This window comes from Sceloporus occidentalis, unplaced genomic scaffold, assembly GCF_023333645.1.
Source record: "Sceloporus occidentalis isolate IW3139 unplaced genomic scaffold, rSceOcc1.0.p SCAF_7, whole genome shotgun sequence".
Lineage (NCBI taxonomy): Eukaryota > Metazoa > Chordata > Lepidosauria > Squamata > Phrynosomatidae > Sceloporus > Sceloporus occidentalis.
Window position 1 is genome coordinate 47,467,821 of NW_028316987.1, and position 204,956 is coordinate 47,672,776.

The 204,956-nt window shown below is 39.7% G+C and overlaps 3 protein-coding genes across 8 annotated transcripts; 1 reads left to right on the top strand and 2 right to left on the bottom strand.

Annotated features, from left to right (window-relative positions):
• Positions 1–3,494: 3,494 nt before the first annotated feature.
• On the bottom strand, positions 3,495–33,725 carry CMTM8 (CKLF like MARVEL transmembrane domain containing 8). Of its 4 annotated transcripts, none has more exons than XR_016281928.1 (5): positions 33,335–33,724; positions 8,666–8,839; positions 7,308–7,424; positions 5,956–6,208; positions 3,495–4,998 (listed from the first exon to the last, which is right to left on the bottom strand). XR_016281928.1 is itself a non-coding variant. In XM_089532886.1 (5 exons), exons 1-4 carry the CDS (start codon positions 33,551–33,553, stop codon positions 6,125–6,127), a joined length of 594 nt encoding a protein of 197 aa, XP_089389012.1. In that variant the 5' UTR covers positions 33,554–33,725; the 3' UTR covers positions 3,495–4,998; positions 6,089–6,124. The 4 variants fall into 4 exon arrangements, 3 of the variants coding, with proteins under 3 accessions (XP_089389012.1, XP_089389010.1, XP_089389011.1); XM_089532886.1 differs by having other exon boundaries at positions 6,089–6,208; positions 33,335–33,725; XM_089532885.1 differs by lacking the exon at positions 3,495–4,998 and having other exon boundaries at positions 5,993–6,007; positions 6,089–6,208; positions 33,335–33,725.
• A 17,304-nt stretch (positions 33,726–51,029) lies between these two features.
• GPD1L (glycerol-3-phosphate dehydrogenase 1 like) lies at positions 51,030–79,790 on the bottom strand. The gene is made up of 8 exons (XM_089532887.1): positions 79,640–79,790; positions 66,880–67,057; positions 65,441–65,581; positions 63,698–63,836; positions 61,581–61,693; positions 57,013–57,246; positions 55,319–55,425; positions 51,030–54,541 (listed from the first exon to the last, which is right to left on the bottom strand). The coding sequence occupies exons 1-8, from the start codon at positions 79,690–79,692 to the stop codon at positions 54,445–54,447; spliced, it is 1,062 nt and encodes a 353-aa protein (XP_089389013.1). The 5' UTR covers positions 79,693–79,790; the 3' UTR covers positions 51,030–54,444.
• A 22,221-nt stretch (positions 79,791–102,011) lies between these two features.
• On the top strand, positions 102,012–182,898 carry LOC149309707 (oxysterol-binding protein-related protein 10-like). 3 transcript variants are annotated; one of them, XR_016281929.1, is made up of 13 exons: positions 102,012–102,420; positions 119,658–119,833; positions 120,580–120,659; positions 128,487–128,675; positions 132,304–132,514; positions 137,934–138,070; positions 160,904–161,050; positions 167,101–167,566; positions 171,118–171,304; positions 172,089–172,271; positions 174,939–175,092; positions 176,905–178,276; positions 181,554–182,898. XR_016281929.1 is itself a non-coding variant. In XM_089532888.1 (12 exons), the coding sequence occupies exons 1-12, from the start codon at positions 102,053–102,055 to the stop codon at positions 176,947–176,949; spliced, it is 2,343 nt and encodes a 780-aa protein (XP_089389014.1). In that variant the 5' UTR covers positions 102,012–102,052; the 3' UTR covers positions 176,950–180,701. The 3 variants fall into 3 exon arrangements, 2 of the variants coding, with proteins under 2 accessions (XP_089389014.1, XP_089389015.1); XM_089532888.1 differs by lacking the exon at positions 181,554–182,898 and having other exon boundaries at positions 176,905–180,701; XM_089532889.1 differs by lacking the exons at positions 174,939–175,092; positions 176,905–178,276; positions 181,554–182,898 and having other exon boundaries at positions 167,101–167,556; positions 172,089–172,197.
• The last annotated feature ends 22,058 nt before the right edge of the window (positions 182,899–204,956 follow it).

Sequence of the window (204,956 nt, forward strand, 5' to 3'; positions counted from 1 at the left end):
TAGCAAGAATATTCTGTGGTTTGTGTAGGTATGTAATTTTCATAACAGCACGTGGATTTTTTTAAAAAAAACCTGGGATGCCTATATATAAACGTTTAGCGTATACTGACTATTATGCTAAGAGTTAAATTGCTAACATAGCCCCCACCCTATGGCTTTTTAACCTTTTAAATAATGTTTCAGTATGAGTTTCAGCTTGCAACACATTCAAGTTACAAACCTTAAAACAGCATTTCAGGGCATAAATGTGCAACAGTATCTGACTTTCTTTTACAAAAGCTTTTTAACAAAGTCAACATTTCCAAATATTCTGGTGTATTATTTATTAGGCACTTAAATTATAATCATTATTTGGGTGGATTAAAATGATGAACAAAATACTTTTTAAAACACAGCTTACTTTCTTTTCTTTTTTTACAGTGCCTCACTCAGGTTTGGGTTTAATAGTAAAAAAATCCATCCCATTATCCTTCCATTTAACAGCAGGAGATAAACTGAAAAGATTTTGTGTTTTTTAAAATAAAGTCCTGGAATACTGCTATTCACATCTTTCATCAAATATGAAGTTTTCAGTTGGTAGGCATCTAATGGGATGTAGTGAACAAAATTAAAATTGAGATTGTAACATTTCATAACCAGTTGGCAACGCAAAAAGAGGAAAACCCATTTTTTCTATTTATGCTAATTGTTGTTATGTGCCTTCAAGTTGTTTCGAATTATGGTGATCCGAAGGCAAACTTATCATGGAGTTTCTTTGGCGAGATTTGTTCAGAGGTTTACTGTTGCCTTCCCGAGGCTGAGAGTATGTGACTTGCCCAAGGTCACCCAATGGGTTTCATGGCCAAGCTGGGAACAGAACCCTGGTCTCTAGGGTCATAGTCAACACTCACCCTGCATCCACACTGGAGAACTAACCCAGTTTGGCACCACTTTAAGTGCCCTGGCTCAAGGCTATGGAATTCTGGGAGTCAGAGTTTGTTATGGGCCCAGAGCGGAGACAGGTTCCAGACAGACAAAATAACTTTTGTCTCCCAATAAACTTAGGGAATTTGCTTGCATGGCCAAGGAGTTAGATCAGGATGGGAATCCATTGCCCCTTCAGTTGTCTTCATATTGCAACTTGAGGCTGTGGACAAAATCACATGTGGAAGTAAAATCCAGTGTCATCCTGAATGCAATCATGCGTATTCATGTTATTGCGTGAAAAATTACCGCACGCTATCGCTGGCAGTCCAAACACACTCCTGCATCAATCCACAGTTAAGTAAATTCGGTGAACTAGCGAAGTCACAAACCCTGTTCCTGGGCAACTTCGCATTCAGTGTGCTGTTGTTTGGTGTGATGTGCATGTCTCCTTTGGTTCTGGTTTCCCTCCCCCCAAAATCTGGAAGGGGGGGTTGCCATGAAGCCTCGCTGCAATTCTGCTTCAATTTTGCTTCTGCTTGTCCTTCAGCATTGCTGAGGAGGGGCTGCTGCCTGCTAATTAAGAGGCATGGACCTGGAGCTTTTGGATAACCATTATATTCACGTTTTAACATGACAAGAGTGAATATATGCTGGTTTTAACGTGAATAGAGCATGTTCTTTCCACCATTCTTCCCGCCCCCCAACTTCTTTTGTAAACTGTGGGGTTCCTCTCTCTCACTCGCCTAAATATGCTATGCTCCAGTCATCTGGAGTCTCACTGAGCATGTGCAAGGGTGCCAGTTCACAATTATGAACCCACCCATGTGATGGCTTGTGATAAGTAATCACGCAATTGCATGAATTTTCAAATTGACCTCGCTATCTTCTCTTTCGAAATTGAGAGTCTCCTGTCCCATTTGATAAACTCCTGTGTTATCTAAAGCTGCTGAGATTTGGATTAAAGCAACTTCTAGAGAGCCTGTTTCCCATCTATGTCCTAGGAAGCAGTTTTGTACAAAAATCAGATCATGAGTTCATATCTCCCAGTCTTCTCTACACAGACATGCAGTGGATCTCCAGATTTCAGGTAAGGAGCTTTCTTAGGAAGATGCTTGGGATTGGTGTGGGACCTTTAGCTTGCAAATCTTAACACAGTAAGCTATGGCATTTCCCTTCACACAACTCAAATACCAGCTTTGGTGAAAATGATGTGGTATAAATAAAATAATTTATATTTTTTCATGAGTCTCTCAGTCACTGGAATGTCACTGATTAGGACTAGCCTGTTATGTCTTATAAAGCACCTCCCCTGCCTTCAAAATTGTGTGATCTAATAAAATTAACAGACATTAAATGATCAGAAACTGTGACTTGATTCAAATATGTAAAATCAGAATTTTCTTCAAACCACAAAGATAATGGGAGGGGGGGGGGTTGAGAAATGCACAGCATTAATTGACCCATTGGCATGTCTATTTTTTGTAATACATTGTTGCCTCAATAGAGAATGTTTAAGGTCCTTTTGGAGCTCAATTTATCAAATGTGCATTTTTTTTCCATTTCAGTTCACACATACTTTTATTTCATCTTTAGTCTGGTCCTTCTCCAAATTGTTCAGATATGGTATCATCACAGCAAATTTGTGAGGTAGGTTAGGCCAAAAGATAGTGACTGGTCCAGATCATTCCAGAACAGTGGTTGCTAAACTTCAGTCCTCCAGGTGTTTGGGACTTCAACCTGGATCTGCTTAGCACAATATTAATAAGCTAACCATGTATTCCATGTGGTCTTAAAAGTTCATTGGAGAGAGTGGTGGCTCCATACAAATACACATTATGGATATTTTTAATTCCTGTACAAAAGGGTCACATTTTCCTTTATTTCACAGAACCTCTGATGGGGTATTCATGAACCCAGCCTGAAAAGAAAACAGTGTATCACAATATCTAATATGCTCCTCTTTTGGATGTTCCATCATTTAGCAGTTAGAAAGTCAAATAACACAACATTTACAATTAAAATGTTTTCAGTGTCATGTACATGGAAACAGGTTTACAGAGAATTTTAATCCAGTATTGTACAAAATATCTAATCATGGCATTGTTTCAATGGGAAACTGGGTCATTCTAGAACAGTGGTTGCTAAATTTCGGTCCTCCAGGCGTTTGGGACTTCAACTCCCAAAAGCTCCAGCCAAGTTAGTAAAGTCAGGAATTCTGGGAGCTGAAGTTCAAAACATCTGGAGGACCAAAGTTTGGCAACCATTGATCTAGAAGTTGTCATGTTGATATTAATAAATGGATTTAAAGGTCTTAAGGAGAAATTAAAACCATTTTCTTCTAACATCCTATATTCTGTCATGTTGTACATATCAGTGTCATGATTAGATAACTAAGGCCTGTTACAGACTGCCAAAATAAAGCTGCTTCGGGTCTCTTTGGAGGTATGCTATTTAAATGATGCATGGGTCCTAAGAGTCTGGAGGTCACGCCAAAGCCACACTCCATTCCTAAGCACTGGAGTGCAGCTTTGGTGCAGCTTCCAGATTCTTAGGATGCATGCATCGTTTAAACAGCATACCTCCAAAGAGACCTGAAGCAGCTTTATTTTGGCAGTCTGTAACAGGCCTAAGTAACTTTCATGATAGCATTAAAAATATTACTGAAATAGATTAAATGTGTGTATATATAATATAAGATAAATGAAGTTCCTGAGGATTTTCTTCGGTTTCTTCGCATAGTTGGTTAACATCAGGACCAGCTCCCCCATTAAGCAGAATGAAGCAACAGATGTTCAGGAGTTGGGGGTAGTGACAAAGTGTTCAGAGCGATGTGCCCTATTTGCACCTACTCACATGAACTTGCTACTCCCAGAAATGGTTGAGAATATAGCCCATCTTCTTCAATGAAGTACTGTATAATCCAACTGCCTGTCTGTGTGAAGAAAGGTGCTATCTCATCCTTTGCTTCAGGCAGGAAAATCTTTAGCTAGGCCTGCTCAATGTGTGCCAGTTGCTTAGTCATTTCTTTAAACCAACTTAATTTCCACTGCTTCTAAAAGCTCAAAATGTAATGGATGCTAATTAGCCTACCTACATTAATATTTTAAAAGGGCTCACCTTGATTAAAAGCTTATAAAATTTCTATTTCTAATCATTTTCATTCACTGGCTTCTGAATGTTGACTTTTGACATTCTTAAGCAGGTCATTTGTGTTAAGTGTTTTCAGAACTGTGTTTGCTAGAATAACCAGATAATGAATGTTTTCTTTGAAGCTAATTTAGATGCACTAAAATGTTTCAAAGAAAATGCAGAACTCCAAAAATGTCAGGACTGTATGTAATGGCTTTAAGCAGGAAATTGTCCAAAATGTGTAACACTGATGCCTATGAAAAATACTGGGTTGGCTCCACACTTAATTAGTAAAAGGGTCCCTTTGATTTTCATCATGACTAAGTTATGACTCACTTGTTTTCAACAGCAATTAAGAATGTAAGAAACCTAGTAAATGAAACCCAAGCCCTGTCTAGTCCAGATTCATGTTTCCTACAGTGAATCCGAAAATGACATGACTGTAATATGAGCATGCTCCCATTGTTGTTTCTCAGCAACTGCTATTCTCAGAAATATGCTACATGTCCTTGTGGTCTCCTTCCAAGTTCCTGTGATTCTGATCCTGGAAGTAGCATGGAGTTATATGACTAGTAGCCACTTGAGAGCCTTTTTATATCCCTCTTTTAAAGCTATATACTTTACCCAGCACCACATTTTGCAGCACGTAATTATTCAGTATAACTATGCATTGTGTGAAGAAGCTCTTCTTTTTGTCTCTCTTGAATATCCTACAATTCAGCTTCACCGGATGACCCTGGTTTCGTATTATGGCAGAGGAATAAACTCCCTGTACACTTTTTCCATGCTACGTATAATTTTATATCTCTCTCTCATTTTCTTTCTTTAAAGTAAATACATCCAAGTATGGCAGCCTTTCCTTCTGATGAGTTGCTCCAGTTTCCTCATCATTTTCTTTGCCACTTTTGTTCCTTTTCCTTTGTTCCCCCTTACAATGTCCTTTGTGATGTGCAGCATCCGGACCTGTACAGGGTATTTCAAGTGATGTTGCTCTAGATTTGTAGAAAGGCATAATAATACTGGCAGGTTTAATTTATTTTTCTTTCCTAATGCAGGTCTAACCCAGTTTAAAGTATTCTCATCTATGTAAGATCAGTTAATCTTGAAACTGTGGCACTTTAATTCAGAAGTTTCACAGCTGCAGTTCTACACAGATTTGCTTGCGAGTTAAGTTGAACTAAACAAAGTGAGACTTTTGAATAAATATATACAGTACAATACTGGGATAGAAAAGTACATTTACAAAATAAAAAGCAGACATTTTCTTATAACATGTATAATACTCTATTGAAACACTCTATTAATTGATAAAAATATAAAATTCTATTCACTGTGTTGGATAAAGATTTACTTTTCCTGAGAGCAGACTGATGAAAAACTTCTGAAATCAGATGAATAAACTAAGTTCCATTAATATCCTCTGATTTCAGTAGGTATGTTTTGAGTAAATCTGGATCCAATATACAATACTTTATCAGACAGAGAATGACTGCTTACTGCTACAAAAGCAATAGCACATTTTCATAAATCTTATAATCACATATAAAAACTGCCCATTAGTAAGGCTGCACTATGCACTAACCTTCCCCAAACAACCTTCAGATGTGTTATGAACCATGCCATTCCTATCCAACAGGACCATCTAACTGGGAATGCTGGTAGTCTAATACATCTGGAGGCACCAAATTTAAAAATGCTGCTATAATATACCTTGTTGTGGAGTCAGTCCCTTTGAGCTCAATAAAGTTTATTTTGGAGTATTAGTGTATACCATTATATCAGAAGGCTTTCAGCATATACTTGGCACTTAGCCTTAACAAAAATACCAATCCTTGACTCAGATGACATGTTCAGATGTTCAGATGACATGACCAAATATGGTTTAGTCAGTGAGAATGTTTCGAAGGTTTCTGCATTTACCTCTTCTTCATTCAGCTCAAGTTTCCTCATCTACTTCTTGGTTTATGGTAATCTGTGATGTAAATGGCACAGAAAATTACATTTACCCCACACCAAGTGTAGGGAATTTAAATGTACAAGTAACGACATATACCTATACACTTGTATTTCTTTTATTTAAAGAGGATATTTATTGCAAGGTCCGTGATCTCCAAGACACGAAACTAAAATAGGCATTTCCACCATAGCATGAAGTGACAACGAAGGCAAAGAACTGTACAGAAAAAAAAAGAGGAAAAAAGTTACAAAATAGTTTGGCAGACCTTTAGTCATATTCAAAGATAATTTATGGCACATAACAATAAGGTTTTTAAATTCTTTTTAAAGGGTGTTAAACTTGTGAGCAATCCTTACTGGCTTTAGTGCACAGGTTAAAAAAAGAAAAGTAAGTCATATTCACAACAACACAATCCCGCTGATGTCAATAAAAATAAATATACAAATGGATTCTTAAGTGTTGATCCAAGTGATCCCGCATATCTCATGTTCAGTAGTTTTCCAGCTTGAGTGATTGATACCTGATTTTACCAAGCATTCATTTCATTGAGAAATTTTATTCAATAGGGTCTGGTCATTTCTAAAAGATGTTATATATACAGAACATCTGTATTTTTAATAGAGTTAGCCATTATTGTTCTTGTCCAATGATCACACTCACCTTCCACCGCCTGACAATCCAAATGTTGTTATTTCTAGGCAAGAATATGTGAATGGTAAACAACAATAAGCTGTTATATGATTAGCTGTGTGTACTTATGCAGACACATGGTTCAGTGTGAATCAGTGTAAGTCAATTCAAATATACTGAGATATAGCCTAATGGCATGTATTGTTTGGCAAACAGAAATTGACCCACAGTTTTCCCATTTGCATACAACAGGAAAATGCTATTTATTAAAACTTGATAATTTTGAATCCCAGTGCACAAGACAAGTGGGTAGTACCCAAGGCTGGATTTCACTCTAATAAACCATGGTTAATGAGACAGACTAATTAGACAGACCAGCTACATAATTACTGGACCAGTGAAGTCTCTGTAGGTTGGGGAAAACCATCTCCATCCTCTCTGGATAAAGCCAAAGATCCAAAAAGTGAAAGCTATATACATCTCACTCCTTGCTCTTGTTTGTGTGCTGTCTGTATGAACAGAGCTCTGACTGCATAAGAAACTTGATCTCATGGAGCACATACAAACACAGGTGCCTTTTCAGAGTCTTTTCCCTTTACACAAAGATACAGCAATAAAATTCTTACAACATCCTTCCCACCCTTGCAGTATAATGAGTATTTTTAATGAGTCTTTTTTTACTTACTGAAGAAGCAGCCCAGCTGTTGTAATTATGGCTGTCTAGTTCTTTGGTGACTGCACATGCATCTACAATGGCAGCAATGAAGTACAAAAGAAAGGCACTGCCATTAAAACATAGACCCTAGGGAGGCAAAGAAGAACGAGATGGTGAGCATCTTCATGTGCATTATTTCATTCATGCCTCTTGTTTAAACTGAAGCCATGAATAATGCAGGCTTTAAGGATAAGAACTGATGTATGTGGTTATTATCCTAAAGCTATTAGAGCTGCTAGACTTCTTTGCTGAAAACTCATGTCCCACATGCCAGACCACACCCATCCAAAACTATATTAGCTACCATATATTACCAATGCAACTGGTACAGAATGTTGGATTAAAGCCACTGATTAGCCCTGTGTTGTCAGAAATGAAGTGACTTATTTAAGACTGCCTCAATTTATAAGTTCATCATATTTATTCTGTGACATCCTTGTAAAAGGTGACACCCTGCAGATGTGTTGGACTAAACTCCAAATGGCTGCTGTGGCTGGGGATGATGGGAGGTGTAGCTCATGACACGGGGGGGGGGGGGGTAAAGGCTCAGAGAAGCATGTTAGCATGGATATCTCAACAGGTATTACAACATCGGTATACTTCCTCAAAAGCAGATCTGCCATTGAAATAAAGAGGTGAATTGTTCTAGCAATAGTCTCCAGGTACATCTTTCCCTGGGCTACTGAAAGGCACCTCAGCATTACAGGAAACCTATCTTTAAGACGTCAGGCTTGAGAATCAAGCTCTATGGGGTATAAAATACCACTGGACACTTGAGTGCACTTAATTCACATTCCCCTTTCTTTGTATGAGTTTGTATAACACCTCATTTGTATGCAAACCCTCTTTTATTGGCTAATACAAGTCCATCATTGTACTGACATGTCAGAAACAGACTACCACAGTTTCTCAAGTGAGATCAAGCATCCATTTCCCCTTTGAATCAAGAATTCAAGTAAAATATTACTGTTAGAACTGATTGCCCATAGAATAGGTTTCCTGGCTAGTCTTGATTTAACCCCCCCCCCAACCTGGGACGAATATACCTCAGCACAAGGATGATGTAAAAACCCACTGAAATAGTTTTCTCTCACACACATACAAACACACATACTCACACAGAGTTGCGGTGGCATATATTTCTGCTCTTTTTGACTTACGAACTTTGTTCAGAAACTGGTTCAGGAACACAAGACAATGCCACCCTAATGAAATGAGAGCTTGGTGTGCTAACAGAAGTTGTCTATATGTACAAAGTATTGCTGTTACCAGGTTATTTCCCCCACTTTAAAACTCCCTGGAATATGGACAAAAGCAGATATACTCACAACTGTGGTCCATGGTACTTGGGGAATCCTAGTGTACGTCATTGTCATATAGATGATTAAGAAGAAGAGTGTAAGAACCCAGTAGAACACAGCCACAAACATTACCCAACCAAAGACAGGATACAAGAAGTATTCTGTTCCAGCAATTAGTGTCCATACCAGCAATCCTAATATCTGCAAATATAGAAAGAAGAAATAAATTATTGTTAAGATGGAGGACAAACAAAAACCAAAAAGGAACAGCCATTGTTCCTACTGGACTCTACATTTTTAATATGAGTATTCAGGCTTGGTCCCCCCCCCCCCCCTTTTTGGAGTAAAAAAACACACACAAAACTACCAATCCCAGTATTCCATAAAATGGCACTACAGCACTTAAAGTGGTATCAAAATGCATTATTTCTACAGTGTAGATACACTCTATATTGAGATAAATATAGACTCTTTTGGCTCAGTTGTTCTACTAGCAAGAGGGAAGCTCCTTTTCCTTCCCTATATACAATCCTGGGGGAACATTTATATCTCAATAGTGATTATTATTTCTTTCTGAACCAGCATGATTCTCAATTCCATTTCTTCATATTAACAAGATTTTAAACAAAATCAAATTACATATGTCTTTATACTGCAGAAAGATGAGGAATAATCCAATCCCCTTATTGTAACATTATTATAGGCTATCTATTACTTCAGTATCTGGAAAATAATGTTTGTGGAAATGTGGAGGTCACATACTGTATCACATTAGGAATAATAAAGTAAGAGCTGTACAACAATGGAATATATTGCTGCCTTTGAATGCGGTGAAGTCTCTTTCTTTGGAGATCTTTAAACAGAGGTTTGATGGCCATCTGTCGGAGGTGCTTTGACTGTGTCTTTCTGCCTGGCAGAAGGGAATTGGACTGGATGACCCTTGGGCTCTCTTCCAACTCTAGAATTCCATAATTCTATGATTCTATTATCTCAGATTTTAAAATAAACATACATAGAAGCATAATAATTCACATTTTAGGAACTTCTTCAATCCTATATTCACTAAAACCCTATGAAGGTATTCATTTACAATTCAAGTAAGGCTAAATTGGAAAGTGGATGTTAATATGCCTGCTGGAATCACCCATAACATCCCTGCAACCTAAACTGCTTCATTGTTTTTGATATTTTCAGTGCAAATATCTGAACAGAAGTTGCAAGCACTTTCAGCTGAATAAGCAAATATTTGGGAACCCTACCTTATCAGGGTTGCTAACAGCAGGCAAATGCACTTTAAATCTCTTTCAAATCTGCAGAGATTTCTAAAATAGACAAATGTACAGGCATGGTGGGATCATGGTTCACATATATACCCATGCCTCATCCACAGTAGCCCTAAAAGTTTTCAAGGGCGGGATACATACCGCCATATAGTACGTCTTCTATACGTACTAGGGTTAGGAAGGGGCGGTGCTTCCGCACCCCCCTAACCCTAGTACGTATAGAATACGTACAAGATGGCGGCGCCCCTTTCACATGGGCGCCGCCATCTTTGCGTATCGGACGCTGAGCGTCCGTACGCGTCGCGCCGCTTGTGACGTAGCGAGCGCGCCCCTGGCACCTCGCTACGTCGCAAACGCGACGAAAAAAGAAACTCCATTTTGGAGCTTCTTTTTCGGTCCGCGCGGGAGTCGGGCCGTGTGAAGGCTCCGGCTCCCCCGCGGACCTACTGGCGGCGGCGGCAGAGCGCCGCAAAGTGGCGGTATGTACCCCGCCAAGATGTTGTTGGATTGCAACTCTGAAAATCCCCAGATGATATTGTCCAATATAAAGTGTGGTGGAAGAGCCATTCAAGAACATTTGGGGACCCAAAGTTGGATAAGTCTACATTAGAAGAAGGTCAGGCAAACAAAACATAGCAAATTCATACAAATTCAATTCAGTCTTCTGCCTGTTTTTCTATTTCATCCAAATCCAATTTAATATTCTATTTACTCCTTCAAGTTGTCTTCCCAGCATATTGAAAACAATGTAGTATTTCATATGAAAAGCACATTCAATAACTGCTATTTGCTTAAATGTCAAGATGAAAACTTATTTTCATATAGATTACCATTATGCAATCATATTACTGTACTGGTATAGAAAACATTAATCTCTTTTACCACTGGAGGGCACCATTGTTCCACAAGAATATTTCATCTCCAATATTGAAACAGTGATTAACCCACTCACCAAACTGATGAAGTGTGGTTGTGGTTTTAGAATTGCTCAAACCTACAGGTCTGAAGTACAAGTATAATGCTTAGAATAATCTATGTTGATCACATTACCAACAATTATAAACAACTGCTGGATTATAATATCTTCTAGAAAATAGCTACAGATGTTAAATCTTGGGGTGTCATGACAATCACATATCAATACTTTTAATGGGATTAACATTCTATGGGTAAAGAACTGAGAGAAGGGGCTAAGTTTTGCCCCCTTATACCCCACTGTAGGCTGCACTAGCTTGTCACAGTGAAGAGAAAGTGACATCACATCACTTGTGTTTGCCATTTTGTGGTGCAACAAAGTTGGACTGGTTATGATGAGGGGAAACTGCCACATCTGTGTGTGTTTTGGGTGCATTTTGGAGTGCTTCAGGGACAGACAAATCACATGAATATTACTTGGGAGGAAATTTAAAAGTGGGGTGCAGGAGAATCTGCAAGACTCCGAAAGATTTTCAGGGGTTGCAGTATTGAACAGTGCAGATACTGCTAGGGTAAGAATCTGTATGTACATTGTTCAATATGGCAGCCCCTGAAAGCCCTTGAAGCCCCTGGAATTCAGGTGCTCAATGTTGCCAGCAGGCTACACTACTCATGTCCTATGACATTTTCCATTATCGTTCTTCAGAGTTATTCCGACTAGCCATTAGAAGACTTTTATCTGAGCAGTATGTGCACTGTTCAATACTTGCCAAGCTTAAGATGCTAGCTATACTGCCTAGTGCCCATCAGTGGTAACAAACTGTTTCTTGTAAGCAAGATGTTCAATGAAAGCTGTCCTATTCCCTGCATGAGCTTTGAGCCACAGCTCATTTATTTTGGTCACAGCTTTGAGATATAACGGATTAAAGGGCTGTTTGACATTTTCAGCTGGTTCAGGAAAACTGAACGTGGTATTTTATCGAGCCTGACAAACTCCAAAATAATATTACACATTTCTTGATTAGAATTTAAAAGGTCAGGCTGTCTCTTGGCTGATAACTTTACATTCGGTCTGTATTAGTATACAGGGACATAATGCCGCAAAACAGATTTCTACAGTGTTTAAATGTCTCTTGCAAACTGATTCAAAAGTCATGCACCCAGCCAGCCAAGGAAAATATATGAGGTCCTAATACTACTGAGATCTAGGAAACACATGCTAGAACAATTGGTCCATTGTTAGCTTTTATTCTCATGAAGCTTGGTAGGCTGAAAAAGTGGACTAACTACTGCAGTGATGTAATCCTGTGTCATAATATCCTGATTGTCTCTTAGGTTACAAGAACTTTTCTTTTTTAGTGGTTTGTAGAATCTGTGTGGTTTCCTGTTGCGTAGTCTTGTCTGCTGACTGGCTAGCAAAGGAGAAATGAGCCTGCATGCCTAGGAATCATGAAGAGGCATCAATAAAGCCACAACAGTGATGCTTTAATAACTGTTTAGAAGAGATTATTTTGGCAGGATTGCTTATTCGCCTCCTGCAGCACTGCCACAGACATGACAAACCATAACTGTGTAAGCTTCTTTCAACACAACTGTCAAAAAATGTTCTCCTGCTTTTCATCACCTTAATCTGAGCATTTTCAAAATAATTCTCTAGACTTCAATAGACATTGAAAATATACAGGGTATGGCCCAGAGTTAAACTATTCCACATCCCACTGATTTCAACCTGAGAGTAAAAGCTTATGTTTCTCTCTGCTGTTCAAGTCAGCGGACCCCAAAGTACTTCACTTTGGGTGGATTGTGCTCATAGCTGTAACTGGATGGCTTTTCAGCAGACACTGAAAAGAGTCTGCCAAACAACTTCAGTATTTCCCTATGGCTCCATGTTTAGGGCTCTATGCTCCACCATATCATACCATGGAGTTTATCACATGGAGGCAAATTGCTTAAATCCCATGCAGAAATGGGATTTAAAAGTCTGAGAAAATCTGAAAAAGCAGGTTGTTTTTCAGATGTGCTTCTGTAAAGGAAAAATAACGCCACATTAATCCGAATGGAAAGTCGCCAAAACCCACTCCTTTTTACTTTTGGAAATCCCCAAAAGTAAAAAGGAGTGGGTTTTGGCGACTTTCTGTTCAGGTTATTTCCATGTTATTTCTCTTTCACCCAAACGTCATCTGAAAAACAACCCACATTTGTGGGTTTTTTCTACTTCTGTTCAGGTTAACCTAATCTAGTTTCTGCCTTCTTGTGATAAACTCCCATGTTCTTTGAGTCTTTGTTCTCCTTCATCAGAGCATAAGAACAAACAACCCACAGTTTCAAACTCATGTTCTGGAAACATATAACAAGTCTTAAACATCCAATACAATACAACAAACAGCAGGGAGGCCGCAAGTGGGCACATTATTTTCTCCTGGCAGGATCTGTATTTTTGGTTTTAAAACAAAAACAAAATACAAGTGTTGCCAAATCTCATAGCATGCATACACACTAGGGATTCTTTTATTAGAAAAAATATTTTAAATACTTTGGCCAGTTACAGACTGCCAAAATAAAGCTGCTTCGGGTCTCTTTGGAGGCATGCTGTTTAAATGATGCATGCATCCTAAGAATCCGGAGGCTGCACCAAAGCTGCACTCCAGTTCTTAGGAATGGAGTGTGGCTTTGGTGCGACCTCCAGACTCTTAGGACCTATCTATCATTTAAATAGCATACCTCCAACGAGATCCGAAGCAGCTTTATTTTGGCAGTCTGTAACAGGCCTTTATCTCATAACACACAGAAAATGAAATGATAACATGGAACATGTGGGCTGCCACGTGTCACTTACTTCCATTTCCCACCAATAAGATGCAGTAACAGCAGCCTGTTTCTGGGGTTTGATAGTTACTTGGGAGAGAAGTTTTGGAAAGGAGGGCAAGGGAACAGCCCCTCCATACCAAAACGTAATTCACGAGCAGCTATCAAGGCCAGAGATGGGAAACTGTTGCTGCTTCTTATTGGTGGGAAATGAAGGGGAGGGGGAGAAGGAATTCAAACCAAAAAGATATGGCTGCTCTGGACTCCTAAGGGAAGAAAAAGGAAGGTGCAATCTACCTATGAGCACAGCCTCATTTCTCTCCTTCTCCCACGCTCCAGCAAAGTCATGCTGCTGCTTCATGGTCTCACTCACCTTCTCTTTCCCTCCCTTCCCCACTGATAAGCATCAGCCCCTCCTTCGGCATGATAGAAGATGGAGGATGTGGAATTGCACAGGCTGAGTTAAGTTCTAATGGAGGATCTCAGCTGTGAGAAAATGTCACCATAACACAGGCCCTCACAGTTAAGGAATGAAACATAAAATAAAACATGTAATGTCAACCATTTATTTTATAAATGAAAGTGTAGTATGTATGTCCAAAAGAGTTCTCAAGCAGAATAAATAAGTGCACAAAATCTTCTGAAGGCAGGAGGAAAGGATTAGACAAGTGGAGGTCACTCAGTACAGAAATTAGATTTCACCTTTATAAATACAGCTAGACATAGCTTTGGTACCTGGAGGGGAAGTGTATATCTTTGCAATAATAATAAAAAATATTGCTATTTGTTTTTTTATTCGTGCCCAAGCTTTGCATCAGATATCCAGTTCTATGGAGCTTTTCTGACAGTAGGTCATACAGGTTACATCTCATTTTTGATATGGAGTGCAGAGGGTCATATCCTACAAACATATCTGAAACAGTAAGCAGACTGACTGTAGAAAGCCTCCCCATTCAGTATATATGAACTGACCTCTTTTTTTCTAGTGGAACAATACATGTCAATATTTAATCATGGTAGTTAATGTTAATAGTAAAGCCCTTTGGGACTTATTTTTAAAGGGCTGTTATGTGCTCCAAATTATGTTTCACATGGAGCAGAACGTATTCTTTCTGCAGACAATACAGCAGTGGTAAAGGATTGTTTTCTTAGGGCACTTTTCTAGATCCAAAGTAATGATTCTGAATAGTGAGCTGTTACCCACTCCTTACTGTAGGAGTACAATAATACAACCACCCAATGAGAAGAAAAGAGAAATGATTTTTTAAAATACAAAAAGCAATGCTTATTTGTATAATGCCATGTCTCATATTAAATACTGCGATTTTAAGAACTCATGATGTACTGTAAATGGGATGAGAAGGTTAGTACTTATTCCCTTTCCAATAAATCATGATTTCTTAAACAAGCACTTCTTCATACACCTATAGATGAGAGAAATTGCTAGTTAGAGGCTTTCCTAGTTTGTTAAGCTATGGCTTCTTGTGACAGGAAAATAGCAGAACTAGGAAACTGTGATTTGAAGAAGGAGCAACCCGTAGTTTGAAAATCTTATTTGTACAGTAATTTCCATCTTAAAGACCACCTTATGTAAATGCTTCAGATACAAATCAATAACACTACCATAGCCTGTTTTCTTCTTCTATATGATTTTTTAAAAATGATCTTTCCTGATGAAGAAGCTAGTGAACTTTGAAACCTAGTGTGATGTATGTTTAGCCTTTCCATTGGCCTAATTCAGGCACCACCACAATGCATTACAGATAACATAATTGTGTTCAAAGTATGCAAAAGTGCCAGACTGATGCTAAACTGGAGTAATTTAATACAGGAGAAGCTCATGATAACTTTACTGGTACCATGTACATACTGTAACTGGACTTAACTTATTTTCATACAATCATGACAATTACTATAAATAAATTAATTCCAATGTATTGGACTTCCTTTCAAGTAAACACAATGAAGACTGGACATTTCTAACCTTTCACATCCTGTTTTTAAAAAATGTAGTGGTCATATGTAAAAGAGTACAGTGCTCTTGTATCTTTAACAGTTATACAAAGGAGGAATTTCATCAGGTATAGCTTTTGAAAGAAAACAAGGAATATAAAATACTGAACTATTTAAAACATTAGTTCCATATAAGAAATGCCATTAAACATTCCTCTCCTCAGATTCTAAAATATGTCCATTATTATTTATAAATGGGAACTGTTAAACAATGCAGTCCTAGGAAATGTAATTAAGATAGGCACTTTTGAAAAGCAGTACATGTTATCTGCCATTATATTATTTACTTCTGTGCAATGCCTGCCCAATACTTCAGTGGCATTTTCTATCCCCCTGCACTTTTTGGGGGGTTAAGGAATGTCTAACAAGGACTGTGAATGACTCTTGGCAGAACTTTATTTACACAGGCCAGTTTGTTTAAAGCATTTCTAAAGGCTTCAAAAGAACAATGCTGTATAAAGCTGCTTCATTAACACTAGCAATCTTGGCTGTTTTTAGATCTCCACCTTCCTGTTACACTAGCTATATATAGCTGGCACCAGAATTATTCTGTGATATTTTGTACATGTGTCTGAATATAGGAAACGCTTTTCCTACCACTTGCTGGAAACAAAATTTGTAACCATTCCAGCTGGAACAGTTTCTCACAGGAAGATGCAAAGAAAATATTAGTCTCACAAAACAACAAATGCATTAATGTCCTCTCACCAAACAGACCACTTAAATATAAGTCTTAATTTTGCTACAACTTTTGCGTCCCACATTTCTTTTCAAAATCATGTTTTCAGTCAGAGACCTGAAACTATCACTCATTTATGTTTATGAAATCAAGGAAGTCTGCAAACTCTTCTCTGGATAGTTTGCAACTGAAGACATTCAACATAAAATTAAGTCTCTCTTATAGGTAATATACAGTACTTTTGAATAATGCAAAGACACTGTTCCAAAACACACTGCAGAAAAAATCCAGTTTGAGACAGCTTTTTTTAAAAAATATATTCATTAAAAACATATAACATACAAACATAAAATACACAAATATATACATAATACAAACTACAAGCAACATAACTTCCTCAGCTTTAACTGCCCTGACACAATATTAGGGGGTTCTGGGAACTATAGTTTTGTGAGCCTTCTCTGTTAGAGAGCCCTCTGTTAAAATTTCCCATATGTCCTGACAAGACCTAAGGTCAAAGCATGCATTTTTGTCTTAGCCTCCATTCCAGTTATGTCCATACAAGAGGACTTCATATTTCAAAACATAAAATAAAAGGGAGGCAGTTTTTATGTTTTGTCACCATAGCCCTTGACACAACCTGAAGTCTCTTAGCAACTGGCAAAGGCTAATCTAATTGTGTCTACACCTTTCTTCCTCTACTCCATTTGAAGATAAGTTACAAACTGCAGACTTGGGGGAGGTAGGCTTGCCATATCCCTGTGGGGGGCGGGACTTTCCCAGTTTTGGACCGTGCCGCATGGTCACGGTCCGGTTTTGCCTCTCTCCTGGGACAGGTCCCCCCCGGGTTAGAGCACCGCCGATCTTACTTGCTGCCGCCGTGGCTGTTTTTGTTTGTGCGGCTGTTGATGTGGGCCCTCTGGCCGCTACTGCCACTGCCGCGGCCTTTGGCACCCGCCCGGGCCCTGTGCCCCGTGCGCCCACACTCACAGTTCTGCTCTGGCGCGCGCAGAGCTCTGTCGGAGGCTGGAGCTCCTCCTATGGCTGGCAGGCTGGCCATGTGGGACGTTGAGGGACTGAGGCAGCGGGCAGAGGTGGGCAGCGAGAAGCAGCCGCAGCAGCAGCAGAAGCAGCTGACCACCCGCCTCTACTTCCTCCTCCTTCGCCGCCTCCTCCGCGTGCTCCCTTTTCATGGCCGCGGCTGCTCATGCAGCCGGCCGGCTACCCTCCTCCTCCTCCGTGCGCTTCTTTCCACGCATCGTGCGCCGACCTAAAAAGGGAGCTTGTCCCCTTAAGGAGGCAGAGCCTCGGAGGAGGAGGCGGAGGCGAGGAGGACTCTGAGCGAGGGGAAAGGGCTCTTTCCTGGCCCCATATGGCTCCAAGCAGCAAGAGAGTGCTTTCCAAACTCTAGTCATTTAGGTTCTAGGACTTCAACTCCCAGAAGCCTCAGCCAGTTTAGCCAACTGGCAGGGATTCTGGGAGCTGTAGTCCAAAACAGCTGGAAGGCCCAAGTTTGGGAATCACTGATAAGACGAAAAGCAGGAGGTGGAGAGTGGCCATTTCCAGTCGGCCTTCTTTATTTATTTCTTTTTTCAGGGCAGGGTTGTGTAAAAGAGTCAGTCTGGTTTCAGTGTATTTATTTTTATTTTATTTTTGGTTAATTTTATTACTAAAAATATATGTTTCCCTTGTTTTTTATTTTATTTTTGGTTAATTTTATTATTAATAATATATAAGTTTGCCTGTCTAGGAATAATGCCAAAATGTCCTCCATTTTGATCATGCCTAAGAAACATGCATTTATATTAACATTTTTTTAAAAAATTATCAAATTTTTTGCATGTCTTCCATTTAAAAAAATGTGCCCTACATTTGAAAATGTTGTCCTACATTTGTCCCGGTTTGGAGGTCCTGACTTATGGCAACCCTAGGGGGAGGGGGTTCAAAAGCATGCTAACACCCCCCTCCATTTTGTTTGACACTCACACTGAGAAAAAAATTATGGAGAACTCAAAAAGACAGCACACAATTGTGTGACATTTGAGTTGGTCCTACCAAAAACATTCCCCTCTTGCGGTGCTGGTCTCCTGCCCCTTCTTTCCAGTCAATGAACACAGCCACTTATCACTTTTATAACTGGTTGGGTAACTTCTGAATTTCTACCAACTGATAGTGCTCTATCTATGGAATAATTGGGGGGTGATGGACTACTTTATACAGTGGGCCCTTGCTATCTGCTGGGGTTTGGTTCCAGGACCCCCCATGAATACCAAAATCCGTGGATGCTCAAGTCCCATTCAACACAATGGCATAGTAAAGTGGTGTCCCTTATATAAAATGGCAAAATCAGTATTTGCTTATTGGAATTTATATATTTTTAAATATTTTCAATCCATGGATATTTTAATCCATGGATAAAATATCAGTGGATAAGGACCAACTGTACATGGTTTTGTTACTTTCATGTAGACATTAAAACATACTGTGTTCCATTTTTTCCACAGCAATTAACTTGGAAATTACTATCGCAATGGAGAAGAAGGAAAATAGAGGAAATCCTGTGCAATGTGAAGGGTGGCAGAGGATCTTAGTGTCTCTGTGCTGTCATAACTGTGGAAGCCTTGCATGACACACCCAGCTCACTCCATTCACAGCATCTCAAGTCCAGCACAGAGACTAGAGCAAGAGCTAATGAACAGAGTATCTTGTGTGCTCCATTATCCACATTGGCCATCTCTGTTTTTTTTCCTTAGCATTTGACTTGCCTGAGAAAAGGAGACTAACAGGGAAGAGAAAGGTTCCTGTTGTGGTCCCTTCTAGTTCTAAGGTTCTAGGGCACTAATTGTTTTACCTCAATGACTATTACTGCCAGGGCCACAATTCCTCAGATTTCCTGCCATGCTTGATAGCTATAGATGTTGGCTTGTAGTATTTTTTTAAATAATGGTTGATGGGACATGGTGTATTATTAATGATGCTGGTTGTTTACCATTCAGAGGACAGTTAACAAGCAGATGTGTGAGGAGTGGATATCGCTCTGAGAGTCCAGCTCAGTCTCATGAGAAATGGCTGGCACAGAAAAGACAGGAGGGGTACCTCTGGGAAGAGAAAATTTCAAAGATTGATTTATGGATGAACGAAATGCAAGCCTTCTAAAAAATAATAATTGCTAAGTGCTTTTATTATACTGTGTAACCGATATTACCTCAGTCCTGACAACATATGGCTGCTGTGAACATCTTTAGTTTCTGAATAAAGCTTTTCTGTTTTACTACTTGGATTTTCTGAACTGAAGTGATCTTGTAAATGGCAGTTAATTTGCACCCAAATACAATGTGCATGTACCATCATTTAAACTGTTTAAAAACATTGTATAATCTGAAGTCGAAGGCTTTCATGGCCGGCATTCAGAGTTTTTTGTGGGTTTTTTGGGCTATGTGGCCATGTTCTAGAAGAGTTTATTCCTGACATTTCGCCAGCATCTGTGGCTAGCATCTCCAGAGAATGAAGATGCCAGCCACAGATGCTGGCGAAATGTCAGGAATAAACACTTCTAGAACATGCTAAGGGGAAAACATAGCCTGAAAAAAACCACAAAAAACTATTGTATAATCATTTATCAGTGGCTGGAATTGCTGTCTGACACCACTATCTTGCTATAGTAATACAATGGGCTAGATGGAATAGTGTAACTATAAGGTAATTCCCTGTGTTCCAGGAGGAATGATTGTGATACTGACAAAAGCATCTGAGGACAAATGCCCCAAACCTGGTACTCTCCATTATTCCCACCCAGGCTGGCCACTGGTCTATGTTCTTCATGCCCAGTGCTCTAACTCTTCAATGGATTACTAGATCTTCTAAAATACAGTCGGCCCTTCTTATACACGGATTTCTTATACACGGATTTAAGCATACACGGTTTGAAAATGTTCCAAAAAAGTATAAATTTACCTTGATTTTCCATTTTTTATAAGGGACACCATTTTGCTATGTCATTATATGTAATGGGACTTGAGCATACACGGATTTTGTTATACACGGGGGATCTTGGAACCAAACCCCAGCGTATAACAAGGGTCCACTGTATTCTGTTTACAGACACAACAGGGACATCTTCCTTCTTTCAACTATCTTCATCCAGTTTTCCTATTTGTATAACAATTAAGCTCACAGCAAAATGTTACAGTTTCTCTGCAAATCCTGGAAAAAAGGTACTAAAAGAATTACATTGATTTTTTTAAAAATTAAGTTTCTACACCAAACAAGCCTAAAGTTGTGAAAATAAAAGCTGAGTTCTATCACCTCTAGACATCAAACACCCAAGCCAGACTGAAGACTCTATCGCATGGGGTTAAAACCCCCGCTTCCGACTTCTAAAAATGGCTGTCAAAGCGGCTTACAGGACTCAGATGGGCGACAATTCGGCAGCGATTTTTTTGCGATAACACCTCCCGAATTAGGAATGAATTCGGGAAAGTTAAGCCAGGGTTTTAGCCCCATGCGATAGGGTTCAAAGTTCAGCATTTTATATTCCACTAATTTTAGCAAGGGATATTCTTAAGGTCTTAACACTTCCTGGATAACACTTCTTGGCATATGTCTAATTTATTCTGTAATTTTGACTATTTTATCTACTAGATTTTGCTGTTTCTGTGCCTGCAAAGAAACAAGGAGCAATTTAGACTCTCTGAAGTTTCCCCTATTCACTAAAAATGTTTTTCAGCTCCTCCCAAATGGCCTCTCTAAGACTGTACCATGTATTGAAAAAAAATACTGTCAAAGCAAATTTCGAAGCTATCACACACACAAACCTGTAAGGAAATGTAAATGTCAATATGTGTAACTAATGTAAAGAATTTGGTCTCATTTATCACTTGCATGGTGAGTTTTTACTGCCCTCAACAAGGACATTTTCTAAGCAGTCCCATTAGCTTTCTTTTACAGATTATCTTGCTCTGCAAATATTTGCCCAGAAAACCTTATTCTGCTGGACCAAAAGGGGGGAAAAAAAGAAAGAAAAAAGAAAAAACCCTACTGTAGTTGGTTTAGCACAAAGCATTGCGTCGTTTTTTCATATTCTACTGTAACCATGTTCTACAAGGAAATACTCAACATGCCTGCTAAGGTATCATACAGGCTGCTTTATAGATGTCTTACATATTTTACAGTTTTAAAATAAAGAAGACAAGCTTCAAATATTCAAAAATTAATATAATATTTTATTCATGGTATCAAAGGCTGGTTTGTATGGGTTTTTTATTTTAAGCCTAGTAACATTTTAAAAATAGTGATATGAAAGGAATGTACATACAGTACTAGTGGCCTAAAAGTAGGGCTGTTGGATCAAATTATAAATACAGCTACAGTATATGAAAATAGATATATTTGCAAATGTTTGTTCATGCTTATTCAGGTTTTCAACCATGGGAAACCCCCAAAAGGTAAAAAAAGGATGTTTACCAGAAATGTCATATGCAATTATAAAGGATGTGCATGGTTACAACTCATTAAAATTGATCATTCTGGTCTTATAACACCAGCTTTTTAAAAAACTTCCAATAATCTCTATCTATCTATCTATCTATCTATCTATCTATCTATCTATCTAATAGTTTCTGGATAGTGTATGGGTTGTAAAAATGCTACATACAATTTGTGAATGATAATAATTAAAGCAAAAGAAAATACTAACATTGATTTTTTTTATTTTAAAAATACAGTATTCTTTGCCGATACAGTATCTGATTTCTTAATTATAACAATGTGCTCTGAAAATAAAATTGATTTTTAAAATATTCTTTTCCTGCAAAGCAAATTTTCATTGCAACAGTTATTCCAATAGAAATATGTGTTCCACTTTATCTTTTGCCATGGTGTAAAAGTCTGTAAAAATAATTGCAATTGAATTTCAGAGAGAAGGATTTGTACAATGCCTTGCTTCAAGCAAAGAAAGTTGCAGTCTCTTAAATTGGTGCACAAAATCAAACATAACATGAAATGAAAATGGAAAGAGACATTCTTCTTCTAATTAAAAACTGCTTTTTAAATATGATCTTTTGCCTAATATCTTGAGACCCAGTGTGGAGCTGTGATTTGAGTGTACGACTGTGACTCTGGAGACCAGAATTTGACTCCCTGCTTGCCGATGCAAACCCACTGGTAAGCTTGAACGAGTCACACATATTTAGTCCCAGAAATCCAAGAATTGTGTTGCCTTAGGATCATTGCCATAGTTGAAAATATTTTGAAGGCACACAACAACAGTTATCTCAGTATCATACTCTGTTAATTTGCAATGTATGCATGACAGTAAACTGCCATTCCATACACTGTTCCACAGAGGTAACTGCCTGATCAGAAGCTAACATTGCTTTAATCTGCAGTATTTATTCAGTAATACCACCTAATTAATCTGCACTTTCTGCTGGTGGTGTGACAAATTACTAAGGCATATTCTTGCAATTAATTGGTGTTTGACTGCAGGGTGGGGGAGTGGATAACAAATAGGTACTAGCAATCAAGAGAGCTGGGCCAAGACATTTTACTGCCTGAGGTAGAACAGCAACTAGTTTGCCTCTCCCTCCACCAAATCAAGGTGTACACTACTTTAAGCCAATCATTATTTTGGTGCCTGTTCACCACTCATTTCTTGACAGAAAAAAAAAATTACAATCATTATAAACTTGTGCCCTCTCACTGTCCCAATTTGGCAGAACCAATCCTGATTAATCCTCCACCATTCCACTATTGTGTGGCTGCGCACCACACAAAGAACCCACTTTCAGCATGTTCTTTTTGCAGCGGAGGGAGGCCGCATGGTTTGGTTGCTGTGGTCTCCCTCAGGAGCAAAAACAAGAAGCTCCAGCCCGCCCTTTCAGGGTGATCTGTTGAGCACCTGAGTGAGAGGTGCAAAAGTATTCTGCACTGATTTAACTCAGTAGTGGGGAGAAAGGGGAGGAATAAAAACTTTCCCTTCTTCTTAGTCTCAGACAAAAGCAAACTGCTGCAGCCTCTACTTGCTTCCTTTTCTTCACTGTTTGTTTGTTGTCCTGATGTTTATCACATGACATTTCCTGGTTTTCTCTCATTTAAATCCTATTTGCCCCCTAGTGTGATAAAGTCCTCTGTTGCCTGAGATAGCCACCTCACTACATGGGATTGTGGGGACAGCCCTGGCAAGCAGCCACATGAGAATGGGAGATGCTGTTTGTTCCTTCTAAAACCTTAAATGGCTTTGGATCAGGATAGTTGAAGAATCACCTTTTCTCAGATGAACCAGCTCTTTAGTTATATGGTCATCATATGGTCATCCTGTTCTGTCCATAAGGATGGTGATACAGTTGGAAGTAACACAAGATAGGCCCTCTCAGTAGCAACACTGTATACCTGTGGAACTCACTTTCAAGGGTGGGCCAACTTTTCTTTCCTTTGATGGTTGTTAGTGTTCAGCTAGGACTTCTTCCTTTTTTGCTAATCATTTAATAAGTTTTAACTGTATGCCACCTGTGCTGATAGCTGCATTTATACAGTCCGCTTCAAGCTTATGTGGATGGTGAGTGGTGAGGGACAAACTGGCGCATGCGCCACAGGTGCACACCACCATTCCTAATAAATGGGACTCCAACATAGGTGAAATTTGCCTTACGCGGTGTGTGTGTGTGTGTGTGTGTGTGTGTGTCCAGAACGGATCCCCCACAAGGGTGGACTGTATTCTTTGATTTTATAGTGGTTTATTTTAATAGTAACAGAACTGTGTTTCTGTTGTTATGTACTGCCTTGAAGCTTCTTATGGCTAGAAATGAACTATAGCCTACCTGAAACAATCATCTCATTGCTTAAGATTTGCACAATCTAGGCTGCAAACCTATCATAAACATGTCCACTTTAAGACCTGCATAGTTATTAGTGTAAACAGATAGGTGAATTCAAACTTTGGTCAAAATGACCAGCTAGTCCTACAGAGATATATCCAAAGTCTTTTTTCTCAGAGGCCTATCAAAGGAGAAGAATTGCAAGACTCCTGAATGTAGTACAGCAGCTACATGATTCTCTTGATTAAGGAAACAAGAGTTACCTTTAGAAATCTATTTTGAGACTATGCATTCTCCAATAATTAAACTAGTCATTTACAGTCATATGATACTGATTGTTCAATAGAGTGCTTTGGGGAAAAACAAACAAATGCAGGTGCTCCCTCACAGTTTGACACAAAATGTACTAAGAACAATTGTTCATTTGTTTCTGCTTTCTGTCTCTATGGTATCAGTCATGGGTATCCAAGAATGGATTCTCGTTCAGCATACCTGACATTTGCTAGAATTTTAGTTACGGTACCCTTTACGGAGACTTGAAGTGTGAACAATCCTTTTTACAGCTGCCATCCTATACATGCTTACTGGAGAGAGATGGGAATAAAATACAAGTCACACTGATTTAAAGCATCTGATTCATTTAGAATATGTACAGAATCACTCTTAATTCTGGTTCTCAGAACATTATGCACTTAGCTGCAAAACTTTACTTTCCATTCATAGACCACTGAAATCTATGGTGGACTAAGAATGTCAAAATTGATAATATGACGGGTCTCCTCTGGCAGGCCATTCCATAACTTGGAAGTGGCAGAAGAGTAGGCCCTCTGGCTAACTGCAGTCATTTTAGTTTTTGCTGGCTGCAGTAGATTTTTCCCAGAAGACTTAAGTGTGCAGGGCAGATTGTATGGAAGAAGGCATTTGTTATATTTACATAATGTCTTTTCACCAGTCTTACCTTAACCTCTACCACCTGCCGAGTCCTACCTTAACCCCTATCATCACATCATAGATGGAAGGGATTGGAAGGGCTAAAGAAAAGAAATAATCTAGGCAAAACTGGAGCTATGTTGAATTTTCCGAAGTGATTAAATTGTGGATTTTGCCTAAGCAGGAAGAACAGATAGGTTGATGTTAGGAAATGCAACAACAGAACTTTTTTTTTTAAGGCTATTAAGGCTATTAAGACAGACATCTAGACGAGGACATGCAGACACCCCGAGGGGCAATTGGTGATTTTAATTTATAGATGATTTCCCCCCTTTTTTGGCATGGGAGAATTTGGTATAGTCTTAGGCTGATGACTTTACTAGGCCCCATAATCACACTTTACCATGTGTAAAGAAAAATGGTGTTCTATAAATTAGCAATCCATTACTAAGCAGATTGAGTGCTCGCCTGTGTTTTGCTAGAATAAGCAATGCGTAGATATGTTTTTAAAAGTTCCAAACTTTCCAAATGGCAACTAGTTTTCAGAGCAATGTTTTTCAGAGTGGTTCAATACTCATGAGCTCCTCCCCATCACTACTGATGCCAGATCACTCTATGCTTTCCCCACAAGACAAAGGAAAAGTTCAATCGCACCTTATCAAGCAAGAGCAAAACAAATCTGAGAAACTAGGAGTGGTAAAGCACTGAGTTTAAATATTCTAAAGATGAATTTGGCAGAGATGTGGAGAGCTTTCTCTGTCTGTGGATATAACAACTCCAGGACTCCCTTCCAAAAGGAGGCCTCTTTGAATGCCTTTTTCTGGTATTAACCTACTGGGCTACTTAAATAGTATTTGTTTTTATTTTATTTTATGATGCACATTCTTACTGTAGGTTTATTTTGGGCTTTATTGTAATTAGGCAATCCAGGTGTTTGATATAGAAAGGTGGGCCAGATATTCAAATAATAAAATTAATGTGCTAAAATGTGCTAAAATATTCGATTATGCTGATTTCAAAATATTCTCACCATTTAGAAATATGATCCCTCATATATTGTAGAGATTTTAATAGGCTTTACTGTTTAATTCTATACATAATTAGTTATGTGTCTTCAAGTTGACTGAGACTTGCAATGACACTATCACAGAGTTTTCTCGGCAAGATTTACTCAGAGGAGGTTTGTCACTGCCTTCATTTGAGGCTGAAAGGATGTGGTTTGGCTAGGGTCACCCAGTGGACTTTCATGATTGAGTGGGGAATTGAATCCTGGTCTCTACTGGGAAAATACATATTAGTGGCGAGGACAAAATTGTATGACCAGAAATATTTGGCAATGTAGGACATGTAGTTGCCATATAACCACTCTTTTCTTCTGGGTTGCTCTGATCTCACCAAGTTGAGTGTGGCATTACTGGCATAACTATGGACTGTGAAACTGTGCTGCTGCTATGGGGTGAGTACAGGGTTTCACACTGGTGTAGACAACTCCCACAACAAAAACCAGAAGTGACACCTTGTAGAATGGTTTGTAGTAGAAATATTTTGAATGAGTGGCAAAGGGCTATATCAATTTCTAGTTCCAACTTAAGGTAGACGAATTGAATTTTGAATGCTAAATCAATAGAATAATAGAATTACAGAGCTGGAAGAAACCTTAAGGGCCATCCAGTCCAACCTGCTGCCATGCAGGAATACACAATTAAAGCACCCCTGAAAGATGGGCATCCAAACTCTGTTTAAAAATATCCAAAGGAAGAGACTCCATCATACTCGGAGGCAGCATATTCCAATGTTAAGTAGTTCTTCTTGTCAGGAAGTTCTTCCTATGTTGAGGTGGAATCTCTTTTCCAGTAGTATAATGCTGCTGATTCGGTGGACCTGGTCTAGGTAGAGCTAGTAATTGGATTTCTGCCAAAGATTTTAGCTTTGTGCTTATCTGATTTAACTAGTTTATGGATAATTACCACACAAAAAAATGTGCGTGGGGAGAATAGTAGTTTCTCCCACTGAAAATATTTCTATGTTATGTACTTAGCTGACAGAAATGTGTGTGTTTGTGCATTTAGCATCAACAAAAAGCATCCCATGGTCTCTAATAAATTGCAAGAACTTTGGCAGAACACTACAGTGAAGGTGTGACGGCTAATGAGTGTTACAGAAGAGACCGACTTCTTTATAATTCTACACAACAGGCTTTTGAGCCTAGGCCCCTGAATGTGTAAATAACCTGCTCAACAAAGGCCAGAGGAAGGGAGGGGGGCATTGGTAGAGTTACAAGCTGATCTATGTGGGCAGGTCTTTACAATTACATGGAGTTCCCATGTAATAACCTGTAGGAGCTCACTGCAAATATTCTAGATAAAAGGGTAAAATGATACTGGGGTTTTAAAGCAGTTCTTGTTCCAAACAGGTGGTAAACAAGGCATATTAAAGCAGAAGCTAAGGTTCTGCCTACAGTATTGCCATACAAAAGATGCTAGGTTTCAGTCTCTAGGATCAACGATCATTATATAGAATAAAACCACAGTTTCTAACAGCTTCACTCTAGACTTTGGTACAATGATAAACAAAGTTACCCACTGTAGCATTCCACATACATTTGAAGTGCAGCAGAAAAATGATCAGCAGTAAGAAAATTAGGTTACACCAATATTACATGAACCTGACACAAAGAGGATTAGGTCTCTGAGGACGGGCAATCATGCAAGTTGCACAGATATCAACTTTCTCATAGTTACTTTTTTGGATAGCAACTCCCAAAAATCCATCAGCCAAACAATCAAGAAACACACTGCATTACAATTCACAGAAGCCCATCAGTCATTCTGGCTGGGGAGTTCTGAGGATTTTAATCCCAAAAAGTTATACAGTGGGCCCACTGGGGTTTGGTTCCAGGACATTCCGTGGATACCAAAATCCATGGATACTGAAATCCCATGAAATAAATTGGCACAGGAAAATGTTGTCCCTTATATAACATGGCAAAATCAATTTTGGAATTTATATTTTGGAGGAATATTTTCAAGCTGTGAATGCTTGAATCTGTGGATAACAAATCCAAATTATACTTATGACACATTTGATAATGAAGAAACTTAAAAGATGGCATTTAATTTCAGACTACATCAAAGCTACTAGAAGCCCTATCCAGGTATGCTATCCTCATAATATAACTGGGCTGAAACAGAAGGCCCTAAAGGGGAGGCTTGATGCAGCCCTGGAGAAAGTCAGATGGGGGCTGCAGCAACTGCACGCCACAGCCCCCATCTGGCCAGCTTCTGCCAGTCCACTCCTATTTGGGGCAGAAAAAAGCCGCTCCTTTGCTAGTGGTATCCAAATGCCATGCTCCCAAGTTGCCCGGAAGCTGGACAGTGTGTAATTGTCAGCGTGGCTTCAGGGGTGTGGTGTGTGAAAATGCCATACTCCCAAGCCGGCCATAAACCAGCTTTACCGGGCTGTCTGTTTCGGCCCTTTATCATCTAGAGAAGATCCAGGGATGCATTCACATTACCATCTCAGTCCCATCCACCACTATCCAAGTGCTGTATCTATGGGCTATCTGAAAAAAAGGAGCTCACTCAATGTATGCAGGCTTCCCTTGTAATTCAGAATTTAGACCAGGCAGAACCCACTGCTGGAGAAGCTGAAATTTGTACATTAATATCTAAAGGTGAATAATAAGTGTGGTTCCATTCTCCCTTTCATATGACATATACTGCATGAGGGGATCACATCTCACAAAGCCACTTCGTAACAAGATGGGAACCCAAATGTTGTTGGACTCTAACTCCTGTCAGCTCCATCTAGCTTGGCCAATTATATGGTACAATGGGAGTTTTAATCCCACATGTGGAGAGCCAAACATTCCTCACCCTTGACTTTGGATGATAATACACTGGCTTTCCTTCTAATAGTAAGAGACATCTGCAACTGAACTTGCCAGCACGCAGCTAACATCAGTATGAATCCATCTCTCATACCTGGGCCACCCACAGTATTAATGCACATTGAACAAGATTATATCTGGAAAAAATATTTTAAAATGTTTTGCAATATATTATACTATTCAGCAATGAGCAAGTAGTTTTGATTAAATTATCAGCTAACTTACATTCAAGAGAAACTGTCCCTATCACATTCAGAACACCCAAGAGGCTCTCAACACTGAGGTTTCACAATATGAAATCTAGACTACTTAAATTGGTTAATAACAAGGCAACTCTTCTGTAAATTTAATCATAAAAGTCACTAATGATCCCACACCCTCAAAACAGTCATAGTAATTTTTATACTAGTTGGCCCTTTGTATCCATGGGGGTTCTGTTCTGCCCTGCACGGAGGACAAAAAATGCAGGACCTCAAGTACTGTTGTTTTAAAGGGTGGTGTGCTGTGTGCATGGCCACATTTGCACAGCAGTGTACACATGCCGACATTGGGGAGAATGGGGCAGGGCCATCCATGGATGCTCCAATCCACGGACGGCAAGCCTGCAGTTGGGGAGGACTGACTGCACAGGTTGAGTATCCATTATCTGGAAATCTGAAATACTCCCAACATCCAAAATTTTCCACATGGGTGGCTGAGACAGTGACAACTTTGCTTTCTGATGGTTCAATGTAACACCAACTTGGTTTTATGCACAAAATTATTTAAAATATTGTGTATAAAATTACCTTCAGGCTATTTGTCTAAGGTGTATATGAAACATAAATGAATTCTGTGTTTAAACTTGAGTCCCACCTCCAAGACACCTTACTTTATGTGTGTTGTGTGCCTTCAAGTCATTTCTGTTGTACTTCAACACTCAAACCACTATACCATGCTGGCTCACAATTATGCAAATATTCCAAAATCTGGGAAAAAAATCTAAATCCCAAACAACTCTGGTCCCAAGTATTTCAGGGAAGGCATACGCAACCTGTACCCTCTATCTGTTTGGGGGTAATTTATTATTCCAGTACAAGGTGTTTGTTATTACCTGATTACTTCTACCTGGTTTAGACTCAGGATTTTCAAAGGGACCATCCTACCTCTCCATTCAGGTCATCTCCAAAAGTTCTACTTCATTTTAGTTAGTAGGTACAGGTGAGGACTTGGAATTTCTTGCTTTGGGAAACTGGTAATTCTTCCTCCACACAATATACAGGGAACATGTCCTCCTATATATAATCACCAACGTTTGAAAAAGTTACTTTTGGGGACAACAGCTTTCAACTCGCATGTCCTTTGGTCATGTTGTATAGAAGATGTTGGCAGTTGTAGTCCAAAAGGTAACCTATTTAAATCTTGTATTGTTTGTGTTGATGCTAATGTGTGTGTGTGTTTTTTTAAAGTAAGGGGACAAATCATACAATTCTATTATAAGAAATAAATATTCAAGTATGATACACTTGATTTCTGAGTCCAGTCCCCCCTGAAGTTTGGATCCCCTCCCCATTTTTAAATTGTAATTAGTAATTTAAATAATTTAAAGCAGTCTTAGTCAATTGCTGCGAAGGATGCAACGGTAGGATATTGCGTCATTTAATAAATATAATAAAATAAGATAGGTGAGTAACACACATGCCTGCTGTGACACAAGTAGTTTACGCTCAACTTGCCAGATGATACTACACACCCCTGATAACAAATTATTCAGAACACTTCCGCACTCCTATCTCTCTTCCCAGCTGTTCTCTCCCAGCAAACATTCTTGGAGTGGATTCCTGGCTGATAGGCGCATTCCTGGGCAGCTTTCTTCCTCTTCACTACCAAAAGCTTAAGAGAATGAGATTGTGGCTACCGGAACAAAGGTGTTTACAGGGGATAAAGTCTGCCATGATTGTACAGGAGTCCCTTTACTTTAGTTACTCAGCATTCACCTGACACCAGGATTTCGAAGTAGCCTCTGGTGATCCATTATCCACAGCAATCATCAGTTCATCCAACACCACCATTCACTTGACTCCCTTTTTGTTTCAGCAGAACTACTGAAGTCAGGCCCAGGATAAAGCTTCTTTAAGGCTTGCATTAGGATTAGGAAATGAACCCACCCTACGGTTACCAGGACATGTTCTTCTTTGTCCAAATCCTCTGTCCCTCCCCAAAAGGTCTGCTGCTCCTACAAAAGGAAGGAGGTGATGCTTGTAAGGATGGCCATGGAGAAACAAATGCAGCAGAAACTGGGATGAGGAGAGGGAAAGGAGGAAACAGCCCTTCTCAAAAGGAAACCAAGCCTTTCACATCTTTGAAAAGAAAATGTGGGAACACCCCTATAAAAGCTTTCACATTTTCCTTATTTCCTTCCTTCTCCGGTGTACATATCACAGAAAGAAAGTAGTGTAGTGGTTTGAGCATTGGACCATGACTCTGTAGATCAGGGTTTGAGTCCTCACTGCGCCACTGAGTCACTTTGATGAGCCACACACTCTCAGCCTCAGAAAACCATTTTATAGGATTGCCTGAAGTCGGAAACAACTTCAAAGCACAAAACAACAAGAACTACATATTACTTACCAGCTACTACATGTTACCATGCAAAAACACCTTTGCAGTAGAGCAGGGATGGGTAACGATGGCCCCTCCAGCTGTTTTTGGACTGCATTTCTCATAATCCACTGACAAGGCTTGATAAAGCAGATGGGACTTGTAGACCGATGCATCTAAAACAATGCAACTGTCCACCTTGGCTATAAGGTGCAGCCCAGGGAAACAAACCAATACCTGGACACTGGCCCATGAACATTTATGCCACAATATAAAATTATTTGTCTTAAAAGTACCTCTAAGCACTTTCTAACTTTTGCTGGAACTGAGCAACACAATATGTGAAATATTCTAAGCCCTTATCGCATCTTCAAACAAGTGTTACACGTTGCATCTTGGTGTGCAAAAGGATCTTGTAGCATCATTGAGATTAACTGAGTGAAAGAAGTTGTAGCAAAAGCTTTCAGTTGGCTTCTTCTTCTTCTTTTTAATTATGCCTAAACAGGGGCTTGGTTTGTATCAAGGCTCAGGACCAGGATCCATTCATAAGGGACAGTCTTGATCCTTTTGGAGCACAAGGCAGCATCTGAGCATGTACAGAGCACAGTTCTTCTTTTCCTTCAGGTAATTACTGCAAGTGACACATATCAGGCATGCCAGGCTCAGAGAGAATAGCAGCCCTCAACTCTCCCTGGTCACTGCCCAATGTATGTATCATGTGACTTCAGGTCCTTTCCGACTTATGGTAACCCTGAGGCGTTTTCTTGGCAAGATTTGTTCAGAGGAGGTTTGCCACTGCCTTCCCTTGAGGCCGAGAGAGTGTGACTTGCCCAAGCTAGGACTTAAACCCCAGCCTCCAGAGTCCAACACTCAAACCATTGTGCCACACTATCCTCCTCAGTTTCTTAACCCCTTTGATACTGAGGTGTGGTCCTCCCTATGGCTGTTGTGAACTGCAGATCCCATCATCCCTCAACACTGGTAGGACAGAGGGGAGTTGCAGTATAAGAGTACCAGTAGAAAAACCCCTTTCCCTACTACACCATGGCTGCATCCACACTGCAGGAATAACCCCAGTTTGACTGCCCAATAATAATAATAATAATAATAATAATAATAATAATAATACAGGACTGAGTAAAAGCTTCAACCCCGAGAAGTATCTGACTGCATCCACACTGGAGAAATAACCCGGTTTGGCACTGCTTTAACTCTTTCTGGCTCAAGGCTATGGCATTTTGGGAACTGCTATGGCATTCTGGGAATTGAAGTTTGTGGTGGCCCCAGAATGGAGCAGGGCTGGAGAAATAGCCCGGTTTGGCACCGCTTTAAATGCGTCTTGGCTCAAGGCTATGGAATTCTGGGAGTTGGAGTTTGTTGTGGGGCCACAGCCCCACAACAAACTCCAACTCCCAGAATTCCGTAGCCTTGAGCCAAGACGCATTTAAAGCGGTGCCAAACCGGGTTATCTTTCCAGTGTGGATGCAGCCAGATACTTTTAGGGGTGTTTTAAGCTTTTACAGTACTCAGTCAGGTCTTGCGCTGTTGTTGTTATTATTATTATTATTATTATTCCCCCTTGAAATGTCCTCCTTTTTAAGTGCCTCGTCCTCCCTTGAGGTGGAGAAGAGGAGGAAGATGAAGGCAAGCTTTGCCCCCCTTGCTCTGTCTGGAGCCACAGCCAAGTGCTCCCTCCTCCCTCTCCTTGAGCCAGAAAAGAGTTAAAGCGGTTTGGAAGCGAGTGGCTCCTGCTGTGCGGACGCTGGGGATCAAAAAGAAGCTACTCACAATCTCTGCCAGCATGAGGAGCCCGGGGAGGGTCCTGAGGAAGTCCTTGTCGTAGGCGAGGGTGCTGGAGGTGGAGGAGAAGTTGGCCGTGAAGGAGGAGGAGGCGGTGGTGGTCACCGTGGGAGAGCGGGGGCGATCCTCGGGGCCCCGGGGAGCAGGAGGAGGATGGGGCTGGGGCTGCTGGGGGTGGTGGAGGCTCTGGGGGCCCGGATGCTCCATCCTCAGCCCCAGCTGCCCAGGCCACGGGGCCAAAGGGCTCCAGGACTAGTCCTCCACTGCAGCAGCTGCAGGAGCCCCTAAGGACGCCGCCTCCTCCTCCTCCTCCTCTTCCTCCTCGTTGCGCGCAAGGCTCCTCTTTGAGGAATGGCCGGCTCAAGGCGGGAAGCAGCGCTTTTGTCTGGCAGCAGCCCCGACGGCGCCTGGGGGCTGGCCCCGGCAGGGAAGAAGAAGAAGAAGGGGAAAGGGCCGCCCCCCCCCAGGCCCCACAGACAGGACAGAAGGGGCTGAGGCTCCAGGGGGAGTCACCAGCATCGCACTTGCATTCACCCTTTAAAACCCTGAAGAGATGGGGTGTGGAAGGCACCAGGTGGCACCCTAAACAGGGCTGATGCCACTGTGCCTTAAACACTACCTTTGGGCAGAAATGGGCTGTGGCATCCCCCTGTAGCCCTTGAAAATGCTAAAGAAATGGGGGGAACACTGTGAACTAAGGGGGTGCAGACCACACTGGGTGACACCCGAAGGGGAGGTGACACCACTCAGCCTCAAACATTTGCCATTGGAAAGAAATGGCCTGTGGCAATCACCCTATGGCCTTTTAAAATGCTGAAGAGACAAGGGTGAACAGTGTGAACTAAGGAGGTGTGGACCACACCAGGTGACACCCTAAGTAGAAGTGGCACTGCCGTACCTCAGACATCTGCCTTTTGGGTGGAAATGATGTATTATTATAACCAGTACAAAAACCATTATTGTAAAGTGTGGTATGGGAGGATATCGGTGGTGGTGGGGGTACCAGAGTTTGGAAATCAATGCACATTCAAGAAAAATGGAGGACATGACCAAATAAAAGCTAGAAACACTCTTAGAAATATGAGTCCATGCTTCTTGGACATGCATTGTATGCCTTCAAGTCATTTCCAACCCTAAGACAACCCTATTGTGGGGTTTCCTTGACAAGAGATGCTCTGAGGGGGTTTGCCGTGGCCATTCTCTGAGTCTGAGAGAGTGTGACTTGACCAGGGTCACCCAGTGGATTTCATGGCAAAGCTGGGTATTGAAGCCTGATCTCCAGAGTTATAGTCCAACACTCAAACCACTACACCTTCTTCGTCATGCTCAAAATGGAGGACATTTTGGAATTCCTCCTGGACAGAAGGTTGAAAACATATTAGAAAAAGAGGGCAGCTGTTCACCCTGGACTTTGCTCTGAAGTAGCAAAATTTGGGATTTTTTTGTGGATTTTTTGGGCTAGCCCGACAGCCTCCCCAAAAACTATGGATGTCGGCCATAAACGCCTTTGACTTCACTTTGGGAATTTGCTCCTCTTTCCCCTCAGTTTTATTTCCCACCCCCTGATTGGAAAACATTTGTCCTCAACTACTTACTACTGGTCTTTGCATTTTCCAAGTACTTTAAGGTTGCAGTCTTTTGTTGTGTGCCTTCAATTCATTTGCAACCTATGACCATCCTAAGGTGAACCAATCATGGGGTATTCTTGGCAGGTTTTCCTCAAAGTTTGCCCTTGCCATCTTCTGAGACTGAGAGAGTGTGACTTGCCCAGGGTCACCCAGTGGGTATCAATGGCCTAGCAGGGATTTGAACCCTGTTCTCCAGTGCTGAAACCACTACTACACCATGCTGGCTAACGGTCTGCATAGGGAATGTTGCAATCCTAGGTTGGGAATAACTAGGAGTAACTAGGAGTAAAAGTAGCTGGGATTACTTAAAATTAAATTATACAGGGAGGGGGCTGAGCACAAGCCTCTTATAGTCACCTCAGTATTTTAAGTGAACAACAACAAGAAAAATGACCAGAGTAAGAGTGCCTGAGGGGTCTTTCAGATGTACAATGTACATGCAGGGCGGGAGTTTGGTATGTGGAGTGTTGAGTGAGAAGAACAAGGTGCCTAAGGAGAACGGCTGTTACTGGAGATAGCCTTAAAATGGTATGCAGCTGCTTTTCAGTACAATGTTCCCCTTGTTTTGCTTGATTTACTGGCACTGTTTGTGTCTACTCAAAAGTAAGCCCAGCTAAGTTCAATAGAATTAATACCCAGAGAAGCGTGGACAGCCTTGTCGTCTTTATCTTAAGTTTTGGGTTGGGTATGTGCTACTTTGATGTTAAATGCCTTTTTAAAAGCTGGGTACAAATTGTAGTTTTTGTACTTGTGTGCCATCAGGTCATTTCTGAGTTATGGTGACCCTAAGGCAAACCTGCCATGAGGTTTTCTTGGCAAGGTTTGTTCAGTGTGGGTTTGCTACTGCATTCCTCTGAGGTTGAGAGAGTGTGACTTGCCCAGGGTAAACCACTGGTTTTCCATGGCATGTAAAAATTATGATTGTCCTTTTGTAACAGGTTTGGGGGCACACCAGGTATACAGCACAAATCAATGTGGGCTTTTGACACTTTCAGTATGAAAAATGCATATCCAAAACCATCCTTGATTCAGTGTGAATTCCAATATATCACTTGAGGCAGTGAATACCTTATTTAGTTTTCGAACTACATGAGTCTGTGCCCCCCTTTCTTTATTTTACTATCACTTGGACCTCAGTTTGCTTGAATGTGGGATAATGACTAATTATCTAACAAAATTCTGGTCTTGTTTGCCCTATCAGAGCTGTGTGATTGTGAACAACCTCTTTATGATATGGCAAGTCTATAAGAGGTGGTAGTTTTCATGTGGGGATCAATATCAAACTAATGGCTCCATATGTGAAACCCAAGGTGGCATTTGGTCTTCACGCACAAGGAGTCAGGAGTTTCAGATTACAAATGAACAGGAAGTTCCATTATATCTGACTGTCTTTGCTCATGAAAACTAGCCTACAAAAGAGATATAACATAGCCTTTTCCCTGCCTATACTAGTTTTCTATGCATATGGTATTCTATCCATATACTGCACTATAGTGTCATGCAGTGGTTTGAACTTTGGTCTAGGGCACTTGGAAACCAGGGATCGAACCCCGGCTCAGTTGTGAAACCCACCGGTAACCTTGGGCAAGTCCCACTCTATCAGCTTCAGAGAATGGCAATGGCGAACTCCCTCTGAAGAAACTGGCCAGGAAAACCCTATGATAGGTTCACCTTGCAGTCACCATAAGTTGAAACAACTTGAAGGCACACAACACAAAACTGTGTTTTTAACACGGGGGGTGTACATGCTCTTTCCTTACTGAAGTGGTACAGCCTCAGAAGAACTAGACTCAGAATTGCTTGTCAGTTTTTAACATAGTTGTTCATTGCGAAAGGAAGGGACCATGCTGATACCTCCTAGCCGCACTTCTTCCGTGTGCATGTGTGGACACATCAGGCCTTAAGGCTGCACAGAAGCCTAAAGACACAGACTGAACACTTGTAAGCTTGCATCATTTGATCTGTACACCAGCAAACTTGGAAGCCAGTGTGGTTCTAACAATTGTGTGTTGGACAGGAATCTTGGAGATCCAGGTTCTGGAATCTACCAAACTATGAAATGCACTGTGTACCCTTGAACATGACAGACTGTTACTCCATCTCAACTTATTTGCTTCCTGTCACTTTCTATCCCAAGCTATATGTTGGAACTGGCACTGAATCAAGGATGGCTTTGGATGTGCATTTTTCATACTGAAATATTTGACCTACCGCAAAGGACTGTTGTGAGGATAAAATTAGGGGAAACCATTTACATCATTTTAAATAAAACTGTCATAAAAATATAAGAACAATATAATTTTTATCTACATGTATTAGGGTCTGTGCACATAGGCCTCTGTAATGGTATGGCATCCAGTTTATGGAGATTTGCCATAACAAGTGACTAGGAGCTGGCAGGTATAATCGTTTTTCATATGTGTAACTCAATAGAGATCTGTGGAAAACTTCCTACTACTGTTTGTCATGCACGAGTCCCATTTGATTGTTTGCCATGCAAAGGAGATGAAATAGCTGCTAGGATGCACTTGTCAAGTTCTTCTTCTAACACACTGTAAATAGTGGAATATCATTCCGCTGTGGAGGTTTTCCCCTCAAGAGTTTTGTAGCAGAAACAAATTATTTCCCACAGAATGTGCTTTGTGGCCTGAGTGTCAGGCCACTTCTTGTTTAGACTACAAAAAATGAATTGCTTTCAGAACAAAAGAGCTGTCCCTTTGTTTTTTACCAGAAGGCACTTTCACACATATTTTTCATAGCCATCCCTTCCTTCAAATTAGCAAATCCACCAGAGTTAATATAGCTTCCTTAACATATCAGGCATGCAAAGGGGTCTTCCAGCATCTTTGAGATAAACTGTGGGAAAGGAGTTATAGCATGAGCTTTTATAGACTCACTGGAAGAAGTAGTCCAAGCCTACAAAAGCTCCTGCTGCAACTTCTTTCACACAGTTACTCTCAAAGGTGCTACAAGATCCATTTGCATGTTGATATTCCAGACTAACACGGCTGTATGCCTCTGAATATCAAAGGCAATTATTCCATCAGGAACTGTTTTCTACCTGATCCCCATGTTGCATTTTAGTTTGATGAAGAAAGAACTATATGCTTGAAATCCATTTTCAAATCCGTTTAAAGTGTACCCCTAAGGTAGCATTCTTTATTGAGTCCCTCCTGCCCAGGAGACAAATCCTTGCAAAATCTCATTCCAGGAAATACAACACATCAGTCCAGTTCACTAGCAGCGACATGTCTAAGGGAATAATTTTTACCACTTAGTTAAATTATCGTAGCCTTGTTATATCACAAAGAGGCAGGGAGTGTCCCACAGCCCTATTCCTTCCCCTGCATCTTTACTCTGAAGAGCAGCATGGAAAATTGCTGAGAGACCCACAAAGCAAGGCTATATTTTCTTTCATGTAGATAGCATCAGAGACGAAATAATTGAATGCTGTAGCTTGAACAATCACCCTTTTATTGCTGTGAAGTCAGAATGAAAGAAGGGGCCCATTACCTTATTTTTGTAAGAACCTATCAAGTAAAAGTGCAACTAGTTCACTACAGTATTTTAGTCAATGCTTAACTGTTTGTGTCTGCAACAGTATCTCATCATAGATACTAATAGGAAAGTGGGTTTAGTATGGACAGATCAATAATCCAAAATGCTACCATATCATACCAGTATAGTGTGGCCAGAATCTAGAGAAAACACTGTTCATTTAATTGTAGTCTATTTCAGCAAAAACACCACTTTGCACCAGATGTCTGGGGTGTCATCCAGAATTCATAGTGCATATATGTTGAGAGAGAAAGGGAGACATTGAATCAGTGAGCACATGTGGTTTGTGAGATTGGGAACAGTGAGATCAGAAGGAATATACTGTACAGTGGATCCTTGGTATTGCTGAGGTTTGGTTCCAGGACCCTCCACCCCTCCCGGATACCAAAATCCATGGATGCCCATGTCCCATTAAATACAATGGCACAGTAAAATCATGTCCCATATATCAAATGGCAAAATCAAGATCTGCATCTTGGAATTTATATAATGTTTTGAATATTTTCAAGACATAAATGGTTGAAGCCATGGATATGAAGGCCCAACTGTACATTATATGACAGAATGGGACTGATTTATATGTCTAATTGCTAAAGCAGGATTAGATCCCATGTGTCTGTAACATGTCCAACAGAAACATATCCATACTGGCCTTTGCTGATGGTGCTGATGGTCCATGTGATTGCCATCCCATCTACTTGAAAGGAAAGCTTGCAGTGCTGGGTTAAAACATTAATTGGATCACAATAAATGTTTGAAGTTTTAAAATTAATTAGCTACATACAGCCACTAGTGTTAGACATCAGTTCATTTTTTAAATTATTACTGAATGTTAAATTATCCCAGAAAACTTCTTTCTTTTTTGCTCCAGAAAAAAGGTGCCCTTTCTGCTGTCTTCATGGCTTTTTGGTGCTCCTGCAGCGTGTGACATCTAAATGCCGCGCTGCCAGGGTGCCGAAAAGCTGCTGCTGTGTACATGGCTGGGCAGCTTCATAGCAGCTTCCTGCTTGGGGGTATGCGTTGTGCATATACCATGTCCTTAAGCCGCCAGGAAGCTGGCTTTTTTTGACGGTCTGTTCCGGTCCAAAGTTGCCTTGCTCCAGCCTAGAATTTTCCCCCACATGGACTACAAAGCCTATAATATGATTTCTGCCCCGGAATGGTGGGAATCCCACACATCTGGAAATTTTCAGGTTAGGAAAATGCTGTCCCAAAGTGTGAGAGCCCACCTTACAACTTCTTGGTCACTCATCTGCATCTATTTTTCCAGCCCCACCAACATGGACACTTTACTCACATTTCATATGCCTTGTTTATGAAAGGTTAATTAATTATTTATTTCAGTTAGAGGGCACTGATCTAGCACAAGTAGTACAACAATATGTGGATATCTACAAAGATCAGTGAGTGAATCAAGATTAGAGACTTCTCAGTCTGAATTTTTTGAGAATCACTAAGCACATGTAGATTTTTTTTTCTGTACAACTAAATCAGTTCCCCATCTCCAGCGATGAAGTGTGGTCTACAAAGATCAGTGGTGGAACACATCAGGTTTTGCATGCAGGTGCCTGGGATATCAAATACAATCTGTGGCATCTGCAGTTTTAATTATCAGGTATCTAACAGGTTCACTTTTCTGCACCTGTCTTACCTTAACTGGACAGTGAAAAAGGGCTAGCTAAAAAAAGGAGGCTGGGGTTGGGGTGGGGATTAAAAAGCAGAATTTGAGGAGGGAAGGGAGACAGAGAGAGGGAGAGCCAAGAGGGAAAGAAATACGAGATGAGTTTGATGAAAACTTTTCACTTAGGTCCAAAACACACTGCAGAAATAATCCAGTTTGAGACCACTTTAACTGCCTTGAGAATCCTGGGGCTCATAGTTTCTTGTGGCATCAGAGCTCCCTAATAGAGAAGACTAAATGTCTCACAAAACTACAGTTCCCAGAATTTCCTAGCAGTGGTGTCACTAGGGTTGGTGTCACCTGGTGCAGTAACTCATGGTGTCACCCCTCTCCCAATTGACCTGTTCCTATACCACACCAAGTAATGTTTGTTGGACCAAGGTTACTCATTAATCGTAATTCCTGTATGTCACTGAATGTAATGGCAATAGTTATGACACAAACAATTCCCACAATTTAAAATTATATCTTTAACTTACAATGTCATATGCTCAGCCTAAATGTATATACATCTACATAGTGTCATGTAGTTAAATTGAAAATTTGGTAAAATTTGATGTTTTTAAAGAAAAAATATAAAGGAATAAAAGAATTTAAAATTAAATTAACACTGCTTACACCATCTCTTCAGCATTTTAAAGGGATGCAGGCAAATGTGCAGCAAATGCAGATTTTGAGGAGCAGTGGTATCCCATACAGCCCTTAGTGTGTAACTTTGTGTGGTCCATACTCCCCGCATCCCCTAGTGATGCCACTGCTCCCTAGCATTGAGCCAGGGGAGTTAAAGTAGTCTGAAACTGGATTATTTCTGCTGTGTGTTTTGGACCTTAGTTCCTATCATTGTTCTTAATACAAAGTATAGCTGTTGTTTGGGAAATTGGCAACTCTTCTTACATTACTTTCTCTTCTTTCAGGTCTCTGAACGTCTGCCAGGAACTGGACTCATTCTTATACCAAACTCACAGCTGCTTCCCTCACCCAACCTTGATCCACACACATGCCTTACGCTTCCAGTATTTGTTTATTTACTTAAAACAGTTACAAGCAACCATCTTTTCAATAAAACTTTATTCAGGTAGCTTAAAGCAAAAACAAAGTGAAGAAGTGATGTCCAAAATGTATTAAAAGCATCAAAAGCCACTGTCAAAACGTTTAAATGCCATTGAAAATCTATAGGTGGCAGTGGGAGACCAGCACCTAATGCTGAAAATATGTCCATGGCTACATCCACACTGCAGCAATAATCCAGTGTGATACCATTTTAACTGTCATAGCTCAATGGTATGGGATTCTGGTATGGGGTTGTTATTTTGCTGTGGTGCCACAACAAATGACAATTCCCAGAATTCCATAGCATTAAGCCATGGCAATTAAAGTGGTATCTGGATTATTTCTGCAGTGTGGATGCAGCCTTAGTTTTCCAAGAGCCTAGCACTTTATGAGTAATGCTCAAAAGAATGTCAGTGGAACTCATTGTGCTTTACCCCAAGTAATAATATATAAGAATTTTAAATTGTAATGTAGTACACTTTATAAATTAGTCTACAATTTTTTCAATAGAGGATGAGATGTTACTGAAGAAAGTCACAATGCTCCCTCACCTCCAGAAAGACTCCAAACACTTCCCTCCCATAAAGGCCTGTGGAGGCAAGGAGCACCTTTCAGCCATAAAAGACCTGACTTTCTGATAGGACTCAGATTGTTTGATGTCTTTGATCTTATGCTAAATCATTCCCTACAAAGCCATTCCATTCCAAATATTATTTTTTCTTGTTTCCCATTTTTCTGTTTTTTTCTTCATACCTGACTTTAGCTATTCCTCTGCTCCACAAACAGATTTTTTTGCTCCAACAAGTTCTCTCTCTTCCCTCCTTCCTGTCTTCCCAAAGAAATCACATACATTATCCTGCCTAACAACAGAGCTATGTGATGCAATCCCTCCAGTTCTAATGTTTCTTCTTCTTCTGAGGCACCCGAGCTAACTTTTTTATTGAACATGTCAGAGGGAGGGATACCCATCCTAATAAATGCTAACAACTTAACCCATTAAAGCATATTTCTTAATTTCAGCATTAATGGGATTATCCAGAAAGTTAAGTTAAATCACTAAAAAAAATCTAGCAAATTAATAACTTAATGAATTAACCCATTAGTAAATTTCAGGCTCTGCTTGAAACACATGATTATGGTGATGTGGAAGACACAGCAAGAGCTCCAGGATTGCCAGTGCTCTTTCTGTTGCTGCATCTTTTGACTCCATTTTCAATTGAAATGGGAAAGCCAAAAGAAAGTTTCACTACTAGTGTGTTAGACAACTAACACTGATTAGACAAACAAGCATAATTTTAAAAATGCCATTGCAGTCAATTAGAAGAGAGGTAATAGATCTTGCTTAGGAATAGAACAGAAGAAAGAAACAGTGTCACTCCTAACAGTTTTTTCCTATGTACAAAGTAGACAGAAAATGCTTCAAAGTCAAAGGGTGCAGACAGAAGTATAAACACACAAGTATTTATTAACTAATGAGGGCCAAAACTCGAATATGTCAGACTTTTCCTGTAGCCAATTATGTCCCAATCTGGCTCAGTCCTGACCTGTCAGATTTCATATTGGCTCCATGCTGACAAGGCCTGTTCTCTTCCGTCTTAGCTTTGTTTGTGCAAACTTCTGGCTTTTGCCATGGCAAGAGGCATTTTGTCTTAAGTAAAATTTCACAGTCCCTAGTGCAGAGCTTATCTTGACCTGTGCGTCACAGAAGAAGGGGGAAAGAGGCACTAAATGTGAACCTTACACATGGTACCATAGTACAATGTATTGAAGAGTCCTGGTTTTGTGCAGTGTTTTTCATCCCAATTTAAAAGTATGCATGTTTAAATTATATTGATTAATGGTAGGCCTTTACTTCACTGAAACCTCTTCCCTCCAATTATGTGTACAGTATTCCTATAACAAAGTAAGTTACACTTACTTTACACTGAATTTTAACAGAAGCCAAAAACAGGCTGTTATAATACATGACAAAAATGTGTATTGGCTAATATGAGCCAGGCTTTGATAATTTACTAACAACAAACAAGTGACATGGTCTTTTGATAAAAACCAGCCCCAGTTGGTGGAACAAATGTTATGCAAAGTAACAGACGTTAAAGCTCAAGGAATAGGAAAAATTAGAATTATGTCCATCCAAACCTCTGTGTGGTAAACATGTTGAAATAATTAATGAAAGGAGAATCTTATATCTGAAACAGGATCCTGAAAAAAACCTTTGAAGTAATCAGAATGGTAGTATCTAATTCCCTTCCTTGGTAATAGGAAGAGCAGGAAAAAAATGTTTGACAAAAATGTTAAAACTAATAAATGCTGTGACTGATGAATCGCACCACTGCAAAAATAATCCAGTTTGAGACCGCTTTAACTTCCCTGGGCTCAGTGCTAAGGAATCCTGGGAACTGTAGCTTGTGCTGGCACAGAGTTCTCTGACAGAGAAGGCTAAATGTCTCAGAAAACTGTAGCTCCTAGAATTCGCTAACACTGAGCCAGGGCAGTTAAAGTGGTCTCAAACTGGATTATTTCTGCAGTGTGTTTTGGACCTCTGATAGCTTCTTTATAGTCTGGATTACAAATGGATTACCCCATAGTGTAAATATCTGCTGGCAGAGTTATGTAATGTAACACTTGTATTGAATAGTGTAATGGATAGATCAATGGCCAATGCACACGGCTAACGTTTAAATGCACAATGTGCAATGGCAATATATAGAAGCAATGTGCATTCACAACCTACTGTGGGCACGTCAGTGTGCTACTACATGAAAGAGTCATGCACAGCTCTGATTATGCTGCCATCAGCTGGATATGATCATTACACCTTCTCCAGTAAAAAAAATACTACATATATGCAGCACAACATATGCCAGTGTGCATCACTAGCAGGATGTCAGCTATTGGGTGAGTGTAAATAAAAATATGGATAAAATAGAAAAACAAGGCATGCTTGCAAATAGATATCATTGTCATTTGGACACCCATAGAATTCCATGAATAAGGCAAAGCACTTACACTATGTAAGAGCCCTATGTGAAAATATCTGCAGTCATAATATTAGTACCAAATAACCCATGCAAAACACAGAGCTTTTCTTTAGTAAAGACACACAGAGTGAATTTCTAATATTTACCATACAGTGACCGAATGTTCGTCAAACAGCTTCAGGGAAAAATCTTTCAGCTGCTGAAGGTGAATTTGTTTATAGGTAAATATTCCAAACTCAGAGGTATAATGAACATCAAACTGGTTGCTATTTGTAGTTATCTTCAGAAGCCTGAATTCAGCGTAGGACATCTCAGTGACAAACAATAGTTGAGAAAGGTATGCTGTGCTATTCTGCTGAAAGGGAAAGCAAGGGTCTTGAAGTGAAGTGCCTTAAAGATGAGCATGTATTGCAAGGCATTGTGACCTTGGTCTCTTCCACACTGCACATTTATAGCACTATGGTTCCACTTTAACTGCCTTAGATGCATTATTTTGGTTATTTGTACTGCAGTCAAGCAAAGCTGCATCCTATGGAGTTCCCCAGGGATTTGTAGTTTGGTAAGGCAAGAGAATTATCTGGCTGAGATTTTTTTTAAAAACCATCCCTAAACTGCAAATCCCAGGATGCCTTAGGATAGTGGAATCATAGTGCTTTAATTGTATAGTGTGACAGCCACCATTGCGTCTGCTTCAAAGCTTGGAAAATTAATAAAGAGGAGGAGGGAGTAAACAGCATAATATCTGTGTCTTAAAATACTACTACTGTTGTTTCCAAATGGAAAAAGGATCTTGTTGTGACATCTCCCCCAATTAACAAGTGGACATCAGCAATGAGAAATAATAGCTTTTGTTGTTTATTTGCAGAAAGATCTAATATTAGTCGTATCACAGAGCAATATTTTTTACCCTGATAGCAAAACAGTCTCTTAAAGGTTCTTCTTTGTGCCAGCCTCTCTACTAGTTATTGCAGCATTTAAGCATGTTGGTTGAATGCTGCAATAACTATAGTATGGCAGGAGGGATAGCAAAGTCTACTTTGGTCAGTATATTTGCGCTCAGCTATGTCTGAATTGAACCCAATATTTTACAGATCAAATTCTCATTTACTACGCAGCTCTTAGACACATTCATTTATTTGAAGTAGCTTAGATATCCATATCACTGCTGAATATTTGAAGAGTATAAGTAGTCACTGACAGTAGGTAGACCTGGGGCAGAGGGTGGCGGGGAGAAAGAAGAATCAATTTTTATGCCTGAAGCAAATAGTAATCCACTTGTAATATTATCAGTAAAGAAGAATGGCTTGAACTGTGTAATGTAAGCTTTCCAAAGGGAGCCAACATTGCATAAAAGCTCTTAGCAACAGTGCTAATATGAAGAGTTAAGTGCAGTACTGACCAAGTAAATCACCATGTCAAGAGCACATGTGACCACCTGAGGGCATGTTTGAGGTCTGAGCTATGGCAACTGGAGAGCAGCCTTTTACAGTTCATTACAGTTCACACCAGTTTCCCCACTTCTCCTCTGTCTAGAGGTCAATATAGGAAATAAAGGCCTGATATATAAAGACCGAGGAGCAGTGTGTAAAAAGGTTTTTAAAAAAATGGCACAAGGACTTCTAGAGGAACTGTGCCATGCAAAAACTGACTGTCTTCCTTTGTAATTAATTTCTATCAAGACTGAATGAATGGATCCCCACATGGTGGATTCAGGAATTAGATCTTCTCAACTATGGAATAGCATGCTGTGTTGTTAACAGCTTGGATGTGTTGTTCCCAATCGGAAAGACAACATAAAGGTATTATGTCTTGACACTAAGATAGGCTACTGTAGTAGGTTTGGGTGTTAGCACACCCTGCATACTGCACACTGTATTTTGGAGTAAACTTACTTAAAAGGTGAATTGCTTCCCCTAATGTATCAACACTTCTCAGTTATAGGTTCCTACAGTCACAGCTCCATACTATGGAATCCTGGAATTTATAGTTTATTGAGGTACTTGGCAATCTCAGCTAGAGAGATCTAGTACCTCCCTTGAATCACAGCAGAGAAAGGTAAGTGTGTTCACAAATGATAAGATTCCATAGGATAAAATTATGGCCATAAAAATGGGATCATATTGGTATAATGGTGTAGTATTTCCGAGATTTAATAATAATAATAATAATAATAATAATAATAATAAAATTATTTGTATCCCGCCCCACGGAGAACAATCGGAGCAAATTAATCATTTTTGTAACTTGAAAAAAAGGCAGATTGGATGGGCTGAGGGGCATAAATAGAGCCTTTGGGCTTGCATGCATCTTCAGAGGCATTTGGCCATTCATTTTAAGAAAATAAATTAAGAAGAATAAGGAGTGCCCAGTATCCCAGAATCTGAAGATGACTCAGTCTCAAACAGTCCACAGTATTTTCCTATTCAGATGATACAAGAACATTTTTGTTGGTTGGTTGGTTGTTTTTTTTAAAAAAAACAGTCGTGTATCTGTACTGAGTTATTAATTCCTTAGTGTCAACATGGCTTTAAACACAAACATTACTAAAATGGCCAATTCCTCAAAGTAGCGTTTTTGAAATAATGAATAAATGTTGACTGTTTTTAAAAAAATCTTATCATCATTACCATTAAAACAGTTAAAATAATGAAAGTGCTCTTTGACTAAAAAGCAAAGTAAGACCAGAGTTAGGTCTCTGCAAGTTGACTTACATATTCAAGAATTAGAATTAGCCAATTCTATAATGTCCATGTCCAGTAGAGGGCTGCTGTTACTTTACTGTATTGCAGAGCCAACAAAGTGGCCAATGTGCGTTGTGCACCAATGTATATCACACAATGTGCTGATGTCCTGCTATTTACAAACAGGGCATATTAACCCCTCTGCTATTTAGGTAAGTATACATAAAATTACATTGAGTAAAAGGTGATAAAGGATTCCAGAGGGGTGGGGGAAGTAAAAAGTGACATTGTTCATTTTAATGCATTAGTCTCAATTTTTGGTGTGTGGGTATCTGAGGATAACAGTATCTAGAGGACTACAGGTTTCCTATGGCAGCAACAGATGGCAATTAGAGAGCTTTTTCAAAAAATATTCTGCTTTTGGCCTGCAATATTGCAATGTTTTTCTCACATATTTTCCTGCTGTCAATATGGACATTTTTGGAAATAATTCGTGCACAGTTGGGAGGGAGAGGAACCACCAACAATAACTTGTCTCCATTGGTTCATATGTGTTTGCTGAAATGATTTCTAGCTACTTCTAGATTGCTTTGAACACCTTGGATTTCAAGGAATCGCTTGGGGGGGGGGGGAACCAATCATGGTCAAAGGTGCTATGCACACACTCTTACACAGTGCCCACAGGATAGAGCACCTTTTTGAATAAAAATGCTGTGATAAGTAACCATGGAGAATTTAAATAGACATAATAATTAACAAGGAATGAGTGGCAACTGGAACTTAATCCTCCAAAAATGAAAACTGCTCAACTGCAAGCTTTTTATGCCATTATGCAGCTATAGAATGCATACAATAAATACTGCCATATATATAATTGGTGCCTAATGACATATCTGCAATGTGTTCTTTTTAAAGAATGGCAGCCACCTGAAAGTCTTTTTCAGCTTTCTCTATATAAAAAACATCCAGTGGGTAAGTACTTTGGACATTAATTCAAAATCTAAAACCATAGAATAATAATACTAAAAACAATATAACATAAAAAAACTATCAGAGCCTAGATATATAGCATAGCATAATGTCTAAGGGGCTTGACAGACTGGTCCGAAGAGGCGATGGGATGCTGCCCCTTTCCTAGCTGGATCAGGGCCACAGCAACCTCATGCCATGGTCCCGATCTGGCCTTTAGAGGGTGCAAAAAGGACCCTCCAATCCAGGATTGTTCTGGGAAAAATTGGGAAATGGCAACACAGTTCAGAGAGTTCTTTTTTGTGGCTCTTTTTTGTGCCCTCAAAAGGGTGCCATAGCTGCAGCAGCACAGATATATGGTGCTCCTTCAGCGCTGCGTCATATGACACCATGCGCTGTGTAGAGTGGTGCATGGTGTCATGGCACCCTCGGGGTGGAGTCAGGATATGTGTCAACTGGATACAACACCCCCAACTCTGCCTCCAGGCTAGTCTATACAGGGCCTAAGTTTACTTAATCATCACAGAATAGGGCTTGGAAGGAAAAAAGAACATTTATGTAAGCCCATGTATTGATAGTTTTGGTCAAGATAGCGAGGACTTTCAGATATGTGCAGTTCAGAATAAGTGGGAGTTTTCTACACCCACAACCTGTGTGTGTGTGTGTGTGTGTGTAAAGCATGAACCTGGTGGCGCAGTGGTTAAATGCCTGTACTGCAGCCATTCACTCAAAACCACAAGGTTGCGAGTTCAAGACCAGCAAAAGGGCCCAAGCTTGACTCAGGCTTGCATCCTTCCGAGGTCGCTAAAATGAGTACCCAGACTGTTGGGGGCAAATTAGCTTACTTGCTAATTAGCTTACTTGCTGTTCACCGCTATGATCTTTGGAATAGCGGTATATAAATAAAACAAATTATTATTAATTACTATTTTTACAGTTAAACTTTGCAAAATCGCATGGCCTAAGTATTAGGAAATTATAGCTTTAATACTTTTTAAAACAGCTGTTGTAATTAATGTTTAATTATAGCTGATGTAATTAATGTTTAATTACAGCTGATGTAAAAGATTTCCACATAGCCTTCATGGTGTAGTGGTTTGAGCTCTGTGCCAGAGTTTGAATCCTTGCTCAGCTATGGAAACCCATTAGGCAACCTTGGCCAAGTCATACTCTCTCAACTGCAGAGGAAAGTAAAGGCAAGCCCCCTCTGAACTAGGCTTGCCATTTCCCAGTTTTTTCCTGTAACAATTCCAGATTGAAGGGTCCAAAAATGTCTCAAACAGGTCTTACCATCAGGAAGTTCTTCCTGATGTTTAGGTGAAACATCACCTAATCAAGCTTGCTTCTTCAATCTGATATCCTTTCAAATACAGTGAGACCTCGCCATGAACATTTGAGCATCCACAGAAGGTAAGCCCTATTGTCTTAAATGGTGGTGGATGCACATGGCTGCAGGCATGTCACGCTGCCATTAGGGACAACAGGATTCAAGGTCCCGCATTTTTCCACATCTGTGTGTGTGTGTGGGGGGGGGCGGGCTGGAATGGGTCCCCTGCTGATACAAAGATCCAACTGTATTTACACATGACTGTCATGTCACCTCTTTACCGTCTCTTCTCCAGGCTAAGCATGCTCCACTCCTTAAGCCATGTCTCATAGGGTGTAATTTTCATTTTGGTCACCCTTCTGTGGACATGTTCCAGCTTGTCAACATCTTTCTTGAATTGTGGTGCCAAGAACTGGACACAGTATTCCAGGTGAGGTCTAATAATGTACAAGGAAAGTATTAGCTACTATTCAATCGTGTCTTTTTCAAATATCTACACATACACTCTGTGGTTGATGATAAAAAGGACAGGCAGTTTTTATTTTAAATAATTCAAAGTATATCCCTTGGCTATTTCTTAAACATAAATCACTTTTCTAAGCATGATGACCCAGAAATTCTACAGAACAGTGCTTCTCAGGCTATCTGTTGCGAGAATCTCAAATTATCTGATGTGGCAGCAATTTTTCCCCACACAGCATGCCAAAGATTGATACCATATTTGCACCATTGGCTGGGACCACTCCCTTCTTCTCCTGGAAACTCAGCACAAACAGGCAGCCAAAGTCTCATGGAGCAGCACCTGTCCACAGATCACTTTGAGTAGCACAGTTCTAAAGAAGGCAGAGAAGAGGCATAGGCTTTTTCTTTTTTAAATCAGAAGTGAACTTCTGTTTTTGGGGAAAAGTCAGAAGAGCCATTTTAAGAGGTGAAGATGACACCAGGAGGGCAAAACTGGCCTATGAAATGTGGCCGCCTCAGTCTAAGCTGGGAACTGTGCATCCCTTCATGTCTTGCTAAATTACAGCTCTCAGCAGTCCTAGTCAGCATGGCCAATGGTGCGGAATGCTGGGAATGGGAGTTCAACTACATCTGGAAGGCCACACAATTCCTGTTGCTGGTCTAATCCATTATTCTATTCCCACAGTGGTCAACTAGCTCCCTCCCACTGATGTTCCCCAACAGGTAATCTTCAAACCAGGGACTATGTGGCCTTTGTATCAATCTAGGCTTTTCTTCCCCCATCCTGCTTTAGTTAATATTCTGCCTGCAAAATAGTTCTGAAGAAGACAATACATTTGTTGACTACAGTGAGCCCTTATCTTATCCAGGGGATCCATTCCGACCCCCCCCCCCCCCGGCATAAGGCAAAAAGCATGTATGCTCAAGCCCCACTGAATATAATGGGGCTCGTGCTTGCGGTGCGGCATGGCACACGCACCATTCATTCTTTTGCCACACGACTTCAGAGTAAACTGAAAGTTGCCCTATGGTGTGGGCGCACTGTATTTTGTGATATTTTGCTTCGATGAAAAATATACCTTTTTTTGAAAAAAAAAAAATCCCTAACCCTGCTTTCTGTGCAAATTCAGTTGTATTACACTAATTAAAGAAGTCCCTAAACTAATGTAGCCCTCTCCAACCTTCTCTTCTCCTACTTCTCCTAGTAAGGTATAAAAGAAATAACAAAACATTTTTTTCATTATAGAATTGGTTAGCTTGACAAACAGAAGTGGTAGAATAATAGATGCCTATATAGGAATGACCACTATATATATTTTTAAAAAACAACAACATACACACACACACACAGTGAACCTTACATTTTATTGAAAAAATAAAAATGAGTAGATCTTGGAGGAATCATTCAGTAATTTTTCAATCAGATTTCAAAAAATCAAATGACTTTACAAGAAAAAAACAAGTCTTCATTTCATGAAGTGGAGTGAATACATATAATCACATTCAGTTTACAGAGCCCTTCATGCATTACATACACAAAAACAAATGGTTACATATACTACATGTTAAAAAAGGCAGACCCATTAAACTAGATTATTCATAGATTGAAAGATCATTTCACATAAGATGAGAAGGCTTTACATACCATAAATGTCGGCTTTCCCCCCCCATTATACCCCACAAATGGCTCTCTCACATGCACATCCTTATATTTTTAAACAAATCTCACACTACTGTTTTACATTGAAGCCACTCCCAAGTATTGGTCATCCTCACTTCCTGACTGAGATAATAAGGCAAAATGTACCCTGTGAAATTAACAACTGCTTATTTTTCATTGGGGTTGAGTACTAAACTTTGACAACTTTTCCAAATCTGATTTCCATATATGAAACAACTTTCCATTTGTAGGAGAGCCCCTACATATATTGCTGGCCTGCAATTTCCATCATCTCTGAACATTAGGGATGCCATATACAAAGAATTTTGTGGTCTCTATCTACAAGCAATTTCCATCATCTTTTCTACGTGGTATTGTGCGTGCTGTCAAGGACATGATACATAAAACAACTCCCATTCAAGCTTTAAGCATGATCAAGGTGTATAGTTAATGCACCTGAGATAGCATAGATTTCTACAAATGACTGAACATGTTTAACTTAATTGATTACACAAGAAGCCTACTCAGGTTACTTTTGCTGCATTTAAAACAGGACAACAGTATACTACAAACAGATTGTGAGTTGCACAAGTGACAGGGAAGCTACATTCTGAACTATCAAACGAGAGAATATCTCCTTTCTGCCAGGAATGTATGAAAAGTTAATTACGATTTTAGCAGCTTTCCCCATCCTGGTGCCCGTCAGACTTGTCATACTAAGACCCTTGATTGTGAATAATAGGAGTTGTTATCCAACGTATCTGAAGTGCATTAGATTGGGGGAGGCTAGGTTTAAGTGTCAACTATGACTCAGGGGAACCAGATTCACAATCCACCACTGCCATGAAATTCATTGGGTAAACATGGAAAGTAACTAATTCTCAGCCTCATCTACCTCAGAGGATGTTATGAGGGTGAATTAGTGGAGGAAGAAACAGCAGGTATGCCTTTTTAGTCTCCCTGGAACAAATGCAGGAAAAAACTTTAATAAATAATACAGCACTTTAGCAGAACAAGATTTAGTTTTGTTATTCGGCATACTTGGTATTATTCACAGCTATTCAATCATTGCATGAATAGTTTTCTTTACAATGCGTTTTTCAAAAAGTATCTTTCTTCTATGACAGGTAGTTAACCAAAAAAAGGAAATTAAGGGATACATTAAATTCTTTAACTTATTCTATCTCAAGAGCAAGTAATTTCAGTTATTAAGTCCTTTAAGACACAAGGGAAATAAAGGCAGCTTAGACTAGGAATAGCTTCCAGGAAAAAAAAACTCCCATTTGAAGGCAATGGAGTATTGTTAAATGAATTTCTAAAAGGTACCTCAGGCAGGCTGTCGGCACAGCAACAGGCACTCAAATAAACATTCATTAATGTGACATTATTCATTGAAAGATACAATCATGTGTTAATGCAGAGATGATAACATGTGACCATCCAGTAGCTGCTGGACTACAATGCCCATCATCCTTCACATTTGCTTTGTTGGCTAAGACTGATGGAACATTCATTCCAACAACATCTAGAGGGCCACACATGCTTCACCCCTACATTAATGGGAATTCCCAACACATTCCTTGGTGCGTAGTAATCTGAGCAACCACTGGTGGATTACTGACATTAATAAAACTTCCAGAGTGCTGGATAGCTGGGTCCCAGAACTGCAGGATCAGATCCACATAGCCAGTGGACATATAAAACAATCAAACAGCTAAGCTTTCTATGTAGGAATCTTCCTCTGAAAGGAAAGTACAAGAGAGGTTAGGGATGTTCCCTACTGGCTTTTTCAAATGAAATTCTTGGAGCAGACAAACAATAAAAAGTTGAGAAAATCATAAGCATTCTTCCACACCATTACCCCAACACAATTTACCAGCAGTTACTAGCACGAATTACTAGCACAAATTTACTAATACACCCAAACATGCTAACAAACCAATGGCAAAATCTTTCCAGAATGTGACCAAAGGTGGACCAAGATGACAATGAGTATTCAAATGGTCCTGGTCCGTTCAACCTCCTGTATTATAGTAGGAAACCTCTGCCCCCCCCCCCCCCAAAGGTTATGGGACTTCAACTCTCAGAAATCTCTGCAAGCATGGTCAGTGGCAAGAAATTGTGGGAGTTGTAGCTCAAGACATCTGGAGACCCAACGATTTCCCACCAAAAGCTTACCCACACTCAGTTCATGTGTTCTTTAATTTAAAATGTGTGATGCTAAGCACCAAGCTATGCTTATAAATGATCTCATTTACTAAAGAGTCTCACAATGAGAAAATGGAAGAAGTCCACCAATAAACCAAAGAACAGAAAAAAATAGGTGAGAACAGATGGTACTGTTAACAGTATTCCCCTAAAAATAATATTGCACCCACTTAAAATTTTAATTTTTGTATCTCTGCAAATATATTTAGTTTACAATGTAAAAAGATCAAAGTGCTCACTTTGTAAATGCTATCAAATTGATTCTCATTATAACATCTGTCAATTAACTTTAATCAAAGGCAAGGAGAGCTGATTAAAAGCTCTACAGAAAGCTTAGCACATTTCAGCAAACAGCATCAAGACAAAATGCATTTCAGGCCATATTGGATCCCCGTCAGTTAGGATGAAGTAACCTGAGGCCCTCCAGATGTAGTTGGACTACACCCCATTAGCCATGCAAGGTAGGGCTCAAGGAAACTGCAGTCCAACCACACCTGAAGAAGCATATGCTTCCTAGCCTTGCCATAAAGGAAGAAGAAATCTTCCCCACAGTCCTTCCATTATCGCTAGTGGCTTCCATACATGAAAAGAATAAATACTGGTTCAGACACAAAAAGAGAATGAAGGTCATAAAACATTAAGCATCTCTCCTAGTGTGAAGAGATATACGTGTATACTTAGAGGACTAAGTCCTGCATTGTATATCTAGAAACTTCTTGACTTCTAACCAAGGTGGCATCTTAAGAATTTCACTATTACACCCAGTAAAATGACCTACACAAGCCCAGAGACATTCATAGTGCTAAAATTGTTTCATGAAGTAGCTTCTGGTGAAACTGATTACATCAGTGGACATGAGAAGGCAGGAGCTGTGACAATGGTAAAAGTATGCTTTATATGTGCTGTGGATGACTTTGGAGACAGGAGATCATCTCTTGGACAGGTTTCCCTTCGTAGCAGATTTGATAGACAGCAGCAAACAGTGGAAATCTAATAGCCAGAGACAAAACAGAAAGGCAAACATCTTACTGGATGGAGAACAGGAAAGATATGATGCAACAGTACTCATGATGAATGCTTGACTAAGGAATATTTGAGACACATTTAAATATACTGGCTCCTTCAAATCAAGGAAATGCAGTACATTTTTAAAATAATTATTCATCTGAGAAGTCTAAATCTTTTAAGGGGGTAGAAGCAGCACTACCATTAGTCAGTATGAACCAGTCACACACATACACATACACTCACACACACTGGTTTCTTTGCATATAAGAAACAAGTGCAAGCAGTCCATGGCACATAGCTTTTCTATTTATTTGCAAGATTCATTTAAAAACCTGAGACTTTGAATCAGATAAATCTAAAAAATTTAAATATTCTCCATTTGGAAAATTCTTAGTGAAGAATTCCACGGGATGCAACACTAAAAGTCTATCAAGCACTTCTCAAGCATAAAATGACTTCTTTTTGTACAGCATTAAAGAGGAGGAGGATTAGTCTAATTCAGTCCCATGAAACACATGTGACTCAAACCAACTGCACTGACAGCAAACATCCATCTCTGGTTTCAAATGAATTTTTGCTTTTGCACCATTCAGTCTTGAGGATTCCAAGCCTATTGAGGGACATTTGGGAACAGGGGCATAATTTGCTCTATTAAAGGGAGAAAAAGAGGGAAAGGGAAGGGGAAGATGATGACTGAGATTACAGTCAGCACATTTGAAAAACAAAAGTTTAAGACATCTCCCACACGGTCCCACTTACTTCTCTACTAGTCCTTTCTGTTGCAAGATACGATACACTTCTGCTGATGTCTGTGGCCCTTGCAGCTTTTGCCCATTGAGCATCTCTTGTTCCAATTCTTCAATTGACTGCAAATTTAAAAAATTCATTTAAAAAAACAACACGTGCATAGAGTTTGACAATCATTTTAAAAACCTACTCTGTGTTAAAAGAGCTACATGAAAAATCAAAGAATGGCTAGATCCTACTACACATCAACTATCTTATTCAGTTGAACACAACATCTACATCATAAGGGGAGCACATTATTGAGCAGATTTGCCCTCTATTTGAGTGCAACAAGGCACTTCTACTTGATTTTGCCACTGATCTGGTAACTTCAAAGTCTTTGGGCATTGCTGAGATTATGGGTGTGATTTTAGGCCCTCCATTATCTTTAACTATGTTGTCATGCCTTTGCAAGTTTGTGAAGAGTTGAAACTAAAGCCATTTAGTGAAATTTCATTTCTATTTACATTTACTGTTTACATATGTTACATGTATATATTACATTTTTTTATAGGTGACAAATGTAAGCCTTCAAGTCACTTGTCAACTTCTGGCAACCCTGTCAATTTCATAGGGTTTTCTTAGTCAATAAATATTGAGCAGTGGTCTGCCATTCCCTTCCTTTGAAATGTATCCTACAGCACCTGGTATTCTTTAGCAGTTCCCCATCCAGGTACTAATAGGGGTAAAATCCTGGTTCAGATGGTAAGTTTTAAAAAATGTATCTTAGAGAAGATATGTTGAAAAGTTTACAGGCACACACTATGGAGGAGCTAATGAAGTGGGATGGATAGGGTCCATCTGATTTGTATGGAAAAGCTGGAAACAATTTAGTATTTATTAAAGCATTTTTTCTCAGAGTGCACCGAATAGGGATTCAACATTCAGTTTACAAGCACAAGAAGGTCACAGAGGCTGGTCGCTCTGATGTTAGTGCGGTGGTGAATCTGTTCTGGGTTTTATTCTGAACTTTGAAGGAATTATGTAAAGTGTTGAATTTATTTTAGGGAGAAGGTTCAGCATCTTGGATAGTGTGTTAGTTCAAGCTCAGTTCAGTTCAATTCAGACTAAAACCCAGGGTAAATTCACTGTCCCATCCTACTGCCAATAGAGCCACTAGTATCTATTGAATCGTGGTCTATCAAGTTCATCCTTCTGTTCCTTCATTGGGAAGTCCACAAGTAGGGTACAAGTGTAATACTGTACGAACCCCATATCCATGAGACCAGGACCTACATGTCCAAAAATATGTTTTCTCCAAGTATTTTCTAGGATCTCCAGCATGATTTATGGTATGCTTTTGGCAGAGACTATCCATAGTCATGCTGGAGGATCTAAAAATACCTAGAGAGGAGTACTCTATGGTCAACTTCCATTGAAGTCATTAATTTCAATAGGGTTCACTATTATCTGCTGTGTTACATTTCCACTGTCAGTCTGGGAACATATCCTGCACAGATATGAGGATCATACGGTACTTATGTTTCCCATAAATGGTACAGGGACTGCAGGTTCAGAAATAGTAGCCATCCCCAGTAACTCCAGACTAGATCACCAAAGCTTAGAAGAAGGTTGCAATCAAGAATTCAAAATAAAGCAAACCTACTCTGACTTTCTCTCATGAAGATAACAATATTAAAGAGATAAGCAATTCCCAAGATGTGTACCTTTCCAGTTTTAACAAATGCTTCAGCCACTCTCCGGTTGCGGCCACCATAGCATGTTGTAATGAGATCTGCAACGCCACAGCTCTCCAGGAAAGTGGCCGTAGACACTTGCCCCTTGCAGAAGATCTTTGCAAATGCAATCATTTCCATGAGTCCAAGTCTAATGACGGCTGCTTTGGTGTTATCACCACAGCGAAGGCCATCACAAAAACCAGCTCCCACTGCCACTATATTCTAAGACAAAAGAAGGAGACACTGGTATGGTTGAAAATGACATGAAAGCTACAAGAAATATCTTTCAGGATAACTTATGCCCATATACATTTCTGGGCTCAAAGAGCTACACAGCAGAGGCAGGCAACATGCTTTCCAGATGTTGCTGGACTCTAGCTCCTATCAGTCTTAGCCAACAGAGTCAATTGTGAGGGACTGTGGAAGCTGCATTCCAATATCAATTGGGAGCCTAGAGTTTGTCTAGCCCCTCTGATGGAATACAATATTTATGGTCTAATAGAATACAATATTTAGGTCCTGAGCTAAGGAATTAAAATCCTATGGACAAATCACTTTCTCTCCACCTAAAGTCTAATTTCCCAAAAAAGACTGTCATGGCATAACCTTGAGTTAATATGATAGTGTATGTCAACCTGCCCTTGAGTCGATTTATGACCTACAAAAACTGTACAAGGATAATGGTTCAATCAGATACTGTGTCAAACCCCATTGAACCTATGGGATAGGAGTGCTGGGGAGACAGAAAATGAAAGGAGGCAAACCATAGTGCTCTTCCATACTATCCAGATACAGTTGGCCATCCACATTTGCAGCTTTGGCTTTTGTAGATTTGATCATTTTTGGATTAGATTTATATGTTCTCTCTTAAAACCTTTAGGTTCTCCAGCACAACTCTGCTGGAAGCTGACTATACAGTTGTGCTGGAGGACCTAAAGATTGGTAGAGAAAACACTTCTCTAGGCATCTGTAGGTCCTTCAGCATACTTCTATGGTCCATTTCCAGCAGATGTTGACCACAGAGTGCACTAGAAGACCTAGAGATTCCTAAAGAGGTGTTCTCTCAAGTAAAAAAATAGTGTTTTTTATTTGCTGCTTTTGCACTTTCACAGGGGTCCTGTGATCTTAACCCCAGGAAATGTGGAGGGCCAGTTGTATTTGCTTCTATGTAAACTGACCTGGCAATGTTACACAGAATCCCAGGGTTTGCAGCTTGGCGAGGCACTAGAGTTTACCAATGCCACCAGGAGTCAGATTGTCCCAGCTCCTTTTTGCTCCGGCCCTAAGAACCAAAGCATAGGTTCGGCATGGCTTCTGGCCATTTTGGAAGCGTTTAAACAGCACAACTCCAAAGTAGCTGGAGGCTGCTTCATTTGACCTGTCTGTTTGGGCCGTAACACATATTTATGGGGCTGGATTGAAGAAACCCAGTGGAGATATTATCAGATATTTATAGTTGTAAAAGGCAGGCATTTCCTTCTGAACTACACACAGCACACAGAGAAACAATGGATCACAGAGCCGCATTTAGATTCAGTGAACTGCAGAGAACTTTGCCAGAACTGATATAATTTAGAATAGATTGCCTGTGCACAGCTTGCCAAGTTTAACTGAAAGAAAACCAGTGTGATTAATGGACTGTCTCTTGCATTCCCTCATTTCAGGGCATGGAAAAGTCAGTAAAGAAAGCACACACAATCATTAATGGTGTCATCTATCCCAGACCTGTTGTGATTACATAGTGGTTACTCAATCAGTTTGAAAGATGCTGATAATATTTCATAGCACTATGAAACAGAAATCATTGTAGTTTGCTGAGCACCACTAGAAGGGACTGAAAATGGAGCTCAAAGGGAAAGCAAAGGTATGGTCACAAGCAATGTTAAACCAGGTATGAGCAAGATCTGGTTTCAATTTCTATGATTCCAGGAATCATGGCTTAACAGTTACGTGGTCCAGATAGCTAGCTTGTTTTAGCAAATTATAAAGTATGGTGTGTGTGTGTTAATCTGTGGTGCTTGACCACTCCTGATGCAGCTCATAAAGCATCATCTTGAAGAAAACAACATGACAGTCAAGTGCATTGTCTTCTCACTTTCCTGAAGAGGTCTGGGATACTACAACTGGAATCCTGTTGGTTAGTATCCACTAAAGTAGATACACCGAATTAACTGTTGAATGGAGTGTCAACATGTAAGGGATTCCAATGGATTTAATGGGTTTACTCTAGTCAGAAGTAACAAGAGGATTCTGGCTAAAGTGCCTCAAGCCGCATCTACCCTGCAGAATTAATGCAGTTTGGCAGTGCTTTAACAGCCATTGCTCAATGTGATGGAATCCTGGGATTTGTGGTTTTATGAGGCATTTAGGCATCTCTGTCAGAGAGCTCTGGTGCCATAACAAACTACAAATCCCAGGATTCACAGCATTGAGCCATGACAGTTAAATCACTGTCTAACTGCATTAATTCTGCAGAGTGGCAGCAGCCTCATGTCTGATCTGACATGTATTGGCTCAGTTCTAGAATGCCCTTAGCCATCCTTCCACCTCAATAACTGATTTGTAGCTCTGTACCTTTGCCAACTGTAGGAGGAGGGATTACTTTCACTTACCCCAAGTACAACAGAAGGCCTATAATATCTTCTTGCCTACTTGTTGAGATCTCACTATAAACACTTAAATATAAACAAGCTCCGTGAAAACTCCTCACTTCTTGGCTATAGTATCTACAGGAGGGGTATACAACTACAACTGGTGGGGCAGGGCCAATTTTCAGCCCACATGACATTCCCTTCAAGGAAACAAGAGGTGATCAGATGTTACTTCTCAGGACGCTCTTGCTAGCAGGAAACTATTTCTAACCCCTTCCCCCTCTCTCTCCAGCACCAAGGAAATTGCTGGTAACTTCATAACACATCTGTTATTTAAAGGAAAGGTTTTGCTTCCAGTGCCAACAGCCCTCTATACTGCATAGACTGCTCTATCAGCTAGCTGCCAGAGACCATAAAAATACATGAAATGGAAGTGGATCTGTAAAATAAGAGCATCCGAGTAGCAGATGTTCTTCCATCATCTTCCAACTGTGGATTGTTCCACTAGAGACTGCATTTAGATGTGCTTAGAAGCTAAAAATTATCACTGTTGGCAGAAAAATAACAGATTTAAAACGCCTCCCTTAACTTTTGTGCTTGTTTCTAGTTTTCAAGCAGCCAGCCTTATTCAAATCTTCCTTGTTTAGGAGAACTGATGGGGCGAATGTCAATTAGAAAAGGGTGGAGAGGAGAGAAAAAGCAACCACTGAAGTGAGCAACGTTTTATTTGGCTGTTCTTGCTTTTTATCTTGGGGATTTATGATATTGGGTAGTACTTCCTTTTTGATCCCTCTAATGTTTGTATTTCAAAGTCTGTTACACAGCAGTCATAACAAGAGAGCAAAAAAAACCATTAAAATCAGTTCTTTTCACATAGAGAGAGAGTGAGGTGGAAGGTTCTTGACACAAAATAGCCAATGGTGAGTAATATTTTAAAGTAATATTCTGGTTTTCATTTTGTTGTTAATTGTAATCTCAAATTTTTGTATTTTTTATTGTACGTCCCTCTGATTTGTCAGCTGCTTTAAGTCCCAGTTTGTGAAAAAGGCAGGATATAAATAAAGTGATAGATGGATGGTGAGGGAAGATGGGATTTGTAGATTGACATCTGGGAAGTAATACATACTCTGTACCCACATTGGAAAGTGTCCCTACCACCAAATTCCTTCTTTTTAGCAATTCATTTTGTGTCACAAGCCCAGGAAAACTATAGTCTTACAAGAATTCCTTTGGGTTCACTACAGACATGGCATTGCTTTGGCATTGCTTTAGTGCATCCTTTCCTAATCCCCAGTCAGTCTGCTGATGGTAGTATATTACACTATTGTATATTACACTACCATCAGCAGGCTGACTGGGGATGATGGGATTTGTAAATTGGGCAAGGCTACTCTAATGCAGTGTATGTGCCTTCACGTCACCTGCTGACTGATAGTAACCCCATGAATTTCACATGCCTTTTAAGACAAGAAGTACTCATGGGTGATTTGCCACTGCTTTCTTCTGAAATATAGCCTGCAGCACCTGCTATTCCTTGGTGGTCTCCCTTCCAAGTACAAACCAGGGCTGACACTGTTTAACTTCTGAGATGAGATGGGATCTGGTCCTTTCAGGGTATTTATTAGGGTGTAGTGGCTTCTAAAACTCCACAAATGAATGGTCAACACTGCATATGTCCATTATCTTATTTGCTTCATATTGCGACTTTCTTCCTCAAATGGGATTCAATGTAAACTCACTGGCTGGTTCTTCTCATATAATATCAGCATGAACAACTCCATTTTTCTCCCAGAAGACAACACTGCCTGACAGAAGGCAAGCTGTTTGGTAATAATGCTCTAACATCAGTCTAGAATAAAAAAGATTGGTCTTGGTACCATGTTCCCACTACTCTCTAGTTTTAGGGACCAGGGTAGGAGCCACTTTCATTTTTAACATGTTGTCCCTGCAAACAGCTAATCTTACCTTAAGAGCACCACAAAGCTCTACTGTATCAGCATCGTCTACCACAGTTATTCGGAAATTTGGAGTCTGAAGAAGTTCTTTGAAGAGCTGGCCATTTTCCAAAATTTTACAACCTGTTTTTTGAGAAAGAAAATAAAGGGAATGGCTAGCATTATTTTAATTATCGTCCATTATTATAATTATCAATATAACTCCTCCAAATCAGTTATTAGGTTATTAGGTAGTTCTTCATCACATCTTTGCATATCCCTATCAGTTATCACCTCAGTCCTGTCCCATTTTATTCTCACATCAAGCCTTTGCAGCAGGGTAGCATGAGAGTTAGTGGCTATGCTCATGGATATCTGGTAATCATTATGACAGAGCTGGGATTAGAATCCATTTCCTCCTCATCTCACAGTATCTGCTAATGCAGAGCAAGTCTGGGTATCAGAAAATGCTCAGCAATGCAGCATTCTAGGCACATACTGATAACAGGTTTTCAGTTGTGATCAGCTGGACTAAATGAAGAACGTAAAAAGGAGGCCTGTCGGAGACCTTATTCCGGCATTCCCTTCCCACAGTGGTAAATTAATGCCTCTGAAAAGTCCCCAAGGACATGACTGAGTAGCATTCTCCAGCAACTGACATTGAGAGGCCTACTGATAAATTATGCACCACCACAAGAAACCTAAGGGAGTAATCTTGTTGTTATATGCCTTCAAGTTATTTCTGACTTAGGGCGACCATAAGGCAAACCTATTACAGGGTTTTCTGGACAGGATTTTTTCCAAAGGGAGTTTGCCATTACCTTCTTCTGAGCTTAAGACAATGCGACTTTCTCATGGACATCCAGTGGGTTTGCATGGTTGAGAAAGGATCTGAACTCTGGTCTCCCGGTGTCCTAGCCCAACACTCAACCCACTATACCATGCTGGCTCTCCTGGGCCATAATTTATTTTATTTTTATTTACTTATTGAATTTCTATCCTGCCTTTCTCCTGGTACAGGACCCAAGGTGGCTTACAACAAATTAAAACAAAGGACAGTTCAAACCTACTTCATTCAGAAGCTAAAAAAACAATCCACAAACATACTAACACACCTGATTAAAAGATCCTTCTGCCAGTTAAGAGAAAAAGACCTCCCTAAACAGAAAAAATGGCCACTCTAAGGAAGTTTTTATTGCATTTAACTGCCCTCCAGTCGATCTCAATAGTCCTACATAATACATATTGTCAATTTCTACTCTGTATTAACAGTCACAGGAAAGGAGCAAGGCATTCCTTCATGCCTGTGCTCAAAAGACTGGGAATTGGTCCCTGGGGCAGGGAGAAACTGTCTCACACAGACAACCTAAGAGCTATGGATTGTATGGACCTCTCCCACTGCTGAGATTCTATCAGGAATAGAGCCTAGGCTCCTATACAGCCTGGAGCAGCTGTGGGAAATGCAACCATAAAACTGAGAGTGGAGTCACCCACACCTCGGTAACACAACTGTCAGGCTCCCCTACCTTGCCAGCAATTTAAGATGCATAATAAAGAAACACAAATGTAGAAGACCCTAGAATTTGCATCTAGCTTTTCTTATGTGGCAATCCATTAACACTGTGCTGCAAATGAGCCCTACTGAGACTTATGGTTGGGCAGGCACTCACAGGATTGCAATGCTGAACCTATGTATAGAATTTAGGGTGTTTCTGGAAAAACGATAGAAATACAAACTGAGACTGACACCTATCTGCCAGGGGCATTATGCATCTTTGGACAGTACTGGATTATTTGACATCCCTAAAATATTTTTCACGGCATCTCTCCAGTTGTTTTATAAAGCAACCCAGCACTTTGGGAAGCTATAATTTCTTAGAAAATAAATGCACTATTGAGTATGCAGGCATAACACAGTTTGAAAATTTCCTCTTCTTCACCCTTTCCCCCAACACCACACTTTTTTGCTTGCATTTGTTACAGAGAATTTCAGCAACAGTGCAATCCTATATTGCCTTCTCAGAGTAAGCCTCACTGAGTTCAATGGAACTTACTTTCAGGTAAACATGGGCAGAATTGAACCATACAATAATACATCTATGGGATGTGGGAATTATTTAAAACCATCACATTATTCCTTCAAATTACCTATTGTGGTTTCACAGAACTTCTCTGCGGCTACCTCATTGGCAATGTTAGCTCCCATCAGCACACTAATGTCTATTCCCATTTTCTCTCGGATTATGTCTGAAATGAGTTTGAGTCCCTCTGGGCCTTCGTCTATTCCCTGAGAGAAACAAAACAGAGAATAAAAGAGAGTAAAAGAAGAACATTAAACTTCTGCTATGTACTAGTAACACCTGGATAGCAAATGGAGATAATTATCCTTGCCAGAGGGTGAAATTTAAAATGACATCTATAAGCCACCTGTTAGATTATGTCCTTTTTATTGCAGTGACCACTAGACCACAATCTCACTAGCAAGCTATGTTATCATCACATTAAAAAAAATCTATCTATCTTCCAGAACTCAAAAACACTGAGTCAAAAATGAGATGTGGATCAATCTAAATTGTTGTCAAAGCAATTTGCATCTTTGCGCTTCAGCATCCTTAATCACTATTCATAAGTAAATGAGTTATTCATTACTGCACTCTTTAAGATACTAGCAGACAGATGCATAAGTGTTCCTGACCTTGCTAAATTTCCCAACAATATACACATTTAACTGGCATTTTTGATCTGGGGTAGATAAATTACTTTATTATTTATTTCAACCAACAGACTGTGGTGCGGAGATTCCAAATCATGGTTTTAGACATTGAATTGATAAAGGTCCTAGAAATGAAATCGCACAGGGAGCTATATAACAAAAAAGATGTGATCTATAGAAGCTCACATACCAACTACTTCTGTGCCTATATTTAGTTGGGGGGTGGCAGGCAGTAGATTTAAGTTTTTCCTTTCAGTGGTAGCCCATGATGCTACAAGGTGTGCCACATGACATGATTTCCTGGTTTGTTTTTTGGTAGGGCTTTTCAGGAGGTGTAGCTGTAACGGATGTGGGGAAAACTGAAAAGTCCTCATGTGAACATACAACACCACATGCAGCACTTTGAATAATAGCTTAAAGTTCCAGATAGCCATTTGCCTTCTCAGTAGGGTTGCCAGTAGGGTTGTTTGTCATAAAAGCTCCACCTGCTAAAATTCTCTTTTATGTACAGCCATTGCAGGTGCAGAAGTCTTGTCCTGATTTTTACCTGGTAACTCTACTTCTCAAAAAAGAGTAAGCAACTGTAGAAGAATGGTACAGGCCCTGCACACTCCCTGGCAAACCACACTGTCCAGTTTACGTGTGCCAGAAGTGTGGTCACATCATTTCTGGCCACCATTTTGGCTGTGTTTTAGGGTTGTTGTTTTTTTGTTTGTTTGGTGGTGGCTTTAGGGTTGGTGTGGGCTCTGTGGTAGGGGATGTACATTGGGTCAGTACAGTACAAAAAATCAAATAAAATGGGGGAGCTGGAGAGTTTGGATGTCAGGGGCCGCACCTAGGGCCACATGTGGCACACAGGCTGCATTTTGCTCTAAAAGCTACTTAGGATTTAGGAGGACAAAATAATTCTTCATAAAAAGACATGGACTTGATCTCCATGTATGATACAGGTGACCGATTTGGAGAAAGAAGGGTAGATTGTGGATATACCAAACAAAAAACCAGGAAAATGCATACCAAGAACTGCATTAGGAACAAAGATGAGAAAAACAGGCATCTTCACCCCCTTCCCTTTGCTTCATAATTCCATTTATTTAACATCCTGTTGTATAATTTCAGAACACTCTAACGTGATAAATACCTATATATTAAAAATGTTTGTCCCATGTTTGTTGTACCTTAATGAGAGTTATACCAACGGCTTTCTTGGCCACACGCCCAGTGATTTCATCACAAATTTTATGAATAAACTGGTGAGGAATGACAAAAACTAACAAGTCTGCATCTTTTACAGCTTCTTTCAAGTTTGGAACAGCAACCTATGGAATAAAATTTGGGGAAGCAAAAAAGGAGAAAATTGAAACAATTATACAAGTGAAACTCATTGCAATTTCCAGGTTTTCTTTCAAACTGAATCTTCATTTTGTTTGTTCAGATTAAAGGTTTGCAATACGGGCCACAAACTAGAAGATTACAGGCCAAATCATTAAATATATTGAGGCAAATATTCCCAAGTGCCTTTTTCAGCACAGCCATGGCAAATCCATCCAGCTGGAATTGCAAAAATTTTGGTTGGCACAATCAAAGTCTACAGTGAGAAAGCAAATAATAACCACACATTCTAAATTGATACTAAGAGCAGACTGAAAGCGGGGTAATATAAGCAAATTTAAGCCTAATTAAATTCTATTCAATAGAGACCAGCAAAATACTTTTTATGACAATTCTACTTTTAAATTAATTTCTTAAGGGTTTCTTGGGTAAGGAATACTCAGAGGTGGATTTCCCAGTTCTTTCCTTTGTTGGCAACTGCCCGTCCAAGTACTAACCAGGTCTCATCATCATCATTTATAGACCATAATTAGTTATAGCTAAAATTCATAAAGCATAAAACTCGTAAACATATATACATACATATGTATGTGTACATACATACATACGCACATACATATATCCAATTCATGACTGAGAAAGTACAATTAATTGTAGGATAGGGATGGTTGAATCAGAGCAGATGCCTTGATAAAATGGGCATTATAATAAGACATGGGCTAGAGTCTCTATACTGTATATACATTTGTACAATCACAGGTATGTTTATCATTTGTTTTTGTTTTTAAATTGCCCTCCAGTTCCTCTGATGGAAGCACATTTAGACATGCCACAGTGAAAGTGTGTCTGAGCTTAGGCACTGTTAAAACAGTGATATATTTAGGACAAACAAAGAGCTGCTTTATTAGCCAGAATTGGTATTATTCTAACTTGGCACCAGTGCATTTGTAGTTCTATATCCCATATACATTGCCTCAGAACTGATTTGGCCCTCTGAAATCCCATTTGTATTAAAACCTCCTGTGAAAATCCACATAAGGATAATTTTTTGTTTACCATTTGCTTCCAGGAGGAGAAATACAAATCCACTAAGGTCAAGGGAGCCAGGCCACATGGTAAAAATATATGTTTCAGCCAACAGGCTTGAACCTCAATAGAGTCCTGAGCCTGCTTAGCTTCCAAGATCAGATGGGATCTGGTGCCTTTAGGCTATTTAGGGTCTCACTTTTGATAAATACAAGCACCAAATGTCCTTGGTCATGGCCCATACCGATATAAAACTTACCACATTTTCTGGTAGCTTGTAACCAGGGAGATATTTTACATTCTCATGGTCAGTATTTATGATATCTGTCAATTTTCTTCCATTAATGGTTTCTTCAAAAACCCACATCTTCACTGTAGAAGCAAATTTCTGCACCGTCTTTACATTTTTGCCTATTATTTTAGCCACAGCAGATCCCCTGTTTTAAAAATAGGAAGGCAAAGGATTATGCAATATGACACTTCAAAACTGAGATAGGCAATACAGTTTCAATTGTAAAGAGATAAGCCTTAAAAAATTACTGTAAAAATTATCCAGTGAGGGAATACCAATGGCAGAGAAATGCAACTAATGGTTGTTCACCTAAGCAGCTACCTGTCAGTCACATGAAATCTAATTTCTCTTAGTTCTCCAAGGATTTGGATCCAGAAGACCATTTGTTTATGCTCAATCCCATTTAAATCAATGGGACAAGTTAGCTATAACTATTTGAAAGCCTACTGATTTCAATGGACAATTATAATATATTTACAAACTCAGATTTTACTTTCTCTCCCTAAGAGGAAATCCAAACAGCTAAAAGCACACATGCTGTTAGAAAAGTAAATAATAATTTAAAAAGAATCACTCAAAGTACCCACATATCCCAAAGAGAACCAAGAAAGAATAAAAAACAATAATAATATGCTCCTTCAAGTGGACTCCAACTTATGGCAATCCTATGGCAGGGTTTTCTTGGCAAGATTGATTCAAAGGAAATTTGCCACTGCCTCCTCTGAGCTGGAGTATGTAAGACTTGGCCAAGGTCACCCAATGGGTTTGTAAAATAGTGTCCCTTATATAAAATGGCATATAATTTTTTTAATATATATATATATTAAATATTTTCAAGCTGTCAAAGCTTGAATCCATGGATAAAAAATCCAAGGATATAGTGGACTGACTGTATTTGCAATCTAATTGCATCTCCTCCCTGAATGAGCAGCTAGAAGAGGCAGGGATCAAGAAAACATGTTATCATGATCTAGTACAGAATCTTTCTTAATGTATCTTGTTCGTCTCCAATCAATATTGTCCATAATTGTATATCTATTAAAACAGATTCCTGGAACCCTTCAGTTAGCTTTATTGCAGACACCAGGGAGATGACTCCTCATAAGTAAACACAATAATTTACTATATACTGTAGTAAAATTGTTGTTTTAGTTTAATTTCACACGGACTTTAGTTGAAATGTCAACTCTTCAAGCAGAGTAGTATACTGTACTCTGCTGAGCCAGGTTCTCAAGAATAGGCTGTCTGCAGAGTTCTAATTTTTGACAACTATCACTCTAGCAGCCACTAACAACCTTTAAATCAATCTTTTATACTGACACATTGCATCCTGTAAAAATTGGAAAGAAGCAATAGAGCCTTACAGTGATACACCATTTCTGTTTCTTGTTCTAAAATAAGATCATGGACATTTTTTCAAAAGACTTTCACTTTGGAGAAGAGCTACACATGCATTGCTATTGCTGCCTGCCAGGATAACTGAGATACTGAATTGTTACTCTGAAACTGACAGGAGTAAAATATTACTTATGGATTATTTTGTAAATGTTTTCCTCAGTCATTTCTGATATGGATTTAAAGTAGGAGAATGGTCCCAGTACTATTATTTCATTGTGTATTTGTTCTTGTCATATTTAGATTTAACCCGCACATGCAATTTAGACTTAATGTCAGGTCTTCGGAGTATGATTTTTCAGTGAACCAATTATTAATTTTTGATCCTGTTACTCTTCCTGTATTTTTTTCTTAAATGCATAATGGTTCAAAACATATTAATACAGTCAGGCTTTCATGTACATTTCATGTATCCATGGGGGCTCTGTTCCGGAACCCCCCCTTCTCTGGATACCAAAATTCACAGATGCTGAAGCCCACATTGTCCTCAATGGCAGTGCATGCATGAATCCACAATGGGGAGAGCCACCACTGTCCTGTGACGGCGCATGTACATGGCTGCGCTGCCATTGGCGACAATGGAACTTAATGGCAGCGCAGTTGCGTGTACACAGGACAACAGGGACTATCCCTAATTGTAGCACAAGCAGAGGCATGCGCCACCATTGGGGACATTGCAGCCTTGCTATCCAAAGATGCTTGAATCCGTGGATGGCAAGTCCGCAGATACCGAGGGCCGACTGTACTCTTGAGGAATCACATTTTCTACACAGGGTTTTGGCAAAAGTGTAGACATGAATTTCAAAAAGCCAATTAACTGTATTATTTCCTATCTTATTATCCAAATTCTCCAACATTCTTCAGTGGCCTCAAACAAAGAAGTCACAGATTTTTAAAAACTGGAAAATCACTTCAATTTGTCTTTGACATAAAAAAGACTGAGTAGTGTATGAACAGCTGCATTGGGGCAGATGAAGGAGCAAGAATGCAGCCCTGTTGTTTCTAAATCCTCAGCATGGTTGGCGAAAAGGGAGGTTGTATTTTGTCTATTGACTTAGTGGTAACTGATTGAAAGCAAAGGTCTTCTGTTTCTGTAATGGCATATGATGTTTCCATTGTTGTTCATAAAACTTCCTTATTGTGCATATAACGTGAATCAATTTTTTTTAATTTGGAAGGAACTTAAATAAAGCATCGGACTGGGTATGACTAGTCCTTATTTTGTTTTTGTCTTTTGTCCTACTTGCAAACCTGCTTCTTTTGAGGGATGAAATAAACAAGTTAATTATTTTTATTTTTTTGTCAAGTATCAAGTTTGTTCAAAGTGAGAGCAAAAAATATACAGTATTATGGAAGAGTAAGGAAAAATTAGTAAATGTGCCTAAATGAAGATACTGCATATAGGCAGGAAAAATGAAATGCAAAAATACAGGGCTAACCCTGGCTGGAGTAAAAAGGAAGCTGGATGTAGGGTGTTTTCACAGTCATAAAGTGTGAGTCAATAGTGCAATGCAGCGGATAAAAAAGACAATAAAATTCTACAAAATTCAAAGGCTGCTTAAACAAGAGCAGTGTTCAGATTGTGGGAAGTAGCAGTGCCACTCTACACTGCTTTGGTCAAAACTCAACTGGAATAATGTGTCCACTTCTGGAGGTCACAGTTCAAGGAGGATATAAACAGGCTGGTATGTGTCCAGAGTAAGGGTGACCGGAGCTGCATCCACACTGCAGAAATAATCCAGTTTGACACCACTTGAATTGCCATGGATCAATGCTACTGAATTCTGGGAGTTGGTGTTTGTTGTGGCGCCAGAGCAAAACAACAAACTATAATTCCCAGAATTTCACAGCATTGAGCCATGGCAGTTAAAGTGGTGCCAAACCAGATTATTTCTGCAGTGCAAATACAGCCCAAGATGATCAAAGGTCTAGCAACCAAGCATCACGAGGAATGACTTAGGGAGCTGGATATGATGTAGGGAACTCTTATTAATATGTAAAACTAAACTGAGACTGTCAAACTTTGGCCATATCATGAGAACACATGACTCACTATAAAAGAGGATAATACTTGGAAAGTGGAGAACAGTAGGAAAAGAGGAAGGCAGCACTCCAGATGGACAGACTTGATCAGGGAAGCCATGGCTGCGAGTCTGCAAGACCTGAGCAGGGTGGTTGAAGACAGGGAGATTTTGAGGTCTCTCATTCATTGGGTTGCCATAAATCTAAGTCGACAGCAGTTAAGAACAACAGAAGATGCTCTGGAAGTCTTTTTCAGTTGTAGAAGGGAGTACAAACACTATAAATAAATATTTATGGAGAAGAGGCACAAACATCCCTTGCTAATAACTTCTCCTCTCCCCAAAATAAACCCTTCTACGTAATCCTAATTCCATAATTTAAACTTTACAATTTTAAAAATCAAGAATTTTCCATATGGTTTTGCAAGGTTTTTGTTTTGTTTTGTTTTGTTTTGCTGCTATTCACTCCCACATGCATCACAATCTCGTAAAACATTTTGTGATAAAGCCTGAATTACATACGGAGTTTGAAAATGTTACTGGTTTGGATTACAACTCTCAGAATTATTAAAACAGCATCACTGTGATGGCCAGGATATTCCAGAATGAGGAATTCTGGCTCTGTAGGTCAAAAGAGTAGGTTTTCCACACTACAACAGTGGATCCATCCTTTTTTAATCTTCAGTAATGGAAAAAAAGAGTGATCCTAATGACTGCCAGGAACCACATCATAATCTCATTTTAATTTCACCTTGGGTTGTAAAAAATGAAAAGCAAGCGATACAAATAACTAAATACTATTATAAAAGGAGTTCAACATCAGCACCAACTCCCACCAACATTTAACCTTCTTTAAACTGACACTATTAAGCCAGGGTTTTTTATTCAAAATGTCCTTGGTTTTGTCTAGTAGAACATCTAACATTAAGATTGTGCTACAAAGATTCTTATGCAGTTTGGAGTGGAATTTGCAAAATCTTGTGCTTATAGTAGCACAGTTGTATGGATAAAGCACACAGAAAGACTTCTGCCTTAATCACAGTTCTGGCACCTTTAGTGAGAAGGTTAAACAACTTGATCAAACAAAGCAATTTGAGAAGCATAAAACTCCTGCCAAGTACAGGCTTCAATTGATGCCCCTAAACAATGCTGAGGTGCCCCAGAGATGCCAAATAACACTTGTGCTTGAAGCTTTTCATCCTAAGCCAAAACAACCTGGCATTCTCCACTTCTCTGTTCCATTTTGTAGCATATTCATTCCACACTTGTCACATGTGTTTTATATATAAAGACAAAAAGTCCAGATTTTTAAAGCCATAGGATCCTTTCTTGTAGCCATGTAGCACAGATTAGGAGCCTCTTCTCTCTTACAGATGCAAGTGTCTATTACTTTTTCTCATGCCTCTCTTCCATTATTTCTGCATAGAAAGCATCACATGAGCTGCAGCAAAATTAGAAACTGAACCAGTGCAATAGTCACAAGGTAAACTTTTATGGACTGCCAAACAATGTACTGAGGATGTGATTCCAGTACTGTATATTGTTTTTGCTACTGTCAGCTGCTAAAAAGGAAGGAAGACAAGATATACATCACCAACATTTTATGTTGTGTTATATTCAGTCTTCAAAGGCCATCAAAGGTCCACAGCTGCATTTCTGGAATAATATTACCTCTTTTTTTCCCTGAGAAGTGCCCACTTATATTAATATTCAACTTCTCATCGTGAAATTACTTTAATATAAACAATGTTTTTCAGAAGTATTCACACACATCCGTTTGACTTCTCCAAATTTTATTCTGTTACAACTCGGAACTGAAATGTATGTAACTGGCATTGCTAATAACACTTGTGAGTTGCACCACAATGTAGTTGGATGTGCCAAAGCAAAGGGGGTAAATACTTGTGCAATTAATGAGTAAGTGTCTGCTTCTCTGTACTTAACTTTTGTGTCACAATAAAACTATTTTGACTGTCTGCAGTGCTAAGTATGTTGTGTACATCAAATGGTAATCATTCCAATTAAATCTATTTCAATTCCAAGCTGTAACATGACAAAACATAACATCACAAAACTTCTGCAAAGCACTGTGTGTATATATTGTGTGTGTGTGGTGATCAGAATGTCAGGCTACAAGCAGCACACTGAAAGGGTGATATTATACCATCTACTCAGATGTAAATCATATTGACTTTAATGGAACTTACTCCCAGCAAAATGCAAGAGGCATTTTGTAAAATCAGATGAAGAAAAAAAATGGTACCCTTCTCCAATCTATGAACCAAAGCCAGATAGCAGCATTTTATTTTGGCACTGGTGCCAGAATAGTGCTTTCCATGACACCTGAGGCAACATGATAGTTCACAAGACCCAGGACAGGTTATGTGGAAAACACAGCTTTGTCCTTCAATGGAAACTATTGCTGCGTGTTGTGATGGAACAGCCAGGAGCATGCTATTGCTCTGCCCCAGGATTAGCTTTAAAAGGCAGTTGCTTCACTCCATTTAATCATCAGCATGGCATTGTTCCAGCATGACGCAACCCAACACATGTGTTCACAGTACAATTTAAGGATATATATACTTGTTAGAAATAAAAAAAGCTGGCAGTGGTTAGGCTCTGCCCTTATGAAACCACATGTCAAAACACTACAGCTATGGAAACCAAAATGTTGGATCAAACATTAGCCAATTCTGTACAACGTGAAAGAAAACACAACTTGGAGCAGCTATTTGTGTTAGCCAAAGGAGGGAAATTAAGCACCTGCAAGATTGCAAAAGACAGGGAAAGTGATTGTCATAATATACTAATGTGAATCACAAACACCAGGACTGGCTAAAATTAGTTTATGCACATACATAGGTCAACTATTTCATTAGATCAATGTTTGTGACATTCTGAGAGGGCTTTCAAATTATACAATGAAAGAGCTGGAGGGTCTTTTTGAATAGATAAAAATCCATAGGGGAATGGGGCCTGTGTTTCTAATTCTGTCTGTGTTTGCAGATGAGTTCCTCCATTTGCTTTTCTGTCCCATTATCCCACTTTTTAACCTAGAGACGGGCAACTGTGATGGGTTTGGGGCAGTAGCATTCTCCCCCTGGGACTGTAAGGAGGCCACAGAGACTGCCAAAATGGAAAAACAAACCAATCTTGAAGTGGCTTGAAGTCCACTTATAGAAATTTATCGCATGGGGCATAAACCGTTCCCCAGCGCGTTCTAACGGGGATGAGCGTGGGCGCGCATGGAGCGCGATGGGCACCGGATGGGGCCCAAAACGCGACTTTATCGCACGGGGGAACGCTGCCGCCGCACGTTCCCATTGCGTCCCAATTCTGTTCCAGAGGGCGCCATTTCTGGGGACGCTTTGAAACAGTCCCCAGAAATGGCACCCTCTGGAACAGAATTGGGACGCAATGAGAACGCGCTGCGGCAGCGGCGGCGTTCCCCCGTGCGATAAAGTCGCGTTTTGGGCCCCATCCGGTGCCCATCGCGCTCCATGCGCGCCCACGCTCATCCCCGTTAGAACACGCTGGGGAACGGTTTATGCCCCATGCGATAAACTTCCTGGTTTTGAAAGATGCATTTTTTAATTACATTAAACAGTGCAGGTGGAGTTTGCAACCTCTTTAAAAGATGAACTGACACCTCTAGAAACTTCCAGGAGCAGCACTTTTCCTCTTTTTTATTTTTTTAAATAAGTAATCTATTTTAATAATTTAATTCTGTTTTAATGTATTACTTTTTTGTTTTTAATTGTTTTGTTTTTAAATGTCATGAAGCCACTGCGAGTTCCAGTTCTGGGGAAACAGACGGTTACAAATAAATATAATAATAATAATAATAATAATGATTAATAATTAATAATAATTTTGAAGGATGCCTTGTGGAATCTGAAGGAGGCAAATTAAACTATGTAAACAGTTTAAAAGGCTGAACACAGTCTAAGAGTGGCATTTTGCCCACTGCTTTCTGGTTTAAACCAACAATTTTCACACTTTATTATTGAAGACTGAGAGTGTATCTACACTACATAGATACAGTAATTTGATATTATTTTAACTGATGTGAAATATTTAGAAGGCTCCACCACAGAACTCTATTGATGTACTTCAGGGTTGTTGACATGAGCTCTCTAGGAGACCATTTGAAGTACCTCATCAAGCTACAAATCCCAATATTTCAGTGGATGGAATGCTAACAATTAGGATGGAATCCAACTGCCATAACTGCGTAGTGTAGACATATTCTGAAATGAATTGTAAACAGGCCTTTACATCTCAGTCTGTCTGAAATACTTCTCCCCTTTAAATTATTTGAGGACATCAAGCAGAGGAAAAATTCTGTCTAACTCAGAAGATAGGATATTTCACTCTGAATATGAATAGCCAATATTTCACTAATAAACATTGATGTCAATTTTTTTTAACATTGCAAAGCTTCCACTAATATACTGCTTGTAGTAATGTGCAATCTGGTATTCAGATATAATTGTCTCAACAAACACAAAAGAAGTTCCTAAATGACTCAGGAATCGTTATCTTGTAGTCTTTGATCTCCATTTTAAAGTTGTGCAATAGCTAAAAACATCTATGTTTTTTAAAAATGATAATGCTTTTAGATAATTATTACAAAAGCAAGTAAACTATTACCAATTCATGTAAGCTAGCAAGCAATACAGGAACACACAATTGCAAAAGAGAAGACCACTGCATCCTATTTCCACATCCCCTAGGAATGTAACCTTCTCTGTCATTCAAGTCTCTGTAAAATGCTTTTGCGGGCTCTAAAAGTGATTGTGAAATAAATCCATCTTTGTACAGGTTTAGGCTCATGTCAGCTTGCAGAAAATTCAGCATTAACTCCCACTGACAAGACCCAGCCATTTGATCAACCTTCATCAACTGATTTTGCAGGAAATATATCAGTGGGCATTAACACCAAAGTTAGGGTAAAAATATCCCAGTTGACATACAAAACCCTTTACCTAACCTATGTATTTTGAAAATGAAATATTTCTTGTACTCATATCCTGCTGTGATAAGCAAAATTCTGGATCAGACAGACCTTTGAGCTGATCCAGTTAGGATGGCCTTGCTGTCTGGGGAGATTATGGTATGTCTAAATAGTAGCTTCTCCAAACTCTCATTGGATGTGAGACTGTGCAATTTGACCCACACATATTCAGCTGAAAGTGATAACTGGCAATCGGGAAATCTGGCATGATCAGGAGCCACAATCCCCAATCCTCTCCATGCATTCAGAGAACATTCAAGGTTGAAGGGAAACCAATACAGTCGGTGCTCCATATCCATTGATTTTTTTATCCACGGATTCAACCATCCACAGCTTCCAAAAAGATACAAATTCCAGAAGACTAGCCCTGAATTTGCTATTTTATATAAGGGACACCATTTCACTATGCCATTGTATTTAATAGGACTTGAGCATCCAAGGATGTTGATATCCACGGGGGATCCTGGAACCAAACCCCAGCAGATACTAAGGGCTCACTGTACAGATTTTAACAAAAATACCCTCTTTCATAGTCAAAGGTGTACTGAGCAAAAGCATTGCTCATGTGAAACAGAAGTGGAAATGAGGCTGGTTTGCTAATTCCAATGTGTGTGTGCGTGTGCGAGTTTTAAACCACATGCCAGGAATCACCATTGTGAAAGATAACAGAAGTTGCAGTCCAAAAACATTTAGAGCAATGATTCACAAAGTGGGCAGTACACCCCCCTCCCCTGGGGGCAGTGGAAATATCCAAGGGGGCACTGAGGAGAAAAGGTGGCAACAGGGGAGGAATGAAGTATAGGGGGACACAGGGGAGCTTCAGACCAAGTACTGGTGCTCAAGAAAGACAAGGGGAACCTGCAGCCTTTAGGACCATGGTGGAAATGAGGAGTTAAAGCACATGGCAGCAGGACAGAAGAAGCTTTCACATTTGGGACCCTACTTAAACTTTGTGAGTTTTGCCAGGACTTGGCTGACAGGTTGGAGCTGCTCTGCCACTCCTGCTTTCTTTTGACAGGCTGAGAGAAGAAGTTACAGAAAAACAATGTTTTTCATGGGTGGGGCAGACAACTAGAAGTTGTGTGGGTAAGGCATGACTCTGAAGAAGGAGGGAAGGAGTATCCAACGTCAAATCTTTGAAAAGTCCTCCACTTCTCTCAGACTCCTCTTGCTGGGGAGAAGAGTGGGGAGCTGGGTGCACCTCTCTTCACCCCGGCAAAGAAGAACTGAGAGTATTTCCACACCGGGGAGAAGCAGTCCCTTTGCATCTGGTCATCTTGGGATCAGTAACTGAGCAGCCAGTCAAGCAGTGACCAAGAAGCCTTTTGCCCATGTTGTCTTTTGCTGCAAGGACAGCATGGGTGAGAACTTCTTGACCTCTGCTCAGCCATCTGCTTGGTTGCTGCTCCCAAGGTGACCAGGTGCAAAGGGAGCAGCAACTGAGCAGCCAGTCAAGGAATGACCAAGAAGCCTTTCACCCACTCCGGCCTTTGCTGCAAGGCTGGCACAAACATAAGATGCTGCCCGACCAGTTACTTAGTTGCTGTTCCCAAAGTAAATAGCTTCACAGTCTCTGCTTCACCAGCTGCGTGGGTGCCTCTACTTTTGCACCCCGTCACCCTAGGAGCAGCAACTGAGCAGCTGGTTGGCCAGCCTTCCTTTTTCTGTAAGGCTGGCATAGGTGAGAGGGAAGAGTATTCACACATGAGGGGCAGAGGAATAGGCAAGCTGGAAGTGCTGAGGTAGATGCTGCCGGACAGCTGGCTACTGCACAAAGAAATAGGTGTTGGGGGCTGCTAGGCTTGCTGCCCAAGAGGAAAGGGAATGGTAGCCCAAAAGATTTGGGGACCACCTCTAGAGGAACCTAGGCTGATGCTACAGTGCAGAATTAATGCACTTTGACACTGCTTTAACTGTCATGGCTCCATTGTATGGAATCCTGGGAACTGTACTCTCGCCCCTCCACATTTGCAGCTTTGACTTGTGCAGATTTGATTATTTACAGATTTTATTAATATGTTCTCTCTAAGAATATCTAGGTCCTCCAGCGCAACTCTATGGTCAACTTTAACCAGAAGTCACACTGAGGTACCTAAATATTCTTAGAGAAAACACTCCACTAGGCATTTGTAACCCCTCCAGCATAATTCTATGGCCAATGTCTGGCAGATGTTGACCACAGAGTTGGACTGGGAGACCTAGAGATTCCTAGAGGGGTGTTCTCTCAGGTAAAAACGTAATGTTTTTGTTATTTGTGGTTTTTCTACATTCACAGGGGTCCAGTGCTCCTAACTGCAGCGAATGCGGAGGGATGAATGTAGTTTGTTGTGGCACTAGAGTGCTCTGACAGAGAAGGTTAAATATCTCACAAAACTACAGATCCCAGAATTCTATAGCACTGAGCCATGGCAATGAAAGTGGTGTCAAACTATTTTACTTCTACAGTGCAGATGCATCCCCAGGAGCCCAATTCTCTTCTAGAGAATGTTCATTTGACAACTTCAAAGGATGTATCCACACTGCAAAAATAATCCAGGCTGACACCACTTTAGCTGCAATGGCTAAGTGATATGGAATTCTGGGAATTATAATTTTGTGAGACATTTAGCCTTCTCTGTGAGAAAGCTCTGATGCTACACACGCCATAATTCCATAGTATACTGCCATGGCAGTTAAAGTGGTGTCAACTTGGATTATTTCTGCAGTGCAGATGCAGCCCAAGACAGATACTTAAGAACTAATTTGGAATCACTGGATAACACTGTGTAAAAGATGCAAGAGTCAGTGCAATATAGCCGTATTAACACTAGGACCAGGGAGGTCCAGATTCAAATCTATACATAGTCATGAAGTTCACTGGGATGACCTTAGGACAGTCACTACTTCTCAGACATGCCTACCTCACAGGGTTGTGGTGAAGGTAAATGAAAGAAAGAAGGGAATGTATACACTGTGCTGTAACCCTTAGGATACATACACAATAAATGTAGTATGAAATATAATAACACCTAAGGCATAATTAGAGCTAGTGTGGCGTAGTGGTTTGAGTGTTGGACTAGGGTTCTGGAGACCAGGTTTCGATTTCCATGGCAACCCACTGGATGACCTGGGATAAGTCACACTCTCTCAGCCTCAGGGGAAAACAATGGCAAACCTCCTCTGAACAAATCTTGGCAAGAAAACTCCATGATAGGTTTGCCTTAAGAGTTGCCAGAAGTCAGAAATGACTTGAAGGCATACAGCAACAACAAGGCAGGCTGCTGCATGGGATCATACAACCCATTCTCTGTTTTAGATCTGTGTGTTCTGTAGTGTTGAACATGATGTGCTTTTCTAATCAGAAAGGTAAGCTGCCACACCCTCACAAAGAATGCTAATCTTTTTATACCTGCAGATGATGCCAGCCACAGATGCTGGCAAAATTTCAGGAATAAACTCTTCTAGAACATGGCCACATAGCCCGAAAAAACTATAGGTACCTCTATTGTTTTCCATTCTTTTGCCAAAGTCAGTCTCGCCGCTGTGACCACGCATAACAATAATCTGCCACATTTCTTCTCAACCCCTTTTGGTACTTTATCGAGCATATTGAATAAATATAGTTCTGATGACAGCTCCAAGTTAATTTCAAGGATTTCACATATCACTCTCTGTATATTTTCACAATATGATTTACAGTACCGTATATACTCGACTATAAGTCGACCTCATGTATAAGTCGAGGGCAGGTTTTGAAGGCAAAATTATGGATTTTGATACGACCCTTGGATAAGTCGAGGGTAAAATTTAGGGACGTGCAGCAAAGGATCTAAACGACGAAGCAAAGGACAACAATTCCGAAGAACCTACAAAATTATGGCAGGCATAACTGTTTTGGCTCAAACACTAAAGGCTGGCTGGAAGAGAGAGAGTAGAGGGAGGTCAGTGCTTCCAGGACAGATTGCACTCTTCTTGCCTTTCACCAGGGCACTGTTCTCTTTTTAATAGGAGTTAAAAGAATAGTATTTACATTGACCTAGGTTTTTGGGGTCAATTTTTTTGACTAAAATTTCTAGACTTATACATGAGTATATACAGTAACTAAATGATAGCTCCATCACATATGGTACCACACCCCCACGGCACTCTTGCACCGCCAACATTTATTCCTACTCCCTGGAGACCTTTGGAGACTTTCTTTGAGTAGACCGGGGCCCCTCTATTTGGAAAGCTTTTCATTGAGTATACCAGGACCTTTCTCTTTGGGTAGATCGGGGCCCCTGTTTCCAATGCACTCAGCCAGCCTTTTACTCACCAGTTTCCTGAGCCTACAATGCAGACCTTGAGAGGCAAGCTGCCTTGAGCCATGATTGGAGGGGGCTCTTCCTAGGCAAATTGCCCAGGGCCACAGAGAGACTGCTGGGCTTCCCAATGGCCGCTGCAAGCTAGGCTTCCTCGGCCATGCAGATAATGAGACTCAATGCGAGATGATCCCGCCTCCAACTCCGCCCAAGAGAGCCTTCTCTTCCGGGGTTTGCTGGGAATTGTAGTCTCCTTGCAAAACACCAGCTTGAGGCTGCATCCACACTGGAGAAATAACCCGGTTTGGCACCGCTTTAACTCGTTTCTGGCTCAAGGTTATGGGTTTCTGAGAGTTGGTTTGTTGTGGGCCGGCCCCACAACAAACTCCAACTCCCAGAATTCCATAGCCTTCAGCCAGAAAAGACCCCACAACAAACTGCAACTCCCAGAATTCCATAGCCTTGAGCAAAGACACATTTAAAGTGGTGCCAAACCGGGTTATTTCTCCAGTGTGGAATGAGTGTTATTTATTTATTGTTTGATCCAAAACATACACACTGCAGAAATAATCCAGTTTGAGACCGCTTTAACTGCCCTGGTCCAATGCTAGGGAATTCTGGGAACTGTAGTTTTGGGAGACATTTAGCCTTCTCTGTCGGAAGGCTCTGGGGCCACAATAAACTACAATTCCCAGGATTTCCTAGCATTGAGCCAGGGCGGTTAAAGCGGTCTCAAACTGGATTATTTCTGCAGTGTGGATTGGACCGCTGGAAGGGTCGCTTTGTGGCACATCACACACTCTCAGCCTCAGAGGATGGCCATGGCAAACCCCCTCTGACCACAGATGTCCTCAGCTCAAAGGAGGACACCGCAACATGAAAGCTAGAAACTCTGATATGAATGTAAATGCATGCTTCTTAGCCATGCTCAAAGTGGAGGACATTTTGTGATTGTAGTTTGGTGAGCATTGGGCCTGGTCTGTCAGAGAACCCTGGTGCCTCACCAAACTACAAGTCCCAGGATTCTGTAGGATGGAACCATGACAGTTGAAGTGGTGTCAAACTGCTTGATTTCTTTATTAAAACATGTGGTTTAATATTAATAATAATAATATATATGATAATATATAATTGATTTATTTTCCGCCTTTTCCCGAGGGAATCAACACAAATACTGTATAACAATAACAGAGGTTGGACGGCCATCTGTCGGGGATGTTTCATTGAGAGTTCCTGCATGGCAGGGGGTTGGACTGGATGGCCCTTGTGGTCTCTTCCAACTCTACGATTCTATGATTCTATGAAAATATCACAAGAATAAAAATTCACAATTATAAACAACCCCATATCCCAACCCTCCCCCAATCATAAAAACATTAACCGAAGAGCAATAAAATAGAAATTAAACAACAAGATAAATTTTAAAAATTGCAAATACAAATTTGCTAAAATTACAGGTAGATATGATATGTAGTCACAATGTGCATCTATGTCCCACGCACATCCATGCACAACGACTTCACAATTCCAACGCAGCTTCCACAAACCTGAACTGAATATGAGCATTCCTTATCTGACCAAACTGTTCAACTGCTCTGTAAAACAACTCACACATCTATGAGCCACCAGCAGGATCCCAGCCTTTAGCTTATACAATACTTTGGATGCATCTGCACTGTAGAAACAATACTTTGGACACATCTACACTGTAGAAACAATGCAGTTCGATGCCACCATAACTGCCGTGGTTGCATCCTACAGAATCCCAGGATTTTTAGTTCTGTGAGGCATCAGCCCGCTTTGGCAGGGATGGTGAGAGACCTTGCCAAACTACTAATCCCAGGACTACATAAGATGAAGCGACAATATTTAATTGTGAGCTAGCATGGTGTAGTGGCTTGAGTGTCGTGGACTATGGCTATGGAGACCAGAGTTCGATTTCCTGCTCAGCCATGAAACCCACTGGGTGACCTTGGGCAAGTCACACTCTCTCAACCTAAACAGCATCTTTCCCCAGAAGGAAATACTAGTTTATTTTATATTTTGTCATTGTTATGTTTAGAAATTTTGTTATAGATGTAAGGAGGGCGGATCTAGCTATGTCATATGAATTTATTAGAGCTGTACTGTATTTAATTATTGTATCATATTTTACTATGATTGTAAGTTGCCTCGATCCTACAGAATATAAATCGAAATGTATTATATTATTATTATAACAGTTGTGATGTGTGTGTGTGCATATCTTCAAGTCACCCTTCGTAGGATTTTCTTAGGGAAGGAATAATCATGGTTTTGCCAGTTCCTTCCTCTGAAATACAGTATAGCCTCTAAGCACTTGGTATTTGTTGGCGGTTTCCCATCCAAGTACTAACCAAGGCTGACCTTGCTTAGCTACCAAGATCAGGCAGGATCTAGTGTCTTTAGGGTATTTAGGCAAGCTACTGTATAGAGACTGGTAGAATTCAAAGATATCCGTGTTAGTCTGTAGAATCAGTTTGTGGAGAGATCTTGCAGCACCTTCCCACACAGAAACAGGATTTAAAAGTAAAAAAAAACTGCAAATGCGGGATGTTTTTTCAGATGACGTTTCTTCCAAAGAGCAATAACACAAAAATAAAGTGAACGGAAAGTCAACAAAAACAACACCTTTTTACTTTCAGGAACTTCCCAAAAGTAAAATGGGTGTTGCTTTTGTTGACTTTCCGTTCGCTTTATTTTCGCGTTATTGCTCTTTGGCACAAATGCACCTGAAAAATATCCCACTTTTGCAGGTTTTTTTTCTACTTTTAAAATTCTGTTTCTGTGCGAGATTTGTCAAATGTGATAAGGCTCTTAGTGCTACTTAAAATGGTGGTCCATTGAGGATACTGGTCTGCAAGCCCTCAACTGTTGGTCTGTGGTGAGATTCTAAGAAAGTAGTGTATGTGGTACTATGTGTGTATCGTATTGTTTCTGACTTTTGGCAGTCCAAAGGCAGACCTATCATGGGATTTACTTGGCAAGTTTTATTTAGAGGAGGCTTGCCATTGCCTTCCCCTGTTGCTGAGAGCCGGTGACTTGCCCTAGGACAGGTCATCCAGTGGGTTTCATGGCTGAGTGGGGAATCGAACCCTGATCTCCAGAGTCACTGTCCAACACTCAAACCACTATGCCATGCTGTGGCACAAATATGGTGACGGTCCATGGAGGAGGGAACATCAGCTGGAGAAACACTGGTTTATGTGATATATTCAAGAAGTCTGAAACAGGCTATCTGTTTGATGAGTAACTAGGAAGATGTCAGGAGAAAGGATCCAAGGCAAGTAGTGGGTGTTTAAATAAAACGAAAAGTACAATTAAGTTAATTGTGAAGAAGTTGTTTAAGGGAAGTGGGTTAATGCCAGAATGCTAGATGAAAAGGAAACAGAATGAAAAGTAATGTCCTTTTAGGATTAACTGTTACACAAACAGTTCTTTGGCAACAAACCGTCAATGTACAAAGAAAAAAAAAAGGTGGGAGAAGTGTTCTGTCAAATGAACCTCTACCAATGGCCTAAAATGGTACAACATGCCAGACAATTTTATCACCTTGGTGAGAACTGACACAGGAAGACCTGCTTTCAGCTGCTTTAAATCTCTTTTATATATAAAAAAGAGCAGAGATAAAGAGATGCATAAATATATTCATACACCAGCTGTTCCAAGCATCCTCTGAGCAGTACAAGGATTGTGTTTTACAATGGAAAATGTGCTTTTACTTAATGTTGAAGACCTCCGGTGTTACCTTAAGGAAATAACAGGTTGGATCCATTGTTGGTGTATCCACACTGCACATTTATAGCAGTTTGATACCACAGCTCCATCCTATGGGATCCTAGGATTTGTAATTTGGCGGAGAGGTTTAGTAACCCACACCCTGCCCTGAGCTATAGTATTAGCTTTATCTGGGATGTACCTATGGCCAGACTCCAAAGCCCACAATTCTGTAGGATGGAGTTTTGGCAGTTAAATTGGTATCAAAGAGTTACAGCTGTGTAGTGTGGATATACATTGAGGGAACATCTACACTGTGGAAATAATGTGAGTTGACACCACTTTAACTGCCATGACTGTACACTACAGAAGTTTGGGATTTGTGGTTTTGTGAGGCACCAGCACTCTTTGGTAGAGAAGGATAAAAACCTTGTAAAAATGCAGATAGGATGGTGGAGCTAAAGCATTTAAACTGCATTATTTCTACATTGTAGATGTACCCTTAGTCATCCTTAAGGTAGACTCACTGAAGCTATCTACCTACCTGTGGTAAACACAAGGCCTGTGGGTCATTTGGCCCTTTCTAGCTGTATTTACTCCCCATCACCTATTTGCCACAACCAAAAATTGCACTATCCCAGATCCACAGCATTTATATGGGGGTGGGAAGGAGAGAGGAGAGATTTTCTCTTACAGAAGTGAAGAAGATCTTGCAAACTGACAGGGCCTTGTGATATGGTGCAATTCCTTCCCATGAATCTTTGGTAATATCAAAATAGACAGAGGTTGGTAAGGTTCTCAGTGAATTTCAGGGAGCCCAGTGCAGTCATCACTGGAAGCTGTCTGTCCCACTCTGCCCCATATCTATTCCATTTCCTTTACTATATATTGATGTAATTGAATTGATGATGAGGTTAAGCAAATAGAAAGGAGTGTGTTTTTCAGCATCAAGGATTACAATAGTTCACCACTAGAAAGGGATCCGGAACCATTACTAAGGAAGGTCAGAGAGGAAAGTGCAAAGGTAGGCCTAATGCTGAACATAGGCCCTTATCACACATGAAATTGGAACTCCAATCCAAAGCCATTCCGAAGGGAAGGGAAAGCAGTCAATTCGAATCCAAGGCAATTCATGTGATTAATTATCACAGGTGAAGAGCAAAATTGTGGTCATTGCAGAGGCAAAGCAGAGCGAGTACAAAATAAATTATCACACCAGTACATACCATGCAGATTCAACAATTCGAATTGGCACCCTTGTGCATGCTCAGTGGGGCTCTGAACGCACCGAGAAATTTTACACTTCCAGGGTGAAGAAGGATGCCACTTCTTGTTTCATGTTTCGCATGAATTTCCTGTTTCATGTGAATGCTAGCTGCACGTGAATCGTTGCTGTCATCCCTCCCAGCCACATCCGAATGCAGCCTCCATTCTTAACATCCCTATTATTATTATTATTATTAATAATAATAATAATAATAATAATAAATTATTTCCTGCCTCTCCTCAAGGCTTGAGGCAGGGTACCCAAAGGAGAACAAGGCACTGCAAAATAATAATAATAATAATAATAATAATAATAATAATAAATTATTATTATTATTATTATTATTATTATTAATATTATTTGGCAGTGCCTTGTTCTTCTTTGGGTACCCTGCCTCGAGCATTGAGGAGAGGCAAGAAATTATTATTATTATTATTATTATTATTATTAATATTTGGCAGTGCCTTGTTCTTCTTTGGGTACCCTGCCTCGAGCCTTGAGGAGAGGCAAGAAATTATTATTATTATTATTATTATTATTATTATTATTATATTTCTTTCCTGCCTCTCCTACATGCTCGAGGCACAGTACCCTATTATTATTACTATTATTATTATTTTGCAGTGCCTTGTTCTCCTTTGGGTGCCCTGCCTCTAGCCTCATGTGAATCGTTCCTGTCATCCCTCCAAACCACATATGAATGCAGCCTCCATTCTTGCCATCCCCCCCCCTGGACACATCAAATTGCCCGCTCCGCTCTTGCCATCCCTCCTGGACACATCAGATTGCCCCTCCGTTCTTGCCATCCCTCCTGGATACATCCGAATGCAGCCTCCATTCTTGAAGGAGTACCAGAAGCATATGGAGCAAAATTGCAGCACCGCATCATGGGAAATGTGGCACCTTGGAGGTTGGGGGAGGGGTGTACCAGGACCGAAGCAAAGTTGCATTCCACATTCCACCAAGACTATTCGAATCAGATTCAAATTGATCTTGGAGGAAGATTTGTGAATTTGCTAGTTCACTGAATTCACCTACATCAGGAGTGACTTTGAACTGACTTAGGATCGAGTTTGGAATGACTCCCCATAGAAAGCAATCACGTGTGATAATCTATCATGTAATAATGTGAATTCGCATGGTTGGGCCCACAATGGCTTCAGATTGGAGTTGCAAAAACTGTTGTGTGATAAGAGCTATAAAGAAAACAAAATACCACAAAAGGAACACATAAATTCAACCTAGACAATCAACAAATCGTAATAGCTAAAGAGTTCCCAAACCTGATCAAACATTGATCAGAATGGTGACTGCAGCCAAGAAATAAGAAGACTAGAAATGGAAAGGGCAGCACTGAAATAATTAGAAAAGACCCTAAAGAGCAAAGACATACTGAGCACCAAGGTCAGAATTATCCAAGCCATAGTATTCCCCATCAGCATGTATGGATGTGAGAACTGGACAGTGAATAAAACAGATACGAAAATAATTATCTAAGATGTGGGGCTGGACAAGAGTGCTGAGGATACCACGGACAGCCAAAAAGACAAACAAATAGGTTCCTGAACAGATCAAGCTTGAACTCTCCCTGGAAGTCAAGATGATGAAACTAAGGCTGTCATAATTTGGCCACCTCATAAGAAGGTATTACTCATTGGAAAAGATAATAATGCTAGGAAAGGCTGAGGGCAGTGGAATGAGAGGAAGACTACACACCCGATGGCTAGATTCAATTAGGATGGTGACGAACATGGATCTGCAAGAGCAGCAGAGAATCCATAGGGTCGCCATGAGTCAGGGCTAACTCGAAGGTAGTTAACAACAGATAGGGAACCAACTTAGCTCCAGTGGTATCTCTGTGTGACACCTTTATTTTCTTTCACATGCAGTGGTCATTAATTACTGTAGGAAAAAATACTATGAGACAGGCACAAGTGGTTGCACCCATTCTGAAATCACTTTCTTATCCCTAAAAAAGAGTTTCTCACCCTAGCCACCTCCACCTCCCCGCAAAATGCCATAAACTAAGCTCAGATCTGGTCAATAATTTATCTGAGAGACAGTCTAATGCTGCTTCAGTTTTAGAAAAATATCAGTGTGCATGAAAAATGTGATACATGGATCACTGAAGGCTTAATGGAGCATGTCCAAGAAAAGGAAGAAGTGTTTGATAGAAGGATCTCTTCTTAAGACATAAGAAAGGACCTTTGGAACAATAGTGGGGATTGTATAGCTCTCCGGGTGTTGCTGGAATGCAACTCCTGGCAGTCTTAGCCACCATAACTAATGGTAAAGAATGCTGGGAGTTGCAATCTAACCATCTCTGGAAGCTGCATTATTTTCACCTTTCATATGAGAAGAATGAAGCCCCTTTTGATCATAACTCGTAGTAAAGACAGATACATAAAAACTATGTTTAAACATGTCAATATGCATGAACATGCTGATATTTTAATTTCTTGTTTTTTTCTTTTTTCTATATAAATATCTTTATTTTGTATTTAAAAGTTACATATAGTAAAACTGAACAAACAAAAAACTATAGATATTTTAATTTCTGTAGCCATTTTATTCAGTGTTCAGACTCCATGGGCTACATATTTGCCAGGCAGAGAAGTAGCACATGTGACATTAGAGGAGTGCATTGGGATTTTGCTTAAGAGTTGTACCACTTTAGTATCATGGGGTAGCCACAGACTCCAACCTGCAGCATAGAATTGACCCACAAAGGTGTCATGAGAGTATATGGTTATGTCAGATCTTGGTAGTCCTGGGCACCACTCCACCGGAAGTTATGAACCTCATAAAGGCCTTCTGAACCCCACCAAGCTGATTAAATTGACAGGTTTATATACACTTGACATGTTATTAAATAACCACTTTGTAAGAGGAATCTGACTGACTGGCAACATAGCATGGTGGTGTTTTCTTCTATAGGATGCTGCTGTATCTGCATCATTGTAAACCATTCTGCACCATCACACGTAGGGACATCTGAAATACTTAGAATATGTGGTACAAGTAATGGCATGTGTTTATTTAATTGAGCCTGATTTTATTTCCTTCCTTCCTATGAGCTCAAGACAGTGAACACGGCTCTTCTCCTCTTTGCTTTTTCTTCACAACAACTCTGTGAGGTAGGTCAGGCAACACTGGCTCTCAAAGTCATTACATCAGAGTTTCCAACCCTTTAGATGTTTAGGTACATTGTTCCCATCATATCAGACCATACAGGTCATGCTCATTTGTGCTGTTGGGAGGTGTCATCTGAAACATTTGGAGGACTTCAGGTTGGGGAAGGCTGCGCCACACTATGAACTCAATGATTTCTCCTTTCAAGCAAAGTGGCTCTCATTGTGCCAGGTCTTGTACGAGGTGTGATCAGAGAGAGACTACATAATAACGCTGCAGTAATCCCAGGAGAGGTAGTGTTTCTTTCGGCATGTGAAGGCACACTGTCCTGTAATATTTCGTTCAGTTGAAATTAAGCCTTTCAGTGTCAGGATAGAAGGTAGAATCAGACACACAGCGCTGAAAGGGATATCTAGTTCAATCACTTGCCTGTGCAGGGTTAGGCCTTGTCCCCCATTCTCGTTGAACCACAAACATTTCTGTATGACCAGGGCCAGTCACTATCTCTCAGCCAAACTACCTCACAGGATTATTGTGATGATAAAATCGGTCTCTGAGCCATGTATGCTGACTTGAAATCAATGAAAGAAGGATAAGGTTAAAAATAACTTATGAAATCAGTACCAGAACTTTGGTCTACCTGATAATTTGGACTTCTTCTCCCAATAGCTGGCCGCTCCAGTCAGCATGACTAATGGTAAGACAGTATGAAACTGAAAGATTTCCTACCTCTCACATAGGCTGAATTTACACTGCAAAATTAATGCCATTTGACCCTGCTTTAACTGTCATGGCTCAATGCTGTGGAATTCTGGGATTTGTAGTTTTTCTGGTGCCACAACAAACTACAAAACCCAGGATTTCATAGGACAGAGCCATGACAATTAAAGCAAAGCAAAAGTCATTAATTCTATAGTGTGGCAGCAGCTATACAGGGCTTAAGTCAGTGGTTCCCAAAGGCAAACAGATCTGAACAAATCTTGCCAAGTAAACCCCATCATAGGGTCACCTTAGGGTTCTCATAAGCTGGACATGACTTGAAGTCACACTACAATGAATCCCAAACATTGGATTTCCAGATGTTTTGGATTTCAACTCCCAGCAGCCCCATCCAGCTTGGCCAACAGTCAGGAATTCTGAAAGCTGAAATAACCAAAACACCTGGAAGACCAAGGTTTGGGAACCACAGACCTGAGTATAATTTCAGTAACTACTTATTCTTCTCCTCCTTACATATGTTTCCATTTCTAATTTCTTCCATTGTTATTCCTACCTCTTGTGTTATTTTATAGGTAGCAATTCTTTTGATGTGGTCACCATCCATTGTAGAACACCACATACATAGATAGTTACTTCTACTAGTATTATTGCTACAATGGGGGTATAATGGGAGCTAAACTTGCTTATTACCAATATTGTGGTAATTAAAATAAGTGAGTGGCAAAGGTGAAGTATCTTTAGACAATAGTTGTGAATCTCAAGTCTCAAAATATTTAAATAAATTGCTATAATTGCAACAAAGAGGATATGATACAAGAAGACATGATAACAACGTGTACTGCTTAACCTTATTCAAAAGTCTTTATAAGCAATTCAATCACTAATATTCTGAAACATATCAAATCACACTTAAGTTGATAGTTGGCATTGTAGTAATTAACACAACAAAATTACATTAAATTAGCACATGTAATCTTTTAATGGTTATAACACCTCTGGGATTTTATGCCAAATTGGATTAAATAACCCAACATACTTTGACTTTTCTTTCAGACTGGAAACACTAATGTATTATGTCTCCTGTGTCAAGATGTAGTAGATGTTCTGGAAATGGCAACCTGACACCGTAACCTCTTTTCTTTACATGAACAAACCTGTCTTGATTCTAAAATGGATGACAAACAGAATACATAGAAGCCTTTCCCCCTAGGAATTTCTGCTTAGTATTAAAGCCAGTACTTACAATGTGAGTCTATTAACAAGTCAGAAAAGACTTTCTTATGATCTAAAGCTATTCCCTTTTTCATTAAACCAGTGTGAGCCTAAGGCAGCCCCCCTGGAACTTCATCGGGGCCTCCAAGACAAATTTGTGTTCCCTGATCGCTCCAGCTTCACCGGAGTAGTGGGAACGGGTGACAGTAGGGGCCTGGCATGGCTACAGTGTTGACCCCTAGACTGAGATGAGGGTGGGCTGAAGGTTTCATCCACCTTCACCCAAATAGTTTACTCCTCCCCTGTACCCCATGGTTACAAGGAAAAGACATAACCTTTCACATGCGAATGGTAACTAAGGTTGCATCCACACTGCAGAAATAATCCAGGTTGACACTGCTTTAACTGCCATGGCTCAGTGCTATGGAATCCAGGGATTTGTAGTTTGTTGGGACACTAGAGCTCTCTGACAGTGAAGTCTAAATATCTCACAAAACTACTAATCCCAGAATTCCATAGCACTGAGTCATGGCAATTACAGTGGTGTCAACCTGGATTATTTCTGCAGTGTGCATGCAGCCTAAATAATCAAATGGAAAATAAAAGAAGGCTGCAAACCTGAACATGGTTACTTGAAAGTTAACCCCATGATTATATAAACTATAGTGCTCTGAAAGCTGATGTTTTTGTAAGGTGAAAGCAAGCATTGTGTTTCAGAAACTGAGCTGGGGAGAGGGGGAGCATACCCTCCTCCAGAAATGCATTTTTGCACTTTCTGCATCTCCTTGCGCTCTACATCCCATTACTGACATTGGTCTCTTACACTGTTACATTATATATTTATCCCATCCTTTCTCTAAGAACTGTAGCTTCAGAGATCATATGGGAAAACATTTATGTCAATAAACTAATCACAGTAACATATATGCCATCTGCCACAAACATTAAAATCTGGTTCATGCTATTGTTTTTGTCTAGGATCAAGGCAGGCCTGTGGCTATTCACATGAGAAAGAAACAGATGGTGAGTCTACTCTTAGAACTATTGCATTGCAAACAGAGCTTGGGAAAGTTAGTTTTTGGATTACAGCACCTAGAACTGTAGTCCACTGGCCATACTTGTTAGTGAAATCTGGTAGCAGTTGTCCAAAAATAACTTTTCCAAGCTTTGCTCATTAGGAAACTAAAAACAATACAAGAAAAGAGCCTGGTTGCAATGCTAACTAGGACATTATTAGAGGGCAGTGGCAAACCTCTGCTGAACAAATCTTGCCAAGAAAATCCCATGATATGTTCATCTCAGTGTCACCATAGGTAGGAAATGACTTGAAAGCACACAACACACACACAACACAGAGTATTCTCATCATTCTTCTGTCTTCGTCCTTCTGTATTTGGGATGAGCTGTTTGAGGCAGTTAGTGGTGGTTTTGCTTGGCTAGCGGCCCAAGCTCAGACTAGCTTTGCCAGTATCCCTCCTAGAGCTGCTACATAACTGGAAATCTCCCTTTGGGACTCTCCCTTAGTGTTCACATGTTTACAAAATTTGAGACAGTAAGGTCCACATATCGGAACAAAAAAGTTCCATGTAAAGACACTCTTCACAGTCTCCAGGGAAGCCAGCCACATGGTAAACTGAAGTTATATATTTGTCTCAAAGACATTTTGCTGCCTGAAGCAAAAATGAGATGCCACTGCTTTCCATTTCATGTACAAAAAACCAATTAGAGGAGCAGCTGAAATTTTCTCTAACAATGTTAATGGGGATGTGGTGGCTTAACTGGTTAAGACACCAATTCCAATGATTGGAAGATCGGAAGGTTGGCAGATCGAGGCCCGAGCTGCATCATGTATTTCATAGGGGTTCCCTTAACTGCAGTGATTGGAAAATCAGCTTCTGCAGGTACAGAAATTGTGAATCACAAGTAATAGGTAATAGTTTCTCTGAGCAAATACACCCTAGGAATGGTTAGAAGGTGCAGAATGACACAACATGCTGATCAATAATTGTTTTGGATCTTTTTCCCTTTTGGGGAGTGCGCCACATTCCAAACCACATACTTCTTTGTTTTCTAGTATTTCATACAAATGTAGAAAAGTATAGTTGATTGGCAAAATACTACCTCCAAAGTAGACAAGTATAATAAGGCAGCAAAATGGCTGCAATGAGAGGAAAATAAAGGTAGATCGAACAGAAGCCAGAGGTTAGAAAATTTAGTTTTGTGTATTATGATCCCAAAATCATCCTGGGTTGGGCTTTATGGGAGATACAGCCCAAAAATTACCTCCCTGAGTCTTTGGGGGAGATGAGAAATCATCTTACTGCAAAAATAGCACCATCTTCAGGCCACAACATCAACTACATAATTTTGATGAGTATTGGCTTAGCTCAACACAATGTTCTTTTCTCATGTTACCTACCTAGGAGTACTTCCAGTGGTGAGTGTTCTGGTAAGAGCATATAATGGTCTCTCAAGAGAGCCTCAGTAAAATAATAACAAATGCTCTGCTGCAAAGCTCTTTATTTTGGGCTGAAGTGATGTCTGCAGTACACCTAGCAAGGCAGAATGTTTCAAAAAGACATGCCACAGAATTAACAATATTAGGTGGAAGAAAACAATAGGGTTTTTTTTTTGTTACAGAAAGAAAAACTGATTGCGCAGTTCTGATGTATAATTTTAATAAGACAAGTCCTTGATTTGCAATTTAATACTTGCTTTATACATATGCAGCCTTCATGGCATCTCCATTCGCTGATTCTGCATATCTACTTCCTGGATCAGTCTGGGGCACCATGAAAGCATCTTTGTAATATCTCTTTGTGCTCTTCATGAAGCTGTGCTTACATTTACTTGATCAAACTCTTTTTCATTGGTGAGTTTCCTGTCCGATCTTTCTCTTATAAATAGAAGACTAAAGTACTCTGCAATGTAATGGTGTTTGACTCTGCATGTGTTGTGTTAGTGATTTATATGTTCATGGTCTTAGATTTCCTTTTAAGGAAAAGTCAGAAAATGACCATAAGGCCGAAATGAGATAGAGCCATATTGACGAAAACAGTTTGCACAGAAAATGCTATAAGCTCCTAGTGATTTCAGGTTAGGTTAGGTTAAACATTCTGAGCCATGTTCTAAAACATCTTGACATGTTCTGCTACTCTGTGAAGGTCTGCAGTCTTCCTTTTCCCCCCAGTTGATGATTTAGATACAGTTTGGCATGTGAAAAGTTATGTGTTTTGACTGGAGTAGCAGCTGAATTTTTCTCCGACAATAGCAATGGAACAGTGTCCTTCATTGTACAAAAAAACAGCAGCTTAACTTAGGTCAGAACTTGTAAAAGTTGCTTTTTTGTCTATAGCCCCAGAACATACAACTCCCAGAATGGTTGTAGTCCAATTACTAACTTCTGTGGGCTCAGCACAGCAATCTATGTGGCAAGTAGCTCTTTCATCGAACATTTTGCTGTCTCCTTTATTTATTTAGTTAGTTACAGTACTTTATTTCATTTCTATGCTGCCTTTCTCCCAGAAAAGGACCAAGGCAGCTATATCTGCTGAGGTGATTACTCAGCCAGATAGTAGGGCTGGACCAGACCGTAATATGCAAAGGCCAGCCTTTTGTAACTGCATCGTGTTTCTCATGGGGATTCCCTTGACTGCAGGGACTGAGAAGTCAGCTTCTGCAAGTACAGAAATTGTGAAAGAAAATCTATGGGAATTTATATTTACAGGTGATGTGTAATGACTTCTCTGAGCAACTACATCCTAGGGATGGTCAGAAGGTGCAGAATGGCACAACATGCTGATCAGTAATTGCCAGTCTAGGGAACTTTAGCTTTTTTTGAGATTCATTGCTAATGCTGCCATTCCCCGATCTTAAACAGCCCTTTCTTGATTTCACTGTTAATTTTTCTTTTGAACTTAACATATGCAAAACACTTGCTTGACTCTTTAGTTATCTACATAGCAATGTGTTCTACACATCAGCAATAAAAATATTGGTTTTTAAAAAAATGTATTTCCATTTCTCTATAAATGTCAAACTTGAAGTCATACTTAACCAAAAACATGCATAAGCAAAAACAGCTGTTTGCAGTTCAGGGATCTCCACCCTTAGTCAACATTTTACAGTATTTCAAACAAATAAAACATATTTGCCAACCCATATGTTTCCAGTCAATTTTCTTATACTTTAGGAATGCAAAATCTAACACAAGATTTCTACTGAATTTAGAAATGTAACTGACAAACATATTCTTTTTGCAGGATTTCATTCCATTTTGGTCTGTTAATGAAAGTCCTTAGGGGACTTTCCTTTCCTCAAATTCATTTAAGCTACGCTAGCATATTTAGAAGACCAAAATGAAAATGTAATTAATAGTTTCCTTTAAAATGTGGTTTTTCAATCAAGTAGACTGCTTGTAGTTGTCTACTGATGTCACTGCAGTGCAGTGTGGATCATGAACAAAAGTTTTACTGCAGTGTGGATTAATGAGGTAAGGTACACTTGCATTTCTGAATTATTTCTTTCTGCTCTAACACCCTCAAAGGTATATCTTCTGTTAACATGGTACAGGAACTTCTCAGTGGTTGCTTCCAGGTTCAGAAACTTTTTTCCAAGAGAGATTAGATTGGCACCCTCTTTGCTATCCATCCATAGGAAGGTGAAGGCCTTTTTCATAACCTCCAACATTTTACAGATGAAAACTGGGAAACATAGCCAATCATTCATTTTCATTCATTCATTCATTCATTCAACTTTTATTAGGCATCATTTAATTTTTATTAGGCATACAACAACATTTACAATAAAACTTCAGGATTATTATAACATTTAAGCCATACTCTTGTTGCCTCCACCAGAAAATTGGCCATTAGCCTGGTAATATCAATGTGATGAAGATGGCAAAAAAAAATGTTAATAAGGAAAAATAGAAAAGCTACGTGATGCTGCGGCAGTTTGCTTTTGCCTCAGCCTACTGGCAGTGGCGTTCCTGCCCAGTGTGTTACCCGCTTTGGGGAGGTGGGACCTCTGGGGTGCCAGGTTTTTGGGAAGGGGCCAAAAATGCATTCCCTTCACCTCGCTGGCATGGCACGGCCCTCTCAGCAGCCTCTCTGAAGGCAGCCACCTTCCCCACACCTCCCAAGTCCTGCGTGCCCATGGCCACACAGGACCTGGAAGGCAGATGCATGCTCCCCCAGGGGTGTACTACTACCCCACAGGATGACACCCCTCTCTGTGATGTCACCTGGTGCAGTCCGCACCACCGCATCCCCCCCCCCCCAGTGATGTAACTACCTATTGGGAAGGGCAGCAGTATACCACCACTTCGCCTCCCATTGCTGTTGAATTAAATGAATACAAAACACACTGCAGAACTAATCCAGTTTGAGACTGCTTTAACCCTCCTGGCTCAATGCTAGGGAATCCTGGGAATTGTGGTTTTGTGAGGCATTTAGCCTTCTCTGCCAGAGAGCTTTGGTGCCACAATAAACTACACTTCCCAAGAATCCCTAGCACTGTGCCAATGCAGTTAAAGTACTCTCAAACTGGATTATTTCTGCAGTGTGTTTGGGACTTCAGTCTTGCATTTTGAACTCATACACAGGACAGAATTATCTGCAGACACAAGATAATCCTGCAATTTGGAAATATGCCCAAACACATTCCCAGACACCTTTCTGAAGGAGGGGGGAAGCAAAGCAGGCAACTCCTTGGAAACAGCCCCATGATAACTATATAGCATAAAACGGTGGCTGATAGTGGGGAGAAACATCTAATAACTAATAATAAAAATCTAATAATAATATACCTGGGAGTGGACTGCTGTGTATACACTACATCTCACCCCTCAAAAGATTTTTAATAAAAGGAGAAACTGCCCCTAAACATGCTAATGGTGCATGGACACTGAATGACTGTTATTGGTGGGAGAGAGGGATAATGGCAAAACAGGGAGGGGGAATTATGGTGTGTCAGGAACCCTGGACAGAAGTGGGTTCCAAATGTTATATGTGATTTTCAAATTATTATTATTATTATTTGAATATTGAAAACTTATGGAACTAGTTGTCCCAGGCAATGAGAAAATTTAGATGTGGAAGACTATTTAAATAAACTCTAATTTGACAAATTATGCTTGGAACAAAAGCAAGGCCTGAATATCCCTGTGACAACTAGTTCCATAATCTTTAATTTCAGCTCAGAAATTTTTCTCAAATCTTGTTTGCTTGAAAGATTCTTGAATCAATTCCCATATTTTAATAATCCTTCCCTTATTCCATTTTAATGTTTCCTCTCCCTTTTATAAATGGCTTATCAGAAAATAACTTCTCTATTGTGTTAGCTTACATTTTGGACAGCTCCTGGTTATTTATATGCTAGCTATGGGCTTTAAGAAGAGAGAATTTCTAAATATAAAAATTAATCACAAAAGGTGAGTAATCCATTTTGCATCTTTCTAAACCACGAAGGAGTGCAGGTGGTCTCAAAAGATGAAGCATAAGAATTGCATTTTGCTGTTCGTGACTATTTTTTTGACAGGCTAATACCTTGATTCTAAACATTTTTTATCAGTGTATGGCACTGCTAAGTAGCCTGATGTGATCTTGTCCTGTCGACAGTGACAGACTTTCCCTAAAACAGGGTGGGAATTGTGTGGCAAGGGTGGAGGGGAAGGTACTGAGGAGATCTTGGGGTCTCCTGGACTTCCACCATCCCTCTCCCATATTTTTTCAATTAAAACCCACCATTAATTTTCAGCTCAAAATCATGGGTTGCACTTTTATTGTTTTTAATTTAAAAAACATTTCAGGTCTATATTATACACTATGTTAAAAATAATTCTACAAGCCACCCAGAATTGACTTCCAGTTTTTGAGGCATCTGTTCTGGGTCTTACAAAGGGCCAGGAATACCCCAAATGGTCCACCATCCTTCAGAATATGCCCACCTTGGAAGAGCTGTTTTTCAATTCCAAGTCCTCGAATCTTTTGACCACAAGGGCAGTGGCCATACATACCGGGTTAGTGGGGACTGTAGTTCAAAAAAGTAACTTTTCCAAGTTCAGGCTGAATTGCCACTTCAGCAAGAGAGCTCAAAGGTGACTTTGCACACACAATTAAAATGGAAATATTATTAAGGCACTTTCTAAAATGTCTGTGAAGAAATATGTGTGCAAAACGTATTTGGTCTATGGACAATCAATATTAACAGAAAATATCTTAATCATTTGTGTTCTGCCTCAGACATCCAAATAACATTTACTTGGATACAAGCCCCAAGGAAATAATTGATTGATGGGAATATTGCTTAATAAAGACAGTGAGGATCTGGGGGACTCGGGATGTGTTTTTTCTTATAACATTTGAAGCTGCCTAAAAGGGTGTTAAACCACTGGTCCATCTAAGAAGACCCTGATATCAAGGATTTTGGCAGTGGCACACCAGGATTTTAGACAAGGGCTCTCCCAGCTTTGCCTGAAGATGCCAGGGACTGAACGTGGGCCTTTTGACATGTAAAGCAAGCGTTCTACCACTCAGCCAAAGCACTTCTCTCAAGAGCTACAGGATCATAAGTGGGTGACTCAGATTCAGATCCTATGTTTCTTCTCATGGGCAAATTAACAAAGAAACCCCCATTCTAAAGGATTCTAACAGAAGATACAGATTTCATTAAACTTTGATACCCACTGATAAATGAGGCTAACCAAAATAGTCAGAAAATCCCTTCTCCAGTAACTCATTTGATCCTATGAAAAAACACAATGGGAATTGCCCCTTCCTTTATTTCCTACTTAACAAAACTAAAAAAACCAAAAACCTATGCTGTCAAAGCAAGTACTAATGCTATAATTCAATTGCTATAATATTATTTATTATTTATTACATAACATAACAGCTTTGATTATACTCTATGTGAGGCGGCTGTTGAGGATGACTCAGACGCTGCAGCTAATGCAAAATGCAGTAGTTAAACTGCTTATGGGAACACCATACAGAAACTCTGTAACACCAGTTTTTAAAGAATTGCACTGGCTGACAATATACTTACAATCTGAATTTAGGATACTTGTTATGACTTGTAAAGCTCTAAATGGTTGAGAGAGGAGCTCCTCTCCCTTCATTTCTCTGCCTAAGGTCTGAGGTTTGCTGGAGGGGTCCTTATCTGTGTCCCATTAGTGAGGGCAATACTCTTTTGGAAGATGTGGGAGAGGGCTTTTTCTGTTGTGGCATTCCAGTCATGGAATACTATAGCCTTAGAGGCTCATTGGCACCAATGTTGCCATCACCCCAACACCAAGTAAAAGCATAGTTGTTCACCAATGCCTTTTAGACCTAACCAGTTTTACAGTGGGCTCTTGGTATCCACTGAGGTTTGATTTCAGGACTTTCCATGGATACAAAAATCCGTAGATACTCAAGTCTCATTATAAACTATGGCATGAGTAAAATTGGTGTCCATTGGCAAAATCAAGGTTTGCTTTCTAGATTTAAAACAAAACAAAACACATTTTCGAGCCATGGATTGTTGACTTTGTGGATGCAGAAAATCCATAGAGGGCCAACCATATACAAATCCATGCACATGCATGGTTTTATATGCATGTTTTAACTGACAGAATTCAGACACATTGCTGTGTTAGTCTGGAATATTGCTATGCAAAGGAATCTTGTAGCACTTTTGAGACTACTGAGCAAAATAACTTGTAGCATAAGCTTTTGTAAAATTGGTCTACTTCCTTACATGGCTGGCCATCTACGAAAGCTATGAAGTGTATGAAAGCTTATGCTACAACTTATTTTGCTTGGTTGGTTTCAAAGATGCTACAGGATCCCTTTGTAGAGTGGGTCTTTGGTATCCACTGGGGTTTGGGACCAGGACCCTTCCCCCTCATGGATATACCAAAGTCCATGGATGCTCCAAGTCCCATTGAACACGATGACATAGTGAAATGCTGTCCTTTATATAAAATGACAAAATCAAGGCTTGCCTTTTGGAATGTATATTTTTTAAAAATATGTTCAAGCCATGGATGTTTGAATCCATGGATACAGCAAGCTGACTGTATACTGTTAAAACTGGCTTTAAACTCTTTCAACTATTTGATTTTTGTAAGATTTGGATCTTTTTTTATGCTTACATTGTTTTGATTTGATCAGGCTGAGTTTATTGCATACCATCCTGAGATCTTTAGGGTGGCTTATAAATATTTTAATATATAAATCTGTTACATAATCAAATCAAAACCACTAAAGCCATTTTAAAAATAACTATCTGATTGAGGTGGGGCTGTTCCCATTCCTGCTCTCTTTATTTGTGTGTGCCAAGAACAGGTTGAATCTTGGATAGTACCTTTGTCAATATGTGCTCTACCATTTATTTGTATTTGCCTGGACTTGGCTTCTTTTCTTCAATCCCATTTTTGGAGATGGCAGTCTCGGATAACTCCCTTGAAGTAATCAAGTTACATCATGAAAGACATGGAGAGCTTTGAAATTAAACCACAGGAATGGTGAAGCCCTGATTGAGCTTGAAGTCAATAGTAAATTCCTTGTGTGCTTCAATGGGGTTTGGCTTTTAGCTCTGTTCCAATTAGTATACGCGTAGCTTAGTCCATGAAGAGTTTAAATGCAATATAAAATCAGTAAAAAGATATTGCAAGTGGAAACCATGTCCGAATAGAGTCAAGCTGCTAACAAGCCCATTAAGACACTGCACATAATAGGAATGGATTGTTTACATTCTTCAGTGTGAATGATGCAAGCATAGTTCTGTTCATTTTTAAAATCTCTTACTGCACAGGAGACAGACCATTTTGAAAGAAGGTTGTTAAAAATATAACTTAAAATGTATAAATTCAGGGCTGGACAACTTGTTGACATTCAGATGTATCACCACGCTGGCTAGGACTGAAGGAAATTGTAGTCTTAACAACAAAGGTTTGCCTTACGGTCGCCATAAATTGGAAACAACAATACAGAAGTGCTTGCTGCACAGACATTTATTCCGGAGTAAGGCCTTCAAAGAGAGGCTGTGTGGTGTTGTGGTTTGAGCATTGGACTATGACTCTGGGGACCAGGGTTCAATTTGCCGCTTGACCACGAAACCCACTGGGTGACCTTGGGCAAGTCACATGCTCTCAGCCTCAGGGGAAGACAAAAGCAAACCTCTTCAGAACAAATCTTGCCAAGAAACCCCCATATTAGACCCCATAAATCATAAATGACTTGGAAGGCACAGAACCACAAGGCCTTCAGAACGGAGTGACCAGATGGCATAACCGCAAAGGAGGGCAAGGCACTGCAAAAAGAAGGACATTGAAGAAAAATGTTGGACATGACCAAATAAAAGCTAAAAACTCACAGAAATGTATATTCCTGCTTCTTAGTCATGCTCCAAATGGAGGACATTTTAGAATTTCTCCTGGACAGAAGGCTGAAATGTAGGACATACCCTGATAAAGGAGGACAACTGGTCACCTTGACTCAGAACAACTCCATTATGATGCCGCATTGACGCATTTAAATTTCTAGGAGTGTTTTGAGCTTTTATTTGGTCACGTAATCTATTTTTCTTGAATATCCTCCATTTTGAGCATGGCTAAGAAGCACGGGACTTACATTTCTAAGAGTGTTTTGAGCTTTTACATGGTCACATCCTTTATTTTTCTTGAATGTCCAACATTTTGAGCATGGTTAAGAAGCATGTATTTACATTTCTATGTGTGTGTTTTTTTAGCTTTTCTTTGGTTATGTCCTCCATTTTTTGAAAGTCCTCCATTTTGCACATGCCCAAGCAGCAAGAATTTACACTTCTGTGAGTATGTTCTGTAGCTTTTCTTTGATCACATCCTCCATTTTTCTTAAATATGTCCCATTTTGAGCATGGCTATGAAACATTTGTGTTTCTACGAGTGTGTTTTGAGCTTTTCTTTTGGTCATTCCCTCCATTTTATTCAATGTCCCCCATTCCAAGCATGCCAAAGAAACATGAATTTTCATTTTTGTGTTTTTTAGCTTTTATTTCATCAGGTCCTCTATTTTGAGCAGGGCTAAGAAGCATGGGTTTACATTTCTAGAAGTGTTTTGAGCTTTTCTTTGGTTATGTCCTCCATTTTTCTCCAATGTCCTTCATTTTGAGCATGACAAAGAGACATGAATTTACATTTGAGTGTATATTTTGTAGTTTTTCTTTGGTCACATTCTCTGTGTGTATCTTAAATGTCTTCCATTTTGGGCATGGCTAAGAAGCATGCATTTGTATTTCTATGGGTGTGTTTTTAGCTTTTCTTTTTGGTCATGCTCTCCCTTTTTCTGGCATGTCTTCCATTTTGAGCATGCTCATGAAGCATGCACTTATACTGGTATGAGTATGGGTTTTGTTTTTTAGTTTTTCTTTGGTCAAGTCCTCCAATTGTCTCAAATGTCCTCCATTTTGCACATGCCCAAGCAGCATGAATTTACATTTCTAGGAATGTTTGGAGCCTTTCTTTGGCCACGTCCTTCCTTTTCCTTCAATGTCCTCAATTCTAAATAGGGCCAAGGAAGCATGGCTTTCTATTTTCCATGGATATTTTCAGCTTTTCTTTGGCTACATCATCCATTGTTCCTTCAAATGTTTCCACTTTTGGGCCTGCCCAAGAAGCCTGCATTTCCATTTCTACCAGTTTAGGGTTTTGTTTTTGTTTTTCTTTGGCCACGTCCTCCATTTTGCACATGCCCAAGCAGCATGAACTTCCATTTCTGTGTTTTAATGCTTTGGCCACATCCTCCATTTCCTCCCAGACGTCCTCCATTGCTGCCCAAGAAGCCTGCATTTCCATGTCTACCCGTGTAGGGCTTTTTTAAAAAATAAAGCTTTCCTTTGGCCACATCCTCCATTTTCCTTCACATCCCTGCCAGCCTCTTGAATCTTTTCCTTGGCCAAAGTCCTCCATTTCCCCTCCACGCCTGCATTTTCATTGCTACCATTGTGTGGGGTGGGTGTTTTGTGTGTGTGTGTTTCAAGCTTCTCTCTGGCCATTGGTCCTCCATTTTGTGGTGCCTTGCCCTCCTTAACATCTGGTCACTCTAAGCAGGGACAGAAAACAGATAGGCAGGCCTTTCTTTTCCTCTTCCTCTCCCTCCTCTGTCTGTCTGGGGCAGCAGCACCCCCTGAGGCTTGGAGCAAACCCTGAGGAAAAGGAGGAGTAGAGGAGGAGGAGGAGGAGGAGGAGAAAGAGCAGCAAGAGAGAGAGAGGCGGGCGTGGGTTCTTCCCAGCCCGCCCTCCCTTCCTTCCTCCCTATGAGTCAGGTATTTCTCAGCCTGGAGAAGAAGAGGAGGAGGAAGAGGAGGAGGACTAGCCCTCAGGTGGAGAGCCTCCATGGAGAGGGCAGGGGCTCAAGGCACTGGAGGGGAGGCAGCGTCTGCAGCGGAGGGGAGCCACAAAAACACCACCCCTCCTGCTGCTACTACCAGTAGTAGTGGGGGTGGTAGCAACAGCAGCAGCCGGAGCAGCAGCCGCCCCACCTCGGCGGGCTCCTCGCCTTCCTCCTCCTCCACCAGCCGAGGGTTCCCTGGGAGGCAAGGGCTCCCCTCAGCAGCCCCTGGGACTGGCAGGTCAGAGGGAGGAGGAGGAGGAGGAGGCAGCAGTAGTAGCCCCAGTCCTAGAGGGTCGCTCCGGAGGACGGAGCCAGGGCTGGAGGGAGCCCTCAGCAAATACACCAACCTCCTCCAGGGATGGCAGAGCAGGTAAGGCTCGGGGAGAGGAGGGGGGACTCGAACACAGCACCTCTTGGGACTGGGGAGCCTGGGCAAACTCTTCCCTTCTGGTCCAAAACGCACTCCAGAAATAATCCACTTCCAGACCGCTTTAACTGCCCTGGGGATTGTTGTGGCGCCAGAGCTCTCTGGTAGAGAAGGAGGAATGCCCCCACAAAACTACACTTTCCAGAATGGCACCAGAGCTCTCTTTCCAGAAAACTACAGTTTCCAAAGCTCTGTGATAGAGAAGGAGGAACGCCGAACAAAACTACAGCTTCCAGAATAGCACTAGAGCTCTCTGGTAGAGAAGGAGGAATGCCCCACTAAGCTAAAGTTTCCAGAATTCCCTAGCATTGAGCCAAGGCATTTAAAGTGGTCTCGAAGTGGATTAGTGTGTTTTGGAGCCCTGTGTCTGCACTGGAGGGATAATACCCTGGTTTGGTAGCACTTGAATGGCCCTGGCTCAAGACTGGGATCCTGGGAATGGTGGTTTGTTGTGGCACTGCTAGAGGCAAAAATGGAGGGCATTCCTAGCAGTATCCACACTGCGGAAATAATCCAGTTTGACCCCGCTTCAACAGCCGTAGTTCATTACTGTGGAATTTTAGGAATTGCAGTTTGTTTGGAATAGCACAACAAACTGCAGCTTCCAGCATTCTCTAGCATTGAGCCATGGCTGTTAACTCGGGGTCAAGCCTGCTTTCTGCAGTGTGGATGCAGCCTTAAGGGAAAATAAATAAATAAGGAAATTACAAAATAAAAGGTAAAAAACAACACTCCTATCAATATAAACTCATGCTTCTTGGTCCTTTTGAAAATGGAGGGCGTTTTGAAATTCCTCCTGGACAGAAGGCTGAAATGGAGGATGTGTCTGGGAAAAGGAGGACATCTGGTCTCACCCTGCACTAGAGCAAAGCAAACCTCTGGTGCCACAACAAACTACACTTCCAAGAATTCCATAGCATTGACCCATGCCTGTTAAAGTGGTGCCAAACCAGGTTATTTCTCCAGTGTGGACGCAGGCTCACTAGCAGTGACCTGTTTTCCTGCTTGCTCCAACTTCCTTTCCTGCCACATCAACCGCCTTCCTTCATCCCACTCTTTCCGCCTGTCTGCCATGTCCAAGCCTCTTTTTTTCCTGCCAGAGTGAAAACTGTGAGTGCTCCAAGCCTTTCCTGGCTGCCCAGAACAAGAGATTTCAGCTGGTGTTGCTTGTTACCTGTTTCCACACAGCCATGAAAGGCACAGGAGCCCTAATCAGTTTTTATTCTGGCCACCATGCTCACAGGTTCCACAGCTTCTTGGCATCTCGCAGTGTGTTTTGAGTGTTGGACTGCAGACCAGGATTCGATTCCCGCCTCAGACCTGGAAACCCACTGGGTGACCTTGGGTGAGTTTCACTCTCTCAGCCTCATGGGGAACCTCCTCTGAACAAATGTTGCCAAGATAATGCCATGATAGGTTCACCTTAGGGGCGCCATGAGTTGGAAACAACTTGAAGGCACATAATAACAACAACAAAGCTTGTGCCACAAGGAACTGTGTTCTTTGTTAGGGTTCTACTGTCGAACTCTTGTTTCGGTGGCAATATGTTCATTGTTAATTGAAAGTGAATCTTTCTGTCTCTGATTTGAAGGCAGGATAGTGCTCTTTAATGTATTTATGTGGTGCACTTAAAGCCTTTCCTTTCATGAGCTCAAGGTGGACATTGGTGCATCTCATGATGTCCAATGTGGGGGACCTGTGAGGTTTGTTCCTTTAATGCACCAATAACTAGCACCCTGTTTGTGTCCCTTGCTAAAACATGTTTCTTTCTTTTCTGAAACTACACAAACTACTAGTCAATAGCTCACAGACTGGCATTATCCTCAGACTATTACTTTGAGTTTGTTGCTGTTGCTGCATGCCTTCGAGTCATTTCCGACTTATAACGACCCTAAGGCATAGGAGTCTCTTGGCAAGATTTGTTCAGAGGAGGTTTGCCATTGCTTCCCTATTGGGTTTTCCCATTTTTGTCTTCACAACAGCCCTGTGAAGTAGGTCAGGTTGAGTGAAAGTGACAGGTCCAAAGTCATGCAAGGAGTTTTGTGGCTCAGTGTGGTCTTGAACCTGAAAAGCCTCAACACTCAACTTGTTTACAGCAGGATCAGGCTAGTGGTAACTGCTGGGCAAAGACCTTTGACTTGTGAAGCTTGGCATTTGATGGCTCCCAGTTCTTAATAGTATGACTACAAGTTCCTGCTGAGAAAGTCCACTTTCTGCAGCTTTGTGATACGTGGGGTAGTGGTTCTGCCGATCATCTCCGTAAGGGCAGGCAGGCACTATGTGGGTGTTTTTCTTGTAGTCATCATGTGCCCAGGACTAGCCATGCACATAATTTGAACTACATTTGTTGATGAGGCACACATGATTGAAGATGCATGTGACTGAAGATAGTGATCTGTTCCTCTCCTCCTGTTGGCTCATGATAATCATCCTATCATTTTCATATTTTGGGGTATTTTTAAGGATATGGGGAAAGTGGCTAAAATCCATGGAAGGGCAGAAACTTTATTGGGACTAGCCGACATATTTGAAAATAGTGAGCAAGCTTTTGAGCTCTTGTTCATTAGGCTGAATGTTAAAACAGAGCAAGATCCAGAAGATAAATAGACCTTGGACATCTTAAACTAACAAAAGCATTGCCCATCAGTGGATATTCAGAGCTATTTCTTGTGGACAAACATGGCTCCTATTTTGCTTTGTATGTCCATTACAGAAAAAAAACCCCATCATTTCACTGTGTGCCGCTGGTGGAAAAGAGGTTGTGAAATATTTTTGAAAGCAGGGTCAGGACTCCTCCCTTCTGTCCAAAAGCCTTGGGATTTGGTGTAAAGTGTAGCTGAACTTGCATTTTTCAAAACGACAAGCTTTTATGCCATTCTTCCTGCCCTGCTTTTCTTATAAATTTCTCGTACTTGTCACAACTTTTTATTCCCACAGCAAGAGCTGTATTGCCCATTCTCCATCCCCATCCTGTGCATTTCCAATTCACATTGGGATAAATGTCACTCATCCGCATCTGTTGGCTTGGTTCCTACTGCTTGCGCTCTCTCTCTCTCTCTCTCTCTGTGTGTGTGGGTGTGTGTATGTTTGTATGCATATTGACAGATGTGTTGGATTTGGATGCTTCCTGACTCCCTTCTCTCGTTGCTTTTATGGGTTAAAAGTTTTGAAATGTGCAATATGAAGCATGTAGATTTTAGAAGAACAGCATGGTGGGAGATAGTCAGTTCATGGAGGGGATAGAGAGAAACTGCTGTCACATCATACTTTAATCACAGGCTTAGAGAAACAAGAGTGGTTGAAATGTGCTGATTGGGCATAGTACTAAAATCTTCATTTGGGAAATTCCATGATACCTAGGGCCCACTATATGACCAAACCCTTGGAATATTTCGGCCATGACCGGATTTGTTGTTGTCGTGTGCCTTCCAAGTTGTTTCTGACTTATGGTGATCCTAAGGCAACCCTATCATAGGGTTTTCTTGGCCAGATTTTGTTCAGAGGAGGTTTGCCATTGCCTTTCTCTGAGGCTGAGAGTGTATGATTTGTCCAAGGTCAACTGGTGAGATTCATGGCCAAGCTGGGAATTGAACCCTGGAACCCTGAATCCAACACTCAAACCCATTTGCTACACTGTCTTTCCTATTGAAACAACCATTACAAATCATTAGAAGACATGAAATCCCATAATAGAATGTCCCCACATTTTCTGCAACTATTGAATGGTCTGGAGGAGTCCACAAAAATAATTTTGAATTAATCAAGACCTTTGTGATGATCTTTTGTCAATAATAAGATTAGGTATAAAATTAATTTACTGGATTAGCTGTTGTTGTCGCACTTACTTTAACTAGGGATGGAGAAAAGTATAATAGATTTCCCACTTGATCCATACACATTTATAGATATAAAATAATCTTTTTAAATGTTCCTAAATATCAAATTGGGGAGCTGGTGTTTGATTACTGCAGGTGAGATTGCCAGTTATCAATGTTTTTTCATTACAGTTCTCTTGTAACTTCTGACAGTACCTCCTATATAAAAAGATGGGAGGAAAGTAAAAAAGGATTCTTATGGAACCTTTAGGCTAACCATTTATCCCAGAACAAGGCTTTCATGAAATACAGCCCATTTCTTGGAATGGCTTCAAACCCACCCACTTACACAGCTTATGGTGAAATAAATTGTTCATTACTTAAAGGTCCCATAAGTCTCCTTCTTTCCTCCTTTCTCTCTTTTAGTATCAAAACAGACTAATGTGACTATCTTCTTCAAAATAACATTTCCTATATCTCTGCTCAGAAGTAACTAACTGAGTTTAGTGGGACTTACTCCCAGAGCTTAAAATCATAGCCTTACCCCTGCCCCGCAGCTGTCCATTTCCATTAACAATAATGCTGTGATGATGCTCAGGACTCCAAACTACCATCTTACTGTACTACGTGGTTGTGGATGCCATCCATATGGCGCCATATTCACTGTTAAATCAGAATTTCCATGCCTTGCTTCGTGGGTGTATTTTCCCAGTAGGCGTAACTAAAAGCCTGTCCTAATGTACAAAGATTGGGTGCAGAGGGGGGAAAACATCTCTTCCTTATTGGTATGAAAAACCTTTGTGTTTGACAATACTATTTAGGTTTGTGTATCTTCCAGATACATTATGAGCAACCTGTTCTATTTTGAAACCAGTCTTCTTTCAGGTTGCTTGCAGGTGGATGCAAGCAGCTGTAAAAAATAAGTGTGTAGTAGAGAATGTTGGTGGTGTGATCTGTGAATGGATGTAAAGCTGACTGTTTTGTTATTGCTTATTAGAGCTGAAGTTGTATTTTCCTAAGATAAAATGTATAATGTTTTTAACAGCTTAACTTGAAAAACTGTTAAAAATTGGCAGAGGTGTTTGGTTGATTCTTTATACATTTTTTATCCGTGACCAGCTACACATTTTGCTAGATACTTTTAAAAAGTGGGTTATGGAGGCCAAGGCTGTGATCTCCTGGTTAACAGGTTCTCTTTAGAGCTTTAAAACATGATTTCCACAAACCATTGGGTGAGGGCATGAGATTCCAGAGGTTTTTATCCAAAACCCAGTGTTTTTGATCTCTAATTGTGTTGCTGTAATTTTACCATATTCCCATTAGATTCATGGAACAGAAACTAGGGAGTGAGCAAGCGTCTCTTTTGAAGGAACAGAATTTGACCTAAGAATTGTTATTTCTTCCCTATTACCAGGAATTGGAAGTGGTGACTGTAGTTTTTTAGTCAATATTGTCTTACTGCAGTTGATAGTGTTGGATGAAAAAAAAAGTATTCTGTATATCATGGGATCTCAGGACAGCCTATAATAAAATTTAATTTGACTAATTAAAAAAATTACAACATGAAATATAAAGTAAACAGACTAAAACATAGTAAATAATTTGACAAGTTTAAAATCAGTTAAAACAGTTTAAGATAATTTAAAACAATGCACACGTGCATAATTCTGACAAAGTTGCAAGGTAGACCCATTGGTGTTCAAGTAAACATGTTTAGGTTTCTTCTTTTTTGGCAATATCTTTTTTTAATGCAGGGTGACATAACTTTCCCTGCTATTCTTAACAGAGTGTTCTGACTGTGGGCATGCCATGGATTTATACAATGCCATTGTAGGATACCTGCTCTGCTATTTTCAGACATTTGCTAGTTTCCAAAATACCCTAAAGGCACTAGAGCCCTTCTGATCTTGGAAGCTAAGCGGGTTAGTACTTGAATGGGCAATAACCAGGTGTTGTAAGCTACATTTCAGAGGATGGAACTGGCAAAACCACCTCTGTGTTTTCCTTGCCTAAGAAAACCCTATGAAATTCATGGGGTTGCAAGTTGATAGGAAATGTGAAGGCACAATACACTTCTAGGGCCTGAATCTGTTGGTTTATTCTCTACTGTGTTTCTATGAGCTCTTCTTCCTTGAGTGGGTGGATCATTTATTTTGAAAAACATTCTTAGTGTAAATGTTAAGTAATATTCCAGTGTGCTTGGCTCTTACAGTTACATTGCATCATCTGACCTGACATTTTGTTGCTGACTCACCAAGTTTGAAGAGAAATAGTTGAGTCCTGCATTTTCACTATCTTGAACACTTTGTTGTCATCTGCAGATGTGACTACAGTATGTTCCTCTTTGTTGTTGACTCTGAATAAATTCAGTTGCATTATTCCAAGTATAAATCCTTGTAGGAAGCAGTGTTTACTTGTCCTTTGTGAAAAAGTATCTTCTCCCTGTTTAAAATATTTCTTTGCCACTTCAAAGGAGAAAGCCCTCAGAGCAATTCCTGCACTTCGCTTACTCCTATAGTGAGTGAGAGATCTATGAGAGTTTTCAATATTGTGACAGTTCAGTTCTTCAGGATCTTTGGCAAAAAGTTATGTCAAAAACATGCTGCAAATCCAGCTCAGTGTTCACTAAATCTTCCATGTAGCATTCTTAGGGATGCTGCTGTAGAACTTCTACTAGTTTAGTGAGTCAGAGGTTGCCTTTGCAAAAGCCGTGCTTGTTCTTCTTGGAAAAGCTCTTTACCTATTCCAGTTGTGTGTTTTCTTTTGTTAGCGTTAATGCCCACCATGTAGCTAGGCAGAGATTACAAGTGTATAACTTATTCTGTCAGCCTCTACTCAGTCCTACACTAAGGATATTAATTTGAGACACATTCGGCAGAAGGGGAGAAGTAAAGGAAGAGTGTGGTGAGGAGAGAGATCTAGATGATGTGTGGCCAATAGTGTTACCACCAAGGTTTTTTGTGAGAGTCTCAGAAACTTGTCAGAAATTCACAGTCTTGGGGAAAGGAGGAATTCTTAAAATATTTATTGCTCAGCTATAGAAGATGTATCCCCTCCTTCTTCGCTGTATACAGCTTATTGCTAGTTCCTGGAATCATTCAGCGCTCCAAACTGATGAAAGTGGGGTTTTTGGGTTTGTGTTTTTTTTTTTTTTGGCAGTACTTCTACTTTTATAACTAAGGTTTAAATCCAACTGCTAGGCCCAAGTAGATAAGAGCCGCTGAATGAATTGCTGAATGGCAAAATAATATTTCTGTAAATCCCATTGAGTCACTGGATCTGCATTAATTCGAAAACGAAAGGCAGTCTTCTATGCCAATTGTAGTGCCAATAAATGTTTGAAGTACAGATGTAGGCAAGCATACCAGGGGCTGGAATTGTGTGACTATTGTGATGTTGGATTGCACCTCCCAGCATCCTCCACTATTGGCTGTGGTGGCTAGAGTTATTGGGAATTACAGTTCAATGACATCTGGAAGGCTTTACAGTTCTCATCTTTGATGTATGCTGGTACATACCACTGAGGTGCTTCACATCCACTGGATCAGCTGTTATTTTACTGTAACTGCTAGTACTCTCATATCATGCTTGAAAAGTTTTTTTTTTCCATTTAGGAAAGAAGCAGATTGTGAAGCAGTAAGTTGCTGAGGGATAGATCTATTAAAGGGGGTGTCTAACATGGTCAACTGTGACTAGTACTTGATGGGAGATCACCAAAGAATGCCAGGTGCTGTGGGCTATATTTCAGTGGAAGGAATTGCCAAAGCCATCTATGAAGTACAGTATTCTTTGCCTAAGGAAACCCTTTGGAATTCATGGTGTCGCCAAAAGTTGACAGGTGACTTGAAGACATGTACACACAGGGTTGTAGCCATTATTTATTGAACTCAGTGCACCATTCTAGGCGATTATTAACTTGCAGATGCCCTGGCTAATTGAATACTTCAGTTTTGTAGATGTATTGTGCAGAAGGAATTAATGTGTAAACCATTACTCCATTGAGATGCAAGGTGTACTTCATGATCTTTTGCTCTCTTTGAAAGTTGTGATGGTGTAGAAAATTTTCAAGAATGTAACAGTGTATAATTAAACACAGACAGACAGACAGACAGTTAAACACCCTCACTGAACTTTCACAGATTGAGGCGCAGTTCAGTCAAAGGCCAGCATATGGGGTTCCACTGATTTCAGTGGGAAATTTATGCATATGGCCATTATTTTTCATTTTTATTGAGTTAATATGCAAAATTCTTATCATGCTACAATCAGATTATAAATTACAAGCTAGTTTTGGAAGAAAGTATTCCTTAGGGGAATTGCTCTATATAAATTAATGGCTGTTATTCTGAAGTATTAATCTCTTGTCACACTGCTAGAACATCAGTGTAATTTTATTGGGTCAGCAGACAGTTAAGTCAAAGTTGAATATAAATCATACCTTAAATCTTAATTAAGTACAAGTTCCTCCAGAACAAAGGTGGAAGTGGTACAGATACTGTTGGATTGCAACTCCCATTAGGCCATGCCAGCTGAGCCAATGGTGAAGAGTTCTGGAAACTGTTCAGAAAAATTTGGTGTTAGACATGTCCCCCAGCCCTATTCTAGGGGTATGATTATGCAGATGCTTAACATTACATGTACTAGAAGGTGGGTTATGTTTCATGAGTCACTATACTATTAGACGTTATACTGATATAAAAATATTTGATAGTACAGTAGTTACATTATGATTTAGACTCTTAGTATTTTAAAGGGATATTTAGCTTTTAATTCCTCCCACTTATCTATTCTGTAGGAAGTACTGTGGGAAGTACTTAAATTATCATCAACGGGGGGAAAATCTGTTCTGTTCATATTAGTAAGGAATAGCACAGTTCATCCTCCCTTTGCTATTATCCAGTGTTTGACATCACATTGTAGTATCTGTGCTTCCTCATGTTTGTGTTGTATAATATGAGCTGGTGTAATTATTTTGTATAAATAAAGTTTATAGAACAGACCAGCCATCTTAGTGATGGATGGCTGTGAGAGAGACAGGAGATTTTATTAGGTTATCTCACATCATCATCTCAGAGGGATATTTTGTCATCATCTCAGAGGGATGTGAAAAAGTGCAGCCTGCTGGTGCTGGGAGCTATGAGGCCCCAGTTTGGAATCCCTAAAGCCCCTTGACATCCCTCTTTTAAAAACAAAACAAAACTGATTTTCCCCAAATTTTGTTGTGTTTTGGAATTCTATTATTTCAAAGGATTTCCATCACAGATATATTATTGGTTTAAAATTTATATTAGCTCCTTCTCTCAGATTTGGATTCCAGTGATTCTTGGTTCATCCTCAAATCTTGGAGTTTATTTCCTCTTCAATACATAGAAGAATTGCATATATTATGAGATTAAAGTAATATCTATGAGATGCATGAATATTAAGATGTTAATTCTGTAGATAAAGCAAAGTTAAACCTTGCTTACCCACTGTGTAAACCAAAGAAATAGCACTTATCCTAAATCTTCCAAATAGGGATTTTGTGAAAAAAAGGTACATAAGTAATGAAAAATAAAAATCATTTTCTATCTAGACTGTGATCCAGCTTGGTATAGTAGTTTGAGTTCTGGACTGCAGGGCTTGAATACTCATTTTGCCATGGAAACTTACTGGGTGACTTTGGGTAAGTCATATTCTCTCAGCCTCTGAACAACCCCCTCTGAACAAATCTTGCTAAGAAAACCCTGTCATAGGTTCACATTAGGGTCACCATAAATCAGAAATCATTTGACTGGGTGTACAACAGTGTAGAATATATTGTAAGTACCCAATCTGGATGTGATCAGGAGTGAGTGAGAAAATTTGAGCTGGTCCAAGTGCAGTGTTGAGCAGTTTCTGGTATTCAGTTTTCCTGAACATATACTGTGTTACCCAAAACTGTTGAAGTCTGGGAGGACACCCACAACTGCTATGATTTTAGCAGAATGGTAAGATTAGGTCGGTTCCAAAAAATACCCTACCATGAAAGAACATGTATCTGTGGTGCTCCAGCCATAGAGGATATTGTTCATATCCTGTTCAATTGTTGCATATATGATAAGGAGAGATCCCATTTCTTACAATTTTTTTTGGTTAGCATGACTAACTTGGATCCTATTGTTAAATTGTCTCATTTCCTCTCAGGAGAGAATTTACATTTAGTGTGTTGTAACACAAAATTAATTATAAGAGCTGCTTACTTGAGAGATCAGTTTATCATACTCACAGGGTTTCATGCCATGGTGATGAGTTCATTTAAACACCCGCCTTTTTTTATTTCCTCCACACCCCCATGTTTTAGTTTGCTTTTATTCTATATTTTTGTATTTTATCAAACTTGTTTTTATTCAACTTTTATGTGTCTCAACTCTCTAGCTAATTTTATATGAATTTTATAATAATAATAATAATAATAATAATAATTTATTTATATCCCGCCCCTTTGAGGTCAATTGGGGCGGCTAACAGCAATAAAATACCATACAATTATACATCAAAATTCCCTCCCCCCTTAAAAAATTATTAAATCAATTATAATTAAAACCAACAAATTAAACAACATTAACACATACACATTACAAAACAAAACAGAACAAACAAAACAGATAAAACAGTAAACCACGGTGGCATTTCCAGGGAGGACCTTGGGGACTCCCACGAAAAGAGGGTTCCTGAGGTCAGGGTTATCGATCCCGGAAAGGCCTGCCGGAAGAGATCTGTCTTGACAGCCTTTTTAAAGCTGTCTAAAGATGTCAATTGATGGATCTCATCCGGCAGGTCGTTCCATAATCTGGGGGCGACAACAGAAAAAGCCCTCTGGGAGGTAGCCAAAAGCCTAGCTCTTTGAGGCTGCAGCAAATTCCTCCCAGAGGACCGGAGTGTGCAGGGAGGATTATACGGGAGGAGGCGGTCCCTGAGATAGTTTGGACCCAAGCCATTTAGGGCTTTAAAGGTGATAACCAACGCCTTGTACTGGGCCTGGAAACTAATAGGCAGCCAGTGGAGGGACTTTAATTCTGGAGTAATATGGTCCCTCCTTGATGTTCCTGACACTACTCTGGCTGCCATGTTCTGCACTAATTGCAGTTTCTGAATCAAGCACAAGGGAAGCCCCATGTAGAGCGCATGTAGAAGTGATCCAGTTTTATCTTTGTATGTACTTTGATGTTGTGATATTTGTATTTTACCATTGATATGGTCACTTGACTAATCAATAAACTTGTTGTTGCTGCTGCTATGCTTTTAGGGGAATTTGGTACTTAGTTCAAAGGAGAGATCTGGTCGGTCAGGGCAACAGTGACCTCAGGATTCATCCCAATTGTACCAGCTCCAAAATCACACAGAACTCTAAAGGCGTTTCAGTAGGTCTGAAAATTTTATTAAGGGGAATAAGTGAAATGCATGCATACACGACATTCACACACACATACTAGAGCTAGGAAACAAAGGCAGAAGTGGCAAATAAGGCTTTGCTAAGGGTAATACTTCACTGCTTAGGATTTTGCTTCCAATCAAGGAGGGTCCAGAATGAAAAGAGAGGACTAGATAGTTGCTGTGTAACTAGGGGTTAGCCAGTGTATTGAGGGGCTCAGTTTAATTAAATTGACAGAGTGTCTGCCTGCTTCCAAACTGAGATCGAAGAATGGCTGGTTTGCTACCTTTGAATGGCTGTTATGTATACCTTGAAAATAGCTTGGGGGGGGGGGGCAAAAATGCAAAGTAAAATGGATTAAATTATTTTAGTTAGTTTCCCAGGACAGGAAAGAATGGTCTGAAACTGGATTGAATGCAATGGGTGACTGGTGCAAATACCTCAGACAAAAAGAATTAGCATGTTGGATTGCAAGCCCTTTGCCCTACTATGTGCTTCCAGTCCTATTCCTTAGCCATGATCCCTTCACCCTCTCCAGACATGCTGGAAAATTCCAATATTTCATCAAGCTGGGCTCCCAGCAACCTATTCCCTGCTATCTCCTACATGCAGGAATTTAAGCCTGCCATGGATTCAGGGTGTCCACAGTTGGGTCATTCTTGGGCCACTCACACCAGCTTTATTAATTTTATATGAAATAGGGAGGGGTGAATGGGGGGTTTTAAATCTTGGGGTAACAATCTGTTCCTTTTCAATTTTATTGGCGTAAATGAAATTGTTCATTCACCGAATCAGTGAAATGTACATAATTGTCTGTTTAGCAGTTTCCCATTGAATCATGGGTTCTATGCAATTTAAGTAATTGATTTACAGTTTGTTTCTGAGTACAATTCAGGATACTAGTTATTGCTGATGATGCCCTAAGTGGCTTGGGATTGGCTTATCTTCACTCCTGCATATTTGTGTATCACATCTGAAATCCTGCTCTGTATCCTGTCACCTTTGAGGTGCGCTTGATGCCAACAGCAGGCCTTTTCTGAGGTGGCACCTAGCTTTTGGACCCTCCCCCCAGTTTGATCCCACATTACATACTGTTCATTGTGGTAGTTTAAAGACCTCAGTTTTGACCAACTTTGGTACCTACCTTCTTTGCTCTGACTTCTCAGTCTAGCTCGATTTAGCATCTTAATGTAGAGAGCCAGTGTAGTGTACTGGTTTAGAGTATGATTTGAGATTAGGATTTGATTCCCTCCTTGGTCATAGAAACCCACTAGTTGATCTTGGGCAGGTCACACACCCTCAGTCTGAGAAAACCCTGTGATAGGTTTGCCTCGGGGTTGCCATAAATTGGAAACCACTTGAAGGCACGCAACAACAGCAATAACAACAACAACAAATGATGTTGAATTAGGCCAATTCTTGTAACATATTTAATTTCTATCCATCTGTCATTTAGCTTAGCAAATATGTGTTAAGACAGCCAATGGCTTGTTTATTTACGGTTTGGTTTATGGCAAGATATTATGGCTGTGAGCTGGCCTTGGTCTTTAGTTTTGCAATCAGAAACTGAGACTGTTATGACTAAATCAGGCAGTGACATTTGCCAAGTGTGGGAGTGTCACAGATGGCTTCCTGCTTAGATATAAAACAGCCAGCCCGGGACTAGTCCCAACTGTGTCTCGGGAGGGTACCTTCTAAGTGAGCAACAAAACAAGTTCACGGGAGCTAAATTTAAACCTGTAGTGAGAGAACCTAGTTAGAGAAGAATTTAGGAACTTTTACAGACACTAGCTTTGTTTTGCAAAAGATTTGAAGTTATTAGATGGTTGTGTGTGTGTGTGCGCCCCTTCAAGTCATTTGAAGACAACTTATGATGATTCTAAGGTGAACCTACCACAGGGTTTTCTTGGCAAGTTTCCTCAGAGAATGTTTGCCGTTGCCATGTTCTGAGCTGAGAGAGTGTGACTTGCCCAAGGTCACCCAGTGTGTTTTTATGGCCCGGGTTTTCAAACCCTGCTCTCCAGAGTAATAGTCAACTGCTCAAACCACTACACCATGCTGTTAGATGTTTAGGTGGGTCCAAACAAACCTCACTTGCACAGTTGGCAGGTCTTTTGCAGAGAAATTTTACTGTCCCAGGGCAAAAATACCCATATTTCAATGCTAAGAAAATCAGTGTAGCTTCTTCAATCAATAATACTTTATTGCTTTTTGGAATACTGTGTAGAATGTAGTTGCACAAGTATCATGCTGGATATGCACTGAGAAATGGAATGTAAGCCATTCCATAGGTTTGCAAGACCTAAGCTGGACTGTTGATAACAGAGTGATTTAGAGGTATCTCATTAATAAGGCTGTCATAAGTTGAAGTTGACTTGATGGCAGTTAACAACACCAACTGCATGCCATTCCTGATGACAGACTGTTCCCTCACTTGTTGTTTACTTGTTGTAAAGTTGGCTTCACGTTAATGGTGATCTTATGAATAAGAAACGTTGAAGATCCCCAGCCATAAAAAACATTTAAAAAATGAAAAAGAAGGACTTTGCTGTTTCCATTAGCAGATACATCAGCAGAAGGCAGGATGAGAAGGAATGATTCATATCCTCAGTATTTATGGGCACAACTACCAATTTAATTTTTTGTCTCCTAGAGCTACCCCATCAGTGATCATTGCAGGTAGTCACTATAAGATCAATCATGTTCCTTTAAAAATTGTTATCTCAGTTTGCTTGCCCAATTTCCTGCTCATCCCTTTTTCCTTTTGCACTAGTAGACTAAGCTGACAGTTGGGGAATATCTTGTTTCTAAAAATCTCTCTGCATCAGTTAGAAAATCATAAGTCATTTTTATAAACGATAAACAACTATATACCAAGGAATCTTGTGTAGAATTACAAGCAGTGATCTTGTTCTATGGTATTAGCATTTTGTCATCCTCATTTATTTTATGTGTACTTTCAGAATGCTTAAAAACTGGACATTTTTTTTTGTTCTGTTCATTTTTTAGAGACTTCTATTCATTTCATGTCACTCCTTGCAAATTACATAAGGAGCAATGAGCGACTAGATCTCAGGTGGAAATGAAAAATCAGACAGATCAGTTTCATAGAAAGGCTCTACCTAGGCTCCAAGGGCCCTTTCACACTACACAGTTATAGCACTGTGATTCCACTTTAAGTGCTGTGGCTGCATCCTCTGGAATCCTGGAGTCTGTGGTGAGGTGAAGCAGCTAAGCATTTTAGTTGAGAATTCAAAATGTCCCTCCCCAAACTGCCAATCCTAGGATTCCATGGGATGGAACCATGACAATTAAAGTGGAAATGTTGCACTGCATAGGGTCACCATAAATCAGAAACAATCAGTTGAAAGGGCACCAAATGTACAAATAATAACAATAATTATTCTAGCTTTTCTGATCGTTTAGACCCACACATTTAAAGGCTTGGTGTCCAAGCACACGCCAAATCATCTTCTCCTCGGAGAGCAACTTTTGACTCATTTGCTTGCCTGGATGCAGGTTGGCCTCGCGAAACCTAATCTAGTCTGTATTATCAAGTCTGAGGCAAATCAGAGCATCCCCTGGTTATGAAGGCTTGATGGTTTTGTGCTCTTAGATCCAATAATTAATCCTGATTTGGTGTAGTAGTTATGAAATTTGATACTTTTCACCACCGCTACAAGATACTAATGGTGGTCATTTTGGTGAGGCATAGACTGCAAATGTCACTTGCATTTTTATAAGCAATAATATATATACATAGAAAACTGTTTTGTACAAGGTCACGTTCTTTGTCCTTTTAGCCCAGTGTGGTCTACTGTGTCTGGCAGCAGTTCTCCAGGGTTCAGAGCCAGAGTCTTTCTCATCATATTCTACTTTGATTATTTTACTTGGACTTAGTACAGAGTTGAATATAAGACCTTCTGCAATCATAAGGTGTTCTCTTCTGCAATGCAGTGGTATCCTCACTCATAACAAATTGAACTTGTAGGACTAGCTGGTGCAGTGATTTCTGATAGAATGAGAACAATGGAAGCAGATTATTTCAGTGGTTGATTTTAAAGCATCCAAGCGTATTTCAAGATGCTGATTTTGTCCCATGGTAATATGGAGACCTTGTAACATTCTGGATATATTGAAAATTGAGATGTTTCTGAAGCATTGGGGCATATACGAACCATGCCATATTCTAGAAAACAGATTACTTTACGTCCCTGTATTTTCAAGAAGTCCAGAGAGCAAGAAAGAAAACATACTGATGTACACTGCTAGGTAGCTATCCCGGGTAGCTACTGCTGTCTGCAGGAGTGGCTTCAGAAACTAAGAACTGATCAGGAAGGTTAGTGTTATTCTCCAATCTGGACTTCTGGTGTGTGAGTCTCAGAACAAGTGGCAGTCGGAAGCTAGGGTTGTTTTTGACTTACAATATCTGGATTGCTTAGGAACAACAAGCCATGAATCTTAATTAAAGTGTAAATGTAAGTTTTAGCTTGAAGCTGATTTCCTTAGTTTAGTCTGCTGCTGCTGGCAGAATGGGAGTGATGGAGCATCACTTATTAGCACACATGCTTGCTACCTAATTTGGATGAATTCTGAATTGATGTATATGAGATGTTCCTATATACTTAAGTTTGTTTGTGGTCTAGAGTACCCTGTATAAGAACTCCACAAAGATATGAAAAGCAAGACTCGCGTTAGTTCATAGTTTAAATATGACCACAGTTTGCAATTTTTAAAAAAACTTATTTTCAAAGTTGCTTCATTTAAATAATTATACTGTGGATAGAAGTGGATATTGAAAGGTTTTAGTCATTTAGTGTTAATTAATTTGCTTTTTTTTCCAGCCATTCTTTAAAATTATGCTATACACATGCTAGCATAATATGTAACATGTTACGTTAAAACAAGTTATGTTAGAATTTGAAGGGTTCACATCAGTCTGTTCAGTTTTATGAACAGAAAATGACCATGAGTTATTTGCCTGTGAACATTAATAGTTTCCCCTCTTCATAACATTGAAGATTTGCTGGTTCCTTGCAATAATCCTTGTTGTAAGAAGAGTGTTTGCTAAAATGGAGGATAAACTGCTGAGGTCTTAGGAGGAGGGGAGCACCAATATGACCTCAAAATAGTATTATGCTGACTCAAATTTATATTTATATCATATTGCACAATGATGCCAGTGTTAGACTTTTTGGACTTTATCAGCAGTGTGAGTGTCAAAATTTAAGCGGTGTGCTCATAGTGTTAATCTATCTGGCTATTTACATATTAAAATAATATTACTGGATCTTGTACTGTACACATGCTTTATTTAATAATCATCTCATTAGTTAGGCTGGTATTTTTCTATTGCAAAAGGAGCTGTATAGCAAATTGTCAAACATAATTTATGGAATATATTTTCTTCTAGTTGCTGTACTAATAAAACTTGGATGTGTTACCATGGCATTGCACAACACAGTGTGTTGTTTTTGTGTGTTGTGTGTCCTTGTACCTTAGACTGCATGTCCTATTTATACATATTTTATTTCAAAAGCTAAAGTTCAGTAACAAAGAACATAACACAGTTTTGGCAATCAGTTATTATCTCGAAAGCACAAGAGTACATGACTTTCAGTGGCATACACAGAGTGTGTAATCTGCTATTTGTGGTACTATTGCTGGTCATTTAAAGAGTAAAATACCTGCATCCTGGTTCACTTTTTCTACTGTAATTGTCCTGTTCTAGGCTTATCCTATTAGAGAGAGATTTACAGATGAGGCATTGAAACGGAGATATGTTATTTGAAATATGCATTTAACCCCCCTCCAAAATGACCCTTCCAGCAAAATCTATTTTATAAGATAATGTGCAAACCTAAAAATGCCTACAGGCATGCTACTTGAATGACAAAAAAGGGCATGAACCTTAACAGCTATTATTATTATTATTATTATTATTATTATTATTATTATTATTACATTAACAGGTACTTCATGCTGGATTTTGAAACTGGAATTCTACAGTATTTTGTGAATGAACAAAGTAAAAATCAGAAGCCACGAGGAGTGCTGTCCTTAGCTGGAGCTGTAGTTTCCCTCAGTGATGAAGCACCAAACATGTTGGTGGTATACTCTGCTAACGGAGAAATGTATAAACTGAGAGGTAGAATATTGTGTTACTTTCTTGAAAAACTCAAAGCCAGCATTTTCTATAATTGTTTCATTTTCCAGTTTTACATTGTGTACTGAACTATTTCAAATGTTTTAGTTAGTTTGAATAGGGTAAAACTTTATTACATGATAGTTAAAACTAAAAGCACACCCTTAGTGTTGAAAAGTTATGGGGCTGGGCCAGGCACCCTTCCTCACAGCAGAATCAACTGATAAAACATGATGTTTACTTTCTCATAATCTGAACAGCATCATAGTACCTTTTTTCATGGCCGCTATGAGGAGAGGTCTGGAGATAGCTTCAACATTTTTATTTTTAATAGATGGAAATAGAGGAGAGGCACAAGTGCTCCTACAATAAGCAAGCAGATGCCTCTGGAAATCCCTTGTACAGAAGAGGAAGACAATAGTCCCAATCATCTTCTCAGTCAAAAATGCTATTTTTGCAGGGGATCCTCAAGTATGAAATTGGGGGGGATCCCCAAAGGATAGACTATCACTTTGTGGATTGTGCAGTTCTTATTCCTGATTTAAATAATAGAGAAAACCTAATGCATTATGTCAATATATGCTTAAAATCCATGAAATTAAAATTATCAAAATGTCAGTCTTTAAAAACCACTTTTTAGAGTGATGAACTTGAGATTTAAGAGTCACTGAAGCAACAAAACGTGTTGATTCTTTTAAAAGGTTGGTTTAACTGAAGTACAGATTATTTTTGTGTTTATTTATTTCTAGCTAGTGATACAAAGGAGAGACAATACTGGGTGACTCAGCTACGATCTTGTGCCAAGTACCATACGGAAAATAATTCAAAGGTAAATAATTATTGAAGAGAAATAGTGTTCTTCCATGTGATTTAGTTTATTAGCACTTAGTTCTTAGCTGGAAAGGTTAAGTCAGTAAAAAAAGAATGATTATTTTTAGCTTATGATTTTTTCTGCTTTCAAATAGAGCAAAACAACAGAATCTGTATTACTTGTTTTCTAAATTTTGGATATTACCAGCTTTTGTTAGGTTTTCATGGGTTGGGGAGAAGACAAGCTGGTGGGAAGGAAGGGTGAGAATTTTGAAGGGTTCTGATATAGAATTTAACAGCTTTGGTATGTTTCTTAAGGTAAATGAGTTGTACTGATTAGAATTTTGCTTTCAAAGAAGTTTTGCTACATGGAAAAGTGGGAGAATTATGTCTCTTTAAAGGCTGGGATTAAAAATCACGTATTTATAAAATGATCTGGAAATATTTTTGTTTTATTGATTGATTGATAAATATGTGTCCTGCAAGTCAATGAATGATAAAAGACCCCATTGATAAAAGGAAGGACAGCCCAGCTAGAGCAGTGGCCAAAGTGATATTTGTTTGTCTTCTGTCCACCTCTCTCTGGGACTTTTTCCATCCCAGGGAATATATGTTATTGACCATGTTTCAGGGAATAGAAGATATAGCTGGAGCAGGGGCCTACGTTCAGTCTTCATTGCCTGTCCTGTCTGTCTGCTTCTCTTGTGGACTCTTTCCAAAGAATTCTGGCTATAGTTGCAACCTCATTAATTGAGGTCCCTGCTGTGCTTTTTATTAAATGTATTTAATTTTCTACAGAATGTTAAACTACTTATGTTTAGCACCATAAGAAGTAGACTTTGGGGCCATGGTCTTACCTTCCACTTAACTGGCGGTAAGCCCCAATGGAATTTCATGGAGCCTACTTCTGAATGAACAAATATAGGACTGCACTGTTGAACTTTCAGTTTTGGGAAGAGGATAACTTGTGTGTCATAGAGCACATGACAAAAATGTATTCTTAGTCTTCTGTCATTTTCCTGTTTTTTTTCCACCCACCTTACTCCACTTACCTTTGCTCATAGCAGTCTAAATAACTTTTTGCATGCATGAATTAGTATTCATCCAGTTTTACAGAAGTCTGTCTTTATATGGTGCACTGCCAAAAGTCTGAATACAGATAATTTAAGAAAAGTTTGTTGTGATGGTGGGAACTGCAGTTTTGCATTTTAAAAGAAGATTGGTTCAAGTAAGACATTGATTAACAATATTTTGAGTTTGGAGTATTGGTAGTACATTCAAGCAATATCTGCCCACCAGCCCTGATGTTAACCTCAGTTTCAAGAGCTTTTCAGTAGGAAAAGGGCAATATAAATACAAAGAGGAAAAGAGTGTTGCCTTCTAACTCACAATGAAATAAAATGCATTTAAAGGTATTACAGTCTAAAACAACAACAACAACCCACTTTCATTTAATATGGACTTTAATTATCCTTCCAACCTGATGTTCTGATGTTTTCTGGAAGGGGGATTAACTGTAAAACCTGTAATGTGATCTGTTTTTGAGGAGTTCAGTTGCTGAGGTTCAGGATGTGAAGCTCTCTGCTTAAAATAAACAAACATTTCTTGTAAATGTGAGAGACGTTGCCAGTTTTTGTGCAGGGGTAAAACAAGGAGTTCTTGAACACGGCAGGAGATATATTAATGGCATTTTTAGAAGTCCTGTTACTGAATTGCAGTAGAGTGTCATAATTCTGTGCCTTTCGAGTATATGGTTTACACAAATATTCAGTCTATTGGGTATCAAGACTCTGCATTAAGACATTAAACATAATCACAGAGCTGAGATCTATGCATGCATCTACCATAAGAACAAATAGTGCTGTCTGAACGGTTAGTGTCACCCACTGTGTTAACATATGGTGTCAGCCCTGTGGACCTTGTCCCATAGCAGACCATACATAATTCTTAATGTTTTTGTACTAGAAAAAGAAAAAGTGGGAACCACTCATCAGTAAGGGTGGAAGGAGAGAAGGTGGGGAGTCTCGAAGGATCTTTACCCTCCCTGCACCCTTTTCCCACAAATGGTGCAAGCTGAAGGAAGGTGTTGCACTGAAAGAGAATTAAGATAGTTATTAAGAATTTATGGCACAGTGCAGCCTGCTTTGTGGGGTAGGGAGCATGCACTACAGCTGAGTTGGGGATGCTGGGGGAGCAGAAGCTTCTCCTTGGCCTGAAAGATGGGGAGAGAGAAATGACAGAATGGTTCAGTGCCTCGTCCTCTTTCTGTTTCCTCAAGCTCAGATCAGCTGAATAGAAAGGAAAGGGATGCTACGGGTACAAATGGAAGTGACTCCAGGTTCCACTGGGTGAGTACATGTGGCCGTGCCGCAGGAGGGAGGAAGAGGCCGTTCTTCCCCCTGCAGCCTCCCATGCTGGCTGCCCTCTGGCTGCCTCAAGCCAGGGACCCTTAACAGGAGGAAAGCCAGGAAGAGAGGAGGATTGCTGGTGGCAGTCATGTTTGGATAGAGCCATTGAGAAAAGGCAGGAGGGAAAAGAGGAGACTAATTCCCTTGGAAAGAAAGAAGCTGGCACTGGAAGTAGTCCTGAGGGGGATTAACCACCTGGACATTTGCTGGGGAAATGGTTCCCTTTTGTGTTTTTTATGTGGAAACTATATACTGGGTGTGGAGGACACATTTAATTGTGTTGTGTGGTGACATAGACAGTCATTTGGGTTTTACTCCCTCTGATAATGTCACTGATTCAGTCTGCATCCCCATAGTAATGCCACTGAGGACCATGATTGTGCTGTTTATAAGATTGTACAAAATTCCTACCGGGTGTTAAACATTAGGGCATTTCTGCTCAAGGCTGTGTTGCATTAGTGGTGATTATCTGTGCACTTCAAATCTTATACCTTACTGGAAAAGGGTATTGCATTTCTTAACCTTGGGACTATAGTTATCATTTAGGTTCCATGGACTAAGAACCTAGAATAGGTAAAATTCTTTCTTTGTTGAAACAGCAATGTTGTTAGAAAATCTTACTGTGCCGTATCTGCCTCATTGTCTGTAGATGCATGTTTTACAGGATTCCTGTCTGTCTGTCTTTCAAGAGGTATTTTGTCTAGTTACAGTTTGGGGTCTTTAAATGGCTATTGATTAGATTACTTATTGTCACATAACAGTGGTGGTAATCGTGTGGCACTTTGGATGTTGTTGGATGGTAAATCCAGCATTTTCCCCATTAGCTGTCATGCCTAGAGCTGCTGGGAGCTACAGTCCAGTAACATCTCGAAGGTGGCACAATTCACACCTCTCTCACATAAGCTCAACTCAAATATTGTATTAAACCACAGTACTGAAACTGTAGCTTCAGATTTCAAACATACAGGAAAATCAAGGTATAAATTGATGAGAGAAGCCTTTGCTGTCATGCTATGTTGTTTGCTTATTTTTCCACCTTCCTCCCAATCTCTAGTTGCTCTCCCAAATCTCTAGGTCTTCCCTCACCGGCAAAGTGGCATTATGTCTGTGGCTGCATTTTAATGGGATGGTCTCCTTGGTTACTTTCAAGGCAACTCACTTGTGGATTATGCAGTGCATTCTTGCTTTAGCATTTCCTAGTACAAATAAAATGTGTATATTTTCCAGACTTGTATCTGGTTTTGCTCAAGGCAGCTTATACCATTTCTATAGTTCTCATGTAGCTGTAATCAAACAAAAAGTACTCATTGGTGATACGGCAGAACTTTATCTCTTTCAGGTGCAACCTTTCCTCCCATAATCTCCTACCCCATTTTCTTGCTGCCTTAACGGGGGGGGGGGGGGGGTCTACATCATGGCCTAAAACTGCCTATTCTTTCCAGCTCATACCATCTAGTGCAAGGGTAGAGAAAGTTCAACCCATTGCATGCCGTCTTCCAGGTTTATCCCTTGCCACACTCTCCTTCCCATTTTGGGTGAAAATCACCCTTGGCTGCTCCTGAATGGGCCAAAATGCTGAACTTACTTCTCTCTGGGTCCTTTCAAGGGTGATAGGCTGCATTGTTACATACCCCCCTCCTAACCCACAGACTTTTGGGGATCCCCAGAATTCCAAATTGTAAGTGATTTCCAGTCGCTTTCTGGTTTTTGGTGGATGTTGTAGCCTGCTGCAAGAGCAGACTTGCCTTCCACACTCTGTAGTTGTCTGTTCCTGGTCTAGGGTCTTCCTGGGGTATCTGACACCATCAGTAAAACTCTTTCCAAATCTTAATTCGTGAAACCACTGCCATTCACATCTTGTCCCAAACAGAAACAGGAGCCATTTGATGTTCCCAGCCATTCCCATTTTGTTAGCTGAGCCTTTCCCCCAGGTCTTTGATGTGTTGGATTGCAACCTCATTATCTCAACCACCATGTCTTTTGCACATTTCACTATTCCTTTTTTAATTAATATTTTATTGCTTTAAAAACATATAACATGAATTTACAAACACAAAAAGACAAGTCTACATAAACACGTACACTGACGTAAAATTGACTTCCAAGTCTATATTGATGGCTGTTTTCGTCCTTTAAGTGTACTTTTTCTAATATGCCTTGATCACTGAGTCTATACTTATTCTGCAATTGTATTTATAAGTAAAATGTTTTCTTATTAAACTGAACCCACATTTCACTATTCCTGAAGAGAAGTGAGCATTGGTTTTTAACCTTTCATCCTTTACATTTCAGACTTCCAGCTTTGATAATACGCTGACTGTTGGCCATGAAGCCTGATGCAGATTGAAGTTTGAAATATGTGGAAGCGCCTAGATTGAGAACCATTGGATTAGAGTATTCAGTAGTGGACCAAGTAGGCCCTCAAATGTCCCATGTGGCCCTAAAGCCCCATCCTTTTGGTGGGAGTCCTCATTATTTAGCTGTTCAGTGGCAGTTGTGGTAGGGCTACAACAGTCACAATCATTGTGAGTTGTATGTCCATTGATTATACTGAAACCTTCTACTGAAACCCTTACCTCCAGACAAGCAATCTTGTGGCAGTTGAGGGAGAAAGGGGCCAACTGAAAAGGGACTCTTGGCTCCTGTTATCTTTGTTTTCTTGTAATGACTGTGGTGCATAGAGGGACTACTGAGGTGTATTCTCATTAACAAATAATTTTTATTTTCTTTCAAAATAAGCAGGTGCTATCACTAACTAGATGAGAATATTCATTTCTTTTTTTCCTTTGATCTGTTCCCTTTGTTGATCTTTCATCTTACCTTTTTGCTGTTTCTATATGGCTGTTCTCATTTTTTGAAGCTGAAATCTTTTTCATTTCAAAGATAGATTCTTGTTTTTCTGCTAGGCTCCTGTCTTCCCATTCCTTTTGTGTCTGTTGATGCTATCTTTTCTCCTCCTGAAGGTAGAGATCTTGGTGTGGGTTCATTTTACTTCTTTAGCTTCTAAGATTCATCATTAGTCCAGTCATGTCATTTTTCAATTGTCAAATGTTGCTGAATTTCCTTTCCTTTTTGTTTGTTCTGTTATTATGAACAAAAGGATTAGTGTAATGCTCTTTTAGTGGGTCTTTTCTATTCTTACTTTAAGCTTCTTGTGTCTGTTTCGTGTTCTGCCACCCACCATTTTTTTTAGCCTGCAAATACAATAATTTCAGTGCTTACTATTTCTCTCCACTGATTATCCGTTCATACTTGGCTGAAGAGACTATTGCTCATCTTCATGTATGTTTATGTTCTCATACGTACTGTCATCAGACCTTAGTATTTTAGGTCTCTGTTGCTTCTAAACCCCCTTGTGTTGTTCCTGACTTGTATCTTTGTACCTTTTTTGAATTAATTTGACTACTTTCCCTTTAAAAAGAATAATGGATATATGCTACACTTTTTCATGGCCTTTAGCTCTTTTCTCTAATTCTTTTATTTTGAATTCTGCCACCCCCCTAAATTTAGATGGTACAGTATGCCTCTTGAGTAGGAGTTGTCATTTTGTGTATTTTTGTACAGTGTCTAGATTTTACATGCTTAAAATATACAAATGTATGCATGTTCCAGAAATCTAGAGAGCATTATCAAGTCCTTTCACTTGGGATTGCTTCTTGTGGGTGCATGCATATGTTCTGAGCCTGCTACTCTGGATGGAATTGGATAACCGGAAACCCATCTGCTGGGCTTGGTGAAATAGATGACCATGGGTTATAGATGGATTATCTTTGGTTGGTGATCACCTAGTATCTGGATCTCTTGGTGAAAGAAATGAAAAAAAATAGGGGATTGCTATGTGGAGATACTTTTTTTAGGATTAATTTAACTGTAGGGAATTTATCCTTGGATGGCTCTGTGAAGTCTTCATATCTAGACAAGTGTGTGAAAACATGGATGAGCCTTCTGTAACCCTTTCTGAGAGTGACTTGCCATAACAATGACAAATATATGGAGTGTGATGGCACTCTGGTTTCAACTTGCATCTGATGGGGAACTGTCTTTTCTCATACCTGGTTCTTCTTCCTATCCCACCTGTTGTGACTTTATTTTTATGAGAAATTTCTGAGGTTATCTGAAAATGTGAGGTGAGATGTCATTTCTGTGTCCCAATTAAAGTGAGACAGTGGAAGCTGAATCAGCCCTTGGATATGATAACAGACTGGATGAATGCCAGTAAACTCAGTATGGACTAGAGAAAGGTATCGCTGGCTCATTTGAGTGACAGCCACTCTGTTTTAGACAGATTTGAACTCTCTTGGATGAACAGGATTGACATTTAGGGATGTTCCCTGAATGAGTTTTTTCAGTATAGGTTCAGGTCATCTTTATAGCATGGCACGTGTTCTGTTACCCTCCAGGATACACTAATGTGTTACCTAGAGATTCCTTTGAAGACTGCTTGAGAGCTTTGGTTACCTCAGAAATATAGCTAGAAGACTGCTAACTAGGCCTGTTAGAATCACACTGTTGGGCCTGCAACGAAATTATTTGCAGCATTGAAAGCTCAGTGTTCCAGGCATCCCTTTTTATAGGTTATTTCACACATATACATCCAATAGAGGAAAAATTCTGTATCATTAAGTATTTTGTCCTCAGTGGACTGTTCTAGGGTGAGGACTGTTGCTCATTTTTTCTTCTCTATTTTTGTGTTTTTTCACAAACATCTTTTTGTTGTCGATGCATTATTTGGTTACCCTCCTGTTGGCCCTGACCAGCTGAGAGGGTAGTGATGCATGTGAAATACTTAGAATATTTGAAAGCATTATGTAAATGTTAAGCATTACCCCTGTTGCTGCTGCTACAACTACTAGTATTACTACTGTTTTAAGAGGATGAGTTAACTGGATGGATAAATAATCTCTTAGGGTAGGTGATGTAATAGTGGCAATGTCATGTATCATGAAAGAGGCATTGGTATTAATTAATCTGGGTAGAAGTGCTAAAGCCTTATGATCTTTAGAACAGGCAGAGAGAAAGGGTGAAGGTTAGGTGTGGTAACAATAAGTAGATGATGGGAATAAATGAAGGTAATAATGAACTGACTCCCTCCATGTTCCCATATACTTGCTCTTGGCTTTGGAAATCCATGCAGGTTAGGAAGAAAGTGGGAAAGAACACCTCTTTGAATTATTGTGGAGCTACCTTATCTAACCTTCTTCAGTAGGCATTGGTCATGTTTTTGGTGTAAAAAGAACCTAAACAGGTGCATGGCTTGTGGTTAAATTTCAGGCGTGGAGTTTGGAGATGGAGAAGGAGGAACAGATTACAGACAGCCTTAATATGAACAACAGTGCTTTGGGTGTCTTCGCTAGGACAAAAAATTTCACCATTGTTTGTGAGAATATTATTCTCATACTGTCACTTTATTTTACTGTTAAAACCTCTGATTACTCTAGAGCACTCCAACCTCACGAATGAAAAGCTTATCTCTGTTGCCCCTTGGAGCAATCAACACGTCTCCGAGTTTTCAGAAAAACCTGAATCAGAGTGGGCCACCAGTTGTCACCATTACACATCACAAATCGCCTGCAGCAGCACGAAGAGCCAAGAACCAGTGCCCTGGCCAGCTTCATGAAGTCAGAGAGGTAGGAGATGTAGGGAGCAAATTTTTTTTTGTGTTCACCACTCAGGGGTTGTTTTTCTTTTTTTTCCATCCCAGATTGTAAAACTAGAGGCATCTAGCATGTGAAGAGCCAGCATGGTATAGTGGTTTGAGTGTTAAACTATGACACTGGGGACTAGGGTTTGAATCCCTGCTCCCCTATGGAAACCCACTGGGTGATCTTTGCCATGTTACACTCTCTGAGCCTCAGAGGAGGGCAAAGGCAAACTCCCTTCAACAAATCTTGCCAAGAAACACCTGTGACAGGTGTGCTTTAAGGCTACCATAAATCAGAAATGGCATGAAGGCACACAACAGTAACAGCATCTAGCATACACATATTTTTGTTATGTAAGATAACTATTTCAACCTTTGTTGCTGCATCATTATATAAAGTGTGTATGAATATTTATTTATTTATTGTTTATTATTTCTTTTATTTTCTTATATTCTACCTTTCTCTCAATATAGGGACTCAAAGCGGCTATGTGTATATTTACTAATAAACTGTTACAGTAACTGACCTCCTATAATACAGTCAACCCTTCATATCCATGGATTTTTTTATCCATTGATTCAACTATTTATAACTTGAAAATATTCTCTCCCCCTCCCCCCAAAAAAGAAACAAAGAAAATCCAATAAGCGAACTTTGATTTTGCCATTTTATATAAGAGACACCATTTTACGACACCACTGTATATAATGGGACTTGAGCATCCACGAATTTTGGTTTCCACAGCGAGTCCTGAAACCAAACCTCAGTGGATACCAAAGGCCCACTGTATGTACTTTGCTTCTCTTTAGGAAATTAGCTGAAATTGATTTAAGGGATAGATTAAAATCTAAGGGAATTTTCTCCACTGATTAACATTCCTCGTCTATTAGACACAACCTTTTCAAGTTGGCTCTTGGTGGAAATAGATGTTAATATGTAGTCCTAAAGGTGAAACTCTTCCATGAATTACTTTGGTGGTCTTTTCTTGGAAGCTTCCAATTGGGGGGAAATTGTTTACCAGAACTTCAGTCACACAGAGGCAGAGTGGTGGAGGTGGTATTGTCTCCTTCTTGCAATGAAGGATAAAAGAAAGTACTGTTCTAGTAAGGAAGCTGGAGAGAAAATATTTATGAACCTGTGCATTTGAAGTTCAGGATATTCTCGGTGGCTGAAAGTTGTGGGTAAAAAGCCCTGCCATTAAATGCACCTGCTGCAATTGGATTCTACTCTTCAGTGAGCAGAAAGATTTTAACAGCTTTGATCAAGAAAGAGTAGGTAGGGAAAATGAGAGGTTTAGGAACGAACCTTCTAAAGGTCTGTTTCAATTTGAAAGCACTCTCTGAGAGATGCAAGTTTTATGTTTTCACTTGGCAGTGTTGGCTTAAGATGATACTATTCTCTAGACACCTCATTTGAATACACCATTATGGAGTGAGTTGTATTCATTGCTGATGGATAAGAGCAGGTACAACAGCAGAGTGGATGTGTGTTGAAGGAGGATAGAAGACTTATTCACTCCTAACTACATTCCAGTTTTGCTCAAGGACTCAGCATTTTCAGCCCATTTGACATAGATCAGCAGAGAAAAATGGATTAAATGGAACTGGATTGTAGACTGCGGTAACGGCTCAATCGCTGAAACCAATGAAATAAAGATTTAGGGTTTGGTGTTCAGACAGTGAAGGAGGGAAATGCCATAAAAGCACTTACTATGGTTAGTAATGGGTAATCTATACTAAGTTTGTTTCTTAAAAGAAAAGAAAAACCATATCTAGTTGAATTAGGTAGATTGATTGGCTGTTTGTTAATATTGTGCACAGTCACTGTTAGAATTTTAATGTTAATTCATACTGTGGTTTCTAGAATTGGTTTTAAACAGATAGTAGGCAGCTAGTGCTTTTGTACCCTAGATCCATAAAACAATAACAGTATTACTAGCTTTTGGTATCTAAAGCACTCCCTCCCCCCCAGTGTGATGCTCTCTAGATGTTTTGAACTGTAACTCCCATATGTCCCACCAGATATGGCCAGTGATCTGAAATGGTAGACACTGTTGTCTAAACATCTAGAGGGACCAGGTTGGGGAAGATTGTCATATACCAGTGATGGCGAACCTATGGCACGCGTGCCAGAGGTGGCACTCAGAGCCCTCTCTTTGGGCACACATGCTTTCACCCTAGCACAGAGATTCCCAGGGCTTCTTACTAGAAAGCCAGAGGGATGTGGCACTTTGCAATAAATAAGTGGAGTCTGGGTTGCAGTTTGGGCACTCAGTCTGTAAAAGGTTTACCATCACTGTCCTATACTAATGCTGTAAAGGACATTTTGCACCTTTGCCATGTTTCAACACTAATGGTTTCCAGATAAACTTTTAGTTTTTTAAAAAAGATTTTAGTTTTATGTTCTACATAGTTTGATTTGTCACTACAAAAGGATTAGAGGTTTAACACCCAAAGTATTACATTTTCAAGTCTAGGCATAGTTTTAAAAAGCTTTGAAAAAGAAACACATGCAGAGATTATTCAAACTTTACAGTTAAAAACTGAATTCTCTCCCTTCAATAATTAGATTCATAACCCTAAATGAGTGTAAACCTAAACATTAGGCAAATGGCTGAAATGGAGGGATGTCTTGATGCCTGTGACAGATGAATGTTCAATACTGTGTTTGAACCAAACTTCTTCCTGACTTTTCAAACTTGTGTTTGAGAAACAAATATGAGAAAGGACTAGCTGTTCCATCATGAAGCATTTAGAATAAATATGCAGTCTGTCTGCTGAAGAGAAAAAAAATATGTAGGTATTTTTGGCTAATGGAATTGGGTCTTATCTGGAATGTTTCTGAAGAACTAAAGTAAACAGAGTTGAAGGGTTGGTACAAGAGACAGAGCACTTATGAGGCTATTGATTATTAACATAGTATCGAGGGAAGACTTTAAATGGAAGCTTTGAGATAGATTTAGGATACTATGTTGTATCATGTAATGCACTATAGATTGAGGGTTGGTACATACTGTACTACAGATTGGACAAGTTATTTATTTACAGAAGTCTTGCCCTTTGCTCTGCTACTCAAACCACAAAACTTTTGATTATAGGAATATTCAGCTAAGCAGCAGCTGAAGTCATAAAGTTTAAATTCAGAAGACTTTAAGTTGCCTATCTCAAAGTGTATGTTGTGAGTTAAATATAGTTGCTCGTTTCACCTAGACTAGATCTGGTGGATCTTTTGGACTCATGTAACTGTTGACATAATTGTTCAGCAGTTCAATCAGTGGGTCAATTCTAGACAGGACTAGCAATTAGATTTAGCCTTGGAACATCCAGACAGCTTAAATTTAGCCTGGTTTTTATTGCTTAGTACTTAGTAGTATGCACAGTGCAATCCTTGGTGACATGTGGAACATGGCAGTAAAGTGTGGGCATTCTCCCATGCTCTTATGCTGTGTGCCATTATGTGACAGGACGGACATAAATGACATTATTTGGTCATGTTTTGATATACCATTCTTTTAAGTAGTGTTTTGAGAAATTGAAATGACATATATCAAGGAAAATGTAGAAACAAGTTTATGTGTATATTCTTTTAATTATATAAATATATATACTTGCAGATCATGAGCCAGGTGGAGGGACAACAAAAGAATCTTGTACAAGCCATTGAATCTCTCCCAGGTTCTGGTCCTCTTTCTGCCTTGGATCAAGACTTATTGCTATTAAAAGCTACCTCTGCTGCTGCCCTCTGCTGCCTTGGAGAATGCCTGCATTTGCTACAACAAAGCATAAATCAAGTGAGCACACATGGTAACAGGACATTGCCTTCAGGTGAGCAGTGATTCTTGTGTGGAAAATTTAGGAATATGGGTATTTGCCCGTTTCCCTAAAGACAACTTGCAGCTTTCATGAGGCTTTAGCCAAAATATAAAGAATGGAGACAGTAGAGTATCTGTAAAGTCTCTTTTGTCATAAGCTAACCCACTGAGCTTTTAATCTTGATTTTAAAATATGAATGATTTTATGCTGTATTCTCAGCGATGAATAATCCTGTGGGTTGTGTTCACTCTCTTTTTCTTTTCCACCTCTCTGTCCCTGCTCCCATTGCTGGTAAAATATGAAAAACAGTTACAAAACACAGTCTTTCCATTATACACGCTTCAGCTGTTCTAATATTTCCTGTTGAGGGAAATACTCACTTTAGCTCCTTAATAGCACATTTAGCATGGTTCCGCATGGTGTGCACATACATGCACTGTAGAGATCAGTGGGCTGCTGAACAATTTAAATCTTTAAGACCCCTCCCACATAATTCATGTCAGTCACAATTGTGACTCTACTCATTGCCTAAGAACACTAGAGACAGGTTCTTCTCATTTTTCAAGAACTCAGTATTCTATTTCTTTCAGCATGCTTAGGCAATTGACATCTTTGGAAGCTTCTAGAGCTGCATTTTGGTGGCAACTCCTTCCAAGCTGTGTGTTCTTGCCAAAACAGAGTTCTTTTCCTTGTGCCATCATGGTAGGATCATTAAGAAGTCTCAGTGTTTTTGGTATGACTTTTTGCTCTTCAAGGGCTTATGGTCACAAATACTTTATTTAAGAAGTGTCTAGGCTGTGGGGTAAAGATCCCATTATCAGTTGATCACATGTATTGTGTAGGTAAGGACTACACAGTTGACTTGAGACCACATAGTGCCCATTTTGCCAGACTTTTATGTAGCAAGTGAACCATAACAGAGGTTCCTGCCTTAAAGCTTATCAGTGGGAAGAGGCCCTCCAGACGGTGGCTTTTGCAGCCCAGAATGGACCGCTTCAGTGAGTATCTGTTTGTTCTCATTTCATCTCAGCATCTCTCCCACTATGTAGTGAACACTATCCACCTCACCTACTCCCTTGCTGGAAAACCTGTTCTGCAAGGGGTCAAAGTTCACTTGACTCAGGCAGTGGCCACCTCCTTGGCATATCTCAGGGGGATTCCACTCCCAAGACTCTGTCCATGACTATGTGTTTGCAAATATTTACATTCCTGTCTTATTACAGACTGGATACTTTGTGCTGAATCAATGCTACATTTGGTGTCATCAGTCTTTCCTGAATTTAACTTGCTATTCTCTTACAAGTGTGAGTCACAGTGACTGTGAAGAACAGGTTGTCTACCTGTCACTGTGGTTTTTTGAATGGTCACCTGTGAACTCACATAACCCACCCTCTTCATACCACCCCTTTCTCCAAGTCTACTGATGATAGATTTGAAACTGGGTTTTTGTGGGAATGCATAGCTTATATGTGTTGCTGTAGAACGGTGGTTCCCAACTTTTGCTCCTCCGGGTATTTTGGATTTCAACTACTAGAAGCCCCAGCTAGCTTGGCCGACAACCAAGAATTCTGGGAACTGAAGTCCAAAACATCTGGAGGACCAAAGTTTGGAAACTACTATTCTAGAAGCTTCTGAAGATCTCTGCTGGTACAGAATGATGCATATGTTTGAGTTCACAGATGACCAGTTGAAGAATCATAGTTATAAACAGGCAGCTTGTTCTTGTAATGTTTAATCTTGTAATGTTTAATCATCATGATGATATACTTTGGTTCACTATCTAATATGCTGAATCTGTACATTTGACCAGATGTCAAATCTATGTGCCTGAATTCTCAGGGTTAACTTAATTATGAACATATTCTTATAATTAACAGTTTTAAGACATTATGTGGTCTAACAATAGGTTTGTAGTTGGTTAGACATAGCTCTTGTTGATGTGTGTGTGTTTTCAACATGATTGAACATGCTGATCTGGAGGTTTCTGTCTAGCTTGTAGGTAAGGTGATTTGTCATCTGAGTCTTAAAATTTGAGCCAAGCCAGTTAACTCCATGGATCACTTCAGAAAAGGCAATGATGACCAGCTAGTGTTATGATCCCAATCCACTGTCTGACAGAATACAAGGTTTTATCAAAATAATACAATCCTATTTCTAATCTGAATCAATTAATTTGGTAGTTAGAACCTTTTAAAAGTTGAAGGTCTTCTGTGATTCTTTGAGGAGACAAATGGGCTGCATTCAGTGATGGTAATGTTCATTATGATTTGTTGTGATTTCCCTTCCCCTTAAAGGCAATGCCACAGAGGTTTCAGTTAAATGATCCATGAGAGGATGTGTGGTAGAACTGAAATAACTTACCTGAAAAGGTAACTTGGGAGCTGAGAAGTGCTACTTCTGGAATTCTTTCTGTTTCATCACAATCATCCAGTGTGAACAGAAAGAGTTAGTAGAATTCCGTGTTGTCACACAGTCCTGTCCTCTCTTCAGAAGTGGAGTGGAAACTGCTTCAAGTATATTTTTGTACAAAAACACTTAAGATCAGCTTGTCTCTCTATGCCTATACTTGAATACTTGAAGCAGATTTTTTGCTGCGGCTGCTGCTGTGATTGCCACATGTCTGGAAAATTCACAGGTGCCCAGTTCCTCAAGCGTCTGCAGTTTTGAGGATAGAGTTTAGTGGGCTTTCCCAACCTTGATTATATTAAAAATTATAGTTAAGATAATTTTTAGAGTAAGTGAATGGTTTTCAAACTGAATACCATGCTGTAAATATATGTGTGTTTGCTGTTCTAGCTATTGCTGCCTTTGTGTTAAATATACTAGTTAGGAAGAAATATAAGTAGCTAAACTGTTGGTTGGCACCTGCATACTGTATAAAAGACAGAAATTGTGTTGTCCTTCCTGATTTCAAAAATAAAATAAACCTAATTAAACATACTTCCCCTCTCCCCATCCAGAGCTTATACCAATAAAACCAAATATGGAGCTATATAGATGACTTATACTGTACTGTAAGATGTTATACAAATAGAGGTGGCAAGAAAATGGCTTATTCAGGGCTGCTGACAGGGCATGGGGACAATTGACCTGTTCCATCTGCTTGAACACTAGGCCCTTCTTAATTGTTCACCAGAGTGCTGCCCTTGCATATGTCCTTCTAGGGGAGGTCAGTCCAGTCCCTCCCTAACATCGTGGTGCTGCATGCCTCATAAACCCTCTAGGTGGACCTAGCCATATATAGGGAAACAACCAGGTTTTAAAAAGAAATGTTTGAAAGACAGGTATCTTACCTATGTCCTGTGCATTCTAATATTTTCCTAAGAATGAATAACTACAACACACATTAAAGAACAGACATTGCATATAACTTTAGTCCCCCCCCCCCCCCCCATTTCAGAAAACATTCTAGGATGGCATGGGTCAAAGTCACATTCCACAGAGACACTGAAAAATGATGCCCTTAGTTCTGCTAATCCCAGTCTAGTACCAGGTACAACACAAGTTGTTGCATGTGCCATGTTGACCAAAAGGTTTCTTTGCAGCTTAGAGTGATGACAGAGATTGTAGTTTAGAGTTGAATTTATTTTCTAGCTGGGGGATTCTGGGAATTGTGGTCTAAAAAGTAATTTTCTTATGCTTTAGACAGTGATTTATCCCTATCCATGTGGTAATCTGGGACTAAGCTTTTAGCCAAGTCTGTTGACTCTGCAAGTCACGTACAGTCAAAGAACACTGACTGGGAGACAATGGCTGCTTTGATATTCCCAACCCACTGGAATGAATCATGGCATTAAATCAGGTTTTACTGAAATAATATTAATGTAGATCTGATTTGAATTGAAGTATGTTTTTGTGAGAACATTGAAAACTAGAACCTTTTAAAAATGAAAAAAAAATAGTTTGTGTCATTCACCTGAGGACACAAATGTCTGGAGGTCTATGATGTTATGGTTTTGTCTAATTTGTCATATGCTTTGCCTTTAGTTTAAATAAAATACCATAGAAACTCTTGGAATTTTTCTTGCTTTTTTACTATCATCCACTGAAAACAAAGTGTTTATAGAGTTATCTGATGTCACACAGTCCAATCCTCTTTGGACTGCCATTTACTTGAGCAGTTTTTGTTGTTCTTGTTGCTGCTGCTGCTGCTGCTATACTTCCCTGGTAAAAATCAGCTAACCAGTTGCTCAAGTTCTTGTAGTTATAATGCTAGACATTAATGTGTTTTCCAGACTTAGTTATTTTGAAAGCTGATGCTAAAATAATTTTGAGGATAAATGAATGTTTTCACAATTTACTGTTATGTGTCTAAATAACACACTTGACTAAAATAATAGTGTTGTTGTTCTTGGCAGAACTTGGAAAGTAACCTTTAAAATGTAATTTGTTCCAGTGTTTGAAAATAATTGTTATTTGTTCTGTTACCTTAAAAGATAATTTTCAGAAGTAACTAGAAAATATTAATCATTACACCAGTAAAACAGCATTGATGCTAGTTGTTACATTACTTCTGAAATACAACTTAATTCCACTTTTATTACTTAAGTATTCCTAGTCTGATACATTGACAGATCATTACAGGTGTTGCATTGCTTGCAACTTGCTATTTCCATTTGTGATCCTTTATTATTTTTTAGCCTCTAAAAACCTCATGGGTGGCTAAACCATTGGCTGCACCTGTGTACTATATAAAATACTGAAGTAGTGCCATCCCCATTCATTTCAAAGTGGAACACATTCAATCAAACACTTTCTGTCCTTGTAGTAGTGTTCTTAACAATGAAGCCATAGATTATACCAGTTTTTTTTTAAAGGATACAACTATTTTCATGACTGTTGCTGTGTTACAAGAAATTGAATGGGTAGGAGTGCAAGGAAATTGCTCTATAGGGCTTCTTGGAGAAAATGGAGCAATTTTTCTGTGTCTTAGGCGGGGTACAGACCACCCAAAAAGGGCAGTCTGCCCGTGCCTTGTTTTGCTCCGCAAGGAAGTCGCAGCGGACAAAAGCAGGTTCTTTTTGTGGTGGCATAATGACGCCGCAGTGCGCCAATGGCGCACTTGCAACGTCATGTTGTTGCGACGTGCGGATGCTAGGCGTCCGTCACGTCAAAATGGTGGCACTCGGCCAACCCCTGGCATGTGATGAGGGCGTACTATAGGCCCATCTGGATCGGGCCTTAGTCTGTGTTTGCTATTGACCTCCGTTACAGTGCAGTGACAGGACCCCCAATATCTCACTTTCCCCTTGTCCTGTAAATTTTCTGTGTTGCCCTGTTCTCATGTAAGGACTAGGTTTGAAGTATGTATTTTTAGATAAAAAGTTTCTTAATCTAATTTCTTAATTTAGGCTGAATCAAAGTGGGTTGCTGGCACATATACTGAACTGCAGATATGGTAATTAACTTCAGTTTCCCCCTCATGTTTCAGAAAACATTCTAGGATGGCATGGACCAAAGTCACATTCCACAGAGCCACTGAAAAATGGTGCTCTTAGTTCCTTGACAGCTGCCAGTGCCAATCTGACATGGTCGATAGTACCAGGTACAACACAGGATGAACACATGGTGAGTGTGAATACAGTTGAAACACTTGTATTAGCATACCTTTGTTCTTTGTTCATGTGTATTTTGTACATGGCTAATGGAAACAATCTCTTTGATAAGGTGAAAATTTGCGAGATACCTTTCTCTACATAGTCTAGTTTATATAGTTCATCATCATCTTTATTTATTACAGCATATAGCCAGTACAAAGATAGAATACAATAATGACCAAATATTCATTTGGACACAATACGATCATGTGTCCATACATATCAATAAGAAATCTAAAATGGGATAAAACTCTACCGTGTGCCGAATTACAGGAAAATTTAAGGAATTGTTGAAATATTACAAAAGGGTTTCTTTGACATAGTCATTTAAGTGTCAATAGCAAGAAAATAATCAAAAATAATCAAAAGGCATATCCTATCCATATACATGTAGACGGGCATCGTCAATCAGTTTGTAAAAACAGATAAAATTTCATACAAGTCACATGATATCTGCAGTAATAATGGCAGCTACAGTTAATTTTACAAGGTTTACTGTATCTGTTTCAAATATCTTATACGGAAAGTAATATCAGCTGTTTATATAGTTCATTTATATAAATACGAGTTAATCAGCTGCTAGAGATAACCAGATAATTACACCAGTCACCAGATCATATTTACACCTTCAACGGCTCCACCATATGTACTTTTATTTTATTTGTAGCTTTTATACACCATTGATATAAAATCTCTCAGTCACTGAAATGTGTGTACTTGACATGTGTGTTCTTTAATGTCTCCTTAATGTTGCCATTTTAGGAAGCCTTTATTTTAATCCAATGGCTGAGATCCTGTATTGAGAGATGTAGAATTTCTTTCTACAGCTGGCCACACAGTGGTGATATTATGGGGAATCCTCAGGAAGTCCTGAAGGATTGTTGGGTGGCTGATTATAGGGACATACATGGCTCTGTGGAGTGGGCTGGAGTAGAAAGGTGAATTTTGGAAGGCGAGGGTCATTGCATGAGAGAGAAAGTGAATTCGTCCCTCCACAATGCCAAAGAAAAGAAAAAAGAAAAGAAAAGAAAAATAGAGATAGAAAGACTGCCACTCCCTAGATGCTAGTCTTAGGAAATCTTAGGAAGAGGAGAGCATAGATGCCTACTTGTCTATACTGCTGATGGACCACTGGTCCATTTAATTCATCTTTCTTTATGTCAGTGCTTCTGAAGCTGTCTAATGTTATGGACTAGCAATCCCCACCCCACACCCAGGACTGGTATGTTTGTGCCATGTTACAGTTGCATTTGCATAGTTTTCTGGAAACTCACTGTGGTCTAGTAGCCAAATTTGTGAACTAGCACCGTTCGTCTGAGCAACAGTTATCTTGGGGGTATTAAAAGCCCTTTAAGGATATTAGTTATTACGGTGAACATGTGTTGCTTTTAAAGTTGGAGGCTCTTTATGGTATAAAGTGTATGCAATTCAACTTGTTGAATCTTATTGTTTAACTTTGTTGTATAGCTTTGGGCTGAAGCAGATGGGTCAAAAGGAGTGGCCACAGGCCACTCTGGCCCCAATTGGCCTGGCCCATGCCAATTGGCTGGCCCACTTCTGAAGCAGGCCACAGCTGTGATCCCAAATGAGCCACCGTCAGGAAAAGATTTATCCGCTCCTTTTGCCAGTGGCCGGTCTCAGAGTTGCTTCCAGATGCTGTGAGATTGTGCACTGTATAAATGACATGCCCTCAAAGTGGCTGGATGCTGCTCTATTTGACCCATCTGTTTTGGGCCCTTGTCTACAGAATTGGTGCAGTCCACCATTCCAGCCTCCCCTCTCCCCCGGTAAAAGGAAAACCACGTATGCTCGCGCCCCATTGAAAACAATGGGGCATATGCATGCGGCATGACGCAGCGTATGCACCACAGGCACACACACCATTTGTTAAATTGTGCAGCAGCTTCAATGTAAGGGAAGCCTGCATATGGCGCAGGCTGACTGTATAATGTTTTCTTGTATTTAACATAATGTGTTAACAATATTTTTTCTGTTATAAGGGCTGAAACAGATGTGATGTCAGAGTCTTTGATGGGGTGCTTTTTTCAGTTGGTTTACTGAGCTGCTGAGAAAGTGATAGAACATTTTTAAATACACAAACAGCCGGTGGAGGCTCATAATTTGATCAGCAAATGGATGTTAGGAGTTAAGAGCCCGATGATATTTTTCTGGATTTGGGTCATTTCCGGAAGCAGCTGTGACAACACCTCTCTCCTCAGGATTGAATTGGACAAAATAAGAATTCCCCTCAGCAGATAGTTTTATTTATTAAAATCCATACTGATATTCTAGTTGTTCAAAGTGCTTTATGCTAAACATTTTTTTAAAACTGGGGAAGGATGGGAGATCCAGTGGCAGATGTCTTTCTTCCTGTTTTGTTCAGCTCTCCTTCAGAATCTGCACAAATCAGACTTGCAACACCATGCTTGTGTGAAGAGCTCTTTTTGTAGTGCCAGCCAGCCCAGCATGTTCTGTTAAGGATACTCTGTTTATTCCATCCCCCCTTTTCCTTGGGTTCTTAATTTTTCTGCCTTCCTCCTCACTGTCAGTATTCTGTGGCCACTCAGCATACTCACTTCGTATTTGACTGTTTTTACGTCTTTCTGACTTTGGAGTTTCTTTTTTAATATATTTTTTGCCACTGGCAATTGGAAAAATATTAGGTTTCCCTGAATCTGTTGTTGTCCCCCCTTTTTGCATGCTTGGTACCATTTTGACAGCTTAGTGAAGTGGTCTGAATGTTGGGCTAGGACTGAGAGAGATCAGGGTTCAAATCCTCCATTGGTCACGGAAGCCCACTCTGTAACCATTGGCAAATCACAGCCTTAAAAGAAGACAATGGCCTCTCAAAAAACCTTGCAGAGGAAATCCTGTGATGATGATGATGATGATGATGATGATGATGATGATGATGATAATAATAATATATTTATAGCCCGCCCAATCACAAGGAATCCAGGTGGGTTACAACAATAAAAATAAAGAGAATAAAATAAAATACAATAAATAAATAAAATACAATAAAATTAAAGAGAGTGAAGTGAGTACATTTACAGTTAGGCCTGATGGAAGTTGGGCCTCTCTTTTTCATTCCCTCCCAAGTCTGATGATGATGTAATGAAGGGAGGGCTCTTCTTCTTGAGGCAAGGATTTTATTTTAATTAATTTTAATTTAATTCTTCTCATTACATTTCAGAGAATAATTGGTGGACAGAGTGACATAAGTCACAGTAAACGGGGAGAGGAACTAGGTAGGGAAGGCCTGCCGGAAGAGATCCGTCTTAAGAGCCTTCTTAAAGGCTGTAAGAGTAGAAATGTCACGGATCTCCTTCGGCAGGTCATTCCGTAGCTTCAGAGCTGCGATGGAAAAGGCCCTCTGGGTGACTGAAGTTAGCCTAGATTTTATTGGCTGAAGTAGATTCTTCCCCGAGGATCTTAGAGTGCGGGACGGACAGTATGGAAGTAGGCGATCTCTTAAGTATTATGGACCCAAGCCTGTAGGGCTTTGAAGGTCATCACCAACACCTTGTACCTTGCCCGGAAACTAATTAGCACCCAGTGAAGGGATTTCAAAACCGGTGTTATGTGATCGGTACGATGTGTACCTGTAATTAACCTGGCTGCCATATTTTGTACAAGTTGATGTTTCTGAACTTGGCACGAGGGTAGCCCCATGTAGAGCGCATTACAGAAGTCCAGTCGAGAGGTGACCAGCGCATGTACTACTGTTTCAAGGTCTCACAGTTCCAGGAAGGGGCGCAGCTGGCGTATCAGCCGAAGCTGATAACAAGTGCTCCTGACTGTCGCATCCACCTGAGCTGTCAGGTGAAGCGACGAGTCAAGGAGCACCTCCAAGCTGCAGACATAGTCTTTCAGGGGAAGTGTGACCCCATCCAGAACTGGCTGACATAATTCCATACCTGGGCTTGGGTTTCCTATAACAAGTACCTCCATCTTACCTGGATTCAGCTTGAGTTGGTTTTCCCTCATCCAGTCCATTACCGCCCCAATATGTTTGCCTTAGGGTCACCATAAGTTAGAAATGAATTGAAAACATAAAACAACAACAACATTATGATTTTATCTATATGCAGGCTAGCATAGCTGGCTGCGGGATTCTGGAAACTGTAACCTTAACACATCAGGAGTCCACCAATTGAGGAAAAGCTGGTCATGAGGGTGGGCTTAGTGATACTTATAGTCAGAGATATTTTAAAAGCCCTAAAGAGAGATCTTTATGTCACATGCTTGTAATCTGGACCAGCTCTCTCAGCAGGGTCTTCAAAGCCTGTATTTTTATGTATGCTTGTGATTAGGTCACCTGCTGCTAGGTTACGAATAAGAGCTACCAAGGGAAAGTCAAGAAAAACACACAAAATAGAATAAAATAATATCTACCTCCAGTGCTGTTGATGCACTATAACATCTCTGAGTCTTGTAGACCATCCTGAGAGCACAGAACAAGTTCACATTCCTGAGTGCTCAAATTGTAAAAGTGAGGGCTATTTGTTTTTGGCCAAAAATGAATTCATTGAGTAGCCTTTGGCATGTGAAAAAAACACCACCCTGGAAATAGTGATAAAGCTATTTTAATATTTGTCTCTGGTGAAGGTGAGAAATGTGATCACAACTGTTTGATGCAAACAACGATGACAAGAATGTAGATGTGCATTATACATGAATCGGTTGCCATAAATTGAGAATGACAGCAGATTTGAAGTGTATTTGAAGTGGGAAATTTGTGATTTTACATTTAAAGATTGATTTTTAAAAGGAATTCCCCCCCCCCCCACTTTTAATGGTTAGAATATTCCCCCCTGTGCTGTACTGGATACGGGATAGAAATTGTATTTTCTTTTTGTTTTAAAACAAGTAAGTTCTATGCAGGTATGTTGAAGAGGAAGGTTGTGGAGTAAAAGATGATGAGGGGAAGCGTAAATTTATAGAGGAAATTTATCACTTCAAATATCTAGCATTTCAACCTTATACATATACAGCTATCTTATTGGTAGTGGTCAACCCTGGGATCACTAGGGATATGTTTGGGAAGAGTGGAAGAAATTGCCTGCTTCCCCCTTATTGTTCATTTCACTGTGCACTGAAGAAAATACTAGCAGAAAATACTAAGTGTAAACAGAAGGCACTCTTTCTGCTGAATTTGTTTCTGAAAGGCCGCCTTGAATTATGAATTGAGGATGAAATGTTACAGTAAATTTGAGATGCTCACTGTGGTTTGCTACATAAATGATGTGTGTTGCTTATGAAGATAACACCTGCAATTGAGCGTTATGGCCTAGCTTTGACTTAATCAACATTGAATCATTCAGATGTGATCAATAACATTTTTATCCAGGAACAGCTAAAGTACTGGTATCTCACTGGTAAAAGAATTGCTTTACTAATACACTACCAGTAACTTCCCTCATTATAACCATGTTTTTATTTCACAAGTCTTATTGCTTTCCTCAGAATCCACAGTATTGCTGTTTTAGGTTTTTCTCTTTCACAAACTCTACTCATGCTGACCAGATGAGCATGCATCCTTGAAGCTTTTGTTTCTTTGTTTGCATGTTCCATACCTTGATTCCTTTCCACCGTTATTCATGTTTACTTAGGCTACCTCAAGTTGTTCTTCTGTTGCCCACAATCTCCATGTCCTTTTGCTCCCTTTTAATGAGACTCTCCATGATAGGTTCTCCTTTGAGAAATCAGGTTATAAACAACTTGAAGGCACACAACAAAAACAACAGTAACAGTGACACCTGGGATGTGGCAACTTTTTTCCTGCCCTTACACGTGGCACCAAGAGATTGCTCCATAAGGAATGCAGTATTGCTGCAGAGCACCACCTAGTGGCTCTGTGCTATTTTATTTTATAACTTATTTATGCTTTTTAATGTTTTTATATTGTTTTTAATATTGTATTTTTATATTGGGAATCCTGGAAATTGTAGTTTATTGTGGCACAAGAGCTCTCTGACCGAGAAGGCTAAATGTCTCACAAAACAATAGTTCCCAGAATTGCGTAGCATTGAGCCAGGGCAGTTGTTGTTGTTGTTGTTGTTGTTGTTATTATTATAGTTTATTTCTATAGTGCTCTAAATGTACACAGCGCTGTACATACAAATGTTCAACTCAATAAAAATGAAACCTGCCAAGAGCGTACCATCTACAAAATAAGTATAAAACAATAGGTAATAATATAAAATAGAATGGGTTAAAACAGTCTCAGACTGGATTATTTCTGCAGTGTGCTTTAGACCTTTAAGACAAATTCTGAAGTCCATATTATTAGGTCAGATAAAAAGGAACAGAATTCTTTGTGCCAGGTTTTGAAAAATTGCACAGACATTGTGCTTTTTTGGATGCCCTAATAAAGGTATTGTCCCAGTATGAATGTCAGAATTTTTCTAGGTGTTAGCCACCAAATATAGTGCAGTGTCATTTCATGTCTGTAAATCAAAGCATTAAGCTAGCATGTAGTTTCAGTGCATTGTTTTCAAAATTGTGCAGGCTAGTACTTTTCTTGACTGCTTAAAGCACTTACATACACTATTTCATTATCTTTATGGCTGTAAGTTCCTGCAGTGACAGAGAGTTGAAACATGTAGCTCTTGAGGTCCCTTCCAACACTGTATTTGTATGATTCCTTCACCTCTGAAAGAGAGGTACTTTTTCCAAAGAGGCCAGAATCTTCCCTTCATGGTCTTCTTCTACCCCCCATGGTTCCATTCATCACCATCTCTGATAGATTTTTCAGCTCCATCTAGGATACGTTCAAGCTTTCCTCCCCTAGGGTGAGCTAAGATTCCACCTGCTTTTGATATGAAAAGAAGTGAAGTACATCCCATTGATTCTGAGCATTGATTTAATCTTCAGGTTTGCCTTTCCTCCCAATTGCAGGCAGGAGCTCTGCCTTTTTTCCATCAATTTTTCCCTACAAGCACTACATGGATATTTACTCAGTTAAATGTACACTTACCCCATTCTCCCTTTTTAAACAAAATGACTCAATTTTAAAATTATTTATTAAACATTTTCTATGCCACTTTTATGCTTTGACCAGATGCATTCAGGGAAGCTCACAATCATTCTGTGAACAATTCACAGAATACAGAAGTACTCAAATTGTGAAACACAAATGAAAACAGTACAGTCTGCCCACTGTATCCACAGGTTATGCATCCATGGATTCAACCAATCATGGTTTGAAAATATTCACCCCCAAAAATCTCCCCCCAAAGCAAACCTTGTGGCATCCCTAAGGCTACCTTATCAGTTTTCATGGGGCAAGATTTTTTCATACATAATGGAACTTGAGCATCCACATATTTAGGGATCTATGGGAGGCGTGGTGGTCCTGAGACCAAATCCCAGCAAATAGCAAGGGCCCAGTGTATTAATAAAATAAAAAATAATACCAGCTAAATTGAAAAACAAATAAACTGAATAAGAACTAAAAGGTAACCACATCTGTTAGCATTTATAAAATATAAATTCCAGTCAAAATGTTTGTAGATTAACAATTTGATTAAAATATAATTAGCATCTCTAAATCAAATATATCAAGTGATCTATGGTATAAATATGTTTTACTAGTAATACAAAAGTTGGTTGTGTATAGTTGGCAGCCAGTGGGAATTATTGTATTTGGGATTAGTAAGTGGATTTTGATATGTGTGGGTGGAGATGGCGTCTTTAGTGCTATGTAGTAATAATTGAGATTTATGGCCAAGTATAAAAATTGGACCATGTCTGTAGAGATCAGGGTTTGATTCCCTGTTTGGCCATGGAAACCCACTAGGCAAGTTGCACACTCTCAGCCCGAGAAAACCCCATTATAGGTTTTCCTTAGGGTCGCCATATGTTGGAAATTACTTGAAGGCACACAGCAACAACAAATAAAGATTGACATGGGAAAGGAAGGAAAAAAATACCATTATGGATTTCATCCAAATTCATTCTGTTTATGAAACAAATCAGATAATTTGAGTACAGTAGACCCTTGTTATATGCTGGGGTTTGATTCCAAGATCCCCTGTGTATAACAAAATCCATGTATGCCCAAGTCCCATTAAATATAATGACAGAACAAAATGGTGTCCCTTATAAAAAATGGAAAAATCAAGGTTTGATATTTGAAATGTGTATCTTTTTTGGAATTTTCAAACCGTGTATGCTTGAATCCGTGTATAAAAATCCGTGTATAAGAATGGCTGACTGCACTGTCTGTCTGTCTGTCTGTCTGTCTGTCTATCTATCTATCTATCTATCTATCTATCTATCTATCTATCTATCCATCCATCTATCCATCCATCTATCTATCTTCTCTCTCACTGTAAGTCATAAATTACTTGAATGCAGACAACAGCAGTCGAATTGTCATGACCTTAAGGAACCTAAGAGAACCTAATGGTTAATTTTGGAGATGATTCTACTGAAGCCTTCTGTCAACATGTGAGATGAGAAAATGTACTTAGTAGTTGATACAGTCATATAACCTAAGCAGCATCGCCTACTTAGGAGAACAAAGCTGTATCTCTGGTTTTCTGCTGAGCTACGGACAATGAAATAGCAGGGAAGTTACTAGAGGAAATTATTACTCACTGAGAACAGGGTGGTGTATATTATTAGTTGCTACTCTATGGTAATAGTTGGCAGTAAAGAAGCCTTGGAGAGCCAGTGTGGCATGCAGCCATATCACACTAGATGAATTCTGCACAGAAATGGCATTTTAAAAGGAGAAAAAACCCACAATTGTAAGAGGTTTTTTAGATGTGTTTGCTCCAAAGAGTAATAACACGAAAATAAAGTTAATGTAAAGTTGACAAAAATGACATCTTTTTACTTTAGAAAGTTCCTGAAAGTAAAAAGCTGTCATTTTTGTCGACTTTCCATTCACTTTATTTTCGCATTAGTGCTCTTTGGAAGAAACGTTGTCTGAAAAATGTCCCGCATTTGCAGGCTTTTTCTACTTTTAAATCCTATTTCTGCCCAGGATTTGTCTAGTGTGATAAGGTCCGTAGTAGTTTGAGTGCTGGACTGTGAGTCTGGAGACAAGGGGTCAACTCCCAGCTCAGCAATGAAACCTACTGGGTGACCTTGGGCAAGTCATATGCTCACAGGCGAAGGCAAAGACAAACCTCCTCTGAACATATCTTGTCAAGAAAACCTTATGATAGGTTTACCTTAGTGTCACCATAATTTGGAAATGACTTGAAGGCATACAACAACAACAAAGAAGCCATAATATTCAGCTACCATTTCATTTGCACAGAGTTGTTGTGAACAATCAGAGGGTTCTGGCACAAAAAAGCACTAAGAAAAAGTACTTGCTAGCCTGTTGTGATCAGTTTGCCAGATGTTTTATAGGTAAAAATGCTGCTCTCATTCTGTCCTATTCAGCTGTTACAGCAGACCTTCAGCAACTGCTTTTTAAAGTTGTAGTTGAATGTTTTTCAGTTTATGGATAGAGTTCTTGAGGTGGGAGACCAGCCAAACCTATGCTCTGCTGTTTGTGGCTGGTAGAGATTGGCTGAGTGGCTGAGTGAGAATGCCTTCTTATAGGGGATGGGAGAATTATTCCAACAAACCTAAAGGGAGATGGTGGTAGTTTTAATTTTAGAAAAATTAAACTAGAATCCCACAGTAGTAGATAATTTTCTGTCCAGTATCCCATTCTTTGGATAAGTATGTGAGTACATGTTGGCATCTCTGCTCCAGGTTGTCCTGATTGCTACAGAATTTTGATATTAATTCTGGCTTTGAGGCAGAGTATAGGATAGATGCAGCCTTGCTAGCCCTGGTATCTGTAATAGGGGATGTTGTCTAGTACAAGAAGGGTTGTGTGCACATTTGAGATGTAGTTCCCTAACATGGGCAACTATATGCCCATTTAATTTAAATGATGAATTTTAAATGTGGATTGTTTTAATATATGTATACCTTATTTGTCATTTTAAATTGACAAATTTTAACTGATGTGTTTTAACTGATTTGGTGTGCCTGTTAATTTTGTTGTTTCCTGCCTTGATCCATGGGGGGAGAGGTGGGTAAGAAATAACAACAACAGGCTAGTGATGTGTTCCTCAATGTTTCCTATATGGGGAATGGGCTAGGAGTGGTATAGGCTACTGATGTTACCAGATCTAGCCAGTCAATTCTCTGCAGAGCTAGCTTCTCCCGTCACTGCGCAGAAACAGTTTCCCCTGAGCTCAGCTTGAAAAAAAATGGCAAGTGTCTTTCCATACCAGGTTTTTCTCTTCAAATTATGCATGGTTACACATTACAGATTTATAGAAGCAATTTGCCACATGAGCTGTGAGAGGGAAATCGAGGCCAAGGTCCTGCATTGCACTGATAGATCTTAAGTTCTTCCAGGTCTAGTCATGTCTCATCCTACCTCGCTCATACACAACCTACCTGTTTTCTGGCTGACATCCTCCCTGCCAGAAGAAGATGGAGAGACTGCCAGCTAGCCAACCAGCCTACTCTGTATCTACAGCTGGCTGCAAAAAGATGATGTTTGTCTCCCTGGATTTTCGAGACTAACATGACTATGTCTTTGATTTCATCCAAAAACATATTGATTGATTGATTTTTGATTGAAATTTTATTTATATACCGCCGTTCCTATGATCACGGCGGTTTACAAAACAAAATGAAAAACAAAATATGGTTCAGGGAAGGAGATGTAACACATGGAGGTGCAGAATTCCTCATCTTTCATGACCAAAAGGTATATGTCACTAACAGTATGCCTGACAGACATTTAAAACTCTGGATAATTTTCAAGGAGGACATGGGCCTGCAGGATCTGACCAGAGGTTGAGGACAGGGGGACTTGATGATGTCTCATCCACAGGGGAGCCATGAATTGAAGATGACTCGAGGGCAGTCATCATCATCATCATCATCATCATCATCATCATCATCATCATCACCATCATCTTTTTTTTATATGCTGAAGTGGATAAAATGCAGCCAGTGAGATGCATGTGACCCTTTGGATATATATGTGGTGCCTCAGAAGCCCTGAGACCTCCCTCCATTTTTTAATGTTGGGGCTGAAAACTGTCTGCTAATACTGTGGCTTTCTTTCCCACACCCCCAGAGGCCCTGTCCCTGAAAAAAGAAAGAAAATGTGCCCCAGTCAGCTAAACTGAAGGCTGGAGGCACCATTACATTGTTTCTGGTGTGCCAGAATGTGCCAGGGTGGCCTGCATGGATAGTATGTGGTGGTGGAGAACAGCCTCCTGCCTCTTCCATAGTTGCCCACACAGTTACTTTTTTGTGTTGCTGCCGTAATTTTTCAAATATAGATTTTCACAGATTGCTGAAGACTTGTAAGAGGTTTTGGTAACCAGTTATAGAAAACATTGATTGCAATGTGTGTGGCTTTATATTAATCTCATTTTGGTGGCTTTGTCATATTTTTGCAAATTGATTTGTATATGTTGTGAAAAATGTATTAAAATGAATGGACCCTTAAATGTAGCATGACTATACACTGTTTTTTCCTTGAACCTTTGCATGCCACCTGACTATTTCTTCTGTAGGCAGATTTCATCTAGTCATTGGCTCTGTTTTGTTATGGGATATTTCTGTGAGCCACATCTCTCTTAATCAGAGATCATGGACTGTCTGTAAGAAGAAGAGAGACTTTTGGCTGACATCCAACATATATATTGCAAGTAACAACTAAATAAAAATGAGATTCAGTTTGTGCCTTGAAATAGAGTGCACAATTAAATGCTGCCATTGAGGAAATAACTTGAGCAAGCTGGATATTATCGACAGTAGATGAGTTCTCCCTTTTTGTACAATTGTATCAATAGTTGTTGGAATCTGGGATCCTGCTGCTGAGTTTTTATGCTTTTAATATTCAAGTGAGTGGCTTTTTATAAATTACTATTGCTGCAGTCACTATCTGTTGTGAAAGAAGTGTGCACAAATTTGTACCAGTAAGATTGTTTCACATATTTTTGTACAGATTAGCTTGTTCTGATTTTGTAATGAGGGAGACGGCTAGGTGGTTAAGGAAGAGAAATTCTCCAGGGATCCCCTTTTCTGCTTGCCAGGGTCTAGAAGGATTCGCAGATTCCTCAGACACTCATGTGCACTGTGGTTTGGATAAGAAAGGAAATAGCAGAGCTCTTCCATCTTTCTCATATAGATGATACAAGACCTCAGCACAGGCTGTTGTACATACTTTGATTTTTTTTAAAAAAGGTAGGACTTTATATATTAAATGAGAAGGGTTGTGTGTGTGTGTGTGTGTTTTAAAAGACTCCTAGATCATCAGGAAAGTTGCTTCTGAATCCCTTGGCACCCTCTCGCTCTCATTAGTACATAAAACTTCCCAGTCTGATAATCATATGGATGCTACCAGCTAATTGGGATTGTGTGAACAGTGTGTCTTCACAGCACAACTTATCCAGTTACTGAGGGTAGATGAAACCAAGTTATAGTGTATAGTGCATCCTGAATAGGTGAATATGCTCAATCTCTTCTGACACACTCTGTGAAAAACCTCCAGCAGAAAGAGTTGCTCTTTGAAACTGCCAAAGTATTTGTGAAAACAGCCTACCTTTTCAGTTGTAGATACTTTGATTAAAAAAAAGAGAGAGGACCTTATATATTAAATGAGGAAAGCTGATAGATCTGAGGCTGTCACTAAATTAGTTCCATATATAAAATCCCAAGCATCAGGACCAGTCCCAACCAAAACAAACTACAGTTATGTAGTTGCATACATCATCGTGGATCATTGTGACAACGTAGCTGCAACTTTCCTGTCCATATTTGTTTTAAATAAAGCCAAACCTAAACAGGTCCTTTCCCACCTCAGGTGTGTAGTCCATTCTCTTTGATCTCTTTCCATATCAGGACTCCTTTCCTACCCCCATATTCCTCTTTTCCCCACTCTATTGGTTATGCTGACCTGACAGACACAACCTCACTTTTACAAAACACATCCCCATTCCTCTGTTTCCTGTTCTTAATTTTATCTTTCTCATCTCAGTGATTTTACTGAATAATCTAGCTTCTCATCCAGTGTGTTGCTCCCCCCCATTTCTCCCCATAGTCCCCAGTTGTTCTCTGTTTCTTCAAGCCATTTCTTTAATCACTGCTAGCTTTCTCTGACAATTTACTTTCCTCTTTCCATTTCCTTCTAATTTCTTTCTACATGATTGACACTGCAGGCACTGGCTTCTGTGCTACTGGTTCTCCAAGGACTCCAAAACCATGTGGTACAATCTTAGTACTCCAGGGAAAAAACTTCTAGAAAAGTCCTATCCCTAATGGTGCTAGTATTTTATATGGCATCTTGCCACTCGGGTTCATTCCCAGGGACACCTTCATACTCTTCTCAGGTGAGTAGCAAGGATCTATACCATACTTAGAGTACAGTACATCACTTTTCTGTGTACTAGCAGATCTTCTAACTAAAAAAGGAGGAAGACCTCCTGAATTGCACTGAAAAATTATATGTAACACAGGGTGGCTTTGTTTCAGCCTTTATCTTTAATAAATTATATTACAGTAGTTATATATTAATTAATTATATTAACACACCTGACCTTGATATTGTACAGTTGGCTCTCCATATCAATAGCCTAGCTATCTGCAGTTTTGAAAATCAGCAGCTAGCCCTGCCCCATATAAGTAAGTAAATGAGTATGCAGCCATGCCAACGCGGATGCATGCATGTTGCCATCCATAGATTTATATGGACTTGTGATCCTGCAGTATTTCATATCCTGGGTGGGGTGGAGCAGAAACCAAACTCCCCACTGATACAGAGGGCTGACTGTATTAACAATAAATCAAGTTGTACAAAATTGAAACATTAAACATCACAACCACCTCAGTGATGGAGCAGCATGCGTTTCCCATGATAGGAAATTACTATGAATTACTATGAATGGGAAAGTTTAATTGTGCCTGCACTTGAGATAAAATCCCAGTACTTGATTTCCCAAATCTGCTAAACAATAAAACATGTTTTGTCCTTATTGTCAGCGCTAGCTAAAAGTGAGCAGTTTCAGCTTTGACAACAGCATATTTGCTACTATAAAGAGCAGCACATTCTCTGTGTGTAGCAGAGACAGTAAAGGATTTCTTGCTGTGGTCTGTCTTTTTCCATTATGCTTGATTAAATCCTTTTTAGGCTGCGTAGCAATGCAAATATCTTTAGCCTGTAATGATTTGTGCAGGGTAAATTAATCTGTTGGCAAAATGCTACTGTTCTAAGCTTATTCTCTATCAGACCACCCAAATATGACATCTGACACAATCAATTGAACAGTCTCAGGTAAGGTATGCTTAGCTCAGATGATTAAATGTACAATTACATTAAAGTAGACTTAGATAACATTAAGCTTGCTACAACAGCATTGATAGAAATGACTTAGACTAATCTAACTAATCTTGATTTTTATAGCTTGCTGTAACAGACATTGTACACGCAAGTAAAATCTCTTTGGTAAACCTGTTTGTGTACATATTTTATACTGAAGCAAATATCTTTTAAGCCAGAGCTTTTGTCTTATTTTGTCTTTTAGTGGAACATTTATGGTAAGATGCATATGTGCCAGCTCTACAATAAAAATCAGACCATCTGAAATCTCCCTGTAAATATGCAGTGACTACCTAAGTTACTATCCTAACGTTTGCTAACTTGTTGAGTTGTAATCATCAAATAGGATCTCCCATGAGACCAGCCTTTCTTTACATGCATGGAAGCTCCTTTTGTTCGTGGAGAAAAAAAGTTAAAATCCAAGCCCTTGTCATAATACATTTCATTTAAAAAAAAACTCCCAAGATTTTGATGTCATAGAACATCAAATGTTTTTTGAACATTTTCAAACCACATATGCTTGAATTGGTGTATAAAAAAATCCTTATATAAGAAGGGCTGACTGTATTATTATTGACATTATAATGCTTAAAAGGTTTAAAAAATATAGAGTAAGGAATAACAATTACTTTTAATGTGTTACTGTTAAGCTCTGATTCTGAATGATACGCAAGATGGGGCTGTGGCATGCTGCCATGAAAATAAAAGTTTCTGTTTTTGCTAATAAGCAAAAGTAAACTGGTAGAGCAAGCTATACATAGACGTAAAAAGAAATAACTATGATTTATACTAGTTCAAAACTTCAAAACTTTAAAATGCCCATTGGATATGACCAGTGATGTTTGAGTGGGAAAGAAAGAGACAAAATGTGCAACTATTAATTCAAATGGTTAAATATGTCAGTATGAAAATTTCCTGCCCCACCTCTAATCTATAGCTATACACACATCTGTAACCAGAGTCTGGAAGGTTTACTTTTTGGTCTGCAATTTCCAGATTCTCCATGCCAATATGGCCACTGGGATACTCTGAAAGATATTTTCCAAAGGATAAATGTCCATAATTTAATAGCAATATAAAATTTTTCTCTGTCTACCAGAGAATTTGTGCTTCCTGAATTGTAGGGTTTACTGGCCAAGCTTGGTTGAACTCTGTGTATAAAGGTTATACTGTAGTTTCCAGATCAATGTTATCTGGATCACAAATTCACTGAATGGCCTTGGGGCTCTTCTTTGCACATATTATAGTATTTCAGCGGATGCTATTGAGTTGGAAGAGGCTGATGTGCCCTGGGTGTTATTTTCATGAGATTTTGTGATATGTTTATGGATATCACACATAAACACTGGCCACTCCAAAAGCTCTGCTGATATCCTCAATGGTTTTGTCATTCCTCTTAAGCATACACAAGTCCAGTGCTAGATATAGGCCTGGCACTTCTGCACAGGTGTAACTTTCCTTTTTCTTGAAGCAGCTACAAAAATATTGCTGTAAAATATCCACGAGATTGCTTTTGGTTGCAATATAATTGGATGTACAAATAGTCTTGTACATCTAACAACATTCAAAAAACTATTTGTGTGTCAGCTAGGTGTGTCTGGTTGAAATGTATTTGAGGAACTGCATTTAATGAAAGAAAAAGGATATTTGAGCCTCTCACCTTACTTTCAAGCAAGTCCTATGTTTTGTTACAATGGCCCCTCTCTTACACCTCTTCTTTGTGTAGGAATATATTAATTTGTTGTGAGATATGTTCCTTATTTTTACAGAAGTATTATATATATTTTCTTAACAAGTCAAGAAAGAAGTCATTTTGTCTTTGTGGTTTTATAAATATAATATGCCCATATTTGCTCCTATGGCTCATGAAATGGAAGTGATGGTTTGTGACCAGCTGCATTTTGGTAATCGACAACTGATATTTTCTCTGGAGGTGGAACAATTAACTTCTACTCTTTGCTAGTATTTCTCACCTTTACAGAAAGCTGGAATTTAGGAGCTCTGACATTACCCAAGCCTGCAAGAATGTATGGATTGACATTTGTATTGCAGAAACTCTCAAAAGTACATCTGAAAAGTATTGGTTTATGCTGCACTTATTCTGCTACAAAAACAACCAAAAAGAAATTATTTCATTCTGCAGTATTGTTAGTGTTTTGGATAATATTAAAAACAGTCCTGTTAAGAGTGAATTGCTTTACCTTTCAAAGCCTTTTTTCTTCTTTTCTAATTTAAAACAGTTCCATAGAGGCTGTTTTTTTGTTTTGCTTTGTTTGGACATATAAAATATCTCTGACATTGGTTTGTCTCTTCCTACATTGTTCTCAAAATGAAAATTCTGTTAGCTCTTGGATTTCTCTTTATCTTCCACTTTGCCAAATATTAATGGCAAAGATCGAAAGAGATACAGTACTGTACTTTAGGTTCACCTAAGGGCGTGAGTGTTTCCAGTGGGATTTCTTCCCCCATCATTTTTCTTTGAACAAAATCATCCATGCCATATCAGAAATTGCTTTTGAAAGTCTCCTTAGATTTAAAAGGTTTTTGCTATCTTTCATAGAAGGCTGTCTTTTGAGAAACAGAAGGCTAAAACAAAACAAATCAAATCCCTGGGTGGATGGAATAAGGTACGTGTCCTGATCTTTTGGATCCCAGTTGAGGTATAGAGGAAGGAATACAGAGGTGATCACTCAAGCAACTGTTCGTTTTAAGGCAAAGTCACATTCAGAATGTATTTTTGCTTGGCGGAACCACCTGTATATTATATGCACAGTTGTTCACTACTTTTTAGTGGTGGAAAATACATTGAACTCTTGATATCCACTGATTCTTCATTGTGGTCTGTGGGTCTCACACGTATGGGTCTGTGGCTGTGCAGAGCTCACCAGTGTATTTTCTAGAGCTGAGTAACATGACAGGAAATACCCATATCTCACCACCTGCTGGGCATGCTCAAGCCTGCCAAGTTACCTTCTCCTCAGTTTCTTTCCGTCCACAAACAGAACATAGGCCTGGAACAGATGGGCCTTTGCAGCACCCTCGTCACGTGCGAGGATTGCCAGGTGGGAGGAGCGCCCACACGCGCGTCAACCCTTGCATGTCATGGATGTGCTGCAGCTGCAGCACGCCCACCAAGTGGGGTGTGTAAAGACAATGTCGCAACTGTGCCGCTTCCAAACGGGGCGGTGCAGCTGTGACATCATTGTGCTGTCCTGGCACTTTGTGGCATTGCAGCACTGCACAATTTGGTTGCTGTGGCACTCCTGCAGAGCAAAGAGAGGCGCTGGGGAGGCGCCTCTTTCTGGCACTCTGTACCGCGCCTGTCGCTTCAGACTGCGTAGCTGTTCTCTCTTACAAGTTGTATTTCTTTATTATTTCTTATTCTCTGGTCTCCCCCCCCCCATTAATAATGATAATGATGATGTTTTGTGAGGCCCACCACTCACCCTTATGGGCTATTATCATTATTAATGTGTTTATGGCTTCAACCTCCTTGTTCAAACACTGTTCCTCTTGCAGTCGGACAGTGTCTCTTTCCCACACGCTTTCCAAGTGTCTTTTGTTTAGGCGAGTGGTGTCCCTTATATAAAATAGCAAAATCAAGGTTTGCTTTTTGAAATTAATGCACACCCAAAGATTTTCAAGCCGTGAACAGTTGAATCTGTAGATAAGGAATCCATCAATATGGAGGGCCAACTCCCAACTCCAACAATTGAAAGTATAGCTGATTATACTTCCTGTTTTTTTCTTCTCTTTTGGCCACACTTGGTTTGCAATTTGTTGTAAGAACATGGAAAAGTGGTCTTTATATTAATTTTGGAAGGTTTTAAATATTATAATGAAATAGTGAATTACTAAATTATTATGTAGTAGCATATTCACAGAATTAATGTTTTAATCTGTGACATAGAGAAAACAATTCTTGAAATTGGTTTAGGACTGTTTTCAGGCTGTGGCCTTAACACCTGTTTATGGGGAAGTTGTCATGTTGAACTGAATGGAGCATTTGAGGAGATATGGATAGGATCGTGCTAACAGTGTTTAATGTTTTAGTCTAATAGTATTTTGACGAACTGTCTTTTTCTTTTTTGGGACAGTAACATGCAGTTATTGACCGTGTACTTTGACAAGTCAATAGGTCATATTATCTCATTGTTACTGAGGAGCAAGGATAGACTGCATTAGGGCTGTCGATTTTTTCCCTATAGAACATAACAGTAAATTGATCAGTCTTTTCCTGGAGTGTCCTCTGGAAAGGGTGACATTCTACTGATGACCATGTTTTTTGTGCACGCTAGTGCAGCATTTGCTGTATTTATCCTGAGCTGTTCATTGGAAGACGTCATCAGTAACTAATCCAGCTTATGCTGATGCATCAAACTTCATTTAATGGCTGTGCAACCAAATTTCTGAAATCTGGTGGTAAATAAGCAATTTTGTTTTTGCTCTTGATGGCTTGATTGTATGGTGTGCTTAGTTTTTTTGTTTTTTGTATATTGCTTTTGTATCCTAGGATGACTGTTTGGTTGGAAATACTTTTAACAACAATAACAATATTAAACACACACACACACACACACACACACACTTTCATGTATCAGTTTTGCTTTCAAGGTCATTATACATAGATATATAATATTATTTTGGGTCCAGATTTTGGCATATGCCACCATACTGGTAAAAGTAGAATCCTCTACCTCCCCCCATTCATAGCAGCACCTTCAGATCCCTGAAATTTTTTAATAAGTGTTTTCCTGATTGGGTTATGCTGAGGAGCTGTCCAAATCAAGTTGAAGTAAACAGAGTCATTTCAGACACAAAATACAGATCTCTGATCTTACCTGTGACAGAAGTGTCAAATACTCACTACACTACACTGAAGCAGTGGGACAATTTACTTGTGACTCACTTCAGTAAATTCAGCTTGGATCCAATCCTAATCTCTGTTTATTGAGAGGTTTCTTAAAAAAGGAAGAGATGGTTAAAATCCTAACACTACCAATATATGCCAACAAATACGGAAAACAAAATGGTGGCCAACGGACTGGAAATGATCAATATACACCCACAAAAAAGGAGACACAAAACACTGCAGCAGCTATAGGACCATAGTATTAGTTCTCATGGAAGCAAAATGATGCTCAAAATTCTGTAATTTCTCATGCAGAGAGAAATTCCAGAGGTACTAGGGACCATATTGCAAATATAGGATGGCTAATGGAGTGCACCAAGGAATTCTGAGGAGGGAGGGAATAAAATCATCATTATAGCAAAGCATTATCTGCTATAATCAGCAGATTATAGCAAAGCCTTTGACAGCATTGATCGTGAAAATCTATGGATAATTCTTAAAGACATGGGAGTGTGTGATGCCGCAAAGGGTGGTGTGGTCACTGCCTCCAGGCTCTTTTCCCTGAACCTGTTCACTGGCTGTTCTCCTGCCACCATGGCTCTACCCTTAAGCCCAGTTGGAGGAAGCAAAGGGTTGGCTGGAGGCAGAAACCAGAAGGGAGGAAGAGAGGGGGGGAAGGCACACCCCTGGAACACATATCTCTCAGTGGAGGGAGATAGAGGAGAATGGAGGAACAGCAGAGGAGGAGGAGGAGGAGGAAGCCTGTTTCTGGGATGCAGAGACAGAAAGTCAGGGCCTGAAGGGGGCAGGAAGGAGAGTGGGGAGATACAAAGGGGCATGGAGAAAGGAAGGAGGGATGATGGAAGATGGAGTAGTCCAAGAACAGGGCAGAAGGGGTGGTATGGGAGGAGTAGGTCCAGATGGTCAGGATTAGGAAAGAGGTGAGGCTCCAGGTAGTGGGCTTGAGAGGCATGTTTTGAGGATGAGGGAGAAGGGAATTTCCCTGTCCTCAGTACTGAGCTTGAGGGAAGGGGTATCCAAGTAAGACAAGGTGGCCTGTGATCCCTGGGACCCCAGGGAAAAGATAGCAGGTGGAGGGGAAAATTTGAGTGGGAGGATATGAAGAAGCCACCCAGATGTTCTGAGGCTATGCTTGGGGTTGAGAACCCTGTTACACTCCACCTGTGTCCAGAAGGGCAAGGCTGCGGGTAGTTGGGGTTCCTTCATGATTTATTGGTGGCTAAGCTTGTTAAATAAGATGGGAATGAAGTGTAAGTTTCCTCAGTTGGGTTGGTGTCAACCCCTTTTTCTTAATAAAACCGTATAAAATCACTGAAAACCAACCGGTGACTTCAAGACACAGACACACAATGTATGAAATGGTTCTCCTAGTATACATCTTGCCTGTTTTGTTAAAAGGCAGCCTTGACCACCCCCACTGTTAGCATGTCAGATTCGATGAAGATAAAGCTGTGCATATATGTTTCTGTAAACATGTTGTAGTTACTACTCATTTGGTTCTGAAGGCCTCTAGTAAAATAACTATTTCTGATAACCCAGGCATTTGAGGCCTGGGGTCCAGGGAGATAAGACATCTGGAATTGTAAAAGCCCTCCATAGTTGGGAGAAGGTTTTTGAACATGTGATAGCGAGGCCTTTTCTTCTTCTTCAGTGCTGAACAAGCTGCTTTTTCCAATGCTAACTCATGTACACCATGTTGGAGGGTGGGGGTAGAAGCAGACAAGCAGCAGCAGCAACATCTCTCCAGTTGCAAACGATTTGTAGTTAAGCTCACTGATCCAGTCCCATGTGACTAGAAATGTAGGCAGCAGATTCATGCTGATCTGACATCATGCTTTTCAAATTCACTGGAAATTAAAAAGGAGGTGGGGGGAGAGCAGGGAGGAAAGGTTCTCTTGACTCTTCCTGGTACTACTAATGCCTAGCTCCAGCTCATTTGCTGCTTGCTATTAAAGGAGCTTGCAGCAGCAGCAGCAAACAGTAGTGCTGTTACGTAGTTCAGGATACTCAATGAGGTCGAGCTGGATGATAAGCAAGCCTGCCATAGAAGCATCGCCTGTAAGTTCCGGATCCCCTCCTGATAAGTTCATGTTTGTTTCTTCATTTTCTCCCCTCTCCCCCCCTTTTTAAATTAAACTCTTTACAGAGTATCATTGGAGTTCTTATGTGTCAGTGAAATGGAAGCAGAGGTCCAAGAGTATGTTGTTCTCTGTATTGTATGATGGGGAAGTGGTGGTGTTTACCCTTTCAGCCACTACATCAAACTGGCATGATGTAAATAATGGAGAGTTATATAGGCAGTCTGGTGGCTTAGTAATTATTTTTCCCATGGTGTATGATAAAGCTAGAGAAAACAATATTTGATGTTTGGTATATATAAAGGATGCTTAAGGTAGTGCTGTATTTTAGAAGGTATCTTGATTATAGGGTTATAGATGAACACATTACTCTGTATAAATTCAGTATGCTTTTATAATAACGCCAAACTGTGGAGACTATAGATACAATAGCCCTCCAGGTTTTGGATCTATTAGGAAACCCTTTGGAAAAATATAAATCCAAATTCCTTGTTGAAATAGAATAATCATGAAATATTTCCGTCCCCCCGTTCTGCTTCCCTTCAACACACAAAGTTACTTTATAGCCACTTTATAACTTCAACTACTTTGATTCATTTCACAAGATCATTTATTACTTTGAAACTATTGCTGTCTTTTTATCACATGAAATAAAAGTGAAAGAAATTTGCCATGATGATTAGTTTATACCTGTGCAGTAATATGGCCTCATAAAATGCAAGGGGTCAGACTGTACTACTTTCAGGAGCAAGTCCAACCTGTGCACTTCTCAAAAAGCTGACAGACTCCCCCAGCCCAAATACCATGTCTTGATTCCTTTATATGATGATTCTGGTAATCAGGCTTGAATTCCAAACTTACCAAACAAAGTCCAAATATTTTTACATGAAAGGATTGAGATTTCATTGTACCTTGATGTTGTGTTATCTTTGCCCCCTTTAAAAATAAGTATAGGTTTTCATATCTGAAATACTAGCTTGCATGCCTGAAAGCTGAACAGATGTGCAATGTTGTCATTATCTTTAAGATAAATAATAACCTTGTTCTGGGACTAGGTAAATTCTTAAGATAGTTTTCATTTTTACAGCAAATACTACTATAGTATCTTAAGTATCTGTTTTCCCCAACAATTCCCACCAAGATTATTTTATTTTCTCATTATATCAAGAGAAAAACAACATCAAGTATCTAAAGTATATATATTTTTGAGTGATGGGAATGTCATTTTAGAGGTATGAGAGTGATTAAAGGAAGTGCTCAGATTTATTCTGATCTTTCTTTATTTTGCCTGTTCAAGTTCTCAACGCTGCTGAAATCATTACTGTTTGTACCCTACTAATGATTAGTGTGATGCGTTAGCAATGAGTGTTTAGAAATAACCGTCCCAGTGTTTTTAGAGAACTCTCGAATTAAGCGTACATGAACCTGTGCCATATTGTTCCTTGTTTATCCAGGTGGTCATACTGATTATGTATTCATGTTTTTTTTAAGCATTCATCTCGTGAATTGGTCTTGGTTGAAGATGAGGTGACAGACACTGAAGATAATGAAGAGGATGATTTAGGAGTCAGGGATGATCAGCGTAGTATAATTCTTCACCTTATTTCACAACTCAAACTTGGAATGGACCTAACAAAGGTATGTGACACCACTTCCTCTCTCTGAAATAAATCCAACAGCTTTGTTTAAAAATCACTTGCTATTGAATTAGCTTCCTCATTTGTCTTTAGTACCAGTCTCATCCCAGGCTCTGTTGTGATGGTCCTCATTGCTAATTTCCATATGTAAAAAGACAATCTAATGTCCTAAACAGGAAATACGTTGTTTTCTGTAGCAGTCTTTCAGGTGTAAGCTTACTCATACATCCACCATTGGCACTGTTTCCTAGAAGTGACACCCCTGGAACCAAGAACTGACTTTCTGATGTATTCAGGAAATTATTGTCGGAATCCAACAAATGGTTCCTCTACAAAGCCATAGGTAATGGCTGCCGCCTCCTCCTCCTTTTCTTTCAGTATTGCCAGAAGTGCTGATATACTACTCTGGCTTCTTGCCAGTGAGAACACTCTTAATTTGAAGAACAAGGGAAATTCATTGAGAAATTTACATTAAAGTGTAAATATAAATTCTCCTCTCATAAAAATAGGGATTTTCATAGCAAAAGTCTGTGGGGAAACTAGGGACAAGCAAGATTTATTAGCTTTTTAAAATCCTTTGATGGTTCCCTGGTTAACATTTCCCCAGATCCTGAACATGTTTATTAAGCAGCTGCAATCACAGACACTGATGTATGTCTCTAGGTCTCTAAGGATTTGAGGATGGTTGCTTTCTCCTATAATACACACACCACAAATCTGGCTGTAACATGTAAAGCACAACTGAACAGAACATTTAAACATGCAAATAGAGACAGAGAGGTGAAATCCATAGGCAAGTCACAGTCGTTAATACAGTGAACCCTTGATATTTGCTGGGGTTTGGTCCCAGGACCCCCATGGATACAAAAATCTGTGGAGTCCCATTATCTACAATGGTGTAGTAAAATAGTGTTCCTTATATAAAATGGCAAAATCAAGGTTTGTTTTTTTGGAACTTTTTGGAGAGGTGTGGGGTGGGGGATATTTCCAAGCTGTAGATGGTTGAATCTGTGGGTGCAGAATCCATGGATACAGAGCACCGACTGTAAGTATGTTTATTAGGAGATAGAATTTTAAACATTCTTTTTATTTCTATATAATGTTATTTTGGGATCAAGTGTATATTTGAGAAACAAGGCTTCAGAAGAGTGAAAATGTATTTCCAATGGCATACTCAAGGCTCAGGAGGCAGATGTTAAGCCTCCATATTTTCAAGCATGGGTTGGCAACATTGATAGCCGGAGGTTTCAGTGGATGGTGACCTTAAAAGAACTATCTAAAGTGCTGACCCATATCCTCAGAGTAGATTCAGCATCTTGGATAGATCCGTTAATGTTTTGACTAAAACCCAGAATGTTTTCACAGCTCACTAGTCATTGTTGGTTGGCAAATAAGCATGTAAAAACAAGAAGTTATCCTGGGATAACAAGTTCCCCAAAAGAAAGCTTAAGCTAAATATATATCCCCTTATAAACTTAGTGTCCCCTTTCAATAGAGTAAAAAACAAATCTCTATGATTAGGGAAATGTTTTAATCCATCTTGTGAGACAAACCATTCTACATCTTGAATGAAAGCTGGATGGGAAAGTTGTTTGAAGGCAAAGCTTTCATTTCTCAGGCTCATTATTGTTGGTTTAAATAAAGAATTCTTTAAGTTGTAACATAGATTTTTTTCCTATTTCTGAAATTCCTTCATGTCCTGTGTGAAGAGATCCACCAAATGCCAAGTAGGATTAGTAGTGGGAGAAACTGACTTTGATGAAAGTGTGCAAGCAAGTCAAGGCTCTGTTCTTCCTCATAACTAGCTAGCAAATATCAGAAGCCTTGTCTGGAACAACCTTCCTTTTGAGTCATCCCTGCATCTCCATGCTGAAAGGGAAAGGGCACGAGGCAGGAATGACCAATCTCAATTATTGGCTGTTTCCTAGCTAAATTATTTTCATGAATGACTCTTCATATGATAGTTTAGAAATAAAAAAAATCTTCTCTTTGGAATCCATTCTTTCAAGTTTGCTTTTAAAATGGGCTTTTCAAAAGGCACAATACTCCAAATGTAACTAATATACGGATGATTGTACTGTGTGAAAAATGTTGTTCATGACAGTGGGTATAATGAATAGAGAGCAGTGAGGTTAGTATTTAGTGTGTGAGACACACAGTAGGAGTACTGCAAAATAGGTCTCCTACTGGGCTGTTATTTTAAGCCTGTGTCATTTCCCTGAACACAGGAAGGTCAGAAAACCATTGATTTTGATTGGTGTAGTAAATTCATACACCAGTGTTTAGAGTCCGTTCCTGAATAATGCATGAAAAGAAAATGATTTCTAGTCCTGACCTTGTAGAATGAGAGAAACAGAAAGGACTGTTTAAAGGCATTGCTGAAATATGTATTTTACCCAGAAATTAACTGTAGCAGTCGTGCTGGAATAAAAAACCTATTAAAATGTTATTTGCATCTTAGACAACATTGTGGAGAGTTTTTCAGAGTGTTTATGGTATTGGAATGAGGCTGCCAGTTTTAAACTCTCATGTACATCTTTAACTAAAGTAACTTAGAAATCCTTTCTTTTATTACAGCAGGGGATGCGGATTTAGCGTTCAGATTTTATGTTTACAAGATCTAAAGCTAAATATCATGTTCTTTATACATATGTACTTGGATCAGTTTGGATTTATTTTATATCTTTCACTAACCATTCCAGAAGTATTTAGAGATACAGTGCAAGAAGTCAAGGACCGGTCTTGCCCCTGCATTCAGTTGGCACAATCTGTTGAACTCACTGTTGGAAATCCCAAATGCTGAAGCTTATCTTGTTCTTACAGAGAGCTGACTTTTTGATATAGCTTCTTCCTCAAAGAGAATTGTGGGACCTTTGGTGATGCTGAAAATGTCCTTTTCTTTTTTCATATAGTTGATTGTTCAGTGGTTTGTGTTCTGAACATTGATTGTCATGAAGGATGGAGAAGCTACTAATTGCAATGGATACATACCTCCTCCAGTGCCAGAAATGGTGTGCCTTTTTATGTCAGGCGGTGGGGAGTATGATTACTAGGAGGCCATTGTATTCATGCTCTCTTTCTGGGTTTCCTGTAGATGCATGCATGACCACTGTAGGAAAACCAGAGTGGACTAGTGAGGACATTGGTCTGATCCTGAAAGGCTTATATATCCTTATACTCTCCTTTCAGATGGTGAGGTTGCACATCAGATCAAGCCTATTAAAAATCACAGCTTGATTAAGAGGGACTGGTTTGTAACAGAGTTCTCATTGGACATCTGTTTACCCTGCATGGAGTTGAGCTGCAACAAAGGACAACATAAGGAATGTCCCCGTAAAACATGTTAATGTCTATGTTCCTTTCCCATCTCCGTATTTAATTCAAGGTTCTATTGCAAGCTAGATGGCTTGAGTAGTTTTTTTCAGCCACTAGCCAGGGGAGAAGAACTTTTTTGCTGCAAGAGGAGCTCAAGCTTCTCTTGTTGTCAGGTGTGCCCTCCTTCTGTGTACCAACCACCATCTTGTACTTTAACTGAAATCTATCCTGAAATCGTAGAGCAGGTTTTATGTATTATAGTCCACCTCCCAAGCTCTGTAATAGATTCATAGGGCAGACTCTTACATGTTTACTCAGACATAAACGCCTATATTGAGTGGGTCTTATTTTCTAGTAAGTATGTTTAGGGTTTGTAATAATTTGTTTTAAATTTAGAATGAATTGGGTGGGGCAGGTTAGCATTATTCCAGTTCTTGTCAGTTCAGCTTGTGTTTATTACTAAGTCCATTCTGTCCTATTTCCACATTAATATGTGATTTTTAAAAAATGGTATAAAAGTTTTAGTTAAATACATAACAATTACTTCATCTCAAAGCAAATATTTCTAAATGTATGTTTAAACCAAGAATTGCACTTCAAAATTGGGAGATATGTGGAATTCAAAGGATAGTTGTGTTCTGATCTAGCATCAAAATTTGCAGAGACTGAATTTCTAAATCATTCTTGCCACTTTTTTTTTAATAAAATGAGCATTGCTTTCCTTTTGAAAAAGCAATTACATTTGAAAGATGAAAGTAGTAGCATTTGTGATGTTCTGACTTATTCTTATTTTATCCATAAAAGCATAAAGTACTGTGAAGTGTACCTTGCTGCTGTTATCAGAGATGTAACGTTTGGCTATTACAGAAGAGGGATAATCTTTATCATTTGTTGCTTGCATCTAATCTCCTTTTTATGAAATCCAACTGCTCATATCAGCTCTCTCAGGGCCTTTTTCTTATTACACTTGAAATTGAAACTTGCATACAGAATTGGTCAGAGAGCAATCCTGAAGAAAGTGTAATGGCTTTTTTCTCTCTTAAAGACTTGCTCATTATGTAAGCGCATATGCTGTGCCAAATGTAGCATCTCACCCTCTGTGCTGTCCTGTTGTGTAAATGCAGATTTCTTACTGATCTCTTGGTAATGGCATTATGTCATGGGAGGGGGGTTAGCCCTCCTGATGGTGTTGGACTACAGCTCCCATCAGCCCCAACCAGTGGGAGCTTGTTTTCAAAAGTGAGTTTTGCTGCTCATGCAATTAATTAATTAATATCCTGCCCACTGTCTATGGACATCTCAGGGAGGCATACAGTAAAATCAGTCTTAACCTTTTAAAACAATAAGAATAATTTAAAGACCAAAAGCACACTGAGTGGTTTAGAACAAGACAGATTAAAAGCAAATAGTTTAAAACTAGTCACATCATGTGGAAATTTGTATGCGTGCAATCATGCTCTGAAAGCTTTAGAAAACATCCATGTTTTTACTTGACACCAGAATGAAAGCAGTAGTTGTCTCAGTCAGGCCTCTGTGGCACAAATATCCATTTATTCAGCCTCTCCCCTCACCCACAAAACCTTCTACAGGGTTCAAAAAGGGAAGCCAAAGCTAATAATTTGGGGAGCTGGAAAGCTTAGTGAATGTGTTCCTGAGCTTCACTGGCTGACAAAACACCCAGAATGGGCAAAATGCTGGTTTGGATAAGAAGACTAAAAAAGGAGGCTAACTGAAGCAGCCCTGGAGCTGCTTAGAGACCAGAAAAGACAACACTGGTGTGTTTTTATGGGGTGGAGGAGAAGGAGAGTAGCAGTAGAGATGACACCGGGGCAATGAGGAACAGTGTGGGGCTGAAGGGAACAGCTAGGAGACTGAGAGCAACTGCCAAGCAGCTTGGAGGCCATATAAGAATTGCTGGCGGGGACAAAGTTTTTGAATTTTTGATTGAGATAATTTGGGCTATTATACTTTTGGAATGCTCTAGATTTAGGCTATGATATATCTGAAACATTCACTAAAACTTTTCTAAGTGCCTTGAATGTAAATGGATAAGGCCCACGACATTGGAGAAGGCAACCTGTGCATGAGGGTAGGGTGGGGTGGGCTAAATAGCCCAAGACTGATGGGTAGAGAGAGGCCCCAGTCACTTTCATGGATGGTTTGGAGAGGAATATGGGCTACACCAATATGAACCACATGCTCTTAAGCATGACCGAAGCACAAATGGAGAGTGGTGGAAAATGGATGTGATAATCTGTGCTCTCATGACTGTTAGAATCAGTTTAATTTAAGTGCAATTGTGGGCATTACTTCAATTACTCTTGAGTTAACATGTGGTAATAGTGCTAGGGTGCAGAAAGAGATTTCTTTGTTTCCTTTCCAGCCTGCCAGCTGTCAAAGTTGGCAGATTTCTAGCCAGAACTCAATTAACTTGAGCCCAAATGATGTGCCACTTTGGTAAACAATGAGTACTGTCAGTGAACAATTGGCTCACTTAGTAGCTAAGTAGAAGAGGACAATGAGAAAACCCAGGCAGCTTGAATAGCAGCAGCTTGTTACTTGCAAGGCCATTGAGGACTCTGGAGAAATAGAGAGTAGCATGTACAGTTGACCAAAGCAGAGAGTGTTGCCATCATTCGTTATTAACACTTTGTATCATGATTTCCAGAAGTGCTAGTGAATTTTTAAAAATTGTGTCTTTCTCTTTCTCTCTTCAAAAAATTGCCTTTGATATAGGTAGTCCTTCCAACCTTTATTTTGGAGAAGAGGTCCCTGCTGGAGATGTACGCCAACTTTTTGGCCCATCCAGACCTGCTTTTGTCAGTTTCATCTGCAGCAACTCCGGAGGAGAGAATAATTTCCTTTGTGGAGTATTACTTAACAGCTTTTCACGAAGGCAGGAAAGGAGCTGTAGCCAAGAAGCCATATAACCCAATTATTGGGGAAACTTTTCATTGCTCTTGGGATGTGCCTAAAGACAGGGTGCAAGCATTCAGAACTACCAGTGCCTCTGCAAGTCTTAAGGGCCCAGCTTCATCTGAATGCTACAAACTGAGGTTTGTAGCTGAACAAGTATCCCATCACCCGCCTATATCTTGCTTTTACTGCGAGTGCAAAGAGAAGAAGATGTGTGCAAATGTTCACGTATGGACTAAAAGCAAGTTCATGGGGATGTCAATAGGTGTTTCTATGGTAGGTGAAGGTAAGACATGGCACAAAGATAAGATATTATGTAGCATGCTTGCTTATCAAACAGAAATCTTGGAGAGAAGGACTTAAAAAAAATCACACACACCCAACAGAGAAACTATACTGGGGCAGCAATGAAGTGCCTGATATATTTTTCATCCTCCAGACACTAAAACACACAAACAAAAATGCTCATAATTATATAAAAGATTAAGGGAAAACAAACAAACAATAAAGTGCTTGGTGAAAAAGTTGAAATTGTGCTGGTTGCTTAGCAGTGGTTTCCAGTTTGTAGTGTTGTTATATTAATATCACCATTCTGCATTCCGTAGTTAAGAGGCAGTTGCCTAAATCGATGTTCTCTGTGCTAATTTTTATTTGCATTTTAGTAAGTACATGTTTGGCATGCATTCAGAATAACAGTTTACCAATGAAAATGTAATAGGAAAACAAAATAAACCATAAGAAACAAATACAAATGTTTCTACAAAACCACTGTAATATTTAAAATACAGATATTTACAGAAGGCTTGTTCTTTTAAAATGTGCAGATAATTGAGTTTGCTGGTTTTCTTTAAATGGTTATTCTTTGACTTTTAATAGATGGTATTTTGTATTATGCTGTGGAACTGCACAGTACACTGTCCCATGTACATTTTGTGTGTACATTTCACGATTGTACACAAGGAGAAATGAAAAGTGGTGGGTGACAAGTCAAACATAGCTTTATTTGCTGCTAAAACCCATGCCTGGTTTAAACAATTGGATTCCAAAGAAAAACAAGTTGATTATTAAAATATCCCTCCTTTCTGCTAAAAATGCCATCCACAATAATGATCAATGATGCTATTCAAATAAAACTAGAAATGCAAATAAAAATAGGTTACCATTAAGGTCTATCAAAGAAATAACAAAACTCACCCAGTAAATGTCTGTAGTTCAGTAGCTGATCAGTTGCCAAAAGCCCACCTATTAGAAAGGTTTTTGCCTGTTGATTGAAGGAAAACAGGGAGAGGGCCAGCTTAGTCTCTGTTGGAAGGAAGTTCCTTAGCCTGGAGACAGTCACTGAGAGGACCCTCCCTATCAGACATTCTGTTGATGACAGCAGGGCAAGGATCCTCTGAGAATATTTAAACCCAGACTGCCTTCTGTGGAAACAAATGGTCTTGTCACATGTTGGCCTAAGACATAGGCCCAAATTCATAGATCATAACCAGCACTTTGCATGGAAACACACTGGTAGCCACAGGAACTGCCATAACATTTGAGTCACGTTGTAGGCTGGCATGGTGAACATATGACCCTAAATATTGTCCCACAGTTCTGATAATCTCGTAATATTGGCTAACCTGGCTAGAGCTGATGGAGGTTGCAGCCCAGCAAAATGTCGAGAGCCACATGTTCCTGGCCTCTGCTGTAAGTTTCCTGTTGAGTTGTTGATGTTGGTTCTAGTCCAGTTTGTCATGTGCTTTACTCTGTTTATTGGACTGAAACAGTTAAGGAGTCTAGGTATGGGCTGATATGCAACAGATACTCATCCAGAGGGCATACAGTGGGGCCTTGTTATCCATGGGCTTGCCATCCGCGGATTTAAGCATCTGTGGATGCCAAGCCCCGTTGTCTCCAATGGCGGTACATGCATGTGGCTGCCCTAGTGAGTGTGTGCACATTGCATTGCAATTGGGAACAATGGCACTTGAGGTCTCATGTTTCTTGGTATCCATTGGGGGCTTTGGAATGGATGCCCTGCAAATCCCAAAGTCCATTTTGCCCAAAGGAGAAGAATACTAACTAGATGCTACATGAAGCTTAAATTATTAGCATTTTAGTGCCAGAATTCTTCAGTCTTGCCCTGAAAGTAGGGTTGCCAGGTGAAGGGGCAGGGCTTTAATGGTTGTGTAGAAGCAGGAATTTCAGCAGATGTTGCTTGTCACCTGCTGAAATTCTCTTTGCCACACAACCATTTAATGGATGAGAACTCTGTCCCTTACTTCTACCTGGAGGATTTCCATCAGATGGGAGATGACTTTTATGCTAGGAATAGTGTCTGGCTCTGCAGTTTGAAGCCATCTCTGTTTTCTTCTCTGGGGAATATGAAAGAAGTCTTGGTGGTTAGGTTTGTATGTGTGAAAGGTACTTACATAGTCTTCCACACCTCTTCCCAAGATTCCTTTCTTGCATCTCATTCTCTTCCTGTTTTATTATCTTCTTGTTTTTCTAACTACCTCTAACTTAGTGCTAGTATCTTTTAGGGGTGATTCCAATAACTTCATCTTTTAGATCTCCAGTAGTCCGCGTGATATGTTCTGTGTTTAGATATTCATGTAAATTAGAAGGGTAAACCAAATGCTTTTTAGAGTTGCTAATCATGGGCAATCATGTGAGAACAGAACTGTGTCACAAGATTGGCTGTGGATGTGGTTTTATTTTTATTATTCAGTTATTTTTGTTCTGCAAATCAATGTAGCTGCTGTTTGTTGTTGTAACATGACTGAATCCTGGCCTAATGGTCCCCTTGTGATTTGAACACAATTCTGTGCTTTTCATCATCTCTACAAAATCAAAGGCGTTGTTAATCCTGATTCCTTGGCTTTTGAATAAAACATCATTACAGAGATCATGGCATTTATGTATTTCATCAATGTGATCTGAGGAGGGTGTGCCACTCAGAGTATGGGAAGAAAACAGTGGCCTTGGACTTAAATTTTGTTATACAGTATTTAGAATAGACTTATTGAAATAAGTGAGAATCAAAGTACTCATAGTAAATAAGTCCCATCAGTGTTAGTGGGCCATATATTAGCATGACCAAGCCAAGATCCAACCCAAGGTTTAGATTATGTGTCTGTATAACGTAATGGTGGGAATCATGTCACCTTCCAAATGTTGTTGGAGAGCAGCTTTCCATATATTACGTAGGCTAGGGCTGCTTGAATTTGAAGTTCAGTGTCTGTAAAACTACATGATTACCACCGCTGATAAGAATTTGCTTGTTTCATATAAGCTGTAGAATTTGATTCATTACCTGAATCATAGGATTCCATCATCTGTACAGAACAATCTGTCCCAGGTTGCATTAAAAATATAAACCATACTGTTAGTTCTATGTAACACTAATGTATATGTAGCTCTAAGTAGCTCATACTGTTAGTTCTATGTAACTGTTAAGGTGTAAGAATCTATTTGCTGACTACTAAATGAAGAAAGCATTGTTATGTATTAACAGTTACTACAAGTGGTATGAACTTGGCCTGTTAGGCATTGTTTATGTAGCCTAGGTGGTATATGATTTTTTAAATTTCATCAAATACCAGCAGGAGAGGGGCTTTGACGTTATGCAGTTTTTCTATCCACCAGCCCTTTTCTCTTTGAAGAGTATATAATAGAACTAGTTTCTTGAAACTTGTGAGTTTTCTTTTAACTACAGTTTGGAGGCTGTTTGGAATAATTTTCACAGTGGTTTTCCTTTACCATCCTATAAAATGTGACCTTCCTGCTAGAAAAGTTGATTGGTGAATTCTCGGTGCTAAAAAGGCTTTTCTGTTTGCATCCCACCATCTTTAGGCGTTCTTTATCTCATGGAACATGAGGAGGAGTACGTGTTCACACTGCCATGTGCCTATGCGCGCTCTATACTTACTATTCCATGGGTGGAGCTTGGAGGGAAAGTTAACATTCACTGTGCCAAGACTGGCTACTCAGCTGCTGTCACGTTCCACACCAAACCTTTCTATGGGGGAAAACTGCACAGGTATCATGTTATCATTTCTTTATAATAGTTCTATTAAACTACAAAGTACAGCAACATTAACTAGCAAAATGCTTGCTGTTTGCATTGGTTTGTTGTTTGTGTTTTAATATTATATAATCTATGTTTTGAAAGCATTTGTGCTGTAGACTCTAGTAGCACAGTGTGGAGAGTACATGCTAGTTGAAGTTCCAGAGCTGAGGTGCTGAAGCAGCAATACATTCAAGGCAATGAATTGAATTGGATAGGGTCCTAAATCCATTGCACCGATTTTCATTGGGCATGCTGTCTCATGTGCTGCATGAAGTGAGTAACATTAAGCACAAAAAACTGGGAAGTCATTGCGTTGAAATGAAATGGCATTGTGAAAGCATGGCAGATAGTTGTACATTGGTAAATAAAATCTTTTGAATAAAAATTACACCATCCATTTAAAAACAAATGAACAAAACCACACTTATCTTGGCTAATCTGTGTCTTGCAATATTGACAATTGTGTGTACGGAGGCTTGCTTCTCGTATTTCGTTTTTAATTAAATGTTAGCTTCTGCAAATATAGGAGAAAATTAAACAGCTTTGGCCAGGCTACACTGAACGCACTCCACTCCAGAAATGTATCTCCAAGACTTAACAATCATAATAGCAAATACTTTTGTACAGGAAAATGGTGCTTGAACTTAACTTTCCTTTCTGAATCTCACTATGGTAAAAATATTTACTGTGCCTGGATGTTAGCCCTTGTTGCAATAATCTGTGTATTAATCTCTATTTTTATCACTTGGATTAGGGTTACAGCAGAGGTGAAACATAACCCAACCAATACCATAGTATGTAAGGCACAAGGGGAGTGGAATGGCACACTGGAATTTACGTACAGCAATGGGGAAACCAAAATAATCGACACCACCAAACTACCCATAATTCGCAAGAAGATCAGACCAATAGCAAAACAAGGCCCATTTGAGTCAAGGTGAGATTCTTTTTATGAAACTATCACCATCAGCTGAATGTAAGAGAAGTAATAACTATTGAAAAGATGCTGGATCACATATTCTGGTTTTGAGACTTTAGGTTGAGGTGCATGCACCACGGGACCCCCATTTGCAAACTCCATTGTTAAAGCTCTTATCTACAAACAGCTCCAAAGTAAAATTAGAGCAAATAATAATAATAATAACAAATAAAAATCTCAAACCCTTCTGTAAGAAGGTAGGAAACATAATTGAATGCCATGCAATAAGGAAAAAAAGACCTCTAGTCTATCTCAATATGCATGTATTTGGAATTTCTATGCCACTCTTCAATATGGATATTTTAGTATAATGCATCTTGGTTGGCAACAGCCAAAGAATGATTTGTGAGTTTGTGGATGTTGGAGTTAAGCATAAATCCAACATAACTTTGAAGGAGTAAGTGACAGCTGAATTTCTGTTTTGGTCCCAACACACTTTGGATTACCAATTTAATTTGGATTACAATTTATTATGCAGTCAATTTTCTCCTTGCACATTGGGTGGAACTGGCCTAGAAAATACATTATTTTCATTAGTGGATTAATGTAGTTGGATATAAATTGAAAGAATTAATATAGTCCAGTGTTACAGCTTTAGTATTTTTTTTACTAAATCTACTACTGATCGAAGGAAGGGCGGTATATAAATAAATTTATTATTATTATTATTATTATTATTATTAAAGGTTAATTTTATAAAACGGGGAACCCTTATCTACAGTACAACAGTCATGAAAAACCTGAAAGTTTACAAATCCAAACTGGGTTCAAAACATTTTTCAGTGCATATTTTAAAGACGGAAACTGTTATCTAAAGCTCACTCTTGAGACCAACCTTTTCAACATGGCTTTCTATAAGAAATATTAAAGCATTGAGTAAAATGCTGAACATTAAGGACATGGAGGATTCCTTGGCAGTTCACTATGTGATCAGAGGGGAGAGATTTTTGGAATATGTATCAAAATGGGCTTTGCATAAGATTTTGGAAGTGACTATCCAAACTTTGTAAAGATATTTTTTCAAAATTCACCTTCCGTTGTAATCAGTACTGTATGTGAATGGCAAAATACTCTGTAATTTCAACTATATGAAGAAAGCCAGTAGGATTGGCCCTAGACTAGGTTACTCATGCCTCTGAGCTTGGAAAAGCTATTATTTTGGACAGCACTCTGGCCTTGCCGCTTGGGAGATTGAATCTTGGGGTGTGTAATTCAGAAATTAATTTTTCCAGACTTTTCTCCAGTTCTGTTTCAGTCAGTGGGCCAAGTCACTCATGAATAAAATAGGTCCCACCGGTTCCAGCTAGAACAGGGGTAGGCAACCTGTGGCCTGTGGGCCAGATGCGGCCCGGCAAGGCCTTGGGACCGGCCCCAGCCCAGTCCTGCCACCGATTGCCGCCGGAGCCTTTGGCCTCTCGAGTGAGGGCGTGGGGCCTTTGGCCTATCAGGAGGAGGCGGGCAAGGGGGGCAAGCGGCGGGCAAGGGGGGCAATTGTCTATAGAAGCCTCTGAAACATGCATTTATATTAACATTTTTAAAAAAATCAGCAATTTATTTTGCGTGGTCTCCTTTTTTTTTTAAAGTGCTTTCCATTTGAAAATTTTGTCCTACATTTGTCCCGGTTTATTTATTTAATTTTTTTTAAAATATATATATATATATATATATATTTATTTATTTATTGGCTTCGGCCCCCCAGTTGTCTGAGGGACAGCAACCCGGCCCACGGCTCAAAAAGGCTGCCTACCCCTGAGCTAGAATAAATGCATTTTTGATGGCTTAGTTTACCTATGCATATGATGTCATTCTAAGAATGAAATCTGTTCTGGTTTAAATTTTGGTATGACCCCTGGATAAGTTGAGAGTAAAACTTAGAGGCATATAAGAAAGGACATAAAGGATAAAGCAAAGCACCCCCCAGCATGCGCACACCCCCTGCTTGCAAAACCAGTGCCTTCTTTGAAGTTCTTGGGCAAAGCAAAGGGACACTTACACACTCTCTTCCTGACTGAGCAGCAGCTGTAGAAGTGGGAGGAATGGGGCTGGAGCTTCTATCAAAACCTTTCTTACCATATTGACCCATATATAAGTTGACCCAGGATCCTGGGCCAGTTTTTGGCATATCTTTTTTTACCTATAGACAAATATATATAGTAAATGAATGGCAAAGGAATAAGTAGACAACGAGACAAATTTTGTTAAACTGAACAAAGTTTATTTGGTTTTGGAACAAGAAACAATAGCTTGGTGCAACTGTTTTCTCCATATTGTGAGTTTTATATATCAGTACTTGTTGTTGTATATTTATTTTTGTACTAATTTACGTTTACCTTATTATAGTGTAGTAACATTAAATTATACTTAGCTTAAAATTTTATTGTTAGTAGGAAGTTGCACTGTTTTTTAAAATTAAAATCTGGAATACTTTATGAGCACAGGGCAGTGACTCAGAAGGCCATCCCTCTAATCTTTCAATGATTTTGTTTGCTTAAGGTTCTTCCAGTTCTTTTTAAAATGCATAGCTTTGGCTAAAACAACCTATTTCCTAGTGCAACCCACTTCTTTTCTCTCTATGAACTCTGAACTCTTTCTCCACATTATCGTATGGTCTGATTTGCTACACAGGCATCTCTGGCAACAAGTCACCAATGCTCTGAAGGACGGCAACATTAATTTAGCTACAGACCACAAGTGTTTCCTTGAGGAGAGACAGCGAGCAGAGGAGAGACAGCGAGCCTCTAACAATACACCCTGGAAACCAAAATATTTTATCAAAGAGGTAAGGGGAATCATAGTAAAGAGCAGGTGTGGATTTTCATGTATCACTGTAAACCACTTAAATTGCCTTTAGAATAATTCCAACTTTTTGTATTTTTTTCGTTAAATGTGGATTTATGGTTAAAATGGTACAGTACTATTGCAATTTTTACTATTTTGAGTGAAATGCAGTTTTTAAAAACACCAGAACTATTGCCTATTTTTACAAGCTTCTTTCAGGCGAGTTTGAATAAGGATAAATGCTTATTAAGAGGGAAGGAACAAGATGGGCTACTGATGAACTGTCACCACAATAATGGGTGTTTTAATGTCTTTTTATAGAAGGAGTGATGGGTTTTGCCATTGTCACTTTGGTCTCAAACAGATGGCTCAAAAGGGCTGTCAGGATGATCCAGGGGTGGGGCATGCACATAACACATGCTTCAGGATCGCTTGAGGCTGTGCCAAGGTCGCCAAACACAGCCCAAAACAGGCTGCAAAAGAAGTGGTTTCTTACCACTCCTTTTTGCAGCCTGTTGGAGACCGTGGCAGCGGTTACCCTTGGGACCATGGTGTCCTGGGACAATCAGGGTGGGAGCAGCCTCTGCCCAGTCTGCTTGAACCTTTTGCTACTAGAAAGTTGTAGTAATAAACTTGGAGCAGAATGTGCATGTTTCTTTTTATCCCTGATGTCTTTGTGATTCTCAGAAGTTGCAAGACAAAGCTAAAAAAAAGCCTCAAATAATACATTGGACCTGTGCCACAGGTGGGTGCCCCATATGCAGCTTCCTGCTTATGCGGAAGCCGCGCAGTGGGAGAATGGCGCACGTGCCTGTGCTCACGTGCCACGAGAATGAGCCCCATTAAATTGAATGGGACTTGAGCATGCGTGTTTTTAGCTTACATGAGGGGGGGGGGCCCGGAATGGATCCCCCGTGTAAGCCAAGGGACCACTGTACCTCTACAGAGGTCATGGTTCTCTATTCTAAAGGAAGCCCTCACACTTTATAACAGAATGCATTTCAAAACTAGAAGTTAAAATAAATAGAAATCTTTCCATTATTTCCTGTCTGTTGGGGAGGGGGAATGGCTGGTAGTTTCTGAATCCCAACAACTTGCCTGTTCCTGATTTAAAGTGAGAGGCTGAGCAGCAGGGTCCAGTTAAAACTGTAAACAGAATAAATGTGAAGAAAATGGGTTGGGACCAGACTTACTTATTTCTGAAGAAAATCTAGTGAAATCTATAGACTTAAAAATGAGTAACTTAGGCCTGTTACAGACTGCCAAAATAAAACTGCTTTGGGTCTCTTTGGAGGTATGCTGTTTGAATGATGCATGCATCCCAAGAATCCGGAAGCTGCACCAAAGGATGGAGTGTGGAGTGTGGCTTTGGCGCGACCGCCGGACCCATGCATCATTTAAATAGCATACCTCCAAAGAGACCCGAAGCAGCTTTATTTTGGCAGTCTGTAACAGGCCTTAGCTTCTATTGAGTTGGTTCTTTCCCAGTGTTTCTCTTAGAGGTATTGAAGCAGAATTTATGCTGTTGGTGAGATTTTACAAAACAGACTATTGCATTAAGTAGCAATAGCAAACAGGTATGGGGACCATGTGTTTCAGAAGCAGAGCCTTTTTAAAGGTGTTTGCTGTGGTGTATCCCTGCTTCAAAATAGTGAGTTGCTATTTACTGTAGATTGAGCAATGTTAGAATGTCAAAGGAAATATTTGTTGTGTGCATGGAACCACTGCTATTTTTTCATTTGCTAGCTTAGAATAAGGCTGGTTAAACTTTTGATGAGACTTAAATGTTATTTCTCTGATTCTTTCTGTACAGGGTGATGGGTGGCTATATATTGATCCCCTCTGGAAGAACTGTTGATAAAACTCACCTGGACTCACAAGAAGCCCATTTTCTAAAGGCATTAAAAAGATGCACTATTTAAATTTCAGGTGTGATGAAGTGTGGCTGTAAAGTAAAGCTGCTTATTCCAAATAATGCAGCTCAGAACAGCTGAAAGATCCCGTTTATAGAAGATATCTTATGTGCATATATTAGATATGTACACCCTACTGTGTATTGGTATAATATATATATGTATGTATACAGAAACAGACAGTAATTAAGGATCTGATCTTTTGCACTCAAGTCAGTGTGCACCCACATTGCTTGCAAGATCAGGCTTCACACTGGTAATGGTCACTTTTTTATTATTATTGTTGGAAGTTTTCTATTTTTCACATTGCCAAAAACGTTTTGCACTTGAAATCACTTGACACTGACAGCCATTTACAGTAAAACATGTGACTAAAATGACTTGCTTTATCTGACAGAAGAAAGATTGTTTTCTCTGGCTTGATATTTGTGAATAATGCAATGAAACACTCATTGCCTTGTAGGAAGACAGGGGCGTCTAAGCAATCTTGTTTATCTTTCTAACTGTGTGCTTTGTAATCCCATTTTGCCCCCTGGGAATTTGGCTGTCCTGGTGAATCACTTGCCAATGGATACACCAGAGACTTCTGTAATGCCCTGCTTTCCAAGCCATGAATTGTTCTTTTAAACTCTTAATTCTGTCCTCTTATATATCATTCATTTGACTTCACTAGTCACTTTGACAGTGGCTTGTAAATAAAGAGACTATGTCTATGTTCTTAATTACTGGTCCTGCAGCAGAAAATACATTTAATTGCCAAGAGCTAACCTCTTGGCATAAGTAAGGGCTTTACAAAATTATGGGAGAATTCCACATTGTTTTTGTGGTGTAAAAGAAATGCCCTAAAATAGTAACTCTTTGACAGTAGGGCAGAGAACAATTTTACCTTCTGTGTATTAACTTTTTGTAGTCAATGTATCGATCCTAATTTCATTTTCCAAATGCTACTAGCTGGGAGGTAAATCCAACCCATAACATTTTAGTTACTGGACTGGGAAATTTTGTGCACAGAAGCCACTTGTATGCACATCTTTCCTGTCTAAATAGGTATGTGATGAAGCCTAGAGGCTTCAGGGCTACTATGTAGTGTGAATGCTGAATGAATTAAGATTTGACACAAGGGTGCTGTGTGCTTAACCGATGTTGAACTATTCCTAGAGAAGACTTATGATGTGTGAGGAACTCTGTCAGGAAAAGGACTACAAAAACTGTTTCAGAGTTGGAAAAACAGCATACAAATCTATCATGGAAATGACACTTTATGAAATGAAGGTGACTAAATCCATAGTTATAATTTCTGCTCACATTGCTTAATGGCATAAATTTTCATCATTGTAGAATGTTCTCTTGGTTCTTTAAAATGATCCCTACAGTGCCCCTTAAACATTGTTATAAACACTCCATTGTTTTTGTGCCTTGTCTTCTGGAACTCACTTCACATTTTGTACATACTGTTAGCATTTTAGTATTTTTTTCTGCCGAAATCTAAGATGATAGTCCAAACTATACACATGTATTTATTTAAAGGAATGTATTACAAAGTTAAGAGCATCACTATTCACCAGAATAACCAGTAACCAAGCCCAGCTTTTGACCTATATATTCTCTTCTTGCAAATGAAAGCCACTGTATTTATAAAAGCAAATTTTCTTAAATATGTTCAAACTCTGTTTTAAATAAAATAAAACCATACACTCTGAGTGTATAAAATCTTGTTTTTAAAAGGAAAGCGCTTATAAATAAGCCTCTTGTGGTCAACATCTTATGAATTGACTAATTGTACCAAAATCTAATTAGCACTGCTTGCATAAAACTTTTATTTTAAAGAAGTTACTCCAGTAAGAAATCAGTGAACATGTGAGAAAATATATTTTGCTCATTCACCAAAGAACTAGTTGCATTCTTACACAATTTTTTCTAGGTCTCCGTTTATTTCCCTTTGCTGTTTTGATGATGGTTATCAAGGCTACAGGATGTAGCTACAAAACACACAATAACTGTGAAGTATTCAACCTTTTTTACATGGCTATTTCACAATGCATGATTTTAAAAAATATAGCAGTTGTGTTCTGGCGAACATCTTGCTTTCTAAATGTTTTTGGTAATGAAACAAGTGCTGCCATTAATGAAATCTTGTAGGGTTTATTTTCCAAGGCACAGGCACATTTTGGGATAGTACTAATCAACAAGCGATCCAAAAGAGTAAGCCAGGAGACCCTTTCCATCCCATTTAAACACAACCTCTCTCATATTTCACTTATGACTTCTGGGACATGAAAAACTAACATGCCTTATTTGTAGGTCATTGTTTGTCTTGCACTTGCAATCATTTCCTTTCAGTGTAGATACTGTACACTTTGAATTGTAATGTACATTTTTATATAATTCCAATTAACCTTTGTGCACAGCTGCAGGATCTATGCAATTGTTTCTTAAATAGAACTGTTCTTAAACAATTTATACTTATTTGTTAAGTTCCAGTTTTCTGGCAGTCACTTCTGATTAGCCTTCCTTTCCTAATTTGTGAATTAAAATCACAATATGAAAACACTCAGTAGATCTTACTTGCATTTATTGGTTGCTAAATGGTCTGGCTAGCTTTTTACTGTTCCGCTGCCCATAACTACATAATACTGTTTCCAAAATTCACCATTGAACATCCAGTGTATCGTTCATTCTATTTCAGTAAGTCATGCAATAAGATTTGGGGGACTTTTATATAATGAACAGGTAATTTGTGCAATATTGTTTTCTCAAGTCAAGCATTGGTCTATATCTCCAATATTGGCTTGCAACTGGATCCCAGCAATACTACATCCTGCAGGTGTATAAAAAAGAGGTGAACCCAAAGTGCAGTTTTAGCTCAAATGTACAGCCCAGGACAGAAAACACTCAAGAACTATGAAAAACCCATTGGCCATACAGCATTGTATTTTCACTTTTTGTTATTGTATGACTATTATTGACCCTTACTGTCCAATTCAGACTTAATGAACATCTGTGGGGAAACATTAAGTGGAGATGAGGACAAAGTGAACAGAGCCCTGATCTCTGTCTGATCAAATCTGACTTATATGTTGCCTGCTAATCCCCACAGGAGTGAGATTTCAGGGGTCCAGACCCATAGAGGTTTATGGAACTAGAGCTTTCCAACAGTTCTAGGAATTATATCCACAGGAACGATCAGTTCCTTCTCTCCTGTTGCTGTGAATACTCTTTATTGTCCCCAGCCACGATGTACTGCGTTGGCTTTGAGGCAGTATATAGAAAGTTCCTTGGATACCTTTGTAATGCCCTGTATTTCAAAAGGGTTTCATTTATATTCATATTAAGAAAGGAGGCAACTGAAATCAGCCTGAATACAGAAATATTCCCAAAGATGATGAAAAAGGCAAGTAGGCTTATAAGCCCTGCTGCCTTTGTAGTAGCCACAGAAAGTTTGGATACTTGTCAATTTTTTTCCTTAAAAGGCCAAATTATTGTATATGGTACATACATAGCTAAACAAGTTGGGAGCATGAGCTTTCCTAGACTTAAGCGTACTTCCAAAGATGCATGGTAATTGTAGCTTATTGTGGCACCAAAGCTCTTTCTCACAAAACTACTATTTCCAGAATTCCCTAACACTAAACCAGGGCTGTTAAAGCAATCTCAAACTGGAGTATTTCTGCAGTATGGATTGGACCTTGACCATTTTTAATAATTAAGGTCCAAAGCACACTACAGAAATAATCCAGTTCGAGACCTCATTAACTGCCCTGGCCCAGTGCTAGGAAATCCTGGGAATTGTAGTTTATTGTGGCACCAGAGCACTTTCTGATAGAGAAGACTCAATGTCTCACAAAGCTACAATTCCCAGGGTTCCCTAGCACTGAGGCAGGGCAGCTAAAGTGGTCTTTGATTATTTCTGCAATGTGTCTTGGGCCCAACTCAGGCGCATCTTCACTCCAGAGACAATCCAGTTTCACACCGTTTTAACTGTCATGGCTCCATGCTATGGGATCATGGGATATGTAGCTTTTAGGCACTTTGAAGCAGTGCCCGCAAAATTCTGTGCCAAAAGAAATAGTTTTAAATGTTTGAAGGGGCCAAATATTACTTTGTTAGTTTCGCTGCTACAGATTAAAGTGCCCCGGAAATTGTTTTGTGAGGCATTTAACCTTCTCTGTCAGGGAGCTCTGGAACCCAAGAAACTAGAAATCTCAGGATTCCATAATATGGAGCCATGGATGTTAAAGCGGTGTCACGCTGGATTATTTCTGCAGTGTGGATGCAGCCTGACACGTTTCTTTTTGGCACAAAGCTTCCTGGACCCCCTTCATGCCAAAAGAAATATCTTACAAGTATTAGAAGGACTGAAATATTCTTTGCTTAGTTCTGAAGGCTATTTGCCGGACTGTGAGGGCCCATGTGTATATTCTGGGACCAGGCACTGGGGCTGAAGAAGGTTGCAGACCCTTCCTCTCTGCTCTATCTGTCACTCCCATGTTCTATCATTTTGAAATGTCTGATCAATGACTGTCTTTTTCGTCTTTTTTCTCTTGGGTAGTGGATATATAGGCAGAACCATATGGCCCCGCACGCTCTGATGCCAGCTGGTCCTGTCAATATCCAAGACCAGCAGGCCCATGCACAAGGAATGGGCGTCATGCCGCAACAACCCAATCGCCATATCCCAGACGCCCATCACCAGCAGTATGCACGGCAACAACTGAATGACCATGTGCCCCAAGTGCAGCAACAGCAGTGTCCCCAGAGGAACATCAGCCTAACAGAACCGCTTCGACGACGTAATAGCCGTGAAGAGGAAAACAGAATTGCTGATGAGGGGATTAGGGTTCTCCCGCTAAGAAGAAGTGCACGTATTCGGGCCCAGAAGGAAGCTCAGGAGAGAGTAGAACGTATTCAGCCTGTACGTCGAAGTGCTCGTCTTCAAGCGAAGAGAGAGGCTGAACAGCGGAAAGCTGAGCAGATACAACGAAGCACAAGAAATCGCAGCTATTAAAACCAACATGGTGCTGTAGAGTCAACCAGAGAATAGGACAATAGACTGATCAAATGATTTAGTTAGGATTCATTTCTTTTACGTTTTATGGCATTTGTAGGACAGGATAGGTTGTGTGTTTTTTGCAAGCTTGCCCTTCGAATTCCCATTCTGGGAACCTCCCTCCACCCTCACACACCTTTCTGTTTCTGCTCTCTTCCCATCTTATCTCCTCTTTTTGCACACACACACACTGCCCTTTGCCCTGGGTTCTAGCAGGTATCTTCCCCACTGCCCAGGGGCACTGGGCTAGGGGCAGAGACTGCCAGGGGATACAATCCTCTCCCTGATGGCAAGCCACCATGTCAACCTCCCTTTCCACCAGATGCAATCTGAACCCCTCCCCCTTGGCCAGTGGCTACCTCCTTGTTTGCCCCCTCTTCATTTTGCAGTGGGGCTGGATCAGGCGAGGTTTTTCCTGCTAGAACCCAGGTCAAAGGGCAGTGTATGTGTGTGCAAAAAGAGGAGATAAGATGGGAAGAGAGCAGAAATAGAAAGGTGCGTGAGGATGGAGGGAGGTTCCCAGAATGGGAATTCAAAGGGCAAAATACATATACACACTTATCTTTGGTATGCTGGTATAACCAAGAAGATCACTTGTACTTGTATCTTTTGAAGACTTAAATAAATAATTAATTTATATAGTCAATTCTAGTGACGATCAATTTTCAAATACTTAAGTTATATATATGTATATGTGTGTGCATGGATGCACAGGAATATTTACTGAACTGCCAAATTTAACAGCAGAAATTATTTCATTAGGCATATCAAACAGAGTTTTCATAAATATAGGAAGCTTAATTAATTAATTGATTAATTAATTAAATATGAGTAATTCAATTCATTAAATATACATGGTAAACTATTCTCATCAATTCTCATCAATTCATTTTCATGTAAGTTCCATAAGTATTTATCTTAATCAGCATATAATAATTAGCCCTGCCAAGTTCTCCTTGTCTGTAGCTCTCATTCTGTGAACAGACAATAGATACCTAGTACTCACATCATCAGTCATAAGTGTTGCTATTGAGCATCCAATTTCATGGTACTGAGGTGCTTTGCCTGCTGGACCCAGCAACAAAAAAAGGAATATGTGGAGGAATAATACAGTACAGTAATTCAGATAGTACACCTAAATATGATGATATGGTACACCAACCTTAATACTATGAGATCCTCCAAATAAAATTGTTGACTCGATGGCAATGCACTAACATTTGCTTATAAACTTACAATCATCCCACTCAAAAGTAAGATGCTAATGGAATATATGGAATATTTATATTAAAAATAGAAATTAATTCAAGCAATTTTAGTTCAACACTGCATACCTATAATACTCATAATCTGAGTAATTTCTGCCTGAAAGCAGATTTTGGTTTATGTTTTAGTACATATCACTAAAGACATGTCAGAATAAAGAAGGTAAGTGCTGTGAGCAGGTGCAGGTTTGAATCTGGAGAACTGGAAAGCTCAATGTCAAGAAAAAAATGTTTATGCCTTAATTTTACAATGGTTTAAAACATGGCTATAACATTTCAAAGCAACATATAAAGGAAATTATATGGAAAAAAATACAATATTTCAGGGAAAAAATCAATAATTTCTGCCCCAAATAGCATAGATTTAAAACCATGTTCAACAAGTCTCCAGTTTTGTTATAACATATATTCCCTTACCGTGTAGGAACAGGAACCTCTATGAGACCTGTGAGAAGTACAGCAGGGGATAACCTCACAAAAGCAATAATTGGTCTCTCCAAAAAGTCCACTTCTCCCACCAAGACATCTGATGCCTCGGCCCCTATAGGAATCTTCCGCATAAAGTTCATATCTACCTATTTACAAAATAATGATTTAAAATTATCTTAGTTTATAATTAGTAAGTTGTCAAGGCATTTCTGAAATTAATATTTAATGGTGACTTTGCTGCAAGTAGAACATATGGTGTTTCTTCAGAGAAACATGTGTCAGAAGAGGTTTTAGTAACACTTTAATGGTACCACATATACATATATGTTGTTTCAATATTGTATATTTAAATATGCAATCACAGCTACTTTCTAAAGTTACTTCTTTGGATCAAAATTTTTTTATTATACATATCTACAAATACCACTAAAAAGTCCAAGTAATTATATACACAGTTGTTTCATTTTCTAAATTCAACCTGTAGAATTGAGACATCTATTGATATATAATCCTAACTCATAATTTTACTGTATAACCTATGTATATAATTACAGAGGAACATCACCCTATCATACAGCACATGAACTATTGTATTTACATACAGATACACAAAGATCACTGAAACTAAGACGCCAGTTACACAACTATCTAGAAAAGAACACAGCTGGCCTCTTGAGTCCCACACCAAGTGTGCCACAACTACAGTGCCAGGAGGCAGATTCCTGCCCAACAGGAAACAAGGCAGGTGCAGAGAAGAACAGGCCAAGTAAAAACATAAAAACTGTGATAGAGGACCAGGAATAGTGGCATCTACCATGATTAAACAACTATAATGTAAATTAAGTTTGTACAAGCATATGCAGTGTCACAGCCAACTTTTAAAACCAGCAGTCATATTGCTTAATTGAACGTTTAAAGTAAAAGGAGACAATCTTGTCATTCTGCATGGTGACACACTGAACATGAGGGAGGAATAGTCCATTAAATGATTCAAGAAACAATAGCAACACACAGATTTCAAACTATATGTACATTACACCATTCTACTGAAGAATGAGATTCTTGGAAAATTCAGTTGCTTCAATTTTATCGGAAGCAGTGGTTTACACTATGTTTGTATTATGCAACTGTACTGACTTCTTACAGTGTTCATGGAATTACAAAATGAAAATAGACTTAATTTAGAAATCCATCTCCTCTCGTAATGTGTTGAAATAATTTACCTTGCTAAAATCAACAGTGCTGTTTTCTCTACTTCCTCCTGCTCCACTACTTTTAACTTCCCCACTTTTTCCAATATCCAAATTACCAGGAGCAGACTGTGGTGATGCAAGGAGTCCTGCAAAGAGAATACACAGGCACATTTATAATTAAGTAACATCATAAAAATGCCTTTGTAACATAATGGCAGTGGCAGATTTCTAAAAGCAAATGTGGAAGTTAATAAACAAAAGGTGCATTAGTAGCAAAAATGCCACACAAACAAGTTATTTTCTTCTGAAAAATAATGAATGCTTGTTAAAAGTTAAAATTAAATATTGCCTAAATGATGGCCTTTTGCAAAATCCATCAGGAAAAAAAATGTTATTTTTTCACAGAAAACATAAGAATGTAAATCTAACCACCAACTGCTTTGTGAGTGGATCGTGCATCAGAAGAATTTCTTAATTTCTGAAAAACCACAGAACAGAAGATAAACTTTAGAATGTCTGGTAAAACACCTAGCTTGTTACTAGACTGAAGTCTCAGGATTTCATCTTCCATTCATTTGTCACAATTGAAATGCAAAACCATTAATTTTTTTAAAAAAAGTAGAACCTGAAAGGTCATCCAAATAATTTTTTCAGCCATGAAAAAATTTTCTTTGGAGGTGTTTCTTTGGTTTTACCCACTCCCGTGATGATGAAAAAAAATCAATTTTAAGGCGTGTTACAAATTAAAAAGACAATTCTGCCTGTGCAAGCAATTTGTTACATGTACATAACTGTCTTCAAACAGCAATCAGAGTTAACTGTCATCATTGCTACTAATACCATTAATATTATTTAGAATACTCTCTGTGTAACAAAGCATGAATGAAGCAATCTTCAGATTCATGGCTAAGTAGGGAGCTGCTCACATCCAAAGTCTTCACTTCACCCCACACAAGTTTTAACAGAAACTTTACAGAATACTGGTTGACCAAAAGTGTTAGCTTTATGAGTGTTTAGGTGTTCTGTGCAATTCTATATATGGCTTAACTGAACTATCTATCTATCTATCTATCTATCTATCTATCTATCTATCTATTTATTTATTTGTATCCTGCTCTTTTCCCAGGACTGGGACTAAGAGCAGCTTCCAAGCATTAAAAACAGTACAATTAAAAACATTTTAAAAAACGTACATTAAAAATAATTTTTAAACTGGCCCAACTTCCCAGCCTGTCCTTACAGCAATTCCTTAAATGCCTGTGTGAACAGGTAGGTCTTCACCTGCCGGCGAAAGGCCATCAAAGAGGAAGCCGTTCTGATCTCCCTGAGCAGGGAGTTCCAGAGTCTAAGGGCAGCCACCGAGAAGGCCCTCTCTCGTATCCCCACCAACCGTGTTTGTGATAGTGTTGTTACGGAGAGAAGGGCTTCTCCAGAGGATCTCAGAGTCCAGGCTGGTTCATACCAGGAGAAACAGTCTGCCAAATAGTGTGGACCTGAGCCATGTAGGGTTTTGTATGTAATAACCAGCACCTTGAATTGTGCCCGGAAAAAAACTGGCAGCCAATGAAGCTGTTTTAACAGGGGCATTGTATGGTCTCTGTAATCCTCCCCTGTTAACAGCCTGGCAGCAGCTCTTTGAACCAATTGAATTTTCCAAACACTTTTCAAAGGCAGTCTCATGTAGAGCCCATTACAGTAGTCCAAACAGGACATAGCCAAGGCATGTACCACCGTGGCCAGATCTGGCTTCTCAAGGAATGGGCGCCGCTGGCGCACAAATTTTAAATATGTGAAAGTACTCCTGGTCACAGCAGAGACCTGGGCCTCCAGGTTCAAAGCTGAGTCCAAGAGTACCCCCAAACTGCGAACCTGTGTCTTCAGGGGGAGTGTGACCCCATCTAACACAGGCTGGATCCCTATTCCCCCATCTGCCTTCCAACTAACCAGGAGCACCTCTGTCTTGTCTGGATTAAGTTTCAACTTGTTTGCCCTCATCCAGTCCATTACTGAAAACAGACACTGGTTCAGGAGCAGGACAGTCTCCTTGGATTGAGATGGGAAGGAGTGGTAGAGTTGAGTGTCATGTGCATATTGATGACACTGCACCCCCAAACTCCAGACAACCTCTCCCAGCCGTTTCATGTATATGTTAAACAACATAGGGGACAACACAGAACCCTGAGGGACCCCACAGGTCAATGGACAGGGGGTCAAACAGGAGTCCCCCAGAACTGCCTTCTGGGTTCACTCCTCCAGGAAGGAACAGAACCATTGTAGAACAGTACCTCCAAGCCACATCCCAGAGAGGCAGTCCAGAAGGATACCATGGCTGAAACATGATAGTGAATTCTATACTATCTATTCAATGTTTAATATGCTCAAAAAAGGAAAACAGTGAACAGAGGTTTAATGTAAGTTAAACCTCAAGAGGCAAAATGGTTCATCATTCATGAGATTTCCATTTTTCATAGCAGACCCAAGAGTTTATTCTGCCATGTACTACGATATAACATGTATTTGATTTAAGGCAGGGATGGCCTGGATTTGGTGCAGAACTGGCCTTCCCATGTGAAGACAATCCATACTCAAATTGCAGCTTTGGCCCTGCATTGTCTGGACAGGGCAACTTGAGGGCTGTGGGGAACCAGTGTAAATGGCCTGTGTAGATGTGCCCCAAGGCTGGTTACCATTTAGAAAGAGAACTGCCAGGGAATACCAGGTATTGTAGGCTATTTTCAGAGGAAGTCAATAACAAACTTCCTCTAAACAAATCTTGCAAAACAACAACAACTCCAAAACCCAGAAACTATGATAGGTTTACCATTAGTCAGAGTTCACTTGAAGGAACACAGCAAGTTCAATTAACTTCATCCAGCCAAATAAATTTTAATTGGCTTTATTATGTTTTAATTATTTTAATGGTAAGCTGTTTGGCAGTGAGGATGGACTGTGCAGCTGAAAAGGAGCAAGTAACTTCATGTACACCGATTTAGCTTAATTTATTATCACACAATATTCTTTTAAACTGGAGGTCACATATTCCACATAGGAATAGTGAGTTTTAGCCAAAAAAAGTCTAATACCATGATTAGAAAGTTTCCATCTGAAATTAAACATTAACATTAACATTATGATAGCATTACTAAGGGGCAAAACAGAAGGGCAGGAAAAAGTGGCTTGAAGTTGCCTTTACTGAAGTTGCATTGAACCCCAACCAACCATACCCCTCACTCCCAAGGCGGCTAGAGTGCACATGTCATGACCATACTGTTCCCCCCACCATGCCTGCACGTCTTCACAGGAGCAAACCCCCCCAGTGACTGCCATCCTATTGCATGGCCATCCCTGTGAACCTGCACACATTCACATGTGCAGCACTTTACCAGGATAGGGCACTGGAGCATAGGTGTATTCATGCAGTTGTTGGCAAGGTAACATCATAACCCCCCCCCCCTTTCACCCCATGCTCCCTCTATGACTCTGTTTTGTGTATGTTGTGCTCATCTCCTTGAGAGGTGTCAGTTTAGCTTTTGGGCATTGCCACTCTCACAGCTTGGCTAAGCACCTCTGCTCCTTTTAAATGTGCTCTTGTGACGGCGCATTTACATACACAATTAGGTTTAGTGCGGCGCTTTAGAACCGCCCTGGCATCAGTACATTTATACATACATGCAAAGATGTGCACTTCCTGGGGAAAAGTGGAAAAATCCACCTGCTTTTTAGTCCAGCTTTTCTCCCTGTAGTACTTTGTGGCTTGCTTCATGGTATACTAATCTAAATGCAAAGCAGAGAAAAACAGCAGGTTTTTACTTTTGAAACAACCTAAAAGTAAAAAAGCTGCCATTTTTCTCTGCTTTGCGTTTGGATTAACTTCGCGTTATTTCACTTTGGCAGTCCCTTATTTAATGAAAAAATTAAAAGAATTTAAAAACAATAAATTTAAATTAAAAAATAATTGAATGATTTAAAGGAACACCTCCTATTCTTCATTTTTATGAATGAACATAAAGCCCTGCAGCATAAAGAACTCATTAGTTTGCTTCTGGATGTTGCCAGGCTTGAGATAGCCAAGAACTGGAAAACTGGAAAGTTGAATATTGCAGGATGGTGGACTAGACTCTGGGACTTGTGGTTAATGGAGAAAATGGCAGATAATAACAACAGAGTGAGAGGCTTACACTCAGGATTGACCTTTCATAAGATTTGGCACCCATTTATTGAATACATCCAGCAAAATTTAGTCTCTAGACATCCCCCAATTTTAGCTAAACTTTTATGGAAAGATGTCTTTCAGGATCCCTGAATACACCTTTTATCTATAATCTTCAGGGCTTTATCTGGGTTATTGCCTTTATTTATTGTTGTTTTGGTGCACTGTTTGTTGTCATGTTTTGTTTTAGAATGTATTAATAAATTTTAATAATAATAAAAAAAGGAACACAGGCAAATGCCATAGCATGTTTATGCTCAAAAGCAGGTGTTTGGGGAGCAATGGTATAACCACCGCTTCGGGTGTCATCTGATGCAGTGTGCTCCACCCACCCACCCACCCCCCAAGTGACGCCCCTTGAAAAGGCTGTTGTACCCTAGATTACACTGTTAGAATCTTAGGCGGGTTACAAACGGGCAAAAAGGGGTGTATTCATGACGTCATGAAGGTAGAGCCTTCAGACGGGCCTTACCTGAATGCCGCCATGAACACGCCCCCCGCACGCCCCAAGCGGGAAGAAGCGGCATTAAAAAGGTGCTGCTTTTTTCCGCTTCTTTTCTGTTTGATGCGCAGCTGTGCATCTCCGTCTGTAAGCTGCTGCACCGGTACGTCAGAATTGCTACGCCGCTAATTTATGTTGCCCATTTAAAAGCTCCGTGTCTGCTGCGTCGCATAATGAGTCGGGGTCCTGGAACATGCGCAGTTTGCAGTCAGGCTTTAATTGCAGTGTCAGCTGCCATGCAGGTGTGGAAGCTGCAGCACAGCTGCAGCGCATTTTAAGACTCGTAACCCTAACCCTAACCCTAACCCTAGAGCAACATGTATGCATGCGCTGCTTGGAAAGTTTGGACTTTAAAGTGAACCCCTACACACATTCCTGTGCCATTTTCACCTAACAATAAAAACCCCTAAAACTTTAAATATTTACATATGTACAAGGGAGGTGATGGGGGATGGCAGGGGGACAGCGGTGGCAGCGGAGACAGCTGTGGCTGCGCATTGCAGATTCAGCAGGAGTGCGGGGACCAAAGGAAAGGAGGCATCTATGATGCTGGTGACACTGGCAAAGTGCAAGCGGACAAGGATGCCAACATCAGCTGATCACCAGCTGGCAGGAGACCACCATTGTTCTTGGGCAGAGCGGGGGGGAAAAGTTTTAAAGGGGCTTGGGCACTTTAAATGTGCCCATAGGCTTTCTGCCGCCGCTGCTTAGCGCTGCAGCTGCGCAGCTGCGCATCCGCCAGCCGGCAAAGGAAAAAAAAAAAAGCCCCATTTTTGGCCGCCCGTGAGGAAGCTGCCTCTCTCTTTGCAGCGTCCTCCGAGGCGGCGGTTTGGAAACTCCGGGTCTGAAACGGCCCCAGGTGAGGCGTCTTCACTGCCCCCCATGTGGAAGCCCCAACACCTGAAACACGCCCCCAGGGCGGGCGGTCTGGAGGCTCCGTATTCAGCAGAATACACCTCCAAGACGTCTTCCCCTGCCCGTCTGTATCCCGCCTTAATCTGTACCTGTAGAATTGTACTACCTGCCATCTCAATTCATGTAACATGCTAAGTTCCATAGGTGAACAATCACTTTGCATTTGGCTTGATCACTATTTCAGCCACTGTGTTCTGGCCTGTCCCAGCAATACAGGCCAAAAAATCATATTTCATGCTAGCAAAAGCAATTATATATTACTGGCTGTCTTGTGACTGATAATATAGACAGCTATAGTTAAACAATGAAGTGCGATGCAGGTAGGTTTCAGCATCCATCTTCACAATAGGTCTATATAGCATGAGGCAACGTACACCATCAAACTTGTGTGATACCAGGGTTCATAATATCTTTGCCTATGGCAATCCACAGAAATACGATTGGTCGTTTTGCAAATACATAAAATTTGACTACCCATTACACACGACAAATCAGACAATATATCTCCCAATGTTACCTTCATCTGTGTTAGCTGTTATAGGAAAATGCCCTTAGAGTACTTCACAAATATAGACATCCAGACCAATCAATAAAAACAACCAGAATAAGCTATAAATCCAAAATTATGAAGTAATACAAACCCTTTTAAGTGAAAATTTTATTTCAACACACAAAAAATCATAGCCATCACGAAACAAAAAACATCCTTGTCAACATAAAAAAAGTTAACCAACATAAAAAAAATTAACCAACACAAAAAAGATCAAAGATCAAAGATTTTATAGCCTGGAAACACAACAAAAACCTCTTAATCAATACCAAAATTTCTAAGACCATTTTTTTAGTCAGCTCATCTTAAAATAGTCTGGTGGTTATGTATTTTCATTTTCAGTTAACTGACAAGGAAATATGATTCTAACCACCACCCTAAAGGAAACTAAAGCTCCAAGTAAAGTTCATTTTACTGAAACATATGCAGACAACCAATGATCACTCTGTTGTATGTGGTTTAAAAACTATTTTTAAGAAACTGTGTTAATTTGTTTTCTTAAAACCTGTTCTAGACTGTTTTCTTTTTTAAAATGTTTCATCTGCTTTGTCTACCTATATCTAAAGTTTTAAATAATGTTTTTATATATTGTACATCTGGCAGTCTGAAAGATAATAAAAAATAATCAACAAACAACATTGCCTTTCAACTTACCATATATACTCAACTATAAGTTGATCTCATGTATATGTTGAGGGCAGATTTGAGGGGCAAAATTATAGATTTTGATATAACCCATGGGAGAATCAGGGGTAAAACTTAGGGGCACGTAACAAAGAATGTAAACGAGAAACAAAACAAGATGATGCCAAAGAACTTGCAGGGATAAAAAAATGTAAACATGTAAAAAAGGATGAAAAGGTAAAGCAAAGAAAATAGTGATTACATTTGGACTGATTATAGCTATTAACTTCAATGTGATAACATGGCCTGATTCTAACCTAGAACTGCTGACCAACGTACACACATTTCTTATTCAAATCCTTCAAAGCCAATTACCCTCAGCGCTCCTTTCAGGGGAATGCCAAAGAGTTGCCACCACTATTTTCCCACCAAGATGTTCAAAAAAATATCAGAAGTGGCACTATGGTGGAGAGAGCAGATGGTGTTGGTGCTTCTTTTAACTGTTCCTGGGACAAACTAAGCTCTCATCTTTTGCCACTCTTTAAATAAGAGTTAAAGTACAGTATTTACATTGACTCATGGAAACGTCAACCCAGGTTTTTTGGGTCACTTTTTGACTAAAATTTCTTGACTTACACATGAGTATTCATGTAATTAGAAATTAATCAAAGTTTTCAGGTCTGTTAAATAACAATACAGTGAGAAGCAAAAACTAGGTTTTAATTACATGAAAATACTAGCAAAACTTCTTACCATAAGAGGGAGATTCTCGCCCATCTTCTCTATCAGTTTCCTTTTCTCTTCTTCTTCTATGGTGTTTATGTCCACGGTGCCTATGACGCCGTTGACCTTGTTTTCCGAAGGGGACATGCACACCAACATACACAGCTCCGTGACCTTAACCCAAAAAAGATAGGCAACATGTTAGTCTAGTCTCGTTGATAAAGAAGAAACTGGTCAATGAACAAATAATTTGCTTGCTACTTAGTTCAAATACAGTCAGCCCTTCTTATACACAGATTTTTTATACACGGATTCAAGCATCCATGGTTTGAAAATGTTTTTAAAAAAGGATAAATTTCAAATATCAAACCTTGATTTTCCAATGTTTATAAGGGGACAACATTTTGCTATGTCATTATATTTAATGGGACTTGAGCATTCATGGATTTTGTTATCCACAGGGGACCTTGAAACCAAACCCCAGCATATAACGAGGGTCCACTATATCTGCCATTCTATCACATTCATATCAACTGTCTAAAAAGGGTGGTAGATTTCTGTGGGCCCATGGGTCACATGTGTGTCCATCACCCTCTAATACCCCCCTCCCCCCCAAAAAAAAGCTAATTCCCAAAACAGCCCAAGTCCACTTCTGGTTTAGATTTTTTTTTTTAATGTTTTCAACTGTGTAGGGCAGCTCTGCAATCTATTCAAAAGGCTTCTGGAAAAAGACAAAATCATCCTCCAATACTTTAACCGTATTCTATCCACATCACTCTGGACTGTTTTTCCCCCCATTGGAAGGCAAGACTGTTTTCAAGGGAAAAGATACTGAAATCTGCCTCAAAATGTACCATCAAACAAGAAAGTGATTATACTTGACAATTTTCAAGAAGTTTGAATTATAGCTATTCATTTTCCAGTACAGCTAGATTCCAAATTAACTGATAATAAAGTGAGAAAACTAAAATGGACAATCATAGCACAAAGAATAGTATATCTGTCTGTTTCACTGGTTAAAGGCTAAGACGTTGGTAAAACTTTTTACCTTGGGACCCCCTTTGCATCTACATGAGGATGTCACCCCCCCACACACACAATGTAATATATGAATAAAAACATTTTGTTTATTTAGTGTGCATATTTACATTTGCACATCCATGTAGATCATTTTTAACATTTTATAAGGAAATAATAATAATAATAACAACAACAACAGCAACAACAACAACAACTTTATTATGGCCATTTGGCCAGCACATTTATAAGGAAATAACATTGTTCAGATTGTTCAGTTTAGAGAACCATCCCACAACCTTTACAAGAGACAGAGAGGGGTGTCTGATCGTGCTTCCACTTGTAGATTCAGGTAAAAAGGTGACAGTGATAATTAATAATAAATAAATAAAACTTTTATTTATACCCCGCTTTTCTGTAATAAAACAATCAAAGTGGCTAACAATTAACATATCCACACATAGTATTATATCAGTATTACAACAACCTCCCCTTAAAAAGAAATTAAACATATTACAGTTAAAAATTAGAATATTAAAATATCTAATTAATAATAACAGAATATGGGCAGAGTGGTAGTGTAGTTCCTGGTGTGAAGGGGGTAATCATTTTGTGGGTCGAGCAGTTTTATTCAAGAAAGGCCTGATGGAAGAGATCCGTCTTGACAGCTTTTTTAAAGCTCGTCATTTGATGGATCTCATCCAGCAGGCTGTTTCACAGTCTGAAAGCGGTTGCAGAGAAGGCCTTCCAGGAGACTGCACTTAGTCTGGTCTTTAAAGGCTGCAATAAATTCCTCCCAGAGGACCTGAGTGTGTGGGGTGGATTATATGGAAGTAGGCAATCCCTCAAATAGGTTGGACTCAAGCCATGTAGGGCTTTAAACGTAATAACCAACACCTTGTACTGCGCCCAGAAATTAATAGGCAGCCAGTGAAGTGATTTTAAAATTGGTGTTATCCTGTCACTCCTAGATTTTCCAGTGACCAGTCTGGCTGCCATGTTTTGTACTAATTGGAGTTTCTGGACTAGGCACAAGGTACAGCACATTGCAGAAGTAGAGTAGTGAGGTTACCCTGGGCATGTCCTAGAGTTTCAAGGTCCTTTGCTTCCAGCAAAATTTTGCAGTGTGCAACTATCAGAACTACTTTGCTTCGGGGAAGTCATTCATAAAACCAAAAGGATTTAACTGCCAAAACTCAAGAGCACTGATGTAGAGAAGCTTTCCGTCTGTGCCCAGACCTCTGATATCAGCAGAATTCACACCCCACCATCTAGTGACACATCAGTAATTGCAGTCACTGCAGGTTGGGGAAGCAGATAAAGGTATCTAGGTTTGCATCTGGCCTCTGTCATATTCAGAGTAGACTCATTAGATTCAATGGACATATGTTAAGAATGAAACACCATAAAATACAGGTTGTTTTTCCCAAATCCGAAATGCTTGGGGCCAGAAGTGTTTTGGATTTCAGATCTTGGAATATTTGCATATACGTAATGACACATCATGGAGATGGGAGCCAAGTCTAAACATGAAGTTAATTTGTTTCATACACACCTTAAACACAGACTGAATATAACTTTATACATAATATCTTTAATAATTTTGTGCACGAAACAAAGTTTGAATACACAACCATCAGGAAGCAAGGTGTCGCTATCTCAGCCACTCATGTGGACAATTTTAGATTTTGGATCTTTGAAAGCTGGATAAGGGATACTCAACCTGTATGTCATCACACTATTCCCATGGTGGCAAACTTATGGCATGTGAAGCCATTTTTCAGGGCACGGGATGACAGGGACATGTGCCTGTTCCTTCCCTTCCCTGCCCGGAAAGAGAAGGAATAGAAGCATGCCTGTTCCTCTTCTTCCCTCCCCCTTGTCTGAAAGCCCCATTCCCCCCCCCGGCAGTAACACCCAGTGCCAGAACACCTTTTAGTTTGGGCACTCGGTCCCTAAATGGTTCACCGTCACTGCACTATTCCTTCTGTGTGAAGTTTCAGGCCACTAAAATCCGTGTCCTTATTTTCAGTGGAGTATCTATACGTTTTCCATAAGCTACTAACAGCAAAAGTTAGAGCAAAACAAATAAGAACATAAAACCAAGCATCATGCCAAAATACAACCCAAAGAGCATCCAGAATGAACTGAAAGATAGGGTGAAAAACAGATTTGCAACGTTAAGCCTAATTGATCAGGAACCAGAGGAACTGTGGATTGAAGCCAGGGACAGAGTCAGGGAGGGTAATAAAATGACACAAAGTAGACAAAAAGAAACAGAAACCACAATGGATGACAGAAATTTTATAATCAGATAGGGATAGAAGAGAAGCAAAAGTGAAAGGTGACAGAAAGAGAATGAGAACTCTGAATGCAACTGTCCTACAGCTTGTACACAGGGATGAGCAGAACTACACCTGTCCTTACACATTTGCAGCTCTGACTTTTGTGGCTTTGATTATTCACAGGTTTTATCAATACGTTCTCTCTAGGAACATCTAGGTTCTCTAGCACAACTCTATGGTCAACCTTAACCTAAAGTCGCACTGAAGGGCCTAGAGATTCCTAGAGAGAAAACTCCACTAGGAATTTGTAGTTCCTCCAGTGCAATTCTATGGTCAATGTCTGGCAGACGTTGACCACAGAGTTGCACTAGAGGACCTAGAGATTGCTAGAGAGGTGTTCTCTCAGGTAAAAACATAGTGCTTTTCTTATTTGCTGTTTTCCCACATTCATAGGGGTCCTGTGCCCCTAACCCCAGTGAATATGGAGGGACGAGTGTACAACAACAAAAAAGAAAGAACAAGATACCTCTTCAACAAGATCCAAGAAATCAAAGGGAATTTTAAACTAAGAGTAGGGATGCTCTACATCCAGCAAGGAAACACACTACATGACCAGGAAGCAATAAAAAGATGATTTAAACAATACACAGAAGATCAATATAAGGAAGAGGAAAAAAGATGGCAGAACCATATGAAGAATCATATGAAAATCAATTTTATTTCCCATTTTAAAGAGTGAAGTGGAAGCTACACTCAGCATAATTCAAACAAATAAGCTATCAGGAACAGATGATATATTGAGCTCATCCAAGCTAGAATCCACATTAGTTCTAACTGAAATCTGTCAACAAATATGGAAAACAAAACAAAGGCCCACAGATTAGAAACACTGAGTTATATATTCCAATCCCCAAGAAGGGGGATGCAGCAATTACAGCAATTTCAAGACCACTGCATTAATTTCCCAGGCAAGCAAAGTGATGCTCAAAATTATACAACAAAGACTCTTACCGTATATGAAGCAAGAAATGCCAGATGCCCAAGCTGGGGACCAAAAAGGAAGAGGAACTAGGAAAAACATAGCAAACGTATGCTGAACAATAGAACTTACCAAATAATTTCAAAAGAAAATCACCGTGCTTTATAGGCTATAGTAATGATTCCCAAACTCTGATCTTCCAAGTGTTTAGGACTTCAGCTCCCAGAATCCCTGAACATTGACCAAGATGGCTGAGGCTTCTGAGAACTGAAGTCCAGAACAGCTGTAGGACCAGTGTTTGGGAACCATTGGACTATAAACAAAGCATTTGACTACGCAGATCATGAAGGACTATGGATTGTTCCTAAAGAAATGGGTGTGCCACAACATTTGATTCTCCTGAAACATAACCTATATTCAGGACAAGAAGATACTGTTAGGAGAGAATATGGAAAAAATAAAATATTTTCCAAGGCTGCATTTTATCATCCTAGCTATTTAACTTACATGTTGAACACATCATATGTAAGGCAGGATTACATAAGTGAAAATTGGAGGAATGAATATCAACAACCTAAGGTATGCAGATGACACTATATTACTACAAACTAACAAAGATTTGGTATGATTACTGGGAAAAAGCCAAGGCAGAAAGTGCAAAGGGAACTGAGGAGCTTTTTTTTCTAGAGAGGAAGCCTAACAATGAAGCAGCAGGAGGTGCAAACACATGGCTTTCCTGGCTGCTCCATCACAGGGCTTTCTTCCTGGGGAAGAAGCCTGGTGACAAAGCAGCAGGAGGGGCAAAGGCGCACCCTTCCCAGGTGACACTCTCTGCATAAAGTGACACCCTCATTAGTGACACCTTTGGTGCTGGAGAAAAGTTCTATGGATACTCTGGACTGCTAGGACAAATAAATGAATCCTACAGTAATTCAAGCCTGAACTCTCCCTATAAGCCAAGATGACTAAACTGAGTCTGTCATACTATCATGAAAAGACAAGACTCACTAGAAAATATAATTATTCTTGGTAAGGTAGAAGGCAGTAGGAACACAGAAAGACTGCATCCCAGATAGATAGACCCAAGGAAGCCACGGTCCTGAGTCTGCAATACCTCAGAGGAAAAATGGAATGCACAGATATAAGATGGGGGACACCTGGCTGAATGAGACTATGCGTGAAAGGGATCTAGGAGTCCAAGTAGACAACAGATTGAACATGAGTCAACAGTGTGATGCGGCAGCCAAAAAGGCCAATGCAATTTTAGGTTGCATCAATAAAAATATAGTGTCTAGATCAAGAGAAGTAATAGTACCACTATATTCTGCTCTGGTCAGGCCCCACCTGGAATATTATGTCCAGTTCTGGGCATCACAATTAAAAAAGGACATTGAGAAACAGGAGCGTGTCCAAAGGATGGCGACTAAAATGGTGAAGGGTCTGGAAACCATGTCCTATGAGGAACGACTCAGGGTGCTGGGGATGTTTAGCCTGGAGAAAAGAAGATTAAGAGGTCATATGACAGCCCTGTTTAAATACTTGAAGGGATGTCATATTGAGGAGGGAACAGGCTTGTTTTTTGCTGCTCCAGAGAACAGGACCCGGAACAATGGATGCAAGCTCCAGGAAAAGAGATTCCACCTCAACATTAGGAGGAACTTCCTGACAGTAAGGGCTGATCGACAGTGGAACAAACTCCCTTGGAGTGTGGTAGAGTCTCCCCACTTGGAGGTCTTTAAGCAGAGGCTGGATGGCCATCTGTCAGGGATGCTTTGATTGAGAGTTCCTGAATGGAAGAACGGGGTTGGACTGGATGGCCCTTGTGGTCTCTTCCAACTCTACGATTCTATGATTCAGTGGAGCTATTGAAGATAGGGTGACTTGGAAGTCTGTCATTCATAGGGTCACCATAAGTCGAAGTCAATTTGATGGTAATTAACAACAAGAAATCTAAAAGTTACTTCTTGAAATACAACCATATGTGTATAATTTATAATTTAAATTTCAAGCCATTTTCAGAACTATATAACATCTACGATTTATTTTGTAACTACATAAAGTACCTAAAACTTTCTCAAGGTGGAAAATAAGAAAAGGCAAGAATTATCAAAGTGATGTAGACTAAATACTTTCTTTTTAATGTTTCTGCATTACAACCTCAGCTAAATAAATATCTTTTGTTATTCTCACTTGTTAAGATGTGAATTTAGTTGTTAGAATGTTACATATAATAAAATGAATTATGTTGCATAATATATTAGAAATGTTCTGATCTAGACTATTAAGGTATGAATAGTTTAGATCAGAACATTTCTAATATATTATGCAACACAAATCATTTTATTATATGAAACATTCTAACATATATAATAATGCATTTTATAATATGTTACCTCCATGTAGAAATTACCTTACAAATGGGGATTTTTCAAGGGATGAGTTGAGGCATGAAGGCGTGAGAAAAGTTTACATCTGCTGAAGCAAGGCATTTCACCAGAAGTTCTACAAAGATCCAGCAAACACCAGTGATTTTATTATTATTATAGTGTTGACATCTTCCATAGGACAACCATCTGAAAAGAGTACTGTATGGTATCTGAAAAATATATATTCATATTTGTAAAAATATGAGAGAAGACCTAAATTTGATTGAGCTAAATATAAGCCTTCATAAAGCAAATGGAGATAAAGGACAAATCACAAAGCAACTCTTTAAAGTACATAAGTAGGTGAAAATGAATATTCTACTGTAACTAGACTTAACTGGAGAACTAAGAGTTGCAGAAAGGAAATAAATACAGTACAAGCTTATATCTGGTTCATTATGTGAACATTTTCATGTTAAAATAAATGAGAGCTTTCCTCTTTACAGGCAGAAAAATAAAACTAAATAGCGCAATCTACACAGCAATTTTATGAGAGAACAAGGACCTTTAACCTTTTTCGTTATTATAAAACCACACCTAATCCGCTCCCAGAATTCCTCATTTTTAGCCAAGATGGCTGAGGATTCTGGGAGTTGAAACCCAACACAGCTGGAGGACCAAAGCACGGGAAGCACTATGCTAAGGAGATATTGTCCATTCTGCAGAAAATTTAAAATGTTGGACTTTTCCTGTCTCTCTTCAAAAGATTATTGGACCTCCATCTCCTTCTGGCTGCAACATCTCATTAATTTAATCACTAAAATGAGGGTGAGAATTGTATGGCCCTCCAGATGTTGCTGCGCTCCAACTCCCAGCATTCTTCACCATTGGCCATGCTGAAAATAGTAGTCCCAACAACATGTGAAGGGCGACACGATTCCCAGCCTGCAATTCAAAAGGTATACATAATTTGTTTAACCAAATTCTGAAGAGGATACAAAATCTGATACCTTTGAAATAGATCATACACAATGTCAGTAACGAATCGTCCATACAATATGAAGACAAGTAAGAAGATCCACAAAGTCATAAGAATCTTCAAAACAACTACAAAATCAGCCACTTGAGCTGTATCCAAACTGCAGAAATAATCTGGTTTGACACCGCTGTAACTCCACTCTGGTGCCGCAACAAACTTCACTTCTCAGAATGTCATTGCGTGGAGCCCTGGCAGTTAAAGCGGTGTCAAACCGGATTATTTCTGCAGTGTAGACGCAACTTTGATTATATACACTCTCCCCCTTATGCTTCCCATATTCCATGTCCATTCAGACTTTTAGAAGACACACATATGTGCGAACACACACACACACACACACAAATTAGGCTTTAAAAGGTTTAAACTACATGAATGGATCTTTTCTCCACAAGCTTACCTGTTGCATGCCAAGTGGGTAAATTAGAGGCTAGATGCAAACAGCAGTCCAGAGATATACCACTAAGTTTACTTTGTTCAGCCCTATAACAACACAGTGTCAGATCTATAACGGTGCCCTTCACTGCAAAAATACTACTCATCCCAATCTACATAAACTGCTGTATATCTCACATACACCTGGAGCTGAGGTGATCTCCGCTATGCTCCTTCAGTTGACACACTGGCCAGGAACAGAGGTTTAAACGAGTCTGACTGGGAGCTACAAACCCAAGGATGCCTACTCTTTGCTTTGAGACAAAAAATAGTACTGCCACAACTTAGAACTCAGCTAGGAACTGTTTAAACTACTACAGGCTTTTGTGCACTGGATGTTACTATGTTTTGAAGGAAATGACCACTGAAATGAGTTTTTCTAAACCACACTATAGGTTCGTATTATGCCATTCTAGCAGTAAGTATCTGATTATGAGTTCTCCAATATGCAACACTCACCTTGACTTGAAATCAATTACTACACTACTTGATGCATCTTTTCCATCTATCCATTGATCTGTACTCTACAAACCAGAACACAGATGTGTGTATCAGAATGACAACTTTCCTAATTTTTCAGAAAAAAAGACAAATGTCAATACACAACTAAAGAACAGTTGACATCAAACCATTAGTTATGAAGTCTAATGTACTTTAATCTCATCAGAAGTTAAACCTAGTAACTTCCTCCAAAGTGCTAATAGAGATGGGTCTAGAGATAGACCTCAGAGAACAAAACAGTTGTGGGGGAAGTATACACTGGAGTGTTTACTCACTCAACTTCCTTTGCTGTGAGAAAAGTTTTTCCACTGCCTTGCAGCTGTCTACACTGCATATTTAAATAAGATTAACTGCCATAGCATTGCCCCAAGGACCCTCAAGGGTTAGCATTAGGGTAAGTCACAAAAAAGCTCAACAAAAAATCCATACTTAAATAAAAATAAGTCAAGATTATTTTGTTTCAGTGTGTGTGTGTAAGAAAAAAGAGGGTTACTAAAAAGGGCCATGTCTGCTTCATTCCATCCTCTGCCTTGAAAGGAAGTAAAGTGAATCACTGTGGTGTTATCCTTTTCTGTCCACCTCCATACTGTCCACCTCCATAAACACCGGTAATGAAAAGGGCCTAGAAATAGCATATCACTTCCTTGAACTCTTACGACTCCAAAATCTGAATAATATATCTTTATTCATTTTTGTACACAATGTTGTTTTCACACGAAGTATCTTCTACACATTTTCAATACAATATTGCTTTGTTTAGCTTCATCTTTACAAAACTTCAAATTTCCGCTATTCCAATCACATTATAATGTCACAATATTTACACTTCCTTTATAGAGTGTTAAAGCATGTTAATCAAGTATAATGAAACCTTTATCTTCCATTATCTTCTGTCCCATTAATTTATCCTTATAACACCTCTTGGTAGTGTCGCATAGTATTGTGGCACAGAAGTCTATATCTTAAATGTATAAATCCAAATTTAAACTTAAATATATAATTCTATACATCCATTCCATGTGAATAATGATCTCTGTTGTAGATCCTTCATCTACAACAAGCCATCTCTCTTATGGGTTTGTCACACAGGAGGCAAAGCACCCAAATCCCATGAATAAACAGGGATTAAATCCAGGAATATCCCACAAAAGCGGGATTGTTTGCAGACAACATCACCATTATCCCGGACTTAACCCATGATTAAAGTGGCCAAAACACACCTCTTTTTGCTTTCCGGATTATCCCAAAAGTAAAAAGTGTTCAAAGGCAGACAAAACATGCACTTTAATTCACGGGTTAAGTCCAGGATAAGAGCGAGGTCGCGGGGTGTCATCTGAAAACAATTCTGCATTTGCAGGATATTCCTGGAGTTAATCCCCGTTTATCCACAGGATTTGGGCACTTTCCTCCCGCGTGATAAACTCCTTACATTCCTTCCCATCTCTTTCCTCCTCCTTAACTTTTACTATCCCTCCTTGCACTTCCTACTCCTCCCTTTCCTCTCAAAAACCCTCTTCTTTCCCCACCTTTCCTGTCGCAGACTACACAACTGTGAGGACAAAAGAGCCTGCCCCATGTGTCTGCAGTCACAAAAGAAGCAGGTGAGAGAAGAGAAAGGCTAAAGCAGCGCTTTCCAAGGATCCACCTCTTCAGTTGTGCTCTGTGGCATGAAGGGAGAAGCACATGTTGGCCTTACACTTTGTGCATTTTGTTCCCTTTTTACCCTATTTGACATTTCCCAGTGTAGAGAGTATGAACGGAGCATTTGGGAGTCAAGAAGGGGGGAATATACAGGAGAAAGGAGGGTGGTAATGGAGAGAAGGAAGGCAGCAGTGAGGCTCAGAACAAAGAGCCTGCCCTCAGCCTCTCAGGAGCTGTGCCTGAACAAAAGCCATGAGCTACTACTACATAGAGCAGGAGCCCTTTTCGGGAGCAGGAAGGCAAACAGACAGGGAGGCAGGCAGACAGGGAGTGAGCAACTGGGGGATTACGAAGGCGCTGGCAAGAAAAAGAAATCAGTCAAGGGGAAAGAACACCTTCCTCTCTGAAATGTGTGACATCTACTGTTGTTATACAGAAAACATAACCGGGGTAGCTGTGATGGCCATAGAAACAAAGTACAATAACATCCCAAATCCCCCCCCTCCTTTATGGTACCTTTATGGGGCCCACCAAAATGCATCAAATACAATATCATCCCAAATCACCCCCTCAAACAGTGATACCTTTATGGGGCCCATCAAAATGCATCTGAAGAAAGCTGGCGACATATTTTTGATGCATTTGGGTGGGCCTCATAAAGGTATCACTGTTTGGAGGGATGTGGGATATTATCTTTGATTCATTTTGGTGGGCCCCATAAAAGCATCACTGTTTGGGAGATTTGAGATGATATTATGTTTTATGCATTTTGGTGGGCTCCATAAAGGTATCACTCTTTGGGAGGTTTGGGATGATAATTGTAATCTACTATTATTGGATTTGGGATGATATTGTAACCTCTTATTGTAATCTACTATGATATTGTCATCTGCTACACTTGGTCTTTCAGTGCAACTTTTGGTTAAAGTTGACCATAGAGTTGCACTGGAGGATATTCCTAGAGAGGACGTATTAATCAGATCCATTAGTAATCAAATCCGCTAAAATCAAAGCCACCAATATGGAGGGGTGAGTGTATTATTATTGTTTTTCTTACTACTACTATTACTATGCTTTAAAGCAGATATACTACTACTACTACTATGGTGTTAGGGCTATGGAGGGCACTTTGAGTGAGAAAGGGAGGAGTAAAATAGTGTAAGAGAGTGGTTTGAGTGTTGAACTCTGGAGTTGTTGGGGTTGTGTATCTCCCAAGTCGCCTTTGGCTTATGAAGACCCTAAGAAGTCCCTATCATGGTCTTTTTTCTACATATCTCTGTGTTTGTGTATATGTGTAAAGAGTCAAACTTTACATATGTAAAGTATGTAATGTATATGTGTATGCATATAGTACATATGTGTATAGAGTCAAACCTAAGAAGACCCTAACATGCACTTTTTCTGCATATCTCTGTATATATGTGTAGAGTCAAACTTTACATGTGTAAAGTATGTGCTGTATATGTGTATATATGTGTGTGTGTGTGTGTGTGTGTGTGTGCGGGCGCATAAAGTATGTGTATGTGTAAAGAGTGAAACCTAAGAAGACCCTATCATGGGCCTTCTTCTTAGGGTGGTCATAAGAGGGGTTTTCTTGTCTGGTTTCTTCAGGTTGCCATGGCCATCCTCCAGAGGCTGAGAGAGTGTGACTTGCCCAAGTCTCCAGTCTTGCCATGGAAAGCCACTGGGTGACATTTGGGGCAAGCCACACTCTCTCAGCCTCTCTCGCCATAGTAAGGTCGCCATTAAGTGGAACTGCATGATTATGATCAGACTTTCTGGCAAATGTCTGGGGTCACAAGAAGAATACATAAAAGGGAGGTCTGAGGTGGGTGTTAGTGGGGAGGCAAGCTTCTTCCTCCATTCCCAGCCTGGACACCTGTGAGAGAAAGGCCAGGAAGGAGAGGAGGAAGAAAGAGAGCAGCCTCCCCGCTTTGTGTCGCCTCCAGACTGAGCCAGGCGCCTAGAAGAAAGCCAGACCCGCGAAGCTCCGCCCCCACAAAGAAGAGAGCCCCCTCTCCTCCCCCTCCCTCCTCCAAGAACGGCGGTTGCTCTCGCGCCTCCCCAACTTTTCAAACGCCCCCCCCCTTTCTTCCTCAACGTTCCATTACCGTGGTGAGTAGCGGTCTCATCTGCTCCCCTGCGCGCTCCTCCTCCATGGTACGGTCCGCCGTAGAGGCGGATGCAGTGGGACTCCAGAAGGCAGCTCGAGTGGGGGGGGATTGCGAAGGCCC

Excerpts from the sequence above, each read along its gene's own strand:
- LOC149309707 (XM_089532888.1), top strand. The coding sequence starts at position 102,053 with ATGGAGAGGGCAGGGGCTCAAGGCACTGGAGGGGAGGCAGCGTCTGCA. Across the intron at positions 102,421-119,657 it reads CTCCAGGGATGGCAGAGCAG|GTACTTCATGCTGGATTTTG; the intron begins GTAAGGCTCGGG and ends TTACATTAACAG. Across the intron at positions 138,071-160,903 it reads CAACACAGGATGAACACATG|CATTCATCTCGTGAATTGGT; the intron begins GTGAGTGTGAAT and ends GTTTTTTTTAAG.
- GPD1L (XM_089532887.1), bottom strand. The coding sequence starts at position 79,692 with ATGGCTCAAGGCAGCTTGCCTCTCAAGGTCTGCATTGTAGGCTCAGGA. Across the intron at positions 67,058-79,639 it reads ATTGTAGGCTCAGGAAACTG|GGGATCTGCTGTGGCTAAAA; the intron begins GTGAGTAAAAGG and ends TTTTTAAAACAG. Across the intron at positions 55,426-57,012 it reads CATTTGTTAAAACTGGAAAG|TCAATTGAAGAATTGGAACA; the intron begins GTACACATCTTG and ends TTAAATTTGCAG.
- CMTM8 (XM_089532886.1), bottom strand. The coding sequence starts at position 33,553 with ATGGAGCATCCGGGCCCCCAGAGCCTCCACCACCCCCAGCAGCCCCAG. Across the intron at positions 7,425-8,665 it reads AAGTACCATGGACCACAGTT|GGTCTATGTTTTAATGGCAG; the intron begins GTGAGTATATCT and ends TTGCCTCCCTAG. Across the intron at positions 6,209-7,307 it reads ACAGCTGGGCTGCTTCTTCA|TTCTTTGCCTTCGTTGTCAC; the intron begins GTAAGTAAAAAA and ends TTTTCTGTACAG.